At 45.9% G+C, this 288,358-nt stretch overlaps 2 protein-coding genes across 5 annotated transcripts; one reads left to right on the forward strand and one right to left on the reverse strand.

The window, feature by feature from the left end:
- Positions 221-50,499, reverse strand: LOC108636785 (rho GTPase-activating protein 20-like). The gene is made up of 4 exons (XM_018053536.1): positions 50,255-50,499; positions 36,662-36,744; positions 27,825-27,983; positions 221-422 (listed from the first exon to the last, which is right to left on the reverse strand). The coding sequence occupies exons 1-4, from the start codon at positions 50,324-50,326 to the stop codon at positions 248-250; spliced, it is 489 nt and encodes a 162-aa protein (XP_017909025.1). The 5' UTR covers positions 50,327-50,499; the 3' UTR covers positions 221-247.
- Positions 78,180-193,227, forward strand: FNDC1 (fibronectin type III domain containing 1). Of its 4 annotated transcripts, none has more exons than XM_018053424.1 (23): positions 78,180-78,451; positions 106,624-106,818; positions 109,027-109,113; positions 109,544-109,612; positions 127,734-127,940; positions 137,103-137,201; positions 138,675-138,792; positions 142,523-142,710; positions 143,425-143,532; positions 146,760-146,957; positions 148,480-151,083; positions 152,889-152,989; positions 155,115-155,226; positions 156,112-156,510; positions 164,965-165,033; positions 166,759-166,929; positions 169,096-169,326; positions 175,445-175,553; positions 182,270-182,349; positions 185,335-185,364; positions 186,342-186,503; positions 190,267-190,389; positions 192,434-193,227. In XM_018053424.1, exons 1-23 carry the CDS (start codon positions 78,340-78,342, stop codon positions 192,547-192,549), a joined length of 5,688 nt encoding a protein of 1,895 aa, XP_017908913.1. In that variant the 5' UTR covers positions 78,180-78,339; the 3' UTR covers positions 192,550-193,227. The 4 variants fall into 4 exon arrangements, with proteins under 4 accessions (XP_017908913.1, XP_017908914.1, XP_017908915.1 ...); XM_018053425.1 differs by having other exon boundaries at positions 146,760-146,948; XM_018053426.1 differs by having other exon boundaries at positions 146,760-146,948; positions 148,615-151,083.

Consider the following 288,358-nt stretch of genomic DNA (forward strand, 5'->3'; position numbering starts at 1 on the left):
CTTTCTCATCTTTGCTCACAACCTGCTGATTTCTTTAAAAGCAACTGATTTGGATGAAATGCAGGAAAGAGCCAAAACAGACTCTGAGGCAGCCCTCCGCTAATAATAATACAGATCCCCCCTGGTTGCTCCTGGAGGGGACAAATTTTCGCGTTCTGATTTGCTGTAACAGCTGTGAGTTTATTAAAGGACCAGGGCCTTCCTGTGGATCTTAGGGTTGAAAACCTGCCGCTGAATTTGGTGGCACTTACGGAAACTCGGTGACACAAGGCTTCGAGGCCATTGTAAAGAAGATGGTGTTTCCTCCCCTGGGGGTGAGGCGGCCAGCCTCATCTTTGTCCAGCTCTTCCTCGCTGTCACAGGAGACCACCCCCAATTCAGAGAGCGGCAGCTTCTGTTCGAATTTGTAGCTCGTGGAAGACCTGGAAAAAAGCAAGTGAGAATCTGGTTTGTCTTCTCTGTTTGAGTCGGGAGTGCTACTGTGGACGTACTCCAGGTTAAGTCAGCGGCCTTGTAAGACCCGAGCAGCCCCAGTTCAGAGGCGGGGTCCTCTTGCCTTCTTTGCTATTCATCTCTGTCATTTGGTTAGCTGTCCATCCAGTGTCCAGACAGTACTCAGAAAGAAAGATTGAGCACTAGCAAAACTTTCCGTGGATCATTTCTGAGGAAGCAGCTATCAGTGGGTCTGATTCGACAAGGCACCCACTGGCACAAATGCCTTGAGATTCCCCCAGGTCCCCAGTTCCAAGTGGAGACTAGGTCTGCATTGGAGGTTTGGCACAGAACCAGAGATACAGCGTCTTTAGTAGAGTTGAGTGGGTGCCATCCCTTTGTCAGCCCCCAACTCATACAAGGACATTCTCAGTGGCCGAGGGTTTTGATAATAAAAGCCATGATAACAGATGGGGATTTCTGTCTTCATAGCTTTCTGTGGCAAGCGCCAGAAGTCAGCAGGACGTGTCAAAGGACATTTCTTCCTGCCTCATTTTAAGAGATTCCCAGCTTTGTTGTTAGTAAAAATAAAAAGCACCATACGGTAGATCAAAAGAAAAGCTTAAGGCCAGGCAGATAGTAGGCACTTAATAATGAAAAGAAAAAAATTACAAAAAGAATTGGAATTTAGCAGGCACTTTGAAGGATGAGTCAAGTGCGGCATAGTGTTGAGACATTCCCTCTTGACAAGAACAAGCTTGAAAGTCTCCCTTTCAATCTCAGTGGGCACTCCGTGTACCACAATATAATTATTGTAAGGCGTGGGGGAAAACACATTCTGGACATGCAGGACACATTCACCCTAAAAGCAAGATATGTCTGGCCTTCTGGACCCTTATCAAGCTCTGTTTTTCTATGAAGCTCCTAGCTGCAATTCACCAGGAGAACTGGGGGCAGAAAAGAACCATGGCTTTGGCAGGGAGGGGTGAAGTTGAGAGCCAAGGGTAGGCAGTGGTCCTCACCATCCCTGATTTAGGAGAGGAGGACCACTTTATCTGGATGTAGCTCTCAACTGAATAATAAGAATAATAGCCAGTGCAAAACACAGGCCCATAAATATCACTTAACCTCAGCATATTTTCAAAACATTTCAAGCATCTCAGAGGCACATGGCATTGCTAACACAGAACAGCAAACTTTGATGATAGCAGGTGCAGGGAGGGCTTCTGGTTGGCGGGGAGGGAGAGGTGGAGGGCAGGAGAGAGGGCAGGGACAAGGTCACAGTAGCAGTTCTCTCATTTGCCCAGCGATTAACATAAGGCCTTGTGCTGGCCACCCGGACAAAGTCCAGTTACTCTGTAGGGCAGGCTGACCTGTCAGTCCTAAATATATATATTTGCAACAACAATTTTCTGCTTGAAATAATAAACAAGAACTATGGTTGCATTCAGGTCCCATCTCTCACATTGCCACCAGGGTACCTCTGGTTATCTGCATGCAGAGATTCAGGGCAGGAGGCTGGCAGCACCCTCAGGTCCCAAGGAAGATGATGCCCTGCATTTTTCTGTGATTTTTTTTTTTATCATCGTGTAAATTCATCCTCCATAAAGATGTCACCCTCACTGGGAGATCACAGACTGATCTTGGAGAGAAAACAGACATTGGCGTCTTCCTCCTAAACCTATTTTTGTGAGAGCCGAAGCACACGAAGGACCAGACTTTGATATAACGGCGGTCTTCAGCATCTTCTCCCCCAGCACGTTTTTGTTGCCAAGGAAGACTGTCTTGGCATGCTCTTTGCAAGAAGCACAGGACTTCCCAGGTGGCACCAGTGGTAAAGAACCTGCCTACCAGTGCAGGAGGTGTAAAAAGATGCAGGTTCAGTCTCCGGGTCGGGAAGATCCCCTGGAGGAGGGCATGGCAACCCACTGCAGTACTCTTGCCTGGAGAATCTCGTGGACAGAGGAGCCTGGTGGGCTACAGTCCACGGGGTCGCAGAGAGTCAGACACAACTGAAGTGACTTAGCACGCACTGCAAGAAGCGCATCTCTGGCCTGTCAACAAGACATACTGAGACGGCACTCATACCCCAGAGACAGCCTGATTCCTCTACGACTTGAAACTTTAAAAGATATGCTCCTGACACCTGCTCTCCCAGCTCCTGCTTCCCCCCTGCCAACACCAGCCCGCGTTTCCCCATCTCCTCACGATGGAGGCAGCCTGGCTTACTCTGTGTTTGTCTGCCTCGTCTTGGCTTCCCTGTAGGTGATTATGCAAACTACAAGCCAAATACACGACTTCTCCCTTTCCTATGAACTCAGCTGACGGCGGGGCACAAGGACACTTCAACCCAGTGAGCTGTTACATTCTCTGCTCACACGAAGGAAAATGTGAATCAAGAAATGGTCAATGTTTTTTTCTCCTGGGAGACAGAGTAGGGTGTTTAATGCCCACCAAATCAGCCCTTGGATTTTTGGGGGGCTTTGTTTCTATTTTTGCCAAGACAGGAGTTGAAAACATAAACTGTGAAATATGATTACAAAGTAGTGACATGGGTGTCAGAAGTGACCTAGGAGACTACCATCTTGTTTGCGGCTACACTTGCTATGTGGTTGTTAAAGCAACGGAGTCCAATCGGAGGAGCACAAGGGCAGGGCCTTTCCGGGAGGCGCCTGTGCGTGCCGGGTGGTGCGGCCAAGCTCTCTGAAGTGCCCGAGGTCTTGTCTCACTCCGAGGGTGATGAGGCCGGGTAGAGTGGACTCAATATGTTGCGCTGTGTCTTCAACTGATGGGCAGCTCAGAGCCCTGGAAGAGCTGCTTCCCCCAATTCCTGGAAGGACAGCCCTGGTACTCTGAGGACAAGCTTCTGTATCCTCAGAGTAGGGGACTGTGCCATGAGAGGTCCTCTCTCTGCCAAGACGAGCTGGTAGCCTGGATGGCTACACTGTCTGGTGAGAGGCTGAGAAATTCAGAGAGGTCAAAGCTCCCAGTCCCCCAGGCTAGGGAGATATTATTAAAAATGTGGATCATTAGGTGAGGCTGGTGAAACAACGTGGGGAATGCCTCTGTAGCTGGGGAGAAAAGCAGACCCAAGGGAACTGGATTCACTTTCTCAGTTAATGGACGTGACTGTGCCAGTCCACTGGTTTCTTCAAGCCACGCCGTTTCTGCCTTAGCCAGTACCCATGGGCCAGGAATCTCAAGACTACATCAGATTACACGTCTAGACTCTCTTGCTTCTTCCTCTTGCCCCAAAACTTAAGGTCTTCTAGAAGATTGTGTTATAAGGGAGGAATGTGTCCCGAGGGGACCGGCTGAATTGGCACTTGAGATGGCCGTCTGACCAGAGAGGGTGCCAGGTGCCACAGAGCCGAAAGGAAAAGACTCGTTGAAAATCCGTCTCTAGGTCTCTGCTCCCAGTTCCTGGCACAGCTCCTGACATCTTTGTAATTTCTTAAGTGCTAAGAGCATTTAGGAGACTATTTTAACTTTCGGTCTTTGATCCTGGCTCCCGACACAGTTCCTTGGAATTTCTTGGGTGATAAGAGTGTCTTTTGTTCTCAAGAAGTCACTCTGGGTGGACTCCAGGATAGCTTCTGGGGCTACTGGGCACCAGAAAGACTAAGCCATAATCAGAAACATGGAGATTTCAGGCTCACGCTTTCATCCTCTGAGAAGGGGAGGAAGATGGAGCTTGAGTTAGTGACTGATCATGCCTATGTGATGAAGCCTCCACAGAACCCTCAAAAATATGGTGTCTGGAAAGTTTACAGGTTGGTGAGCACACCTACAAGCTGGGAGGATGGTGCATCCCAACCCCACAGAGATACAAGCTTCTGTGCTCAGGACTCGTCTGGATCTCCTCCCGTGCCCCTCCTCATCTGTGCATGTGAGTGCGTAGTCATGTCTGACTCTTTGCAACCCAGGCTCCTCTGTCCATGGGATTCTCCAGGCAAGAATACTGGAGTGGGTCATTTCCTTCTCCAGGGGATCTTCCTGACCCAGGGATCAAACCTGGGTCTTCTGCATTGCAAGCAGAGATTCTTTACTGATTGAGCTTCAGTCTGCCCTAATTCCAGTTATTGTCAGGACTGATGTGAACTGTAGGTGCCCAGCTGGTGGAAAAACTCCACACAGCTGATGTCACAAGTATCATGTGGTAGCCCCATTACCCCTGCCAGGCTGGGCTGGGTCAATCACTGAGAGGCAATTCGTTTGCTCAGCACCACAGGGGTGGAGGGGAGCTCTATTTGGAACCCAGAGCATTTGGAGTTGTTCTTTAGTACTTCCATGTCCAGTGGAAAACTATAGCAACTTAAAAAAAAAAAAAAGAGAGAGAGAGGGCAGTGAGAATCCAGACCCCTCTGGAATGAGGGGCTGAGTCACTGTACCAGACAGAGAACTTCAACCAGCTGAAGCCTGAAGGAAGCCTGGCTGAGGCTGAAGGAAGCACAGAATGAGCTGTGGGGGAAGGAAGTTATATGTCTCAACCAGTTAGAGGGAGAGGGGGCTGTTGGAACCATGTCAATTTTTAATGTGCTCCTTCTGTGTGCATGTGTGTGCATATGCTAACATATTTCTTCTCTGTCCTTCTCTTTGAGACTTTGAACAGTGTTATTGGAAACCAACTTTACAATTCAGTCTTTCAGTTCAGTTCAGCTCAGTCGCTCAGTCGTGTCCGACTCTTTGCGACCCCATGAATCGCAGCACGCCAGGCCTCCCTGTCCATCACCATCTGCCGGAGCTCACTCAGACTCACGTCCGTTAGGTTACATGATATTTGGGCAGGACTGAGACTGAATTTGAGGAATAACTACAGCTCCTGTCTGCATCTTATCGCTCTGCTTCTTTTGCTCCCCCCTTCTTGTCTGATACTGAATGGATCAGATTTTCTTTACTTCCTTACTTCCCTGTATAATTGCTTGGAAAGCGTACATTAAAAAATTATTTTAGCCGTCATCCACTACCTCTTAAAATTTAAACTTGACCTTATGTTTTTCTAACGAAATCTAGAGATGATTGGTATGTCTATTCTTTTCTTGAACAAGTAAAAAGTGACTTAACATCTGAGCTCCTCTTCCATCTTTTATGATATTATCATCTATTATACGGACTCCATCTTGACTTTAGTTTCACACCCTCAGTTAGCCATTATAATTATCTGTACAGCCAGTAACTATTTAGACTCGACAGTGCATTTGATGGATTTCTTTGGCCACTATTGTGTTTTGGGAGCTCCATCTTTCCTCTTGGATTCAATATCCCTCTTGCTGAAGTATACCTTTCAGTAATTTGTCAGCAAGACTCTGTGGGGGCTCAACTGTTAGACTTTATACATCTGAAATTATCTGTATTTAACTTCTAACTTTGAATGGTAGTTTAGCTAGAAATAAGATTCCTGTGACTATAACTGTTTTTCCCTGAGTATTTATTATAAAATGTATCATTTATGGTCCTGGCATCTATTATTGCTTCTTAGAAATCCACTGTCGGTTTAATTATTCCTTTGTAACTTGTCTGTTTTCTTTTAAAATAACTTTCTGATTTTTCTCTTTACCTTTGATATTCTGCAGTTTTCCTACCATATACTATCCTAGATTCAGCTGACTCATACAACTTGAAGACTCATATTTTTTCTCTCTTCTGGAAAAATTTCAGACACTTATCGGCTGACTACAGTCTCTAATTTTTTCTTTTATCTTCTTGTTCTAGAACTCTAATTAGGCACGTTAGCCCTTCTCATTCTACCCTTGTACCTTTTATACTTCACATTTTCTTTCTGAACCACATTCTAAGTGATTTCCTTAGTTTTATATTCTAATTCATTAATCTTTCTTTCAACTGTATGTAACTTTCTATTAAGCCTACCTTTTGAGGCTTCATATCCATTATTTTTGTTTTCACTTGTATAAACTTAGATAATTGTATAAACTGAATTTTTAATGTATGTTTTCCCTTTGCACCCTTTCCTTGTATTTTAAATATGTTTAGATTGTTTAATGCCCTCCAGTTTTTGATGTGAAAATATTGTTTATATTTATTAACTGCCCCTTTTGGTAACTTGTTTTCTATTGTGGTTTGGATTCTGAATATAGTTTTAGAAAAGGTTGTTTGCCATGGATGATACTGCTTATGGGAATATCCCTATGGAGCCATTTGGTGTTTTCTAGAAGCTCCTGGTAAAGCATCTAGAGGTGTCTTTAACCAGATGCCTCATCTCATAAAGCAAAATGGAGTCACATGCCTGTATGTCTATCCTAGGGCCAGTCACTCACAAAAAAGAGAGAAAGGCTTCAGACTGGTCAAGTCCACCCCCGTTAAACTGAGGGTGGTTCAGCTTCCTCTTAAGACATGTGGGCTTGGAACTCCCCTGGCAGTCCAGTGGTTAAGACTGTGCTTCCAATACAAGGGGCATGAGTTTGATCCCTGGTCGGCGAACCAAGATCCTGCATGTGGTGTGGTGCAGCTGACAATAAACAAACAGCTCAGGTTTTTTTTTTTTTTTTTTTAAAGAAACATGGGCTTAGTGGGTGGAGCAGATTCCTGAACAAAATCAAAGTTCTAGTAGGAAGCAGGAAATGAGATATGTACACCTAAAACTGTAATACTACCGAAGATTTCAAATTTGCAAAGACTCAGGAGTTAAGAATCCAGTACAGAAATTCCTCAAGGGTTGTGGAAGGGAAGAGAGAGAAAGGATAATTAAAAACAAAACCAAACATGGTAAAGGGTGAATTTTGGTGAGACATATTTTGATGGAGCATCATTTATTATCTTCTCCAGAACTGTCTCACATTTTCACAAAAGGCAAATTCTGTTTTTGTTGCCAGGTATGAGGCAGCTCTAACATTCCACAAAGTGCTTTTCTGTTGCTTTTTCTTTCTTTTCACAAGAGGAGAAAAAAAAAAAAAGGAATAAAAGCAATTCAACTAAGAAAATGTAAATAAAATGATGTCTAAATTTAGATGATAAAAATTTAGTGCTAACAGTAATTTTAATTAATCTGTGAGTACATCGTGATCCTTTGAAGGGATCAAAGTCATCTGAAGAAAGGAAAAGCTACATCCACATTATTGATGCAGGGCTGTGCTTGGCCCCTGGTCACACACGTGGTAGTTAAGTGGCATGAGAGGACCAGGGTGGCTGTCACCAGCCGCTCAACTTTGGCATCGACTCTGCTGCGATTTCCTCGTGAAGCTAGGAAAGGAATAGCAGAAGCATCCGACTGGGGCCAAAGTGCCACAGTGTTTTGCGAAAACAAGGAGATCCAACCAGTCCATCCTAAAGGAGATCAGTTCTGAGCGTTCATTAGAAGGACTGATGTTGAAACTGAAACTCCAATACTTTGGCCACCTGATATGAAGAGCTGACTTACTGGAAAAGACCCTGATTCTGGGAAAGACTGAAGGCAGGAGGAGAAGGGGACGACAGAGGATGAGATGGTTGGATGGCATTATCGACTCAATGGACATGAGTTTGGGTAAATTCCAGGAGCTGGTGATGGGCAGGGAGGCCTGGTGTGCTGTGGTCCATGGGGTTGCAAAGAGTCGGACATGACTGAGTGACTGAACTGAACTGAACTGAACTTCCTCTGTTCAGTCAATTTTTTATAAGTGCCAGCCACATGTCAGGAATGATACCAAGTGTTGATGTGTCAGGGAATAAACAAAACCTCTACCTTCACTGGAGCTCACTGGAGATGAAAACACTGCATCGGACTTTTTTTTTCTTCAATCTATGGGTATTTGAATTCTTCATTATTTATGAAGATATTTGACACTTTGTTAAAAAGTAACAGCAATGCCGATCACAGTCGTAGGTGCTAAACTACCTGAAATTCAGCATCCTAGACCCCAGGATCTCCATCTGCTTACGCAACTTTTTCCTGCCATTTACTCACTCATTTAGTCAAGTGACGTCGGGTAAAGTGGTAGAGGAAACATCTGTGCAAAAGAGACAATTCAGAGAACTGAAGACTTTAGCGGGGGAATGAGGGTATTGATACGTGAGGGGAGTGACTGGCTGAGGTTAGAAGAATGTCCCAGAGAAAGGGAGAAGCTAATGCAAAGAAACTGAGATGGCAAAGATCTTATTGGGTTGAGGAACCACGGTTCCCTTCCTGCATGAAGCCATCGGGTACCCCAGCCTCCACATCCCTCACTTCTAGCTCCCCATCCTCTGCTCGGAGAGGCTGGATTTCTCCCTGGCCTCTCTCCCGCCTACTGCCCTTCCCTCGCATCTTTTCGTAGGCTTCCCAGGTGGTGCTAGTGGCAAAGGACCCGCTTGCCAATGCAGGAGACATAAGGGATGATCCATGGGCTGGGGAGATTCCCTGGAGGAGGGCATGGGAACCCACTCCAGTATTCTTGCCTGGAGAATCCCAAAGACAGAGGACCCCAGTGGGCTACAGTCCATGGGGTCACAAAGAGTCAGATGCAACCACGTATGCATCCTTTCTCTTGTCCCTCTGTCTCACATCCTTCCTTTTCTTTTTTAAATCATTTCCACATTTTTCCTATCTTCTTATAATTTCCTCCTTGAATTTTGACTGCCCAGAATTTGGTTGTTTGGGTTGGAATGTTATTGTTCAACCTCGAAATCTACCGAGTCTGTGAACATGCTTGGAAGCACTGCCAGCTTTCCTATAAAACAACTTTTAAACATGGCTCTGTAAAGTTTTAATGACCTCATGTGTAAACCCTATGAAAGGATCAGCCTGTGTTGAAGCTGGGTTTGCAAGGCACACTTTGCACACATTGTCTCATTTAACTCCAGCTCTGATTCACCGAGGAGGTGCTCTCATGAGGAAACCAAGGGTGCAAGGACTTTGCTAAAACCTGACGGCTAATACACAGGAGAGCCGAAACGGAAACCCAGGTCTTCTGATGCCAAATTGATCTTTTGCCTTCTGCACAGACAATACCATCTCCCTGAATAAACACCACAGTTTCAATTTCAACAACTACAGGACACCTTTCAAAGCTTACACTGAATAGGATTCTGAGTCCAGCTGATTTTTGAGACCTGAACTCTTGTTATTTATTTAGATCAATTGCCCTTCCAGATGGAATGGACAGAGAGCACCCAGGGACCAGCATAGTGTCTGGCACAGGGTTAAGTTTAACAAAAGCTTGTTGATAATAAAAAACATTAATCCATTCCCAGTGCCTCCAAGCCCATCCATGAGAATGAGTCATTAATTTATTTGCGATAGCAACTTCTTGCTTCGGGAATCAAAGTAACCACTTTATGCCTCCAGCTCAAGTCAAATAAGGTCCTGTCTGGTTCGTGGAACTACCACTGATCTCCATGGGAGCTTCCTTTTGGGCCAGCACTCGAGAGGCAGAGAGGGGTGTGAAGAGCTGATTCCAGAAGAGCCGAGGAAGGGAAACGGATAGGATTCGCCAGTCTATGTCTGATGCAGGATACAGCATGCTTGGAGCTGGTGCATGGGGATGACCCAGAGAGATGTTATGGGGAGGGAGGTGGGAGGGGGGTTCATGTTTGGGAACGCATGTAAGAATTAAAGATTTTAAAATTTAAAAAAAAAAAAAAAAAAGAAAACAAACAAACAAAAAAGGATTCTAACGCTGAAACCTTCAGGGATCACTGCGCACAGAGATGCAGTTTATGGTCTGTGCTTAAAGGAGGCATTTCCCAGGTCTACGGCTCTTAGGGCACCTTGGGTGTTTTTCAAAGTAGGACCATAGTTCCTTTGAAGATGTGGTTATTACAGGGAAATGAGGCTGCTGTGGGGGCTTTTTTTTTTTTTTTTCTCAAAAGCAATTGGAGGCAAGATTCTTGGACTCAGAAGAGAAGGGAGCGGTGTTGGCGGACACAGAAAATGTCCTGGCCTCTGCTGGGGCCTCACGGCCCCCGTCAGAGGTGCTGGGCTTGCAGGTTCTGCTGCCTGCGAGCGCCGAGGGAAGTGGTCCCTGAGCAACAGCAGCTCAGCCCACTCTGCAGCGAGTGGGAGGACAGGAAAAGCCAAACCGCAGAGTGGGCTTCTCGCCGCGGGCGCCCGGGGCCTCTGTCCTTTCACTCGAGGGGGCCCCGGGGGAGGAATGGAGGGCGGGTGTTAATCTAAAGCCCTGTCATGGTTTCCGTGGTGAACCATGGGTTTTCCAGGCCTTCAGAATCCAGAGCCTACCGCCCCGTGGCTGCCCACCCCCCAACCCTCCAGACCGGACGCCAGTCTCTCTGTCATTAAGCCTGTTCCCCTAGCGAAGTGGACATCTGGCTCCTTCCCAGGGAAGAGGGGAGGCACTTCTCAAGCTGGATTTTGATTTGAGAGAGATTAAGGGGAAATAAAGAAATAAAATGAGAGCCACATGGATCCAGGCATTTTCCCCACTCTTCTGGCACTGCTGTCTCTTCTAACCTTCCTGCCACTCTGTGCTGTGGTTCTGTTACTCCCCACACTTTGCCAAGGAGCTCCCTGGGCAGAGTTGGGGCCGAACTCGGGTCCAGCTTCTGCCCTTGACCATGATGCTGCCCTTGATCATGGCACTGCCCTGTACTGCTATTCTAAAATGTTCTGGCTGAAAAGAGACTCTGTGGGATAGGGACTTCCCTGTAGCTCAGAAGGTAAAGAATCTGTCTGCCATGCAGAAGACCTGGGTTTGATTCGTGGGTGGGAAAGATCCTCTGGAGAAGGGAATCGCAACCCACTCCAGTATTCTTGCCTGGGAAATCCCATGGACAGAGGAGCTTGGCGGGCTACAGTCCATGGGGCCGCAAAGTGTTGGACACGACTGAGAGACCGACACTCCCAAATCCTCCTCCTGGGTGGGCACTTCTCCATTTATCTGGGGGGGAGCTTCTGCCGAGCTCCTGCTCTGTGGGGCTCCAGGATGACTAAGGCTCACTCCACCCAGCAGGTGCCTGTGGTCCAGCAACAATTATAGGAAGACGAGGAGACTTGTGGTGGAGCAGTCAGCAAGGATAAAGGCCCAGGAATGGGAGTCGCGGGGTGTTTTGGAAACTGTAAGTATCCCAGCACCGTGGGCAGACAGGCAAAGGCCGTCAGACCGGAGAGCAGAGTGCCCTCAAGGCCACACGGAGGTGCTGGGCTTTCGGCAGGAGTGGTGTGATGTGATTGGTGGTTTAATTAGCTCAGATGTCTAACACTGAGGTTTGGAAATGATGGGAGAGAGGTGAGTGGGGAGCTGTGTTGGGATCAGTCTTCAAGGTCTGGAGGATGAGATGGGGCTGGGCAGGCAAGGGAGACCAGGCAGGGGTTGGTTTCACGGTTTGGAGCATTGAATGGATTTTGGGGGGAGGAAGTGAAGAAGGGGGCATTCCAGGAGGTTCAGGGGTAAAGAATCTGCCTGCGATGCAGGAGACGTGGGTTCGATCCCTGGGTGGGGAAAATCCCTTGAAGGAGGAAATGGCAACCCACTCTAGTATTCTTGCCTGGAGAATCCCATGGACAGAGGAGCCTGGCGGGCTACAGTTCGTGGGGTTGCAAGAGTCAGACACAACTGAGTGACTGAGCACACACACGCACACACACATACTCACAGAGGAAAGCAGGACATTTTGCTCTTGTCTGAGCCCACCGTTCAGCCCCTCCCTGAAGAGGAGCCTCTGTCTTGACTTTGTGTGTATTGCTGCTTAGTCAGTAGGTCGTGGGGGACTCTTCTGCGACCCTGTGGGCTGTAGCCAGCCAGGCTCCTCTAGTCACGGGATTCTCTAGGCACGAATACTGGAGTGGGTGGCCATTTCCTTCTCCAGGGGATCTTTCCAACTCAGGGATCGGACTCGAGTCTCCGGCATCGGCAGGTGGATTCTTTACCGCTGAGTCAGTGCACATGCCCTAAATGAGTGTCCTGGAGAGGCACGATCTAAGTGGAGGATGAAGAGTTTCAAGTTCCTCTATTATTTCATTTGCTCACGTCTATTATTTGTCAGCCTGGTATAAATTTGCAAGTCAAACTCGCTCCAGTGAGTACTCGTGGAGGAAGCTGAAGTTCTTGCAGAGACAACAGGATTTAACCGGCAAAGATGGCATGGCCCTCGCTTTGCCTTTCCCCTCTTCCTGGCCTTGCTCTGGGTCTTCCCCAGGGTTACAGAGTACAGCATTCTGAGGCTCGTAGTCTGGCAGAAAATAAAAATACTTGGCACTTAGTAAAAATAAACAGAGACCTTCAATGAGTAAATTTTAACCTGGGTAAATTTTAATTAAAAGATGGATTCTCTTCCAAGACCTTTGAATTGCCAAGAATTCAATGATGCTACTAGAGAACATGTGGGCTCTAGAATGAGAAGGAGGGGAAGGCAAGTTTAGATGACCTCTGTAGCCAGATTCCCTTGGTAAAACTGGGTTATAGCCTCCTGTGACCAAGTGTTCATAGTTTTCCCGTAAATTTTGTTTTGCAATTTTTTTCGCTAGTATATCAAGAAAGCCTAAACTAACTAGTGACAACACACCTGGGCCCAGACCTATGCAGCCCCCAGGGAGCCGTTCAAAGCACAGGCTTGGTTGTGGGCAAACCCCGCTTCAAATCTGCACTTCACTGCTTCCCCGAGCTGTCGTTCCAGGCAAGGAAGTCAGCCACCCGAGCATCAGCTACCCCACCTTCAAAGTGAGAATAAATGTACCAGCGGTGGGCTGCTACGTGGATCAAATTATGTAAATAATATAAAAAATGTTGGCCCAGTGCCCAGCAGAGAATCAAAACAGTAGAATGTTAGCTCTTCTTGCATCCTTCAATCCACAGTGAGCGAACTCAGGGACAGTGGCATCTGGACACTGGAAGGCACGTGGAAGGTTTTGTGGCCCAGCAGAGATTTCTCTCTGTGGAAGGAGTTTGTGCGTTTTAGTTTTTTTCCGGAGGTGGAGGTGGGCAGCGAGTGTCCCTTGGGTCAAGAGAACGGGCTGGACCAGGGTCAATGCAGCACAGGGCTGGACACCTGGCAGAGGCTGTTCAGGTCACGCTTTACCGGTACGCACGGGACACACCAAGCCCGCAAGACACTTTAAATAGCCTGTCTCCCTTCCCACCCTGCCCCCACTCCATCTCAACCCGGGGCCCGTCCCACCCTGTGCATCACAGGAGGTGGTCCCTCTGTGACGCTGGGCTACGTAACTGCCCACATCCGCCAGTGGCAAGGTGGCCTGCCCAGGGGACTGGTCACGGGGGAGTCCCCTCTCACCAAGTGCTTCGGTGCACACACAAAGGAAGAGACCTTCTGACCTTCTCATCTGGCTCAAATGGTTAGCTTAATGGTCTACATCGAAAAGGAAGAAACACTCTTAAGGGTCTTGTTTTTTTTTCCTTTCCTTTTAAAAAACATAACACTCAGGTCTGATTCCTGTTGCCAATAGTATCACAGAGACTCGAGAAAGAGGGAAGGGGAGTGGGGGGCCCTCAGCACTGACCCCCCGGAGCTGCTCTCCCAGTCCCCACTCTGTGATGGGGGTGTCCACCCTTCAGCTTTCCCTTATCCTTACATTCAGAAGTGAAGGGAAGTAAAAGTCGCTCAGTCTTGTTTGACTCTTTGCAACCCCATGGACTATACAGTCCATGGAATTCTCCAGGGCAGAATACTGGAGTGGGTAGCCTTTCCCTTCCTCAAGGAATCTTTCCAACCCAGGGATCAAACCCAGGTCTCCTGGGTTGGCAGACTCTTTATCCAGCTGAGCCGCCAGGGAAGCCCAAGAATACTGGAGTGGGTAGCCTATCCCTTCTCCAGGGGATCTTCCTGGCCCAGGGATCAAACTGGGGTCTCCTGCGTTGCAGGTGGATTCTTTACCAACTGAACTATGAGGGAAGCCCATATTACATTCGCAAATTCCTGTGAAAAATAGACCTGGGACAAGGGACTCCATGACTTAAGAAAAAACAAGCAAACCAAACTTACAAGCTTTCAGAAGCACTCATACTTAAATCCTCTGCACACTATTCTACAGATTCATTCCGTTTTTTATAATTTTATTTATCTAAGTTTGGCTGTACTGGGCTTTTCGTACGTGGGTTTCTCATGCTGGTGGCCTCTCCTGTTTGGAGCCTGGGCTCTAGGGCACGAGGGCTCATAGCTGTGGCTCCTGGGCCTCAGAGCACAGCCTCAATCGCTGTGGCTCAACGGCTTAGTTGCTCCGCAATACGTGGGATCTTCCCCGACCAGGGATCGAACCCATGTCCCCTGCACTGGCAGTCAGATTCTTTACCACTGAGCCACCAGGGAAGTCCCATTTTTCCAGCAATAGTTAAGGAAGAAAACTAGTATCTGTTGAGCACCAAGGAGGTGACATAGTGGCATCACATTTTTAGTAAGAGTCTACCAGGGAGCTTGATTATGTCATCTTGCAGGTGAGGGAACCCGGGATGAGAGAGCCCAGAAATAACCCGAGAGGGACTGAAACTGTCTCCAGAGCCAACACTCGCTTCAGAACTCCACGCCGCCCACCACCAAACCCAGCAGCCTCACCCAAAGGAGGCAAGCCCGCCCTGCTGGCTCAGCACTCATCTCCCAAGAAAAGAGGACAAAGCGAATTATGTTGGATAATGACCTCCAAGCACCGGACTGGAACATGATGAGGCTCCTGCAAAGGATGTCACTGCACAGCGGCAGGAAAAGAAATAGCCTGTTTTATTTTATTTTATTATTATTATTATTTTTACCGTAGTAGCTATACACTTTACAGAAAGAGGTTTGACATTCCACGTAACATTAGAAAACAAAAATTTTTAAGGATGGATTTTTAGTAACGTGGATTTCAACTGGACTCATTGTTAACTAGCACAGTTGAGGAAAATTTTATTTCTGTGAAAATGAGAAAGCTGGAAACTACTGATAGTAAATTTATACACACATATCAGCATCGGGCACGATGGTCTGTGACAATGCAAAGCATTGCTAGGTAACTTGCAGAGACGGAAGCTTAGTGCCCAGATGGAGAAGGCACACTCAGCTTGCTGAATCATATCACCACGTGGTCCCCATCAGAGTTGCTCCAGGGCCCACATTTCTAAGCATGTGTCCCATCATCCGAAGTGTCCCCAGCTCTGCTCCCACCTCCGCTTTGCTCCTGCAGTAACGGGTGTACTGCAGTAACTTTCTCTTGAGCATTTTTCTTAGATTTACTTCTATATTGAAATGCTTTTGTTTTCTATTGCAAACCAGATATTTTCTTACCTTTATTTTGACATTTAAAAATTTCTATTTATTTCCAACTCAACTTTCTAATCCTTGTACTTATTTAGATGTTTTTAAAATTTGCTTTTCTACATTTTGATTGATGTATTGTGAGCATTATTTTCTAATAATCACATTTAAGACGTAAAGGGGCTTCCCTGGTGGCTCAGACAGTAAAGAATCTGCCTGCAATGCAGGAGACTGGGGTTCGATCCCTGGGTTGGGAAGATCCCCTGGAGAAGGGAATGGCAACCCGATCCAATATTCTTGCCTGGAGAATTCCACGGGCAGAGGAGCCTGGTGGACTATAGTCCATGGGGTCACAAACAGTCGGACAAGACTGAAGCGACTAAAACACACACACAAGATATAAAATATTATATAACATGAACTAGTTAAAATTTTTTCTATCTAATAATGAAACAAGAAACCCCATTTTTAAATAGCAAATTTATCTTAATAATATGGTTGGAAATTTTACTACAGTTGTATTTAAAGATTTTGAAAACAAAGACAAAATGAGTACATGCAATGATCTGCAGCTGGACCAGAATCGAAAGAGACACGTGTGCCCCAATGTTCATCGCAGCACTGTTTATAATAGCCAGGACATGGAAACAACCTAGATGTCCATCAGCAGATGAATGGATAAGAAAGCTGTGGTACATATACACAATGGAGTATTACTCAGCCGTTAAAAAGAATTCATTTCAATCAGTTCTGATGAGATGGATGAAACCGGAGCCGATTATACAGAGTGAAGTAAGCCAGAAAGAAAAACACCAATACAGTATACTAACACATATATATGGGATTTAGGAAGATGGCAATGACGACCCTGTATGCAAGACAGGAAAAAAGACACAGCTGTGTATAACGGACTTTTGGACTCAGAGGGAGAGGGAGAGGGTGGGATGATTTGGGAGAATGGCATTGAAACATGTATACTATCATGTAAGAATTGAATCGCCAGTCCATGTCTGATGCAGGATACAGCATGCTTGGGGCTGGTGCATGGGGATGACCCACAGAGATGTTATGGGGAGGCAGGTGGGAGGGGGGTTCATGTTTGGGAACACATGTAAGAATTAAAGATTTTAAAATTAAAAAACTAAAAAACTAAAAAAAAAAGAAAACAAAAAAAATAAAATAAATAAATTTTTTTTTAAAAAGAAAAAAAAAAAAGAAACTAAGGCAGACGCTTCACAGTGAACGAGAGGCATGTGCACCAACCGTGCAACGGCACCAGCCAGGAGAATCCCTGTCTCCATGAAAGCAGTGGTGCTGCATCAGCTCTATGTGAAGGAATTACAACTTGGTCTATTTTGGGGTTAAAACAGGATTGTCATTTCTCCTTTGATGGTACTTTCTTCGAATCACTGTTTCATAATCTAATAGCCTCTTATGATTTGGTCAGAAATAAGAAGGCAATTGATAAAAGAACACAACTGACTGTATTTCACTGAAACTCTAAGAAATATTGCCCCAAATTGAAACCACTTTGCGATAACAGAAAACCAAAATGTTAAAAAGTTTAGATGGAAAAAAACTCCTCTCACCAATCTTTATACTTACCTTGTTCTTGTTATAAGCAGGTAGTAAACATTAAAAAATAAGCTACCTTGAATTTATTACTTTCTAACCCAACTTGTTGTTGTCGAGTCACTAAGTCATGTCTCTGACTCTTTGCAACCCCCTTGGACTGTAGCCCCCCAGGCTCCTCTGTCCATGAGATTTCCCAGGCAAGAATACTGGAGTGGGCTGCCATTTCCTACTCCAGGGGAGCTTCCCGACCCAGAGATTGAACCACATCTTCTGTATGAATCTCCTGCATTGCAGGTGGATTCTTCACTACTGAGCCACCAGGGATAAACAGAGTTATTAAACATTAAAAAATAAGCTATATTGAATTTATCATTTTCTGACCCAATACATACAATAGTTGGTTACAACAGTAGAAAATAGCTTTTAAAATAACTGCAATTTATGCCTATCTTAGACATGGCTATAAGATAGATTTTTAGCTTCTGATCAAAATTCTTGAAGTTTAAATTCGCTTTTTGGAAAAGGAAAAAATTTTGGAATTTGATGAACATTTTAAATGAGAGAAAAATTTAAGGAGATACAGCTACTGGAATTATGAAATGATCTGGGGAGTATCTTCCTTATTTGGGGATAAAGTGTGCCAATTTGTGATTCCACCCCCTGGCCTAGAGACACCTCTACAAACAAGCCTGTGGGAAGCGATCTGTACAGGTGGATACAAGACGGGCGCAGGCAGGAGTCCTCTTAGGCTGATCCTAGCCTGCTCCTTCCCCTGGACTTTCCCACTCTGTGTCTGACCTTTAATGTGTCCTTCCTGGCCCACAGGAGTGTCTGCTTGGTCCCCTTTGAGCTGTCCTGAATAACTGTGGGCTCTGGGGTTTGTCTGCTTGGATTTAAATGTCAGCGTCTCCACTTAACATTAGCGGGCCACTGGGCAAGCCTTCCGCCCTCTCCTGGCATATCCTCATCCCTAAGATGACTGTAACAATAGCACTCATGCTGGATTTGGTTACTGGTCCCAGTCTTCATGCTCCCACAGAAGTGCTACACATCCACACTCCTGACGTGGCCTCCTGGGGGGCAGAGTGTCTTGTCCCTGACCCTTGACTTTGGCCTTGGCCGTTGGACTTGTTGGGACAGGTGGTTAGTGTACAAGAGGCAAGCAAAGGCCTTGAAGCATGCCTGTGAGGTTGGGTGTGCCCTCTTGCCTCTCCGCACTACCATTAGAAGCACAAGCCCTGAGTGTCCCGGAAGCAGAAACACTGCAGAACGCGTGAACTTAACCTGTGGTGGGCACCCACTCCCAGCTGAGCCTGGCTGCACCCGTCAGATGCAAGGTGACTTACAGCTGTATGAGCAAGAAGCAAACACTTTTTTCTGTAAGCTACTGCAGATGATCTGTTCTGTGTCATTTCTGTGACATTAGCTGACTAATATAGCTCCAGATGTACAGGGTGACTGTAAAGATAAAATTAGGCGCTCCATGTAAAGGCGGTAGAATTCATCTCACAGTAACTTCTCAGCCAGGTTTGGGTTTTTGGTCTACTTCCAACCCTCTGGGTCATGCCCTGCCTCCCTATCTGCCTCTTCCCGGTGGGCTGAGTGTTTTTCAGCTTGGGACTGACCCTCTTGTGAAAAGAAACCCAGACACCCTGTACTGGTCATGAACCCCGGTCAGTTCCTCAGACAGAGCCCCCCCAGTCAGAGATGGAGACTATCTGGTAGGACCCTTTATGGAAAAAATCATGTCAGAGTTTCTGATAGTTAAAATGAGAATGCTACTCATATCAGAAACACTTAGAAAGTTTTTATAAACAATTTTCCTTTCTAACATTTTTTTTCCCCCTCACGAGGGGTCACTTAAGCCATGAGGATCATTTCCTCTTCTTATGGATGGAAATCTCTTTTTCAGTGAAGCCGAAGACCCCAAGAAAAAAATGATCTGAGACCAAATAAGTAAAATGAAACTTGATGGCAGCTTTCCTTTTCGGAAACGTGCCAGAAATAAGCCAGTGTTTATTTTTCAACAAGGTTAATAAGAGTCATCTTTCACTTGACAAACAGTCCCTGTGAGGTAGTATTTGAGCCCTGTGACCCGAGCAGGTCTGAACGTGCAGGCATGGACCACACACACACACACACACACACACAGCTGTGGTAGGTGACTAATCACACCAAGAAGTGCAAAGTGATGGGCAGGTAAATGCCAGAGGTTGATTAAATTTGACACAGGCTGAGTGGAGATGGGTGCAATAGGGGGACGAGGGTCATCTCTTCCGAAGTAGCCAGCAGGGAAGCTGAGAGCTGGGGCAACCAGGAGAGTCAGGGAACAAGCCTTGCTTAGTCGCTTCAGGCGTGTCTCACTCTTGTGACCCCGAGGACTGTAGCCTGCCAGGCTCCTTTGTCCTGGAGTGGGTTGCCATTTCCCTCTTCCAGGGGATCTTCCTGACCCAGGGATTGAACGTGAGTTTCTTTTGTCTCCTGCATTGGCAAGTGGATTCTTTACTGCTGAGCCGTAACTATAGCCTTTACGCACTCATGCATGCTCAGTCACTCAGTTGTGTCCAACTCTTTGCAACCCCACAGAGGACAATCCTCTGTCCATGGGATTCTCCAGGCAAGAATACTGGAGTGGGTTGCCATTCCCTTCTCCAGGGGATCTTCCAAACCCAGGGATCAAACCCGAATCTCCTGCTTAGCAGGCAGGTTCTTTACCACTGTGCCACCTGGGAAGCCCCATAGCCTTTATGTGTGTGCTCAGTCACTCTTTGCAACCCCACGGACTATGGCCCTCCAGGCTCCTCTGTGCATGGAATTCTCCAGGCAAGAATACTAGAGTGGGTTGCCATGCCCTCCTCCAGGGATCTTCCCAATCCAGGGGTCAAACCCAGGTCTCCCACACTGCAGGCAGATTCTTTACCTTCTGAACCACCAGGGAAGTCCAAGAATACTGGGGTGGGTAGCCTATCCCTTCTCCAGGGGATCTTCCCAACCCAGGAATTAAACTGGGGTCTCCTGAATTGCAAGGAGATTCTATATGAGCTGAGCTACCAGGGAAGCCCCCATAGCCTTTACGCATTTTATCAAATGAAAAGCATTTCATGAATAAACACAAATCCTGGGGTGTCTGTTTCTACTTTATCTACTTGTATTGCATTGAAGAGGCTCTTTTTTGCCAGTTGGTCAAATTCTTTCCTTTCAACAACAAGAAGAACCTATTAATTCTGTAGCATTGTTAATAGTCACAATTTTTCAAAAGCTGACTCAAACTTCAATGTAACTGTTGATTACAACAAATAATGGCTGAGAAGAGTTAAAATTTAGTGAACTAACTGCATTTGTGGTTTTTCAAATCTTATAACATGAAATAATGTACCAAATTTATGTTAATCCTGTTAATAGTTAATATTTTGCTTAGCTCTTTAATAACTCAAATAGTATTTATTTTTATTTATTTATTTGGCTGTGCTGAGTCTTACTTGTGGCATGTCAGATCTCTGATCTTCATTGTGGCCTGTGGGATCTGTTAATAGTCCCCTGACCAAGGATTGAGGGCTCCCTGAATTGGGAGTGTGGAGTCTTAGCCACTGGACCCCGAGGAAAGTCCCATTAATAACTTCTAATAGAAAAGTACTTTGAATGAAAAGGATGCTGATATACGTGTCACAGTAAACCACTAATCAGATCGTCTCCCTTAGTTACCAGTGATCTCTGCACTTTCGGATCCAATTCACAAATCTCACAGTTCATGTAACTTGACTTCTGTTTGGGATGTGCACATAATTCATCGCTAAACTGGGCTGCTTTTAAGAGTGAATGGTGGTCGGGGGAGGGGGAGGTTATTATTAGTAATGAGGTCAGGATAAAAGCAGGCGTGAGCTGGGCCTGTCCTGGGCTGGGAGGGTGACCCTGCCGATGGCCACATTTGACAGAGCTGACCAGTCTCCTCCTTGACGCACTTTCTTCATTTAGCTCCAAAGCACCACACTCTCTTGGTTTTCTTCCCATTTCACAAATTTCTCATTCCGGACCTCTTCAGGTAGTCTTCATCTTCCCCTCAACCTTTTAATGTTGCTACATCCTGGGGTTCAGCCCTTGGTCTCCCTTTCTTTTTCTGGTGATCTTATCCAATCTCATGCTGTTAAATATAACCCGCGTGTCGATGTGATGGTTTTAAAAACATGACCCCGCAGCTTTCTGTACACCTTTCTTCAGGAGGTGAAGCTTAATTTCACTCCCTCTGAGTGTGATCTGAACTTCCTGACTGGCTTCTACTGAACAGATTATGGCAGAAGAACTCGAATGCCGTTTCTGAGATTAGGTTACAAACAGGCTGCGGCTTCCATACGGGGCAATCCCTCACTCCCCTGGATCACGCATCCCCAGGTGAGTGATGTTAGGTTGTGAGGCAACCCTTCTCTCTGCCCTGGCTTCTGCCCTGACGCCAGGCCATTTCCCACAAAGCAGCCAGTGCAATCCTGCTCCATCCCTTCCGGTGCTCCCGTCTCACCCCACAAAGAAAAAAAGTCAGAGTCCTGCCTCCTGCGAGCCCACTGGGGTGTTTGATCAGGCACTCATTGCCTGCTGCCACGTCTCCCATCCTCCTGCCCTTGTTCCTTCTGCTCCGCCCACCCTGGCCACCGTGTTGCCCTTCATCATGCCAGGCATACGCCAGCCTTTGGTCTTTGCTCTTGATGTTTTCTGGGCCAGGAATACTGATATCCACTCTGCTAACTTTGATTTCTTTCATGTTTGCTCAAAACTCCCCTTTGCAATGAGGACCTTTCCTTTGCTATGAATTGCTGATTCTTTTACCCAATTCTAATTTTTTTCCCATAACACACAGCATTTTCCAACATACTGAAAGTGAAGGTGCCCAGTTATGTCCGACTCTTTGTGACCCCATGGACTGTAGCCCACCAGGCTCCTCCAGCCATGGGCTTTTCCAGGCAAGAATACTGGAGTGGGTTGCCATTTCCTTCTCTAGGGGATCTTCTCAACCCAGGGATTGAACCTGGGTCTCTCGCATTGCACGCAGACTCTTTACTGTCTGAGCCACCGGGGAATCTCTAGATCGTTTATTATGTTTCCTGCCTACTCTCTGTCTCCTCTTGCTAGAATATAAGCCCCACAAGAGCAGGGCTTTTTGTCTATTTTACCCTAAGTGCCTGGAACGGTATCTGATATAGAGAGATGCTCAGCAAAGAAACGTGTCAACCAATGAGTGGTTCCATGATGGGCATCATCATCTGGTGCCAGGCACATCAAGGCCAAGAACCCAAGAAGAAATGATAATTTTCATGGATATCATAACACCAGGCCAAATGGCAAATATCAGCTTACAGATCTCCATTCGTCTGTTCATTTACTGAACTTGGGCCTTTGTAGTTTTCCTTCAGGGCAGCTGAGCAGTGGAGAGTGCAGGCTCTGAAACCCGAGTGCCTGGGGCCTGGGTCCAGCTCCACTACCCATGGACTTGGTGACCTTGGGAAATGCCTGGCTTCCTAGCTAGAGAGCAGAAAAGGAACCTTTGCATGTTGTAGCATTTCAGGGCTCAGTCCTGAGTCCCCTTCTCTTTTTTTCTGGACACTCACTATTATGGTGATTTTAACCAATCTCATGGTTTTAAACACAATCTATCTATCAATCTATCTATATATATTTGTTTTAAATATTTATTTACTTGGCTGTGTCGAGTCTTAGTTGTGGCATGTGGGATCTTCGATGTGGCACGTGGGCTCAGTTGCCCAGAAGCCTGTGCGATCTTAGTTACCTAGATAGGGATCGAATTCGCATCCCCTGTTTTGCAAGGTGGTCCTTAACCACTGGCCAGCAAGGAAGTCCTCGCAGCCTGCATGTTGATATGACGCCCATGAACACGTTTGTGAGTCCTTTAGCATATCCTCCTCCAAAAGGTGAAGTTTAATTTTTCTCCTTTCATGTGCAGGCTGGACTTGTCGATTCCCTTCTAGGAACAGACAATGATGAGTGACAAGATGTCATTTCCTATCTGATAGGAATTTTTTGAGAATGAAGTGAGTCACTAGAAGTGAAGGATTTAGTACAATGACTGGCAGGAAGTGAAAGTTGCTCAGTCGTGTCTGACTCTTTGCAACCCCATGGACTATATAGTCCCTGGAATTCTCCAGGCCAGAATACTGGAGTGGGTAGCCTTTCATTTCTCCAGGGGATCTTCCCAACCCAGGAATCAAACCCATTGCAGGCAGATTCTTTACCAGCTGAGCCACAAGGGAAGCCCAAAAGCAAGCACATGCTATGTTTGCAGTACTCAGCACACTGGGTCCTTGTGTGCTAAGTCGCTTCAGTCGTGTCTGACTCTTTGTGACCCCATGGACTGTAGCCCACCAGGCTGCTCTATCCATGGGATTCTCCAGGCAAGGAGACTGGAGTGGGCTGCCATAACCTTCTCCAGAGGATCTTCCCAACCCAGGGATCGAACCCTGGTCTCCTGCATTGCAGGCAGATTCTTTACCGTTTGAGCTACAGGGAAATCCTGTTAAGTATTGGTAAACGCTTGTAAATATGTCAAGTAAAGGCCTTGAGCTTGGAAGCTCCTTAAGTGTGTTAATACATTAATGTCAATATTAAAATACGTCAACTCCATAAGGGGGACAGCCAGAGCCAGCCCCACGACAAACATGTGGCCTGTGCGGTGACCCTGTGCTCAGAAGACCTCTGTGCTGGGTTGCATTTTCTGCTCTTTGAACCGAGCACCCCACATTTTCCTTTCACCCCAGGCTCTGCAGCCAGTCCTGGGGGTGGTTATTACCAATCGTGAACTGCTATTGCTCTGGGTTAAGGATATTTCAAAACAACTGGGCATGTTATGAAATACACTTAACTTCTTTGTGTCTCACACTATTTATAGTAAAATGCAACTGAAAACATTTCCCTTTGGCTGTGGAGGCAAAGGGCGTGTTCTTGCCAATATGCTGCTGAGACTGTCATAGATTTTCACTCACTGATGCTAATCACACCGATCAGCTCAGTAACCATGCGGCTCATGGTTCTAATAATCAGATATCAAACCCTGTAAAAATATAGCAAAATTTCTTTAAAACAGCTCATTATGCATAGTTGAACAGTAGAACATTCTACTCTAAACTAAATTAGATAAATTGACTACACTTTCCAAACATAGAGGAGTTGCACTCTTTGAATTAAAACCAACAACCCAAACGAAAGCAGACTCAGGAATCAGTCATCATTCCTTCCCTTCTGTCCACCCTACCTCTCCTATCAGATTATAAAGAGCCTGAGAGCTTGGACTCTATCATCACCAGACACAGCAGAATGACTCAGGCAGAGCACACCCTCTACAATGCCAGTAGTGACTAGTTAGTTAATTATTAATTATTAACAATTAACTTCCAGGCTAGTGAGGGCTATGAGCTTTCTTCTCTGCTCTCTCTGGGCCAAGGGTGGGGCCTCAGAGTCCTTCCTGGGAAGCACCTGAGAAAGTGACTGTTCTTCATAGCAAATGCTTTACACAGGGGTCCCCATCCCCTAGGTCATGGACCACTACCGGTCCGTGACCACAGGGCAGGAGGTGAGTGGCGGGCGACTAAAGCTGTATCTGTATTTACAGCTGTTCCCCATTGCTCGCATGAGCGCCTGAGCCCCGCCTCCTGTCAAATCAGCCGGGGCATTAGATTCTCAAAGGAGTGCAAACCCTACCTTGAACCGGGCTTATGAGCGATCCAGGTTGTGTCCGCTCCTTATGAGAATCATCCTGAAACCATTCCCCATTCTCTAGCCCATGGGAAAACTGTCTTCCACAAAATCAGCCCCTGGTGCCAAAAAGATTGGGGACTCCTGGCTTAACATGAGTGCCAGGCCCATTCTAGGCTCTGTACAGGTAGCCACCCTTTTCATCCCCACCCCAAGCCGCTCTATGAGGGAGGTGCTATTTTTATACCCACTTTACAGATGAGAAAACTGAGGCATATAGAACAGTGCAGTTCCAGAGCGTGTGCTTTGATTGTGCACTGAGCTGTGTCCCTAAGCCTGGGTTAGAGCTGGCCACGGGAAGAGGGGTGCAGCCGCCCAGGTGGCAGGAACAGCCAGGACAGAAGCACAAGGTCCATTAGAGGAGACACAGTGCGTTCGAGGGCTGGGCCGTGGGAGTGTGTGGACATCTGACCCACCTACTCAGCAAGTGCTGTCAGCATGACTCCTTTGGGAGGAGGAAGAGGGTTCCTGTGTTATCCTTTCTAAGTGGTGTGTGAAGGCTCAGGTCTGGGCATGGCTGCAACCCTGCATCCGGGGAGGCCACGTGGTCAGGTTTGGCAAGGTCGCTGGGATGCTGTGACCAGGTACCTGCAGCCGATCCACAGCGCCCCTCTTGGTGCAGAGGCCGTGTGGCGGACTGTGCTTGTGAAGAGATGCCCACATCCTGGGCGCATCTTCAGGGTTTCTCCCCTGGCTGCGGGCAGGAGCGAGCCTTTTGAGGAAGGACTCGGGGTGTTTGTTTGAATGAAAGCGAGGAATGATTCAGCAGCCTGCACAGCGCTCTGTGTGGACCAGGCAGGAAGGGGCCGCTTCACTTTCTCGGGATGTGCTGGGCAGGACTTCCCCAGCTGCTGTTTGTGCCTCAGGGGATTTCTCGGGGCTCTGAAAACAACACTTCCCTGGCTGGGAGGAATATGAGGGGAGGATGCCAGATACGTTTTGAATTCTTTGAAATCTCTAAGCATCTAAGAAAATTAATCATGGTGGGTAGGTGTGAGAAGCTCTTTAAGACGGGCACGTTTTCCCCCAAAGCTTAAAATAGAACTTTTCAAGGGAAATTAAATGAAAGTATAAAAAACTTGCAAATGCTTTCCTTCCTATAAGACAGAAGTAGAACGCCTCTACCCTCCACCCCCAGTCATCATCCACGCAAAGGAGGGTCTTTCCCCCCACTGCTGCACAGACGACCCTGGGTCTCTCAAATCTTTTCCACGGCTCTGGCCTGCACTTTGCATGAAGACCGTGAGCTGACTGCGGACATCAGAACTTCCCCCAGAGGCCCACGCTTTCCCTGAAGGATTGATCCCACAAGCCCCTAAGGTCTATGTTCAGCACCTCCACCCCAGCTTTCCTTTGCCAGTGTGGAATTTGTGGAAGGCTGTCACACATCCCCCGCACCCTTTTCTTTCTGAAAAATCCGTGGAATCCTATTTGATGTGCATGTGGCCCTGGGAAGTGCAGCTCAAGTCAGAGAGCTTCCCTCCAGGATCCGGGTGCTGCCCTTTGAGAAACGGGGTGCAAGTGTTAGGCCTGCTTCCGCTACTTTCGACAAGCACTCAGCCTCTCTGAGCTTTACCTTCCTCATCTGTGAAATGGGTTGGGAGGATTAAGCCAGCTGACACGCGTGATGTGCTTGGCAGGTGCTCAGTTCCGAAAGTGAGGTGGGTATTCCCCGGGCGCTCAGGCCCAGTGACACACTTGAGTCTCGCGCTCTCTGAATCCTGCTGTGGCAATAAAGGACGCAAAGCCGGCAGGCACAGCTCATTTCCAGAAGGCAGACCCGACCAGGCTCCAAGGTGACTTTCCTCCAGGTAGTCACTGCCCTGGGATTGAACTGGAGCTCAGGTGCGTTCATGGTGAAGGGGTCACACCCCGGGTGCCCTGGGTCCCGTCCTCAGGGCCGCTGTGTCCCTCATTCAGAATCAGACATCCTCTTGCAGCCAAAGCCAACTGGTGGCCTGGCCAGGCGGCTCCTGCCACCACTCCTTGTTTGGGCTGCCACCTTGGAAACTGCTCAAGGCCAGGGCCCCCCTTCTTCCTACCCAGGAAAAGTTGTTTTTTATTCCCTTTAAGCTGTGTGGGCCATCTGGAAGGAGGAGAGGAACCCCCTCAAAACAAAGGACAGGAGGGTAGGGCAAGGGAGGTGGCAAGGTGGGTCAGGGTGCTGCCCACTGGGTGGTTTATCCCCGCTGGTCCAGGTCATCTTCAGGGGTATTCTTCACCCACTGCCAGCCTCTTGGGCACCCTCCTCCCCCTTCCCAGAGGAGATGAAGAGTTACTTAGTTGCTGGATGACCATTGGTCCCATTTCTCAATTGGGTGCAGCTAATCTATCAGACACTGGCGGGGGGAAGAGAGAAGGGACAGGCTCCATGTGAGGAGTGGGGTAGAGAGACTTGGTCTTTCTCCTTCCCTCTCTGCCCAGAGCAGATTGAGGCAAAGGAGCATACAGGTACATGTTCCTTCTGGGGAATGGGAAAGAAATTAAGAGACACTGCTGATACACAGTCAGCCTACAAGTCAGAAAATTAATACTGCACTTCTTTTGATGTAGCCTCTCCTGATCTAACACAAATGTTGAAGACATATAATTGCATATTTTCCCCCAAAGAGAAAAATTATTATCATGGTAATTAACATTAACTTAATTACTGAGTTTCTAAATTTCTGATTTCAAATTTGTTGCTGTGAACACTTTAAGCGCTTCTTGGCAACCCAACAGATCAAGTTCACTAAGAGTTCTTTTTAAATGATGGCTCTCCTATACCCTAACCGCCCTACTAGCTTTCTACCTGATACACCTGTGATGTTGTCTGAGGCAAGCAGCCCCTCCAGCCTCATGGTCTTATTTGTCAAATGAAGGGGGAGCTCTCTTTGAGATGCCTCAGGCAGTGGGGACTCGGAAAGAAAGTGCCTTTTCACAGACAGGAAGACAGTGCCTGTCGTGTGACTTACCTCTGCTTGGCGACAACCAGCCAGTCCCTGAAGAGGAAGAGGTGCCTCTCCTTGGTCTTGGGGCCCTGAGTCAGCACCACGGGGCACTGGAGGATAGACTCTCTCTGCTGGGTGGGCAGGTCCAGCTGCTGGAGGGACACTGCAGACGCCAGACCTTTCCTGGGTGGAAGAGAGTGGGAATGAGTCTCTAAGGGATAGTGGTCGGTAGGATGTGAGGAGACACAGCTTAGAGCAGCAAGTCACCAGGAGTCTGGCTTAACTGGGGTGGAAATTAGGAGGGAAAACAGTGAAGAGGCTAACTGCAAGTTGTTGTTGTTGTTTGTGTTTTTCTTCAAAACAGGTTTTACAATAAAGCATCATCAGTTGAGAAACGTTGGTCCTGCGTCAGTGAATAGCGAATATATGCTTATAATCTAAGTGTTGAGAATTTCTGCGAGAATTTTAACCCAAGGCAATGCTTCCCAAACCTTTTCATGTCACCAGGAGGTGAACTGAGGCTGCAAACAGGCTGGCTGGGCCCCCAGGTGCGGGGGAGCCGAGTGGAGCAGTGAGGTGGCATCGCTGTCACTCATTTGCAGCACATGGGTGGGAAGCTCGGACTGCCTTCCTTAGGAAAAGTTTTCCCTAAGGGTTGTAGTGGTCAGGTTTAGCCTGCAGTGAAATCTAAACTTATGATTCCAAATCGGTGGTTTTCCTGCACAGCATGATTCTGCAGCGTGGGGAGTAAACACCAGCTGCAAGGCGCAGGCCGTGGAAACTCATGACTTGATTCCAGCATCTTCTCCTTGTGATTCTTAGAAGTTGGGACCACTCAGTTCCTGTTGGTTGTTCACTTCCGGGTCATTCAGTCAGTTTCCGGCAGGCATGGATGACCTCAGTGTGTGTGCGTGCGTGCGTGCGTGCATACGTGCCTACGTGCGTGCTTGGAAGGAGAGAAGGCGAGGTGCGCAACTCTTCTGTGTGACTCTGAAATTAGCCTACCAAGATGGCTGCCTGCTTGGCCTGTTCTCCAGTCGCTTTAACTTTTTGCTCACGTTCCTTCCATCCTAAAGGCGGCACTACTGACTCTTGGAGGCAGAACTTTTATACAGAGAACCTTCTGTTTAATTCAGATGTGTTGTCTGAATCAAGCCGTGCTGGGGCTTAAGGACACATTTCTGTTATTTAAAGCAAATGTGAACATTTTCGATACTCTGTATTCTCCAGAAATCAATGATATGTGGCACACCAGTCTTAGAGCGCCCTGATGAAGAGTTCCCGCTGGTTAGCACCACCCTGCCTCCTGACCTTTCCACCCACCCCACACCTCCCACTGCCTTCACTTAGTTACTCTCAGCACAAGCTCCGGTCCAGAAATGATGGGGGCCCGGGTGAAGCCTGGGGGGTGTGTGCGGTAGAGCCTTTCCAGCTCTTGGTTGATGGCTACTTAACTATTCAGGGAGGGAACCAGGGTAGAGAAGTGTTAGTCACTTAGTCTGTCTGTGTCGGACTCTTTGGCACCTATAGATTATAGCCCGGCAGGCTTCTCTGTCCATGGAATTCTCCAGGCAAGAATACTGGAGTGGGTAGCCATTCCCTTCTTCAGGGGATCTTTCCCAGCCAGGGACATCGAACTGATGTCTCTTGCATTGTAGGTGGATTCTCTACCATCTGAGCCACTGGCGAAGCCCCTATATAGAGAGCCCCTGGAAGCTCAAGGGTAGAGAAATTGGGACTCAAACCACAGGACCCGGGAACTAGAACTCCCGTCTGTGTTTATTAACTGACACATACCACTTTATATATGGAGAAGGAAATGGCAACCCACTCCAGTACTCTTGCCTGGAAAATCCCATGAAAGGAGGAGCCTAGTAAGCTACAGTCCATGGGGCTGCAAAGAGTTGGACACGATTGAGCGACTTCACTTTCTTTCACTTTCACCCCTTTATATAAAACAAATAACAAGGATTTACTGTATAACATAGGGTACTATATTCAGTATCTTGTAATAACCTATAATGGAAAAGAATCTGAAACTGTATATCTGAAACTAGCACAACACTGTAAATCAACTATGGTTAAATAAATTTTAAAAAACCCACATCGTTTAAAAATAGATAAATAAACATCTTTTGGTTGCTTCTGAGTTTGTTTGGAAATGCCTCATTATTTTCACATGTTGGAGGGACAAAAGCTCACTAGTACAGAGGACAACTTTGGCTACACCCAGCAGAGCTTGCCTCACTGCCTGACCCAGAGGCTGCACCCTCAAATGCCTGAGGGGCCAGGTGGGAAAAGTGAATGGTCGTGGTGTGTAATAGGGAGTAGTGGGGTCTGTGGAAAAATGGCAAAAGTCTTGCTGTGTCCAAAGGGGTGGTCCACCAGCACCATACAGGAATGTGGGCCCAGTGTCCCTGCCAGCTATTTAAAAAGCCAGAAAGCCAACATCTTATTAAATGTCAAGTGATTCTAAGCATTTATTTAAACACAGGAGGGCAATGCTCTGACTGCTGGCCTCATTTCAGCCTTAGTCACCTGCAGCTTTAGAGCACATAAAAGCATGAATACATAGCCTCTGATGATTTGAGAAAAATATTTGAATATTTAAAATCTGATGTTACAAGCTATATTGAGAGTAACAGATCTAAACCTGTCAGATAATTATTCATTTCAGCTTTAAAAACTATGGACACATAGATAAGCCATGACCAGCAAGAGGAAGTAGGTAAGGTTTCTTTTTTTAGAATGCTGCCCCCGCCAAGCGCTTTTCCACATTTTGATCTTGGTCTAAACACTGTTTTTTTCTTTCCCCTCACATTTCACTGCTCTTCCCCTTAACCATCCCTGCCCTCTTCTCTGCATTTCTTTGACATCCCAGAGGACTGTACAGCCACAGAGGCGTTAGTTTTCCTATATACAGAGACCTACTCTGAGTGACATCATGAAAAAAAAAAGCACCTTGTGTTAACCATATTTCACAACAAAGGCGCCTCAGCACTCTCCCCTGAGGGGAAATTTTTTAAACGTGCTGAAATAGGAAACCAGTGATGTAGCAAATACATGGTGGATGGAAATAACGAGGCCCTTTGCCTCTCCACGTAATGATGAATTTCCAGCCAAGTGGGGCCGGATGGCGGCTTCTCACAGTGAAAGTGCTGGCTGCCTGCGTTTTTGAGACCTGAGCCGCTGCCCTAGACCCTGACCTGGGGACTTATATAGTATATTGAGGGCCCCCGCTGGACTCAGAGTCAGCTCCCGGCCTGAGCAAGCTTGTGAGCATGCTTCAAGTCAGTCCAGTTGTATCTGACTCTTTGTGACCCCATGGACTGCAGCATGCCAGGCCTCCCTGTCCATCACCAACTCCCAGAGCTTGCCCAAACTCATGTCCATCGAGTCAGTGATGCCATCCAACCATCTCATCCTCTGTCGTCGCCTTCTCCTCCCGCCTTTAATCCTTCCCAGCATCAGGGTCTTTTCCAACGAGTCAGTTCTTTGCATCAGGTGGCCAAAGTATTGGAGTTTCAGCGTCAGCATCAGTCCTTCCAATGAATATTCAGGACTGATTTCCTTTAGGACTGACTGCTTTGATCTCCTTGCAGTCTAAGGGACACTCAAAAGTCTGCTCCAGCATCACTTTGCTTCAAGTAAGGGAAGAAAGAAGTTTCTCGTGGACGCAGAGTGAGTGTGCTCAAAGGGACACTCACTGGAAGGGCCAGGTACCAGTACCAGTACTCTAGTCCAACTCTCTGACCTGAACTCCATCTCTCTCTAGATCTGACATAAGGAGTGGAGAACGATGAAGCATTTAGGGGTTCTCCGAGTAACTGGTGGTTTTTCAACAGGAACAAAGTGCTTTTAAACCGATTTCAGCAGTAGAAAGCCTGAGCTTGAGGTCATGCGTGGCAGGGGGCTGGGGTTTAGAGGCAGCCGAGATGTGGGCCTTCTACTCCCCAGGGCCCTGGGGTGGCCTGCTTTAGGAGCCGCCCTGAGTAAAGACACAGACACACCTCTCTCTCTCTAGGCACTCTGTTTCAGGGTGTTTTCCCCTGAAGTCTGGGCGTAAGGCTTGTCCTGCATAACTCAATAGTTTCTCCGGGTTTCCTTGTCTCAGACCTGAATTCCCCTGACTCTCTGAACCCCTCCATCCTCCACATAACTCTCTGGGGATTTTTTTTAAGTGTATGAGCTTGATCTAGTCCCAGACTTAAAATCTCACAGAGCTGCCACTGCCTTTGAGAGTCTCAGGGCTTTGTGGTCTGAGCCTCTTTTCCTCCTGTGATGTTATCATTGTGTGAAAGTGTGAAAGTCGCTCAGTCATGTCCGACTCTTTGCAACCCCTTTGGAACTCTCCAGGCCATAATAATGGAGAGGGTAGCCTTTCCCTTCTCCAGGGGATCTTCCCAACCCAGGGATCAAACCAAGGTCTCCCACATTGCAGGCAGATTCTTTACCAGCTGAGCGGCCAGGGAAGCCCTTGTGTTATCATTAAATATCACTGTGTTATCATTAGTTCTCTAATATTTTCTCTAAAATTCATACATGGCTTTCAGAAGATTTAGAATTTAGACTACTCTTTACCTACATGGCCTTGCTTTAATTCTCATCTACCTTGTGAGTCAAGCAAGAATCCGTGAGCCCTATTTACAGATGGGCAACCCAAGGCTCAGAGCTGTGAGGAACAGAAGGTAAATGTTGACAGAGGAGGAGATAAAGCCAGGCCTCCAGACTCTAAATACCCTACAGGAGGATTTTCTAAACAGGAGTCCAAGGGTGGCTTCGTGGGGGCTGGGGACATCAATTAAAAAAATCAGACTCTCAAAGGAGTTTATGTCTCCTAACTAGGATTCACCATTCCATAGGAATTTCATGAGTGTATAAATGACACGCTACTACTGGCCCTTTAGGACGTGTCACTGTGTACCTGCAGCGGCCCCTTCCGGCCTGGCCAATTCCCTCTTGTCTATCAGAATCCATTCCCCATCCAACTGAAGCCAGCTCTGACTCTTCGGCACACGGGAGTGCCTCCTTGGAGTCTGCCAGCACCCAGCACCTTGCTCTGTCTCTAACACCTGTCTTGCTCTCCTGTGGTTACTTGTTCACCTGTCACTATGTCGGGAACATTTCGAGAGCAGGGCCTTTGTTTTATCCATCGCGGCCTCCCTAGTGTCCAGCTCTGTGTCAGGTACATAGACGGTGCTCAGTAAATCTGTTGTTTGATTGACAGCCTGGAAGCTAGGCTATTAAGATTAGACACCAAAACCAGTTCTGAGCTAAATCAGGTCAGAAGATGTGGTTAGCCTGATTCACACAGGACTTGGTAAATGTCATATGAACATTGTCACTTGCATTTGAATGGTGCGGTCACCCTGATAAATAGGGCGGATATTTCAGCCACTTATGGATCTCCCACTGTATGCAAAGCGCTCTACTGTGTTCCCTGCTGAGAGGATGGGTAAATTCTGTTTGATTTGGCCACACTCTTATCAAGTTTGGAGAAGGCAATGGCAACCCACTCCAGTACTCTTGCCTGGAAAATCCCATGGACGGAGGAGCCTGGTAGGCTGCAGTCCATGGGGTCGCTAGGAGTCGTATACACGACTGAGCGACTTCACTTTCACTTTTCACTTTCATGCATCGGAGAAGGAAATGGCAACCCACTCCAGTACTCTTGCCTGGAGAATCCCAGGGACGGGGGAGCCTGGCGGGCTGCCGTCTATGGGTTGCACAGAGTCGGACACGACTGAAGCAACTTAGCAGCATATCAAGTTTGAGGTCTGAAGGTGGTTCCACAGCCAGACCATCCAGCGTGCTCGTGCTTAGATACTCTTAGAGGTACTTGCACCTCCTCAACCTAAACATCTGGTCCCAGGGGTCAACTGGCAAGATAGCCTGGAAGCCATAATAGTTAAAATTAATTGCTATTGTTATCTGTGATGAGGTTTGAGCAAACAGTATAGCTATAGGAGCGGCCTTCCCTGGTGGCTCAGATGGTAAAGAATCTGCCTGCAGTGCAGGAAACCAGGTTTGATCCCTGGGTCAGGAAGATCCCCTGGAGAAGGGAATGGCTGCCCATTCCAGTATTCTTGCCTGGAGAATCCCAGGGACAAGGGAACCTGGCAGGCTACAGTTCACGGGGTCGCAAAGAATCAGACGTGACTGGGCAACTAACACTTTCAGGTGCTGCCCTCTGTGATCACTAAACAACCCGACTCATTAGTCAAATCACACTGCTTCCAGTGACTTACCAAAGAAACGTGGTTATCTTGCCCTGTGACCAGATGTTTAGCTTTAAGAGACACAGGTACCTCTAAGCGTATCTAAGCAGGAGCACGCTGGGTGGTCTGGCTATGGGACCACCTCTGTACCTCAAGCTTGATATGAGCTTGGCTGAGTCAAACAGAATTTATCCATCCTCTCAGCAGGAAACACAGTAGAGTGCCTTGCGTGTCATAGATGATCCGTAAGTGGAGGAAAGAAACTGCTCTCTTTCCTGAAAGCAGCACCTGAAAGCGCTGGGTGAAACAGGTGCTGATGTGGCGGGAAAGGTATGTAACTTGTCTGCATTAGTGAAGTCAGACACGCTTTACTTTCACTTATCTTCTGGAATACGCTTAACCATGCGAGGATTTTACTCAGCACCCACCATCATTGTCTCTTCTCTTAACCAGATTTTCAGTCCTGATTTTTCTCATCCTTCCCTGTGTGGATATTACCTTATGAGAGACCATTACAGTCCCTATATTCTTTGAAATCTTCATGCTAAGTTTTAACCACTAAAGATGATGATTAAAATCATAGTATATGGATTCAAATATTTTGTACCCAGCTAGCAGATTTTAACCATCTCCAGCCACAGTCTCAAAGGGCCTCTGTTGACCTCCCTTCAGCCTGTGAGGTTCGGGCATCTTCTCCCAAGTGGAGGGCTGAGGAGTGGCCTTTCCAGGCAACACCTGCTGTGTGGGATGCTGTGGTCTGCCTCCCCCCGCTCCCAGGCACCCTTGCCCTCCTGTAGGCCAAGTGCATCACCTAGATTTCAGTCCACTCTCCCCCATGTTTGGAGAGCCTGGGAAAGTCGTCTTCATCTGCCTGATGGAGACAATGAGTTCCCATAACTTTACCAGGGAATCTGCCATCACCTGTTGTGTCTTTGTAGAAAAGACTCTGATGATGGGAAACACTGAAGGCAGAAGGAGAAGAGGGTGACAGAGGACGAGGTGGTTGGACGGCATCACCGATTCAATGGACATGAACTTGGGCAAACTCTGGGAGACGGTGAGGGACAGAGAAGCCTGGCATGCTGCAGTCCGTGGGGTCAGGAAGAGCTGGACACGACTTGGCGACTGAACAATGACAACGTGGTATCTCATCCGTGAACCCACGTTTGTGACTCAGGGTTGCTGAACCAGCTCGGCGACCCTCAGGCAAGCCCCCTAAGTGTTCTGCTCTGCTCCCAGCCCCTTCTGGGCAGCCTCCCCTCCCCTCCTGGGATCCTGATCATGCTGTATGCACCCGGGTCTGTTGCCAGGGCAACCTTCTGAGATCAGCACTTCCTCCAGGTGATGCTGAGTGGATAGAGGCGGGGCTGTGTCTGCCGTGTCCCCTCAGGCCTCTCCTGCCCTCTGATCCCTGCCCCCCAGCCATCCTTTCACAAAAGTCATGATATCAAACCTAATGACTCAAAGGCTCCCATTAGGATGGCAGCTGTATGACCTTCATTCTTAAAGGTGATAGTGAAGGATTTTAGAAACAGATGGAAAATTTTATCTTCCATCAAGTGCTATGGGTTCTGCCCAAAAGCTTCCGGGAGATGTGTGAAAGCAGTAATTACCGTCTGCAAGAACTAAGCTTTCACATTCAGGGAGGCTTTGAGGAAGGGAGGGAGCACTCTACAGGGGTCCCGGGGGCTCTCAAGTGCAGCCTGTTCCCCAGCACGAGTTGGGAACCTTCTCCATGTGTTTCTGTAGGCGTGGGTTGTGTCCATGGCATCCTGGAATGGGGGCTCTGTGCCCAAGCGTGGGGTCTGGGGATAAAGGCGGGGCCTCTGTGGAATCACAGGGTGGCCTCCTTTCTCCGAGAGTGCTCTGGCCTTGCCACGTGCCGTCCACTGCCTGGGGCGGGCTCTGTTTGGTTATCTTCCCAGGGTCCTGCCATGCTGCTTTAGGTCCCTGTAAAGTGACTCTGTGCAGAGAGTTTTAGAGAAGCCCTGAGACTCTGGCGTCACTCAGATCTGAACCGGGCTCCCAGCCCTTGTCATCCTGTGACGAGTTACTCAACCTCCTCCACTTTTGTTGGGATAAAAATTGGATCCATTCCCAAGGCAAACTGGAGGGTAAATGGTGCAACGTGGTGACGGGGAGCAGCATCGTATGGGAGACGCCTAAGAACAGGAGTTCTTCCTTGCTGCTGTTCTGCCCTGGTTACCTCCTGGGGTGAGTGAGATCCCAGGAGGGACACGGACACTCATCCAACTTGGGCCAGTTCAGCAAAGCAAAGATTGAATTTAAACATCAGTCTCAGCTCCACATTTCACTTGGTGAACTGTTTCTTTCCTGCACTTTGGTCTTTCTTGGAGGGTACCCACATAATGCCAAGACCCCAGGGGTGAGCCAGTGAGCAGCCCAACAACACTCTGCCCCTGTGGTGCCTGGTGCCTGGGGGTAAACTGAGGCCTTTGCTTGGTCCACCTTCACGTGGACTAGCATGACCCGTTCTGTTGTGGGAGGGATGGTGCCCTGGAGACACAGACCCCCTAGTGACGGGCCACGAAATGAGAAGAGAACCAGGCGGCACCTCCGCTCAGAGAGGCTCCCCACCTGACTGCTCCACTTCCCGCAGGGTGTGGGGAGGTCTTCACTTACCTGGCGGGTAGCCATGTCTTGCTGAACATCTTGCCCAGTCCGGTTGCTGGCACTGAGGGGCAGCGCTGGGTCAGGCTTCCAAGCTGCAGAAACAAAGCAGAGTGGGGTTGTCTTTTAATTTTTTTCAATTATATTTTTCACTTGTATTCATTTTAATTTCCACATGCTGTCGCATGGTGGAGATTACACGAACATAATGCCTAACCCTAACCCTTGGAAGGAAAGCTATAACAAACCTAGACAGCGTATTAAAACGCAGAGACTTCACTTTGCTGACAAAGCTCCATATAGTCAAATGGTTTTTTCAGTAGTCATGGGATGTGAGAGTTGGACCATAAAGAAGGCTGAGTGCTGAAGAATTGATACTTTCAAATTGCAGTGATGGAGAAGATCCTTGAGAGTCCCTTGGACAGCAAGGAGATCAAACCAGTCAATCCTAAAGGAAATCAACCCTGAATATTCCTTAGAAGGACTGATGCTGAAGTTCCAATACTTTGGCCACCTGATGCAAAGAGCTGACTCACTTGAAAAGACCCTGATGCTGGGAAAGACTGAGGGCAGGAGGAGAAGGGGACGACAGAGGATGGGATGGTTGGATGGCATCACCGACTCAGTGGACATGAATTTGAGCAAACTCTGGGAGGACAGAGGACCCTGGTGTGCTACAGTCCATGGGGTTGCAGAGTTGGATGCAACTTAGCAACAACAACAACAACAACAACAACAACAACAACAACTCTTTCTTCACTCTTAACAGCTCTACATCAGTAGCCACATGTTCCTCTAACTTCTCAGCCACCGTGTTGCTAGACGAGTCCTTGAGATCAGTTTTGCCAAACAGCGTGTGACTGGAAGTCCTGCATTGCTCATCTGAATGACCAAATCTACATGTCACAAATCACAATATCATAATCAGAACTTCCACCTGTACAAATATACTCGAGAGAAGGGAAAACAGGCATCCACAAAGTCTTCTTGCAAAAGGTGTCCACAGAAATATCTTTCATTAAAGCCAAACTGTGCAAAGAACCTAAAGAGAGGGGGCTGCCCTGGTCTGCCCCTTCGTAAGGAAAGCACCACCCTCAGGAGACACCAAGCCCTCTGGGAGCAGGGAGGTGGGGAGGCCGCACCTCCACACCCGGACCGTCAGGGGGAGCTGGCCTGAGCACCCTCTCCTGAGGCACAGCAGGTGCAGGGGGCTTCTCACCAGTCCCCCGAGCCCCGCCCCACCACCCCCTCTGTGCAGTCAGGCGCGGTCTCTGAGTCCCTGCCTAGGCTCTGCCCACAACGCCCCCTCCAGAGGTCTTCTGCCCATTTGGTACAGTCAAGAGATTTGATTCCTGGGCCTAATTTAGCTACTCTGATGCTGAAGTTGTATACGCAGCCCCTTTGAGATGTGGCAATTCAACAACCCGTAAGCAGCACTTTGGTTTTATTTCTGCAAAATATTGATCCCCAGTGTTTTCTCAATGATACCCAGCTACCTGTGTGTGAAGGAGTCTTGTTTTGCACTTTATTGGGAAAGGCTACAGATTTCCGCCACACTGTCATCGTTGTTCAGTCCCTAAGTTGTGTCCGACTCTTTTCGACCCATGATCTGCGGCACACCAGGCTTCTCTGTTCTTCACCATCTCCATCTTAAGCTCAACCTGCTCCATTCTTCTTGTGTGGAGAACCCCCTGGACAGAGGAGCCCGGCAGGGGACAGTCCAGAAGGGTTGCAAAGAGCTGGACACGCACGCATGTCCACTGAGTTGGTGATGCCATTCAACCATCTCCTGTTGACTCCTGTGAATTTTCCAGTTTGTTGTGAGTCACACAGTTAAAGACTTTAGCCACATTTCAGCTTTAATGAGGGGGGGCTTCTATTCCGATCTATTGTGCTTTATAGACATCTCACACCCTCTGTTGGGGGCTTCCCAGACAGCGCTAGTGGGAAAGAACCCACCTGCCAATGCAGGAGATGTGGGTTTGATCCCTGGGTCAGGAAGGTCCCCTGGAGGAGGAAATGGCAACCCACTCGAGTGTTCTTCCCTGGAGAATCCCATGGACAGAGGAGCCTGGCGGGCTATAGCCCATGGGGTCGCAAAGAGTCGGACACGACTGAAGTGACAATAGGCACACACACACACACACACACTTTGTCTCCTCCCACTCTGTAGGCGCTGAGGGATCTCTGGCAGGGAAGGGGGACCTGCCCATTCCCAGACTGCAGGCGGCTAGTGCAGGAGCAGAGGGGACTGCGTGTCTTCCTGGTGCCCAGTGACCAGGCCTTCCCGGTCTAGGCTCAGCATTTAGTGATGTGGTTCTTTCTAGGCATGTCATGAGATCTCACTGCAGGTAGAAATCCTAATATTGGACCCACTCTGATAATCACGTGCAAAACTCATTCCAAGGTCAGACAGAAAGTTCATGGTCATCCACCATGCTGAGCCTGCAGGGTAGAGAGATGGGGGTAGGGGATGGCTTTCTAGCTTTGGGTGAACTTACAGGGACGATGAGGAGTTTGGATGTGTATGAACGAAGGGAGGCAGATGGCAAAATTGAGGCGAATGGTCCCCAGGAAGATATGCTGGTGGGCTGGGCCATCTCTCCCTAGAGTACCACGCGGCAGGTATGTGAAGAACCTTCTGACTGAACTGGAACAAGGACAAAGGAAGTGGCTTCTAACCCACCTGGTGTTGGGAGTGAAGAGGGGGCTCTCTTCTCTGAAGCACCTGTTCTGTGTCCCAAATATGCCTAAAAGCCACCCCTGTAGAGTCATTCCCGTCCAAAAAGTTTTCTGCCCCCCTGGTAAAAGACAACATTACAAGACACTTGTACTCATTTAAACCTCCAGGCTGTGATTTATTCTTTTCCTAAAAGCAGGTTTTCCTAAGAGGGGAAGTAGGGTGAATCTGAAGATGCTGGAAACCTGCTCTGCAAACCAAGAAGGTCCGACCTCACATCTTTGTCTGCTCTATCCAGCTCTGGGGGTCACGCAAGGGCTGTTTGGAAGATTCCTCAAAATCTTGTCATTGTTTTCATGGTGCCCTTTCCAGAAAGGCAAAGTAATTGCAGAGGGAAACCCAGCTTCATTAGGGAAGCTGTGAGCATGAGAAACACTCACGCCTGGCCTGGTGGGACCTACAGAGGCCGGTGGGAAGCTCTTGGACCATCCCGGGCACTCCCTGGGCCGGGTACTGTCTGGGCCAGGCACACTCCACACCGGCCTCTCTCCATGCCACTGCGGGGCCAGCCACTGCCCTCGGTGGGTGGGTCGCCGTCTGAGTCCTCAGCCAGAGGGAGGTCACGTTCTTCGTTTCCCTTGCACCGCTGTCCTGAAGCGTGGGCTCAGCTCCCTGGCTCTAGACATGGTGGTTCTGTGGCTTCCAGCAGGTTCTGCAGGAGTAGGGGTTGGCGTTGCACATGGGCCCGGGGGCTGGCTGGGCCCTGGGAGCCTGCGTGGAGGTGGCCTCACACCAGTTTTCCATCTCAGCTTCTCTCCACCTGGCTTCATGACAGTTGATCCTGCTGGGATCCCCTGAGGCAGCAGAGGGCCCCAAATACTCTGTAACTCGGGCCCTGAGTTGGCATGCAGAAGGAAGTGAAGACCAGGAGAGAGGGATGTCTGAACTCAGGAGGTCTGGGCTGGAGTGCTGCCACCTGCCCTGTGAGCCGAGCCAAGTTGCTGAGCCTTCTGTATGGAGCCTCAGTCTCCTGATCTGTAAAATGGGCACGCCCTGGGTTCTTTCCTGCTTTTCCTTACCCCTCCATCAGGAATAGGATATTCGTTTGTCAGTTTTCTAAGCCTGACTTCTTGTGAAATGAAATACTTTATTTTCTTATGAAAGGAAATGAGAATATGAGAGAGCAGGTAGGAGATTTGGGAGGTGGAGGTAGGCGTAAAGGGTTACTAATTCCCTCAACACATTCCTACAGCTTTGCTGTTTATTTTTAAAAATTTTATTTACTGACTTGTTTTTTGCTGTGCCACCACACAGCTTGTGGGACCTTGGTTCCCCAAACAGGGACTGAACCTGGGCCATGGTAGTGAAAGCCTGGAATCCTAAGCACTAGGCCACCAGGGAACGGTCCCTACCCCATGCTTCTGAGTGTTCTTGTGTCAGAACAGTATCAAATAAAGTCTGTTATCTGAGCCCTTCATCAGATCCTCTGAGAAGCTGATGACCTGAGTGCCTGGAATCTGGTTTAACTGTGTCCCCATCAGATAGCGTGTCCCCAAGACGGAGACGGTGTCCTCTTATTCCAATTCCTTTCCCCAGAGTCTCGCAGCCCAGGGCCAGGTGTGTATAAGTGCAAGATGACGTTGTTGTGTGACCCTGGTGGGCTGGGCACATCTGCTCCCCTCCCCGTCTTCCTAGCACAAGGCTGACAGCAGTGTGGAGGCCAGCAATCTAACATCTAGTGAGTTTACTCACCAAACGCTAAATGCATAAAGCCAACCACAAGTGAACAAAGCATCAATACATACTGACAGTGCGGGAGAGGGAGAAGGCGATGGCACCCCACTCCAGAACCCTTGCCTGGAAAACACCATGGACGGAGGGGCCTGTAGCTGCAGTCCATGGGGTCGCAAAGAGTCGGACATGACTGAGCGACTTCACTTCCACTTTCATGCATTGGAGAAGGAAATGGCTACCCACTCCAACCCACTCCAGTGTTCTTGCCTGGAGAATCCCAGGGACGGGGGATCCTGGTGGGCTGCCATCTATGGGGTCGCACAGAGTTGGACATGACTGAAGCGACTTAGCAGCAGCAGCAGCAGTGTGGAAGTGAGCAGGTAATGTACCATACCTACATAAGACATAACTGCAGTGGCTTTCGTGTGTCATATTTTGACTACGGAGTTGGAGGAAATGGGTTTTTTTTCTCTGTTTATGGTGCAGATTAAGGAGCCATCCTTTTGCTCTCACACCTGCAAGACACCTGGCCCTTCTCCAGTTGTTCCAGCTGTTGCGCTCCATGCAAGATCCTGCACTGACTACTGGCAGGGCACATACGAGGCGTGTCCTGTCCTCAGGTAGCTCTGTGGACAGGGACGCTTCTGACAGGCAGCACTGGGGATAGTATCTGACTGCGTGGAAATGCCAAAGGCAGATGCTCAGCAGAGGAGGAGTTTGTAGAATTACAGCTGTCAGAGCAGGCCTCCTGGAGGAGGTGGCTTATGAGCTGGACCTAGAAACACCAGCAGGATTGGGGCAGGTCAGGCAGAAGAATTGATGCTTTCCAACTGTGGTGCTGGAGAAGACTCTTGAGAGTCCCCTGGACTGCAAGGAGATCAAACCAGTCCATCCTAATGGAAATCAACCTGAATATTCATTGGAAAGACTGATGCTGAAGCTCCAATACTCTGGCCATGTGGTGCAGAGAGTCAACTCATTGGAAAAGACCCTGATATTGGGAAAGACTGAAGGTCAAAGGAGAAGGGGGTTAGCAAAGGATGAGATGGTTGGATGGCACCGCCGACTCAAAGGACATGAACCTGGGCAAACTCCGGCAGGAGAAACTGAAGGACAGGGAAGCTTGGCGTGCTGCAGTCCATGGGGTCGCAAAGAGTCGGACAGGACTTAGCTGCTGAACGATAAAAATGGGCATGTGGGACTTGGGAGTGGGCAGGGATGCTCAGGCCCAGGGAACAGAGGAACAGTCTGTCTGGAGGAGGAAACGGGGGAACTAGAGGACAGGAAAGAGATTTCACATGGCCCGTTGTATCCCACGTTCAGGAGGTGACCACACGAACGAGGCTGGATGGATACACTTTAGCTAATCCTGGAAGAAATCATGATCTGAAAACCAGTATATGTGTCCCCAGCTTCAGACCAAGCTTCTTCCTCGCGCGTCCCTGGGCTCACACCTCAGCACCACTGCCCTTTCTAAACAGGTGGTGGGTGGAGATGGAGGCGCAGTGGGACTTGCCAAACGCCCTTGTGGTGACCTTTAAAATCCGAGGTTTTCTTGATGTTTCTAAACACACCTCTGCCCGCCACCCCCAGACGGAATTCTCTATTGCGGGGCTCCAGCTGGACGCTAAATGATTACAGTTCTGGAGGCTGGGCGCCTCCTTCTGGTCAGAGTTGGTAACTGCGGCACCTAAAGGGCCATTTTCCAGACTTCTCTAGGCAGTCCGGTGGAAATCACCCTTGGGGTGAGTAACAGTTAATAGTTACTGAAGACTTCTTGCAAGTCAGGCACCTTCCCGGGGGATTGTGTAGACAGTCCCATTTGTTTTCCTCCTAGCAACTCTCAGAGGTTGGTAGTTATTATTCCCATCTTTACCAAAAGGACATCGAAACACTGAGAATTCAGAATGTGCCCAAGTTTACATAACCAGCAATCAACCAAGGTATGCCTGCTGACATGAGCTGACTTTCAACAACAGAATGCAGGACTTACAGTTCTTATTTTTACAGATTTGTAGCATGGTGATACTTGTTATTTAAGGACATACTATGAAAACCCCATTGTTTTGAAGGGTACAAATTGTTCAACTTAAAAAACTTTAAATATCTACTATTTGCAAAGCCCCAGCAATGCTACATCATGAAGGACAGTGTTACAATAACAAACTCACAGTGTGGTAACAAAGACATGTATTCAAAATAATCGTAACACAGAGAGAATGTTCTAGAAGAATGCTGGGACTGCTATGGGAACACAAGGAGGAAACATGATTTCTGGCATGGAGCTGGGGCTGGTGGGAGCAGATCTGATAGAACCTGCTGGAAGGGTGACCTTTGATCTGGCCTGGTGTTGGGGTCGATGATGCAGATGGTGGCAGGCGTGGGTGGGGAGAGGCATGCGTTGGTAGGGGGAGAAGTTCTAGCAAAGGCAGTGGGGCAGGAAATCGGAGGGTGTCCAGGAGTCAGTGGGTGAGTGAGAATGTAGGTAAGAATGGAAAGTAAGGATGGCCAGATCGCTAAGGGGTCAACGATTCAAATTATATTATACACATGGAAAGTTCTGGATCAGGAGACTGATGGAAGCAAGAAATATGTTAGTGCAACAAAGTCGTGAGCAAGACCAGTTTTAGGGAAAGGCAGAAGGTACCTCAACTGCACTAATACTTGCAAAGACCCTCAAAGAGCGCTATAAACAAACCATCCCCTGCTGTGCTGGCCCTCACACCCTTAGCCCTCTTCAGTTCTTGCGGCTGGACTAACGGTAAAATTGATACAGGACAGTTTAACAGGAGAAAATAAAAACCCATTTAAATTCACAGGCATGGAGGTCCCACAGAAATGAGAGCAGGTTTAGTTTTTACACTTTTTAGACCAAGAGGCAATGCATTTGTGAGGAGTTGGCAGGACAAAGAAACACAGGGTTGGCTCTCTGCCTTGCATTGTCCATTTCTTAAGTAACTTTAATTCAAAATAACCAATATGTCATTGAGGCATATTCTGGGGCTGCCTCCCCTGATTCCCAGCACCAGCATGCAGGTTGGTTCATGTGAATGGCCACCCTGCCTGACATGGACTGTGGGGATAATAGCTCAGGAACCTCGAAATGCACTATTTATAAACACTTTTATGTATATATCCTGGTTTGTCTACACAACTGAGAGGCAAATGTGTTTTCAAAGACATTTAACTTACAAAACAACAGTAACAGTAAAGACAGAACAAAACAACTGCCTGAAATTCGGAGGGGTCACGTGCTCCGCCTGAGGTCCTGCGGCTACAAGCGGTGGGATGGCTGTGGGCAGTCACCGACATACTATGAGTTAATAGGTTCTTCTAAATTTCCCATTTTAAATATTACATTCTGTCATCCTATGATCCAGCAATTCTGCTCCTAGGTATCTACCCAAGGGAAACGAAAATCTATGTCCACACAAAAACTTGTACGTGAATGTACATAGCAGCTTTATTCCCAATCACCAAAAAAAAAAAAAGGGAACAACCTAATGTCCATCAGCTGATGAGTGGATAAACAAAATGTGGTCTGTTCCTACAGTGAAATAATCTTCAGCCATAAAAGGGAACAAAGTACTGATGGTAGCTACAACATGCATGGGAAACACTATGCTAAGAGAAAGAAGCCAGTCACAAAAGACCACGTATTATATGATCCCATTTATAGAAAGTGTCTGTGAAGTGAAGTCGCTCAGTCGTGTCTGACTCTTTGCGATCCCATGGACTGTAGCCTACCAGGCTCCTCCATCCATGAGATTCTCCAGGCAAGAGTACTGGAGTGGGTTGCCATTGCCTTCTCCGATAGGAAGTGTCTAGAATAGACAAATCTTTGGAGGCAGGAAGTAGATTAATGCTTGCCAGGAGGTGGGAAGAATGGGATGGGGGGTTTCCTGCTAATGTCTGGGGATTCTGATTTGGGTGATGGAAATGTTCTGGAGTTAGTGGCAATGGCTGAACAACTGAGTATGTGAATGATAACTCAATTAAAATACTTGTTTTAAAACGATGTCCCAAATTGAATTCTTTATTCTCTTTGCCACTTAGCCTATATTTCTACTCATCAGAGAAGCTCCTCTTTAAAAAGGCAAATGCTTTACCAAAGCCTTCGGTCAGTTGTGCCTTAGAGAGATTCTTCTAACCTCCCACAAGGGTCAACACTGAGAGCACGGCTGTTTGGAAAAGGAGTCAGGACCCAGAAAAGGAACTCTGCTGTGGGAGGTGTGGATTTGGCTGATGGGGGAACCTCGAGGCGGGCTGGGGCCTGGGAGGCTGGGGTCGGGTTTGTGAGGTGGGATGGAGGACCCTTACTGCAGGACCCGTGGGGGTCACTCCAGAGGACACTGGTTGAGACGTTTTGAGCTGCCTCCATTTATCCTCTGCTAAGTCACAAAGTAATTAATAATAGAGGACTTCTTCTGTTATTTACCATTAAAAGAGGACGAGGATTGTAGAGCAGAGCCTGTGCTTTAATGGGTTCATATCCAGCTCTCCACGGACTAGCCATGACCTTGTTACTTCACCTCCACGCCTCTCTCTCTCATTTGTAAAATGGCAATAGTGACAATTATTATTGAATTATGAAGTGATTCACATGTAAAGATAAAATGAGATAATAACTATCCCCGCAGCATTATTATGGGTATTGCATTAGTGTTTTTTTCCCCTCTGCACCTGAGTCATATCTTGGGCTTCCCAGGCAGCAGTAGTGATAAAGAACCTGCCAATGCAGGAGACAGGAGACAGGAGACGCGGGTTCCATCCCTGGCTCAGGAAGATCCCCTGGAGGAGGGCACGGCAACCCACTCCAGTATTCTTGCCTGGAGAATGCCACAGAGAGAGGAGCCCAGCAGGCTATAGTCCATGGGGTCAGAAAGAGTCGGACATGACTGGAGGGACTTGGCACGCATGCATGAGGCATCTCTTAGTTCCCTGACCAGGGAGTGAACGCATGCCCCCCGCACTGGGAGTGCAGAGTCTTAACCACAGGACCACCAGGGATCCTGGATGAACTCTTTTTAGCCAGAGTGCTTAGAACAGTGCCGGGCACTTACTGAGGGCTCTGCTGTATATGTGCTTGAGATTTCATAAAGGCTCTGGACAGCAGGCGCACCTTTTTGAAAAGCTTACTGAGGCAAAGAAGGACATTCTGTTTTCTTTCAGGTTGCTTATCCCACATGTCCCCCATGTTTGTCTGTTAGGAAGAGCCTGGAGCATGTTTGTTACAAGTTAACAAAAGGACGGTTACACTTTGAATATTATCTTAATTCTATGCCCCACTGGAAATAAAGTTTCCAAATGGGCAAAAATTTTGTAATTTTAAATACATCTGAAGGAAATGGGTTGCATGGGTGGAGGGTACAGAGATGTGATTTTGCTGAGCAAGGCTGCCTTTCTCACAGAGCCTGTTTCTATGAAGTTACAGTTTGGGCGTGAGAACCAGGCCGATCCTTAGATAATTCAGAATACATGAATATGGGCCAGCTCCCTACAGAGGAGGCGGAAGTGTGGGTGGTTTGGGCAGTTCAGCAGGACTTCAGGCCCGGATGCATCACTACCTTTGTAGGACTGTAACTGTGTAAGGGCATGTCTTGCGCTTCCCAGGGGGCTCAGTGGTAAAGAATCCGCCTGCCAATGCAGGAGACCCGGGTTTGATCCCTGGGTTGGGAAGATCCCCTGGAGAAGGAAATGGCAATCCACTCCAGTATTCTTACCTGGGAATTCCCATGGACAGAGGAGCCTGGTGGGCTCCAGTCTGTGGGCTTGCAAAGAACCAGGCGCGTCTGAGGGACTGAACAACAAAGGGCATGTCCCACACCCATGAGGGCCTGCCGATTGAAGTCCACGCTACCAGGACTCCCAGGGCTCTCTGTGTTCGGAGGATTGGCAAGGAGAAGGGAGCAGAGATGTTCCTGCAGGTCACTCAGCAACACCTCTTTGAAGGCACGTGGCTTTGCTATGAAATCAGTTTTAGGATCACAAGTTAAAAGTCTTTGACAAAATACGGCTTCTTTTCTAAGACAAAGCCTGAGGGCTCTTCCCTTTCCGGATTTGCAGAGTGATCCATCTGAAGCACCATAGCCTGACTCTGAGTTCCCACCAGCCACACCTGGATGTCAGACAAACCGCCCAGCAACAGTGCTCATTGGGATCTCAGGCCTTCACTCATACGGAAGTGATGTTTCAGAGGCTGTGATGTGTGCTAACAGGAAGTTAGGTCCTGGCAGGACCACCACCATGCCTCTGTAGGTGATCGTCACCGACAATATGGAATCTGGGGTCACGGGGTGAACAGCGAGCCACCAAATGTCGGAGGAGGTGAGGGAGGTGCTGGATCTGGGTGTTCCCAAGGAACTACAAACTCAGGCTCACAGGAGCCAGTTCCCAGAGTCAAGTCAATGGGGCGGCTTCGAGAAGCAGAGACAGATGGCTGATATCAGGCCCTCCTTGGTGGAATGTTGGCTGATGAAGCTGGAAATGGGATCAAGGACCAGGTGCAACCCCAGACCCAGCGTTGGGATGGTGGCCTTCACTTGTGGTGAAGCCTAACGGGTGTATCACAGCCTGATCCAAAGTGGTTGGCTACAACCAGTGGGGGCACCAGGTGGCACTGGGAGAGCAGCTCACTCTCCCTGGGAGGGCCCCAGCCCGGGGTGATGACAGAGAATCAGACCTTTTACTTGGTGGCTTCCCTGTGGCCATCGTGGCCTTTGTTTTTAATAAAGGCTACACACAATGGAAAGAAACTAGGCAATAAAGAGAAAAGCCAGAGTTTATCATTACAAAGAAACAGCAGAAGGGGTAAGGCTCTTCCCTCCACCCCACGCCAGCCCCCAGGCAGTGGTGAACGGAGGGTGGAGGGTGAGGGCTGGGCTGGGTACACGAGCCGCTGCTGCAGGTTGGTGACCTGAATGAGCTCTTTCAAATCAAATAGGCTTCCACGTGTCCCCGGTGTCCCTCTATCTTTCCTTCCAGAATCTGATACTGTTGCAATTTTGAGGTCATTATCCTCAGCAAGGAACACCACCATTTAGAGACGAAGAAGGAAAAAAAAATTAGCTCGCTTTTGCTTCCACTCAAATGCTGGGACCACAGCGTCCAGAAGGTTCTTAAAAGAAGCCTGTCTGAACTAATGCTCCTGAAATTATAGGCCCTAGACTACTTTTGCTCTATGATTTAAAAAGTTGAACTCTAACTAGTCTTTCTTTTCTTGCAAATGAGAAGTTTTGTTATTAACTAATAGTCAGTTTTTCAACCTTTCCCCCTCAAAAGCTTTGTGCATGTACGCTGGCGCATTTCCCACATCCACTCCTCCTCATCTGACAGTGAGCCCTGTTGACTTCTTCCTCCAGAATGTCCCACAAAGCGCCTCATCCTCTGGGCTCCCACCCAGGCCCTCGTATTTCTTGCTCCTCTTTTTGCAGGAACATCAAGACCAGGAGGTGTCCTGCCATTGCTCTCCATCCCCTACAACTCACACTCTCTATTATTGCCAGATTGTCACTTAAATTTTTTTTTAAAATGTGGACCATTTTTAAGGTCTGTATTGAATTTTTTTTATAATATCTTTTCTGTTTCCTGTTTTGGTTTTTTGGCTGAGAGAGGCAGGTAGGATCCTAGATCCCGGACCAAGGATTGAACTCACACCCCTTGCATTGGAAGTGAGGTCCTGACCACTGGACTGGAGGGAAATCCCCCAGGTTGTCACTTAAACCGCAGATCTGAACACGTCACTTTCCTGCAGGAGAGCTGTGAGTCCCACCTGGAGCACAGGCCCTGCATCCCAACAGCACATCCTGGACACACCTTCCATCCAGGTCTGTGGCCAGATGTTCCCCTGCCTGCAAGTCCCTTCTCTGCCTGGCAAACTCCTATGCTTCCTGCAAGACCTGGCCCAGGGCATCTCTTCTAGAAGCCCCCTGTTTCCCCAGGGGAAGCCCTCCACTCTGTACTCCCCGGACACCTGTGACCTCACTGCACCGTCCAGAGTCTGTGCTGGGCTTCTCCCAGCCATGGGCTCCTCTGTTTGGTTGGCCCAAGGTCCTCCACGTGCCTGCATTTGATCCATGCTTGCCACCTGCACAAGTGTCTACGTGGAGGGCAGTTGCTAAGTGCAGTTACAAAGAAGAAACAATCCCTAAAGCTTCGTTTCCAAGAACACCGGCCAGCTGAGATGGAAGATTCCTGGTGGGTCTACTTCAGACAGAGTCACGCTCTTGCTGTCCCAAGAGGTGACACAAATCCTTAGCCTTGTCTCTTCTGGGGTGGTTGAGTTTTTTCCTAATGACTTCTGGCCTGAATCTGGGCCAAGGTCAAGTGCTCCTGTGGCCCCTTTAAATTTGGCTGAGGTGGTCTAAATTTAAACCTCTTATCCCTTCTCCTTCCCTTTGCTCCAAGATATATCATTTCATGTGAACACGACAGAATCATCTTTAAGAAAGAAATCCACTCCTTAAATAAACAGAAGTTTCATTTCACTTAACAAGTGTTAAATTGATCTAGCATCAACAAGCAACTGTTGATTTCAATTTAACATCATTTGTAAATGAATTAACAAATCACAATCATTTAACATCATGCCTACTGCCGGGCCGGTGCTCTGTATGCAGAATTATGACTGTTCTTGACTGTAAGCTCAATTCAGAGATTTATGTTCCTGAAAATGTGAAGACTTGCTTTTTCTCTTCTATGCTAAATGTTTCTTTTAAAGTGAATTTAAAAAATCACTTTGAGAGCTCTTTATCACAGTATCTAGTGCGACCTACCCCCAGTACTTAGAGGAAGAGCTAAAAAGAATAAACAGGAAAGGGCAGAAGACACCAACAACGTAAAGAGGAAAGGTGTAGATTCGGGGGTTAGGATATACAATGCTCACAGTAGAAAAACAGAAAATATGGCTAATACATAAACAGTGAAAATGCACAATGGACAAAAATTCTTACATGCTAACTAACCATGGTTAACATTCCAGTAGAGATTATTGCAGATCTTCATATTAATATATTCTTCTAGATAGCTACATAAATCAATTTTGGGTCAACCAATATATACTGTTCTGAATAATGACCTTTAAATTGGAGTCTATTTTTAGTCCCCTTTGGCGGGGGGAAGACTTGCTATATTCGACTCCCCTTAGTATCTGAGTGCCCAGTGGACCTTCAGGCTTAAGTCTCCCTACTCACCATGCTTTTTGCAGCGGGGACCCCATCACGGCTTTTCCCTGGGGGTGCTTTCGGAGCCTGGGGACCAGGCATGCTGGGGCAGCTCCAGAAGAGCCAGGAGCTGAGCTCAGAGTCTCACGACCACACTGGACCTGAGCAGCCCGGACCCACGCTGGTCTTTCCGGGCGGTGGTGCAGTCAGAAGTGCTGTTCCCAGCCGAGGGCTCAGGCGCTTCCACGCATGCGCCTGCCCTCTGTCTCAGGGACTCGCTCTATCTGCCAACTGGCTAGAAAGTTGCGAGTTCTCGCTCCTTCATTCTCTCTCTCTGTCTCTTTCACCCTGCTCTTGGTCTGACCTGCCGAATTCTAAAGAACTTCATGCCACAAGGGTCTGTTTTCAGCAAATGTGACTTGCCCAAAACGGGTCGCCCAGCATCTCTCATTGCAGAAGATTCCATCAACTGTTGGCCACTCTTACCCAAAAGAACGGTGCAGACCAGTGAATGGAAAGCAGTCCCCTGAGTGTCCAGTAGGAAGTGGCTCCAGAGCGATTGCTTTTTATAGCGCGCACAGGTGGCCGGTACAAGCCCCTCGCGTGAAGGCGGAGGGCTGGGCTCCCCGCCTCTGCAGAGAGAAACGTTTTCAAAGAGAACAGAAGCGCGAAGGAATGACTTGCTTACTTCTGGGAAGTTGAGAGAGTTAATTAAAAATTTTTTTTTTCTTGGTGAAGATCCCCTTTTTGGCTGAATCCATTCATATTGGTGATCAACAGAGCGCACGGATTTCTTAAGAAATACTTTTCTATCAGTAACTGTGACAGTCATTCAGAAGATCCTTCAGAATTTAAGGTTTAGTGGCATCCTGAAAGATACCTGGTCCCAACTCCCAATTTTCTAAATAAAGAAACTAAGGTTCAAAATCAATAATTTCTTCAAGTTCTCCGAGCAGCCTGATTTGGTTTTGGATGCTACCATTTACCCGGATGTTCTATCATACTCTCTGCTGTTGCGAGCATCAGTGGGATTTGGTACAAACGGGGCATCTCATGCCAGTGTAGTTTGTGTGCCGCACACAAGGATGGGCATGAAGTAAGGGCAGACACCACTGTGCTTATCTTTGCAGAGATTTACACCCATTATCGGAGAAAGCAATGGCACCCCACTCCAGTCCTCTTGCCTGGAAAATCCCATGGATGGAGGAGCCTGGTGGGCTGCAGTCCATGGGATCGCGAAGAGTCAGACATGACTGAGCGACTTCACTTTCACTTTTCACTTTCATGCACTGGAGAAGGAAATGGCAACCCACTCCAGTGTTCTTGCCTGGAGAATCCCAGGGACAGGGGAGCCTGGTGGGCTGCTGTCTGTGGGGTTGCACAGAGTCGGACACGACTGAAGCGACTTAGCAGCAGCAGCAGCACACTCATTATGGTAGTTTCAGAATACAGAGGATCTATTAAATATTTAAAATGAAGCCCCTGTGTTAAGGTTGCATATTGAAAGCATCATGCCTCATCCATCTGAAAGTGAAAGTCGCTCAGTCGTGTCTGACTCTTTGCGACCCCATGAACTATACAGTCCCTGGAATTCTCCAGGCCAGAATACTGGAGTGGGTAGCCTTTCCCTTCTCCAGGGGATCTCCCCAACCCAAGGATGGAACCCAGGTCTCTCGCATTGCAGGCCGATCCTTTACCAGCTGAGTCACAAGGGAAGCCCAAGAATAATGGAGTGGGTAGCCTATCCTTTCTAACTTTATTGAAATAATATGGGAGGAACAGAGCAATGTCAGTGCGGGAAAAGAGAAACTGAAGTGAACTAGGATAGGTTCTCAGTTCTGAGAGTTAAACAGCTTCTCTTCCAGCCTTTTCCGCACAGCAGTATTAATGAGATTATCAATTGAAAGGTGAGATCATCTGAAATAAATGTAGCCTCTGGCCAATTAGTCTGTGTTGGCATCTATTCTGGGATAGCATTTCCACCCCGTTCTTTGGGGCTCGTCCCCCAGGTTGGGGGAGAGCAGCTGTTCTCTGACCTGGCTGCTGCTGTGGCTGGTTGGGTCTGGCTGGGCCAAGAGTTTTTCCACACGGCTCCTGGCCACAGTCAATTCTCACTCCAGGAATAACCACCAGACCCAAAATAGGACCGAGTTGTTTCCCAGGAAATTTGCAAATGGTCTGAGGAGAAGAAAGCACCTCGTGGGCATAGGGACTGTGAGAGGGAAAATTGGGGGTGTTTCAAGGGACCACCGACCCCCATGTATTCTGGGGAAGAGGAGGGAGCCAGTCTGCAAAGGGGAAAGCAGAGTGAGGCGGACAGAGAGGGCGGGCAGGAGGTGGGGGACCCTCACGGCAGCGGCTGGTCACGGGGCCACGTGTTTTCTGATTTGGGGTTTTGAGAGTCTCTCCAGAATCCTCCCAGCAAACTGACATCTCTAACTCCCATAAATCATCATAGAAGTAGAGGGGTTAGGGCTGATTTATACAAAATTATCTAGTTTGTACAAAGAATTCTCTGCTAAAGGAGATGTGGAAGACAAATCAAAAACTTTTCTTTGTGAGTTTAATCAACAACCAAAAAAAAAAAAAAAGCATAACCTACAGATGGCATTTACTCAGACAGCGGTCAATTACTTTTTACAGCCTTTTTCTAAGGGAGAAAGCGGCCACCTACACCCCAAGGAGAGAGGTTGTTGTGAGAAAGCAAGAAGACACCTTGATCTTGGACTTCAAGCTTCTGGAGTCAAGAGAAAACAAACGTCTGTTGTCTGGGGTAGTCTGTTGCGGTAGCCAAGTGGATTAACCCACCATCCAATCTGCTCTGGCTCCTGGGCCATCTTTCTGCAGGCGAGCCAGGCTGTCAGCTTTGCGGGTTCTTGAACACGCTTTGCTTATCCCTGGGTCCGATTTATGAGCCGGGTCTTTGTTATTTACACCACCCGTTCCTTGGCATGTTTTGTCATTTGGTTAGGCATGACCTTCCCCCTTCTCCTGACTGCTAAACAGAGATGCAGCAGGTTTGACAAGCAGCCCCTGGTCCCTTCCTCTTGGTCCCTGCTGGGTTTCCTCGGGCACCACAGCTGTTAGTCACAGCTCACGTGTGTGGGGTCCTTCGGTCTATTGTCTGTCCTTAAATGTTTCTTATCCTCAGGGTGCTGTCTCCATTTTTTAGCGGCCCCTGCATGCATACTTAGTGGCCCAGTCTTGTCTGACTCTTTTGTGACCCCAAGGATAGGAGCCTGGCGGGCTACAGCCCATGGGGTTGCAAAGAGTCGGACATGACTGAGCGACTAACACACCTCACTGCCTCCACGACCCGCTGCATTTTCCAGGACAGGGACCACGCTGTATTTCTCTCTGTAGGTCCAGGCTCAGCAAGGTGCTTGGCAATTTGTAAATACACAATTTTTTGTTTCTTTTCGAAAGAATGGGTGGATGTATAGTCATAAGAGAATTGAAATTTCAAGTTTATGGAAGTAAAACCATCATTTCTGACAATTTAAACATTACCAAATTTTCCTACCCAAAGGGTAGGATTTCTCTCCTGATGCAAAACTTTGTGCGTAAACTAGATCTGCCATCATTCTTGGAGCAGGCGAGCTCTACACACTGATTCCGATTCCTCACCCTGCTCTCTCTGCCTGGCTCCTTTCACAGGGCACACACTCCTGTCAAGGTCAGAGTCATTTACAGAATATGGGATCAGCCATCTTCCCAAGGGTCACACAAAAGAACAAGCTAGTGCGTGACTCCTCGTGTGCTAAAAAGGAGATGAGGTTTTCTTCTGTGGCTGGAGAGAGGCGAGAGGGTCTGAGTGGAGAGAGAAGGCAGGCAGCAGGATTTCTGTGGGGATTCTTCTAGAGACAGAGGCTGCAGGGTGATGCTGGTGGGTCAGTGGTGCCGCTTCCTGTGACCTGCAGCCTGGGTGATGCGCCTTTTGGGGGCACAGAAGCTCAATCCCACAAAGAACTAGGGGACCATCCCCTTCTCCACCTACCCCATGCTCAGCTCAGCAGCAGGAAGCCCAAGGCATAGGATGTGGGAGGTGGAGAGGCCATCACATACTTGTGGGCAGAACAGACTGGGGTGAGAGGCAGGGAGGTGGTCCTGAAGCCTGGGTCCCAGTGCCTTTGAGCCTCACTCTTCAGCCAAGCGAGGCCCTGGGACACTTCCTTTCCACAGAGGATATAATTTTTTTGTTTTTCAGGAAGGTCAAATAGTTTTAGAGCTACATCTGATAAGGCCACATCATTTCACACCATCTTGAGCTGCCTGCATTTCAGGTATGACTGCCCAGTTTCTCCTTTCCTCCCACACCTCCTCCAAGGGTCCCGTCTCTCATAATTAACAATAGTGTCTTTCTCTTCCTTCCAACTCTTTTTTCATTTATTTTCCCACCCCTCAATTTAGTCCTTGTTTCTCTCTCGTCTTGCATATTAGTTTTGTTTACTCCTCCAGGTTATGAGGGAGTCTTGAGGATGGGGACCCAGTTTCACTTTCTTTTTCAATACCAAAAACATCTAGCACCTTCTGAGTGCATGCGGGCTCAGCTGCTCGGTCATGTCCGATTCTTGGCGACCCCATGGACTGCGGGCTGCCAGCACACAGCTTGATGTTCCAAACTGTCTGCTCCCTGAGTGAATGGCTGGAAACAGTGATTTTCTACAGAGATGGGCCCTGTGGGCAGGAAGCAGGGCGTTTCCTTCTGAGTACAGCCACCTGTGGTACTCTTTGCTGTTCAGGTGCTAAGTCCCGTCTGATTCTTTGCGACCCACGGACTGCAGCGTGCCTGGCTTCCCTGTTCTTCACCATCTCCTGGAGTTTGCTCAAACTCAGGTCATTGAATCGATGATGCCAGTGGTGGTACTTTGTTATTTTCAAACAAGGCATCGTTTTCTCCTTCTCCTGTTCACTCTGTATGTTAGGGTCTTCACTTGAAGACCGTAACTAATGAATTTTGCAGAGAGAATCTCTGAGGGCTATCAACTTGGCTTATGCTGGAAGTGTATTTAGAGTTCTGTGAATAACTTTTCTTCTCACATACCTTTTTCTTGCACATAGTAGGCATCTGACGGAAGTTTGTCCAATAGATGCCAATAAATAGAAACTAATAAAAAGAGAAGACTCTATTTGAGTAAAAGAACGAACTCGTATTATTTGAGCCCCTATCATGCTCAGTTGGGTTGAACTACCCTATCTTTGGGACCCATGGGAAGAGAAGGAGGAGCAGTTGCCAACGAGCTCTTTGCTCCCACAAGCGGAGGAGGAGGCGGCTTGCCGGCTGCCTCGTCTTTACCGGGACGGCTCTGTACTTCCCTCTGGTGGCAAGTCTGTGCACTGCAACGGATGTTTCTGAGGCCCAGGGAGGTTAGATTTGAATGGAAGGGACTTTAAAATCTTGAAGGATTTTTAGAGGTTTTTGATTCCAATATTTCTCCAGCTAGCGTTTACGACAGATTTTGGAAAATCTCTGAATTCTCTATCAGATTAAAACTTCGTTTTGACTTCAGTGGCAATCGAAAAAGGAGCATGGTCTATATCACGTGGCTGGCCCCCTTCTAAGCACTCCCTGACTGTAGGGTTTTCTCATTTGTGTTTGCGCTTCTGGTCAGGCTGGTGCCAGGTATTACTGCGAGGCCAAAGGAGACCCAGTGAGACTCAGGCTCCCTGCACCCATACAGGTTTTGCACGCAGCTACTGGTGGCTCAGCGGTAAAGAATCCACCCACCAGTGTAAGAGACCCGGCTTCGATCCCTGGTTGGGGGAACATTCCCTCGAGAAGGAGTGGAAACCTACTCCAATATTCTTGCCTGGGAAATCCCATGCCCAGTCCGAGCCTGGCAGGCTACAGTTCACTAGGTTGCAAAAAAAGTAGGCCACGACCCAGCGACTAACAACAGCAGCAGCAAGCGGATATAAAAGCCTTGCACTGTCAACACTGCCCTTGGTGAGAGGCAGTGTTGTTCAGAAATACAACATTTCCTCTCACGTCAGTTTTCTCATTTGAGTTCTACTGACTTGTGGTGTTGCTACAGTTTATTTTTTAAATGTTTTAAGTGTGTGTTTGCAAGCCTGGTGTGCTGCAGCCCATGGGGTCCCAAGGACAAAGACACAGCTTAGCGACTGAACAACAACATGTGCTTCGTGTGAGTCAGTCACTCGGTCGTGTCTGACTCTTTGCGACCCCAGGGAGTGTAACCACCAGGCCCCTCTGTCCATGGGATTTCCCGGACAAGGATACTGGAGTAGGTTGCCATTCCCTTCTCCAGGGGATCTTCCTGACCTAGGGATTGAACCCAGGTCTCCTGCATTGCAGATAGATTCTTTACCATCTGAGCCATCAGGAAAGTCTTAAATGATTTACACTGTGTCTTACCATTGTGTATATTTATGTGTTATTCCAGAAAATGAAGCAATCCACTGTGGGTGGTGGTGGGGAGCAAATTCTCCTTTTAAAAGTGGCCCCAGTATTGTGCACGTTGAGATGACCCAGCTGGGGCCTGGGTGACGGAGTCATTCTCCCAGCATCCAGCAGTTAGTCGGGGGCAAAGCCAGAAACACCCAGAAGGTATTTGACTTTCAGACTCAGCTCTGTGTGCTCCCCACAGCAGACTTGAATCCTCTGGATTTTAAAAACCTACTTTGCTATAGAGAAACTTTGCTTTCTGCTTCACCTTGTCAGTGGAGACCTGATCTCTAATCATTTTAAAATAATAGATATTGGGGTATGTTCCTCCTTTTCATGTTAATTCAAGTCAAAATGTATTTTACATTGCTCATAGCACTTTCCTTAGTGCTTTAAAAAGTGTAACATGTGATTCTTGCCCAAGAACAGTTTAAAACTAAACTGTAGGGAAAGACATACGTGGGATTTTAAAATAATTAATGCAGTGCAGCAAAGCAAGACAGTCAAGGAGCAGACACTGTCCCCTTGGTCCCACCTGCGAGGTGGCCCTCAACACTGCTTTCCTTCCCTGCATCCCAACAGTGACCTTTCTGCTAAGACTCCTGGGAACCTGAGAATGAAACCTCCGCCTGCCTTGGTACCTCAGGTGCATCAGTCCAGGGCTCTGGAGCCTCACTCTTGTCATCTGGAAGTGGCCCGGTAGTGGTCCTCAGGTCCACTGGCCTCCAGGGGGAGCTCAGTGTCTGGTAAATCCACTGCTCACCCGGTCTGATGGCATGCCAGGCTCCTCTGGAAGAACCCAGGCCCCTGGATTTGATAGGATGAGTCTCCTATCAGCAGCGCCTCTTCCATCACATGGCCCAGTCCGCCCGGCTAAGAAATCTGCGGCTCCCCCAGACTGGCCCATGGCCCTCGTCATCAGTGTGTACAGGTGCAGAAAGGTACCCACAGGCAGGCTTGTGGGAGGTGGTAGCCAGCTGACGGGAGGCGTGGCAGGCTTGTGAGGGTGTGGCCAGTGCTTGGGAGGCGTGGCCGGCTCTTGAGAGGCCTGGCCTGCTTGTGAGGGTGTGGCCGGCTCGCGGGAGGCGTGGCCTGCGCCTGGCCACCTTGGGGGGTAGAGCCCACACCTGGTTAGAGGTTGGGTTTTTCAGGCCCTGAGAAAGACTCCATCAGGGACCCTGAGTTCTGAATGGGGTATTCCTAATTCCAGAAGTGTTGTGACTCCAACCCGAATACCCAAACACAGGTGTGTGGTGTTTCCTAATTCCAAATTAATTAGCTGTAAAGTCAGTAAGTGACTTTTAAAAGTGTGGTGCCATCTCACCAGGGCCTACAGACATAGATCCTGTATCTATAACATATGGAAGGGTGTAAGTGGAGATTTAAAATTGGGAAAGGAGTGTGACAAGGCTGTATATTGTCACCCTGTTTATTTGACTTATGTGCAGTGTACATCATGTGAAATGCCAGGCTGGATGAATCACAAGCTGGAATCAAGAGTGCCAGGAGAAATATCAACAATGTCAGATATGCAGATGATACCACTCTATTGGCAGAAAGTGAAGAACTAAAGAGCCTCTGAATGAGGGTGCGAGAGAAGAGTGAAAAAGCTGGTTTAAAACTCAACATTCAAAAATCTAAGATCATGGTATCTGATCCCATCACTTTATGGCAAATAAAGAGAGAAAAATAAAGAGAGAAAAAGTGGAAGTGTGACGGATTTTTCTTTTCCTGGGCTCTAAAATCACTGCGGATGGTGACTGAAGCCGTGAAATTAAAAGACGCTTCCTTCTTGGAAGGAAAGCTATGACAAACCTAGACAGTATTAAAAAGTAGAGACATCACTTTGCCAACAAAGGTCCATCTAGTCAAAGCTATGGTTTTTCCAGTAGTCATGTACAGATGTGAGAGTTGGACCATAAAGAAGGCTGAACACCAAAGAATTGATTTTTTTGAACTCTAGTGCTGGAGAAAACTCTTGAGAGTCCTTTGGACTGCAAGGAGATCAAACCAGTCCATCCTAAAGAAAACCAAACCTGAGCCTTCACTGGAAGGACTGATGTTGAAGCTGAAGCTCCAGTACTTTGTCCACCTGATGTGAAGAGCTGAATTATTGGAAAAGACTCTGATCCTGGGAAAGATGGAAGGCAGGAGGAGAAGGGGGCAACAGGATGAGGTGGTTTTGGATGGCATCACTGACTCAATGGACATGAGTTTGAGCAAATTCTGGGAGATTGTGAAAGACAGAGAAGTCTGGGGAGCTGCAGTCCTTGGGATCACAAAGAGACACAACTGAGTGACTGGACAACAGCAAGCAGAGGTTACAAAGTGTGTGACAACTAGGACAGTCCCTGTTCCTTTCATGTGTAAATTAGCCACTGGTGTCCACATGTGGACATTTTATGATCACTCACCTCCTCCCGCTGGTCTAGGGTAGATTCCCTCCTGAGCCACCCATTAGATGCTATCATATGTTGTCCTCTGCCAGACCAGTCTGGGCTCCTTCTGCTGATGTCCGATTGGCCCAGACGCATCACGTGGCCAAGCCTAGCGTCAAGAGCGTGGCCAGTAGACTCCACCTGGCCGGGCAGGAAGCAACTGCAAAGTCACAGCGCGAAGGGGTGTGAGTCCAGGGCTTGAGGACTCTGGGGGAAAATCTCCCCCACATCTGAAAAGCAAGGACAGAGACACTGGCCCCATCTTCACAGGACTCAGGGTCTGAGTGGGAGGACAGGTAGGAGTCAGCATCATTCAGTGTCAGAGTTGAATAAACCCAGCAGTGACCCACCTTGAGCCCCCTGCGGTGGGCGGAGGCGCCAGCAGGCAGCCCCGGAAAGGTGATCTGCGAGGCGGAGACAGTGGCAGCTGAGCAGGTTGGGGGTCTCTAGGACCAGCAGCTGCACAGTGAGGCGTCTGGGGTTGGTGGGGGGGGGGCTGCCCAGGGGGAGCCTGGTGGGTATCAAGAAGGAGAGGTGGCAGGTGAAGCCACCAGCTACAGCTGATTGACGTCACTGCAGACAGGGTGGGAGCACAGTAATATTATTTTTAGTCACTTTCACATTCTTGCTCAGGTAACTCTTGACATTTTACTTATAACAGCCCCAGCAAGTTTACTGGGAAGCTGTGCAGTTGGCAGTTTAGTGGTACAAATAACACAACAGAATGGAAAATATGTGGATGAATTTGTATCACTGGCCTATGGATAATTCATTTAATTTTTTTTTTTCAATTTCAGAGGCATGTTTATATTCCCATGGGTGTTACCTTTCTTATCCCAATTATGTGGTCAAAGGGAAAACACATTTACGGCTGAGGAGATTGCAACTTCAGCTTTTCAGATTAAGTTCAGCTCCAGGACACTGCCAATATCAGGAGCTGAAATTACTGGAGATGCATTTATGATGGCCTGCAGCCACGGTAGCAGAAATGGAATTTTGTTTGAGGTTGTAAAGAAAAAATGCTGGAGGATTTATGGAAGCACACATTGCCCGGGTATCTGTGTGAAATGTGTATAGTGGATGCTCCAGGGATGAGGGCGCCAGGTGGCAACTTTACTTTGCTCTGCACCTGAGGACCCAAGCCTGTGAAGGTTCCCACCTCTTTTTCCACCCCCTTTTACGCTCTGCTCCTCTCCTCTCTTCAGTTTCCCTCTGTTCCTTTTCCTCTCCCTGGCTTTACCCTAAAAGGGGACGTAGCTCTTTCTGCCCCCATGTGAGTCCTGTCCGTAAACTCTGAACAGAAATGGACAGGATCAGTTGTGGTTCCGTTCAGGAAAAATTATGGGCTGCTTTTCCAGAGAGGCAGGCAAGATTTTTCCACAGGAGGTAAAAAAGAAAATACAAGGGGATGGATCAAAAGCTAGAGTTCTTAATATAATCTTTGGAACAAGTGCTTTTAATACAATCTTTTTTTATTTTTGTGTTCCCCTCCTGCCCATGTTCCTGGCATGTATTCTGGGGTTTGGCATAGAGTGAGTAAGACAGGGAGAAAGCCGAGGAGGCAAGACAGTTTCCTCATTTTTAAAGCTTCTGTTTGAGAGAGGCGGAAAGAGAGGGAGAAAGGAGATTGCGAAATATCTACTCAACTAATTGCAGAAAAAATCTAGCATAAGGATGCTTCCTGACACACTGTTCGAAACTGGGGAATGGGGACTTCCCTCGTGGTCCAGTGGCTGAGACTCCGAACTTCTAATGCTGGGGGCCTGGGTTCTGATCCCTGGTCAGGGAACTAGATCCCACATGCTGCAACTCAGAGCCTGCAGACTGCAACTAAAGACCCCTCAGGCCACAATGAAGATGCAGCCAAATAAATATTTTTTTAAAATAGTGAAATGTTGGAAGCAGCTTATGTATCCAATACTAAGTATGCGTGTGCGTGCTCTGTCACTCTTTGTGACCCCATGGATTGTAACCTGCCGGGCTCCTCTGTCCACGGAATTTTCCAGGCAAGAATACTGGGGTGGGTTGCCATTTCCTCCTTGAGAAGATCTTCCCAACCCAGGGATCGAACCTGCGTTTCTTGGGTCTCCTGCATTGGCAGGCAGATTCTTTACCACTGTGCCAGCTGGGAAGCCCAATAATAAGGCAGTGGGGTAAACTTATGGTGGGGGTGACAGCTCCCCCTACAGGCCTTCCCAGCCCTCAGCATTTATGACTGTAGGTCGGGGCTTCCCTGGTGGCTCAGAGGGTAAAGAATCTGCCTGCAATGCAGGAGACCTGGGTTCAATCCCTGAGTTGGGAAGATCCCCTGGAGAAGGGAAAGGCTACTCATGCCTGCATTCTGGCCTGGAGAATCCCAAGGACTGACTGAGAGACTTTCACTTTTCAGGTCTGGGGTGGGGCCTGAGAACCTTCATTTCTAACAGGCTTTTGGGTGACCTGTTGCTGCTGACCTGGAAGCACCCTGATATCACTTTGAGAACCATTGTTCTAAATTAGGAAAAAGGTGTTTGAAAGTTAGGAGTAATAGTCTTCTCTCCAACTTTTCCAAGTTATCTAGAATAAGTGCTCCTTTAAAATATTAGAGATAAAATATTGTAAAAGAACTTTGGAATTTTTTATGAGACCAGTTTTTTTTTTTCTTAAACTTTGTAGCATATCTGCTTGAATAAATATTATTTACATACTATCAATATTTCCAAATACCTGTAAATTGAATTTCAGATACACTTCATTCTCTATTTTGTGTCCTAGCACTTGCCAGCTGACATTTGTGTGTGTTGACAACCATGATTTGCATTATGTGACATTTTGCAGTTTTAGTTGATAAACTCTTGACTCGAATCCATGGCTCAAAAAGTCACAATACTGCTGATGTGATACGTGAAAAGATCTCAGTGAACCAGAGGGGTGCACACCCTTGTCTGAAGTGTTTTAAGCAGTTTCTTCTCTTCCCTCTGTTTGTCTTACATTAACAGTCACTGAATCGTGGAGCGTTCAGTGTCGGTACTTGCCTTCAGAAGTTTTCGCTCCCCGTGTCAGGCCAGTGGGGGGGTGCTACGCTGGTCAGTGCCCAGGCTCTGCTTACATCCTCTTGGGTCCTTTCCCTCCATGCCTGTGGGCTTCCCAACACTTTTTAAAGGATTGCCCTTGGCTATGGGAGCAGGTTAGCCCTGATTCTCACAGACCCAGCTCCCTGGCTCCTGTGGGACCACCCTGAGGTGTAATTTATCCTCCGAGGCTCCTCTGAGGGATCAGGCTGCAGCGACCCTCTGTGTGTGATGTCTTGAGACTGAGCCTTTGCTGGCCCACCCCTCCCCCACCCCATCTTGCCTTCCACACTTCCCAGTTGGCCCTGTGAGCACTACTTTCACAATCAGCACATTTCTTGCACACGAGTCTTCACTATGGGGTTCACATCTGGAGTATTCTGCTGGTCACAGGTCCCTGCATGGTGAAAGCATCAGTCATACCTAAGTATATGTAATCTACACAGGATTATGGTCAAAGTTAAAAATGTATTGGTTGGTACTCTGCTGACCAGTAAGGACATGTAGAGTTATAAGGCACAGCTGATGGCCTGGAGGGAATCAAAATCTTGTTTGGGACTTGTAAAGCACGGGCTTCCCAAGTGGCACAGTGGGTAAAGGATCCGTCTGCAAATGCAGGAGATGTAAGAGATATGGGTTCGCTCCCTGGGTCAGTAAGATCCCCTGGAGCAGGAAATGGCAACCCACTGCAGTATTCCTGCCTGGAAAAAAACTCTATGGGCCACAGAGAGTCAGATACAACTGAGCATGCGTACACACACACACACACACACACAGCATACAGAATAAAATTCCATAAGACTTGGGGGCAGGATATAATTTAGGATGCATTTGCCCATCTTTTGCTTTCATCTCCAGTCATTGTTTGCCATCTGCCCCTACTGAAAGCATGCAATCCAGATTGGGAGTTGAACTACCGGCTTTTAATTGAGCTCTCTCACACCTGGTGTCTGGACTTAAGCTCAGGTTCTTGATGTCACAGAAGGAATTCAATGAGAGGCAAAGTGATAGGTAAGAAGCAGATTTAGTTAGCAAGAAACACACTTCACCGACAGAGCGTGGGCCATCTCAGGTGAGAGAGCCCAAAGCATGGCGTGGTTAGTTTTTGTGGGCTGGGTAATTTAATAGGCTACTGAGAGGGAAAATGATTCCAGCTCTCTTGGGAAAGGAGCTGGGATTTCCAGTAAGGGACCACGGCCCACTTTTTGGTTACTATGTGTGTGTGAGCTGCTCAGTCATGTCCGACTCTGCGACCCCATGGACTGTAGCCCACCAGGCTCCTCTGTCCAAGGGGTTCTCCAGGCAAGAGTACTGAAGTGGGGTGCCATTTCCTTCTCCATTGGCCTAGCACAGTCAGCCTCAGAACTGTCGTGGCACTGGGGGTGGGGGGAGAGTATCATTTAGCTAATGTATTACAATGAGGCTCAAGGTCTACTAGAAGTCAAATCTTCTGCCATCTTGGACCTAGTTGGTTCTAACCAGTTTTTGTCATGTCCTACAGCTATGTCATTCTTTTTTAAGGCTGTGGCCTGCCCACTTCCCTCCTGTTTCACTCCCACCTGTGGAGTGCTGGAGGAGCCAAGTGGTCCCTGTGTCCAAAGCGTGGCGCAGAACTCACAGGAAGACCCACTAGTATGAAGGACGTGTGGGTCAGGGACATGAGACATCTCAGTGGGCCCTCGTGTGGTTAGATGAAACAGCCAGGTGGCTTCTTCCCATAGATGGTGCAGCCTCTGAGCTTCCTAAGCTTCGGGAAATGAGGGGAGTTAGCTGAGATTATGACCCTTCATCTTGATAGGAGGAGGCATCAAAACAGAAATCCAGGTGACCTACAGAAAAGAACTGAAATCTGTATGCATCACCAACATGGGGGCAACCGCCCGATTGATGATGCTGAGGGCAGCGGCTACGCTGAGCATGTGACACTTCTTTCGTTGCAAGGAGGCTCTGCAATGTGTGTGTGTTCTAGAAAGTCTATCTTTCTATCTATAGATACCTCTATAAAGATATCTGACGTCTATCTTTAACGTCAGGGACATTAAAGAGTTGGTTAAACCAACAAGTAGAAAAAAATCCTGCGCAAAAATCACACCCTCGAGGTATGCTTTGCTTGGACTTGCTCCACTTTTCAGCTTGTCCAAGACCAGGTAATCCCCAATTCAAGCCTGGTTAGAACTAATCACAAGAGTTTTGTCTAACAAAGCAGAGGGAGGTCAGCCCTTTCACAGCAAAATATTCAAAGGATTTAGTTCTTAGGCACATAAAGGCATCCTACTTACTGAGTTCCTGATCTGGCCCAGAGCTGTGATGGTCCTGTGACCTCTTCAAGGTAAAAAAGGGTGAGGGACCCGTTTGCCCAGATAGTTATTCCTCCTTGTCTTTCCTTCATGGATGAAAGGTGGGTGTGTCAGACACTGGTTCCTTAAGGGACTTCTGTTATGAAGTTCTTTTCCTACTGGTAGTATAAGGTGGATGTTATTTGCCTTGCTAATTATTAAGAATAGGAAATAGATGAATCTTTTTAAGGACTTTGGCTAACACAGAGCACAACCTGAGAAAACCAAGGCTTTTATGATGGATAATGTCAACAGTGATATTGACAACGACCTGTTGACAAGCCCTTTGTGTCAGTTAGGGTTTAAGCAGAGAAGCAGAACCGCTAGGGGAGATAACTATATCTCCCTGTCTGTCTGTCTAGCATCTGTCTGTATACTTACGGGCGCCTATCTATAGATATAGAAGTACACATACGTACAGATAGGTAGAGTAATAGATGCATAGATACATACATTGTAAGGGCTCAGTTATAGAGATTGGACCTCTGACCACAGGCAGTCCTGGGAACTACTGCAATGACCTTTCTGGGACCTGTTGCCTATGTGTGATGCTAGAGCTTGAAGTCTGAAAAGCAGGCAGCAGGGAACTTAAGATGGGTGTAAAACCTTGGAAACCAAGAGCAAGTTGGAAGCCAAGGACTCAACACTGGAAGCTGTATCCATTTTCAGGGCTTCAGACCTTGAGGGTATGGGGCCCTGCAGGGTCTGGGCCTTTTGTCACTCAGCTAGCCACTCTGGCCCAGGGGTCAGAGAAGCTGGAAGGGGGTCTGAGGATCAGGGTTTTGGCAGAGATCCACTCCTTCTGGAAGCTCAGTGGAATAGTCTTTCTCAGTCTCTAGAGGCTGTGCTCATTTCCTGCCTTGCGGTTGCATCACTCTGATCTCTGCTTCCCCTGTCATGCATCATTCTCTGACTCTCTGCCTCCTTTGCCCATTTTTAAGGACCTCTTAATCATATTGGGCCCAAGTAACTAATCCAGAATAATTCCCGCATTGCAAGATTCTTAATCACACTGGCAGGATCTGTTTTCTCTCGGCAAGGTGTCACTTTCACAGGTTCAGGAGATGAGGACATCTTTGGGGGTCATTGTTCTGCTACAGCAGGGGGTGGGTTTCAGCTGTCTCTGCCACACTCCCGTGTAGAGCTCTGAATGGCCTATGCTTAGCTCTACATGTCACTGAGATTTACTTAGCTCTACATGCTGGTGAGCGCTTACTGAGTGATGTAGGGCAGCCATCCCCAACCTTTTCAGCACCAGGGACCAGCTTCATGGAAGACAGTTTTTCCATGGACTGGGTGAGGGAGGGATGGGATCAGGATGATTCAAGCACATTCCATTTATTGTGCACTTGACTTCTATTATTATTATGTCAGCTCTACCTCAGGCACTAGACCCTGGAGGTGGGGACCACTGCTTTACTCTCCAGCCTTTGATTGGAGGCACCAGGAGGAGCCTGGAGGGTGGGAGGTGCTGATGGCACAGTTTTTACTCCTCCCCGTCTCCTCCCTGCTGGGTCACTGTGGGTTGGTTGGAGCTCCACCAAATGCCAGAAGTTGACTTCCCCAAAAGCCACCTTCTCCAGGTTCCTGGGGCTCCATGATTCCCTGCTCTTGTTGGTCCTGCGTTAAACCCCATTCTTTCCCCAAATTCTTCCCTCCCTTTTATAAGTAGTCTGTTCAGACAAGTTCTCTTCTAATGCCAGGCCCCTGGTGGATACAGACTGTGTCCTTCCACATTGTCTTAAACAACTTTATATATAGACATGGGCTTTTCAGGTGGCTCAGTGGTAAAGAATCTGCTGGCCAGTGCAGAAGCTGCGGGAGAGGTGGGTTTGATCCCTGGGTCAGGAAGATCCCTGGAGGGGTATTCTGGTTGGGAAATCCCATGGACAGAGGAGCCTGGCAGGCTACAGTTCATGGGGTCACAAAGAGTCGGACACGACTGAGAGACGCGTGCAGGTGGTATACATGTGCACGCAGGTATACATGTACATACATGAACTTTGATTAGGGTGTGTGTATATGTGTGTGGACTTCCCTGGTGGCTCAGATGGTAACGCGTCTGCCTACAATGTGGGAGACCTGGGTTTGATCCCTGGGTCGGAAGATCCCCTGGAGAAGGAAATGTCAACCCACTCTAGTACTCTTGCCTGGAAAATCTCATGGACGGAGGAGCCTGGTGGGCTACAGTCCATGGGGTCATGAAGAGTTGGACACGACTGAGACACTTCACTCACTCGTGTGTGTGTGTGTGTGTGACAGAGAGAGAGAGAGAAAGAAATACGCACAGAGAGACGGACAGACAGGCACACACTCAGAGGCAGGGACTGAGAGTTCACGGAAGTCATGACCCTGCCTGAGCTTTCCCTGAGACGGAAGAAGACCTGATCTCACTGCAGACATTTTAAAGAAACGGTGGAAGACAAGAATAAAGTCATCTTCTTATCAAATCTTGTGAGGCTTCCCTGTTCCATATACATCTTAACTTTTTTTTTTTTACATCACCATTATTATACTTTCCACACTCTTCTGAAATATCCTCTATCACTTACCAGCATGTGTGAGACATCACCCTGTGTCAGTCTTGCTTCAATCCATTGATTTTCTTTGCTGCCTGGAATTCTGGGGTCTGGATTTACAATCTTGAACGAGTCTTTTATTCCTATTATTTGTATTAATTACTATTAAGAATAGTATTTCAAAAATATTGTTTACCACCTCCGTGACACCTACGAATAGATTCTCTGGACGGATGATTGACATGGAGCTGCTGTCACAGAACACGGGTTGATCTCGTGTGTTTAGATCTTCTGACCCTTCATTCACTGAAGGTGAGAGGAGAAGGGGACGACAGAGGATGAGATGGTTGGATGGCATCACCAATGCAATGGACATGGGTTTGAGTAAGCTCCAGGAGTTGGTGATGGACAGGGAGGCCTGGCACGCTGCAGTCCATGGGGTTGCAAAGAGTTGGACATGACTGAGCGACTGAACTGAACTGAAGCCTTCATTTTCTTTCTTTCTGATAATAGCACCCCTAAGTTTTCCTTTGGGGAAATGGAGACGTATTAAGAAAACACCTCAAATGTTTGTCTTCTGCTGTTATTTAAAAGCAAATACAGTGGGGGCCGTGCCTGCCCTGTCTGGGGAAGAAGCTTGGCATCCTGTCCTCTTGTGGGGAGGTGGAGTCATGTGACCCAACCAAGCCAATAAGGTGCTGCCTCCTGGGAAACGCAAAAAATGGAAAACGGTTGGGGATGATCTGTGCCCAAAGGGGTACCTTAAAGAATCTAGCTAAATGTTTCTGCCCTAAGGCTCTACTGTCCCATTTTTGTTGTTTTCCAGTCCCTCAGTCATGTCCAACTCTTTGTGACCCCATAGACTGGGGCACGCCAGGCTTCCCTGTCCACCACCAACTCCCAGAGCTTGCTCAAACTCGTATCCACTGAGTTGGTGATACCATCCAACCATCGCATCCTCTGCCATCCCCTTCTCCTCCTGCCCTCAGTCCTGCCCAGCATCAGGGTCTTTTCCAATGAGTCATCTCTTCACATCAGGTGACCAAAGTATTGGAGTTTCAGCTTCAGCATCAGTCTTTCTAATGACTCTTCAGGGTTGATTTCCTTTAGGATTGATTGGGTGGATCTCCTTGCAGTCCAAGGGACTCTCAAGAGTCTTTTCCAGCACCACCGTTCAAAAGTGAGAACTTGTTATTAATCCTATTCTCCTAATGCTATATTTTATTGTTTTTCCTTCAAATCTAGCCTGAGCGTGTCTTTCTTGTTTGTCAATAATAGAAAGAATATGTGTATTTAATATTTTGACAAATGCCTCTGGTTGCTCTCTAAGCTGAAGGAACAGTTTAAACTTCCACCAACAGTTGGAGGCTTTGGGGCTTTATTTTGATTTTCTTTGAACAGTTGTGTGGTGTTACTCAGTTTTTCTGACACAATGCCACTTTGATTTCCTGATAGAGTGATTTTATTTCCAAATGAGTAAGTGACATGTCACTTTCTCCAGTGGGTTGGCCAATAAATAACTTATTAATTATTTCTAGAACGCGACAGGCTTGTATTATCTTGCCAGAAGAATAGCTGATGAAATGGCCCAGGGTCAAATTAATTTTATTTATAAGTGGAGTGATTCACAAAGGATATGAACCACAAACTTGGACTTGAAGTATTCCAAAACTGAATATTCTCGAATGGTCACCTTAGCAACTATAAACAATGACATAATCATCAAGTGTCAGCAAAAAGAACAGGCAAGTATTGTACAAAAAGTTCCTCTAATTCACATCATGTTTGCCAATTACTTTATTCTTATTTTAAATGTATATTAAGAAAACTGTCTGTAGAAGCAGAAGGCATATGAATTTGAAGGCTTTGAGAAAAAATCAGATCCTCCATGTGGGCAAATACCATCACTAAAAGCAATACACATGGGGTTCATTGCCCCAGGTGATTTATGGATAATGGGAACCATAAATAAAATTGAACAATATTGAGAACTTAACTACCAGGAATTGGATGTACCAGGGAGAGTATGGAGAAACTGAAGTTACGCCCACCGTCAACTTCTTGAAACATTCTGCAGCGTGAATAGGGGAAAAGCACATTTGACTTTATCTCCTCTCCTCTCCTCTCTCCACCTACTTTTGTTGAAATTTAGAGAATAATGGAAAATGTCCAGAGGAGAGAGAATTATAATGCTGGCACAGGGGCTTTGCAAGGTCTTGCATAGGAGCTAGAGTACTATTCAAAATATTTGACAGCCAATATGGTAACTGTATGTGAGTATACAAATCAAAATTAAGTTGATGACCACTGTGTGTTATATAGGATCTTAGAAAGGAGGACCACTTGGGCGATGAAGTTGTGTTGTCTTGTTACTAAGATACGGGGAGAAGACTGCCTTTCACATGACAAGCAGTGCAACGGACAGTGGAGGAATTGCCAAGTGCCTGAAATAGATAAAGGTTAGTTGCCAAGTCCGCCCGTATAGAGAGCTTATGAGATGGAAACCCCATGCTTCTCATATTTCATAATCAAGGAAGGTGTTTGCTGTGTGGAGTTTTTCAGTTTTTTTTTTAAACAAGAGGAAATCAGGCAAAATTTTAATTGCATGTGTTTGTGGGAGAGACCCAGGAAAACTGAGTAAATCCGAGAGGATCTTTATAGATACTGTTCATCAGTTTATGGACTCTGCCTTGTGTTTTGAGTTTCTTAAGACTTTTTAATGAATGAAGGGGTATTAAGTTTTATCTAATACTTTTTTCTGAGTCAGATAAGAAGAGCATATGTTCTTTCTCCTCTAATTTAGTAATGCGATAGATTGTATTTATCTGGAAGATAGTGAAGGATGGAGGAGCCTGGTGGGCTGCATGGGGATGGAAAGAGTCGGACACGACATAGCAACTGAACAACAATAACATTTATCCTAATGTTAAACCTCCCCCTGAATCCCTGGGATGGAGCATATTTGGACATGATATCTTTTTGTTTTTATGCTTGACCGGATTTAGTATTTAATATTTTTTAGGATTTTTGTATCAATGTTTATCAATTATAATGTCTTTAATTTTCTCTTATCATGTCATTTTGTCTAGTTTTGGCATTAAGGTTATATTAACCTCATGGAATTCTCCTGGAGGAGCAGCTCCTCATTTTATATCTAGAAGATAGGAACAATTTTTCCTTGAAAGTTATGTAGAATTTGCTCATAAAATTGGCTGACCTTGCTATTTTCTTTACAGGAAGATTTTAAACAACTGGTTGAAATTCCTCTAATAATTGTTTCAGTAGGACCATTTGGACCTTCTCTTTCTTCTTGAGTCAAGTTTAGTAAGATGGTTTTCCAGGAATCTATTTCATGTACGTTTTCAAATGTATTACCATTATATTTATGAGCAGATCAAGTAATTATGATGAACAGATATAATTCATAATATTTTCTTTTGCTTTTAATATTTGCTGTTTATGCCATGGTGTCTTCTTTTTCTAACTATTTACTATTTATTTGTGCCTTCTTTCCTTTTTATTTGTCTGAAAATGCCTTTATTTGATTTGATTCTTGAAAGATAATTTTGCTAGGCACACAGTTCTAGACTGGAGGTAATTTTCTCTCAAAGTCTAGAGATATTATTCCCCCATCTTTGGGCTCCTGTTGTTAAGATTGCTCCTCAGCTTAGTCCTTTGTAGCATGCTCTTTCTTAGCATGCTCCCTCTCTCTGTATCAATGCGCTGCAATCTTGGTAACTTCTCCTGACCAATCTTCTAGTTCTCTAATTGTCTCTTCTCCTATTTCTAATCTGCTCTTTCACGATCCACTCAGCTTTTATTATCCATGGTAGTATCTTTCACTTATGAGTTGTTTTGGCTATTGATTGCATCATAATTTATTTTTTATTTTATTCTTACTTCTTTAAATATATCATGTATAATCACTTAGCATTTTGGATCTAATAATCTAATATCTAAAGTACTAGGGAGCCTAAATCTTGTTTCTGCTGACTCTTCTCAGGGTGTCTGGGGTGCACTTTTGTGTGGAGACGTTTTGTGTTTGTTCTGTAGAGATGGAAGATATCTCTAACTATAGGCTGCTGTAGTGGTTGGGGGCACTTGGATTTAATCTCTGCCTTTAGGTAAGCCCAAAGATTAATCTTGAGGCCCCGTAAAAGCTTCTTATCCATCACCCCTATACCACACACTGTTAATTCTCACAGTATCCTCTTATGCATTTACCTCTTTCCTGAAACCCTCATCCAGGCCCTTATGCTTTCTCTCCTGGATTATGTCAGTAGCCTCCCTCCTGCCACTCTGCCTTGAGTCCCTCCCCATCCAATCCATTTGCCCGATTCATCTTTCTAGTGTGCAATTCTGATTTAATAGTGTGAAACCCTCAGGATTGTATTGCTTGCCACGGTTTTGACCGTGCCACCCCTGGGTTATCTCTCTTGTGCCGCACAGTGACTGTGTGAGGATCAGCTGGTGCACTTTCTGTCTAGCGCCTTCCTCTGGCCTTCAGAGCAAATCCGAATGTGCTGGTGCTGCCTTTACACCCTTCTGTTACCACCCGTGTCCTGCTTTTGAAACTGTATCACTTAATCCCTTACACACGTCACAGTCTAAACAACTTGACATTTTCAGTGTTGAATGGATAATTCAGGCTTGAATGGATGAATGAGCCCTGGTCTGGTAGCAGCATCCACATCTAGCGGGTATCAGAGCCAAGACAGGGGGTAGATCATGAGGGCTGTGGCTCCTCAGTCCACCTGCCAGAGGATGTGTTCGCCCCACCAAGCTGCTTCCAGATTCCTGACCCATGATATAGGTCTGTTGGCTTGTCTATCATGCCAATAGAAACATTCTCAATTAGAATATTTAACAGTTTCTATGCTAGGCCAGATATCTGATGTCTTAATCCTTAATGTTTCACGAAGTTCCAGGATATCTGTACAAAGGAGAACTTGCATAGACACTGCCTGGCAGGGGGAACAAGTCAGAAATTCTGTGCAGAGGAAGTGAGCTTCAGGCATTGATGGATTCACAATGGTGTGTTTAAGGAGCACCTTCCAAACCCCGGAAGATGGATGATGTAGTAGTCAGGTCAGTCAGACACTATGAAGAACACTCTGTGAGTGTTGCTTTACGCCACTAGCATTTGGAATAAATGGAATGCAATCTTTCTGAAAAATAGACCAAAAAAAAAAAAGCAGAAATACAAAATACCAAGCCTGGAATATCTTTGGGTAACCGTTCAGACATGGATATGAGGTGGGGTCAGGCAAAGGCAAGTGGAAGGTGGCCAGATATGTGTTTTCTTAGCACATGGCCTGGGCCAACTTCTGAAACTGCCAACTGCAACTTGAAGACCATACTTTTTGAGCCCTTGTTTCACCCCAATTTATTAACACCTCCCCACAACCGGGCTCCTTCACACAGAATTAGAGTGGATGCACCCGATGTCTGCCTATGGAATGCACACACAGGGTTTAAGGCATTGGGGAGAAAAGAGAATAAGGTAAGGGTACAGAGAGGCAGGGCTCTCCTGGTGGCTCAGACAGTAAAGAATCCGCCTGCAATGTGGGAGACCTGGGTTCAATCCCTGGATCGGGAAGATCCCCTGGAGGAGGGCGTAGCAACCCACTCCAGTATTCTTGCCTGGAGAATCCCATGGACAGAGGAGCCTGGCAGGGCACAGTCCATGGGGTCACAAAGGGTCGAACATGACTGAGCGAATAAGCACAGCACAGAGACAGGCAACACTGAGAACAACTCCTGTGAGCTTCGTGGTCTAAGATCACGGGCCTCTGGATTGTAACTTGTCTCTGGCCTGGAGCATAAGCTTTTTGAGGCAAGGGCTGTCTGAGTCTCAGCCACATTTGTATCCCCAGACCCTAACACATCACTCAACACAAAAATATCTGTTCAATAAAAGTCCTATAAAGGAATACACATCAAAGAACTGATGCTTATGAACTGTGGTGCTAGAGAAGACTCTTGAGAGTCCCTTGGACTGCAAGGAGATCCAACTAGTCAACCCTAAAGGAAATCAACCCTGAATAGTCATTGGAAGGACTGAGGCTGCAGCTGAAGCTCCAATACTTCGGCCACTTGACAGTAAGAGCCGACTAACTGGAAAAGACCGTGATGCTGGTGAAGACTGATGGCACAAGGAGAAGGGGGTAGCAGAGGATGAGATGGTTGGATGGCATCACCAACTCAATGGACATGAATCTGAGCAAACTCTGGGAGACAGTGAAGGACAGGGGAGCCTGGTGTGCTGCAGTCCATGGGGTCCCAAAGAGTTGGACACGTCTTAGTGACTGAACAACAACGACAACAAAAGGACACATTAATGAACGATTTCCCTCCGTATAGCCCAAGCCCTAAGCCCATTGACAAGAGATAGAGGACAGAATGGGAATATCTAGTTGCTTCCATTGTAGTAGGTGTGACTTGCAACCCCATGATATAGGTCTGTTGGCTTGTCTATCATGCCAATAGAAACATTCTCAATTAGAATATTTAACAGTTTCTATGCTAGGCCAGATATCTGATGTCTTAATCCTTAATGTTTCATGAAGTTCCAGGATATCTGTACGAAGGAGAACTTGCATAGACACTGCCTTGCAGGGGGAACAAGTCAGAAATTCTGTGCAGAGGAAGTGAGCTTCAGGCATTGATGGATTCACAACGGTGTGTTTAAGGAGCACCTTCCAAACCCCGGAAGATGGATGACGTAGTATTCAGGTCTTGGTACACGCTGGCTCAGAAGGATCGCTCACCTTTTGCACGACAAGGAGGTGTGTCTGATAAATGTAGTGGACACGGGGCAGGCAAACGTATTTTTATTTGCACTCTCTGCCTGATGAGAATCTGGTCCTGACTGGTCCTGATGAGAATCTGATGGATGTCATGGAGATGCCACAGTGATGCCTTGGTGCCACGGCAAAGACATTCACTTGGGGTCAGATGCGTGGGCTGGACTCTCACCATCATGGGTCACTAGTCGGGTGGACAAGACACATGCCCTCTCAGGGCCTCGATTTTCTCTCTGTAAAATCAGAGTGGTACCTCTGAGGTTATTGTGGGATGTGGAACAAAATGGTCACTGCTCCAGAAAACTGGGGAAAGCATTATTTTACTTTGCTTTTCTCTTTCCCCTTTTCCCCTTTGTTTGTGGAAACCAAGAGGCTGATATTTTCCTCCAGGTCTGTTGTGCTTGAATGAATGCTGTCCCCGCATCACCCCAGGTAGGCGCGAGTATGCCTTTGCCTTCATTCTATTTCTGTATCGAGTCTTTTAAACATCGTGTGCACATCGCCATTGTGTAATGGGCGATGTACAATGTCACAGTGAAGATACACACTCAAATGTATGGCTTAAAAAGGAACAAAAGAGCCACGAGCCAACCGAAGCCAGAACAAGATTTGATGTCGGACGACAGTCTGAGACACATGCTGTCAACACCTCCCTGGAGTTGGCCCTGGATGGCATTTGAACTTGGTTTCTATTTCTCCACACGAAACAGAAGAGCATTTTAATCTACTTGGCTGCAGAAGAATGCCATGACAATGTGTATGGAGAGAGCTGAACTCTTTGAATGCATGGTTATTTAAAAAACTAACTAGAACCAGAGATGGTGTGTGTGGACACAGACTGATTTGCATAACTAGGCATGAACCATAGAAATAACTTGGAGGCAGGCTAGTAAGGGATCATAATTAAATAGCTGATGATCTGCTTAGCCCAGGAGTGACATCGCTTTGTTTTGCTTTGGTAAACAAAATAGAGCAACAACTAGGAGCTTAAGAAATTATGTGAAAAAACAATAAAGTCCTTCAGGACAATTGCAACAATAAAATGAACAAAGAAATGAACAGACGGAAGGACACTTCAGACAGCTTATAGTTTTGAGATGATCACATTCAGGATAGATGACCATGGTTCTTAGGTCAGGTGTTTTGAGGTCTTTTAAAAGGTTTTAAGGAGATCAAACCAGTCAACCTAAAGGAAATCAACCCTGAAGATTCATTGGAAGGACCGATGCTGAAGCTTCGAAACTTTGGCCACCTTATGTGAAGAGCCGACTCATTGGAAAAGACCCTGATGCTGAGAAAGATTGAGGGCAGGAAGAGAAGGGGGCAACAGAGGATAAGGTGGTTGGATGGCATCACCAACTCCATGGATGTGAATGTGAGCAAACTCCGAGAGACAGTGAAGGACAAGAAAGCCTGGTGTGCTGCAGTTCATGGGGTTGCAAAGAGTCAGACACAACTTAGCGAAAGAACAACAACAAAAGGCTTGAGAAAGCTTTGAAGTTTCTTTTATGATTAAACACACTCTCAAGTTTGTAATCGAATCAGGATTCAGACTCATAAAAGTTAATTATTTCATTTACTATTGAATAGTCCATGGCCAGTTGTTCTGATCTAAAATGGAAAGTTGTCATCAAAATGGAAAGTTGGAGGTGATTTTGCATCAGACTTTACTCTGAAATGTCCACAGAAGAAAGTGACTCAAATAAACTGGGGAGACAGGTGAATGCATGTGTATTTCATGAGGAAGGAAGGAGGAAGGAAGAGAGGAAGAAAACTACCCTTTGGTGAGCCTTCCCTGTGAGCTTCTGCTTCTCCTGGTTTTAATCATTTTATTAAAACCAAATCCAAAAGTGAAATCCTGAAATAACAAAACATCCTAGTGGAGAATTAATGACTAGGGTAAGACCAGTATGACTTTGGGTATTGCCAGTTCTCTTTTTTTCCTCTATTCCCTCTCATCCAGTTAGTCAGAAAATCATCCGACCTGTATCTTCAAGCTGTTCCCAGAGTCTCACTGGTTCTCATCCCCGTCATGGTTGTCCTTTCGATCCAAGCACCATCTTTCCTCACCTGGATCATCAGAGCCTCCTTACTGGTCTTTCTGCTTCTATGTAAATCTTGTAGTCACTCTTATGATGAGAATCCTCCAGTGCACCACTTCCCAGAATAAAAGCCCAAGCCCTTACTGTAGCCTGCCACATCCTTACTATGATGCTCCTTATCTCCTGCTAACTTGTAATCGCTGCTGTTTTTAGTGTTTTAGAACTGCAGTGCCTGGAGCAGTGTCAGGCATGAAGAAGATACACAATAAATATTGATTGAATGGACAAAATGAATGGCAACTGATCAATCAGCATTTCCTGGAAGTTAGTCTAGTCAAAGCTATGGTTTTTCCAGTAGTCATGTATGGATGTGAGAGTTGGACTATAAAGAAAGCTGAGTGCCAAAGAATTAATGCTTTTGAATTGTGGTGTTGGAGAAGACTCTTGAGAGTCCCTTGGACAGCAAGGAGATCCAACCAGCCAATCCTAAAGGAAAAAAGTCCTGAATATTCATTGGAAGGACTGAGGCTGAAGCTGAAAGTCCAATACTTCGGCCACCTGATGAGAAGAACTGACTCACTGGAAAAGACCCTGATTCGGGGAAAGATTGAAGGCAGGAGGAAAAGGGGATGACAGAGGATGATGTGGTTGGATGGCATCACCGACTCAATGGACATGAGTTTGAGTAAACTCCCGGAGTCAGTGAGGACAGGGAAGCCTGGTGTGCTGCGGTTCATGAGTCGGACATGACTGAGGGACTGAACTGAACTGAACTCTGTGCTTGGTACTGTGATGACCTTTTTGGGTGGCAGACAGGATATAAATGTAAATCTTTATTCTCATACTCCTACAAATGGGGGCAGGTACTGGCCAGGACTCATAGGTTATGTGGGATAGACACCCCACTCCAACTTAGCCAAAGGAAAATTTGTCTCCCAGATGCAATCTTCAGGAAGTGCAGGGCAGAGGTTGGAGCCCAGGACTTGCCTACCTGCGCAATTCTTTCTCCCTATTTGGTTGTCCTCCACGTCTTCATGTTTGAGGAAGGGCATATTTCAGCCTACCTCAGACTGTTTCACCAAGTCCAATGAGGAAAGTCCTGATTTGACTGACCTGGCTTGAGCCACCGGCGATCCTTGGATCAAGTGGGGTGGGAAAGAAGGTGGTTAAGAGGGGAGCTCCACCGGAGCCCCTTGGAGTAGAGGAAGGGGTTACTGTTCCTGAAATAAAAGCAGAGAGGAGGGAGGGCTGCGGAAAACCAAGGCTCCATGAATCGGTGGGGAAAGATTTCAAAACTGGGGAGTAATTAAACATCAAAATGATTGCAAATTACAAGAGCTCTGGGAGCTCACAGACCTTGCGGGATAAAGGAAGAACGAATCCTCACGGGGACCCAGGAAAAAGTTTTCCAGAAAGGCAAACCGTAGGATTCTGCCTTTGCTGGGTGCTCACGGGGGCAAGAGGTACCCGCCAGGGCTTAATGGCTTGGATGCGTTTCCTTTCCGAAAAGAGACGCTTCGTTTCACTTTTTCATCAGTCTAGAATTCGTCTGACAACCTTTCCCTCTCTGCAGAAGGACACAGGTCTAGGGGCTGTCACAGTGGAGGGCTACCTCGACCTCAGCTTGTGAGCTGCAGCCCCATCAGGATGGCCTCAGGAGGCTGCTGGCGACCCGGCGCCTGGGCGCAGAGCGCGGACCGTCCGGCTGCAGGCGTCCGGGTCGCCTCCAGGGGCGCTCCCAGTCCGCTTCCAGGCGGGGAGCTGACCACAGAGAGACAGGTGGAAATCTGGATGGGGAACCCTAAACTGTGTTATCATCGTAGAGATCGGAGTCTTCGAGAATAGGCAAGCGCTCCGCCTTTCTTTGCGCGTTTACAGAACACTTCCTTTGAACCCAGTTCACCGGCTCCGCACAAGACAGCCGGGAGCAGCAGTGTCCAAGGACACGAAACGCCCTCTCTAACGCGGGGTGAGCCGCAGGGGCGACCGCCGCGTGCTGATCGAGGTGAAGGAGCCTGGCCAGGGTCCCCACCGCGGACGCCAGAGGTCTTTATTTAAGGTGACAGAGGGCACACCTAGGCTTGGCGACGACTGGACGTGATGGGCCTTTTCCTGAGCCAGCAAGCCAGAGGAGGTTAGACACCCGGGGCGCCCCCCAATCCTTGCGTTTTCAAACCCGCCCAGCGGTTTTCCGCCTCTCTCAGGCACCGGGAGCCCCGGCCCCGCGCCCCGCCTGCCTCGGGCCGCCACCCCCGCCGCCCTCGCGCCGGCAGGGGGAGCCCGCGCGCGGCTAAAAGGCGCGGCCGGCGGCCGGCGGCCTCAGTGCGGAGCGCGGCGGCCGGGGCGCGGGGCCGGGAGCTCTCGGCGCAGGGCCAGGGGCGCGCGGGCGCGGCGCAGAGCGCTCAGACGCACACCGACGGCGGGGACCCGACGGCAGCCCCTCCGCACTCCCGGACTCTCGCCCAGCGCCCGCCCGCCCGCCGCCCGGCCCAGTCGGCCGCGCACCCCGGGGCTCGCGATGGTCCCCAAGGTCGGGGCGTCCCATCGCGCGCGGCGCCCGCTGCCCTGGGCGGCGCTGCTGCTCCTAGCTGCGCTGCTGCCCGTCGTCTCCCCGGCGGGGGCTGCTCCAGGTACGCGCAGTCCCGCGCTCGGCCGCGGGCTCTTCGCGCCCCTCTGTCCACTTTCCATGCGCCCCTCGACCGCCTGTCGCTCCGGGCACCGCCGCCCTCCCTGCTCGGTACTGGCTGCATGTCGGGTCCCTAACCTGTGCGTCCTCATCGCTCGCGAGTCCCGGCGTGGAGGGGCGACTGGGGACAAGGGGGTCCCGGTATTCGGTGCCTCGCGCGCGGGAGGCGAGCGCAGGGACACGGTTAGCCGCAGGGAACCTCAGCTTCCTCGGTTTCAATTTTGCCGTCGAATGCCCGGAATCGGACATCCCAGGAACATTCAGGCAAAGAAAAGCCTGAAAAATAAAAAAAAAAGTGGGGGGCGCGGGAGGAAAAGAAAAGTGACCTTTCGGCGCTGCGGTAGGACTGAGGGCGATGCTTTCCTTCGCCCAGAATTTTCCCCCCGGGGTATCCTCCTTTTCCTCCTGTTCACCTGCCTCGAGGCACGGATGCCTGGTGTGTGGTGGACGGTTCCCAGGCAGGCAGGACACGTCCACGAGCGCGAGGGGAGAGCCCTGAGCCGCCGCGGGGCGGTCGGGTACCTCGGTGCCCAAGGAGAAGCCCGGCTCTTAGGGTGCATCTCGGTGGGAATTTGGAGCTTGGGAGAGGACTTCTGTCTCGGGAGGAGAGAGGGGAAGCCAGGAGTCGGTTCGGGAGGACCTCACCCTTCCTCTAAGGCCGAGGCTGGGCATGGGGTGGATGCTTTCCTCGGGGGCTGAAACGTGAGCAACTGCTTTTCCGAAAATGCCAGCGCGCTGTGCTCACATTTCTCATAGGTTTCCCGCAGAGAGAGAGACAAGGGTTTTCATCTTCAAGCCGTTGGTGGCCTTTGTTTCCACCTCCTGTACAGGCATTTTCACACGACACTGTGTGGATTTTATTTATGTCATCGGTTTGTAGGAATCCAAGAAATGGACATTTTTGTTGATACTATTCACTCCCAGCTGGGTTATAAAAAATTCAGACGCGATTCCAAGAAGGGCTACTTGCTTGGTGAGACTATTTCGTGTCTCGATTGCTCTCTTACTACAAGTGAAAGGGGGAAAGGGCCACACTGCTTGGTGACTCTTTTTGGTGGGTGCCTCATGTGTGACGCTTGCTTCAGGATTATGCCAAGTGCTGAGATGCCACTTGTTCATAAAAGGCAGTTCCAGCTGTGGGGTTTTTCCTCTCTGTTAGCTACTTCTAGGAAAGCATTGTCTGAATATTTTTTAACAGTATTTTTATCAATAATAAGACTATTTTAAAACCTTTCAACCCCACCCCCTAACCTACAACCCATGGCTTCCCCCCCCCCAAATTAAAATTCTCTGAATGTTGAAAGAGTTTTAGTATCAGAAAGCAGACTGAAACTGGAGCCGGTGCCATGCGGGCATTTTACAGCCTTGAACCTGCTAGACTGCTCTGCCACCTGCTTGATGGGTTACGTTTGAGTGGGTCTGAGGTCCCGGTGGCTTCTGATTGCTCCGGGGACCCAGCTGTGTTCTCTCGCCTCCTGCTCTGTAAATCACTGAGCTGTGGAATGTTGGAGCTGGAACGCTTGCTGGCACTTCTCTCTACTGTGTTGACGTGGGATTTGCAAGAAAATGATGACCAGACTAGAAGCAGACAAAGGAGGACAAGCGTATTTTGAAATGCACATCCACTGCCTTTAAATGATAGAAGGAAAGGAACAGACGTAACCTGCCGAGAGCTCCCCTGTGCTGGGGAAGACATCGGGGTCACAGAATGTATTTCATCTGCTTCTCCGGAAGGCTTCCTGTCTGTCTTGCTGTAATAGCTACAGTCACTGCCCCAGACTTGTACTCTGGGTTATAGCAGGGCTGTGGACACACTGCTTCCTCTCTGGCTCATCTGGTTTAGCAAGCTTCTTGAGTCAGAGCCTCTCCTAGTCCCCAGACCTTTGGGACCAGAATCTCTGTAATGAAATCCCCCAGAGACAGATTCCTAGTGGTGGACCCACCACAGCTCAGAGGAATTTTCTTTAAAGCAGAGATGATTTGCAGGGCATGCTGAAGACCTAAATAAACCCTTCATCTTGATGGTCAATTAAAATGTAAAATGAAATAAGCAAGTGATGCCTTTCACCCCCTCCACCTTCCCTACAATAAAATATAACACAACCATTAAGATTATGATATATATATAAGACAGTTTCCTAGAAACCATATAAGAACACACACACACACACTGTCATATATTTGTAATGGTTATCTTAGTGTGGTTTGGGGTGATTTATTTTTCTTTAAAGCTTGAAGACTCTTTTAGGGAATCCTCAAGGTCAAAGCGATTTTCAAAGTAATACTAAGATACTATTTGCCTTTTTCCACAGTGTTGGTAACTGTGGAGATGGTACAAAAGTTTAGTGGGAAAACTGGTGGTGCTTTAGGGTGAATCTTGGCATTGGTGCTCTCATGAACTCAGGGTCACTGCATCTTTCAGACATGCTAGTTTCAATGAAGAATGTCCTTGGTGCAAGAGTAAAAGTGAGAGATTTTACCAAATCTCTACCCTTGTATGCATGTCTTTTTAATATGCTGTGTGGAGAAATGGGAAAGGCATGATTAATACTTCTTCTGACAGCCCATGTTCATCAGTGAAGTGGAAGTGTTAGTTGCTCAGTCGTGTCTGACTCTTTTTGAGCCCTCCAGGCTCCTCTGCCCAATGGGTTTTCCAGGCAAGAATACTGGAGTGGGTTGCCATTCCCTTCTCCAGGGGATCTTCCTGACCAGGGATTGCACCCATATCTCCTGCACTACAGGCGGATTCTTTACTGTCTGAGCCACCAGGGAAGTTCTTTGGTAATTGTGCAGGAAAGCAGTTGTGATAGTGTGAGGTGTGAACTGAACTAGCTGCTCTTTTTTTATGGAACATCACCTTAAATAATGGGCTGTGAACAAACCCATTATTTTGACTTGGGTCTTTGGCAGACATCTCAAAAAATGAACAAAGGTGGGCTGCTGCTTCTGGTAAAATAACTGCTCATATGTCTTGCCAGTGAGAAAATTTGAGCTGTCAAGTGAAAATTAGAATTTTGCCAAGTCACCGCTAACATCCTAAGCTTGAATGTGTCCCACTATTTTGACAATTTTCTAACAAGATAGCTGGTGATATAAATGATTTTGAAATACTGTGTTATAAAGTGTATCAATGTTTAGATGCTCTGCACAGACAAGGTAAATCCAGGTGACTGATGCACAGTGTTACAAAAACTTGCCTGGGTAAAAGATCCATTGAAGTTCAAAATAGTCCAGTGGATTTTCAGTGTAACAAAATGTGAGAAATTCTTTATATGGTTTCAGATTGTACACTGCAGCTAACCTTTAAGGAACTACTACTTGATGAGTTTTGGTGTAGTATCAAAAACTTTCCAAAATTATCCGTAAGGCTATTGAAATACTTTTCCAATATCTGTATGAGGCCTGATGTGTTTGGGGGACTCCAGCGAAAACAATATACTGCAATAGGTTGCAATTGGATAGGAGATCCCACTGTCCTCCAGTAAAGAGATTTGCCAAAATGCCCCAAATGCCATTCTTCTCATTATTTCTTTTTTATTTTGGAAAACAGTTTATTATAAAATCCAGTTGTTATGATGGCTTGTAATGGTTTACTATTGCTATTTCAACATGAATTAATAGGTATGTAGATTAGCCTCTTCCAGGATTTAATTTCTAGTAAGTAGACATAAATATAACCTCTGTGAGATCCTCATTAATTTAAGCATAGAAAGGAATCTGAGAACAGGAAGTTTGATGGCAACTGGTGTATAGAAAGGAAGTAGGCTCAAATCAAGGTGCGTGGGTGTGTCTCCATGCTGTCGCCCTTCACCTGCCTTGTGACCTCAGGCCAGTTAGTCAGTCCCCATTCAGTTCAGTTCAGTTCAGTCGCTCAGTCGTGTCCGACTCTTTGCAACTCCATGAATCACAGCAGGCCAGGCCTCCCTGTCCATCACCAACTCCCGGGGTTCACGCAGACCCAGTCCCCATTAGACTGAGTAAATGGAAAGATTCCTTCTGCCCCTAGAAGCCCTCATAGGCTCTCCTGTGGCCCAGGCTCCATGCAGCTCTTAGAGTTTCCCTCCTCCTTCTGTCCTCTGAAAGGAGGGGTGAGCTCCCCCTCTCTTTTTATCTTGTGCATTGCACTCCCTCCCCTCAGATGAAAAACTTTGTTTTTTTTTTGTCAACTGAGCACAGAATTCATTAGTAGTGTTTAGAGGTTGTGGTAGAATTGCCGAGCGGTAACTTGTGTCCCTGGAAAGTTATCACCCGTCAGTTCCAGGGTACCATCTTACCAAGACCGTCCCTAGCTCTGTTTAGACCTAAGGGCTCCTTCCCCCAAAACTGGCCTGGTTGGAGATGAGGAGTGGAGGGGTGTATTAGTTTCCGTTCGCTGTTGTAACAAGTTACCACAAACGTAGCAGCTTTAAATAACACACATTTGTTATAGTTCTGGAGGTTAGAAATCTGAAATGGGCCTCACTGGGATAGTCAGGGGTCGTGTTGCTTCTCTGGACTTGAGGGAGAATCCAGTTCTCCTCACCCTCTCCAGCTTCTAGAGGTGCTGAGATCCTCAGCGGGTGGCCTCTCCAGCAATGACCTCACTCTGTTTGCATCCACGCATCACCTTCTCTGACCTTCATGCTCCCTCTTTTGCTCATAGAGACCCTTGGGATTCCATTGGATGGTCCTTAACTTACTCACATGTGCAAAGCTGATTTTGCTGTGCGAGGTCATGCATTCACAAGTTCTGGGGATTTGGGTATGCACGTTTTGGGGGGGCATTATTCTGCTACTGCATGGAGTGAGAGTGGGAGGAGGTGATTAGATGCAGAGATTTCAGGAAAGTCTCCATGACTTTGCTGATAAGAAGCAGATCCTTTTTATTGGTCCCTTTAGAATTTAGGAGTTTCTTGAGTTACAATAAAACTTCTTATCAGAAGGTTTCATTTCAGTTAGAAAATATGGGGGTCAGTATTTAAATATATGAAGGAAGAGAAAAGACTATATATGTATATGTAATCAGATGTTTAGCTATAGAATATATATGTTAGGATACACCTGAAATTGAAAACTTGGCTGCCTTTGGGGAGGACTGGGTAACTGGGGGATGGGGATGGATATTTCATTATTTTAGTAGACAAGTTAGAGCATTTGGAATCAGGGAGATACTGGTTAAACATATGGCAAACATCCTTTTTTCCTTCTAAGATGTTATACTTGTCTTTTCCTTTTTTAAAATCTTTTATTTTTAATATATATTTTAAATTTTTTCTCTCTCTCTCCCTCTCTCTCTCTCTCTCTCTCTCTCTATATATATATATATATATATATATATATATATGTCCTTGTCTTAGTTACAAAGAAGATGGATTTAATTTAATTTGGGGGAATTGTGTTACTATTATCATCTTATTAAGGAAAGTTCTCCAGTATGGATCAGATGGTTAAAACTTAGAAATTTTGAATAAGGAATTTTTGTGGCCCTGAGTATTAGGTGACGTCATGTGGAAGACATTTTTTTTTCTCCCAGTTTCTTCCCTTTTCGGCTCCCGGCCTGGCGCACGGCAGTGTTTGCGGCCCACGGCCCTTAGAGGGCGCTCCGGGCCTTCCCGCCGCGCGGCGCTGCCCGCGGGCCCCTCGCTTTGCGGCCCCAGTGGTTGGGGGGCTTTATAGAACACACGTTCAGTTACCTGCTTTGGTTTTCCCTTAGTGTTTTGCTTTTTTTTTTTTTTTCATTTCTGCTACTCACTGGAGCTTCCTTCAGATATTAACCTAGGAAGGACACATCACTCCTTGTGATGCCTGCAAGTTAGCAATTTTCACCTGACTGCTGGTGAGAAAGAACCAGGGGCCGTGGTTCCAGCAGCTGGAGGATGGGTGAGAACCCTGGACCCCGTAGGGTGGTGCCTGCCTTCTGGGTGCTGGAAGTCATTTTTGAGTGAGCTTTAGTGAAACTGTCTCTCTCAATATCCATCCCCCTCCATGCTCTGTGGATTCTTTTTGTATTCAGGGACACTGATGCAAATCCTAAGATGGGTTTAATAAGTGCACCGAAATAGTTCAGTTCAGTTCAGTCGCTCAGTCGTGTCCGACTCTTTGCCATCCCATGGACCACAGCACGCCCGCCAAGCCTGCCTGTCCATCATCAACTCCCGGAGTTCACTCAGACTCATGTCCATTGAGTCAGTGATGCCATCCAGCCATCTCATCCTCTGTTGTCCCCTTCTCCTCCTGCCTTCAATCTTTCACAGCATCGGGTCTTTTCCAATGAGTCGATTCTTTGCATCAGGTGGCCAAAGTATTGGAATTTCAGCTTCAGCATCAGTCCTTCCAATGAATATTCAGGACTGATTTCCTTTAGGATTGGCTGGTTGGATCTCCTTGCATTCCGAGGGACTCTCAAGAGTCTTCTCCAACACCATAGTTCAAAAGCATCAATTCTTTGGCACTCAGCTTTCTTTATAGTCCAACTCTCACATCCATACATGACTACTGGAAACACCATAGCTTTCACTAAACGGACCTTTGTTGGCAAAGTAATGTCTCTGCTTTTAAAGATGCATTTCAGGGTTAGAAGGTCATTTTACGTGGCCAGATGGTTGGTCCAAGCCAGCAAACGTGGGTTGCGGCTGCACCTGTGTGGCTTGTGGGAAAAGGGTGGACAGTGGGTCCCTGCGCCCCCCATGCTGTGGCTGGAACCAGTTAGCATCATGATAAGCAATCTGAGCAGCTGTGCAACCACAGCTCCTAATTTGAGATGACTCTACGTTTGTTTGCCTGTGCACCCACCAACACTCACCACAGCTGGACTTCCCAGGGGTGGGCAGGGCCAAAGAGGCCGGAGAGCTGAGGGGGCACGTGTGGTCTCCTGGGAGCTCAGAGGAAAACCCCAGCCCAGGCCAGGTCAGGCGAGGGCGGCCGGGGCACATGGGCCCCGTGAGCTGCTGTCTGAACCCGGCCAGGGTGCCTGTTAACACCGATGGGTTCTTTGGGGCAACAGAGGGGAAAGCGGCCAGCACCATCTCCTGAGGGCAGTACCACCTCATCCTCGTAGAGTTTTATAAAAATAAAATCCTCTGCTGAGAAGGCTCAGCCTGTCTGCTCTGGCGATGGCCTGGCTGTGTGGTTGTCGCCTGCGGCTCCCTCCTAGCACGTGGAGCGCGGAGGTGAGGCTGTCCCACTGAAGCTGGGATGGGGGTGGGTGGGTGCAGGGTGGGGGTGTGGGAGTGAAGGGGGTGGAGGGGCTTATTGTGCTCGCTGTGGGTCAGTTTAAAGAAAGCTTTAAGGGATTGTTGCCCTAGACAAAAATGTCAGGGCTGAATGGGACTGTACCCGGTGTCACCAATGGGTGGGCAATTTAGGGGGTGACTGTCAGTTCAGAGTTTGCATGTTCTTACCCAATGACTTTCCATCCTCATCTGTCTGTAAGTGCTTCTCTTATCTTGTTCGTATGTTCATCTGCATCATGTTTTAAAGGGAAATAACCTATTATTCTTAATGAATCTTATGAAGTCACATTTTTCTCACAATCTACTTCCTGTTCACTCATAGTGTATGATTAAAACAAGCTGTGAGTTTCACCTATATTTCATAAACTCATATCTTACAGGCATCTATGCTTAATGCTTCATACTGTTTGTTTTTATTGTGCTTTATGGCAGATTACAATAAGGCTTTGGACGACATTATAGGTGTAAAAGATTCTTTTTTTTAAATGGTTTTTTGAAGTTTTTATTTTCAGGGAGTTGTAGATTTCCTTTGCAACTGTAAAAAGTGATGCAGAGAGCCAGTGACCGTCCCCCGGTTTCTCCCCCAGGTAACATCTTGCAAGGCCACAGCGCACTGCCCTAGGTGGGCAGCTGATGTTGGTGCCATGTGTCAACTTTATCCAGCGTGCACCAGTGTCATGTGCTTTTGTGTGTGTGTGTGTGTGTGTGTGTGTGTGTGTGTGTGTGTAATTTCACCAGACATGTAGCCTGTGAGATCACCACAGTCGAGATACAGAACCGTTCCATCAGAAAGACCCCCTCCCACTCCTCTTTGGCAGCCATGCCCACCTCCCTTCTTCCCCCCTTCTTGGCAACCACCAATCCATTCTCCATCTTTGTAATTTTGCCATTTCAAGAATGTCATATCAGGGACTTTCCTGACAGTCAAGTGATGAAGGCTCCATGTTTCCACTGCAGGGAGTTCTGGAGGGGGGTCTAATCCCTTGTTGGGGAACTAAGATCCCTAGCTGTGTGCATACTGTGTGGCATGACCAAAAAAGAAAAGTCACATCATATCAATGGACTTGTATATATAACCTTTTGAGATTGGCAAAAGCCTGTTTTTAAAAAGTATATGTGTTAGCCCTTTCTGCTTGAGATCACAGCAGTTAGTTTGCCCATACTTCTGTGTGTACTTGGATACTCGGTAAGGAATCTGGCGTGGCGGGGGGTGGGGGGGGCCATGCCCACCCTGGTCCACGCCATCGTACCCAGATTACTGCAGTAACCTTCTCACTGGTTCCCCTGCTCCTGCCCTCTCCCCTTACACTCCGTTTTCAACCCCCACCCCCCAGCACAGTGTTTCTCATGATGCATGAAGTCACATAACCTTCTCTCTCTCTCAGATAGAAAACCAATTCCGAGCAAGTGTTCGAGGCTACACATAATCGTCTTCCACACCAGGCCCTCCCTCACCTTCAGCATCCATCCCCGAGCCTCCTTGCTGGCTCCTTGTGTGCTAGGTACCCCCCCAGCCCCAGGGCCTTTGCACTTGCTGTTCCATTGGCCTGAACAACTGTCCATAAACACATATGGGATATCCCTCATTGTCTTTAGGTTCTTTGTGGGATATCATCTTCTCACGAGGTCTCACCTGACCACACCCCACCATTTAACAGTGTAATCTTACCCCTACCCTGCACCGCTTCTTATCCCAGCTTTATTTTTCTCCATAACCTCTGTCTCTACCTGAGAGTGTGTGTATTTCACGTGTGTGGTGGTAATTCCCTGTCTTCCTCCTCTGGAACCAAAGCTCCGTGATCATATGATGTTAGGTCAGTTTTGTTCACTGAAGTCTCCCCATTGCCTGGAATGCTGTCTGGAAATAGGGGGTGCTTAGTGAATATTCACTGAATGATCGGATGTGCTTTCTTTGGTAGTAATTACCTATGACATTTGTTGTTTGTTGTTCAGCCGCTCAGTCATGTCCGACTCTGCGACCCCATGGACTGCAGCACATCTGGCTTCCCTGTCCTTCACCATCTCCCGTACTTTGCTCAAACTCATGAGCTGGTGATGCCATCCAACCATCTCATCCTCTGTCGCCCCCTTCTCCTGCCTTCAATCTTTCCCAGGGTCTTTTACATGGTCAGTATACTCATTTACTAGTCCAAATGGCAACCCACTCCAGTACTCTTGCCTGGAAAATCCCATGGACTGAGGAGCCTGGTAGGCTACAGTCCATGGGGTCGCAAAGAGTCAGACACGATTAAGTGACTTCACTTCACTTCACTTCACTTCACTTCCAGGGAATATTCAGGATTGATTTCCTTTAGGATAGACTGGTTTGATCTCCTTGCCATCTAAGGGACTCTGAGGAGTCTTCTCTAGCACCACAGTCTGAAAGCACCCGTTCTTCGGTGCTCAGCCTTCTTTATGGTCCAGCTCTCACATCCACACGGCATTACTGGGAAAACCACGGCTTTGACTCTATGGACCTTTGTCAGCAAAGTGATGTCTCTGCTTTTTAATATGCTGTCCAGGTTGGTCATACTTTTCTTCCAAGGAGCAAGTGTCTTTGAATTCCGTGGCTGCAGTCACCATCTGCAGTGATTTTGGAGTCCAAGAAAATGAAGTCTGTCACTGCTTCTGCCTTTTGTGAGTGTTGACCTGACGCCAGCTCAGTGTGTAGGCTGGGGGGTGTGGGGCGGGTGCGTGCGTCCCTCTCACCTGAACCAGTGGGCTTTGAGGAGTGCTCGCTTGTGTTGGAAGCCCCACCTGTGGTGAGAGTGAAGAACTTTATTTACATGGTGGTTGTTGTTTAGTCACTAAGCGGTGCCCAATTCTTTGCGACCTCATGGACTGCAGCACACCAGGCCTCCTTGTCTTTCACCATCTCCTGGAGCTTGCTCAAACGCATGTCTGTTGATTTGGTGATGGCATCCAACCATCTCATCCTCTCCGTCCCCTTCTCCTCCTGCCTTCAATCTTTCCCCGCATCAGGGTCTTTTACATGGTAGATACACTCATTTCCTAGGGCTGCCAGGACAAGGGGCCACAATCTGCATGGCCCTTTAAACAACAGAAGTTTATTCTTCCATAGGTCTGGAGACTAGAAGTCTGAAATCTGCAGGGCAAGGTGGTACTCTTTCTGAAGGCTCTAGGGAAGAATCCTTCCTTTCCTTAGCTTCAGGAGATTTCCAGAATCCTTGGTGTTTCCTGGCTTGTGGATGCATCACTCCATCGGTCTCTCTCGTCATGTGGTGTTCTCCCTGTGTGTCGTCTTATGAGGATATTGGTCATATGGAATCAAGGCCAACCCTAGTCAAGCATGATTCCATCTTAATGTGATTACATCTGCAAAAAACTGTTTCTAAATCCCATCCACAGGTCCTGGGTGTTAGGACCCAACACATCTTTCTGGAGAACACAGTTCAACCCACGACATGTGGAATGCCTACATACCAACACGATTCCTTTTCAGTAGGTGAAAGAATTCACAGGGCCTCCGACACTGGCCTGGAGCTGAGACGTGGGCAGACACGAGTCACTGTGTTGCATTGTGTGCCGAGCTGTGAACCCAGAGCTTCAAACACCCACACACATTCAGTGAGCCGCATCCATAGATCCAGCCTGGCTACAGCCTTCATTCATAAAGTCAGTGATTAAACAGTTAACTCAGGGAAGTCCCCTGAGATGGAAATGGCAACCACTCCAGTGTTCTTTCCCGGAGAATTCCATGGACAGAGGAGCCTGGTGGGCTACAGTCCATGGGGTCACAAAGAATTGGACACGACTGAGTGACTTTCACTCCCTCACTCAGGTCTCCTATGGACAAGTAACTCTGCTCGGCTCTAAGGTGCAGGCTATAAAGACTTATTAAAGGAGCTGGAATTGCTGTAACAATAAATAACGGCATCCAGTGTGATCAGTAGCAATATAAGATCATCTAGTACTTTCTAACGACTTCCACCTGCCAGAGAGTGTTAAGTTCTGAGTGTTTTTACACTGATGTGCCTAGAATTGTAAGAGTGACAAGTGAGTGAAGTCGCTCAGTTGTGTCGGACTCTTTGCGACCCCATGGATTGTAGCCTACCAGGCTCCTCTGTCCATAGGATTTTCCAGCCAAGGGTACTGGAGTGGGTTACCATTTCCTTCTCCAGGGGATCTTCCCAACCCAGGTATCAAACCCTGGTCTCCCACATTGCCGGCAGATGCTTTACCATCTGAGCCACCAGGGAAGGTTGACAAGGGGAACCACCAAATTTGTCCGAGGACTTGGCCTGGTGGCTCCACTTTGAAGTTGATGCAGTCCACGTTATTTTCCTGTGTAGTAAAAGTTGGGATGTGTGACTGTCTTTTATCTGGGTTGTGTTCCCTAGTGGAGATGTTTAGGTGGCAGCCTGGCTTTCCCAGCGTGTCTGACTCCCTGACACTCTTTGTGTCACGGAAAGCCACCAGGTTATCTTTCTAACCATCCCTCGGCCCTGCTGCTTTTAATACCATTTTCTATGTGCTTCCCTGGTGGCTCAGCTGGTAAAGACTTGGCCTGCAATGTGGGAGACCTGGGTTCGATCCCTGGGTTGGGAAGATCCCCTGGAGAAGGGAAAGGCTACGCATTCCAGTATTCTGGCCTGGAGAATTCCACGGACTGTATAGTCCATGGGGTTGCAAAGAGTTGGACACAACTGAGCGACTTTGACTTCACTTCACTACCCTACCCAACAATTTCTTTTGATTATTTTCTAATAGACTGGGAGGGTTGAAGCATCTTCTTATGTTGAATAACTCTCAGAATCCACAAATGTACCTACGGATATCAACGCAAACCACAGTGAAGGGGAAGAGAAAAGAGGGACAGAGACTATGATGCCCCCTGCCTGAGACCTGGGCCGATCCTGTCTTACAGTTGTCATGACGACGCTTGGACTCTAACACCCAGGAAGGAAGACCTCTGGGAGACGAGACATGGCTAATGTCTGAGCGTGTTGTGTGTCTCTCTTTTGTCTCAGAGATCCCATGAGAGGTCTCTGGGGTGAGTTCCACAGGGTCCACTGATGCTCTGAAGTAGTAATGAGTTTTCGTTTCACGGAACAATTCAGGAACATTCTGAGGGATAAAGGGCAGACTGGATGAGAGTTTTAAGAGATTCGGTTCAGTTCAGTCACTCAGTCGTGTCCGACTCTTTGTGACCTCGTGGACTGCAGCATGCCAGGCCTCCCTGTCCATTGCCAACTCCCAGAGTTAACTCAAACGCAATGTCCATTGAGTCAGTGATGCCATCCAACCATCTCATCCTCTGTAGTCCCCTTTTCCTCCTGCCCTCAATCTTTCCCAGCATCGGGGTATTTTCAAATGAGTCAGTTCTTCACATCAGGTGGGCAAACATTTAAGAGATTAAATGTCCTCTTAGAATTCAAGCTGTGGAGAGCAGTGGCCAGTGCTCCACTCATGGGAACCCTGAGGCCACACTTTGTTCTCCGGTCCTCCCAGCCCGGGGAGGATTTTCTGACCCTTGATAATGTATATTGTTAGTTGCACTCAGCTGGTGTTCCACGTCGGACGTCCTTGTTCCTCTTCTCAGATGCCCGCAGGGTGCTGCCCTCAGGAGGCTGAACGCCTCTGCCTTTCGTGCATCTCTGTGATTGCCCCTCTTGTATCCCAGGGCAGCGCCTTGCTTAGTAATCCCATGTCACCCAGTCGACACAGTCATAGCTGTTTACCTTTGAAGGTGGGCTTCCCCGTTGGCTCAGTGGTAAACAAATCTGCCTGTCAGTGCCGGAGACGTGGGTTTGACCACTGGGTCAGGAAGTTCCCCTGGAGGAGGAAATGGCAACCTGCTCCAGTGTTCTTGCCTGGAGAATCCCACGGTCCATAGGGCCACAAAGAGTCAGACATGACCTGAGCGACTGAGCATGCAAGCACCTTTAAGGCGGGGGAACCTGTTGGGGTTTGACTGGGGAGAACCATCTAGTCATGGGAAGGACTGAAGACTATTTTAGACACATCAGTGATAGGCAGACTGAATAGGGGAGATGGGATTAGATGACCCAACTCTCCAGATTTAAAAATTCTAGTAAGTACATTCTGTGAATTAATTCCCAAGAATGAGGAAGGTGAAAACCCAAGGCCCAGTGATGCTCTCTGAGGAGGGAGCATTGGCCCAGAGCCCAGGTACTGGGAATCCTGCTGGGTCATTTTCTTTTGGGTTGAAATTGGTGACATCAATCCTGTGGCTCTTCTTCCTTCATCTCATATTGTTGAGTGCATTGTGATTTTCTTTCACATTTTATTCTCACATCAATCCTTTGAGGGTAGCCGTAACAAAGGAAGAAATTAAGTGTAATATTTTCAGAGTGAAACCTCAGTGGCATATTTGCTTGGTTTGGGGCTTTAAATAGGGAATATATATAGTTGTGTTCAGTCATGTCTGACTCTTTGCAGCCGCATGGACTGTAGCCTGCTAGGCTCCTCTGCCTATGGAATTTTCCAGGCAAGAATACTGGAGCGGGTTGCCATTTCCTACTCCAGGGGATCTTCCCCACCCAGGGATTGAACCTGCATCTCTTGCATCTCCTGTGTTGGCAGGTGGATTCTTTACCACTAGCACCACCTGGAAAGCGCTTGAATAGGGTGGGCATGTCCTATTTACAAGTGGAGAAAAATGGGCTCTTCTCTGCCTTTACTTGACACTGATGGATATTCACTTCTTCTTGAAAATCTCTCTACCCATGTTTGCCATGATACAACCTGAATCCTGGTTCTCTATTTTATCACTAATATTTCAGATTTGAAACAACTTTGAGTCATCTTTTAGACATCAGTGTTCTTTGGGTTCCATCAGAGATGCTAAGTAGACGGTTGAATAACCCTGATGCTCAGAGGAGAAGCCATTTGGGAACCATCAGCACATGAATGGGGTTTTCAATCCTGGGACTGGATGTGCTAACTTAGAGAAGGCCCTAGAAGTGCATGCAGAGAAGAGAGTGGTCCAGAGCGGGACTTGGAAGCACTTGAACGTTTGAGTCCTGGCAAAGAGGGAGGAGTTGAGAAAGGAGACCAGCGATGGGGAAGAGAAACCAGGGAGCAGGGTGCCCTAGAAGGCGGGAGACTGTGGGGCTGGAGGACAGGAGAGGTGCTTTCAGGAGGAGCATCATTCATGTGGTTGGAAGTAGGGTAAGTCCGGGACCAGGAACGAGGATTCAGCAGCGTGAGGTCCTCCTGACGCTGACAAGAGCTCGCTCAGTGCAACGAGCTCTCATGTCTCCGTGAATTCAGCGTCCACTGATGACTTTCAGTCTCATACCTTCGGCTCTGACTTCTCTCCTGGGCTCCATTTATTCCTTGCAGCCACAGCCAGGGCTGAGAGGCAACCAGACGCAGTAGGCAGAGCGTGGTCTGTGGTTTCAGATACGCCTGGCTGTGACCACCATCACTTTGTAGCTGTGTGCCCTCGGCAAGTCACTCAACTCTCTAAGACTCAGGTCTTTCGTTTTTGTTTTTGGTGGTGCTGGGTCTTTGCTGCGGCGTGGTGGGCTTTCTCCAGTTGCATCATGCGGCTCCCCAGGTGGCTCAGTGGGGAAGAATCCATCTGCCAAGCAGGAGACACGGGCTCGATCCCTGAGTCGGGATCGAGGGGGCGGAAATGACAACCCACTCCAGTGTTCTTGCCTGGGAGATGCCAAGGACAGAGGAGCCTGGTGGGTTACAGTCCACTGGGTCGCAAAGACTCTGACACGACTTGAGCAACTTAGCCTGCATGTATGAACTCTTTTTAGCCACCTGTGGATCCCCAGTGCAGAGCTCAGAATCTGACTCCTAGTAGGTACTCAGTAAATATCTGTTGCAGAAGTAAATGCAATGGCTGGCCTTAGCGGGCAGGTAACCTGCGTTCCTTACCTTTCTCCTCCTTTACTGCTGACTCTAATTTTCCCTTTTCACCAATGGTCCTGCTGCAGTGCTTGAACTGTTTGCTTATTGGCTGTGTTGTGAATGTTTTCATCTCCACTGCTAGTTTATTTCCCTCTAAATCCATTCATAACCAGTAAGCTATTATCTGAAATATTAAAAGATTTTAAATGCGAAAATATATTTTAAAAAGTGATTATCCTCAGCCATCTGGGTTGTCACTGGATCTGTGCAGCTGGCTTCTGGTCCTGTCAGCTTCAGTCACCCTGTTTTATACCTTCCTCTCCATAGCGTTTTCTTGGCCTCTCTTCTAAGGCTATTTTTTAGGGAGCTCTGAGTAAGATGAGTGGTGATTTTAGCGACAGTAATGCCCAAGTATTTAACATAGTTAGACAATGACTTTCACATTTTGGGACAAGGAATGAATTTTCAAGGAGTTTTTTTTGGCTGGTGTGTCAAGCAGTTTGTAGTAGGCTGAATTTAAGCTGGACCAGCAAACAATGATTATTCTTTAAGAAACTATTTCTCAGCCGCGAACTGAATTTGAAGAATGTGCAAAAGATCCCACAAAAACCTGAGAAGGACTGGTTTCTGGGTTTCTGCTGCTGGTCAAGAGCAGGCAGGAGTCCTGTATTCCCTTCTCTTGCCTAGGCATTTTCTTTTCAGGGTGCTTTGTTTTCTTACGGTTGTCATAAATAAGTGTATCTATGAAATTCCTCCCATTTCTTTTCCCTAAACCATTCTGGGGGCTTCTCTGGTGGCTCAGCGGTAAAGAATCCACCACCAGTGCAGAGGACACTGGTTTCAGAGATCAGTTCAATCCCTGGGTCAGCAAGATCCCCTAGAGAAGGAAATGGCAACCCACTCCAGTATTCTTGCCTGGGAAATCCCATGGTCAGAGGAGCCTGGCGGGCTACAGTCCACAGGGTCGCAGAGTCGGATACGACTGAGCGACTAAACTTTTACTTTCATTGCACACATGGCGTTGTCCCTGTAAGAGGACATGACTGAGCAACCAAACTACCACCATCAAACCATTCTGGAAAGTTGGTGGTTTCGATGGGAAAATTCTTGTTTTTGTCTTGAAACAGTAGCTTTTGCTTACATTGCTTCCTGAATAAAATGGCCAAGGGCTGTAAAACCTTAACTACTAATGATCAAGTTCTGCCAGCTCTGCTGGTTCAGTTCACTCTAATTTCTGGCTGCCTCAGTGTCCTTACTCAAGTCCGTGGCATACTGACAAATAAAGCATTGACATTGTCAAAATCAAATTCCTGGAGTGGATCCCTGAAAAACAACAAACAGGAAGAAATTAAAGTTAAAACAAAGAAGCTTTCATTTAGAAATTAAGAGAAAAAAGTGATTTGTTTTTATGGACCCAGATAGGATGTTATCAAGGAGCAATGAATCAGGCTGCTAATGACATGATATCTGGTGAGCAGTGGCTAAACAGGTTAAGGAATCGTTTATCTTACTCACCAATAAACTCAGGAGCAGAGAGGCTCACAGGGACCCAGTATTTTCACTTGGCCACTGCAGGCCAGGTCGTCATTCTCAGACTTGTCACTTGGTTGATGCCACAAGATGGCTGCGGCATCTCCAGGTATCGTATCGACATCCCAAGGCGGGATTAATGGAGGAAGATACAGAAGGAAAAAGCACATGACAGCAGGTCTTGACCTTTTTTTTTGTTTTTAATTGCTTTCCTGGAAGTGGCAGCAGTAACTTCCTCTTAAGTGTCATTGGCTTGAATTGACCACATGGCCACCCCTAGCTACAAGGGAAGCTGAAGGGTCATGAATATTTTGTATCCTCGCCTCTGCTGTAGAAGATGGTGAGAGAGGAAGAAGAAGCTGGGCATGGCTCCTTGGTACCCAACCCACAATGTCTGCGCAGCAGCTTCTGAATTCAGTGAAGACTGCTAAGCTGTTCTTAATTAGCTGGGAAACTTGGCTCGCCTGGGACTAGTAAAAAATTCAACTTAAAACATCTCAGAAAACATCTTGAGGGCAAAGGCAGATTCATTTTAAGAGCGCCCTTTGGGCTTGAGTATTTGACTTTAGCTTTGCCACTTGCTGTTTGTCTTGAAGCAGAATTCTTTGCTGCTTCACTTTTTGTGTGCTTTTCTGCTCTGTTGGTATTCCCCAAGGTGGCAGTGGGGCGAGGGGAGGGGAAGAAAGAAAGAAGATGATGGAGAGGAATAAAATGAGGTTAAACTAGATTAGCAAAATATTCTCACTTTCTCTCGTCACCCGTTTTCCTCCAAAGACAAACAACCAAGAATCTACAACATTCTAAGCAAACTTTGTTCACTGGGAGCTGTTAACCGTTGAGGTGATGAGAGAGTGCTTGAATGACACGCCTTGTTTACCAGCATCAGAGGACTGTGGCTGTGTCAAGGGTGCAAGTGGCCTTGGGTGGGAGGTTGGGGACCAAGGAGAAAGCCCTGCCAATGTGACATCAGGCTCTTCCCCTGAGAAGTCCTCAAGTGCCCACAGGAGTGCCTGGCAGCCTCGAGCACAACCAGCTTGCATTCAGCCCCCAAGGGGAATAGTTTCCCAAAGCCGAGTGTGAGGACCTGCTCTGTCCATGACACAAGGCCTCCTGAAGCTGGTCCAGTGTGGAGGACGTTTGCACAGGGATGGATGCCCTTGGCACTGACAGTCCAAAGGGAATGGGAAAGGACATAGACAAACTCTTACTTAAGGATCAGCCAGTGACTTGAATTTTGAGATTTGGAGGCTTCACTATTTGGCTTCTTTGAGCTGAGGGAGAAAAAATGTGATTCACAATTGTCTGCAGTGACCATCTCGTGCCCTTATAAGCACAGTGGCATGTATGCAAGTGAGTTTAGCTTTTTCGTCTGAATAAAATGATGCATTGTTGTTATCAAAATACTAGAAGATGCCCAAAGGGGCTGGGGTCTCAAGTTTAGCAGAGGCCATGGGTGAGATGAGTAGCAGGACGCGGCTGGCCCCTCTGGTCATTAGGAAACCCGGCCAGGGGCTTCAGACACACATAAGAGTTGTCTGGGCCATTTGGAATCTCCTAGCTTCTCCGTTTACACCCTCACCAGGTAACTATGATGGGACATATTTGCCATATTTGAGGGCATGGGGTGGAATCCAGTAAGTCACCGTGACCTGGAGAAGTCGCCTGGGTTTTGAAGACCATGAACCGAGGTTAAAGTCTGGAGATCCTCGGTCGCCCTTGATTTCCTGAGGAACTTGGGACATCTGCTTGCCTTGGTGTTTCTCTCTGCAGGAGGCCGGCATTGTGTGGTTCCCAAGGGGCCATCAAAGGTTCTGTTGGCAGAGCTCTTTCAGCTCCCTGGAGTGTTTTTAAGTTTAAAGACTCCAATGACCTAGAGTTTGGTTTCACTTTTTATTGCAGCTCTCCCTCGAGAACCATGCCAACTGTGGGGACACTTTAATGGAACCCCATGCCTAGCGTGAAATGTCAGAAGAGGAGCCAGGCCATTATTTTAATACCCAGCCTCTGTCTACCCAGCCCCAGCTTTCCAGGTGGAAAGCTCAATCAACCATCTGTCAATTTTACTAGCATTGGTCTTACTTCCCACAGTTGCAAAACACCATGTACACCCCGCTCCTCTTTTTTTTTTTTTTTGGAGGGAAGGTTCCTAACTATTTGACAAATAGAATTCCAATATTCATTTGAAAAATTATTTAAAACTCAGTCATTTTGGTGTTTGCCCACACATTGCCAACCATCTGGATATTTCTGCATTTCTGGGTGGATATTCCTGTGCTGTTTGGGATCTTATGGATAATTTTTGGATTTTTCCAATCTTCCTCGGAATCATAGTCAGATTTGTAGATCATGTTGCTTCTTCCCCCAAGCTACACTGCACTTCAGTACATCATAACCTTTCTTGGCATATCGATGGGATTTTTGGTCAAACATTCGTGGTTACACTGAGATTTGTGTTTTCTTCATTTCAGAGTCTGGGAACTATTTGGCGGTTTCCAGTGGAAAGTCAGAATTGAATTTCAAACAAAGAAGCAGTAGGGAGACTTACATAAACATGAAGGTTTTAGTGCATTAAAGAGCAATCCTTGGTATATTTAAGAAATAATTTTACCATTTTGGGGTTTTTAGGGACCGGTTTATTTCACAAGCTCTTAACATTCTTTTGGGGGTTTTCTCCATAACCAGGGTTGTCCCCTCCTACTCCTCCGCCTCCCCTGCCGGACTGGGTGGGCTGCAGGGAGCTCTTAGCTGAGAATGGCAGCCATTCCTGGCTGGTATTTGCCTTCATGTCTTTGGGCGTGTCTCCACTGGCAGCCTTTTGTGACTAAATGTACTGGCTGCCGGGGTAGCTTCAGAAAGTTATTTTTGACTTCCATAGAAGATTTTGATTAATAGGCTCTTAATCCATTAGGTTCTGACTGCAAGTGGCGAAAGCCCAACTTGAACTAATTTAAATCCCAGAATCCATTGGCTTGTGAAACTGCACATTGGGAAGGGCAGTGGCTGAGCTGGTCTGAGGGAGCCCTAGACTCTTTCTGTCTATCTCTGGTCTCTTCTCCATGGGACAGTAAGAGCTGGTCACCCACAGTTCCAGCCAGAGGCTAAGGCAGTGGCCAGGGTCCGGCTCCAATGAGAACATTTCCTGTGAAGACTTCGGGGCTGGCTGGGATAACAGGGACAGAGGTCTGTTACCAGAAGAACTGGGGGAAGCTTCACTGGGCAGAAAAAATAATGTGTCCTTCACACAGTGCATTTTGAGTTCCCTGCTGTGCAGGTTTTTTTTTTGTTTGTTTGTTTTTTTTAGGGTCTTGGAACTCTACAGAAATGTAGTCGCTCTAGAGAGATTTTGGATTCAATTATTTTTACTCCAGGGAATCGTGAAGTGCTGCACATGTGTGTTCAGTCACTGCGTCATGTCCAACTCTTTGAGACAGTGTGGACTGTGGCCCACCAGGCTCCTCTGTCCATGGGATTTCCCAGGCAAGAATAATGGAGTGGGTATCCATTTCCTTCTCCAGGGGATCATCCCAACCGAAGGATCGAACCCACATCTTCTGTGTCTCCTGCACTGCAGATGGATTCTTTACCCACTGAACTACCTAATCGCCACCAATTCCAGTGAAAGATGGCAGAGATGGCAGTTGAGAGAACCTTGACTCCCTCTGGGCATTTGAATGAATCTCTTTGGGCTGAGGCTAAACAGGATGAGAAGAAAGGGAGGAGAGCAGTGTGGACTTCAACTCTTTCCATCTCATTTAAGCCATGAGGCTGAGAAGCCTTCACTCTTGGACTTTACACTTTCCCCAGGCCTTTTGTGATAGAAGGCACTTACATTGAAACTTGGTTTTATATCTTCAGAGTATCTCCATGCTGTCGTTTCATCTCATTGTTTAAATCCTGTGGGCTATTTTGGATCCTATGAGCTTGGACAAAATCTGAGATTGAAACAGAAAAGGCCAGAAGTGGATTTTCAGGCCAGAGGTCAACTTGGCTTTGGGGTTGGTTGAAAAATGAGGCTTCCTCTTTTCAGAGCTTTCTGGTGGGGGGTGCACTTGGGGGGGGCTCCCCACCTATGACCTCAGGAGGGTACATGGTGGGAGAGTGGTTAGTACTGGGGGAGGCTCTGAATGAGGGGGAAGTGGCCTGGACCCTCACTCTGAAAAGGCAGCCACACTTGACCTCAGATTGATGGTCATGTCCAGTGGGATGAGGGAACAAGCCCCTGGGGACGCTTGGGAACTTCCACTGTCCCCTCCCCGTGCTCCTCGTCCTGTGCTTGCTCCCCTGCTGGACAGAAGCTGATTGGAGGGGTGAGTGGTGACAGCCCAGCCTCCACGGTTCTACTTTCTCCACACGGAGGCATTTATGGATTAGCAGAGACAGTCACATTGGTTCCCTCTTGGAGTTCATCTTGCAGGAAGGCTGCTTCCACTTTCACTCCTGCCTGCCCGTGGTGGTGGAGGGGGTGTGCTGGGTGGAGCCCAGGGTTATTGCCCTCGCCCTGCTGTGAGGCAGTGATCCTGAGCTGATCTACTCTGCAGACTCAGTGGTGTCCACCTGAGGGTTTAGAACTGGAGAGGGGGGGATACAGAAAGCTCCACGGTAGTCACACTCCAGATCCACCTTCTCCAGGGCAACCTCAGCAGTAATAAACCCGAGAGTTTGATTTTCTGACTCCTGGCTTCCCTGGTGGCTCAGTGGTAAAGAATCCACCTGCCAATGCGGGAGACATGGATTTGATCCCAGGGGTTGGAAAGATCCCCTGAAGAAGGAAATGGCAACCCACTCCAGTATTCTTGGCTGGGAAATCTCATGGACATAGGAGCCTGGTGGGCTATGGTCTATGGGGTCACAAAGAGTCAGATACTACTTAATAACTAAACAACAACATCTACTTTCTTAAATTGATTGAACTCAGATGTTCATAAGGACCACTTTTGTCCCTCATGCTTCAAATCCAGGGAAAGCTCCTGCATACAGTTAATCAGATGTGATAAAAATTATGTGTGATTTGTAACTTATCAGCTGAAGAGAAGCATATAGGTCCTTTTTCATCACTGTCCAATCATTGATATTTTCATCATTGTCCCCTGTGGCTATTTAACATCGATTTATAAATTGTGTAGTATGTATCGTGAGTTTTGAGAACCAAATAGATTTTTCAGATTTGATTTTCAAGTCAAGTCAAACTGCTATTGTCTGAGTCATTTCTCTCAGTAAGTATTACTGCCTCAGAACATACTGGGTTCTACCTATTTAACGTTTTACCAGTTGGATTTTCCACCTCGGTTGTGGGGTATAGCCTCATTGTTGATGATGATTCTGTGAGTGGCAGCTCCATCCAGTGCTGTCACAGAAATGAAAGAATTTGAGCATGCTTGTCAGCTACTGTTTTGTTTATAGATGGCAGGTTGGCTGTAAATCTAGCTTAGAGTTTTCATTTATTCCTCTGATGTTTGTTGAACTCTGTGCGCCAACACTTTGGTGTAGCAGATTTGGCTAAAGTCTATCAAGTTGGGAAGCTGTGTCAGTGGGGGGCTTCACAACTTCTTCTTTGCTTCTGCCATCTGTCTACCTTCCTTTCTCTTTTTGCTTGTCTGGAGAATATAACCAAGTAATTGTATGGTATTTTTTTAAGGGAAAACAAACAAACAAACAAACAAAAACAACACTTTAGATGCAGAAAGATTCACTTACTATTCTGAATCATAGTCTTAAGCATTTCTCCATGAATTGTGCCATTTTTGGGTTAGACTTACCCTTTATTCATTGTAGTGATGGATTCTGAGCTTTCCTGCTCTTATTCTGAGAAATTGCCCTTGGTAGAGCCCTCTTTCTAGAAACATATTTATTTTCAGCCCTGTGGATAGGCCTGTACCCTGAAGGGTGGGTGGTGTGTCTGAACTAAGAATCTTGAGTGTGTTCAGTTTGGAATTCACATGCACCTCTCAGATAGGCAGTGGGGACTAGGTCTGGGATGGTTAGTTGGGAGCTGAGCACGTGGAAGACATTGGTTGTACGAGTAACTGAAGCCTAGGGAACACCTTACCCTCCCCTCCCCAGATCCAGATGGATATTCTCTACTTCCCTGGAGCACAGGCCAGTTTTTTCACAGCCACTGGGTCTCTTGGGGGAGAAAGGAAATTTTGGAGGTGGGAGATGAGTCCTTGAGCAGATTGGTACCTTACGCCTTCAGGGTCTGGGTTAGTCCTGGTTCTTCTCCAGACTTTAGCCTTCATCTTGACCTAGAGCTCTTTTGGATGGACCCAGACTCCCACGGGAGTCTCATAATTGAAACAGGACATTGGGAAGTTGTCAGGATCAGCAAATAAATGGTTGCTCCCGGAGTTAAGGTAGACGTCATCAACTAGCAGCCAATGGACTGAGTCTGGCCAGCTGGGGTGTGTGTGTGTGTGTGTGTGTGTGTGTGTGTGTGTGTGTGTGTGTGTGTGTGTGTGGTTGTGTGGGTGTGTATGTGCTTCTTCACATAGTGTTTTTTTTTTTTTTTACACTTAACTGAGCTAGTATAAAATGGAGAAATTTCACATAAAATCCAGGATTTCTCGCTTCTTAGAAAAACCCCCAGAATATTGGACAATCTGGGTCCTGAATTCCCTTTTGTCAACGGGTGCCAGAAGCTAAATTGTGCCTTTGTGTAGCGTGTACATTTCTTCATATGTCTCCACTTACTTGCTTCATCTCCCTGGCCCTCAGGGGGACTCTTGGCTGACCTCAGTAGTCTAACCTTAGCGTCTTTTTGTCAATCCATCAGTCATTTACGTGAGTACTGAGTATGTGGTCAGTATCTGATGCCCAGATACATGCCAGAGTGGGGAGGTGGGGATGGCGCCCTGTCCACTGTGATAAATGAGCCCTGCACGTGGTAGGACCAAGTTGGCCCCGGGTACCTAGCTCTGAACTCAGCCTTCTTGAGGGCTTTTGTCAGCCCTGGAGAATCCTTTGAAGCCACTCTGTGGACTCTCCAAAGATTGAGATGGAGGAGCCGTTGGAATCTTAGAACCATCCTTGAACAGATGCGGATCCATACTTTGGCCCTTCAACCGAGTTGGCCTCCAGGGCCTCTTGAATGAGAGCCTAGACCAAAAGAGAGAACTCTGGGCGCCAACGGTCCCTTATTTTTCATTCTCAAACAGACCAACAGGGGCCTCGGGGAGCTATAGCACTGAAATGTCTAGCTTGGCAATGACCAGGTACCTGAAATGTCATCAGAATACCATTTTGCCACCTAGTACCTGGTAAAATATTCTTGACTCTGGATGGGGTTTGCTGGTATGAGCTGTGGAATGAGTCCACTGCGGTATGCGATTGCTTGAGTCATAGCAGACACTGCTGGCTGCTGCTTCTGTCTTGAGCACCTTACCATCTGTCTCCCTTCAAAGACAGCCTTGACTGGGGGGAGATGGGGAAGGACACGGACAGGAAATTCTTTGTACTTAATCTAAAATCCTAGCGGCTGCAGCTTGAACTCACTTCCACATTTTGCTTTCTACAGAGATGAGAAAACAGCTTGTCACGGCCCTCGTGTGTCATGCACGTCTTGTGAGGTCACCTCCCAACGTCGCCTCTATTGAGCCATGTAATTCCTATCGTGTTGACTTTGGGCTTGTCCTTTTTTTCTTTGGAGGAGCAGTTCATGGGATACATGGCTTTAAAGAGTATACCCCTCCTTCTCTCAGATGAGAATCCTGAAAACTGTTCCAAGAGGGTTCTGTGCTTCATTTATCTAGAAGTGAGGATGGTCTATGAACACTTACAAATAAGTAAGAAATCACTCTGTCATGTCTCTACCTTATGCTTCCAGAATGGTATTCCTGAAACACAGAACCCAGAATGCAGTCTGCAGACCCTGAAACCTGCTTCACACTTCCTACATTTCATTTAAGGAATGAAGTCATGAGACCTACCAAGTGATGATCAGGAATAGCTTCTGTCGAGTAGCCCAGGTTCATGCATATTGACCTGCACCTGCCTAGAGCCGTCCTTCCTTAATTAGAGGCTGCTTTGATGGATTCCTGCAGAGCTAAGGCGCGTAGTGAGGAGTGGACCTGGAGTGACCTCAGATTCCCTTTCACCCGTCCTTCCTGTTCTTCTTTTCGTCCAAACTTTTCTGAGTGAGGCATGGGTGCTGTTGACCAGGCAGCATCAGCAATGACATCAATTTCAAAGGTCAAAGTTGATGAGAATCCAGGGAATGATAATGTCCCTTAATTAAGTCACCGTAGTATTGTGTGTAATTGGCCTGATTCGCATGTGTTGGGGGTGGTGTGGGGGAGGGGTTTTGGCCTTAGGTGTCTGGAGAACCTTAAATTCAAGACTGATTTTATAAGGCAGTTGACGCTAAGGGATGATTTCAGGATCCTCTAAAGGCTTTTGTGTTTTAGAAACAACCTTCATTAGGTAACTCTCTAAGTCCTAAAATGTCACTATTAGAAAGTTGTTACTTTGGCCCAAGGGCTTCCCTGGTGGTTCAGGTGGTTAAGAGTCTGCCTATAATGCAGGAGACCAGGGTTCAACCCCTCAGTCAGGAAGATCCCTTAGAGAAGGAAATGGCAACCCATCCCAGTATTCTTGCCTGGAGAATTCCAGGGACAGAGGAGCCTGGTGGGCTACAGTCCATGGGGTCACAAAGAGACACGACTGAGTGACTAACACTTCCACTTCACTACTTTGGCCCAAGATTTTGTTATACAAATGTGAATAGCATTCACTTACTCCATTCCTTCCATAGAGAGGAGCCTACTAGGGCAGACAGCAGGAGGTGAAGTGACTGTGGGTGAAGGCAGAGTGCCCCTCCGAGGGGAGAAATGGCACGGGAAGGTGGGGTAGGTGGTGGAAGAAAGGGTAAACCCAGCTGGAGCACTCACGATTGGTTTTAGGATACTAGTGTCTTCCTAAGTCAGTTTTTCATGGGTGTGGTCATTGATCATCTATGAGCAGGGACAGAGTCCCAGATCTGTGAGCTGTGGGAAGAGTCGGGCATTGCAGTTGGACACAGCAGGATTTGCATTTGGTTCTACCCCTGTACAGCTGTGTGGCTCTGGACAGTTCTCCTAACCTCTCTGTTCCAGGCCTTGCTTGCTGTCTTCTTCTGCCAGATGGAGGTGGTAAACGGCACCTCCTGCATTGTGTGTGTCAAGAGCATCTCACACAGTGTGAGTTTCAGGCAGAGGGTGGTGGGTGGTAGGCACTCAATAAGCCCCCTTTTCGTGTCCATTTCCCTCTCCCATTTTTATACTTTAGAGTTGGTTTACACCAGACGGTTTTTTTTTTTTCCTGGTGTACAAATGCTGGCAGTTATTGTGTTGAGACACACTGATGGTACTTGATCACTGGCAGGAGGAGAACAAACTCTTGCACGGACACACTTGGAAACTGAGGGGGTAAGCGGAATGCAGCGATGTGCATTTGGTTTTGACGACCCAGGGGGATTTGCCTCTTGTTCTTCTTTACTTTCCTCATCTTATTGGAGCTCCTTGAGGTTCTCAATGCCCCCCTTACCCTGGGCGGATGCACCATTTGACCGCGATTCTCATGTGACTTAGAAATGATTCCATGCTGTGTTCAAGGACAGAGGTGAGGCAGAGCAGGAAAGAACAGCGAGCGTATTTATGGATTGTTCCTCCTCTCGGATGTCAGTAATGAACGGAAATCATCTTCAGACTGAGGTCATTGTGTGTGGATTGAATCACTCGTGCACAGCAGAAAGCGTGATGGTGTTAGGGCTTTACAGATCTCACATTAGAGACTGTCTGTCCAGGAGCGACCTTTCCTGAAGGGAGGGTTGGAACTGAACTGTAAAGACAAGCGTTGTTCACACACTCATTCGTTTGTTTTCTTCCTTAGGAGAGTCACCCCACCATTTCGAGGTGTTGGGGTCCTCGCTTTGTTTCCATGATATTTTGGTCAGGGTGAAGAACAGGATTCTCGGGAGTGATTTCTGCTATGGCAGGAAATGGGGACTGCAGCCACAGAAGGCCAAACCCATGGCAGAAAAGAGGGGTAGGTTTTCAAAGTGAAGCCTTGGAAGAAATTAAGGAAACGGAGGAAAGGGAGCCCCTGTCCTCCAGCCAAGAAAATCCTGCAAAGTTCCTTGTAGGCGCGGAAGGGTTCATGAGAATTAAGGCAGAGTCGCCACGACTGCTAATTTTAAATATCCAGATGCTCTCTAGTGGGCTGTCTTTACTGTCTCCTCAACTCAGAATTTCCCTGATGGCATTAGGCTTTTTGTCCGTGATTTCTCCCTTCTCACGTTTACAGGACCCTCACTTCTGATGTTGGGGGAGAAATGCTTTCTGGAGGTTGCTCTGTGCCTGTCCTCTGACATTGTGTTTTTGTCTCCAAAGTGGACACTCTTTCTCAGTGCCTCAAAAATTATGATATTCATACTATATTTTTTCATTGATTGAATTTCTTTAGTGGGATCCCAGAAGTTCTCTCCTTTTCTTATCATTTTCCTCCTAAGGCAGTGGGGTAATTTTGGGAAGAATAAGTGATGTATGTTAGCATCAGCTATACTTACTTTGTTCAGAATCTTCATTAGTGTTAAAAATCACATGCTAACCAATCTATGTGTTGTCATGAAACATTCCCCTTTCCCTCGTTTTTATGAGAGTCTAAATTCATTTTTCTAAGTGTTCTGAAGTTTAAATGTTTCTGGGTTTTTTAGGTTACCTTTTTTGCCAGCTGAGAATGCCTTGCATTGGTGAATAATCAGTTTCAGATCCAGGTTTGCCCCTACGTTGACTGTTGTGTAAAATTTATCACATTGCGTTGTGATATCAGTTATATTATGAGCTGAGAGATTGTGTTTGACAAAACATTATGTTTCATTTTGGTTAGTTTGGAAAACCAAGAACACTGGTTTGGAACTTCATCAATGAAGATAAAAATGTTGTGCTTCTTGATAATTTTTCTGTCTTCTTCTGGGACGAAATATGGAAACATTTAAATTAGCGACCTGCAGCTAAATCCAGAGGTTTGCCTGTCTTTTAAGATGTTGATCTTGATTTGTTTTCTTTGTGGAAATGACTGATTCTCTTATCCCCCTTTAGATACAGTGGATATTATTCCTGATCATGAGAGTTTTATGTTGTTCTTCTCAGGGTGGCTTTAAAGATTGTCCAGCTGTACCGTGCCAAATCCTGAGAATTTATTTAATATATGAATGCTTCTGGAGAATATGTCAGATTACTATTTTGTTAATCTTGTCGTAGCAAGGCAACACAATCAAGCTGGAGAATGCCTAGCGTTTATTTTGATTTGTTTCACTTTGGATTTAAATTCGCCACTCACAGTTCCCTGAAATACACAAAAGGTTGAGGGCTTGGTATGTTTGCTTTGCAGTCACACTATAATGATGTCCAAACATGACAGTATTGAAAGTCTTTAGGATCAGACAGATGGAAAGTTGTTTGCTCTTTCACTAACCATGTCAGAGAACATTGGAAAAAAATTCGTTTTCCCAGTCTGCCCTTCTCGTAAGTTGATAGTTGTGCTGTTTGCATAGCTGACCACCCACTGAAGCCAAGGCACGTGAAACTGCTGTCCACTAAAATGGGCCTGAAAGTCACGTGGGACCCACCCAAAGATGCTACCAGTAGATCCGTGGAGCATTACAACATTGCCTATGGGAAGTCACTGAAAAGTCTTAAATACATCAAGGTGAATGCGGAGACGCACTCCTTCCTTATTGAGGATGTGGGTAAGTGACCCTCTGTCTTGTTCCCGGTCAGAACTAACTGTCCACTTCCATTCTCCTTCCATTCTCAGGCTGACTATTTGGGAGACAAAAATGGTACCCAGTGGTTCTTTGGTTCTTGGGTAGCCAAGGTTAAGAGCCTGTTAAACAACAGCCTTCATCTTGCTCATGGGCTTCCCCTCCTGCATTTGAATTTCTGGATCTTTCTCCAAATTGATGTAGGAAACAATTCTTAGTTTCTGGATGTGCTTTTGGAATATACGTTGATTCTTTTTTAGCTCATAGAAACTTGACTACTGGACAAGTTTGTAGTCTGACCTTGAGATTTCTAATTTATAAACCAGTTTATGATTAGGGTTGGTTAAACAATGTGTCCCTGTAGGGGTGTATGGTGTGTCTTGCTTTGCCACATCTGATTCAGAGATATAACATTTCTCCCCGTTAAATTTGCTTCTGGAAGTTTGGAGTATTTAACATTTTGGCTAAATATATTGTTGTGTCAGTGCAGGTGTACGTGGTTTTGAACTTAAACTTTGAGCTACCTCCAGAGGATCCTCTGTATTCCCCCTTCTCAGTCCCTCTGGCCTGAGACCCCATTTATTCTGCAGTCATCCCGTGGTCCAACCTTAAGATGGATCCTACAGAAGTCATAGAAGTCAGCACCTGTGATAACCAGGTCCCCCTGGCCACGTTAGCATTCTGCTGCTTTCCCTCAGTGGATCAAAACCAACTCATGGCTCTTTCCCATCTTCATGGCTCCAGCTAAACGTACATTTCTCTGAATCTCCTCCATATCACTAGGGCCCCAGAATCCAACTGTGATGTTAAATGGAGATTCTATCTCACAAAGGCACGAGCAGGGTCCCAGTTTCTTACTCAACCCTTGGGTTGTGAGGTTGACTGCAGAGAAGAAAAGCATGCAAAAATAAAGCCCTAGAACTCACTGAAAACCAAGACTATCCCTACCCCTCCCCTGCACCCTGCCCCCGGCAACTTCCTGATGAAAATCAGAAGTTTTCTGAAGCGAAACAGAGGCATTTGGATGAAATTTCTTTGAAATAGGGATAAGCTCAGAATGAAGAGAGAAAGTGCTGGCGAGGCCTGGTTTTGCTTTTTGTCCAAACCTACAGCATTTCCCAGTTGGTCCAGCAGGTCGTGCCAAACCTTAAACGCCACCAGGTCCCAGCACGGTCAGATAGCAGGCAGACCAGTCTTGAGCCCAGTAGCGGTCCCAGATGTGTCACTGGTCCTGCACCCCTGGCTTGAGAACTGAAGTTTTGTGGAAGGAATGTTCCTCACTGGGAGAAATGCAACGATCATTCCTGCCTTTGACAGAGCTCCTACCTCTCCAGCCCTTTATCCCCTCAAATGCCCACACACTTTCATCTCCTAAAGGGATTGGCACCTTTGCTTATCTTTCACATGATAATAATTCATTTTGAGGAAAACCAGCATTAACAGAGTTTTGCTTTTCAAAACTGTAGGTTCAAGGTACCCTTGCTTTGTAACATGGTGTCTGGGTTTTCTTTTGCATCCCAGCAATTTCAGGATATCAGCTAGAGACCTTCATTATGTAACCTTGATCCCTAGGTGCAAAAAGTGTAGTCCAATTATTTCAGGCGTAGCATTTCCAAGGTCTCAGGAAATGGTTTTTCTAGATCTTTTGACTATTTTTGTTGAAATAGTCAAAGAAAACCTGCACACATAGTAAGGGAAATATTTTATTGTGAAAGAAAGTTTCATGAGGTTCTACTTAATACAGTGTAGATTTCCCATGTGCTAAATTTCTTGATTACATGGAAATGTTCTCACAATTTTTTTGGAGGTTGCCATTGGGAAGTTTTCTTTGTCGTTACTAACACTGTAGGTTAAAACATTTAGTGGACAGTGTGTGTCTGTTTCCTACATTGATTTCATGTTAAAAAGAAACTCAAAAGCTTATTTTTGTTGACTGCTCATGAATCCAGGTTTATTACACATGTCATGTGCTTTGTACTAAAACAGTTTTGTGTTCTTTTGGTCAGATGTGCTTCAATTGCCTGAGACCAATGTTAGTGATTTTGATTAAAGAAAAGAGAGAAGGCTATAGTTAGACTGGTCTCTTAATTTGGATTTTTATATTTGGTTATAATTGGTATGAGGAAGACAGTGACTTAAACTGTCGTTCTTGGAGATTTGAAATGGTGGCTTGACATGAACCGTATGTTTCAGAACCGGGGGTAGTGTACTTTGTGCTGGTTACTGCAGAAAACAGCAATGGAGTGAGCCGTCCTGTTTACAGAGCGGAGAGCCTGCCTGGTAAGTCTTTACCTTAGAATTGGAGGCTATGATTTTTTGTGACTTAGACTGGGAAATTCTTTGCTTCTTCTGGTCAATGCAAATTTAGAAATCATTAAGGAGTTCCCAAACAAGAAATTTTTAGACTTGTATAGCAAGCTGAAAGATTGAAAACTAGGAGACATTTATCCCTTCTTCTAAAGTACTTTTGATATAGGTTACTAGAGCTTTGTCTTAAGTTTGGGGGTGCTCACTACAGTTAACCACGTATAAAAGACCAAAAATATGTGTTGTTCATACAGTTTAAGGGTCAGGTCACTTGCATGGCCCGAGCGGATCCTTCGGAAGATTGTTGAGAAGACCATTGAAATGTACATTGAGGGATGCAGTGAAGTGTGGAAAATCCTGTAGTCCTCCTTTCTAACGATCAAGTTGCGTTTTCCTAATTTAGGAGGTGAATGGATCAAGATTGATGGTTTTCCCATTAAGGGTCCAGGACCATTTAATGAAACCGTCACAGGTACTACTTGCTCACCCGGTTCATGTCTTCACTGAAGCACCATCTCGAAAGAGGGCTGTGCTTCTGTCACACACATGTGCTCACAAACCTTCATTTAGTTCCCATCGCTAAACTAACACACACGCCGCACCGTTTTGGTCGATCTGCACTGCACTGGATGGACCAGACTGCAGCCAGTATTGCTCATTCCTCACCGCTGTTTCATGTTCTGGTGTGGGGGTACGTCCTTGTCTACATCCGGGGATGCTGTTGCTCTGTTAACAGGCAAATATGGTGGTTGAGATGGCAGTCCTGGCCCGATGAGGATATTTACAGCTCTTCTGTGTGTGGATGCAGAAATGAGTGGAGCCCACCAAACTGCGGCTTTACTGGGCAGTATGCTGCATCCAGGCTTTCTCTCCTTTCTGATGCACGGGATGCTTTGCGATCCGTTCGATAACCTGCCTCCCATCTCTGCTCCATATTTGTATTCATGTGTGTTTTCTCATTTGGATGTGGATGTTGTCTGACCGTATCGTTTTACTTGTTGAGAGAAGTGTTGACATTTCTTGTTGTGTCTCTTGAATAGGTTTAATTAATGGTTAAACAGTAATGCAAAATGAAAGTAGTTATTTCAGAGTGTGGTTGAGTAAATATCCTAAAGGCAGTGTGGCAAGGCATGGTGTTTTCAAATACACCAATCTGGTATTATTGTTGAGAGGAAGGTGAGTATGTTGAAACCAGTGACCATAATCTGCCTCTCAAGTCAGATCTGATGGGTGTAGGCAGTTTCCAAAGACCATTTTATAAAAATAGGGAATGGAAGAACAAAACAGCCTGAAAAGGAAACTGAATTTTGGGAAAGGTGATGGGTTCTTGTTCAGATATGCTGGACTCAATGTAATGGACCTGTCTTATAGGTGATTGGTGATGAGGGCAAGAGGGAGGCCTGGGTTAGGAGCCATGCGGAAGAGTGAGAGTTGGAGTAGGAAGGGTGAGGAGAGGCTGAGAATTAGGAGAGACAAGAGTAAAGCCAAGGATCAAACTCTGGAAGACACGAACAGTGAAAGAGTCCAGAAGGTAGTACACCTAGAAAATGTGCTCAATAGGAAGGGTGTTTATTTCAGAGGTTGTCCGCTCCTACAGACACACATGTAAACATTCACACCTTTGACTGACAGATATACTGTGCCTTTGAGCCTTATACTTTGTCTTTTAAATAACCATTTTATTTTCAATCATCTTCCTGATAAAGTTTTTGAATGGCAGTTTTAGAATGCATATTATTTTTTCTTAAGTAGTTCATTTCTTATGCCATCTTTAATAAAAACAGGCTTGTGTGTGTGTGTGTCCTTTCTGAGTAAGCATGTGGTATAGAAACCCTGGGAATTGAGAATCACAGCCCAGTTCTCTACTGGATTTATGACTGTGAGATCCTTTAACCTCTCTCTGCAGGAGCCTCTGTGGGTTCTTGATGTCAAGGAATGCTCTGCCATAATATATAACACTGTGTTTGTCATACATGGTGCTAAGAAAGATCCTGGAAGAAATTTTGCAGTGTATGATGTAAAGCAGAACTTTGATAAAATGCATATCCAGAATAAATAGATTTAGCTCCAGAAAAAAAAGACATTTCATTGTTAATGAAAATAATAAAAATAATTTATGAGAAATTATCAACAAGTGACCAACTTTGTATCTGTACCTTTTGAAATAAGGCCTGGTAAATATGCTATGCTGTTGAGGAATGGTTAATATGATAATCCCATTAAACAAAAGAACTATTTTTGATTTGCACATCAAACATGGTAGAATGAATAGTGTCTTGCACTTATATACAATGCTTTTTCCCTCAAATGCATGTACAGTCTATTTTGATTTAATAAAATATAGTCTTTAAATGCAAAAATAAAAAAACAAACACCCAAGAAACCCAACAACAACAAAGGAAGGGATTTGTCCTAGAAATGCAGATATTATCATCTGCATCTGGTGTGAGGCCCCAAGGGTTGGCTCTCATGCTTTGATCTGTAATACCTCACGTTCTTCCAGTGTTTATTTGAAACTAGAGGAAAATCCATTCTTTTATTCTGCTGGAAACCGTGGCTTCCGTTCAGATTTCAGAAGGCCTCTTTGCTGGCTGGAAATCTATCTTGACCTCATTGTCTTTACTTAAAAATGGGACTTTAGTTATGTAATTAATTCATTCAGTGCCTATGGTTTTCCAGGCACAATTCTGGGTGCTAAAGATATAATAGTGAATACGATTGACAAGGGTTTGCCTTAAGACTATATTCTAGTGGGAAAGAAAGACAGTAATTGTTGTTGTTAGGTTGCTAAGTCATGTCTGACTCTTTGCCACCCTCTGGACTGCAGCACTCTAGGCTCCTCTGGCCTTTACTATATCCCAGAGTTTGCTCAGATGGACATGAATAGAATGGTTAGTGATGTTATTTAACCATCTCATCCTCTGCTGCCCCTTTCTCTTTTTACCTTCAACTTTTCCCAACTTCAGAGTCTTTTCCAATTCATTGGCTCTTTGCATCAGGTGGCCAGGGTATTGGAGCTTCAGCTTTAGCTTCGGTCCTTCTGATGAATATTCAGGGTTAATTTCCTTTAGCATTGACTGATTTGATCCCCTCGCTGTCCAGGGGACTCTCAAAAGTCTGCTCCAACACCACAACTCAAAAGCATCAGTTCTTCAGTGCTCAAGCCTTCTTTATGGCCCAACTCTCACATCTGTACATGACTACTGGAAAAACCATAGCTTTGACTATACGAATCTTTGTCGACAAAGCGATGTCAACGGCTTAGCTTTTTAACATGCTGTCTAGGTTTGTTATAGCTTTCCTTCCAAGGAGCAAGCGTCTTTTAATTAATGAATGGCTGCATTCATTGTCCACAGTGATTTTGGAGCCCAAGAAAAGAAAATCTGTCACTGCTTCCATTTTTCCCCCCATCTATTTTCCATGAAGTGATGGGACCGGATGCCATGGTCTTAGTTTTTTGAATGTAGAATTTCAAGCCAGCTTTTTGACTCTCTTCTTTCACCCTCATCAAGAGGTTCTTTTGTTTCTTTTCACTATCTGCCATTAGAGTGGGAAAGAAAGACAATAAGCAATGTAAGCAGAGAGTCAGGCATATAATCCATATGAGTTTGGTAGGGATGCCATAACAAAATATCAGAGACTGGTTATCTTAAACAGTAGATATTTATTTCCTCACAGTTCTAGCAGCTCGAAGTCCAGGATGAAGGTGTAAGCAGGTTTGATTTCTCCCCAGGTCTTTTTCTTTGCCTTATCTTTCCTGTGTGGCCATGAACCCTTGGCTTCTCTGTGTCCAGATTTCTCTTTCTTTTAAGGACACCAGTCAGATGGGATTAGGGCCACCTTTGTAGCTTCATTTTAACTTAGTCACCTCCTAAGGCCCACGCTCCAAACGCAGTCCCATTCTGAGGTAATTTGGTTTAGATCTTAAACATAAAAATTTGAAAGAGGAGGGAGACAAAGTTTAGCCTGTAACATGATCATAAATTCCTTGAAACATGAGCAGCGCTGTGATACAGAACAAGGTGGCAGCACCAGGCTGAGACCCTCTGGGACTGTCTGGCGGGATGGAGGGTGTGTGGTGAGTCCTGGAGGCGTTCAGGACCTGAGTGATTTTCAGATGGTCACTCATACAAATGTGGACGCTCTTATGGGGCTAAACAAAAATGCAACTCTAGAGCAGAAGTTTTGGCTTCCTCTGGTCACTCATCACATATCTTTTTGTTAGAAAGTGGTCTTGGTATTTAAATGTAAACTCTCTCCAGTTGAGATGTAAACCCATATCCCTTTGTTTTGTCCTTGGGGAAGAGATGTCACAAGTCCCTTCGCATATTGGAATCCTGTTATTCAGCTTTCCTGCAGACTTTTCTGAAGTTGTTTTAGCTTTTCTTCTGTGACTGGATCTGGGTAATCTGCTCTGTGCAGAGCCGGGCACTGGGGGTCAGGATGAGAACCGCGGTCCATCTCTGCTTCCAGCCAGACCATGGGCTCGGAGGGCAGTTCATGGGCTTTCACCAAGTTGTTCATCTGGGAAATTTTAGCTCTCAATAGGCTCATAAGTATTTTTAGTAATGTTGTGGTTTTCTAAAAATCGAATCCTTTGTGCTTTCCTTAAGCGATGGAGCCCACACTAGACCCAGAACTGAGATAAAAGTTTGATTTATACTTCATATTTTCTTTCCATTCTATTTTAGTTCATGAAACTTACTAATTTTTTTCTTTTGACAGTTAAATTACAGCTCAGACTCAAGTTTAGCGTAGAGTTCACAATTCTCTTAGGCCATTAACAATTATTTATTTCTGGCCGTACTGGGTCTTCTGTTGTGCGGGCTATTCTCTAGTCGTTGTGCTCGGGCTTCTCATTGTGGTGGCTTGTCTTGCTGCGGAGCGTGGGCTCTAGGCCGCTCAGGTTTCGGTAACTGTGGGATGTGGGCTCAGGCATTGAGCTCCTGAGCTCTAGAGCCGCGGCTCCATAGTTGGGGCACACGGGCTTAGCTGCTCCTTGGCACATGGGATCTTGGGTTAGAACCTGTGTCTGCTGCATCGGCAGGTGATTCTTTACCACTGAGCCACCAGGGATGCTCCCTCTTAGGCCATTTTCACCGGCATGATTCCCGTGGTCCAGCCATCCCCTTCCTTATCTTGGTCACCGCGACCTCCAGGCTGCTCCCCGAATCCAAACAGCTTGAAGGCACGTGGTTCATTATGTGCATCTCCACACTTGCGTCCCGGACTGCACAACTTCGGTGCTGACAATCCATTAGACAGTCTCCACTTCTGTCCCCTAGGATGGAGCTGCTCCCCTCCAAAACCTGGAATCATGAAATTCCCCATCATCTCGCTTCTTCAGCGCCGTCATGTCATTAGATTGTCCAGGCTTTGGGTCTGTAGACACTTGCCGTTGCCAGACTCCAGAAACTGTCTCCTGGCTCATTTCTGGCTTGTTTTATCTTGGTGCTGGCATTTCACCACACTCACGTCAGCATGGCCATGCCAGCTGCCCCCTCTCCCTGGCTGTCTGGTTTTCCCTCCTGAATGCTAATTGCTGAGCCCGCGGGAGAAATGAGAACTAAGCTCATCCACTGTGTGACAGCTTCCTGTAGCTGGTTTTCTAAGTTCGTCTGGACCCTGGGTTTTGCTTGGAGATTATTTTGTTTGTCCTTTCTTGGTTTCCTTTCTTTCTCTCCAAAACTTGGCCGTTTTCTTCAAGTTCCTTCCTCCACCTGCCTTCCCCTCCTGACCTGCCCTCCCACCTGACCTTGCTTCCTTCTCCCTGGGAAATAAAGTTCATCAGGGTGACATCTCTTGTCTCCCCTGCCTTGACTTCTAAGCCCTCATGGCTTCCTTCCCTTCTCCTGGCTCTGAGGAAAGGTTGCTATTACCGCTTCTCTCTCAGGCTCACTTCATATACAGAGAGCTTCTTTGCATGCATGGTTAGGACCCAAGGGCTGTTTTGGATTCATCTTTGGAGCCCTCCGCTCCCCTGTAGGACCTGGCTCAAAAGCTAATTTGGGCAGGTGTCAAATTATTTGACAGTGAAACTGTGAGACCTGAAAACTGAAGCTTGGCATCTTTCACTTCTTCCTGGGCACTCCTTTCATAGGACATATCTGTGGATGTGCCAGGAAAGACGTCCAAGCATGTGTTTTGGTCTTTTCTATCAGTAGTTCATCAAAACGAGCACCCATCTTCAGGTGCGTTTTTTGCTAGTTTGTTTATGTAGATGTGAAGTGAAGTGAAGTCACTCAGTCGTGCCCGATTCTTGGCAGCCTCATGGACAGCAGCCCACCAGGCTCCTCTGTCCATGGGATTTTCCAGGCAAGAGGACTGGAGTGGGGTGCCATTTCTTCTCCAGAGGATTTTCCTGACCCAGGGATCGAACCTGGGTCTCCTGCCTTGTAGGCAGACACTTTACCGTCTGAGCCACCAGGGAAGTCCCTATGTAGATGTGACTGATGTGGAATTTGAAAACTCTAACCCCACTGTTTTGAGATTGCCTCCTTCCCTAATCTGTTGGTTTAACAGCATAATGAATCCATCCAACCATAACCATCTCCACTGCTGACTCTTACACCCCAGATTCACACTCAGTCAACAGTGAGACCCTTCAGACATCTCAGCCATGCAATGATGGGGCTCCCCCAAAAGGCTCCAGGGTCCTTTCTAAGAACCCTCTCAGATTCTAAACTTCCTTCTAAAGGGTTCCTTTCAGCTCTAGCATTTCATGAATTAACAACACTAAGGCACTCTGAATGAGTGATCCTAAGCTTGGCAAGCCGTTGGGAACCATTGTGGAGAAATGACTGTTTGCCTTGGTCTCCACCCTACTTGGAATGTTTTAGGCCAGCAAATCCCGAACTCATCTCGGCCAAGGAAGAAACACTGAATTATAGATTCTGGGTGTTGAGGTTGTGAGTGAATACACAGAGGTGCCCAGGATAAAGTATCACCTCCAGTGATACACTGGAAGTGCTGCCTTCCTTCTCTGGGTGCAAATGGTAGGCTTTCTGCCAAATGAGCCAAGGAGACGCCATGTTAACTCACTTAAACTGACCCATGTCAGTTTGACTGGGTAAGAGGAGCCGCTGCAGTGCAGTGATAAGCAAACCACATCCTCCCTTGCTTCTGCCCTGGGGGCACTACCGTGTAATCTGGAGCCAGGTCCTGGCTGCCGTGGGCCGGACTTGAGCGTTAAGTATTCCCCGCTCCACAGTTTTAAAATTAATTATGAATCAAAGACCGTCCTCTTTTCATATACTAGTTTCAATTTAAAAAGTCTCTGGCCCACAGGGAATTAATAATGTCTATGACATTAGTTTTCTCTGTAGCTCTCTCACTGAATTATTAGATTTTTTAAAGTATGCAGTTTGGAGGGCAGACCTGGTTTCTGACTCCTGACCTGGGTGGGTGAGCTCCTTGAGGGCAGGGCAACAATGATTTACTCATCTTTGTATCTCCAGAGCCTGGGCAGAGCACAAAACAGGTGCTCAAGGAACGTTTACTGGGTGAAATGCTTTTAGAGGCTGCTTCTGCTCCACACCCGTGCCCAGGAAGTTGAACTGTGTGTCAGTAGCTCGGGCACCTCCATCTCGTTTAGCCACCGACTGTGGGGGTGGCCCCGGCAGGCCACTTGGTCACCCTAGAATAGTGCTGTCACCAGTCAGCGGTCCTGGTTCTTGCCCACTGTTTCTGTGGAGGGGCCTGGGTGAAGGATGGTGTTGAATGCATTTGGAGGCTGGAGTTCCTCAGGGCTGGTTGCTTTGTGGAGTCAGGTCCACCTGCTGTGAGCTCACCTCCCTCCGTATTCAGATCTTTATCCTTCCATGGCTCAGATCTCTTTATCTGGGTGCTGGTTTCCAAGCCACCTCTCACATTAGAATGCGGTTCAGTTCAGTTCAGTTCAGTTGTTCAGTCGTGTCTGACTCTTTGCGACCCCATGGACTGAAGCATGCCAGGCCTTCCTGTCCATCACCAACTCCTGGAGTCCACCCAAACTCATGTCCATTGAGTCGGTGATGCCATCCAACCATCTCATCCTCTGTTGTCCCTTTCTCCTCCCACCTTCAATCTTTCCCAGCATCAGGGCCTTTACAAATGACTCACCTCTGCATCAGGTGGTCAAAGGATTGGAGTTTCAGCTTCAGCATCAGTCCTTCCAATGAATATTTAGGACTGATTTCCTTTAGGATGGACTGGTTGGATCTCCTTGCAGTCTAAGGGACTCTCATGAGTCTTCTCCAACACCACAGTTCAAAAGCATCAATTTTTCGTGTGGTTAGAATGTGGTTAGACTTCATCAGCCTCAGAGTCCGTTCTTTCACACTAAAAAGTAGGAAAGAGAGGCTTGCATACAGATGTTCTTGGGCGAGACTCCTGAGTTCCATCCCAGACAAGGATGCTGTGGGAAGGACTCAGTACAGGCCACCTGCCTGGAGGAGGCAGAAGTGGTGAGAAGCCTTCTCGGACACCAGGACTGAAACCCATATTTTGCAGTGTTTCATCTCCCTGTCTACACTGATGAATGAGAATATCTGTGCATAGCTTTTCCTTTCAGTGAATCCTTAAGACACAGATGACGGGGAGCGAGGCCCTTCCCTCCAACGGACAGGCGCTTGTTTCAGAGGCTGAGGAGTGGCTGCTTTGATGGGGTGGGCAGGGGCTGTGGGCGGCTGGGAAGATGAACTGTCCCCACGGTCCTCATGTGTGGGCCTTGAGTGCAACATTGGCCGACCTTGCCCTTGCCTCCTGGAGGAACCTGCAGTAGTTAACAAACCCAGCATCCCGGTGGAGCCAGCATCTTGGGGGCTGGGTGCCATTTTCTGAGCATCTGTCACTGGCTTTTCTTTTGGTGTCTGAGGGCAGAGGAGGGCAGGGTGGAGCAGTGGGTGATGCCCCTGAAGAGGGATGCAGCTTCTTATAAAGAATCTCTGGGCGGGTAGACGTCTTTCCCGAAAGAAACCACTTTCTTTGCTCAGTTGTCAACCTATTCAGGTATTGTAACTGGACCTTTCATTTGCAGGTGATACGTTGGATAGCACTGAAAACTGAGCTAACCAATAGCCGTTTAGCAGAAAAGGGGCTCTCATTTCTAGAAGACAACTGCGTCGCCGTTGGCTCCCAAATGAAACAAATGCAGAAGAGCTTTAGACAAGACAAACCAAGCCACAAAAACCTGGGAAAATTTTTCCTTAGGACCTCTAACACCCTTTTCTCTTAGCTTACTTCGACCAGGAGGCTGTCTCTGTGTCCACAGTGAGGTGAGGAAATGCCAGAGGTCGGCATTTCAGCCATTGAGGAGCTCAGAAAAGGAGGCTCGCTTCCTTTGCTTTCTGGGTTCCTCCAGGGTGCTCAGGAAGCACAGCTGAAAACTGAAGCATCAGCAGATGGGTCCAGATCAGAGGCTCCAATGATGCCCTTTTTCATCATGTAAAGTTTCACAGAGGAACCTTTACAGCTGGTCCCCCTCTTGCCTTCCACGCTAAGTCAGTGGGGGCTGGGCCAGGGATGGGGAGCAAGGGAGCTGAGCCCAGGCCAGGGCTCACCCCTGGTGCAGGTGGCTGAGGACCTTGGCAACTGATATTGCTGTTCCAGGCTTATTGCTGAGCCACTGCCCTGAGTAAGATGCGGGGACCTTAGCCAGTTCTGCCTGTGCAGCAGCGGGGAGACTGCTGACCTAACGAACAGAGAGTCCCCTCAAAGGTCTTATCATCTGTGAGACTGAGGGGCGTGTCCATGCAGATGGTTGTAGGACCATTGAATTCCTGTGTAGAGTTTGCCCGCATTGTTAATGTCTTGCTGGCCACCATCTGGGGGTGACGCAGCCTCTGCCGCCTTGGTCCTGTGCAGTGACATTGATGGTGTAGTCTTCACTGATATTCATATCACCGCTGAGATTATAGGACCTTTGGGCTTCCCTGGTGGCTCAGACGGTAAAGAATCCACCTGCAACACAGGAGACCCAGGTTCAATCCCTGGGTTGGGAAGATCTCCTGGAGGAGGGCATGGAAACCCACTCCAGTATCCTTGCCTAGAGAATCCCTATGGACAAAGGAGCCTGGCTGACTACAGTCCATTGGGTCGCAAAGAATCAGACAGGACTGAGCGACTTTCACTCACTGGGATCAAGGTCAGTAACTGTTGACCTTTTTGGATGACATCCTGGAGCTGCTGATATCCCGGTCATTCTTTGAAGCTTCTCAAACTGGGTCCTCAGAACTTGCGAGAACATCACACTGCCAGGAGGGCATGACGGGAACTATTTTCTTGGCAGAGACAACGGGAAGTGTTTTCTTGGTGCCCGGTCATTTAAAATGTTATTTTTGACTTTGAAGACAAACCAAAATATTATAGGGTAGTCTATAAAATTCAAATGCAATTTTGAGATAAAACCGAGCTTGTGGATCAGTTACCAATGCTCCAGGCTTGTGGGGGCCGAGTTTGTTTTCTTCGTTGTTACATGAACCTCGGTGAAGAGCGTGAGGGGCTCTGTTCAGCGGTAAAGTGATCCAGCACTTTTGTGAAACAAACAGCCAAGTCAAATAAGATGGCTGGAGTGGAGTGGTCCCAGGGCGGCTGGAGCATCTGCTTTGTTTCTGAGATGGTCCTGCTGGAGTTTTGAGGACCACGTTTGTGGCTCAGATGCTGGCAGCCTTATGCCAGCCTGTGGGGTTGGCCTCTGACTACACTGTCCCTGGGTTCCCTGTGGCTTCCTCGTTTGGTGACAGCCAGGATGTCCCCACATGACCCTAGGAAGCAGGGAAGAGGAATCCGTGAAGAACTGGGCAGGGGGTGGCAGAACCTTAAACTGATGGCTGTGAGGTTTGGTGGCAGAACCTTAAATTGTTGGCTGTGAGGTTTGTTTGCTTTGAAAGTTAGCTTTACATGCTTCATAAAGGGCTTCCACAGCCCTAACATTACCAACATCATTAGTAATTGGCATTGATTCGCTTGGGGGCGATCAAGGTTCTTTGTTTTTCTCCCCATCCCTGAAAAAAGCAGCAAGAATGGACCGACTCTGGTTGATGGCTTGGGGCGCTGTGCTAGCGTCTCTGAAGGATGCTGAGATACGTGCCTGTCACTCTGATTCTCCCCTTGGTGTCCACTCTGCTTCCCTGGCAGGCAGCCAGGCCCCTGGAGACCGAAACATGGGTAAATGTAAGGGGAATGGTGTGATGGATGGCTTCTGGTGGGACGAATGGACTCACATTCCCTGGAGGGCAGCCAGGCCCTTGGGAACTTAGCCAGCATGGCAGTCCTAGGTAGACGGTGATGCCTGGCTCTGCAGACCAGTCCTTTCCCAGGGGGGCACCCAGGGGGTGCTCTCCCAGATGGGCACTGTGTGTATGCCACAGTGTGACTGCAGGTGACCCCAGCTCTGCAACCACTGTGAGCTTCTAAATAGGGGTGGAGAGAACCAGGGATGCAGCCCCAAAAGCCCTGGGTTCCAATGCCAGCTGAGTGCCTGATGCTGTCTGGCTTGGAGATTCTCCCTTACTCTCTTGGAGCCTCACTTCCATTGTCTGTAAATGGGGTGTTTATTGGGTTCTCATGGGGATGCTTGTCCAGTGCCTTACCTGGCAGGGATCCAGTCAATGATGAAGGTCGGTGATGCTCTGATAGACACTGTTTTGAAGTGAAGGCGTGAGATTTCCTTTCCCCCTCTTGGGCTTCCCTGGTGGCTCAGATGATAAAGAATCTGCCTGCAATGCGAGAGACACAAATTCAATCCTTGGGTCAGGAAGATCCCCTGGAGAAGGGAATGGCAACTCAGTCCAGCATTCTGGAGAATCTGGTGGGCAGAGGAGCCTGGTGGGCTACAGTCCACGGGGTCGCAAAGAGTCTGACATGACTGAGTATCTAACACTCTCTTATTAAATAGCTGGGCTTGTCCAAATAAACCGCAGTTCGGTGCATCGTTAAATGTACGGAGGGCTTTGATTGGAGAGGAGAGTGGGGCATTAAAGGGAGACTTTAGAGTAAGTGTTGCACATCTGGTTGTGGGGGAGAAGTGCTCTGGGAGCCTTTCAGAGCTGTTGCAGGGGCACTAGGTGTGGGAATTCACCCAGGAAGAAGGAGCCCATGGCAGACCAAGGCTGTCAGGTGTTGCCAACCTGCCCGTACTCTGGCCTCGGCCAGCATTGGTGGGGAGGGCGCCCAGACTCAGCGTGCGGGCAGCAGGCGTGTGTCTGGTTCCTCTGGTTGAGACAGCTGGTGTCATCCCGACCCCGCCTCCCCGCACCCCAGTGCAACTTCCCTCCATCCCCGTCACCTCTTCCTAATCAGGCTGTTTCATCTCAAGTGCACAGAAGCTCCCAAATCTCACCTGTCCTGGATACAGGTGGAAGGGGGTGCCCCCGCCCCCTGCCAAGGTGTTCTGATGCACAGTGCAGTGTGAGGACCGTGGTCCAGCCTCGTGGGCTGGATTCTCGCCCGCCCTCAAACCAGCGTCCCTGGTGGCCTTGAGGTCTGATGCCTGGGAAGGGTGGGGAGGCCGCCTGGGGCTGAGGCTGGGTGAGGGGAAGGGCGGCTCTTACTGCCTTGTCTGTGTGAAGCTTGGAGGCCAGCGCAGTGGATGTCAGGTGGGTCAGTGGGACAAACCACTTGCTCTCTGAAGCTCTAGACTGAGGGATCCCTCACATTCTCCTGGAAACAAGAATGTCCTGCTAGTTGAGACCAAGCCAGGGAAAGTGGTCACCAGACAGCCGGGGCCATGGACTTTCATGCCAGTGAAAAGGAGGGGCTGGCTCAGAGTGGTGTGTGACTGTGAGATGCTGACAAGGACGAGGAATGGTGCTTTCCACTTATGGTGCAAACAAAGCCAGCTGGGTGTCGGCAGCCTCCTGTATGAGAAGGCTTTCAGAGTAGAGTCTTTGGCAAGAAGTCCACTTCTTTTGCTCCTGTCTGGTTCTTTGAAAGTGAAAGTCACTCAGTCGTGTCCGACTCTTTGCAACCCCGTGGACTATACAGTCCATGGAATTCTCCAGGCCAGCATACTGGAATGGGTAGCCTTTCTCTTCTCTAGGGGATCTTCCCAACCCAGGAATTGAACCCAGGTCTCCCTCATTGCAGGTGGATTCATTACCAGGTTCTTTGAAACGCCCTTTTTTTTTTTTTTTAGTGTCCACAGAAAACTCTGTGATGCAACCACAGCTCACCTTCTGAAAGGAGCCTCCTGCCCACCATGAATCTGATAAAAGAGGGTTTTTATCATGACCGATCACAAACACAATGAGCACTTAATGTGTTCTTGATAGATGTCAGGACAGTGTGAATTACAAGACCCAGAAAGAGAGACACTGCTTGACCAAGGAGGAAGCTGAAGTTCGAAAGGCAGTGAGACGTAGACTCAGATTCAGACCCTGGCTTTCGAGCCCATGGAAGCCCAATTCAGAAGCTACACGTTTAATGGCACTGAATTGTAAATGGGCAAAGAAAGCATCATGTTGAATTTTGGATTTTTTTTTGTGTGTGAAAAGAACAGATTTTTTTGACTCCCTGTGATTTCAGAATACTTGCCAATTTGCATAGCTGGCGATACACATCAGGAGAGATGTTCTAATTCTGCCTGGCTTTCAGATGTTTGTTGTAGTTTACATGGGAATTGTTTCACTTCACTGACGTGCTTAGTGGACAGTGTGTGATTAATCGCTGTAGGTCTTCTGAGATCAATTCATTCTGAGCAACATCTACCTGGTTGAATGGTCTCCAGAGCAAAGAAGGTAGTGTGTCCTGCCAGGTTCAAAATATACTTAGCACTGGTGGATGTGAACATCATTCCTCTTGGCAATGGTGATTTCCTATTTTCAAGAGAAAAGGCTTACAGGGATTTATTAGAAAATTTTCAGAAGGCTTCTGTGAGGCTATCACACACAGCTTAGAGAAAACACTTAGGAAATCTCATTGCAAGTGAACTTGAACCATATGAACAGATTTTCTTCATGTGTACATCAGCTTAAAAGAAGGCTCCCAGACGATCTATAAAAGATCTATAAAAGCTAATTGACAGTGTGTTTCATCCAGATCATTAAAGAAAGGAACTTTTCAAAATACTTGAAAAAATTGAGGTTGGCTTTAGGGCTGTGTACAGCGGAATGACATCGTTACCTCACTCTGGTTTCTAGAGTCGATGGCCTTCTCTGGTTGCTAAGGGCAACCTGCTGAGTAGCTTCTCTGGTTCCTTAGTTATACTGTCTGATCCACTGAAAAAAATGTATACATGCTGGCTGGATCCCTTCTATGTTCACCTGAAACTATCCCAACATTGTTCACCGGCTATACCCCAGCACAAAACTGTTCTTGTTGTTCAGCTGCTAAGTTGTGTCCAACTCTTTATGGCCCCATGGACTGTAGCACACTAGGCTCCCCTGCCCTTCACCATCTCCCAGAACTTGCTCAGAATCATGTCCATTGAGTCCGTGATGCCATCCAACCATCTCATCCTCTGTCGTCCCCTTCTCCTCCTGCCTTCAGTCTTTCCCAGCATCAGGGTCTTTTCCAGTGAGTCAGCTCTTTGCACCAGGAGGCCAGAGTATTAGAGCTTCAGCCTCAGCATCAGTCCCTCCAGTTCAGGGTTATTTCCTTTAGGATGGACTGGTTGGATCTCCTTGCTATCCAAGGAGTTAAAAAAAAACAAAACAAAACACATACCTGCAAATGTGAGGCCTACTATGCAAGGCGTTATGCTCACACTTGGAAGGGGGCCTGTCCAGCTTAGAACCCATGTTTCACGTTTATTAGCAGAAGAGGTTGGGTGGCTGGTGGGATGGCATGAGTGGACGGGGTCTCGGTGGGTGAGTGGGGAGACTGGCATCAGGGTGGCTGCATTCAGCTTGCTGGTTGGCACTTAGTCATGTGGCCCTGGGTCAGGTACTTCACCTCTTGATCCTCAGTTTTCTTGTGGGGATTATGACGTCTGACTTCCTCGCCTGGGAGATGTTGGAAGGACAGTTAAAATGAACCATGTGAGCGCTTGTAACCAAGTGTGAGGTTCTCTGTAGAAGAGGCAGCGTGGTTGGTCGTAGGGCTGGCCTCAGCCCTGTTGCCAAAGCTTGCTCAGCAGGCCTGGCTTTGTTCCGGAACCCTGGTGTGGAGGGTTGGACGGCAGCCCAGAGCCTGGGGTGGGGGAGCCCATACAGTCTGAGGGGGTAGCTGCTGTCCCTGCCACTGGGCAGTGTGGCTGAGATTTAGTGGGCCTGGCCTGGGTCAGGATCTCAGGCCAAAATCTGTTTCGTCTGGGACGGAGTCCCTTGTTCTTGGAACCTCCCCGCATCCTTCTTCCTCAGGGACCCTGGTACTTCAGGACATGCCAGTGGTCTTTTTCCTTCTTTCTGTTTGTTCAAAATTTTGCTCTTGAGTGTCAAGGGTTATTTGTTCTGGAGCATAGGCCCACCCCTCGCCCCAAATGAAGAAGACGTGTTAGTTGCTCAGTCATGTCCTACTTTGCAACCCTCTGTCCATGGAATTCCCCAGGTAATACTGGAGTGGGTAGCCATCTCCTTCTCCAGGGGATCTTTCCGACCCAGGGATTGAATCCGGGTCTTCTTCACTGTCGGTGGATACTTCACTGTCTGAGCCACCAGGGTAGCCCCAAGGCCCCGAGGCGAGGCCTGCTCTCCGCCGATGCTGGTTCCACTGTAAAGTAGATGAGCTGGCTGGGTCTCAGGGCGAGGGCCGGGCCACAGAGCCGGGATGCCATCTCTGTTCAGTGATTTACTTCTTAGCTGAATCTTGTTAGACCCATGCATGTGTTTTCGGTCAAGTTGCCCATTTTGCTGGAGATCATCCCAGAAGTCCCAGATGGATGGGCGGCTCTCTGCAGTGGTGGGGAGAGTGGTTGTGTCACTCGGGGCTTTGGGACAAGAGTGAGTGGAGAGGGCAACCCTGAGGCTGGGCACATCGGTGACAGCACCGTGGATACCCACCACATTTACCGCTGCCCTGAGGAGATAGCCTGTGGCCGCCATGGGGGCAGAGGGGAGCCTGCCAGTCCTGCTGGGAAGAGCAGTGCAAATGGCCTGTGGCAGCTCGAGCAGGCGTCATTTCTCACATCCGCATCCCCAAGGGTCCCTCGAGGAGGTATGAGCTTTTCTTAAGAGTAAAATGAATACCATGTATTATTGGCAGACAGAATTTTTAAATAATTTATTTTTAATTGAAGGATAGCTGCTTTTCAATATTGGTTTGATTTGTGCCATACATGAATTAGCCTTAGGTGTATATATGTCCCCTCCCTCCTGAACCTCTCTCCCACCTGCCACCCATTCCCACCCCTCTAGTTGTTACAAAGCCCCGGTTTGAGTTCCCTGAGTCATATAGCAAATTTCCATTGACTGTCTATTTTATATATGGTAGTATATGCATCCGGGCTACTCTCCCCATTCATCTTACCGTCTCCTTCCTTCCCACTGCCCTGTTCATAAGTCACTTCTCTAGGGAGACATCATTTTCACATTATAGACTTCTTAAAAAAAAAAGCCCTGATGCCTGCCCAAAGCTGGACACTCTGGAACCAAATGCCAGCCTCAGGGGGTTTACCTGGGAGAGGCTGTGGCCTCACTCATCAGAGGGGCTTCTGTTAAAACAGAGTGTTGTAGGTGGTGATAGTTTGTGCTGGAGGCTCACAGCGTACAACTTGACTCGGAAGATGTAAAGAGAATGAAGCCAAGTTTTCTGCTTCCTTTAAAATTTCCTCTCTTGACCTCTGTTCCCCTGCCTATGGCTCACGTCAAGTTTCTTTCATGACTTTGTATAAAGCTGAAAATAATGCAAACACTATTCCTGAAAAGGTAAACTTGGTGGTGTATTTTGTTCTGATGCATGTCATCCAAAAATGTGCTGACTTCAAAAGCCAAACCCAAGTTTCATCAAGACTAGGCATGCCACCCCTTGTCCAGATTTTGAGTCTCGTGAGGTGTTTTTACCAGATATTTTCACTACTGGCTTTTAAAAAACGATTTCTACCCTAGCCCCGCATGGACAAGGTCTGTTCAGCAGTGACACATGCTGATGAGGAAAATCCACAGTCACCCACAGATAATGCAAGCGCTTAATGAGATTCGACAGTCTGGATCTTTCTAGAAACATTGAGCATCCCCATTGGGACTCATAAGAAAAATCAACTCATAGGATTAATGCAGGAATTCATTCAATGAGTCAGTACTGTGCTGTTAGTGAATTGGACTATTTGTACTAAACACTTGAGACAAATTTTCTTTTCAATTATAGAGATGCGCATATTTGTCATTTCCATATTCCTTGGTGGTCCCTAATTTTTATAGAGGCTAGAGTATTGAAACGGAGAGCCCCATCTATGAACTTGGAATAAAGCTGAGTTCAGTTCACATCACCAAGGTGCAAGACAAAATTTTATATAGTTAGTTCATTGACGTTGCTATTGGATTAAAACCAAAAAAATCTCAATAATCACTACTTTGTGTATTGGGGAAAATACCATGATATGATATTCTCTTAGCAGCCTTTAGGAATGAGGGTGCCCAGTGACTAATTAGGTAGCTCCAGCTAATATACAAAAGGATATTTCTTTTGGTTTGAAGACAGTCAGGTGACTGACTTCTTAGCATAACCATCTCTAATGGGTATTATTGTGCTGTTGAAACTCACACTAACTCATGATATTTTTTGTTTGTTTGTTTTGTTTTAGTTAGTGTTAAAATATTCACTTAGGTGGGAATTTTCCAGTCTAATAAAGTTAGAATTTGTGATGGGGGTGATGTACATAGTGGAGGAACGATGCTTGGGAAATATACCTGGCTTACATAGTCAGAGAGACACTCACTGGGTCACTGGATCCCCCAAAAGGGCTAGAACGTGGCCCGCCGTCAGAAACAGGCAGTGTAGTCATCACGTAGTCTGTCACCCTTGCTCCCAAACGTATCATCAGCTCTTAATCGATGTAAAAACAAAACTTCAAACACTAAGTATTGGCCTTGCTTTGAGAATGTTAACTATGAGAGCGACTCCTGAGACTCATCAGCTTAGTAAGAGTGCTGGAAATGGATTCATTTAGTAGGAAGGCAACAGCAGACGTGGGGTACAGCAGCAGGGTTTGTCTGAAGGGGCACGACTTGGACACGCCAGAGAAATTAAGATCAAAACCAGAAAGCAGGATTGAGCTCTTAGTGAGTCACCATAAAGACAAGGAAAGCCCAGTTTTTCTTCAAACTTATAGTGGAAAAGCTTCCAGGAAGACAGTTAAAAATAGCATGAAATTGTGTTTGCTATATTTTATGCTGACCCTTTGCTTTCACCAGAGGATATATAGTTTTTGGCTTTAAGGGGGCAAGAGGAAATAGATGAAAAGGAACACTGTAAAGCATCCAGGATTTCTGGCTGGCAGTCTCATACATGGTATGTTTTCACTTTAAATCCTTGAGACCTCTAGGCCTCCTGTGTGGGGTGGACACCAACTGTCGATACCCTTGGGGGAAGAATGTTCTTACTAGAACTGGTTACCCAAAGTGGATGTTTTAAGCCCAGCTGCTGATTGTTGTGGCTCCATCTTTGGGCACGCTTTTCCCTCCTCTGTCGGGAGCTCTGGGGTTTGCTGTTTAACGGTCTTGTGTCGTGTCCTCTTTAAGAAAAGGACGTGCCCAACAAGCCCTTGCGGGTCCGAGTCCGCTCCTCCGACGACCGGCTGTCCGTGGCGTGGAAGGCACCGCGCCTGTCTGGAGCCAAGAGTCCACGCCGATCCCGGGGCTTCCTTCTGGGCTATGGAGAAAGTGGCCGGAAGATGAATTACGTCCCACTGACGAGAGATGAGCGAACGCATGAAATCAAAAAGCTAGGTGAGTTTCATGTTCATTGCCGTTCGCTGTCTTAATGATCTTGGCGATCATTTTTAGATCTTGACACTCCTTTGAACAGAACGTTGTCTTTCGGCTGTGATGTTCATTTTCCAGGTGTTTCAGTTATTCGGAAATTCACTGTTCTGCCCTCCCTCCACGCCTCCGTCCTTTTCACCTTCCATTAGCGGTGGGACAAGGCCGCCCAAGAAGTGTCCATCAGTGGCTTCCTGACCAGGGTCACGCTGATGCCATGATGTGGGTCGGTTTTCTGGATGTGCTGGGGTTGAGGGGCGGTTGGTGGTGGTGAGCCTAAATGCTTTTCCCGTCTTGGCTCCACTTTCATCGTGTTTAGCTTTTTTAAAAATATAATTTCATTTGTTTATTTTGGGCTGTGCTGGGTCATCATTGCTGTTGCGGGCTTTTCTCTAGTTGTGGCGAGCGGGGGCTCCTCTAGCTGCGGTGCACGGGCTTCTCGTTGCAGTGTCTCCTCTCGTTGCGGAACACAGGCTCTAGAGTGTGTGGGCTTCCGTAGTTGCGGCTGTGGACTCTAGAGCTCAACCTTAATAGTTATGGCCTACAGGCTTATTGCTCTGAGGCCTGTGGGATCTTCCCAGAGATTAGGGATCGAACCCATGTCTCCTCCATTGGCAAGCAGATTCTTTCCCACTGAGTCACCAGGGAAGCCCCATCGTTTAGCTTTTTAAGCTTCATCTTAGATCCTGGGCACTGGACCTTGGGTCCCATCGAGATGAAGTGTGGTGGCAGCTGATGGAGCCTGTGGCCCAAGCCTGCCCTCCTTCCTCTTTGCAAACTCTCACTGGATGAAGGGGGCATCGAATCATCGGCCATGGAGGCTGAAGGAACATTTACTGGGAGAGGTTATGAGCTTGGTTGCCTGGTTCGAGGCCTGGAGAGTGGACACGGGCCACGCTCCCAGGTGGGGCAGTGATGATCCCTTGCTCCTGGCATTCCTCGGGGGTGCCCTGCAGCACTCCTAGAACACTGTTGCTTTTCTTCCTTCCTTTACGCTCCCTTACCTACATGATGAGTTTGGCAGGAGGCGCCGGACAGGCATGGCTGGGCCCCTTCCTTCCGCATCCTGTAGGGGAAGCTGGGCTGCAGAGCACACAGTCTGTTCTGCTCCTCTGTGGCCGAGTCGTGGAGGGCCCAGGTTTGCTGGGGCCATGAGGTCTGTCTGCCTCTGGGGTTTGGTCTGACCTGCTGCAAGTCCTCCGGCTTGGTGAGCACCAGCAAGGGGTCCTGTGCCCTCCTCTGCTGCTTAGTCTTGTTCCCCTCCTAACTGAATCAGTGCTCAGGCGAGGAAGAGGGCGTGATTCTGCTGGGTCCTGCTGAGACTCCACGGGGATGTGGGGGTCTCATCACGATGCAGTCGTGGCCCAGCTCCCAGTACACACGATGCGGGGCTGGAGACTGACCAGGGCAGGTTTGAGCTGCTGGAGGCACTGAGCAGGAGGCTGGGCTGGATTTCCTCCCTGAAAGATCCTCAGAAGTTACCTCACTTCTCTGCTCAGATACCCGCTGTTGGAAAAGTCTGTCGGGCATTCCTAGGGCAGGATCGGCCTGGCATCCTGTGGGCTTTATGAGGTTGCCACGTGGTTGCACAGGCAGCCATGAGCTGGGCATGGCATCAGAGCCTCAAAATAGATGCCAGGCTTTTTCCAGCCAGAAGAGACTACCTATCTGTCTACTCCAAAGCCACGTACAGCCACTACGGATGCGGGAGAGACTGGAGAAATCTGAGTGGTCCATGTTTTGTGAAGGCTGGCTTCAGTATTAGCAGCAAGACCCAGAGCTAGAGGCTTGACACCTCATTCGTTCCTCCATCCATTCCGGGGCCTACCCGTAGCCCTGAGTGGTTGCGCTGTGCAGGTTATGTGGCGGTTTCGGGGAGTCGGGCCAAATTCTACCCAGAGCATCAGCAGGAGAGCCAAGTCCCCGCCTTTGCGTCTCTGACACGGCAGGTGAGCACTGTGCAAGTGGAGAGTTCTCACTGCCCGGAGCTCTTTCCTAGACACCACACATTGAAGTGTCCTTTGGTGTTGACGAGTTTTTCATCTGACTGGTTCTGTTAACTTTTTGTTTCCTTAGTAGTGAAGCCCTGGCTCACTTGAGCATAGAGAAGGATTTTTTTTTTTTTTTTTTGGCTTCCTGAACTTGAGCAAATGTTGGCACTGAGGTCAGGGGTAGGCCCCAGTCCTAGCCTGAATGGACAGCTCAGGACTCCACCCACTAGTTTTGGAATGTTCACCAAATAAAAAGTGCTGGATTCGCCATCGTGAAGATCCACGTGATCACTTAGGAGGTCTCACTGGACACTAGCTCATCCTGGCCGGGGGGATGGGGTGACGTGACTTCCCGGGGATGTTGGAGTGGCCTGTTGTGTTTGAGGACGCTGGTCTCCTTACTTTATCCTGCGTAGGATTTTAATTCCACTGGTAATGGAGATGCTACGGAAAGCGTGGTACTGCAGGGAATGGCCAAACCTTAAGGAAACCTGGAGAAAAATGGGCCTGTGGTTCTGTCAGCAGAAACCCTGCCCTCAGAGTCATTCATCAAACACATCCCCTTGGGCATCTTCTAAGTCAGGCACCATCCTGGTATGGCCCCCTGCAGTCCCGTACAGGAGCAGACGGTCCCCAGAGTGCATAGCGCTCACTGTTGTGAAAGTGGCTGCAGGGGACAGAGAAGCATCAGGGGCAGGCGGCTCTCTGGCCTCCAGGAGGGGCCACCAGTGTTGAATCTTGTAGTCAGGGGAGTGCCCCAGGGGGTGGTTGTATACGGAGGGGGAGGAGGTGGCCAGCCCAGCAGAGGTGGGACAGTAAAGAGGAACGAGACTTTGGAGTCCTTCGGGACATTTCTGTGGATCTTTGGGAGTCAGTTTCTGCCACATCACACTGAGGTCAGGAAGTGAGCGGAATCGGTGGCTCTGATGAGCAGGGGTGGGACCTGGGGTCCCAGGGGTCCATTGGATGGTGATGCTGTTTTCATTTTGGAAATTTTGTTTCTACTCTATTCAATGATAAAGGAGCGCAGGAAGAAGTGTGCTTTTATACCACTGGGTCTCTATGATATTTCTATGAAAAAGTGGTGAACTGTGGCATGCCCAGCTCTCAGGCGCTTTCTCATCCCAGGGTCAGTACCCCTTGGGCTCTGGGCTCTCTGCCCCTTCTCACCTATGTTAGTAAGAGCCCAGGGCTTGTCTGAGACCAGCCTAGCATTTGGGCCATGTCCTTGGGGTCATCTCACCCCACTGAGCTGGCTCCTCATCCATGAAATGGAGATGATGAGACTGGCTTCCTCGTGGGGCTTTGTTGGGACTAAGTGAGGAACTGAGATAAAATGCTTAACCCGACACAGAGACTAGACCCGGCACACTCGAGCCGGTGTTGTAGTTTACTGCAGTGCAGCCTGTTCCCTGGAGATCGTCTCAGGCCACACTGACCTGGAGAGCACAGCAAGTCAAGAATCTGGGCATTCAGTAAATCAAGAACTTTAAGGATTATATTGCAGACATGCAGGAGAGGCCGTCGTGGGAAACTGGTCTTTTCTTGGTGGTTCCTGATAAACGATGAGCCACTGCTTTTCACAGTTATTTCTTTATACACATTCCTGGATTGTGAAATTGAACAGTGAAAATTTTCTTTGCGGACATTTGATGTGCTTGTCAGTAGTGCCAAGAGATTAACAGATCTGAAGGGACTGAAATGTTGAGACATTTAATGTTCTGAGAATTCAAGTGTTACAAGCTTGATTCTTCCTTTTTGTAAAACGTAACATTTCACAATTTTCTGAGAGAATAAGGTGTGAGAGCCTCAGCCTAATAATGTACTCTGGTCACAGTGTGAGTTTCATCTGCCTTATGTATGTATGTATGACTCAATGACATGAGTTTGAGTAAACTCTGGGAGTTGGTGATGGACAGGGAGGCCGGGTGTGCTGCAGTCCATGGGGTCGCAAAGAGTCAGATGTGACTGAGTGGCTGAACTGAACTGAACCGATGTATGTATAGATACATAGAGACCATGCAGCTTGTCACTTGTTACTCCTTCTGAAACCATACTCACAGAAAACTAGTCAATCTAATCACACTAGGACCACAGCCTCGTCTAACTCAATGAAACTAAGCCATGCGGGGCAACCCAAGACGGGCGGGTCATGGTGGAGAGGTCTGACAGAATGTGGTCCTCTGGAGAAGGGAATGGCAAACCACTTCAGTATTCTTGCCTTGAGAACCCCATGAACAGTATGAAAAGGCAAAATGATAGGATACTGAAAGAGGAACTCCTCAGGTCAGTAGGTGTCCAATAGGTTGCTGGAGATCAGTGGAGAAATAACTCCAGAAAGAATGAAGGGATGGAGCCAAAGCAAAAACAATACCGAGCTGTGGATGTGACTGGTGATAGAAGCAAGGTCCGATGCTATAAAGAGCAATATTGCATAGGAACCTGCAATGTCAGGTCCATGAATCAAGGCAAATTGGAAGTGGTCAAACACGAGATGGCAAGGGTGAACATCGACATTCTAGGAATCAGCGAACTAAAATGGACTGGAATGGGTGAATTTAACTCAGATGACCATTATATCTACTACTGTGGGCAGGAATCCCTCAGAAGAAATGGAGTAGCCATCATGGTCAACAAAAGAGTCTGAAATGCAGTACTTGGATGAAGTCTCAAAAACAACAGAATGATCTCTGTTCATCTCCAAGGCAAACCATTCAACATTACAGTTATCCAAGTCTGTGCCCCAACCAGTCACGCTGAAGAAGCTGAAGTTGAATGGTTTTATGAAGACCTACAAGACCTTTTAGAACTAACACCCATAAAAGATGTCTTTTTCATTATAGGGGACTGGAATGCAAAAGTAAGAAGCCAAGAAACACCTGGAGTAACAGGCAAATTTGGCCTTGGAATGCGGAATGAAGCAGGGCAAAGACTAATAGAGTTTTGCCAAGAGAATGCACTGGTCATAGCTAACACCCTCTTCCAACAACACAAGAGAAGACTCTATACATGGACATCCCCAGATGGTCAACACCGAAAGCAGATTGATTACATTCTTTGCAGCCAAAGATGGAGAAGCTCTATACAGTCAACAAAAACAAGACCAGGAGCTGACTGTGGCTCAGATCATGAACTCCTTATTACCAAATTCAGACTCTGATTGAAGAACGTAGGGAAAACCACTAGACCATTCAGGTATGACCTAAATCAAATCCCTTATGATTAGACAGTGGAAGTGAGAAATAGATTTAAGGGCCTAGATCTGGTAGATAGAGTGCCTGATGAACTATGGAATGAGGTTCATGACATTGTACAGGAGACAGGGATCAAGACCATCCCCATGGGAAAGAAATGCAAAAACGCAAAATGGCTGTCTGGGGAGGCCTTACAAATAGCTGTGAAAAGAAGAGAGGCAAAAAGCAAAGGAGAAAAGGAAAGATATAAGCATCTGAATGCAGAGTTCCAGAGTATAACAAGAAAAGATAAGAAAGCCTTCTTCAGCAATCAATGAAAAGAAATAGAGGAAAAGAACAGAATGGGAAAGACTAGAGATCTCTTCAAGAAAATTAGAGATACCAAGGGAACATTTCATGCAAAGATGGGCTCGATAAAGGAGAGAAATGGTATGGACCTAACAGAAGCAGAAGATATTAAGAAGAGGTGGCAAGAATACATAGAAGAACTGTACAAAAAAGATCTTCACAACCCAGATAATCATGATGATGTGATCACTCATCTAGAGCCAGACATCCTGGAATGTGAAGTCAAGTGGGCCTTGGAAATCATCACTACGAACAAAGCTAGTGGAGGTGATGGAATTCCAATTGAGCTATTTCAAATCCTGAAAGATGATGCTGTGATGGCACTCAATATGCCAGCAAATTTGGAAAACTCAGCAGTGGCCACAGGACTGGAAAAGCTCAGTTTTCATTCCAGTCCCAAAGAAAAGCAATGCCAAAGAATGCTCAAACTACCGCACAATTGCATGCATCTCACATGCTAGTAAAGTAATGCTCAAAATTCTCCAAGCCAGGCTTCAGCAATACATGAACCGTGAACTTCCTGATGTTCAGGGGGTTTTAGAAAAGGCAGAGGAACCAGAGATCAAATTGCCAACATCCACTGGATCATCGAAAAGGCAAGAGAGTTCCAGAAAAACATCTATTTTTGCTTTATTTACTATGCCAAAGCCTTTGATTGTGTGGATCACAGTAAACTGTGGAAAATTCTGAAAGATGGGAATACCAGACCACCTGACCTGCCTCTTGAGAAATCTGTATGCAGGTCAGGAAGCAACAGTTAGAACTGGACATGGAACAACAGACTGGTTCCAAATAGGAAAAGGAGTACGTCAAGGCTGTATATTGTCACCCTGCTTATTTAACTTGTATGTAGAGTACATCATGAGAAATGCTGGACTGGAAGAAACACAAGCTGGAATCAAGATTGCTGGGAGAAATATCAATCACCTCAGATATGCAGATGACACCACCCTTATGGCAGAAAGTGAAGAGGAACTAAAAAGCCTCTTGATGAAAGTGAAAGTGGAGAGTGAAAAAGTTGGCCTAAAGCTCAACATTCAGAAAATTAAGATCATGGCATCCAGTCCCATCACTTCATGGGAAATAGATGGGGAAACAGTGGAAACAGTGTCAGACTTTATTTTGGGGGGCTCCAAAATCACTGCAGATGGTGATTGCAGCCATGAAATTAAAAGATGCTTACTGCTTGGAAGAAAAGTTATGACCAACCTAGATAGTATATTCAAAAGCAGAGACATTACTTTGCCGACTAAGGTCTGTCTAGTCAAGGCTATGGTTTTTCCTGTGGTCATGTATGGATGTGAGAGTTGGACTGTGAAGAAGGCTGAGCGCCGAAGAATTGATGCATTTGAACTGTGGTGCTGGAGAAGACTCTTGAGAGTCCCTTGGACTGCAAGGAGATCCAACCAGTCCATTCTGAAGGAGATCAGCCCTGGGATTTCTTTGGAAGGAATGATGCTAAAGCTGAGACCCAGTACTTTGGCCACCTCATGTGAAGTGTTGACTCACTGGAAAAGACTCTGATGCTGGGAGGGATTTTGGGGCAGGAGGAGAAGGGGATGACAGAGGATGAGATGGCTGGATGGCATCACTGACTTGATAGACGTGAGTCTGAGTGAACTCCGGGAGTTGTGATGGACAGGGAGGCCTGGCGTGCTGCGATTCATGGGGTCGCAGAGTCAGACACGACTGAGCGACTGAACTGAACTGAACAGAAATGTGATTAGTCTATAGAAGTTTACATGAACAGGGCTCTCTGTGTGAGTTTTTTTGAACATGGGTCTCCTTTTATGTATATGTTTGTAAAAACATAAAGTTTATTCTGCCATTGCCACATGGACGTTTGCCATTCTGCAGGCAGGCCATCAGGATTATACATTTTCTTTAGGATCTTAGTGACACATTATTGGGCTTCCCAGGTGGCTCAGATGGTAAAAAATCAGCCTTCAATGAAGGAGACCCCAGTTCAATCCCTGGGTCAGGAAGATCCCCTGGAGAAGGGCATGGCAACCCACTCCAGTATTCTTGCCTGGAGAATCCCATGGACAGAGGAGCCTGGTGCACTGCAATCCATGGGGTCACAAAGAGTTGGACATGACTGACTGAACACATGCATGCCGTCTTATTAATGTGCTGATGTATTACCTGATGATATAATTATCCGTATTAGTAGTATGTCAAGTGGCCTCATTTTTCTTCTTGAACTGATCAAGGCTGCTATAGGAAACAAGGATGATAGAACGTGGAGTTGGGTATTAGCCACTTTGGATTTAGGGAAGATTATGAGTCCTTCTTGGAAGGAAAGTTATGACCAACCTAGATAGCATATTCAAAAGCAGAGACATTACTTTGCTGACAAAAGTCTGTCTAGTCAAGGCTATGGTTTTTCCAGTGGTCATGTATGGATGTGAGAGTTGGACTGTGAAGCTGAGCGCCGAAGAATTGATGCTTTTGAACTGTGGTGTTGGAGAAGACCCTTGAGAGTCCCTTGGACCCCAACCAGTCCATTCTAAAGGAGATCAGTCCTGGGTGTCCTGTGGAAGGACTGATGCTAAAGCTGAAAACTGCAATACTTTGGCCACCTCATGTGAAGAGTTCACTCATTGGAAAAGACTCTGATGCTGGGAAGGATTGGGGGCAGGAGGAGAAGGAGACGACAGGATGAGATGGCTGGATGGCATCACGGACTCGATGGACATGAGTTTGGGTGAACTCCGTGAGTTGTTGATGAACAGGGAGGCCTGGCGTGCTGCGATTCATGAGGTCACAAAGAGTCAGACACGACTGAGCGACTGAACTGAACTGATGAGTCCTTCTTAGTGGTGTAGATTTGGGCAAGTTAACCCATTTTTGTGGTTTTATGTCCTCATTTGTAAAATAAGAAAGTTCAGATTGGAAGATAGCCAGATTGTTACCTGGGTCTCAGACTCAGTGATTCCATAGTATTTGAGAACTCTAGGTTTTAGTTTTTGTAGTTTATTTCCAAATAATGTTTTCAAGTTTAGATTAAATTGGATATTAGTGGGCCCAGTGCACAAGTTGGGGGGTGGGAGTGGGGGTGAATGGAAAGAACAGTCTAGAAATAAAGGCTGAGTTTAGACTCCTCTGTTTGCTCTTAGCTCATCCTCAGAGACGCCGTTCTGAAGATTTTAGTTCAAAGGGCACAGTGTCCCCCTTGGGGTGAGAGCCTGGTGTACTTGCTACTCTCTGTCTCTCTCCTCTCTCTTTGATGACAAATAGAAACAGAGACATTCCCTCCTATCTGGAGGTAGAAAAATATTTAGGGAATTATGTGGAAAAATACACTATTCTTTTCTTTTTAAACATTGTTCATCTTTCTTTGACGCTGATGCAGTAGAAACCCACTTGTTCAGGAGTTTCATGTGAAAACCGCTTCCACGTTTCCCGACATAAATTGTGTTCTTTTTGAGTTTAGTTCCTACAGTTCTCAATCTCATCTGTAGTTGTCCTGAATGAGTTAGAATGCCAATAAGATGGGAAGGGAAGGAGGTAAGGGGAGGGAGACATCGGCAAGCAGGGGTGTGCTTTCCAGAGACCCAGTGGCGGAACCTCATCCCTCGCTTGTTGGTCTGCAGCCTCCGAGTCGGTGTACGTGGTCTCTCTGCAGTCCATGAACTCCCGGGGGCAGAGTCAGCCGGTCTACAGGGCTGCCCTAACGAAGCGGAAGATTTCAGGTATGTCTCCAGGGACGCATCTGGTCAAGCCAAGGTCTAGGGTTTGGCTGTTTTCCAATGATGCTGGCCAGGTAACGACGTACATGGATTTTATTGGGTATAGGGGGAAACAGGGGGCAGACTTGGTCACATGTGGGAGGCACGAGTGTTTCTTTTCTACTCAGAGGCTAGAGTGTTCCTGTGATGCAATCTATCCCTGTGTGTATTTGAATGGCTTCAGATTTGTCTTGAAAGCCCCAAGCATTTATTCCATTTACAGGCACGGTCTGACCCACGCATAAATTGCCCTTGGTGATAGACTGGGAACAAAGAGAGAGAGGAGGGTAGGTGTGCATGGGGCAGCACACAAGATATGCCCTCACGCTTTATTTCAGCTAAAATGGCCTAAAAATGGCATTGAGAAGAGTGAGGGGAAATGTAAAGCTGGCTTGTTGGTAGCCTGACCATTCATCACTTACTTAGGGGATGGTTTTTTCCACATCTGTGCACAGGTGTTTTTCATGTCAGTCATGTAGTAGCAAATTACATATACCTTTTCTGGATCACGTGCCTTAATTTAAAGAGGCAACCTATGACATAATGATATTTGTGAATTCACAATTTATTTGAATAATATATTTATATGGTATACTCTTATATTGATAGTTACTGTAATTGTACATTGTATAACAAAAGTCACACATGTATGATGTTTCACTTTTAAAAAATTCTTTAATTGCTCCTCTAGAAGAAGTCCCTGTATCACTTTTCTAAAGGCTACATAGCTTCCCCTACTTGTAGTAAAGCCACAACCTTTTGAAACATGATCTGTGAAAGTTGAAAAGACAAAAAAAAATGAAAAAACCGCAAAAGTCCAAGAGACAAAGAAAAGCAAAACTGAAGACATCTTGTGAGTCGCAGTGTTACAGACTGCACATAAACTTTGTGACTTTACTGTAGTCCATCGGAAACTGGCAAACTGAATTCTCTTTTCTATCCGAATATAACATTTAATCTGCTTTGGAATCATATATTCTAAATCGCGAGGACACTGAACTCAATGTGATTTGTGCAGATGTTGAGCTAGAATTTTTATTTCATGCCATAATCACCCAGGGAATGCTCTGAATTGAACTTTTCTTCCCCAAACTTTTGCTTCCTGTAAAAACAGTACTATTTCCCAGAAACTCAGAGTGTATACTGAGAAAGCTCTGAGTGATCTGGACTATCTCTGACCAAGGCAAAGCATCTCCTTTTGCACGACTGTCCTTATGTTGATTGGGTTAGGCAGCTTAGAATGTGTTTAAGAAGAGAAAGAATGGAGATTTTTGGTTTTCTGCGTTGATCAATCAAATAATTGTTTGACTTCCTATTCATTTGATTTTATCTAAATCAAGCATAAACAATTTAATAACTAGGCTCTGGGGGCCAGTGGGACTCAGGGCAGAGCATATTGTAGGGACAGCCTCTCCACACACCCCATTGTCGTTGCAGAAGAGGATGAACTGGACGTACCTGAAGACATCAACGTCCGGGTTATGTCGTCCCAGTCTGTGCTGGTAGCTTGGGTGGATCCTGTTTTGGAAAAACAGAAGAAAGTTGTTGCATCAAGGTACTTTTCCTTCTTTCTTTGTCTTTATTTTCTATATGAGAGACATGGTTTTTCTGGCCCTGAAGAGACATGTATTTATTTGAACGGTTGTATTTTCAGACATACGTGAACGCTGACCTCTTTTTTAGCTGACGGGTAGACTGTTCTAGGACAATCTAGCTGATTCTGTGGGTGGTACACATTCCCACAGATTATATGTGGGTAAGACACACAGCAGGCCCTCACATCTCACCTGTTCATAGTCTGATCTTGTGTCTGGGATTTTCCTAGATTCTGTTTCATTCTTTGCCCCAAGTTTTGCTTTGTCTCTTGAATGTTCTGTTCAGGCACAGAGGACATGGGTCCATCTTAGGAAGAAGAGCCTTACCGTCTTCCTGGTATTTCGAGATAGTGGCCACAGGAAGGGTCTTGTGTAGAGTGGTGGCCATGTGTCTAATGTCTTGTGCAAAGTGACTCCTCTTGAAATAGTCTTGAAACGCTGCATGGCTTCCTGTCCAGCTCATCTATACATATGTAACAAATGTGCTTTATTTTGTCTTAACCCATGATGTTATGCTCTTCTGGTTTATATGGTCATTTGCAATAGTAATGGAGGAAAAACCAGTCATGAGGTTAAAATAATTTTTGTGTTAAAAAGGCCACTGTTATTGTTTGGTCCTTAAGTCATGTCCAACTCTTTGTGACCACATGGACTGCAGCACACCAGGCTTCCCTGTGTCACCATCTCCTGGAGCTTTGCTCACGCTCATGTCCATTGAGTCAGTGATGCCATCCAATCATCTCATCCTCTGTCGACCCCTTCTCCTCCTGCCTTCAGTCTTTCCCAGCATCAGGGTCTTTTCTAATGAGTCGACTCTTCTCATCAGGTGGCCAAAGTATTGGAGCTTCAGCTTCAGCATCAGTCCTTTCAGTGAATATTCAGGGTTGATTTCCATTAGGGTTGACTGTTTTGATCTCCTTGCTGTCCAAGGGACTCTCAGACGTCTTCTCCAGCACCATTATTCAAAAGCATCAATTCTTCAGCACTCAGCCTTCTTTATGGCCCAACTCTTACATCCCTACAGGACTACCAGAAAAACCATAGCTTTGACTATACAGACCTTTGTCAGCAAAGTGGCCACTGGTGAATGCCATTTCTAGTTAGTGGTAGACCAGTAGTCATAAAAATGTGCATTAAATGACTAACACACAGCTAAGAGAAAGCACATAGCTAAGAGAAAGCCAAAGACTTGGTGGTCTAGTCATTATATATTATTTTTTTAACCTATTTGCAACCAGGAAAAGTGAATATACTTTAGAAAATGAATGGAATATAATGCTGAATGTATATATATACATATATATATGGTATATAGATGTTATTCTACATTATATATATATATATATATATATATATATATATATATATAATTTGTTCGAGCTAGAGCTTCTGTCACTGTCTGCTAGTAAAAAAAGACATCTGCTTCTTGTCAGAGACCTCAGAAGATGCGTAAGTGGTTCTCTCCCAAGCCATAGGGCCTCCCCCAGCAGGAAGTGTTCCTGATCAACATGGACTTTGATTTCCAACATCCTGATGAAAACAAAAGAAGACTTGAGTTTTCTTAGTAGAACTCTAACTGCTAATTGGTGAGCTGTGTCTGCAACTGAGGGCTTCCCTGGTAGCTGAACTGGTAAAGAATCTGCCTGCAATGCGGGAGACCTGGGTTCAATCCCTGGGTTGGGAAGATCCCCCGGAGGGAAAGGCTTACCCACTCCAGTATTCTGGCCTGGAGAGTTCCATGGACTGTTTAGTCCATGGGGTTGCAAAGAGTTGGACACGATAGTCTTATCATAACTAATGAAATACTATAATGAATAGCACACTGTTAAGGCATCAAATGCCATCTACTGTAATGTGGCCACAAAGAAAACTTATGAGAAAAGCGAGTCAATGGACATGAATTTGAGCAAGCTCCAGGAGACACTGAAGGACAGGGAAGCCTGGTGCTCTGTAGTCCACGGGGTTGCAAAGTGTTGGACATGACTGAGCGACTGAACAACAATAAACGGTGTTTGTAGCTTGTAACGTCACATGTTGAAGCTGTCTTCTGCTTGGGACTGTCAGATATGACTGTGTCGGGTCACATGGCGCTCCTCTGCCTGACGATCACACAGCGAGCTCCTCTTGTAACCCTCTGTCTCCTGCTCCATTTGTTGTACATTTTGTTCCGTCTCACAGAGATAAGTCTACTCAGAACTACAGGCAGCCTTTCCTCACAGAACTCATAGAAAACACACCAGCTTTGGTACTTAGTGAGTCTTCTTGTCTTTCCTTTCTGGAGAGCCAAGGTGCTTTGGGCTGGATCTCGTTCTTAATATTGCCCATTCCACACCAGGTACACACACACCCAGCACATACACACCCCTGCCACATACACACACACACACACACACACACACACACCCCACATACAAATGCACAGGCAACACATACACACACACCACATACATACACACCATGTACACACACACATACACACCACATATACACACAGATACCATGTATACACACACACACCATGTACACACACCACGTACACACACACCATACAGAGACACACACAGTGTACACACACCCCACACACACACACCCCACATATACACACACACACCATGTACACACACACACACCATGTACACACACCACGTACACACACATACCACACAGAGACACACACCGTGTACACACACACACACCCCACATATACACACACACACCATGTATACACACACACACCATGTATACACACACACCATGTACACATACCACATACACACACACCACACAGAGACACACACCGTGTACACACACACCACATACACCCCACATATACACACAGACACCATGTATACACACACACACCATGTACACACACCACGTACACACACACCATACAGAGATACACACAGTGTACACACACACCACACACACACAGACACCATGTATACACACACACACCATGTACACATACCACATACACACACATACCACACAGAGACACACACCGTGTACACACTCACACACACACTCCACATACACATGCACAGGCAACACATACACACACACCACATACACACACACCATGTACACACACACACACCACATATACACACAGACATCATGTATACACACACACCATGTACACACTACCACATATACACACCCACCACACAGAGACACACACCGTGTACACACACACCACATACACACACATACCACGTACACACACACACCACGTACACACACACGTACTCGTACACACCCCCACACTCCACTCCCACACCCCACACACACGTACACACACATATACACACCAACACACACATACACCACATACACACACACACCCATCCCCCCACACCCCTAATAAGGCACTTGCCTCATAAAAAGTGTCACCCCCTTATCCCTCCCTTTTAATTTCTGCTTGATATCTTGAGCAATAAAATGTTTTGGTCTTGAAAAGACACTAAGCTCTGTCTTTCCTGGGCTACTTTAGACACACCTCCCTGGAACTTAAGTAGATTCTTTGAACTAATAACAAAATCACAAGTCTAGAACTTTCTCTTCTTGATTTCACCACTTACCTCCAGAAGTCATCACTTACGGGGAAGGGAAAACACCAAGGACGCCAGTGCCCACCTGCAGAGAACCGGTCAGCTGGGTGTGTTGCTGCTTTGCGTTTTCTTACAGACAGTACACCGTGCGCTACCGAGAAAAGGGGGAGTCGGCGAGATGGGATTACAAGCAGGCCTCCAACAGACGCGTGCTGGTCGAGAACCTGAGTCCAGACACCATGTATGAATTTGCAGTCCGCATTTCCCAGGGTGAACGAGACGGCAGGTGGAGTACATCTGTCTTCCAGAGAACACCGGAGTCTGGTCTGTATTCAGAATGGCCTTTGGACTTGCAACTTGGGAATTACCCCTGAAAGGAGATTTAAAGACACTTCAGGGAGCCACAGTGATAATGGCCAGGAGAGGCATTTTTCAAAGTAGCATTACCCCTAAATCTCGTGAGAAGCTTCCTTGGGTCCATGCTATATCCTTTACTGGCTATTTTCCTGAGCATGTTTTTCTGACATGTGGAGTGCATTAAAACCACATGGAGCCTTCATAAATCCCTGCTGTCTGTGTGAACGCCCCTGAGTAACAAACACATGGCTCCAGAATATTGGAGAGACTCTCCTTTCTTAAGACTCAAGTTGTGCTTGATTCTGGGGGAGAAATTTGTTCTATATTCAAGGCTACAATTATTTTGTTTTAAATTATGTCTATAAAAAAACCCAAAATTTTATCCAGAGGAAGCTGGAACTGGATTGTATTCTTCTTTGTATATTTCAGTATTCACCAATGAGAGAAATTCTGAATTCCTAAAAACATTTCCCCATGTGTGTCTAACCTCCTTGCTCTATGAGTTGGTAAAGCTGACATAAACCACTAAATACACAAAGAGCAAGTGGACAATTTTCTCTCATGTATAATAAAAATTAACACAGTAGCTCTGCAATGAAACATATGCATGTAGGGACCATATGTCACTTTTAGAACAGCCATAAGGGCCTTTTTAAACCTTGGATTCTTGTCCTTTTGTAGCTCCTACCTCAGCTCCTGAAAATTTAAACGTCTGGCCAGTCAATGGCAAGCCTACAGCTGTCACTGTAGCTTGGGATGCTCTGCCTGAGACCGACGGGAAAGTGAAAGGTAGGAACTTCATGACTGAGAGTGTAAGGCACACGTGGGAGTGAAATAGCCATAGAGAACTGTGTGCTTTGACTCTGATAAACACGGGTTCTAATCACAGGCTTGGCAACTGCAAAAGCAACAGGGAAGCTAACATACGGATTTGGAATGCCAACCCAGTGGACAAGGGTATTTCAGCAGGGTTTTCATTGTCAGTCAGATCGGGGTCATCATGCAGATGACTTTCCATCACCCCCTGTATGCAGGCATTTTGATGCTACTATCAAGAGGGCTTTTGTTAATTGTATGGATGTGACATCATAACCTTTAACCAAACAAAGTGACACCTTGTTTTTCATTCTATGGATCTTTTCATTGTGGCAGTTAAGATCATGGCAGGTCAGGCTAAGCAGGAACCCCATGGGATCATAAATGTCTTGAATGGGCTACAGATATTTGTTGTTATTGTTCAGTCGCTCAGTCATGTCTGACTCTTTGCAGCCCCATGGACTGCAGCATGCCAGGCTTCCCCATCCTTCACCATCTCCTGAGTTTACACAAATTCATATCCATTGAGTCTGTGATAACACCTAAACATCTCCTCCTCAGTTGCCCCTTTCTCCTTGAAAATTAAAATGTTATATAGATTTTTTCCCCCCTATTTGTCAACATTTTGAACAATTGAATTTTGGGGCGGGGGTGGGATTTGAAGACAAAAATCACCTTAAAACAGGAAAAAAAATACTGTAGATTTTAAAAAATGAAAATAGAATAGTCACAACTAGATACATTTTAAAATAGTCTGTTGAGAACATTAAATAAAAGCACAAATAATTTCTTTTTAATGTAAAAACATTCAGAAACCTTTTGGAAATCTACTTGGAGACATTTAAAAGAATGGTATTAAGGGTTGGGCTTCCCAGGTGGCTCAGCAGTAAAGAACCTGCCTGACAATGCAGCAGACATGGGTTCAGTCCCTGGGTCAGGAAGATCCTCCGAAGAAGGAAATGGCACTCCACTCTAGTATTCTTGCCTGGGAAATCCCATGGACAGGGGAGCCTGGCAGGTTACAGTCCATGGGGTCGCAAGGAGTCAGACACGACTTAGCAATTAAATGACAGTTGAGGGTTAGGGTTCAACTATACTACTCTAAGGGTACTTTTTATTGTTACTTGATTTTGGAAGAAAACTTTAATATGCAAAGTTTGTGTAAGCTGAAGGAAATTCAGCAAATTATCACTGATCTCCTTTGAGAATTTCTTAATTACAGAAAATGGATGGTTCTCTTTTGTATTCAACCTTAAGTTATCTTTGCTAATCTATAAGGATATCTTTTCATGAGACAGTAAAAATTACAGAAGATAGAAGAAAGTATTTTCTAAAATCAATGCCTTCTTTCTAGATTTTTAAAGAACATATTGTGCTATTCTTGTTCATTTTTTTTTTTTTGGAATAAATCAGAAACAAATGAAGAAATAGTTGGCCCCTTTTAATAATTCTTTTTATGACAATTTGAACATTGGTTTCTGTATTATTATCATGATGCTGAAAAGACTTCTGAAACCTGAATAAAAACATATTTTAGCTGACTACCATTTTTAGTTATTAAAAAAGTCTATTATTGTTACTTGGTGACCTTATTACCATGCTACTTACTTTTCCCCCCATTCCCACATCTTACTTTACATTTATAGCTCTTTGGCAAAAGAAACTCCCTGATAGTCAATTAAATATTGCCAGAAGTAATAATAGCTACTGAGTTTTTATGTCCAAAAGAACTCATGTACCTCACTAACCTAAAGGTGTAGTGGTAGAATTGTAAATTCACAATTATCCTGGGGCATTTTTTACATCTAAGAAAAAGAAAATATAATAAAAGAATATACTTTGACATGGTCAAATTTTTTCCAGATGAATTGAATCCGTAAAAACAATCTAAGTTACAAAATTTTATAGACAGTGGGTTTTTAAAATTCTTGCTTTTGACCACCACAAATGACTAGTTTGTTCATTTTCAAGAAGAAAAGAATGCTGGTTTATTTTATTTATTTATTTTTTTCAGACAAATGCTGAAAAGGATTTTTGGATGAAAGTTCTTTTAACTAATGTACTTTTTAAAGATTAGAGCTTAGGGAAAAAGGAAAGCCCATCCATGCTTCCCTAAGAAGTATGATGGCTGCATGGTTATTGTGTAATTCATTCCGCCCTGCCCCCTCCCCACCCACCCACCCCGCCACCCCTTGGTTAGTTCCTACTCATATTAACTCAGTAAGTTATAAACCTTGAGTTACTGGCAGGAAAATATTCATGACAGTTTTTAGTTGACGATGAAAATTATATTTCAAAACCTTGTTGTTATTCAGTCACTAAGTCGTGTCCGACTCTTTGTGACCCCATGGACTGCAGCAGGCCAGGCTTCCCGGTCCTTCACTGTCTCCCTGAGTTTGCTCAAACTGATGTCCTTTGAGTCAGTGATGCCATTCAACCATGGGACTGAAGCCTTGGAATGGATGGTTTCAAAACATGACTTCCTTATGTTGCAGTATTTCTGTATAAGCGCGGAGATATATTAGTTCCTTGGACTGAATTTGCTATGATTTTCAAAGCCCAAGGCATAATATGTTTGCAGATATAGGTAAACATTCAACATCACATAAATCTATGTATGACTCAGCAACTTGTCCTTACAGTTTTAAAAACTGAAAAATCCTTTTCCAAATATAGTAAGAACTTCCCTAATTATTACAAAAGTAAAATTATATTTCAAATTTGGAATTTATCTGGCTTAATGTACAAATACAAACAGCCTCGATTCATAAAATGGAACTCTTAGAGGTGTCAGCAGCTATTCAGAATCAGTTCCTAGAAGCTGTCTTTCTTTTTCCCTGCCCTGATTTCTTCTATTCTGCCTATGTTCTGTCATGGTAAATTAGTAAATAAACACACGAGGAAAAAACCCAAACACGGTGTAAATATTTTTGGTACGTTGTGTGAAGACTGGCCTCCTAGGGTCCATATGCTGAGTTTGCAGTAAATGGAAAATTGCCAGCTGATTGACTGGTGGCCTGATTGAGTCGCCCGTTCACCTCCTACTGTGTCTTTATGCTCCAGCTGCTGACTTGGCATGCATAGCTAGAGTATTAATTTTAGTAATGCGCATTCTAATTCATCCTGCCCGTACAGTCTGTCTGCTGGACACAGGACTGTTTTCAGTTTCCTCCTTCCAACCGTCTGCCAAATCATTTCAGAGTACATTCTTTCATACGCCCCGGCTCTCAAACCATTTGGAGTGAAGTCCCTCACCTACCCTGGAGAGACGACGTCTGCCCGGGTAGAAGGTCTGCAGCCTGGGGAACGCTATCTTTTCAAAATCCGGGCCGCCAACAGGAGAGGACTGGGACCTCATTCCAAAGCCTTCATTGTTGCTCTGCCACCAAGTAAGCATGGTGTGTTTGTGGCTCTCTTTCTCTCTTTCTTCATTACTCCTAATTGTGGTGTGTTATTTTGAATCATGCTCATGGGTTTAGAACTGCTCTGTTGAGGAATTGCAGGGTTAAAGTGCTATTCTGATGTCTAAAATATTTTGGTGGTCCTTTCTTAAATTGGTCTCCCCAAACCCTAAAATGATATTGATTGGTAATGACATTAATTGTTATAATATTAATTACATATTATGTGATTAATGGATACATCCGTGATTAATCTTATATCATTGTGTAATTTGGGGTTTATGATGACAGGGAAAGAACATTTTACAGGCATAATGGGACATTTTTAGTCGGTCCCATTTCAGTGAATAAATAGCACATAAAATTTTTATAGTTTGTATTCCATGGTTTTGGAGTGCAGCAGTATCCAGAAGAATTTCAGTTACCTTGTTTGTCTGCTCAGTATCAAAACCCAGCAGGTCAATAAAGCCCAAAACTGGAGTGGGCTGTATTTTTCTTCCTGCTTCTCTGAGTTTGCAACAGATGTTGGTAGCTCTCTCCTTCATTAGATGCTGTGAGGATCCACAGTCTACTGCAACTCTATCTTCAAAAAGCTGAAATAAATGAAGTTTGCTCTCTCTGGATTCCCCAGTGCTATATAAATCCTTCTCCCCTGACAGCATCCTTTTCCTGCATTCAACCCTGCTCTCCAAAAAGAGTAAATTGTAGGGTTCACATAATATAATGTTTTGCCTATCCCAGGGGTCTTTTTATTTTAAGCTTTATTGTGGGATTACAAATGTATCCATCATTAAAGGGATTTTTAAGTCATAAAAAAGCAAGTAAGGACATGTTATGAGGAATAGGGAAGTCTTTGTAATGCCTCAAAAATGACAAATGTGTAACTCACCCCAGTCATTTGCAAATTACACACAACACATCTGCATATAACTTTAAGTACAGATCATTGAACATTCTGTGCCAGGCTTATGTGTATTTCTTGCCTACATTGTAAGGAACAGCTATAATGCATTTGTAATATCTTGACAGTTATACTAAGAAAATCCTATATAAGATTTTGTACTTATGAACTCAATGGATTATTTCAAAGCACTCAATTCCGAATTCCTTCAAATAAGTTGTGGCACAGCCCGATTGAATTTATAGAAACTCAGCACACATATTCTCTAGGGCTATATTGCTTAAAGCAAAATAGAACTTTAAAAATCATCGAGGCCTCCCTCGTGGCTCAGACTGTAAAGAATCATCCTGCAATGTGGGAGACCTGGGTTTGATCCCTAGGTTGGGAAGGTCCCCTGGAAAAGGGCATGGCAATATAAAGACTATATTGCTTAAAGCAAACTAGAACTTTAAAGGAGATTGCTATAGTTGAGAAAATAAGTGTCCAGTGTCTAAAGGAGGAGAAGTTACCAGTTTTATTGCTAGTGTTCGGCATCTCCATACTGCCATCTTAATCATTTTTCATCACACATCTTTCAGATTGCTTCTTTGACAGCAAATTCTTTAAAATCTGTTACAGCCCCTACCAGTGAGTCTGACGTTCAACAGAAAACAGACAGGGAAGATCAGCACAAACCTGAAAAGCCTGAGCCTTCCTCATCTGCTAAAGCGCCAGCTCCCTCAAAACATACTCACTTGCCTGTTTCTCCCCAAGGGAGAAATGTCAAGAGCCCGCTTCTCGACTTGAAGAACAAAATATTGGCTAACGGTGGACTGCTCAGAAAAGCCCAGCTTCCCCCCAGGAAGAATGGAGGTTCGGGTCTTCAGTCCACAGAAATCACCGATGAAGAGGAGCCGGATTCCCGCGGGGACCCACCAACCTCGCTCCCGGAGACCCAAGGCCAGAAGTCCCAGCAGAGGCCACCAAGCAGACCTGTCCACCCGTTCCTCGCTGCTGGGAGGACTCCAGTGAGAGCCCGCACGCCCGTGCTGCCGCGAAAGGAAGGCGTGGACCAGCGCGGCTCCTCGCCCACCACCCACCCTCGTCCGGGGGCGCCCGCCTCCGCATCTGGTTCTTCTTCTGCCTCCCGTCCACCCCCCGAGAGCAGCACTCACCGCCTTTCTGGGGGACCCTCCACCAGCCGGCCTTCTAGCTCTACTGACAATGACTCAGTGGGTCTAGAGGAGGAGGAAACCACCGCGCGCTCCCTGCCCCCCAAGGACGCCCTGTCGGAACACCTGCCTGGCAAGAGCGCGGCGCACGCTCGGCCGGCCCTGTCTTCCGGCCGCCACCCGGCCTGGAGCGCCCTGCGCGACAGAAGCGCGGCGCACCATGGCACCAGACCAGCCCTGCCCGCCCGGAGGGCGCCCCACTCTGAGGATAGGGGGGAAGCTTCCAGGGCCTCAGCCCCACCTTCGAGACTTTCTCCATCTCCTGGGGGGTCATCTCGGCTCCTGATCACCGAACCACAGCCTGGGTCTCTGCTCTCCCGGGGCTGGAAGGATGGTCAGGACATGCCGGCCGCCAGGTCCAATGCACCATCAGGGTCCACCCGGCCATCCTCGAGGACACAGGCCTCTGAGGGAGCAGGTGACTCTGATGGCGATGGTGACAGTGATGCGGAAGAGGGAGGGAGGCCGGCTGCAGCCACAGCCCCAACATTTAGGTCCCGGCTGCCCGCAGGCCCGCCGGTCTCTGGACACTTCAGTTCGCTCAGAAATAGACCCTTCGCTGCCCACGGCAGATATCCACACAGGTTTGGCAATGGCCGGGGAGCCCGGTTGCACCCCTCCAGCTCCCCTCCGTCCACCGCATCCTCCCGGGTTCACCCGAGGGTGGATTCTCACCCAGCTTCTGACCATCGGCGTGGCCCCGGAGGCCAAGAAGACAGCGAAGAGGAGGCCGAAGACGAAAAGCCACTTCCTGCCACCGTGGTGAACCATCACGTGTCTTCCTCCTCTAGGCAGCCTGCCTCCCGGGGCGCGGACCATCTGAGAAGAGGCCCCCAGAGAGGGGCGAGCCTACAGCGGAAGGAGCCCCTCCCAGAGAACCCCAAATCCACCGGCACTTGGGCTGGGGTGCCCCCTCAGGCCAAACCTCCGTCCTCTAAGGCTCAGGATACGCAGCAGAGCACAGACGCAGGTGCGGAGGGCGGGTCGCACCACCCGGGGCCCACGGGGCCCCAAAGGATGGGTGCCGGGTCCGCTGCTCTGGAAAAGTCGCCCTCCTCAGCCGTCCCAGCGTCCCAGCCACAGCCCCACGGCCCACGGATCAAGGAAGTGGGGCGTCCGCTTTCCAGACCCCAGCCTGCGTTCCCCTCCGAGGCCGGCCGTCCGCACCCCACCTCGCAGGAAAGCTCCTCCTTCTCAGACTCTTACTCGTCCAGAGGCGGACAGTCCTCCCGCGCGGTGTCTCCCCAGAATCTGGACAACGACAGCGCAGAAGCGAGGACCGGGGGCGTCCGGGCCCCCGCATACTCGGCCGGTGCCAAGGACGCCACCCCGTCTCTTCCCAAGCACCGCCAGGTGGACGCTCAGGCAGGAAGCGCGGGCGATGGTCACCTGCGCAGGCCCGCGGGCAGGCCCGGCAGCCTGCACCCCTACGCCCGCACCAGGGTCCCGGGCAGAGCAGGCCCCCAGTGGGTGGGGAGGAAGGACGGGGCGTCCCAGGCCTTGCCAGCCAAAAGGGAGCCCCTGCCGTCCAAATCGCAGCAGTCGGTGTCAGCTGAGGAGGAGGATGAAGACGTGATGTTCTTTAAGGGAGGAAAGGACAAGGACCCGCAGTCTTCCTCTGCTCCGAAGTGGCCCTCCTCCTTCAGCCCCAGGGGCGGCAAACAAGTGGATGGAACGCTCGCTAAGGGGGAAACGGAGCCCGCTATTGTGCTGGCGCCCCCCAGGGTGGGCTCCCCGCACGAGGAGAACGCCACCCCGGTGAAGCGGCCTCTTTCTCCACCTGCGGGCAGCCCCCCGAGAGCCTCGCACCTCCCGCCCAGACAGCCCACTCGCAGCCCCGCCGCCACCCCGAGCCCCACGGTGGGCACCCCCGCGCCGTCGCGGTTCACCACGCGCGCGCCCGCCCCGTCTGCCCCTACCACCCCGATGCTCTCCTTGCGCCAGCGGATGATGAACGCCAGGTTCCGGAACCCGTTCTCACGCGCGCCGGTGAGACCCCCTTCAAGAGCAGGTGAGTTGTTTTTACCTGAACTTTGTCTTGACAGTTCTCAGCAGGGTTCGTAGCAATTCCTAAAACTTTTATCTTACTGAGCATCTGCTCTGTCTAGGCATTGGGTTAGGAGCTTTGAGCTGTAAACGCGATCTTATCCTGGTAACCATCTCCTGGATTTGCATCGCTTCCCGGGTCTTCAGATGAGGAAGCCAGGGTTTAGGGGTCTGAGTGGCTTGCTGGAGGTCAGACAGCTAGGAGGTGGCTGAGCGGCCGTTCCAATCCCAACACAGACTCCACAACCCTCTGGTAGGTGTGTGTGTGCCTGCTCAGTCGTGGCTGACTCTTTCCCGCCTGGTGGCCGGTAGCCCGCCAAGCTCCTTTGTCCATGGGATTCTCCAGGCAAGAATCCTGGCATGGGTTGCCATTGCTGTCGATCGCGCGTCTTTAAGTTCCTTAAGCTCTAAATCTGTGAACGTGTGTCACAGCCATGATGCCAAACTCAGGTTCCTATGTTCTAGGTTGTTCTTGTGCCAGGGGGTATTAGGGAATCCACAGGAAGGTTTAGTTCTTGCGGAGGCTGGAACTTGTTCTGGTTATTCTGCATATAAACCTCTCAGCTAAAAATGTCTGGGGACAAACTGGAATGTCTTGGGTGAGGATTGCTAAGATGTTGCAATCGGTGAACGTTATTTAAAACCTCAAGAAAAGACTGTAAAAGACAATGGTCACACAGAGGAGTAACATGCTGATGTGTGACTTAGGTTTTGGACAGAATATAGACAGCTGTGAGCTGGAGTCTATGTGGACCCCAGGGCAGGAGTGAAGGTATTTACCTGAAATCGGCATTCGGTTAAGTGGTGCCTTGCAGTCCCCTTGCATGGATTCGGGGCATAATAGAGCATTCTTGATTAAATGTATCAGTAGTTGTTAATCCATGCAATATACTGTTAATTTAGCTCAATGTAAAGCCCTAGAACAGTGCCCCCATGAGGAGGTCCGTTTTCCATTAAAATGGACTGTTTTATGCAAACCTAAAACCCCAATAATAGATGTAAAAGTCACATTCCCTTGTACATAGTAAAAAAGTCAAGAAATTCTTAATTTTCATTACTTGTTTGAACGCGAGAAATGTCTCTGACCTGCAAATAGCTGTCGGGAAGCCCAGGCACTTTATCCGGTGGGCCAAGCTAGAGCAGATGTTTCCAGCAGAGACCTCAACCAAGCTGCAGGTGATCAGAAAGGGCAGGAGGTGAAGAGAGAGGGAAGGTGCAAGGAACAGCCAGATTTAAACTAAAGGGCCTGCTACCTCCTCTCTGAGCAAATCCTTCTGTGGCCCCACTGAAGTCAGCAAGCTTTGAGTTGGGACTGTGTGTTTATTCTCGGCGACGAGTCAGCTAGAGACGGTGGTTGTGTTTAGTATAATCTGTGGAGGAGAGCAGTGCGGTATCTCATAGATGTCAGAGAGAATTTTCCCTGTCCTTCCAACTCTCCCTCCCTCCACCTTCCAGCTGGCTAAAATAAAGCTACAACTACTACGGTCTTAAACTTTACCTGGAAATTTTACTTAGGCCAAATCCTCTTATTTCCCCAATTGTAGAAAACTGTGACTGTACCATGCTCTTCATGGACATTCTTATTTGTCATGTAGAAGTCACAGTTTCGGTCTATCTTTAGCTGATGTACTTGAGCTATTGGTTCAAAATTCTGTTTAGTGTTTCTATTTGAAATGATATGTTACTACTTACAGGGTGGTATGAAACCAACTTTCCAGGAGTATTGAATTTACCAGGTTCTGTATTTTTCGTTTGTTTGGGAACTTGTAGGTTATAATGGAAGACCAAATGGAGAAGGGAGAGTACTTGCTGGTAGTAATGGAAAACCAAGTGGACAAAGAATTATCAATGGCCCTCAAGGAACAAAGTGGGTAGGGTAAACTTCTTTACACATACCAGTTGTTTTCATGCTGTTGGGAAGAGAAAAATGGTGGGCGTTGTGTAATAGAAAATGAAGCAGTCTTTTTTTCTCTAGTTTTAACCTCTTGTATGTCAGTATACTTATACTGTATTGTTTCTTCCAGTGCTCAGAAAAGGCTTTGATTCTCCTGAGAGCTACTTTGCTTTCTTCTCATAGCTAATTAGGTCAGGCATGGGCATTTGTCTGACTCATTTGACTCATTGGAAAAGACCCTGATGCTGGGAAAGATTGAAGGCGGGAGGAGAAGGGGACAACAGGGGATGAGATGGTTGGATGGCATCACCGACTCAATGGACATGAGTTTGAGTAAACTCTGGGAGTTGGTGATGGACAGGGAGGCCTGGCATGCTGCAGTCCATGGGGTAGCAAAGAGTCAGACACGACTGAGTGACTGAACTGATACTGATGGGCATTTGTTCCCATTTTTCTTGACTGGTTAAGAAGGTCACACAAATGTTTAGGCCACGAGTCAGACAGAACCTGAGGCACAGCCTCCCCAATACATTTCTGTTTTCCCAATCCTGTTAGCTTTATTTTATCTTTTCTTTATGATTTGATTAAACAGAATACATATTTTCTGTAAATTATCTCAAATCTTTTGTAAAAGAAAGCAGGTTAAAACAACTGAAGCAAAACAAAAATCTCCAAATCAAATAGGCAGCTTTTATCAGATCACCTTTTAAATCTTCCAATAATTCTTGTTTGACTGAAATAAAAAATAAGTATTAGTACTTTATGTATGTTTAAGCTAAATGACTTTAACTTCCTGGGGTTAAGGTAAATGTTTAAGAGTTTTTGGTGGGTTGAGGGTGATGGACAGAACACTTAGAATGTTCAGAGACTTAAAATATTTTTTCAAACAATCAAAAAAATTATTCATAATAGAATTCCCAGTCAAAATTTCTCATTTATAGCAGTAAGATTTAGGAAGACATATTGATGAACTTCAAAGAATTTTCAGTCACAGGTGGCCTCAAGGTACATTTTACCATTTCTCAAAGGAACAGAAATTTATAGAAGGAAGGATACATATGAAAGCAAAGTGTCCTTGTAAACAATTTTGAATTGAAACCATATGGAGTAGATTGAAAGTAGGGTTTATTTATGTAAGTTTTATTTTAATTACTGAGATAGTACCCGATGAGTGGCCTGCTCCCAGGGTTTCCTTCAGTGACTCAGTTGTTCAAAGTCATGGTTTTCAAACACTGATGGGCATCAGAATCCCTGAGGGCTTGTCAATATGGTTTGGTTCAGACCAGGTAATTCTCATATCTGACAAGTTTCCAGGCGAGGTTGGGGAAGCTGGCCCAGGACCATATTCTGAGAATCATCAGTGTGGCACATGAGTTGTTTCTTAACAGAGATGATAATACCTTTTGTCCAAGTTGTATAATTTCTTAGAACATGAAAGTTTTTTCATGTGTGCTATATTAGGCTAATTACAAATAAAACTGGTTTTGATATAACAATGTTGATTTTTAACACACAGCAAAATGGAAACCTGTTGTGTTCATGGCAAGAAATTAAAACAATTCAGAAATATATAAAAAGATAATAAGCATCCCAAATCACTTCTCAGAAATAATCACTATTAATAGTTTGGGATATATCTGTCCAGAATTTTCTCTCTACACTTTTAAGCTTGTATATACAAGTGAATATACTTCATTTTGCAAAATAATCAGTCCTTTAATCTAAGTCTGCATCAGGATATCTCATGATAAATTCAGAATTTCCAAATCCTTTTCGCTGGCTTCACAGTATTTCACTGTATGGATGGGCCATGATTTATTTAATCTCTTTCCTCCATTGATGAACAGTCGTTTCCTGCTTTTGACATACAACATACTCAGTGGTAAATGTATTTTGAACATCTTTTGAATATTTGAGAAAACTTGAAACAGTTGTTATATGGATAAACAATCATGAAATATGACTGTTTGTACTTCATTCATGTTATACCTTATGAATGATGCCGACAAAAATGTTTCCTATTTGCCTATATGCATGTAGTTGGATTAATGTGAATATTTTGAAATGTTCAATACATCCTTTAATCTGTGTCATGGATTTAGGTCGTGGACCTTGATCGTGGGTTAGTATTGAATGCAGAAGGAAGGTACCTACAAGATTCACAAGGAAATCCTCTCCGGATTAAACTAGGCGGAGATGGTCGAACCATTGTGGGTAAGTGAGAATGGTCCTCATGGAACAAAAGTGCCTTGAGTCATCTGAAGCGTAACAACTTCTCTCTTCCTCCTTTTCCTCATTTTTAATGGAGGCCCTTGGTCCAGTTACATTAACCTCTCGCAGATGAGGTGCCTCGGAAGGGGTGGAGCTTAGCTTCTTCCCTGATCCAGCTGTCTTCCTACAGACTCCACCCTCTAGAGGAGGTGGGTCTTGACTTCATTCTTGGGATTGGGCAGTCCAGAGCAGACTTCAGCAACACCATTTCTAAAGCCAGACCCTGCCTGCTGCTTGTTTTTGTATAGCCTGTGAGCTCAGAATAGCTTTTATGTTTTTAAATGATTGCAAAAAAAAAAAAAAATCACAGAATAATATTTGTGACATGTGAAGGTTACATTACATTCCTAGTTCACTCTCCATACACGAAGTTTTTTTGGAACACAGAAACGTGCATTTCTTTTTGTTCTGCAGTGGCAGAGCTGAATAGTGGCAACACAAAGCTTAAGATATTTACTCTCTGGCTTCTTGCAGAATAACTTTGCTACCACTGGTCCAAAGTAACACTTAAGTCCGTAGTGGTAAGAGTAAGGACGGGGAAAGAATCACTTTCCTTTCTAGAGACTTAGAGTTATTGCAGGTAATAAGGCATAACAATGAGGTATTTATATACTTTTATAAGCTAGTGCAGAGTAATGGACAATATAAAAGGCCCAGAAGTTTCTGGATAGTAGCAGGTACTGTGACCTCAGCTGGTATCCTTTTCATTATTTCTTTGCCTTTTGTTGATTATAGAATATAAGACATTGAGAAGATACTTTCCACTTGCTTTTTACTTCCCCAGATTGTTTCACCTGGCTCCATAGCTTTTATTTGCTTTTGTTTCAGATCTGGGAGGGACTCCCGTGGTGAGCCCTGACGGCTTCCCGCTCTTCGGACAGGGGCGCCATGCCAAACCCTTGGCCAGTGCCCAGGATAAGCCCATTTTGAGTCTTGGAGGCAAGCCCCTGGTGGGCTTGGAGGTCATCAAAACAACCACCCGTGCCCCCATCACAACCACGAGACCCACCACCACCACCACCCGCCGGCCCACCACGACCCCTCGGCCCACCACCACCACCACTCGCCCAACGACCACCCGAACCACGACCCAGAGAACCACCACCACCACCCCGGAACCCACAACCCCTGTCCCCACCTGTCCCCCCGGGACCCTGGAACGGCATGACGAAGATGGCAACCTCATAATGGGCTCACGTGGGGTCCCGGAGTGCTACCCTGAGGAAGGTAACCGTCTTCGTTCTGTTGATAACTCACGTGGTAGAGTGACATATCAGAGGGGGTGTTGCAGAGCCTGCCGAGTGCCGTGAACAAGGCGCACTTCAGATCTAAGCGGGCTTCCTCTGTTTTATCTGGCAACCCTTGTCCCCACCCGAGTCAAAAATTTGTCTGAAACATGAGACATCGTTAGTTTGGACCAGCGTTTCCCGAAGTGTATCCCACTGGATATTAGCAGATCATGTGTGGGTGCCAGTTGCTTCAGGCGTGTCCGACTCTTTGCGACCCTGTGGTCTGTAGCCCGCCAGGCTCCTCTGTCCATGGGATTCCCCAGGCAAGAATACTGGGGTGGGTTGCCATTTCCATTAGTAGATTAGTACTCGTTATAATAATAATTTAGAAAAAAGGTTCTGTGATTAGCTATGTGATTCAGACAGAGTTAAAGGAACTTGTGACTGTTGGACTCTTAGCACTGAATTGTCTCATTGTGAATTTCCAAGAATAGTAGTATTTCCCAAGCATGTTTGAACAGCAGTCCCTCAGACGGTAAAGAATCTGCCTGCAGTGCAGGAGACCCGGGTTTGATCCCTGGAGAAGAAAATGGCAACCTACTCCAGTATTCTTGCCTGGAGAATTCCATGGACAGAGGAGCCTGGTGGGCTACAGTCCATGAGATTGCAAAGAGTCAGACATGACTGAACGACTAACACTTTCACTTCTTTCCCTTTGAAAAATGCTTATGCTTACATGACTTGGCTCTCATGGGAGCGGGGCTGTCCACCGGCTAAGACTGAGCCCTTTCCTGATCTGGGACACCCATTCCCAGCTGTCCTGTGCTCCTGCTGTCTTCTTACTGAGAACCCCCTCCCCCCATTGCTTGCCTAAAGAACAGAACATGGGGGCACTTTGGGCCAAGTCACGATGGAGCCGAGATGCTCTCGTCTTTTCTGCTTGTCCCTGTTGGCGCTGCTTGGGGGGAGGTCATCTGTATTTGCCTCAGGCTCCAGAAGGCAAATTCGTCTCCTTTCCCTCAGGTTGAAATGAATTGCTGTGCAGGCTGTAAAGCTTCTGTCTTTTTAAGCTAGTGCAGAGTGAAGACCCTTCATTTCAGGAATCACACGTGTGCCCTGAGTTCATAGCACACCATCATTCAATCTGAACGTGAATGCTGTCTCCAAATTGAGAATTCTGTTTGAAATTAGTCTTTCCACGGAAAAGTTCCAAATGAACAGGAACATCTGATGTATCTGAAAAATTCACACCAAAGAACAGGAACACATGAAGAAGAGGACATTTGGGAAGGAAATTCTCACACCACCAATTAAAAGTGAGTACAGATTTCAATTTGCCTTTGGGTTTTCTGGTATGAAAGTATCTTGTACTTTCCTTGACTTCTTCAGCATACACTGGTGTGGCTATTATTTAATTGAAGTATGATTAGAACAGATATTTCTTCATTAACAGGTTATAAACAGAAGAGTGACTGTTTGGATTTTGTTCTAATTACTACTACTATTATTATTAATATTTTACATTTTCTTTCAGCTTTTATGCAGGTCTTTTCATTTCTTTTCATTTACTTTGTAATTTTGGATTTTTAGTTGCCATGAAAGTCAGATTCTTGATATTTTTGTTTCTTCTTTTCTTTGCACATCTTGATAGAGATGTATATTTTTTACTTTACTCCTGTGCATTGGTCTGATAGCCTAGCCTAAGCCAAATTAGTGTCTAAGGGTTAGTAATAGTTACCTCTAGACAGCATTTTGAAAATAAGGACAAAGTCTTGGAAAAAGTTAAATTTGTGGAGAGCAATATATCTTAATTGTATGTCTATAATTTATTATTTATAAAGGGCTTACATTCCTTTTACATTTCTGTTGCTCCTCTAATAATTTCATTAAATATTTTCTTCCTAATATTATTTCTAATCATAGTTGTTTCTATTTATGAAAAATATCTTTAACAATAGCTTTCCTGACATAAAAATCACATGCCATAAAGTTCACTCTTTTAAAGTTTTAAAGAGTTTAGCATATTCATAGAGTCTGGCGACTCTCACCATTATCAAGTCCCAGGATATTTTCATCAGCCCCTGAACAAACCTTGCTTGCATTAGTAGTTGCTCCCCGTCCCTGCCCCTCCCAGCTCCAGGAGCTGCTTGTCTCCTTTCTATCTCTTGCTCTGTCTATTCTGGACATTTTGTGTAAATGGAATCCCATGTGAAATGTGTCGTTTCGTGTCTGCCTTCTTTCACTTAGCATAATTTGTTTTCAAGTTATCTGTACTTCTTTCCTTTTATTGCTGACTAATACTCCATTGTGTGGAAAGACCACATTTCATCCGTTTATCAGCTGATGGACTTTAGGGTTGTTTCTGCCTTTTGTCTATTATGAATAAGCTGCTGTGAACATTTATGTGCATGTTATTTCTTTTGAATATCTGTTTTTAATTCTCTTGTGTTGAGTTGTTTTGTTGGTTGGTAACTCTTTGTTTAACTTTTTCCCCTACTACTTTTTAAAAAATTTTAATGGGAGGTTAATTGCTTTACAATGTTGTATTGGTTTCTGCCATGCAACAGTGTAAATATGTCCTCTCCCTTTTGAACCTTTCCCCCCACCTCCCATCCCATCCTGCCTCGCTGGGTTATCGCAGAATACCAAGCTGAGCTCCCCGTATAATGCAGTAGCTTCCCACTAGCTATCTGTTTTACATAAGATAATGTATATGTTTCAATGCTACTCTCTCAATTCATCCCCCCTCTCCTTCCCCTGTGTCTGTAAGTCTGTCCTCTATGTCTGTGTCTCTGTTCCTGTCCTGCACGTAGGTTCATCAGTGCCATTTTTCTAGATTTCATATACATGTGTTAATATACGATATTTGCTCTATGTTTAACTTTTTGAGGAAGCACCAAGCTGTTGTCCGTAGCAGCTGTGCTATTTTCATTCCCCACTGGAAACGTATGTGGCGTCCAGTTCCTCTCCATCTTTACCAGCACTCGTTATTATCTGTTTTTTTAATTCTAGCCATCATAGCTTGGATTCCTTGTACTACACTATTTTATAGGAGGGACTTGAGCATCCATGGACTTTGGTATTTGCAGGGGCTTCTGGGTCAGTTCGCAGGGGCTTCTGGGCCAATTCCCCATGTACCCTGAGGGACAACTGTACTTCAGTCTACAGTGTACACTCATAGGTGCTGGGGTTCCATGTGTACACACATGTGCTTTTTACCAAGTGCATTTTGGCCATGGCACTTTGCAGCCTAGTCACCTGAAATTGTTGTAAGGATGCTGACTTAGACCCTCTGTGATCACTGTGAGAATACCTACCCTTCTGAGACTCCCCTCCTCAGCCCCCAGCTAGCCAACCATTTGTCATTACCTTCCGTTGGCAAAATCCTAACATTCTGTTTTTAGCCCTCCAATTTTTTTTTGAACTTCTATTTTATATTGGAGTATAGCCAGTTAATGATGTTGTGGTAATTTCAGGCAATCAGCGAAGGGACTCAACCATACATGTGCATGTATCCATACTCCCTCAAAACCCCCTCCCCTGAAGGCTGGCACGTAACACTGAGCAGAGTTCCATGTGTTGTACAATAAGTCCTTGCTGGTTATCCGTTGTATTAACTATAGCAGTGTGTACATGACCATCCCAAATTCCCGGACTATCCCTTCCCTTCCCACCCTGCCACCCTTGGCAACCATGGGTTCATTTTCCTTTGAATCATTTGTAAGTTCATCTGTATCATTTCTTTTTTAGATCCCACATATAAGGGATGTCATACAGTGTTTCTCCTTCTCTATCTGACTTACTTCACTGGGTATGACACGCTCCAGGTCTATTGATGTTGCTGCAAACTGCAGGATTTCATTCTTTTTAATGCCTGAGTAATATTCTTATATATCTATACCACATCTTTTTTATCTATTCCTCTGTCGATGAGCTTTTAGATTTCTAGCCCTCCAATTTTAAAAATCATCTTTTCAAATATCTTAGTCTTTGCTCTCCTGGTTATGTCAGTACCCTCTTTTCCTTGAAAACACTACTTTAATAGTGTTCTGGGAATAACCTTGTGTCATTAAATTATTCATTAATTTATGCATCTTTTTCTAGATATCATAGTTATACATATTCCTGTATGCATAGATGCATATTATATGTTTGTTTCTAGTGTATTGACACCCTTTCTCTCTTTACACACACACACACACACACACACACACACACACACAGGCACAGTTTTTTGCTTGCTATGACTTCTCTATTAAGTCATAAACTCTTTGCAGTAGAGACAGCATCCTCTGCTTCATCTCAGATTCCTTGTGGTACCCAATTAATTATGCATCTTTGGGTATCTAAACCATACTGTAAGCCATAGGCATGCTCCGTTTTCTAACGGAGTAGTTAGAAAGTCTTTTGAGAAGTCTTTTTACCAGTGATCCTTGTTTTTCAGGTTCCATTTTGACAGTGGATCTGATGGTATCGTGTGTGTTTGGAAATGTTATGAGCCAGCTGAACATCTTCAACAATTTGTAACATGACCTTGGGGCATGCTTTAGAAGACCATCAGTCATTATACAAGACACAAAATACAAAGAGAATAATTGAAAGTTCACTGGAGCTGGACCAACCAAATAATTTGCAAATATCATTGGGTTTCAAATGACTGTAATTTATCTTCTCTCCAAACTTTTAATGAGAATCTACTTTAACAGTTAAAAAAAAAAAAAAAAGTATCCCTGGAACTAAGACCCAAACATTTTGCACTCTCTTTTTTAAATTTCACGACCGTTTGGATAAAACCACTCAAAAAATATACATATATAAACTGTACCACATGGCTGACGGCTGGCTGCTACTTTTATGTGAAGGGGTGGAAGCTTTTGACATCGATTTTGGGTTGGCTTAAAAACATTCAGTTATATGTAGCTCCAGATACTCCAAATTGGCGTTCAGGTGGGGCAAATTCTGAGGGTCAGCTTTTCAAAAAAACAAAACAAAAATAAGTAAATCTGTTTCGTTACAGCTGGAAGTTTCTTTGACTTGGAATCAAGATGGTGCTATTTTATAAAAATTATCTCTGACTTTATTTGGTTTTAAAACAAACAAACAAAAAAGGAGCACTAAATCACTCAGTAGGGTGTTTACTTTTGCCAGAAGACTCAACTGTCACTTGCCTCAAGAAGTGATCCAAGTTCACAGGTGAAGGGCGTGGTTTCTGCGGTCTGGATCTGGACCAGAGTGCTTCAGCTCCTTAAGGAATTGTACTTAGTATCAGGAATCCATGGAGGACACCCTAGACTCGCCCTCTTTCTCATTCACTCTGGGCTTCAGCAGTTGTACCGTTTATTCGTTTTGATCTGACCAAAAATAATAACGAAATGAAATGACTCTGAGCTGATAATAAGCCACAAGAGGACTACATTCTTGAAAGTTAATACACAAGGGAAAGAAAATGGCGTCATGGAAAACAACAGCAAGATAACCCCAAATGTTAGGTGGTGTGAACTTGAAAACTCTGATTTAAGCCAGCCCAGAAGTAATTCCTCTTGGATGCAGGCATATTGACATTGGAATGAACTGGAAAAAAAAAAAAATCTTGTCTAATCATTTTTTTTTCAAAATGCACATCCTGAAAGGTGGACCTCTTACAACCTCTCTTTGATGACATTTGCTGGCTACGTCAGAACACGCCCAGCATCACCGCCTCCATGGTGAGGCAGGTGGGATGCATCTCACGGGCCTCCGGTGTCTGCAGGGCTTTTCACTACCATCCCAGAGGGGCCAGATAGGCGAGATGAGGTCGCCACTGTCCGCTGGTGGAGTTGTTCTGGCAGCGTCACATTCATGAAGTTATTCGAAGTAGGCTCAAAAAAGTCTAATAGAAGGATTCTATTGGAATATTTCAGGGGAATGATCTGTTATTTCCTAACCATAAACAACATTCAAAATTGGTGCTTGTAATTTTTTAGTGAAGGAGGTTTATATACTTTCCTAGTTCAATTCCTCCTTCATTTTGCTGCAGAATGACGATTCTAGTAAAGCGCCTGAAGGTTTACAAGCAGAAAGACTGGTTCATCCAACTTTTAAACAGTGGAGGCAGTTTGATGAAGTATAAAGTATAAAGTCTTTGGAGCCAAGGCCTTGCAGTTCAGTTCTGTTTTAGCTCTTTGTCCTTTACCAGCTGTGTGACTCCAGGCCTGTTATAAATCCTTGGTGTCCTTGGCTGAGAAGTGGGTATAATCAACCCCACGTATCTGGAGATTTATGTGAGGATTACCTCAAACAATATATACCTGACTGTGCCCGATGCCCTGAAGGCATGTGATACATCCCACTTCCTGCTTCCTGTCTCCTCACTCACCCTCTCTGCCTCTTAAGGGTGCCTTGGATTGAGAGTTCTGTATAATTTGCTGTGGCTTCAGGTCAAAGGAAGTGAAGGAATTCTTCTGAACTTTTTTTTTTTGAATTAGGATATCTTTCGCCTCAATATTTCACCAACTGCAGAGAAAGGATCTTCTTTTTCAGCTGCATCTGTCTCCCCCAAACAGAGAAGTCATGTGTGGATTTCCTCCCACCTTCCCAAAGCAGCTTCTGCTTAATGCAGTACCCAGCTCGTGGAGGCAAAAAACTGTTTTTGCTTCAATCATTCACTTTTTTGAACCCAGTTTTCATCCATGCTCTTATCAGTGTTGTTGTTTTTAGTCGCTAACTCTTTTGCGACCCCTATGGGCTGTAAGATCTTTCCTAGTAGCTCAGCTGGTAAAGAATCCCCCTGCAATGCAGGGGATCCAGGTTCGATTCCTGGGTCGGGAAGATCTGCTGGAGAAGGGATAGGCTACTGCTGCTAAGTCGCTTCAGTCGTGTCCGACTCTGCGACCCCATAGACGGCAGCCCACCAGGCTCCCTCGTCCCTGGGATTCTCCAGGCAAGAACACTGGAGTGGCTTGCCATTTCCTTCTCCAATGCATGAAAGTGAAAAGTGAAAGTGAAGTCGCTCAGTCGTGTCTGACTCTTAGCGACCCCATGGACTGCAGCCCACCAGGCTCCTCCATCCATGGGATTTGCCAGGCAAGAGTACTGGAGTGGGGTGCCATTGCCTTCTCCGAGGGATAGGCTAACCCGTATTCTTGGGCTTCCTTGATGTTTCAGCTGGTAAAGACTCCGCCTGCAATGTGGGAGACCTGGATTCGATCCCTGGGTCGGGAAGATCCCCTGGAGAAGGGAATGGCTACCCACTCCAATATTCTGGCCTGGAGAATTCCATGGACTGTATAGTCCATGGGGTGGCAAAGAGTTGGACATGACTGAGTGAGTTTAGTTCACTTCATGGACTGTAACCCTCCAGGCCCCTCTTTCTGTGCGGTTTCTTAGGCGAGAATGCTGGAGTGAGATGCCATTTCTTCCTTCCGGAGATCTTCCTGACTCAGGGATCAAATCCACGTCTCCTGCGTCCTCTGAACTGCAGGTGGATTCTTTACTGCTGAGCCACCTGGGAAGCCATTAATAATAGTCATTTGAGCAATGGTTCTTATAATTAGGGCTTCCCGGTGGATTAAAAAAATCACATATAAAAGTCTACAGATTGCATGTATAGGATAATTCTGTAGTCATAGCAGATCTAGTGGCTTTATAAGTAAAACACAACTTGTGTGTAAAGAGATGTTTGTAATCATTGGGATATTATTTCCAAACTTCATAGGCAAGTTAAGAAATTCTAATCATTACGGATTTGTCTCCCGAGTCACTGAGAGGGGATGGAAGCTTAGAGGGAGCAGAGAAGCCAGAATAGAACAGAGGAAAGGCAGGAGGGCACCTGGATCATGTGAGCGGAAAGACTGGGGGATGGAGAGAATGAGTGAAAAACCAAAGTGTGAGTCGCTCAGTTGTGTCCGACTCTTTGTGACCCCATGGACTTGCAGCTCTTCAGGCTCCTCTGTCCATGGAGTTCTCCAGGCGAGAATACTGGAGTGGGTAGCCATTCCCTTCTCCAGTGGTTCTTTCTGACCCTGGGATCGAACCTGGGTCTCCCGCCTTGCCGGCAGATTCTCTACCGGCTGAGCCACCAAAGGCTGTAAACAAAGGAGTTCCCTGCCCTTGGAGAATGTCTGTTCTCAGCCCTGCCCCCTCGCCCCCTCCCCTCTCCCTGCCCTCTCCCCACTCCGCCTCCGCCTTCCTCCCCCAACAAGTCGGGAAGAGCGCCCCCTGCTGGAGGGTCGGGAGCGCTGGGGAGGTGTCTTTTCCAGTGCACCCCCCTGAGCACAAAGGAGAGAAACTCTCCATTCCCATTGAGCCCTCCGCGTTCTGAGGCTCTTCCTCCTGAGGAAGCCGAGGCGGCCGTGGCAGGGGAGGCTTATACGCCTGGGAGCCAGCAGCACCGGGCTGGATCTCCGTGCCCCTGGCGCCATGCTGAGAAGAGAGCCCAGCGCATTTGCTGACTGCCCTTGCCTTCTCCTTCTAGATGAGTTCTCGGGGCTGGAGACTGACACGGCAGTGCCCACGGAAGAGGCGTACGTCATCTATGATGAAGGTATGATTGATTCCAAGCACGTGATTGGGGGTATTTTCTAATTAGAGAATGTGATGTTCGTTAGTAAGTGCATGCACAGTCGCTCAGTCGTGTCTGGCTCTTTGCGACCACATGGACTGTTGGCCTACCAGGCTCTTCTGTCTATGGAATTCTCCAGGCAAGAATACTGGAGTGGGTAGCCATTCCTTTCTCCCGGGGATCTTCTCCACCCAGGGATTGAACCCACGTCTCCTGTGACTTCTGGCTTGGCAGGCAAATTCATTACTACTGAGCCACCCGGAAACGCTGAGGTGGGCTAAGTGGATGGTCTCAATTTCTGTTTCCCTCAGAGCTTGGGGCTGGAGGGCAACGCTTAGAGAAGGGTGGTGGTACTCCCCTTCCAAGTTACCTCCCCTCGCCCCATAAAAATTTGATCCAGAGGAAAACTGTGTGCTTCATACACAGATGCAGCCTCCAGACAAGACCCCTAAGCCTCCTTCCCTCCATCTCAAACCTTCTCCTCCTTCTTTTGGAAATTCTGGAGTTACTTCAGTCTGAACACCCCCGCACCGCCTTAATAAAAACGACTTAGTTTAACTGAGTTCCAGCTTCCCCTCTTGGCTCTTCTCACTCTCATTCTTTCCTTTCCTTTTCTAATTACGTTCAAAAAGCAATGCGGTAGATGTGCTGATTTTTTTAAAAATCAGAATGTTTTCAAGTGAAGGTGAAGTTTCTAAGCTGAAGAAGAGGCTTGCTCTGCATGGCGTCTGGTCACTCTATTCATAGTAATTACTGCTGTGATTATACTTACCTCCCTGTGGTTGTTCTTGTGTTTTGTAAATTGCCCCCGAAATTGAAGGAAATTCATGTAGAAAGCTTGTCCCCTTCCCAGCGCTGGCCTTTGACACGTGGGGTGTCAGTCCTCACTAATGTGCTCAGTTTGCCACCGCTGGTTGTAGATTCGAGGCTCTTCAGTCACAAGTGTGGGAATAACGTCACCTCTGATGCAGTCATGATCTTCAATGTAGTGGTTTAATCCCCAGTTTTCAAAAAAGGAAGTTTTCTTAGCACCTTTGGAAATAAAACCCTGTGATTTGGAGCTGTTGAAAAGGGAGCAGAATTTTCTTTTTCTTGTTAATGGATTAGTTCTCTCAATAGGATTAGTCCCACCTCCCCCTCAGAAAACCTGTACGCAGGTGACAGATTTTTTAAAAAATCAGGTTTCTTTTCTTGTGTGATACTTTTCTGGCTTTAAAAGGGAAAATTACTTAGGCAGAGAATGGTCAGGGACCAGTAACAGGGGCATCTAACCTGGGTAAGTTCTAAGGTTCTGTCCAGCTTGGATTCAAAAAATCTCATTTTTCTTGTCATGTGTGTTTCCTTTTAATTTTTTTCCTTCCTTTCTTCTACCTGCAGCTGCTTTTCCCTAAGGACTGAAAAATGGTGGGTGGGGGGCGGATATTGTTTTGTTAGCAGCAAATTCTGTTCAGGCATAGCGTTTATTCTAGAGTCCGCTGCTGCTGCTAAGTCGCTTCAGTCGTGTCCGACTCCTTGCGACCCCATGGACAGCAGCCCACCAGGCTCCTCTGTCCACGGAATTCTCCAGGCAAGAACACTGGAGTGGGCTGCCATTTCCTTCTCCAATTCTAGAGTCTGTTTGTGTGCCGATACACTTAGTGTTGCGTTCAATCTTAAGGTGCCTCTTTCCTGGATGTGCCCGGTAACAAAACCATCATATCATTTCAGATTACGAAGTTGAGACCTCGGGGCCACCGCCCACCACCCAGCCCTCCACCACCACCACCACCACCACCACCACCACCACCACCACCACGCCCGCCGTCATCCCGCCTGAAGGCTCCATCAGTTCCTACCCCGAAGAAGAATTCGATCTGGCTGGGAAGAAACGTTTTGTTGGTGAGTAGAAGTTCCTTAATCAGAGAAACATGAGTTTTTAGCTCTCATCCTTTGAAGAAGAGCAAAACGAATCTCTTGGCTTGGCCGTGGCAGCTCGTTTGGAGCAGAGGTTTTTCCCAGGGTGAAATTTCCACTTGGGCGAGTCAGTGCGTCAGTCCTGTTCAGATGCTTTCTAAACATGAACTTGCTCTCTGCCGAAGTCAGGGGAGCAGGCACGCAGGAGAACATTTGGTATCCGATGGAGCAGAGTTTAGAGAGGCTGTCTTGTGCAGATGAGGAGTAAGAACTACTTAATAATCAAGTCCAGGGACTATAAGTATTTTTGTTATAGCCAATTTTTCTGAGATGAGACTTTTATTAGGCCTTGCCTGCACATTGGTGTTTTGTTTGTTTGTCTGACTTATTTATTTAGACTGCTCTGGGTCTTAGTTGTGGCATGTGGGGTCTAGTACCCTGACCAGGTATCAAACCCAGGTCCCCTGCTTTGGGAGTGCAGCGTCTTAGCCACTGGACCGCCAGGGAATCCCCTGCATGTTGTTTGTTAACTCCTCCCTAAAAGATGAACAGTTTGATGAATTGAGCTACCAGTATATCTTACAGTTTGAAAGAGCTGAAGCTGTTTTCCTTGAGGTTATTTCCTATAGTTTTCATTAGCCTCAAAGATCTGCGATCTAGAAATTGACCGTATTCCTCTTTCTCAGTTATTAAAACAGTTTTAGGAAGAAATTCTATGTCATTAAACTGTGTTTCATTCCCTTTGGGAGCCTTCTTTTCCCATGCCCTTAATGAACTTTGCTAATAAGACAGATTAACATATCACTAAGTGGAAAAAAATAATTTGTTACTGAGTGGAGACAGGCAACAGCTTAAACTAATATCACACTTTTCTGTTTCCAAAACAAATGTTCTGCCATCAGCGAAGAACAGCTCTTGTCAGCCAAGATGTAGTATTGAGTGTCTGAACTACTCGTACTTGAAGAACAAGAATCTTAATTGGAAGGAGGATTCCTGAGGCCAGTGGTAATGCTGGCCCATGGCATGCTGCAGCCTGGCTGAATTCACTGAATGTTCTGACTTTTCTCTCTGTGGTTCCACGACAGAAATTGAAATGCTTTCAGCGCTATTATTAGCTGTTCCGAAGACCTCTTCAAAGGCTGAAAGGCTTACTATTGTCTGGCTGTTTTCATATGCCTATAACTTTATAAAGCACAGTAGACAGCTCCCCCAAACTTCCTGATCAGACCCGTGCACAAGCTCAAAACGCCTAATTCTGTATGGATTATTGGAAAACAGAGGAGCTTAAAAATTGCTTTCAGTTCTAACAGCCACTGGGAATGAGAGAGATACAATGGGATGTTTAGAAAGTTCTAGGAACTGTTACTTGGGAGCACTTGGGGGTCTTGAATGTATAAAGTCCAAACCCAATTCCTTTGCTTTTCTAAGTTCTCACGCATATGTAATAAGAAGTCTTGTGGGCTCCTTCTCAGCACTGGTAGGTTCAACTGGACTGTGGGTTATCAGTTCTTATCCTGCCTTAATTCTGGGGCCCTTGTGTCTGCTGAGATCACGCTTGTAGGAAAAGCCTGAAGCTATCCATAAATGGGAGTTATTTTCATCCTGAGTGGTAATGTTGTAGAAGGCTGTTCAGGCCTAGCCTGTGCAGACATGGGTGCAAGGGGTTATGTGAGTCCCTGATGTCCCAGGGGAGGCCAGCCTGGACTGAGGCTAAGGTTGTACATCTTGGCTGGTGTAATTTTTTTTTTCTCCTGGTCCCAAGACAGTCTAGGGAATGAAATGTGTTGAGAGAACTCCAAGTTGGATTCAGTTGCACCTTTCCAGTTTAAGGGCACAAGAATGGCAGAATGCCGCAGACTTCTGTTAGACATTAAATTGTAGTTTGGAGAGGTTTCAAAACCACTATGAGGGCACCGATGTTGATGGGGCAATGGGATCTTTTGAAACCACCAGATTGAAAGATATAATAAATACGTGGATCCATTCAGGAGAGCTAGGGATGTACGCTTGTGTTTGGCCTCAGGGCTGATGATCCTGGATGTTTAGCAGAAAGAGACTGAATGTTGGGTCTACTCTATGGAGCAGACATCATGTTTCTGCCCTCAGAGAAAGCCTTCAGCAACCCGATTGGGTATCTTTGTTTTTTTCCAGCTCCTTACGTGACGTACCTAAATAAAGACCCGTCCGCCCCATGCTCTCTGACTGATGCTCTAGATCACTTCCAAGTGGAGAGCTTGGATGAAATCATTCCAAATGACCTGAAGAAGAGTGACACGCCTCCTCAGCATGTCCCCCGCAACATCACTGTGGTCGCGGTGGAAGGCTGCCACTCATTTGTCATTGTGGACTGGGACAAAGCCGCCCCAGGGGATGTGATAACAGGTGAGTCCAAGGCAGGTGCTCAGAGTTCCTGTCAATCTGCAGGTGGGAAATACAGTCAATAAGGGATGAATGGATGATGGATGAGTGGATGGATGGAAGATGGATGGATGGATGGGTAGATGGATGAAAAATGGATGGAAGGATAAATCAATAGATTGGATAAATGAATGATGGATCGATGCAAGGATGGATTGATGGATGGATGCAAGGATGGATCGATAGATGGATGGGTAGATGGATGAAAAATGGATGGATGGATGGATAAATGAATGGACTAAGTAAATGAATGATGGATGGATGCAACGATGGATGGATGGATGGACTGGAGAAATGGATGATGGCTGGATGCAAGGATGGATGGATGGATGGATAAATAACTGAATGGATTGGAGAAATGAATGATGGAAGGGTGCCAGGGTGGGTGGATCAGTCAGATAGCTAGATGGAGAGATGCATGGATGAATTGGATGGATGAATGCAGATATTTTCTTTTAAAGGATGAAACAGAGGCAGTAAGGGAAGCCTTGTAGGGCAGTATGAGGAGCACTGGATGGAAGTCAGAAATCCTGAATCTTAGTCCCAGATGGGTTTGTATGACCTGGAGCTACTACTTCATTTTCCCTGGACCTTGGTCTCCTCCTATACAACACATCATTAGGTCTCTTACCCTGTAATACTGCAAGTAGCCAGGGAGTCCACGGAGCTCCTTGTCAGATGAGCTCCTGCAGCATGGATGATGAGTGCTCCTACTGTGTGCTTCCCGGGGTCATGATCAACCCTGGGGTCACGACTCAGGCTCTTTCTGGGTCTGCTCAGTGCTTCCAAATCAGTCTTGGCGCTCCTGAATTCCTTAGGTGGGAACTGGATGTGATGGAGAAAATGCCCAGGGATCTTGAGCCTCCAAGATCTTGGTCTGTGAGATATTCATTCGACTCTCCCAAAGACATATTTGAGGATAAATTTGTTGAGATGAGTTCTTACGGAAAAGAGTTAATGTTTTCTTTGGATAGACACCCTTCTTTTGCAAATGATTCCTTTTGGGTCAGTGAGTTATATAAGAGGAAGGAGTGTGTGTGTGTGTGTCTCAGGGCTGGGGATGGTGGGATAAGTCAGAGTTTGACATATTATGTCACTACCATGCTAGTGTCGGTCATCGAATTAGAAATTTTTAATGTTCTTGCTTTAGGGTCCCAGTATAATCTCTTGAAATGAGAAAAAAAAAAAAAAAACCCCAAGCACAAACAGAGAGCTAATTTTTTTTTTTTTTTTAATGAAGTTTGCACTGCAGCCCAAAAGTCAGGATAAAGGACACAGGACAGAATGCCTGGGTATTGTGCCAGGCAAGGTGGAAGGGCCGTGGAGAGCCAGGGTGCAGATCAACGGGTCTGAGTCTTGCTGTAGCTGTACTTGCTGGTCCCCCAGTCTACAAGTTGCTTGGGCCGCTGGGCCCAGCTTCTGTGGAGTCCAGCATGTTCCTAAAAGCAAGCACATAAATGAATGGAAGGAGGAGAGCTTGTAGTCAAAACAGCCAGAAAATCCTTTTATGAACTGAATATGATTTTATGAATGGCAGTTTTGAAAAGCAAGCAAGCAAACGGAAAATATAATCATGGAAAACTTTATCTTAAGCTACTTAGCTTTTGATCTCTTGCATAACAGATGTTACTTAACATAAATATACCCCTGTGCCCTGAGCCACGGGGCTTCTGAGAAACAGAAGGATGGATACAGGATGAAAGGACCAGCCACCTTAGACGTGCCCCCTTGGCTGGAGCGTGAGGAGCCTTCGGAGAACTCCGGTAAATGTCGCTGGACTTAACTCCGACGCAGTTCCTGTATCATCCCATAGAGGGCATGCTTCCGAAACACATGCTCCTGTTAGCTTTGCGTCAAAAGCCTTACGAAGCTCCCCAGAGACTGGGGTCATCTCATCGCCACATACCCCTACCATCTAATCCAAAACCAAGCCCCTGGGCCCTAATCATGAGCACTCATGCCACGAGCATAAATAATACGGCTGAGGTGTTATTGGGATTCAGGTCCAAATAGGAAGTTATGCCAACTCCTGCCAAGCTGCTTATCGTGGAATATTTCAGTGTACAACAGCCGTGTGATATGCAGAAGAAGCATGTCAGACCCTAGAGGCTAAAGGAGAAAAGCATGGGAGTGCTTCATCAGTTAATGAATCAAGCACCAGCTCCTTTAGCTGCAGAAGAGTGAGCTGAAGTGGATACCCACATGCCTCCTAGACCCAAAGGGAAGATCACACTTGCGGGCCCAGTGCAGGGCGCTTGGGTCCTGGTAGCTGCATGAGATGTAGAGTGCTTTGCCGATTTCCACTGGTGGTTCTTTTCTTTCACACGTGTTTCAAATGACACGAAACTCCTGCAAAGTAAGTAGGTCCACGACCCGCTGCCCACCCTGATCAGTCCTGATGAATGGAGCTGTCTCTTCATCAGCAGTGACTCCATGGAAAATCACCTTCATGGTAGTCTCTGAATCTTTTCAGGACTGGTTTTGATAAGAACAGAGAATACAGGAGTTACATGTGCTCAGCAAGCACGTTATAAAAATCCAGACACAAGGATGAGCAGGGAAACCTGAGTAGTATATGGATCAAGTGCAGCGTTCTAATGGATATGAGGTCAAAGAGGATGAGCCAGGCTGACCCATCGAAGCCAGGGCTCCTTGGGCATGTCCGCCCCTGGACATGTCGGACCCTTATTGGGTACAGCGTCACCATCAGCTCATGTGGCTTGATGTCACCATCTTCAGAGGAGGAGGGTACCCTATGGAGAGAGCAGCAACACTTCCCAGGTCCCATGAAATAGTTGTTGAAAAAAGAGAGGAAGGAATTTCTCTGAAAAGGCTTCAGAGCCCAGTGCCCCTGTTTTTGCTCCCTGTGTGCTGGGGAGGAGCTATGTAACTCTAATCCACTCTTCCCATCACCAGAATAGCCCTTGAGGAGGCGATCGGTGGGAACAGGTTGCTGAATAAAGCTATTTGCCTCTTCAATGCCTTTTCTTCATCTTCTCCTCCTTGACCTGTGATCTGATTTTCTCAGCCCAAGTTTTCCTCACAGGCTCATCCTCTTTGACCCGGCATTAGAGATCAGAATTGCTTAAGGCATGGTCCTAAGTCACTTTCCTTCAGTTCAGTTCAGTTCAGTGGCTCAGTCGTGTCTGACTCTTTGTGACCCCATGGACTGTTAGCATGCCAGCCTCCCTGTCTATCACCAACTCCTGGAGCTTACTCAAACTCATGTCCATCGCACTGGTGCTGCCATCCAACCATCTCATCCTCTGTCATCCCCTTCTCCCGCCTTCAATCTTTCCTAGCATCAGGCTCTTTTCCAATGAATCAGTTCTTTGCATCAGGTGGCCAAAGTATTGGAGCTTCAACTTCAGCATCAGTCCTTCGGTCCAGTCCAGCTAGACAGTAGCCTGCTGCTCACCACAACTAAAGAAAGCCTGAGTACAGCAATGAAGAGCTAGCGCAGCCAAAAATAAATAAATAAATTTAAATGCTTATAAATAAATATATACACATTTAAAAAAGACATGTGCGTGGGTAAAATCCTGGAGAGAGAAAACACAGAGTAAGAAGAAAAGCTTCAGCTTCAGCTGAAGGATTTTACCCATGCTGCTGCTGCTGCTGCTGCTAAGTCGCTTCAGTCGTGTCCAACTCTGTGTGACCCCATAGACGGCAGCCCGCCAGGCTCCCCTGTCCCTGGGATTCTCCAGGCAAGAACACTGGAGCAGGTTGCCATTTCCTTCTCCAATGCATGAAAGTGAAAAGTGAAAGTGAAGTCGCTCAGTCGTGTCCAACTCTTAGCGACCCCATGAACTGCAGCCTACCAGCCTCCTCTGTCCATGGGATTTTCCAGGCAAGAGTACTGGAGTGGGGTGCCATTGCCTTCTCCGTTTTACCCATGCACAGAGGTCTTTTTAAAATGTATTTGTATATTTCCAAGCATTTAAAAATTTTTATTTATTTTTGGCTGCACCGGGTCTTCATCGCTGCACTCAGGCTTTCTCTAGCTGTGGTGAGCAGGTGGCTCCTGTATAGCTGCCGTGTGTGGGCTTCCCATTGCAGTGGCTGGTTGCAGAGCAGAGGCTGTGGGGCCCACGGGCTTCAGCAGCTGTGGCCCGAGGGCTCTAGAGTACAGGCTCGGTAGTTGCGGTGCGTGGGCTTCATTGCCACTCCGAACGTGGGGTCTTCCTGGACCAGGCATCGAATCTGTGTCCCCTGACCACTGGACCACCCGATGCATGTGGTCTCAGCGCCTCTTGGGGATGAGTCATTGGTTTGTAGGTCAGGACCCAGCCTGCTCTCCTCTGAGCCTCATCATGTCCACTTGACAGTATCACCCATCATGTCTCCAAAGCTTCTCAGACTCAGCATATCCAGAATCAGACTCATGATCCAGACACACACCTGCTCATCTGGCTTTTCTGTCTCACTCTCCGTCCATTCTTGCAAGCCTGAAGCTTTGGCGTCATCTTCCCATCTCCTTCTCTATTTCCCCTCTGTATTCAGTTCCTCACTCAGTCCCGTCGCCTTTACCTTTCAGATTGTTCCCCATTAACCACCCCAGAACCTGAGCTGCTGTGACCGCTCACCTGGATATTGTCACAGCTGTCCTGCGAGACCACCCCCTCCATATACCATGCCTGTCTGGTCCTCCACTCAGCACCAGAGAGACGCACAGAAGACAGTCTTGTTGTGTCGCCCTGTGAATGCTTTCCTTTTCTTCTGGAAAGAAAAGCAAAAGCCTTTGTGAACAAAGAGCCTTGTTTTTTTTTTTTTTTTTTTTTTTGTTCAATGCTTCTTTAGCTTTGTTTCATGTCACGCTTTCCCTCACCCTGCCACTCTGAGGTCCTCCTGCCTCCTGGTTCCTCCCTCGCCTGCGTCTTTGCTGAGGTATTCCCTCTACCTGGAGTTCTCCCCACTTCCCACCATGCAGCTTGACTGCTTCCCATCCTTTAGTTATCAGCCCGATTTCATGGTCCTGGGAAAGCTCTCTGTGTCCAGCTCTCCCCACCTGCCAATGCCCCCAGCACTTAGTTCTCATCAGGCTGTATAAACAATCCATGTAATCCTACTTGTCTGTCTGCCTTGCTGCTCCTGGAGTTTTCAGTAAAATGAATGATCATTTAATCTCTAGCACTTAGTATACAGTAGCCCTGACTTGCAGGAGTCACACAATAAATATTGGTTGAATGAATATACAGTAAGCACACAATAAATATTTGTTGAATTAACAAATAGGAACTTGGACCAGATATTTGACCTCTAAGACTCAGTTTCCTCCTGCGTCAGAACGGAGACAGACAGAGAAACCTAAGGTCAGGAGAATTCATCCAAGTAAAACCCAATCCAAAGTATTTGGCACAACGTTCGGCGCAGAGGAAGTACTCGACAAATATTTCCTTCCCATGTAAGAGAGCAGCATAAAGGATGTGTGATGCTGCAACAGGAAGGTCACTCGGCTCCCTGGGGTGGCCTGGCAAGCTGGGCAGGTATCAGGGCAGAGTCCACCCGCTGAGCTCCATTAACAGCGGATAAGGCAGAGCTGCCTGGCTGTTGTCACTGGACGTGAGGGTCGAGGGCAGGCAGAGATATTCAACAACTGGAAACCACAGGAGAATCTATAACAAGAGGTGGAGAGACCTATTGATCTTTCAGCCACAAGACACGGCACCCACCATCACAGATGCTTCATTTCACGTGAAGGATAATTGTATATACCTCTACCAGGAACTTCTTAGATACTTGTGTGGAGGTCATTGCTCTTTCCTTGTGCTCTGCGTCCATGGTTAGAGGTGATGAGTTCCGAGGAGATGAGGAAGCGCGGGACTGTGGGCGATCAGGAGAAGGAAGAAAAGTAGGGAACCAGCTAGTCGTCAGGAAGTGTCTCTGCCGTTCCCTGCATCTGGTATCGCCAGTGGGCACCAGTGTTTGCCCCGTCCCGACCCGGCACACGGCTTGCTCGCCTTCTAGACTTCTCCCACAGAGCTGCCCCCACCCCACGGCTCCTCCCACTCCCATGAGTTACGCCTCTTGGGTGATGTACTTCCTTGATGCTCACTGGGTTCCGCCTCCTTTCCTCCTGTAGGTTACTTGGTTTACAGTGCATCCTATGAAGACTTCATCAGGAACAAGTGGTCCACCCAGGCTTCATCAGTAACTCACCTGCCCATTGAGAACCTGAAGCCCAACACAAGGTATGACATGACATCGTTTATAAACAGAAAATGAGACCTGTGTGCGTGGTCATGGATATCCTTGGGTTGAAAAGGAAAGGCCTAACTGAAAGTGTCCTTATGGTTTCTTTTGAATTCTCTAGTTGTTTCTCATAGACTGTAGGTGAATGCTCACCGTGTGTCATGTACTTTTCTTCGGAGAAAGGACTGTGTGCTTTGTGATTGTTAGGTTGTTGTGTTTATATCTTGCTCCCTATTTTCCAGAGACTGAAACTGCCTACCGCTGGGAAAGGAAAGATTGTTCTGTGTGTTGAAAGGGAATCCATCTGTTTGCAGTCACCCACATGGTGACTTCATGCAGCATGAGCTTCATATATGACATTAGTGGAGCATCAGTTGAGAAGCGTTTTTTATTGAAGTATAGTTGGTTTACAGTGTGTGTTCATTTCTGCTGTACCCAAAAGTGTTTCAGTTATATATGTGTGTGTGTGTACACACATATATACATACACACACAGATTCTTTTTTATATTCTTTCCGATTGTGGTTTATCACAGGATATTTAATAGAGTTCTTCTGTTCTCCAGCAGGACTTTCTTGCTTATTCACTCTGTATAAGGATTTGCGCCTCTAACTCCAGCCTCCCGCCCCATGCCGCCCCGACCCTTGCTAACCGCACGTCTGTCTCTGTGTCTGCAAGTCTGTCTTTATTTCGTCAGTCGGTCAGTGAGTTCAGTCACTCAGTTCAGTCGTGTCCGACTCTCTGTGACCCCATGAATCACAGCACGCCAGGCCTCCCTGTCCATCACCAACTCCCGGAGTTTACTCAGACTCACGTCCATCGAGTCTGTAATGCCATCCAGCCGTCTCATCCTCCGTCGCCCCCTTCTCCTCCTGCCCCCAGTCCCTCCCAGCATCGGGTCTTTTCCAATGAGTCAACTCTGCGCATGAGGAGTTTTATTTCGTAGGCAGGTTCATTTGCGTCATAGTTTAATTTCCGCATATAAGTGGTGTCAGATGGTGTTTATCTTTCTCTTTCTGACTTACTTCACTTCGTGTGATAATTTTCAGTGCCATCGTGTTGCTCCAGATGGCATTGTTTCATTCTTTTTATAGCCGGGTACTATTCCCAGTGTTCCACCGTATATGTGCACCGTATCTTCCTTACCTGTTCCTCTGTTGATGGATGTTTAGGCTGTTTCCATGTCTTTGCTATTGTCAATAAGGCTCCTATGAACATAAAGCTACAATATAGGCCCAGACATGGGATTGCTAGATCTCATTGTAATTCTATTTTTAGTTTTTGGAGAAACCTCTGTGTTGTTTTCTGTAGTGGCTGCACCAACTTATTTATTTCTTCCAGCGGTGTAGGAGCGTTCCCTTTTTTCCACCCCCTTTCCAGCATTTGTTATTTGTAGACTTTTTGGTGGTGGCCATTCTGACTGGTATGAGGGATACCTCGTTGTAGTTTTGATTTGCAGTTCTCTAATAGCTAGTGATGGGACCAGATGCCATGATCTTAGTTTTCTGAATGTTGAGCTTTAAGCCAACTTTTTCACTCTCCTCTTTCACTTTCATTGAGAGGTTTTTTAGTTCCTCTTCATGTTCTGCCATAAGGGTGGTGTCATCTGCATATCTGAGGTTATTGATATTTCTCCTGGCAACCTTGATTCCAGCTTGTGCTTCTTCCATCCCAGCGTTTCTCATGATGTACTCTGCATAGAAGTTAAATAAGCAGGGTGACAATATACAGCCTTGATGGACTCCTTTTCCTGTTTGGAACTAGTCTGTTGTTCCATGTCCAGTTCTAACTGTTGCTTCCTGACATGCATATAGGTTTCTCAAGAGGCAGGTCAGGTGGTCTGGTATTCCCATCTCTTTCAGAATAGACTGCAGGAGTTGATGATGGACAGGGAGGCCTGGCGTGCTGCGATTCATGGGGTCGCAAAGAGTCGGACATGACTGAGCGACTGAACTGAACTGAACTGAGTAGCTAGTGCTGTTGACCATCTTTTCGTGTACCTGTTGGCCTTGTGTATTTCTTCTGTGGATAAATGTCTAATTACGTTCTTTGCCCATTTTTCAATTGGGTTGTTTGTTTTGTTGTTGTTGTTGAGTTGTATGAACTGGCTAAACATTTTAATAGCTGGTACTCAACCTCTATGGTGTAGAAGTTCAGATCATTCAAGAAAGATATATTTTACGTGTTAATATGAGTTATAAGATGCATGGCTTCCTACACGGAGAAGTGGGTCGCCAGCCAGAGGGCCATCTGGGAGTGAGTTTTTAGCCCTCAGTGTGATATGTGCAGAACTTGTCTCGCGGGTACAAACAGTGTGTGTGTGTGCATTTCCTCTTTTATATTCTCTGGTCTTGCTGGTAACAGCCATCAGGAAAGCTTCCATCCTTGGTGGGTGAACGTGGGCAGAACACCAAGGACACGATGATTGCGCTGTGGTGTGTTTGTAAACTGGCTGTCTGGGGAAAAAAAAAGTAACAACTGCTTTATGGTATTTGCCAATTTCAAGCTAGTCTGGGCCTGCAGAACTGCTGATATTTAATGATCGGCTCTCTGATCCATGTCACGTCCAGCCGCCGTATTTCCACAGCAAAGTGTTCTGAATGATGGCTTGGGCCAGAGGTCTCCCTTTTTTTTTTTTTTTTTTTTTTTTTATAAATACAGTCAGAGGAACACAGAGGAGATTGGAACAAAATGCTCTCCTTAAACAGAACTGTTGAAAGGGACAGAAATTGGACAATAGCCTTGGGCACCGAGAGGCTTCTGAACTAGCAGAGAACTTTGCTCAGGGCCTGTTAATGCCCTGGGCTCACTTGAACTGAGCTTTCATAAACTATTACAAATTTCAGGATTCAGCAAATAAAAATATCAGGAAATTGAGAAAGCCCTTTTCTTAGCTCTTCCCTGATAGTAATGAAAAGTTGATTCATTAAACCAAGAACAAAACTAAAGAAAATAAAGCCAACATCCCTCTTTTTTTAATTGTGTTCAGAGTGCATGTTTTTACAGCACAGCCTCAGGAGCAGCTGAAGGAGGCCTTAGAGATGTTTGGCCTCCTGGCTGCTTGTAAATCCTGGACTCCTGCTGCCCCTGCCCCCACAGCCTAGTTTTCTTGTGACAACTTTTGGTACCAAACTGATGTTGAGTTTTGAATACTGTCAGGGGATGGTTATGTGGGATGGTTTATTCATTCTTCCTATAGGTATGAATGAGTGTCCACAGCTCACTCAGTGAGAGCTTACTGAGTGCTCAGGGTCAGGCCCCGGGCTCCAAAGAGAGAAGAGTGGAGGGGTGGGGGAGGGGCCTACAATACATCATGGCCCCTCGTGGCGCTCATCTGACAGAGACCGGTGGTTTATAAACATGTAGGTATGGACTTTCCCTGACCAGCATCCTGAGAGAGAAGCACCCTGTTCTGTGAGTGTGTAATGAGGGGCTTTTTTCCTGAGCTTGAGGGTAAGGGGCGGTCAGGTGAGGCAGATACATGGCATTTGACCTGGAGGAGGTAAGTGAGCTGTCAAGCTGCTCGAGGCAGGAGGGGTGTTGGGAAGCTGGTGTGTTTGAGGAAGAGCAGGAGGCTGATGCGGTCGTGGGGACGGAGGAGAGAGGGGGCTGGCGGCTGGACCGGTCGGTTGCAGGTGGGCCCCAGTGTCCCCCGAGGTTTGCGTCCTATGTCCACCCACGCTGGGGTCCCTGGGAGACGGACTGGGAGCAGCAGCGGCCACTGGGGCTTCTCCCCAAGTGTGACCTTCCCGTCTGCCGTTCTTTGGAGGGGGAGTGCTCGCTGGCTTCCTCCTACGAGGATTTCCTTCAGACCCCTCCGTGCCTGCGTGCATGCTAAGTCGCTTCAGTCATGTCTAACTCTTTGTGACCCCGGGAACTGTAGCCCTCCAGGCAGTTCTGTCCACGGGATTCTCCAGGAAAGATTACTGGAGTGGGTTACCATGCCCTCCTCCGGGGGATCTTCCCAACCCAGGGATCAAACCCACGTCTCTTGTGTCTTCTGCATTGGCAGGCGGTTTCTTTACCCCTAGCGCCACCTGGGAAGCCTGAAGTATACAGGTCTGTAATGGCGGCCCACTCCAGTCCTCTTGCCTGGAAAATCCCATGGACGGAGGAGCCTGGTGGGCTGCAGTCCATGGGGTCGCGAAGAGTCGGACACGACTGAGCGACTTCACTTTCACTTTTCACTTTCATGCATTGGAGAAGGAAATGGCAACCCACTCCAGTGTTCTTGCCTGGAGAATCCCAGGGATGGGGGAGCCTGGTGGGCTGCCGTCTATGGGGTCGCAGAGAGTCGGACACGACTGAAGCGACTTAGCAGCAGCAGCAGTGCCACCTGGGAAGCCTGAAGTATACAGATCTGTTACCATGGAACCTGTTCAAAAGAAGGTGCCAGAAGCTTGTATAAGAAGGCAAGGTGTGGGATGCTTTTGTTACTTAGGTGAAATAGAGATACTTCAGGGTATGAAATATATATTTTAGTCTATGGAAAAAATTTAATGTGCTTTTCGAAAATTTTGCTTTTTTTTTTTATAATACCATATTGTTTTTCAGCTTGGCATATGTAAACTTACTTTGACAGAGTAGGTGGAGTTCAAATGGGAATACATCTTTAGAATTTGGGCCACGTGGGCTTTGTGGAGGAATGGAATCATTGCGTGGCAGGAGGGTCGATTTGGAAAATACTTAGGTTTCAGTGTAAAATAGAATGGATACAACTAAGAAACTGGAGTAGGCTCTCCCAGCGAAAAGGTCACCCCTCTGCCATCGCCTCTACTGCACAGGGTGCTTCCCTCTGCCAGGCTGGGGAAGTGGTACCAGGTTGCCTCCAGGCATGGCCTGAGAAAGATACAGCAGAAATAAATGTCCCCGGTAGCCTCTGAATATCAGTATCACACCCTAGGTTTCGATTTCCTATTTTTTTTTTAAGGAAAAGGCGTCTGTAAAGTTTGACTGTTATCGTTGACTTGTGCCAAACCCACTGTTTGAACTGCCAGCAGAGTTTGCCTTAAATAACTCCACGACCGCTGAGTTAGAAGTATGCACAATTGAGAACGCACAAAGTGCTGAGTGAATTGAGATTTGGGAACTCATATGTTCTTAATTGTGCATATCTTTTTTTTTTTTAATGAAATTTTAAAAAGGATTCGGTCCTAAATGAGATGTGAATATACTTTCTTGAAAAGCTTAAGAGAAGACTTGGTTTTACCAAATGGACTTTTTCTTTGCTCTCTGTTCAGTCAAACCCAAAGTCAAGTACCTCTGCGTAACTGTGAGGCCAGAGGCTCCCCTGGGGACGTCAGCTCAGATGTTCAGTAGGCTCGGCACCAGGGCAGAGGTGCAACAGACAGGCGCCTTTGCTCTCTGGGTCTAAATAGTTCTCCTTTTAAAACTTTAGTGCATCTTAATTAGTGCGTGTGATCTGTCTGTCTGACTTAAACATAGGATTTTGTAACATTGAAGTGTAGCTCCTGTTGCCCAGAAGCCAAGGCCCCTTCTGGACTCTCTGAGGTGGTGGACACACTCCCCTGCCCAATTTTTTTTTTAACCCTCTTTCTTTACCTGGAAGCAGTTAGAGACTATATGTATTAGTTGCTCAGTCATGTCTGACTCTTTGTGACCCCATGGACGGTAGCCTGCCAGGCTCCTCTGTCCATGGAATTCTCCAGGCAAGAACACTAGAGTGGGTTGTCATTTCCTTCTCCAGGGGAGCTTCCTGACTCAGGGATCAAACCCAGGTCTCCCGCATTGCAGGCAGATTCTTCATCATCTGAGCCACCAGGGAAGCCCCAGTTAAGGACTAAGAGGGCACAGATAATACCTAGGATTCCAGGGGGCTGGACAGCATAGAGATTAACCGTAGGTAAAGTAGGTCTCAACTGTGTTGGCTTCCAGTATTTTCTCATAATTGCTTTTGGTCCTGTAGCTCATGAGAGTCCAAAGTAAGACGCTCTTGGACTCCCGACCGAATTGGCTTATCTCCTTCTAGATGAGCAGGCTGATTCAGGCCATGTGCTTTCTAGCACATTCTCTGTTCCAAGACAAAGATTAATCCCCAGCAGAGCCTCTGCAGGCCTTTTCCACTTCCCCTTCCTGGACTTGCTTCTCTTTCCTTGAGGCACAGAAGCTGGAGACCCAGTGATTTTAGGGCTCCAGGCCCAAGCGTAGCACTTGTCCTGCTCCCAGAACATTGCTGCTACGTTAGTTCCCCCAAGGAGGCCAGCCTCTGGACTGGCTCAGCCTCCCCCTGCCAACAGCAGGTTGCATCATCATCAGTCTGTCAGGCATTTATACACGACATCCAGGGATGAGACTTAGGCTACAATTGGAATTCTGCTCGGTAACCGTTTCTCCCTGCTCCAGCTTCTCCGTCTTGCTGGTGGAACTCAAGATGAGACAGGAGGGGGCCTGCATGGGGCGGGCAAACCCTTGATGCCCTGAATAACACACACAGTCCAAGTGGCCTGTGTGCCTAGTATGCCCCTCCGTTCCCAGTGGGAACATGTCTATGCTGTTCATTATATTGTGCTGAAAAGTTATTCAAAAATGAGAAAGTTTAGAAATAACATGAAGAAATAGCGATGGTGTATGCATTTGTGAAAAGATAAGACTCAAACCCTGCCGCAGAGCAAGTGCTCAGTAGTTTGGTTGTTTGTCTCATTACACAAAAATTAAACAGGGTTCTCTTTCAAACTATGTTTTCTTCGAATTTCAGGTATTATTTTAAAGTTCAAGCCAAAAATCCTCATGGCTATGGACCTGTCAGCTCTTCAGTCTCATTTGTTACAGAATCAGGTATGGATGACTTCATGTTCTTTTCTTCTCATTTCCTTAAAAACAAGTAATCTGAAATCAGGCCTACAATAGAATAAAAACTGAACAAGTACAACTTCTGTTTAGTCAGTTCATATTGGATATCACACTATAAGATAAACATGATTTTCTTTCTGCTAGGTTAAATCTTGCATAATAAAAGTAGTCTTCATTGGAACTGCTTGAAAAGTGAAAAGAGCAAATTCCAATGAAAAGGGAAGAAAATCTAGTTCTTAGCCATGTGGGAAAGATAACTTTGAATCCATCTAGCTGCAGAGGTAATTTCTTTATTGTTATTGCAAGCAGCCGAAGGGCACACATGTCATGTGATCTGAGGGGCAGTTGCTTCTTTCAATCAGTCAGATCTCTAGGGTGCTTCCTTTCCTAGGAGACAGAGATATCTCTACTTAATATGGAGGGTTTAATTAAAATGCTGTCCATCCTGCAAGCAGTGTCACTCAGAAGATGTCCCTAGTTTGGGTTGCTGGTGTGCAGAGCTCTCAGACCCTTTGGTGAAGTGTTCCGTGGTCGCAATCTGAGGCGGTACACACAGTGTCCCGTGGTCATGGTCTGAGGCAGTGCACGTGGCGTCCCGTGGTCATGGTCTGAGCCAGTACACACGGTGTCCCGTGGTGGGTGGTCATGGTCTGAGGCAGTACACACGGTGTCGGGTGGTCACGGTCTGAGGCAGTACACACGGTGTCCCGTGGTCATGGTCTGAGGCAGTACACACCGTGTCCCGTGGTCATGGTCTGAGCCAGTACACACGGTGTCCCGTGGTGGGTGGTCACGGTCTGAGGCAGTACACATGGTGTCGGGTGGTCATGGTCTGAGGCAGTATACACGGTGTCGGGTGGTCATGGTCTGAGCCAGTACACATGGTGTCCTGTGGTGGGTGGTCATCGTCTGAGGCAGTACACACGGTGTCCCGTGGTGGGTGGTCATGGTCTGAGGCAGTACACACGGTGTCAGGTGGTCATGGTCTGAGGCAGTATACACGGTGTCCTGTGGTCATGGTCTGAGCCAGTACACATGGTGTCCTGTGGTGGGTGGTCACAGTCTGAGGCAGTACACATGGTGTCCCGTGGTGGGTGGTCATGGTCTGAGGCAGTATACACGATGTCAGGTGGTCATGGTCTGAGGCAGTACACACAGTGTCGGGTGGTCATGGTCTGAGGCAGTACACACAGTATCAGGTGGTCATGGTCTGAGGCAGTACACACGGTGTCGGGTGGTCATGTTCTGAGCCAGTACACACGGTGTCGGGTGGTCATGGTCTGAGCCAGTACACACGGTGTTGGGTGGTCATGGTCTGAGGCAATACACACGGTGTCAGGTGGTCATGGTCTGAGGCAGTACACACGGTATCCCATGGTCATGGTCTGAGGCAGTACACATGGTGTCCCATGGTGGGTGGTCATGGCCTGAGGCAGTACACACGGTATCCCGTTGTCATGGTCTGAGGCCGTACACACAGTGTCAGGTGGTCATGGTCTGAGGCAGTACACATGGTGTCCCGTGGTCATGTTCTGAGGCAGTACACATGGTGTTGGGTGGTCATGGTTTGAGGCAGTACACACAGTGTCGGGTGGTCATGGTCTGAGGCAGTACACATGGTGTCCCGTGGTGGGTGGTCACAGTCTGAGGCAGTACACACAGTGTCAGGTGGTCATGGTCTGAGGCAGTACACACGGTGTCGGGTGGTCATGTTCTGAGCCAGTACACACGGTGTCAGGTGGTCATGGTCTGAGCCAGTACACACGGTGTTGGGTGGTCATGGTCTGAGGCAGTACACACGGTGTCAGGTGGTCATGGTCTGAGGCAGTACACACGGTATCCCATGGTCATGGTCTGAGGCAGTACACATGGTGTCCCATGGTGGGTGGTCATGGCCTGAGGCAGTACACACGGTATCCCGTGGTCATGGTCTGAGGCAGTACACACAGTGTCGGGTGGTCATGGTCTGAGGCAGTACACATGGTGTCCCGTGGTCATGTTCTGAGGCAGTACACACGGTGTTGGGTGGTCATGGTCTGAGGCAGTACACATGATGTTGGGTGGTCATGGTCTGAGGCAGTACACATGATGTTGGGTGGTCATGGTCTGAGGCATACACACGGTGTTGGGTGGTCATGGTCTGAGGCAGTACACACAGTGTCGGGTGGTCATGGTCTGAGGCAGTACACATGGTGTCCCATGGTGGGTGGTCATGGTCTGAGGCAGTACACACAACTGGTTCATGGTGGCAGTTCCTGGGTTGGGAGCCTCTCTGTACAGGAAGCCAGGTGGGAGAGTTGGTGATCATGGTCCCAAGACAAACACCTACAGGAGCCCAGCAGGGTCAGCTCCACACTAACGTGGCTCTCGCTTCCATTTGGTTAGATCATTCCCTACATGTAGCTTGATCCCAGAACATTTGCCGTTGGAGGATATTTTTAAATGCAGTGATTTAATCTACTGAATCAAAATATATGGAAAAAGTCTTTTTTGAGAATATGCTTTATACTGGAATTGTTGGCAAAGGACTTCAAAATTGGTGTTTTCACGTGTTTCATCTCAGAAGTGTGTTTCTCATTAGTAATTAAGAAAGAGTATAGGAAAACCTTTATCAGTGGCTAATTTGCTACAATAATGTGTCTATGTTTATGGCTGCATTTCCTAAAAATAACATGGTCTTTTGGCAACTATCAGAATTAACATGATAAATGTCTATAGAAAAAAACTCAAATAATTCAAATCTAAATAGTTATCAAGAAACTGAGGGCTGAAATTGGAGAGTAGAAAGATATAAATGTAACTTCTGAGACTGTGATATAATACTTTTAAAGTTTTGACATATGCCAAATGAATATTGCACTTTCTTTATCTACTGTAGCTTGTTTAGCCCTTTCAGTTACAAAAAAATTCCATAGTTATGTGGCTCCATGACATAATAGTGAAGTCAGCTGTTTCTTTTTTGTTCTACAGATAATCCTCTTCTTGTCGTGAGGCCACCAGGTAAGATTCTCTTCTGGATAATCTTGACATTCTAATAATGTTTGTTAGATATTGAACATAAGATTGTTATGGTTACTCACAAGTAGACATGCCAAGCCATTTTTGTATTGTCATAATTTTCCAACAACTTCTGTGGTTTCTTTGCACCTGCTCTCCTAATCTAGGGAAAAGAATGGTCTGGAAATTGTTAGATAGGGCCCTAGTAGACAATAGCTGGGCTTCCCTGGTAGCTCAGCTGGTAAAGAATCCACCTGCAATGCAGGAGACCCCTGTTTGATTCCTGGGTTGGAAGGTCCCCTGGAGGAGGGCAGAGCCACCCACTCCAGTATTCTTGCCTGGAGAATCCCCATGGACAGAGGAGCCTGGCAGGCTATAGTCCATGAAGTTGCAAAGAGTCAAACATGACTGAGTGAGTAAGTACACCACAGCCCAGACAATAGCTATAAAAACCATTGTGGGCGGCCAATAACCTATGAAGCAGTAACTATTTTCCTAACCCCCTTGAATATTTTAAATTGCTGAAAAGATAGCAAAATGGATTAAGAGTACAAAAAAAGTTTACTTTGTTTTTCAAATAAACAGAGAAAGACCTATTGCCTAAGTTCAGGACAGGTCTTAGGAGTGATAGGAACAATAGATCTGTGCTGAGGGGCTTTGAGGGTGGGGAGGTAGGACAGTATGACCCCCAAGGCCCAACTTGTATAGCTTATGTTCCTTGAGGCCCAAAGGCTTTTTCTTACTCTGAGAACCCTTTATGGAAATGCAAATAGTTCAAATATCTTCAGGTGTGAGGAACTCCCGAGCTGTACTTCAGTACAAAGAAGAGAGAGCGCACCCATCGGGAGATGGGAAAACTGCTCAGAAAAGCCCTGCAAGGAGGGCAAGGCCCAGTGAATAAGCCGACATGCCTGGTACTTTGTACAAGAGTAAACACTGTGAAGCGCTGTGACTTGGAAGATGTGCTTTGTGTTGTCCAGGTGGCGAGCCCATCTGGATCCCGTTTGCTTTCAAACATGACCCTGGCTACACGGACTGCCACGGCCGACAGTATGTGAAGCGGACTTGGTACAGGAAGTTTGTGGGAGTCGTTCTTTGCAACTCACTGCGGTATAAGATCTACCTCAGTGACAACCTGAAAGGTAGGTCTTTGGGGATGGTGTGCTGAGGAAAGGTATGAAAAGTTTCTAGTTGATCAGATACTAGCTTGACATAGCAGGTGCACCAGAACGCAACTGAGGTGTGGACCAGTCATGTCTCAGTCTGGCTCAAATGCAAACCAGTTTTGCAGGCTCTATGCCAGAGTGACTTGTTTTCACATTGGTACTCAAGAGTATATATATATATATATATATTTTAAATCGACTGCTTTTTAGGAATGAAGTCCAGAATTCTATTAGAAAATCAAAGGCCATTTTTCTTTGTTGTTGATTCTATAACAGTAGGCACACGTGTAAGCTGGAATTATTGAGGACAAGTCCATACTACGGTCTTTGCCACTGGCACAACTTTACAGAAAAAAAATGTAGGTGGTGAAACATAGATGAGCTGCACTATTTATTCTGTGTCCAAACAAAAATCACATTGTTTTCCTCATGATAGGGGATTCAAACAGAGAATAACATACGTACTTTGGACTACTAACATTTCAAAATGCCATTTCTACCCAGCTGGCTTTGACTCACCCACCTACACATAATTGTTTTATATTTCAAAATTCATACAATGTTTACTCTTTTAGCATAACATTACAAAAACTTTCCTGCAGCTGGTTTATATTTTATCATAGGTCGGTTATTTTGTTCTTTTATTTGTTGCTAGTGATCATCATTTCTCGATAATGTCAAAATCTCCCCAACCATCCCCCACTCCAGCAATTTCTCAGTGCTTATGCCTTCCCGACAAGCAGTATCTGTTTCTCTCTGCTTTTTTCCCCCTCTCCCACACTGCCCTTTCCCTCCTCTGCTTCAGAATTCCTGGGAGAGGTTACACAGCCATGTCTGGTATCGCAGGGTTGAGAGAAAGAACTCGGCCCTACTGTGCAGCTCTGGTTCAGGACCAAGGACAGCACCTCCTGCTACAGACACACCCTACTTCTAGTTTCCTATGAAAATAGGTCCCACTATTTTTACACATATTCATGCTTTTCATAATGGTTTCATAAAATATTCTCTGACTACCAGAGCTTCCACATTTTTGAAACCATAGAGTAGAAAGGTCTCTCATTTATTGGCTGAAAATGCCTATAATATTTATAGTTTCCATTTAAGGAACACTTGCTAAGTATATAGCATACATGATCTCAATAAATCCTTACAATGCTTTGAAATCAGTGCCATTATCACCATCTTTCAAACATGGAAAGTATGACACACAGTGTAAGTAATGTGCCCTCTTCAGTTCAGTTTATTTGCTCAGTCGTGTCTGACTCTTAACAACCCCATGGACTGCAGCATGCCAGGCTTCCCTGTCCATCACCAACTCCCAGAGCTTGCTCAAACTCATGTCCATCGAGTCCCTGATGTCATTCAACCATCTCATCTGCTGTCATCCCCTTCTCCTGCCTTCAGTCTTTCCAAGCATCAGGGTCTTTTCCAGTGAGTCACTTCTTCCCATCAGGTGGCCAAAGTATTGGAGCTTCAGCTTCAGCATCAGTCCTTCCATTGAATATTCAGGACTGGTTTCCTTTAGGATTGACTGGTTGGATCTCCTTGCAGTCCAGGGGACTCTCAAGAGTCTTTTGCAACACCACAGCTCAAAAGCATCAATTCTTTGGCACTCAGCTTTCTTTATGACCAACTCTCACATCTGTACATGACAACTGGGAAAACCATAGCTTTGACTAGATGGACCTTCGTTGACAAAGTAATGTGTCTGCTTTTTAACATGCTGTCTAGGTTGGTCATAACTTTTCTTCCAAGGAGCAAGTGCCTTTTAATTTCATGGCTGCAGTCACCATCTGCAGTGATTTTGGAGCCCAAGAAAATACTGTTTCCATGGTTTCCCCATCTATTTGCCATGAAGTGATGGGACTGGATACCATGATCTTAATTTTCTGAATGTTGAGCTTTAAGCCAGCTTTTTCATGCTCCTTTTTCACTTTCATCAAGAGGCTCTTTAGTTCCTCTTCACTTTCTGTCAAAAGGATGGTATCATTTGCATATCTGAGGTTATCGATATTTCTCCTGGCAATCTTGATTCCAGCTTGTGCTTCATCCAGCCCAGCATTTCACATGATGTACTCTGCAGATAAGTTAAATAAACAGGGTGACAATATACAGCCTTGATGTAGTCCTTTCCCAATTTGGAACCAGTCCATTGTTCCATGTCCAGTTCTAACTGTTGCTTCTTGACCTGCATACAGATTTCTCAGGAGGCAGGTGTGGTGGTGTGGTATTCCCATCTCTTGAAGAATTTTCCAGTTTGCTGCGATCCACACAGTCCAAGGCTTTGGCATAGTCATTGAAGCAGAAGTAGATGTTTTTCTGGAATTCTCCTGCTTTTTCTATGATCCAGCAGATGTTGGCAATTTGATCTCTGGTTCCTCTGCCTTTTTAAAATCCAGCTTGAACATCTGGAATTTCTTGGTTTGCATACTGTTGAAGCCTCACTTGGAGAATTTTGAGCATTATTTTGCTAACGTGTGAGATGAGTGCAATTGTGTGGTAGTTTGAGCATTCTTTGGCATTGCCTTTCTTTGGGATTGGAATGAAAACTGACCTTTTCCAGTCCTGTGGCCACTGCTGAGCTTTCCAAATTTGCTGGCATATTGAGTGCAGCAATTTCACAGCATCATCTTTTAGGATTTGAAATAGCTAACTGGAATTCCATCACCTCCACTAGCTTTGTTCATAGTGATGCTTCCTAAGGCCCACTTGACTTCGCACTCCAGGATGTCTGGTTCTAGGTGAGTGATCGCACCATCATGGTTATCTGGGTAATTAAGATCTTTTTGGTATAGCTCTTACATGTATTCTTGCCACCTTTTCTTAATATCTCTGCCTCTGTTAGGTCCATGCCATTTCTGTCCTTTTTAGTCCCCATCTTTGCATGAAATATTCCCTTGGTGTCTCTAATTTTCTTGAAGAGAACTCTAGTCTTTCCCATTCTGTTGTTTTCCTCAGTTTGTTTGCATTGATTGCTGAGGAAGGCTTTCTTATCTCTCCTTGCTATTCTTTGGAACTCTGCATTCAGATGGTTATATGTTTCCTTTTCTCCCTTGCCTTTAGCTTCTCTTATTTTCTGAGCTATTTGTAAGGCCTCCTCAGACAACCATTTTGCCTTTTTGCATTTTGGTTTCTTGGGGATGGTTGTTTTTCCCTGTCTCTCATACAATGTCATGAACCTCTGTCCACAGTTCTTCAGGCCCTATGTCTATCAGATCTAATCCCTTGAATCTATTTGTCACTTCCACTGTATAATACTAAGGGATTTGATTTCAGTCATACCTGAATGGTCTAGTGGTTTTCCTTACTTTCTTCAATTTAAGTCTGAATTTGGCAATAAGGAGTTCATGATCTGAGCCACAGTAGCTCCCAGTCTTATTTTTGCTGACTGTATAGAGCTTCTCCACTTTTGACTGCAAAGAATATAATCAATCTGATTTCAGTATTGACCATCTGGTGATGTTCATGTGTAGAGTCTTCTCTTGTGTTGTTGGAAGAGGATGTTTGCTATGACCAGTGTGTTCTCTTGGCAAAACTCTGTTAGTCTTTGCCCTGTTTCATTTTGTACTCCAAGGGCAAATACGCCTGTTATCTCTTGACTTCCTACTTTTGCATTCCAGCCTTGTATGATAAAAATGACATCTTTTTTTTGGTGTTGGTTCTTCAAGTTTGTCCAAATTCCTAAATCACCTGTAGCATTTTTGGGTCAGTCACTGACTCATCAAATTCCTTTTTGCAGATACATTCTACAGCATTGGGGACAGTTGGGGAAGAGGTGAAGACCACTGTCAATTTGTGGATTCACACCTTGATGGAAGAACAGGGCCTCAGTCCTACATTGAAGCCCTCCCTAACATTCAAGGTAATGTGAACAAAGGCCCAATCAATTACACTGGGGGGTGGGGAGGAGGGCCAACATAAGGAGAAAATTCACGTTATCTCTGCCTTTGGTTTACCATTTGAAGATGGATGTAAGCAGCATTTTTGATCATAAAAATAAGGAATCAACAAAGTGCTCCTACCCTATGCCGTATTTGGAGTGAGCCTTGGAGAGGTGGCTCAGACAGTAAAGCATCTGCCTGTAATATAGGAGACCTAGGTTTGATCCCTGGATCGGAAAGATCCCCTGAAGAAGGGAATGGCTATCCTCTCCAGTATTCTTGCCTGGATAATTCCGTGGACAAAGGAGCCTGGAGGACTGTGGTCCATGAGGTCGCAAAGAGTTGGACCCAATTGAGTGACTAACACTTTCCCTTTTACTTTGGAGAGGTAGGGATACAGAGGAATATAAGACCTTATCGCTACTGCCAGGAAACATAGTCAGAATTGGAAAGAGAGGATAAATGTATGAAAGGTAACGAGAGCAGACAACTTCAAGTGCAGACAATGGCAAGTTATGTCACATTGTTGTCCCGTTACCAGGTAATCGTGCAGATTATACTCAGTCCCTGAGTTCAAGAGAAGCAGGCCACTTGAGGCTGCCAGGGGAAGTTTTCAGAAGAGGCAGAGTCTGAGTCATAAAAATTCATGCAAAGATTAGAGAGTCTTCTAGGTGGAGGCTGGCATGAATAAGAATACAGAGAAAGAAAAAATAAATAAATGCAAACCAACCAGGATATGTTTCAGGAGATTGTGTATCAATTGTTTCATGATGGCATTGTAAGAGGAAATGCATATATTCATTTCAAAGTTAACAATTTGTAATACATTATTAACTCCAGTAAAACAAGTATACTAGGCGAGGTCCTCCGTAGAATCAGAACCAAGAGCAAAAATATAGAGACAGAGAGACAGAGAGGAGAGAGAAATAGAGAATGAGATTTATTTTAAGGAATTGGCTCATATGATTGTGGAAACTGGCAAGTCCAAAATCTACAGGGTAGCCCAACAAGGCTGCTGGAGACCTAGGGAAGAGCTGATGTTGCAGTTCAAGTCTGAAGGCAGAATACCCCTGTCCTCAGGGAAAGTCGGTCTTTTTCTACTAGAGCCTTCAACTGATTGGATGAGGCCCACCTGCATTATGGAGGCTTCACCGCTTGCGTGCTTAGTCACTCAGTCATGTCTGACTCTGCGACCCCATGGACTGTAGCTCACCAGGCTTCTCAGTTCATGGAATTCCCACTCAAGAATACTGGAGTGGGTTGCCATTCCCTCCTCCAGAGGATTTTCCTTTCCAGGGCCTGAACTCACATCGCCTGTTCTCCTGCATTACAGGTGGATTCTTTACCAATGGCCCACCAGGGAAGCCCATCGAGGCTTCGTTACATAGGTACAATTGATGAAAGCTTTGACCATGAGTGACTGAGCTCAGCCTCTAGCTCCTCTCTCCTCCCTGAGGTTGGAGGTGGGACGGAAACCCCCACCCCATATTCCCATGGTTGGTCCTCTGGTGACCAGCCCTTACCCTCAGGTGCTTTCCAGAAGCCACTTCATTAACATAAGCCCACATGTAGTTGAAGAGGTTTATTATGAAATAATCATTTCCCAGACAGCTTTATCGCTCTTCAGTTCAGTCGCTCAGTCGTGTCCAACTCTGCAACCCCATGAACCGCAGCATGTCAGGCCTCCCCGTCCATCACCAACTCCTGGAGTCTACCCAAACTCATGTCCATTGAGTCGGTGATGCATTTAACCATCTCATCCTCCGTTGTCCCCTTCCTCTCCTGCCTTCAATGTTTCCCACCATCAGGGTCTTTTCAAATGCGTCAGCTCTCCACATCACGTGGCCAAAATATTGGAGTTTCAGCTTCAACATCAGAGTTATTGCTCTCACCACTCAGGAAATTCCAAAGGTTTGGGGAGCCTTGTGCCAGGACTGGGGATGAAAACCAAATATCCACTTTCTATTATAAATCGCAGTGTCACAGATGCATTTTCTTTCTCCCTCTCTTTTTTTAACCTTCCAGGCTACTATCGCCAGTACCGCCAGGAGCCAGTCAGCTTCGGCAACATAGGTTTTGGAACTCCCTACTACTATGTGGGCTGGTACGAATGTGGGGTCTCCATCCCAGGGAAGTGGTAACTGCAGGAAGATCGTGCCGGAAGCTTGCCCTGCCGACCCCCTTGTTCACTTGAGTGAGGGCCTGCGAGCAGGGAAAGAGGCAGTGTCCCAAGCCCCCTGCTGTCCCCAGTGTCGGCAAGGCCACACAGTGGACACTGGACACTTCAGGCGTCTTCAGTCTGGAGCTCAGTCCTACATCTCGGCCTGGACCACACACTGGCTTCAGTGTCGCTGTTAACTTTGCTTCTCTACAGGTTTTACTTATAACAGCACGTCCCAGAGATGGCACAGGCACTCAGCTATGGGGATGCACGGTGCAGTTTTCATCCTTTTTAGGCCCAAAGTTCAGATGCTTCAGTATCTCCAGGGATTAGTATCAACATGCTCAGCTCGCTTCATGGAACACCACCTGCTTTCTTTTTTCTCACTGGACTCCTCCCAAAGTAGCTAAATTTAAGCTTTGGATCCCTCTCTATGCAGTAGAACTGAATTATTAAAAATGCCACTGAAGGAAATGTAGCCTACTTAAGATTTATTCTGTGGACTTACCCACTGCTAGACCAAATGTATCAAATCTTACTTGTAAATTCTCAATTTTGAGATATATATATATATATATATGTATATATGCATATACATATCTACACTCGTCTGCAAGGACATTGATTAAAATTGCTAAATTTGTACTTGTTCACTCGATACATGTGTGGGGGGCTTCTTGAAGCAGAGGTGCTGTTTGCGAACATCTTAGAAGGCTTCAGAGAATATGTACTCTGTATAACATGGCAGGAATGGAAAGGTATGGGTTCTTTCCATGAATGCTGCCAAGCCTGGGAAATGACTGGGAAGTAGGGATGCTATGAGCCAGTAGCAAACTGAGTGATTTCCACCTTCCACACCCATGTGAAATATGAACCGGAGGGCTGTGTGATGACAGATCTAGTGTGTTTCCACATTAAGATTTTAGGTCCCAAATGATTTTAAAATCCAGTTTAAAAAGACTCCTTTCCCCTTTCCTGCTGAGCCCAGTGTCTCCTCCTCAAAATATAAGCATCTTGCCCTCCTCAACTGCAGAACAAGAGGGTTTATGTAGAGACACTTTATTCTAATTCTTCTTAAAATATGGTGTTTTTACATGTGCATGGTACCTGTGTGTCCACGGGCAGCTCTGGGGAATGAAGGGTTTGTCTTCTCCTAAGTTTCAAGGTGAAAGACAGTAGTGGCGGGGGTGTGGGAGGGACTTCCCTGCTGGCTCAGTGGTTGAGAACCTGCCTTCCAAGGCAGAGGTGTGGGTTCAGTCCCTGGTCTGGGAACAAAGATCCCCATACTGATGTGCAGCTAAGCCCATGTGCTCAAACTAGAGAAAGCCTGCCTGTTGTTATGAAGACCCAGTGCAGCCAAAACAATTTTTAAAAAGAAACAAGAATCAGTAGTGGGAACAAGCCAGGGGCAGACACAGTTCTGGAAGCCAGGAGCTGTACCACTGTGTAAACGGTGTAATGGTGTAAAGTGGCTCGCTACTGGAGTTGGTTATTTTTAGTGCCAGCGCCAGGTGGAAGTGAAGCCTGATGTGTCTGGTAGGTGTGAAGGTTAAAAAGCACAAGGAAACAAGTCACTGCGGGTCTTTGTGATGGGTTAGCAGGAGCGGACGTTTTCAGCAACACCCACAATCCCCTCCTGCAGTAAACAACAGTAGAGAAAATGCAGGCATTCTGATGGCTAAGAAAACACCAGGATAGAAATCATCTGGGTCTCTGAGGCTTTTGTACATAAAAGTGGGATTATGAAAAAGGGAATGTCTTTTAAAACACCTGTTTTTTCACCGTAACCTTCAAACATGCTTCACAATGCCAAACCAAAGATAAGACCTTTAAAGATAAGTGAATTTTCCTTATACACCTATCTTTGTTATGGGGCCTCCTGAAGAAGAGATGGGGGGTCAAGGGCCCAACATAGAGATGCAGGCATCTCTCCCCTGTGGCTCACTATTTCATACACTAAACCGCGTTTCTGGTCAGCCTTACCCCAGAGGGCTTTATACTTGTTTCATACACGAAAGAACACATTTCCCACAGAAGGATTTACACTTACTTCACAGAAATCCAAAGATTTCAGTGGCATTCACTCATGCAATGTTTTTTGAGCTCCTCCTGGAATCTTTGACTGTATTTGAATCTAGAAATCTGAACTTTTATTACAAAGAGATGTTTCAATTCTTTACGGGAATTACTGCAGAGGCCAGATGATAGCTCAGCCAAAACAAAAACACTGAATCTATGTGAAGGGGATAGTGTTTCCAATATTCCCTCCAAATTAGGTTATGCAATAGTTCAAACACATCCACAGAGGTTACGTGAAGTTTCTAGAGCTGTGAGGTCCCAGAGGACATGTTTTAGGAGCTCCATTGGCAGCAAGATGCCAAGAAGGGCATTCAAGATAGTAGAGGGTCTGGAAACCATTCTGTGTCAAATTAGGATAAAATGAATGGGACTGTTCTAAAGACTTCATCTACTTCCAAGTCTTTAAGGAAGAAAAGGGTTTGCCAGCTCTGTAGGTCAGAGTAGACACAAGTGGGAATTAAAGGAAAAGAAAAGTTGGCTCAAGGATTTTTAGAATTCTAGAGGAATTTAAGAAGAGTTTAATTACCAAATGAGCCTTGTTGGAAAATACTGAGATGTTCATCACTGAAAGAGCTGAAATATAGCTGGAAATGTCTACACTTTGATTTGAAGCCCTCAGCCTGTTCTTAATTTGGCGTCTGAGCTCACAGTGTTTTTTCTGTGCATTTAAAGGGTTGCAAACAAACAGACCAAACAAAAACACTGTATATGCAACAGCGACCATCTGTGGTTCTAAAGTGAAAAGGCAAAGTGTGAGTCTCTCAATTGTGTCTGACTTTGCAACCCCATGGACTGTAGCCCGCCAGGCTCCTCTGTCCATGGGATTTCCCAGGCAAGAATACTGGAGTGGGTTGCCATTCCCTTCTCCAGGGGATCTTTCCAACACAGGAATCAAACCCGGGTCTCCCTCATTGCAGGCAGATTCTTTACCATCTGAACCACCGGAATTATTTAAGGTGATTCTTGAGCCTTAAATATTTACCCTATAAGACAAGTCTGTACAACTGTGGATTAGAGTTTTCTTGAAGTTTAAAGACAATTTAGGCAAAGTACAAATTTAAAAACTTACTACTTGATAGATGTTTGCTGGCTCTTCTCTAACTTGAATAATATTTATTATCTATCAAATCTGAACTCTGCATTGAGCAGTTGAACTGGGTCCCCAGGATCCCATTGGTCAAGCCCTCTGTGTTGTGGTCTCAGGAAGTACTATGGGCTCGAGAGGACGTCATGCATGTTTAATATAACCATCTGGCTGAAACATAATTTCCAGATTTTACCAAATGAGTTTTGATTTATTTTTTTCCTTTTTGACTTTTTCAGGTCACATTATCTTGGTCAGTCCAGGAGGATGGGGTGTTTGAGATTGTGATGATTAATGGTGTTAAACGCATTTGCTTCTCTGCACAGAACACAGGTCTTAGTCACTACGTATAATTAAAATGATTCCACCCATAGAATTAGCCCACATTTCTGCAACATCTTCAGGCCTTAAAATCATCTCCTTAGGATGTAACTATTTTGTAGTTGGAGATAAGAAGTGAGTTTAAAAAGTACAACATGAAAATACAATGACACGTGTCATAAATGGTGATCTGGTTTAAAATCTTAGTTGTAAGATTGAAACTGAAAGTCATGTAAGTTGCTCAGTCATGTCTGACTCTTTGTAACACCATACAGTGTAGCCTGTCACACTCCTCTGTCGACGGAATTCTCCAGAAAAGAATACTGGAGTGGATTGCCATTTCCTTCTCCAGGGGGGTCTTCCTGACCCAGGGATCAAACCTGGGTCTCCTGCATTGTAGGCAGATTTTTAAAACCACCAGGGACCAATGTACAAATTTTAAAAATCACAATGAGAGCTAAACCCATAAGGATTTACAATAAAGTTGAAATAAAATTAACATGGAAATGGAGGCTGATAAAATTAACACATTAAAAAATTCTTGGTTCCAATTAGGAAAGCAATTCTCTCTCATGCAGAACTTGCTTGTTGGCCAAGAATAGAAATGCCCTGATAATTAAGAAAAGGGTTTACCTGAGGTTGGACTGTGCATTCCCAGGACAGGAAATAACAGTCCACCTCCACCACTTGCAGGAGGTGCTTCTGTGTCATGGTGTTGTAGCCACGTTTTTCAGGAAACAAACTCACTCAGAAGAACAATGCAGATAGCGGAGTGCAGTTTATTACACTGGCAGGCCCAAGGCAGAGTCTCCTCTTAGCCAAGGACCCTGACCAGTTTTTGTGAAAACCTTATATATCCTAAGTGTACGTGCTCAAACCCACATCCCAAAATTCTCTGAAACTAGTCTGAACAAAGGGAAAGAAAGATGCAAAGTTAACCCATGATTCGCATGCCTTAAACCCATGATTCGTATGCCTTAAGCCTAGGTAGTTAACAGTAGACAATTATCAATAGGCCTGTGGTCAAACCCCATTAAGCATAACAATTTATGATTCTATTTGGTTACACTGATAATTAGGGTATTCTTTTAGGCGACAGAGAGTCTAGATACAAGCCCTGGGGCTCTTCCATGGGAAGGGTTGGGGGGAGGTCTGGTTTTCCAGTTGGTCTGTCATTTCCATAGATACTGGGCATATAGCTCAAAGTCCACAGTCCAGCCCAAGATAGAGTCCTGCTTTCAAGATGGAGCTTGTTCTGTCTGTTTCCTCCTTCCGCGGAGGTGAGCGTGCCGTCGCTCTTGCCTCCCTTTCTAGGAGCAGAATGGCTCCCTCCAGGCTACCAGCTGTTGGTTCCCCCTCTCAGCTCCCTGTGGTTTTCCACACGGTTTATCAGACTATCCCCACGGTCGCCCTGCAACACTCCCTGTCACCAATCAGCTCCATCCACTTCCCCTCCTACTTCAGGAGACCCCGCCTCATCTCGCCAAGCAGAGGGGTCGCCGGAGGGCAGATCTCCACCCGCGCATGCGTCCTTGCCCACTCCGCCATCTTCACATGGAGCCGCCCCCTCAGGTCCAGGTCCAGGGCCAGCACTCTGAGCTCCTATAACTGCAGTGTCTCCCTTTTGGAAGGCCACGCCCCAACGTTCAGATGTGCTCTAGCCTTCCTCATCTTAATTGTTTAAAATTTAAATTAAAAAAATTTCCCATCACCCATGTCACACAGACACACACACACACACAGATGTGCTCTAGCCTTCCTCATCTTAACTTTTAAAAATTTTAAAAAATTTCCTGTCACCCATCTCACACACACACACACACACACACACACACACACACACACACACACAAACACACACACACACACACACACGTTCCCCTTCAGCTCCTCCCTCCACACTGGCTTTGTGCTGAGTGCCCGAGTGAATCACGCCATCCCCTCCCGCTTCACTCGCCAGCATTTCTCACACAGCCACACTCTGGCTTCTTGGGCTCAACTCTCTCGGGCCCGGGTCTCTCCCGGTGGCCAGGTCCGGTGGATGCTGGTCAGGCTATTCCTGTTGTCGCCTTGTGGCAGCACTTGACAGTGAGCCCTGCTTGCGTCTCCTGCCTGCATCTTCCCTCCCAGCTTCAAATGGCGGCTGGGCCTCCCTGTTCCTCATTTAAGGACAGACCTGAAGGCAACTTTCTCGCCTGGCTTTGCCTGGGAGGGAGGGGGAAGAGGAGAGGTGAGTGGTCTGGGGTCTTGGTGGAGCAGACAGAAGTGAGGTAAGAGCAGAGAAGGAGGTGTTCCCCCACCATGGCGGGGAGGAAGCTAGTTGGGGGTTCCATGAACAGCAGGGCCGCAGACCACTCCCTGCCTCCCCAGGGCTATGGTGGAGTGAGGCTGACTATGGGGAGCTGATGAAGTTGGACCACAGAGAGGTGAGGTTTCCAGTCCGTCCTATCTGAGCCCATCCCACCCCACAGGGTGGGGAGCAAGAGGGTGTTTGCCTGCCGGGGCCACAGAGGCCTGGGCAGTGGCCACTGTGATACTCACACCTCTCATTTCACTCAGCGGAGGTTAAATGAATCCAAAAATGCCCTGGACGCCCTTCTAGACTCTCTTCTGGGCTGCAGGGTGATGCGAATACACACCATCCCTTCCCTGGTGGAGACAGTGTCCTAGCGGAGCAGATGGGACACATGGGCCAGCAACCAGCTGCAAGCTGGTGGAAATGAATGGACTAAGTAGAGCAGATGGCTGTGTAATGGGCAAGTAGGGACCTAAAGCAGCGAAGGAGCTCCTCAATGGCCGGAGAGAAGTGGGGTGGGCCTGGGAGTAGCACCAAGAACGCTTGAGACCGAAGGGTTTCTACCTTGACACGTGGGCTCTCAGATTTGACTCTTAAAGGCAATAATAAAATAACACTCATTTTCTGATCTATGAACTCAGTAGAACTAACCTAAGTTGGCTCCTTATGTTGTTAAAATTTTGACACCATGAAGGAGGGGGTCTTGATCCTGTCCCATCCAAGGGACCACTGATCCCAATCCAAGTTTACCCATCTGACTGATCACCCATCTTCAAGCTCCAGATGTCAATAGGGGGGACAACAGCCACTGTTCTGTCACCCAGAATCACCCAGCCAGGCCTCATCTCTCCTCCCAAGAGTGGCTGGCTACTAACTTTATGTTTAGGTGGCAAAAGAGTCCTTTTGCAATTTTCCCAGAACATAACGTAATTACCTCATGATTAGCTGAAATCTCCCCTCCAACAGAGAAATTAATTGGTGGCTATCTGTTCTAGAACTTCGCCATAGCAATTTCCACTACTCCCTGAATTATAAATTTCATGAAGGCAGAGGCTAAGCCGGACCCTATGGGAATTTCCCAGGACAGACACCCCCTCACCCCCACCCACATGTCCTCTGGCTGCCTTTTGTCTGTAGAAGAATTTTAGTCAAAGAATAAATTTAATCAGGGAAGTGATAAAATGAAGAAAGGGAAACAGACAAAAAAATAATAGTTTAGCCATTAAACAAAGTCAAGGACCTTTTAGTTCCTTCTCAAGGGTTATAGATAATATTCTGAGCGATATCCTATGAGTTATTTTCCAATACTGAAACTCCTACCAGGTAGGAGAAGTTAACCAGATGCTGCCCACAAGCATGTTCATAACCCCAGACTGACTGGAATCAGAGGGTTGATGACGTTGACTCCCAATTACGTTATCACCAACCAATCAGAAACACACCCACAAGCTGATCACACACCCCACAACCCCGCCCCGCTCTCACCTTGTCTTTAAAAACCTTCCCCTGAAAGTCTTCAGGGAGTTTGGGTCTTTTGAGCATGAGTGAAGTGAAGTCGCTCAGTCATGCCTGACTCTTTGCGACCCCATGGACAGTGGCCTGCACCAAGCTCCTCCGTCCATGGGATTTTCCAGGCAAGAGTACTGGAGTGGATTGCCATTTCCTTCTCCAGGGAATCTTCCTGACCCAGGGATCGAACCCAGGTCTCCCGCATTGTAGATAGACACTTTACTGTCTGAGCCACCAGGGAAGTCTCTCTTTTGAGCATGAGCTGCCTGGATTCCTTGTTTGGCGCCTATAATAAATACTTCACTTTCTTTCAGCACAACTCAGTGTCAGTGGGTTGGCTTTGCTGTGCATGACCAAGTAGACTCAAGTTTGGTTTGTAACAAGGCCACATCTGTTATTTCACCGACTGTTACTTCCTGCCGTCTGACCCAGAGCCTGGCCCGTAGCAGGTGTCCAATAAATGACTCGAATGCAAGATGAATGAGGAAATGAACAACTGAGCGCACGCTCTGCCGCTCTCCTCTGAGTGCGCTTCGTTCAGTCTGCTGGCCCTGTTCTCTTTATTCCAGAGACTTTGAGGCCAGGGTCATTTTCTCAAGGAAGTCCCATTGGCATGGAGAGGTTCATCCAGTTCTGACAATGTCTTCTGTTAGCTTATTTCCAGTTCTATGACAATGTTTTTGGCTTTTGCGGGTTTTTTTTTTTTTTTTTCCATTCAGAAATTGGAGATGAGATTGCCGGTCATTATAACTTAGAGCCTGGAAGGTACAAGTTTGGTAACTCAAGGTTACTGTCTTAATTTTCTTTCTGTCTGATAGCAAGAGAACATGTAGTTGGGGCAAAAAAAACCCAAAAAACAAAAAACAATAAAAACCTGAGCATGAGAGGAAAAACTCATGCAAAGAGCATCCCCAAGAAGTCTACTCTTTCCCTGGTCTTCCAGAAGGCTAGCTGACACCAGGTAGCCTGGGAGCAGTGTCTCAGGCCAGGAAAGGAGTGGTGAGAAAGATTTTTAAGTTGGTCTCTGTGTTGATGTCTTGCCTTCCTGTTCCTGCCTGGCTGTCTTTGATGTCTTTGTAGTCTCCTTGTACTGAGGCCAGGACCCATCAGAGAACCTACAATTTACACTTCCGTGCACTCTCCCTTTCTGAGAATAGCAGCTTTGTGAAGAAGCAAAGTTGGCTACCCTGTTCAAGTCTTATTGGACAAGAATGGTGCTGGAACCAGAGGGAGATGAAAGGGACAGTTGAAATGCATCCCTCAGATTATCCCTAGGGAGTTAGTTGATAGGTAGCTAGGTAGGTAAAAGGATAGCTAGCTAGCTAAATAGATAAGGGAGAATAAAACCGTAAAGATTTTTAACAGTGATACTAAGAGAGAGGCTTAGAGATCAAGAGAGATCCCAGAAGAGCCATGCTGGTCTACAGGACTCACATCCTTCTGTTTGGTCCAGATAGTCACTCTCAGTCAGAAACCCTGGTTTCTGCTCCACAATTCTTCTCTGTCCTTACTATCTGCAACCTTTGTCCCATTTCTTCAAAGATGATAGTTCTTCAAAGGCTATAAGGTCTTAGCAGATATAGACCTTATACACAATTCATTAATTAAGCAACATTTTTTATTTATTAACTTGTAAAAGACTCTGAGATGACGGATCTACATCCTACCAGTAAACAGATGTCACCTTCAAATTAGGATAATTAAAGGAGGTTTAGGGCTTCCCTGGTGGCTCAGATGGTAAGAAACCCGCCTGCCAATGCAGGAGACATAAGAGATACAGGTTCGATCCCTGGGTCAGGAAGGTCCCCTGGAGAAGGGAATGGCAACCTACTCCAATATTCTTGCCTGGAAAATCCCATGGTCCAAGGAGCCTGGCAGGCTTACAGTCTATGAGGTCGCAAACAGTCAGATATGACTGAGTGACTAATGCTTTGACTTTTTCATGGAATCTGGTCCCATCACTTCATGGGAAATTGATGGGGAAACAGTGGCAACAGTGTCAGACTTTATTTTGGGGGCTCCAAAATCACTGCAAATGGTGATTGCAGCCATGAAATTAAAAGACGCTTACTCCTTGGAAGGAAAGTTATGACCAACCTAGATAGCATATTCAAAAGCAGAGACATTGCTTTGCCAACAAAGGTCTGTCCAGTCAAGGCTATGGTTTTTCCAGTGTTCATGTATGGATGTGAGAGTTGGACTGTGAAGAAAGCTGAGCACCAAAGAATTGATGCTTTTGAACTGTGGTGTTGGAGAAGACTCTTGAGAGTCCTTTGGACTGCAAGAAGATCCAACCAGTCTATCCTAAAGGAGATCAGTTCTGGGTGTTCACTGGAAGGACTGATGCTGAAGCTGAAACTCCAGTACTTTGGCCACCTCATGAGAAGAGTTCACTCATTGGAAAAGGCTCTGATGCTGGGAGGGATTGGGGGCAGGAGGAGAAGGGGATGACAGAGGATGAGATGGCTGGATGGCATCACTGACTCGATGGACCTGAGTTTGGGTAAACTCCAGGAGTTGATGATGGACAGGGAGGCCTAGTGTGCTGCGATTCATGGGGTCACAAAGAGTCGGACACGACTGAGTGACCGAACTGAACTGAACTTCAGAAAGGAACTGTTTATGTAGCTGCAGGTGGGGACCACAGGGAACACCGCATTAGTGGGCTGTTACCATCCTGAACTTGGAAGACCGAAGGGAGGAATGGTTAGCAGAATCCAGAAGAGTCTGGCATACAAGTCCAGCTTTCGAGAAGTGATGACCTTCTTCAAGGGACAAAGCAACCCTGCAGGGAGGGAGCCTGGGTTTCCTCCTGCTCACTCTTCTCCCTCCCTTAATCTTCACCCTTCCTCTCACTTTCCCTTCTGTTTCCTATCAGGGTCCTCATTACCCAAACCCACCTGGAAGCCAGGTGGCAAAGAAGCTGCTTGATGAAGGTGAAACAAGTCAGCCCCAGCTGCAGAGAGCAGGCTCAAGAAAGGAAGAAGGCAGATCTGCGGAGACAAGTTAGAAGCATCCATCCACTCTGGGAAGTGATAATGCTCTTTCACAATTGTTTGTTACTTTTAGTACATTATGACATCACCAGCAAAGATTAGTTAAGGATGATTTTTAGAGCGTTCATTAAATCAAAAGGACCTTCATACTCCCTTCTCTTCCTGGAGCTGGTAGAGACTTTCAAGGACATCTCGTTTGAACTATTACATAGTCAGGAATGGCAGGGGTGAGCACGTGGTCCCAGTCCTATTTCCCTGATCATGACAGACATTGCTGGTCGATCAAGGCAGAAGGAGCTTCATCTCTGTCAACACTGACCTCTCAACAGTGTTCTCAGTTGAGTAGAACCAGTAGTCAAGTTCAAACCTGCTTGCCGTCTCCACACTATATGGTCTCATTCCCGTAAATGTCTCTCGTGTTGGCTCAGTGGTAGAGAATCCACCTCAATGCAGGGGATCTGGGTTTGATCCCTGGGTGGGGAAGATCCCCTAGAGAAGGAAACGCTACCACTCCAGTATTCTTGCCAGGAGAATTCCGTGAACAGAGAAGCCTGTCGGGCTATAGTCCATGGGGTCGCAAAGGGTCAGACACAACTGAGTAACACCGTCACTTTTCATTTTTGCTGTGCTACACAGCTTGTGGGATCTTAGTTCCCCAACAAGGGATCGAACCCATGCCCCCTGCCGTGGAAGCATGGAGTCCTAACCACTGGACCACCAGGGAGTTCCCTATGTCTCTTAGTTCTGACTGCTCACAAAAGAACCGAACTTCTCTCAGGGCCTCGTACTGCGCGGTAAGAATAGAGGAGAAATGATACTTCGAATTACGTCAGTGTTTTCCACCCCAGTTTTTGCTTTAGTTGAATTTGGCCTCATTCAGCACCAGGTTCTCATTTAGTTCAATTTATCAGGGATTAGTGTGAAGCCTTTGTTAGCCACTTAGCACTGTGCTGGCTGCTGTTGAGGCCCGAGTGGGAGTAGCTGGGTTTGTTATCCTCAAAGGTTTAGTCAAGTTCAGGGAAAGCACATTCTTGCTTCTCCCTCGTGTGAAGGTGACGCTGCGGGTACCCGTCCCAGCTGCCTCTTGTAACTCCCAGACTTATGAGCGCCCTGCATTCTCACCCTCTTCCTGCGGACACGCTCACCCTTCACAACCTCCGCTTGGTCCTACGCAGGTAAGGCTTCCAGGACACTCATCACCCTTCCAGGACTTCAATGAGCCCCACTTCCTATCATCTCCTTGGAAAGTTTGGAAATTCATGGATTTGCCTCAGGATGGAAAAGGGGGTGTATTTCAGAGATGGTTCCAAAAGCTCTGTACAGGAGCTGGTCCTGGCCGAGTAGACTGATTCCTCCAGCAATGGACCTGTGTGGCCAACTGCTCCCAACCCCTGCATGCTCACCCTGACCCACGACCTCAGGGACACCCAGCTGCAGGCGCAGGGCCAGGTCAGGAGACTGGATGCACCTACCTGTGGCCTCAGCACACGGGGATGGTTAGAAACAACGTCAGGCTTTCTTTACTGTTCGTATTTATCCATGCTTTCTTTAATTCAACAAACTTTCCATGACAACATGTGCCAGGGAGTGTGAATGAATAACACGTAGAGTTCATGCCCATCTCAGAGTTCACACTTCACCCTAAAACAGAACTGGAAGAGCTGGACATTTTAAAAATCTTGGGGAAGTTACATGTAAGTCATGGACGTTTTATGCTTGTTTCTCTGGGTGCTGTCATCTGTGCTGTGCTATGTCCGTGTGAAACCCAGCTGCTTCGGGACACGCTAAATTCCGCTTCCAGCATTTCTGGGCTGCCTCGTTGTATAGGAAATATTTCTTTGGTGACCACTGCTCTGTTCTGTTTTTGATGCTGAATCAGAAAATGTAGTCTCTCCTTTGGGAATGTTCTGGTTAATGAAAAACAAATGGTGGCCTGAGAGGTACAAAGCTTGTTGACCGGTCCAAAGAGTTTCTTGGTAGAAAGTCAGGGCTTTGTCTGTAGTCAGGGTATCTCTGAGTTAATTTGTAATGATTGAGTTGGAAAATAGCTTGTAATCTGCTTCATGGGTCAAATACAAGGTGAATAGCATTAGTACATCCATCCATACATCTGTAATAGCCAATTGTAATAAATCCTAAGTAAGTTCCAGAGACCTTTCCAAGTACAGATTCAGACTTTGTTTTCATTTTTAAACCATTTTATTGAGCTATGATTAACATGCAAAACCTGTATATGGTTAATATATAAAACTTGAGGTGTTTGGAGATGAATCTACCCTCGTGAAATCATCACCATGATCTATGGCATAAACTTATATATCATCTTGAAAGGTTTTCTCCCACACTCTTCATTATTATTTTTGTGTGTAATAAGAGCACAGTGCAAGATCGACCCTCTTTGCAAACTTCTAAGTCTATGATGCAGTGTTGCTCTAGCCACTATGCTGTGTAGTGGGTCTCTATGACTTATTCAGTTATTGCATAACTGAAACTTTGTACCCTTTGATTGGTTTCCCTGGGGGCTCAGATGGTAAAAAGTCTGGATGCAATGCAAGAGACCTGGGTTTGATCCCTGGGTCAGGAAGATCCCCTGGAGAAGGGAATGGCTACCCATTCCAGCATTCTTGCCTGGAGAATTCCATGGACAGAGGGGCCTGGAGAGCTACAGTCCATGGGGTCACAGAGAGTCTGAAGTGATTTAGCATGCATGAACTCATCGTTCGGTCATTACCACTTCATTTTCTCCTCTCCCAGTCCCTGGCAGTCACCATTCTACCCTCTGCTTCCATGAGGTTCACTATTTTATATTCCTCACATAAGTGTAATTATTAGAATTTGTCTTTTGAGACTGGTTTATTTCACATAGCATAATGCCCTCTGGGTTCAACCATGTCATCACAAATGGCAGGATTTCCTTCCTTGAGGCTGAATAATATTCCTGTGTGAGTGTGTATGTGCATATATATAATGTGTTTTTATTCACTTGAAATTTTTTCTGTACAGTAGAATTCACTCTTTTTAGCGTACATCTCTATGAATCTTCATGAATTCATAGTCATGTAATCACTGATACAATTAAATTCCATCACCCCCCAAATTCCTTTTCCCCACCCCAGGTTCTCTCACCAACTGGCCTGTTTTCTGTCTCTGTAATTCTGCCTTATCCAGTAGGCCATGTGACAGTGACTGCATGGGTTTCTGAGTCTGCCTTCACTCCGAACGAGCATACAGCCTTTGAGACCCATGGGTGGTATTGCACACATCACGAGCTCATTCCTTTTGCTTCTGAGTACTGTTTCTGCCTGTAAAGGTGAGGAAGTGTGATTATACATTTACCAAAGGGAGGAACATTGAAGTATTTTCTGATATGTGGTGATTATGAATAAAGCTACTATGTTCATGGACAGGACATTGTGTGAATGTAAGCTTTTATTTCTCCAGGAGTGGACTTTCTTAGATATGCTAAGTGTATCAGTATCAGTTCAGTCACTCAGTCATGTCTGACTCTTTGTGACCCTGTGGACTGCAGCACCCCAGGCCTCCCTGTCCTTCACCAACTCCCAGAGCTTGCTCAAACTCATGTCCATCAATTATGTGATGCCATCCAACCATCTCATCCTCTGTCATCCCCTTCTCCTCCTGCCTTCAATCTTTCCCAGCATCAGGGGCTTTTCCAATGACTCAGTTCTTCAAATCAGGTGGCCAAAGTATTGAAGCTTCAGCTTCAGCATCAGTCCTTCCAATGAATAGTCAGGACTCAGTTCCTTTAGGATTGACTGGTTTGATCTTGCAGGCCAAGGGACTCTCGAGAGTTTTCTCCAACACCACAGTTCACAAACATCCAATTCTCCAGCACTCAGTTTTCTTTATGGTTCAACTCTCACATCCATACATAAATCCTGGAAAAACCATAGCTTTGACTAGATGGACCTTTGTTGGCAATATGATGTCTCTGCTTTTTAATATGCTGTCTAGGTCGGTCATAGCTTTTCTTCCAAGGAGCAAGTGTCTTTTAATTTCATGGCTGCAGTCACCATCTTGCAGTGATTTTGGAATCCAAAAAAGTAAAGTCTGACACTGTTTCCATTGTTTCCCCATCTATTTGCCATGAAGTGATGGCACTGGATGCCATGATCTTAGTTTCTTGCATGTTGGTTTTTAAGCCAGATTCTTCATTCTCCTGCTAAGTGTACATGTGTTTAACTATGTGAGAAACTGTCAAACTGTTTTCCAAAGTGGAGTACCAGTTGCATTCGTATCAACATGTGTGAGAGTTTCAGTTGTTCTACATCTTTGTCAGCATCTGGATGTGTTCACTAAAAAATTTAGCCATTATAACAAGTATGGAGTCATGTCTCATTGTGGTTTTAATTTTCATTTCTCTAATGGCTTCCCTGATAGCTCAGATGGTAAAGAGTCTGCCTGCTATGCAGGAGATGCAGGTTCAATCCCTGGGTTGGGAAGGAAATGGCAACCCACTTCAGTACTCTTGCCTGGAGAACTCCATGGACAGAGGAGCCTGGCTTGTTGCAGTTCAGGGAGTCGCGAAGAGTTGGACACAACTGAACAGCTTTCACTTTTCAATGACTAATGATGTTGACCATCTTTTTTATGTTCTTGTTTGCCATCCAGATATAGTAGAAGTGAAGTGTCTTTTAAGTATATTTTGTCCATTTCTTTTAATTGAGTTGTTTACTTATTTTTGAGTTATAAAATGTTTTATATAGTCTGGAAATGAGTGTTTTGTCAGATACATGATTAATATGTGTTTTATTTCAGCGTGTGGCTTGACTTCCTTTTTTCCTTTTTGTTTTTTTAAATTAATTTATTTATTCTAACTCGAGGCTAATTACTTTACAATATTGTATTGGTTTTTGCCATATATTGACATGAATCAGCCATAGGTGTACATATGTCCCCCATCCGGAACCCTCCTTCCCACCTCCTCCCCATCTCATCCCTCAGGGTCACCCAGTGCACCAGCCCTGAGCACCCTGTCTCATGCATCGAACCTGGACTGGTGATCTTTTTCACATATGATAATATACTTGTCTCAATGCTATTCTCTCAAATCCTCCCACCCCTGCCTTCTCCCACAGAGTCCAAAAGTCTGTTTATCTCTGTGTTTGCTGTCTTGCATATAGGGTCATCGTTACCATCTTTCTAAATTCCATATATATGCATTAATATACTATATTGGTGTTTTTCCTTCTGACTTACTTCATTCTGTATAGTAGGCTCCAGTTTCATCTACCTCACTAGAACTGATTCAAATGCATTCTTTTAAATAGCTGAGTAATATTCCATTGTGTATATGTACCACAGCTTTCTTATCCATTTGTCTGCCAATGGACATCTAGGTTGCTTCCATGTCCTGGCTATTGTAAACAGTGCTGCAATGAACACTGGGGTACACGAGTCTCTTTCAATTCTGGTTTCCTCAGTGTGCATGCCCAGCAGTGGGATAGCTGGGCCGTATGGCAGTTCCATTCCCATTTTTTAAAGGAATCTCCACACTGTTCTCCATAGTGGCTGTACTAGTTTGCACTCCCATCCACAGTGTAAGAGGGTTCCCTTTTCTCTGCACCCTCTCCAGCATTTATTGCTTGTAGACTTTTGGATAGCAGCCATTCTGACCAGTGTGAGATGGTACCTCATTGTGGTTTTGATTTGCATTTCTCTGATAATGAGTGAGGTTGAGCATCTTGTCATGTGTTTGTTAGCCATCTGTATTTCTTCTTTGGAGAAATGTCTGTTTAGCTCTTTGGCCTATTTTTTGATTGGGTCATTTATTTTTCTGGTATTGAGTTGCTTGAACTGCTTGTATATTTTTGAGATTAATTCTTTGTCAGTTGCTTCATTTGCTATTGTTTTCTCCCATTCTGAAGGCTGTCTTTTCACCTCACTTATAGTTTCCTTCATTGTGCAAAAGCTTTTAAGCTTAATTATGTCCCATTTGTTTATTTTTGCTTTTATTTCCATTACTCTGGGAGTTGGGTCATAGAGGATCCTGCTGTGATTTATATCAGAGTGTTTTGCCTATGTTTTCCTCTAGGAGTGTTATAGTTTCTGGTCTTACATTTAGACCTTTAATCCATTTTGAGTTTATTTTTGTGTATGGTGTTAGAAAGTATTCTAGTTTCCTATTTTCTTAACAGTGTTTTCTTTATAGCAGACGTTGCAAATTTTGCTGAAGTTCAACTTATCAAGTCTTTTCTTTTATGAACTGTGATTTTAGTGAAATAGTTAAGAAATTATGAAGATTTCCTCCTATGATTTCTTCTAGAAGTTTTAGCTCTTACTCATAGGTCTATAATCCATTGTGAGTTAATTATTGCATAAAGTATGAGAAATAAGTTGAAACTCTTTTTCTCTGCATATGCAGATATGTTCCAATGCTTTTTATTGAAAAGGCTAACCTTTCTCCATTCGGTTGCCTTTGTTGAAAATCAATTGATCATGTGCATGTGTGTTATTTATGGACTCTATGTTCTGTTTCACTGGTTTATTTTTACATCAATACCATTGTCTTTTTTTGTAGCTTTGTAATAAATCTTGAAATTAGACAATGTGAGTTATCCAACTTTGCTCTTCTTTTGAAAAATTATTTTAGCTATTCAAATGCCTTCACCTTTCCATAGAAAATTTAGAATCAGCTTGTCAATTTCTACAAAAAATTCTATTGTGTGATTTTGGTTGGCATTATACTGAATCTATGATGTGAAAAGAATTCATATCTTAACAATGTTAAGGCCCCCAACCCATGAATCTTTATTTGTTTATATAGATCTCACTTGATTTCTATCATCAGTACTTTTAGTTTCCAGTATACAAACCTTGTATACTGGGCAGGGTCTCTGGCTGCAGCAGACCTGGGACACAGGGCATGTGGCGTAAGCCCTCTTGGAGGAGGTCGCCATTAGCCCCACTATACAGCCAATGAGAAGACAACCCATAAACTGCAGAGCAATTATACCAAAGAAATTCTTGCATTGTTAAGAAAGTTCTAGGACCCACAATGGATTTCTCAACCTGGGGATCTGGCAAAGGGACTGAGAACCCCAGGGAATTTGACTTTGGAGGCCAGTGGGATTTGATTACACAGTTCCACAGGACTGGAGAAACAGACTCTTGGAGGGCACAAACAAAACTTTGTGTGCACCAGGACCCAGGAGAAAGGAGCAGTGTCCCCACAAGAGACTGAGCTAGACTTGCCTGTGAGTGTCCAGGAGTCTCTGGTGGAAGCGTACGTATACAGTGGCCTGCTGTGGGGTCAGGGGCACTGAATACACACTGCATGCATTAGTCCTTTTGAAAGAGGTCGCTATTACCATGTTACCCTGTATAGTTTGGCCTCAGGCCAAACAACAGGGAAGGAACACAGCCCTGCCCATCAACAGAAAATTTGATTAAAGATTTCCTGAGCATGGACCCGCCCATCAGAACAAGACCCAGATTCCCCCACAGTCAGTCTCTTCCATCAGAAGCTTCCACAAGATTCTTATCTTTATCCATCAAAGGGCAGACAGAATGAAAACAGCCATCAGAGAAAACCAACCAAACTGATCATATGGACCACAGCCTTGTCTAATTCAATGAAACTATGAGCCATGCCATATAGGGCCACCCATGTTGGATGGGTCATGGAGAGTTCTGACAAAACATGGTTCACTGGAGGAGGGGATGGCAAACCACTTCAGTGTTCTTGCCTCGCGAACCCCATGAATACTATGAAAAGGCAAAAAGATATGACACTGAAAGATGAACTCACCAGGTCAGTAGGTGCCCAATATGCTACTGGAGAAGAGTGGAGAAATAACTCCAGAAAGAATGAAGAGACAGAACCAAAGTGAAAACAACGCCCAGTTGTGGATGTGACTGGTGATGGAAGTAAAGTCTGATGCTGTAAAGAATAATAACGCATAAGAAACTGGAGTGTTAGATCCATGAATCAAGGTAAATTGGAAGTGGTCAAACGAGATGGCAAGGGAAAACATGGCCATTTTAGGAATCAGTGAACTAAAGTGAACTGGAATGGGGGAATTTAGTTCAGATGACCATTATATCTACTACTATGGGCAAGAATCCATAAGAAGAAATGCAGTAGCCCTCATAATCAACAAAAGAGCCCAAATGCAGTACTTGGTTGCAGTCTCAAAAATGATAGAATGATCTCTGTTTGTTTCCAAGGCAAACCATTCAATATTACAGTAATCCAAATCTATGCCCCAACCACTAATGCTGAAGAGGCTGAAGATGAATTGTTCAATGATGACCTATAAGACCCTGTAGAACTAACACCAAAAAAAAAAAAAAAAAAAAAAAAATGTCCTTTTCATCATTGGGGACTGCAACACAAAAGTAGAAAGTCAAAGATACCTGGAGTAACAGGCAAGTTTGGCCTTGGAGTACAAAATAAAGCAGGGCAAAGGCTAATAGAGTTTTGTCAAGAGAACGCACTGGTCATAGCAAACACCCTCTTCCAACAACACAAGAGATGACTTCATACATGGACATCACCAGGTGGTTAATACTAAAATCAGATTGATTATAATCTTTGCAGTCTAAGGTGGATAAGCTCTATACAGTCAGCAGAAACAAGACCAGGAGCTGACTGTGGCTCAGATCATGAACTCCTTATTGCCAAAATTCAGGCTTAAATTGAAGAAGGTAGGGAAAACCACTAGACCATTCAGGTATGACTTAAATGAAGTCCATTAGATTATACAGTGGAAGTGACAAATAGATTCAAGGGATTAGATCTGATAGACAGAGTGCCTGAAGAACTATGGGTGGAGGTTTGTAACATTGTACAGGAGGCAGTGATCAATACTATCTTCAAGAAACAGAAATGCAAAAAGCAAAACGGCTGTCTGAGGAGGCCTTACAAATAGCTGTGAAAAGAAGAGAAATGAAAGGAAAAGGAGAAAAGGGATGATACACCCATCTGAATGCAGAGTTCCAAAGAATAGCAAGGAGAGATAAGAAAGCCTTCCTCAGTGATCAGTGCAAAGAAATAGAGGAAAACAATAGAATGGGAAAGTCTAGAGATCTCTTCAAGAAAATTAGAGATACCAAGGGAACATTTCATGCAAAGATGAGCACAATAAAGGACAGAAATGGTATGGACCTAACAGAAGCTGAAGATATTAAGAAGAGGTGGCAAGAAAACACAGAACTATACAAAAAAGATCTTCACAACCCAGATAACCATGATGGTGTGATCACTCACCAAAGCCAGACATCCTGGAATGCAAAGTCAAGGGGGGGCTTAGGAAGTGAAAGTCGCTCAGTCATGTCTGACTCTTTGTGACCCCATGGACTATACAGTCCATGGAATTCTCCAGGCCAGAATACTGGAGTGGGTCACCTTTCCCTTCTCCAGGCAATCTTCCAAACTCAGGGATTGTACCCAGGTATCCTGTATTGCAGGCGGATTCTTCACCCGCTGAGCCACAGGTGAAGCCCTGACCTTAGGAAGCATCACTACGAACAAAGCTAGTGGAGGTGATGGAATTCCAGCTGAGTTATTTCAAATACTAAAAGATGATGGTATTAAAGTGCTGCACTCAATATGCCAGCAAATTTAGAAAGCTCAGCAGTGTCCACAGGACTGGAAAAGAAGTTTTCATTGCAATCCCAAAGAAAGGCAATGCCAAAGAATGTTCAAACTGCTGTACAATTGCACTCATCTCACACACTAGCAAAGTAATGCTCAAAATTCTCCAAATGAGGCTCCAGCCATATGTGAACAAAGAACTTTCAGATGTTTAAGCTGGATTTAGAAAAAGCAGAGGAACTGGAGATCAAATTGCCAACATCCTTTGGATCATAGAAAAAGCAAGAGAGTTCCAGAAAAAATCTACTTCTGTTTTATTGACTACCACAAAGCCTTTGACTGTGTGGACCACAACAGACTATGGAAAATTCTTAAAGAGATGGGAATACCAGACCACCTTACCTGCCTCCTGAGAAATCTGTATGCAGGTCAAGAAGCACCAATTAGAATCAGACACGGAACAATGGACTGGTTCCAAATTGGGAAAGGAGTACATCAAGGCTATGTATTGTCACCCTGCTTATTTAACTTCTGTGCAGAGTACATCATGTGAAATGCTGGGCTGGATGAATCTCAAGCTGGAGTCAAGATTGCCAGGAGAAATATCAACAACCTCAGACATGCAGATGACACCACCATAAAGACAGAAAGCAAAGAGGAACTAAAGAGCCTCTTGATGAAAGTGAAAGAGGAAAGTGAAAAAGCTGGCTTAAAATCCAACATTCAAGAAACTAAGATCATGGCGTCTGGTCCCATCACTCCATGGCAAATAGATGGGGAAACAATGGAAACAGTGACAAACTTTATTTTGGGGGGCTCCAAAATCACTGCAGATAGTGACTGCAGCCATGAAATTAAAAGACACTTGCTCCTTGGAAGAAAAGCTATGACCAACCTAGACAGCATATTAAAAAGCAGAGACATTATTTTGCTGACAAAGGTCCAGCTAGTCAAAGTTACGGTTTTTCCAGTGGTCATGTATGGATGTGAGAATTGGACCATGAAGAAAGCTGAGTGCTGAAAATTTGATGCTTTTGAACTGTGGTGTGAACTGCGGTGTTGAAGAAGACTCTTGAGAGCCCCTTGGACTCAAGGAGATCAAACCAGCCCATCCTAAAGGAACTCAGTCCTGAATATTCATTGGAAGGACTGATGCTGAAGCTGAAGCTTCAATACTTTGGCCACCTGATTTGAAGAACTGAGTCATTGGAAAAAACTCTGAAGCTGGGAAAGATTGAAGGCACGAGGAGAAGGGGATGACAGAGGATGAGATGTTTGGATGGCATCACGGATTCAATGGACGTGAATTTGAGCAAGCTCTGGGAGTTGGTGAAGGGCATGGGCTCATAAATTGTCACACAAGACTGAGTGACTGAACTGAACTGAGCTGCCATAATTACCACATGTAACGGTGTATAGGCTGTACACTGTGCAAGAATGTGGGAGACCTATTTAAAAATATATTTAAGAACTCAGTGTCTGCTTTCTATTAGTGTCCTCATATTTTGAATAATCAAAACCTGCTGTCAGATTTGAAATCTAATTGAACTTTTAACTTTCATTTGCAGAAGAAGAAGGAAAGTACTTTGTGCCCCAAACTGAGGGAGAGAAGTAACAGCCAAGCTTCTGGATCTGTAAGAGGCCAGTTGGCAGGAGCTACAAGGACTGATAATGCAGACCCAGTGGGCAGAGGGAGCTCTCAGCACACACCTGCTTGAGCTAATAGCACTGAGCTAACACGCCCCCTGTCTCCTCCCACCCGCCCAAAGGCTTGATACAAAGTACACCCCACAGAACCCAGCACAACCTCAGAGAGGGGAGGGGCATCCTGTGACTGGAGATTAATTTCCTGCCATCCAATGGAGTCAGGGCAGTGAGGCTCAGAAACAAAGGTGCAGTTGTGGCTGCATAGTGGACTGAGATTTGTAACTTCTAGGCATGAATAAGATTTCTTTCTGGAGATGGTCTGTACTTGAAATCCATATAGAAGCCCAGCCAAGCAGACTTCCATGTTTGCAAGTAAATGTAAGTCATCAAGGCTCAGCCTGTCCCTGATCGTGCAAAAGACTGCCCAGGGAGGTGCTTTAGCATGTCAGCTCCACTACAGGAAGGAGGGGACCCGGGCTTCCCTGTTGGCACTCTGACACCTTGCCCTCCAGGGTGTTCCCTTGCCCTCCGTGGTCTCACTGCTTCTGCCCTTTGGTAATGGACCTCTTCAGATGAGTCCAAAAAGGCCAGACTGCCCCCAAGGTCATCCCTAGATGCACCTGTCTTCTCACACCCTGCAACAGGTTGAATGTCTGTCCCAATCCCAGAATGGTGGTGGCAGGAAGTGGGGCCTCTGGGAGGTGAATAGGTCCTGAAGGTGGAGCCCTTATAGGACGAGACAGCAGAGAGCTTAGTGGCTCTCTCCCTGCCATGTGAGGACATCGTCAGAAGACTGCCATCTTTGAGGCAGGAAGGGAACCCAAACGTGCTGGCCTGCTGATCTGGTACGCCCAAGTCCAGAAATGGGAGACATAAAGTCTGTCATTTAGGCAGCCCAATCTGTGTTATCTGTGACTCAGACACTTTCTCCTCTAATTTCAGCTTTGCACTGTGCATGGTTTGCTATTGAGAGCTGAGCGCAAAGGTCCTTGGGAAGGACAGTTAACTCAGAAGCAATGTGGTGGAAAGACAGCATCCAGCCTCATGATGTTGGCAGTTTCTGTGGACTTGGTTCCCTTCTGTGATCTAATTCGTTCCCGTTTCCAACCATTTATTTAGAAACATTCACAAATCAATTTCCCATGATCTCCATTATCTACGGCCCCATTCTTCATGGCTACTGATAACTCAGCAGCCAAAGACAGCACAATTACAGAATACATTTAGTTGTATTGAGATTTAATTTTGTTCCAAGACTCCTGGTGGCTCAGATGGTAAAGAATCTGCCTGCAATGCGGGAGAGCCAGGTTCGATCCCTGGGTTGGGACGATCCCCTAGAGAAGGGATGGCTACCCATTCCAGCATTCTTGTATGGAGAATCCCATGGACAAAGGAGCCTGCCAGGCTACAGTCTGTGGGGTCGCAAAGAGTCAGACAAGACTGAGTGAGTAATTGCATGCTTTGATACCGGACAGCTAAAATAAAATAGGAAACCCTGAGCCAGTTTAAATTAACTTGTTGGGAAAGATTCTCAAATGAAATCTAGAATATTTTAAAATATCACTGAAAATATTTTTGGCCTCTGAGTAGAGGTATGTTCCCCACTGAGTATTTATTTTGATGGTGAGATAAACGATTTAATTCAATTGGTTCAATTTGATTTTATTCAGTTCAACTCAGCTCAATTCCATCACACAGTAATATTTATTAGATCCTACCTTTGACTGCAAGGAGATCCAACCAGTCCATCTTAAGGGAGATCAGTCCTGGGTGTTCATTGGAGGAACTGATGTTGAAGCTGAAACTCCAATACTTTGGCCACCTCATGTGAAGAGTTGACTCACTGGAAAGGACCCTGATGCTGGGAAGGATTGGGGGCAAGAGGAGAAGGGGACGACGGAGGATGAGATGGCATCACCGACTCGATGGACATGGGTTTGGGTGGACTCCGGGAGTTGGTGATGGACAGGGAGGCCTGGCGTGCTGTGATTCATGGGTCACAAGGAGTTGGACACGACTGAGCGAATGAACTGAACTGAACATTTACATATAACAATTTGCTAGGCATTTCAGTCACGGTCCCTAAATTTGAAAATTCATCATCTAATTGGGAAAAGAACAACTCCAAAACAATTTGTAAGCCAAAGCATAGTAATCAGAGGAGCCAGGCATGACGAAGATAAAGCAGGGATACCACACTTTCCTCCATGTCCATGGCAGACAGTACAAATCATTGCTGCATTATCTCTGTGGCCAGTGATGACCTCAAGATATTTCTCAGTTAGGCATTATCAATTTATGCATATTGGCATGTAAACTAAGCCTCTTATCTCTCCCTGGAATAAATTATATAAGTGCTCAGTTGAGTTCCAGATTGGAGAATTTCATTTGGGTTTGTGCCTGAAAGCTTTTTGCTTATGAAAATAAAGTAGCTTGGATTTGTTGTTTGAGAATGAATTAAAACAACATGAGCTTTTACTGAATTTGTCCCAGACAGTTCACAGCATGACTTTATACAGTATTGCAAAGAAATGTTTGAGAGATTAATCAGAGAGTTTTGAAATCTGAAACCGAGACGGAAATTTCAAAATTCTGCAAACTATATTGAGACCTAGAAGAAGTTTCCACTGTACTTTCAGTTCAGTTCAGTCGCTCAGTCATGTCCGGCTCTTTGCGACCCCATGAATCGCAGCACACCAGGCCTCCCTGTCCATCACCAACTCCCGGAGTTCACTCAGATTCACGTCCATTGAGTCAGTGATGCCATCCAGCCATCTCATCCTCTGTCGTCCCCTTCTCCTCCTGCCCCCAATCCCTCCCAGCATCAGAGTCTTTTCCACTGTACTTTACCACTATTCAATTATGTGATCTTCGGGAACTCTCAACCCTTCAGTGCATTGGAGCCTCATGATTGAGTCGGGAAGTATAACTGTTTTTGGCCACATTCGGTCTTCATTGCTCTGCTGGTTTTTCTCTAGTTTTGACAAGTGGGAGCTACTCTCAAGTACTGGCTTCTCACTGCGGTGGCTTCTCTTGCTGCTGGTCACGGCTCTAGGTACGTAGGCTCCATAGCGGCGCGACTAAGCCCGTGGCACAAGGGCTTAGCTGTTCCACTGCATGCGGGATCTTCCCGGACCAGGGAAGGGACCCATGTCCCCTGCATCAGCGGGCAGATTCTTAACCACCGGACCACCACAGAAGTCCAGTATAATGTTTTTACAGCAGCTTTGCCCAGAGGATCTGAATGCAGCATCCCAGGAGGCACGGGGTAAAAAAATCCACCTGCCAATGCGGGAGATGCAATAGACGCGGGCTCAATCCCTGGGTGGGGAGGCTCCCCAGGAGAAGGTATCGCAACCCACTCCAGTGTTCTCGCCTGGAAAATGCCATGGACAGAGGCGAACCTGGCAGGCTATAGTCCATGGGGTTGCAAAAAGTCGGACTGGACTGAGCACACCACAGGCAATATAAATAATAGATACAAATGTAACATCTCTGGTTGAAGCTGAGGCATGAAGCCGGGGCCCCGACCTCTGTTATCTCCTCTTCAGCCCTCACCTCAAACTCTTGGAAGCCCCTAGAAACAGTGCAAAGAACCTTAGTGATTTGAGGAACACATTTTGAAGATTCCTAGACAAGGTAAACTCCGGGAGTTGGTGATGGACAGGGAGGCCTGGCATGCTGTGGTTCATGGGGTCGTAAAGAGTCAGACACGACTGAGCGACTGAACTGAACTAAGACAAGAGATTCTTTAGATACTCTTCCATTCTACACGTCAATGAGTGTAACTCAGCTAGATCTGATTCAGTACAGTTGGGATGGTATTGATAAAAATAACAGACTCTGGAAATCATTTATACCGAGGGAAAATCTGAGGAGATGGAGCAGATGGTCAGTCTTTTGGGCAGTTTAGGGCCACTCGTCACTCATGATGTCCTGTTTGGGAATTTCTGTGCAAGCCATCTGATTGTTTTCCTATGACTTTGTTCCCTCCTCCACAGTGGCAGCGTGAGATCACCTCTGTGTATGTAAAATGAGAGAAATGAATAAACGTTTTGTGGACTCAGAGGCCAGACTTTCAACTTCAGTCTATTTTTAGTATTTTGACATTTTCTCCTTGACATCAGTTCAACAACACATTAAAAAGCCTTTCCAAAAGCTGAATTTATCCTAAATACAGACTCATTGGATCCTGCATGTCATTGAGACATCATGGTCAGAAGTAGAGCCTCTGAAACATACCATTTGGCTACCACTTCTTTAAAGCTGTTATATGTAAGCGTGGGGCTCTCCTGGTGGCTCAGTGGTAAAGAAGCCACCTGCCAATGCAGGAGAGTTGGGTTTGATCTCTGGATAGAGAAGATCACCTGGAGAAGGAAATGGCAACCCACTCCAGTGTTCTTGCCTGGAGATTTCCATGGACAGAGGAGACCATGAGGTTGCAAAGAGTGGAACACAACTTAGAGACTAAACAACCGCAACAATATATAAGAGTTAAATGAAAGTTATAAATGAGAAGCAGGATCTTTATTTTCTACTGGTAGCAGAACAGGTATCTGGTGCTTTGTCTCCTGCATTCTGGGGTCTAGAGTTTCTTAGGTCTTGACGGCTGGGGGTGTTATGGGCAGATTTTACAGGTTAGTAACATGAGACCATTCAGGGATTCAGTGCTGCTGCTGGATTTGAAGTTGGAATCATACAAAGAAAAAGAGGCAAATTAAATCATTTAACACAATCCTGCCTTTTGATTGCTCACATGCAGATAGCTAAAGAGAACTGTGCAACATCTCCCTGGGGATAAACTCTCACAGCAAATTTTCCAAGCTCTAGGATTCTGAAGCAACGCGATCTCCCACAGGGGACCCAGGGCCTCACACAAACACAAGTGAATAGGAGAAAGGACATAAAGAGAAGTAAGCTTGGGCAACACTGAACAAGACTGGAAACTGGTATCACTCTTTGAGCTGGAGGTGAGGGGCAGCAGAATTTTTCTTAATGGGAATCGTCTAAAAGGGGAAGAGTGGAAGAGAATCAGAATGTGTTAGGAAGAGGGGTTGAGAGTTGAAGGCTGTATCGGATTGATTCTTGCCTGCGTGTCCTTCCTCTGGTTTCCTTACGCATCTGCTTACAGCTCTCTGGGCACACGTGTCATCTTCTCAATGGAACGAACCTTCGGTGGGCGTGGCCTTCCCGCCTGTCAGGGCTGCGCAGTCTCAGTTGTGCTCTTCGGAAATACACCTTCGCTTCCGGGAAAAGAAAAGAAAGTGAAAGTGAGAGTCGCTCAGTCGTGTCTGACTCTTTGTGACTCTATGGACTGTAGCCCACTAGGCTCCTCTGTCCATGGAATTTTCCAGGCAAGAATACTGGAGTGGGTTGCCATTTCCTTCTCCAGGCGATCTTCCCCTCCCAGGGATTGAACCTGGGTCTCTGGCATTGCTCGCAGACTCTTTATGGACTGAGCCAGCAGGGAAAATTAAACCTTTGGATTCGAATTTCTGAAGATGACTCCTAGAAATAAGTAGGTTTTTAAAGAAAATTTTCAGCATCACTTCCTCGGGGAAGCCTTCCCCTACTTTATTATACTATCGGCTGCAGTGCTGACTATACATTTATTTGAAGGATTATGTGTTATTTTCTGTCTTCACTCAATCCAAGCTCTACAAGAGCAGAGACTCACTCACCATTGAAAGCTGTGTCTTAGCACAGCACCAGGCACATCATGGCTACTCAATCTGTTGAAGGAACAAATAAATGATTAGGTAAATAAGTGAAAGAGCGAATGGAGAGTTTGGGGAACAAATAGATGAGCAGCTGGGTTTCTGAAATGCTATTGGGGGTCAAAGTCCTTTCACAGGTGAGATTTTCTCATCTCTGCTAACATTATACTCCTTATTACAGGATGTATGTTGTTATGATTATTAGGGGGAGGAAGAAAGAGAATTAGAAGCGGAATTTGCAAAGTGGACAGAAATATAAACTACATAAACTTTTATTAAAGTTTGCTCCTCTGAGTTGTTGTTCAGTCACTAAGTCATATCCGACTCTTTGTGACCCCATGGACTGCAGCACACCAGGCGTCCCTGCCCTTCACTAGCTCCTGGAGTTTGCTCAAATTCATGTCCATTGAGTCAATGATGCTAACTAACCATCTCATCCTGTGTCTCCCCCTTCTCCTCCAGCCTTAGATCTTTCCCAGCATCAGGGTCTTTTCCAATGAGTTGGCTTTTTGTATCAGGTGGCCAAAGTAGAAGTGGCAACCCATTCCAGTATTCTTGCCTGGAAAATCCCATGGACAGAGGGGCCTGACAGACTACAGTCCATGCCGCCTCAAAGAGTTGGACACAACTGAGCAAATGAGCACAGTAAACAGTAACTCCTCTAAGTAGGAACCATTTTGTCATGTTTGCAGCTCGATGCGGGCAACAGATGTCCTGAGGAGACTGATCTTGCCCAAGCTTTGAGCCAAACTCACCGTCTTTCTTATATTATCCTTTGTCTGAAGGAAACCTGCTTTTGATTATTTATTACATACTGAATTCCGTCATGAACAATGTTTGCACACTAAAGCAGTCAGAGACTAAAAATACCATGTGATTTTACATGGCTGAATGGAACTGGTTACTTTTCCACTGGCCTTCTCTACTGTGGTACACACAGAACCAGGATGAACGTGTAAGGTCTTGCGGCATTTATACAGTTTTCAAATAACCTAATCATCAGTTCAGTTCAGTTCAGTTGCTCAGTCATGTCTGATTCTTTGCGACCCCATGAATCTCAGCACGCCAGGCCTCCCTGTCCATCACCAACTCCCAGAGTTCACTCAGACTCACGTCCATCGAGTCAGTGATGGCATCCAGCCATCTCATTCTCTGTCGTCCCCTTCTCCTCCTGCCCCCAATCCCTCCCAGCATCAGAGTCTTTTCCAATGAGTCAACTCTTCGCTTGAGGTGGCCAAAGTACTGGAGTTTCAGCTTTAGCATCATTCCTTCCAAAGAAATCCCAGGGCCGATCTCCTTTAGAATGGACTGGTTGGATCTCCTTGCAGCCCAAGGGACTCTCAAGAGTCTTCTCCAACACCACAGTTCAAAAGCATCAGTTCTTCATAGGGGCCCCCAAATGATAAAGCCAGTCACTCCAGGACATGGGATAACTCAACATGTGTGACTGAGATGAGAAAAAACAGGTCTTGGTTCAAGTTAACAACAGGTGAGGGGCCCATCCTTTCCAGAAGTCAGGGTAGGTGAGTGGTGTGGAGGTTGAGAGCCAGGCCTTGCTTCAGAAATCAGAAGCAAGCTCGAGGAACTAACATCTTAACACCTAAAACAGGGTCCAGAAGGCAGGATCACCAGGGCCCTGGGACAAACCTAGGGGCAGAAAGCCAGAGTTTCAGCCAAAGTTTCAAAGATCATGACCCAGCTCAGAGGTCATCTGAAGTTCAGAGTCAGCAAATACTGCACAGCAGAGGTGCTGGGCACCTACACCTCACAGTGAATCCTTCCCCTTAAGTTAGGAACTGGGTATCACCATCGCTACCTGTAGCTGAGATCAGGCAGTAGTCCCAGATAATGGATGAGTAAATAATAACATGCACTGAATGTTAATACTTTGTTAACATTCTTTAATTCACTGGAGGCTCAAAATTCAAAAAATACTTACTAAATGTGCTTTTTACAAGAGGGACTATGCTAGGTGCTGGGGATCGAAAGGTAAACAAAGCATTGTCATCACCCTCTGATCTCGGAGGCCAGAACAGTGGTTCTCAGCTGGGGTGGTGTTGCCTCCTAAGGGACGTTTGTCTGAGAGTGGTCTTGGTTGTCTCTACTGGGGAGGTGGGGGTGGGGGAGATGCTGGTGGCATCATCTAGTGGCTAGAGGCCAGGGATGATGCTAAATCTCCCACACGACACAGGACAGCCCCACAGCAAAGCGTTGTCTGGCCCACACTGGCGATAACACAGAGATAGGGAATCCCTGATCGAGAAACGGACACCCACGTGGAAAGCTGTTAAGTGCGATGAAGTGCTCGGCAGTGTGCGATGGTATCAGGATTGTACAGGATGAAGTGGGGGTTCGGTGGACAGTATGATTAATTCTACTGTGATGGGGGTGGGAAGGGGTGGAACAGGCTCAGCCTGAAGACTTCTTGGAAAGAAGTAGGTCTTGAAAGATGAGCAGGTGGTACTGTGACAGACAGGTGGGAGGTGGGTACAAGTCTAGATCGAGGGCAAGGAGTGCTATGACCTCCCAAGGCCCCCAAGACTGTCCAGCCTACTCCAGGTTCCATTCAGTGACAAGAACTTTTTGAGATGACCAGAAAAACAGAAGTACACATCAGTTTTGCCCTCCGAGAGCTCCTACTGTATAAGACCAATCATACCTCTACATCAAAATAATTCCTCTTGCCAAGTTTTTGTTCTGACACAGAAATGAGGACGCATAAGTTAAGGACACTTACAACAACAGCTCTGAAATGTATTCTAGCCATTCACTATTTGATTCACTTTGAAGTGTCACGGCAAGTCCATGAACTTGATTTTCCCACTTGAGAGCTCAGAGCTTTGTCTAAGAAGTACAGAAAAGTTAAATAACTGCAGAGTAAGCTTCCTTTACTGATGAGGGCAGGATGAGATCAAGAGCCTATAAAATATTTTTGGAATTTGCTAGAATTTGGGTAGGGCTGTCACTTTGTTCATGACACTGTCTTACTTTAGTCCTATCCCATAGAACTAAAGTCTGCCTGGGTGAGCCCGCCCTCTCTGCTGGAGATTTGCTTATGGTCAGAGGCTAGACAGATGTTTTATGGAAAGGTTGTTTTGTATAGTCAGAACTCAAGTGTTCCCTCATATACTAAAAAAGAAAAAAAAAATGATAATGAGACCTTAAGATAGAAGGAAAAGGTCAGTATCTGAGAATCCATGAGGAAACATATTAATACCAAGCAAATCCCTGAGCAGGAAGTGGGTTGCATAAAATTCTGGCTGACGTGGCACAGACATTCCTGAAACCCTGGCGATGGAACTCGCCATGATGGCCTAGGATAGGGTTACAGGAACGTCATGTGTCGGGTAATTGATCAAACCATTAAAAATAGCAGCATAAAAGTTTAGAGCTTTGATGTGCTTGATTCTTTTCAAGCTGGACTTGCAAGAGTGCTGATGTGCATCTTTGCAAAGTTCTATAAAATTGTGGTGAGAAAAGGGAAATTTATATTGGAGCTCCGCCACCCATCAGCTGAATTTCCATTGCCCTGTTCCCTAGACTGTCTTGCTGGCTGCTGGCTGACTGGGACCTGGGGAAGCAAAGCCTGGAGCTCAAGTCCAAATGGACGAGGCTCACCTTGGCCACTGCTGGGAAATTCACCAGAGGAGGACATCTTCACCGGGAAAGGTGAAGACACGTGTGCGACGCGGGTACGAGGAGAGAAAGCCCCAAACCACTGATGAACTGTCCTGTGGCAGAGATGATGGATGGTTTTGCGAGCAGAGGCAAGCTCCTCCCTGTCAGAGAGCAGAGAAGAGAATGAATCTACCTAATGGCTTTCCCGTGTGTAAGAATGGCTACCCCAGGACTTCAGGGAACCTCAAAATATTTATAAAGCAGCGCTTCTAGGGTCCTCTAAAACACACTGCCCCTGTTGCCTTGCCCACAAATGTAGTGACCGAGCAGTGCTGATTCATAGAGCCTTGTCTCAACTTGCAGATCAGGGATCACTTGTGTAAAAGAGGTGGGAACCCTGTCCCATGTTTGGGAAAAACCAGGTTGTTATCTTTTAAATCATTGCCTTGGTATTCCTCTTGCTTTAATGGGTTTTTCTTTCACTGATTTGTTTGGCTTTTCTTCTCTTACCCCATGTTCCAGGGGAAAACGAAGGGGAGGGAGACTGTGTCCCTGGAGGAGTCTGCCTGTTCTTGGGCAGACTCCACTGCACAAGAGGGTGCCCTGGTGAGGGGCACCTGTGGGCTGAAGCCCTCCCCCCAACCCCAGGTCTCCCGCAAGCTCTACCAAGCCCTGGGCCCTGGCAGCCTTTTCCTCATTTATCCTCATAGATGTGTAATCGACACCTGTTAGGGGAACCTTCCACTCCTTCCCCAAGGATGCCATATGTACCGAGGGTGCCCTGTCTGTAGCCCCTCTTCTCATTGAGCCCTGGTTCAGACCAGCCTACCTCCAGGCCCTCCCCCCACCCTGTCCTGTCCCTAATGCTGGAGGCACCCCAGCTACAGGGCTTAGAACACAGAGATGGGCAGGGACAGGCCATCTGTGATGTGCTGGGTGAATCGTATCTGTTGGAATGGCCGGGTGGGTCCTGGCTCATGGATAGATCCTGTGCTGGTAGCTGTGTGCTCCTGTGTGTGTGTGAGAGAGAGAGAGTGTGTGTGTGTGTGTGTGTGTGTGTGTGTGTGTGTGCACGCTGACGGGTCCATGTGGACTCCATGTAGGGGTGTTTGCCCTTGTGTCATGAACTCAGACAGTCCAGGCTTTTGTTCCCCTGAACCATCCCAGGATTGGGAGGAACAGAAGAGGGACAGCTAGAAATGGAGCAGGTTGCTGGAAAGGCAGGCAGGGAGGTAGAACTGTGGGAATGCGATGCTGGCTCAGCCTGGGCGAGGGTACTGTGTGTTCGGGCTCCGCCTCTATGCCCTGCAGAGGGTGGGGTGGGAGGCTGTGCCCTAGAGACCTGACCTAGTTTGGAAAAACAGTGACTCAGAGAGCAGAATAGGTGGGAAAGAGTTCTGCAGTAGACACGAGGCATCTTGTCTAGACAACCCCATCTTTGCCCCTAAAGAGCTGCATGACTCCTGGAATTGCTGGAGAGCCACCTCTGCGGAGAACCTTCGGCAGTGCCATTACTGGTGCCTTGATATGCTTCAACCTCTGGGTTGAACCACTTTTGCACACACAGACATTTAGGAACAAACGCAGGACAGAGGAGACAAATGAGTCCTGACATGGAGAATCTGGAATATTTCAGAAGGTTCCCATATACAGCAACCAACATAAGCAGCTGCAAATGTCAAGGGAATGGAAAACCACCCTGCTGGAGCCAGTAGACCTTCCAGGTGCTCTGCAGATAAAGAGACTTTTCTAGGAGGTATGTAATCTAAAAATATCTACTCCAAATAGCCTTTTTAAAAATATTAGTTTTTATTGGCATGAGGTTGCCTTTTTGGAATATAGAGCTTCCCTGGTGCCTCAGACGGTGAAGAATCTGCCTGCAATGTGGGAGACCTGGGTTTGATCCCTGGGTTGGGAAGATCCCCCTGGAAGAGGGAATGGCTACCCGCTTCTTGCCTGGAGAATTCCATGGAGAGAGGAGCCTGGCGGGCTACAGACTATGGGATTGCAAACAGCGACTAACACTTTCAGTTTCATAGGTGCTTTAAAATGTTGTGTTAGTTTCTGCCGTACAGCAAAATGCATCAGCGACCCTTATACATATCCCCTCTGTTTTGGATTTCCTTCCCATTCAGGTCACAGAGCCCTGAGCAGAGCTTCCTGTGCTGTGCAGTAGCTTCTCATTAGTTAATCTATTTTATACACAGTGTCAAGATCGTATACACCTCAATCCCAACCTCCCAATCCATCCCACTCCCCTTCCCCACTGGTATCCATAGGTCCAAACAATCTTTTTTATTCCTTGTGAGTATTTTAATGTTCCCATCGCGTAACGCTTTTATTTATTTATTTATTTATTTATTTATTTTTTAGAATGTAAAGGTAAAGCCTCTTTCCAGAACCCTGCTCCATGGCTATCTAGAACTGGCCTCTACAAACATCCAGTCCAAGATGCCTCCTGCAGGGCAGGGAAGGAAGGTTGTCTTGGATATTGTTAAACAACAGGGTAACAAGAAGCGTTTTCCCACTGGAATAAGGTCCCTGCCCTCAGCTGAGGGCTTCCCTGTGGTCCCAACCACTGTTTGATCTTTTCTTTTCCATCTGGAGTTGAAATGAATGATCCAGATCAGTGGTATGAAAATCATGGTCTGCAAAAGACTGAATTGGAAGCTGGCTGGGTCCCTGTGCCTCGTTAAAGCAAACAAATGTTATGAGCAGTTGAAACACCCTTAGAGACACTGTGTTTACATGTCTAACTTCTAACAACAAAGGAAACTAGAATGGGTTAGACTGGAGGTCTGGATCTCGTTGCCAGCAACACGACCAGTGCTCTCAGAGAACTGAGAGTCATTGCTTCTCTGTGTCTCCTGTCACTGCTCTCAACACTGATCCTCTTAATTTCCAGTTTCCTGGCCCCTTCCTTCCTTGGTCTTCCTAATGGCAAATGGCTTATTCCCACTGAAAGGTTCCTGGTCTCTGTAGTGAGGTTTGCTGAGTGGCTGTAACCTGACCACTCTCTGGTTTGTTTCAGAGAGGGAACTTGCCACTGTCTGCAGTAGCAAGGCTGGTGTCTGGGGTCCTTATGAAATTAGGAAACATTTTCATTCTTCTTTAGCATGCTCTAGTTTTTACCATTCCTTCAGGGGTAAGATTTAACTTTCTGTTGTTTTTTTTTTTTCCATTTGGAGACAATCCTTGTATATAAAGAAAATTACTGACAGTTATGTCCCCTAATTTCAGAATTATATGACCCAATTTCTTCTGTTATGAGATGTGACATCAGTTCTGCACAGAGTGGGTTTGATTTACAGTTATAAGTGAGAAAGACGCATCCAGAATTGGTCCAAAGGCTCGTCAACTATCTTTGAGGTTTTGTTTATTAGTTAGTTTGCTTTTTAGAGGTTGTATAAAAAATAGTTTTCCCATGAATTTTGATCTTCATTAGAAGTTCCACAGAAAAGAGATATCACAATAAAACTGATGAAGCTATTGGGGCCTGATAAGAAAATAATGTATATATATATATATAGAGAGAGAGAGAGACAGAGAGAGAGAGAGACAGAGACAGACAGACAGACAGACAGAGAGAATGAGAGAAAGAGGTGACACAAATTACTGTATCAGGAATTAGAGAGGTGGTTTCTGGAAATATTAGAATATATTATAAATAACTTTGTGCTAATATATTTGACAACTTAGATGAAGTAAAAAAAATCCTTTAAAGATACAAACTGCCAAAGAAATAACCTGAAACACCCTATGCTTTTTAAATAAATCAAAATTTTAGTTCAAAACTTCCTCACAAGAAAAACTCCAGACCCTGGTTGCTTCACTGGTAAATCATACCAAAATTTAAGGAGGAAATAATATTAACTCTTTACAAACTCTTCCAGAAAATTTTAAGGAAAAGAATACCTTTAAACTAGTTCTATGAGGCTAACAGTATGCTGGTAATAAAACCAGATAAAGATATCACAAAAAAAGAAATTTATAAATCAATAACCTTCATGAACATAACTGTAAAAACATTTAACAAAACTTTAGCAAATCAAGTCTGGTAATATATAAACAAAACATAAAAAGGATCATGGCCCTTATGACCAAGTGTGTTTTATCCCAAGAATGCAAGATTGGTTTGACATTCAAAAATCTTTCCATTCGTTTCACCATATTACACACTTATAAAGAAAAATCATATGATACTCTGATTAAATGCAGAAAAATACATTAGAAAAAAATCACATCTATTCATGATAAAAACTATCAACAAACTAGGGGTAAAAAAGAACTTTCTCAGACTTGACAGGGTATCTAGAAAATATGTACAGATAATATCAAACTTCATGGTGAAAAACTGAACGCTTTCTCCCTAAGGATCAGGAACAAGACAATTATGTCCACTGACATCACTTCCATTCATCATTATTCTAGCCAGGGTAATAAGGCAAGAAAAACAAACAGAAGCATCCAGATTGGAAAGAATTATGTATATGGAAAAATGGAATCTATAAAAAAGCTACCAGATGTAATAAGTGAATTTAGCAAGTCTGCGAAGATACAAATGAATATATACAAGATTCAACTGTATTTCTACATAATAGAAATGAATAATTGGAAGCTGAAATTAATTTTAAAAATCATCTACAATTTCACTCAGATATAATATGCTGCTACTGTTGCTGTTTAGTTGCTAAACAACAACTGAAGTCAGTCGTGTCTTTAGTCAGTTGCTAAACAGCAACTTCAGTCAGTCGTGTCTGACTTTTCTGCGACCCTATGGACTGTGGCCTGCCAGGCTCCTCTGTCCATGGGATGTCTCGGGCAAGAATACTGGAGTGGGTTGCGATTTCCTCCTCCAGAGGCTCTTCCTGAGCCAGGGGTCAAGCTTGTATCTCCTGCTTGGCAGGCAGATTCTTTGCCACTGAGTCAGCCGGGAAGCCCCCAAATATAACATAGTTAAGGATAAATCTGACAAAAGACGTCAAAGATTGGTGCACTAAAGACTGCAAAGCATTGCTTCATTTAAAAACATTTTAAAGACAGAATGAAAGGGGAGAATAGACTGTGTTCACAGGTCAGAAGACTCAACATAGCTAAAGGCATCAGTTCTCCCCAGTTTGATCAATGCAATTTCAACGAAATCTCATCAGGATGTTTTTCATAGAAATTCACAAGCTGACTCTAGAATTCATATGGAAATTCACCTGAAATACCTAAAATTCTTTGGAGAAGAAAGAGCAGAGTTGAATAATACACCCTCTAACTTCAAGACATTATAAAGAAATGATAAGAAACAATAATCAAGACTGTGGTATTGGAAGATACGTAGAACAGAGGAATAGAGAATAGATCATCTAGAAACTGACTCTCATATATTGGGACAACTGATTTTGAAAAGTGTGCAATGGCACTTCAGTGGAGGAAAGGTAGTCTTTTCTACAGATTTTGGTGGAATCATTGGATATTCTTATTGGGGAAGAAATCTTTGGTTTACGTTTCACACACTGTATATGATGTAACTCAGACTGTAAACTTAAATGTAAAAATCTAAAAAGTCTTTTTTATAAAAGTTTTTTTGAATTTTTATAAAAAACTATAAAACTTCTAGAGGGAACACAGAAGACAAATATTTGTAACCTTGGGTTAGGCTATGATTTCTTATTCACAATACCTAAAAGCACTAATTGGTAGATTAGACTTTATCAGAACTTTTGCATTTCAACAAAAACTATTAAAAAATTTATAGATAATCTGCCATGTACATAGAGAAAGTCTTTGCAAGCATACATTTGACATTGGACTTGTTTCCAAAATATATAAAGAGCCCTTAAAAGTCAAAATAAGAACAGCCCGATAAAAATGGGCAAAAGCCTTGAAAGACGCCTCACCAAAGAAGAGATGTGAATGGCAAAGAAGCACAAGAAAAGATATTCAACATCATTAATCTTTAAGAAAATGAAAGATAAAACTATAGTGAGATACAGCTTACACATCTATTAGTGTTAGTTGCTCAATCGTGTCCAACTCTTTACAACCCCATGGACTATAGCCCACTAGGCTCCTCTGTCCATGGAATTCTCCAGGCAAGAATACTGGAGTGGGTTGCCATTTCCTCCTCCAGGGGATCTTCCTGACCCAGGGATTGAACCCAGGTCTCTTGCATTGCAGACAGATTCTTTACTGTCTGAGCCACCAGGGAAGCACACATCTATTAGACTGACAAAAATTAAAAAGACTAACCCTCCTAAGTATCGGCAAATATACGGAGGATCTGGAATGTTTATCCGCTGCAGGGAGGAGTGTAAACTGTTACAACCTTTTCAGAAGCTGTAGTTAAATGTATACCTACAACTTGACCCAGCAATTCCACTCCTAGACAATTACTCAGGAGAAATAAAAGCGTTATGTCCATACAAAACCTTGCACATAAAATGTTCATAGCAGCTTTGTTTCTAACAGCTCGATATAATAGCTCAAAACTGCAAACAAATTAAATGATCAAGAGCAGATCAGCAGTTGCCTGGGGAAGGAGAGTGGGTGGTAAGGAAGATTTCAACAGGCCATGGGGATCTTTTTAGGGTGATGGCTATTTTCATGACCTTAATTGCAGCGATGGTTTCATGAATTTATACAAACATTGAAGCATCACATTATTTTTAATATAATTAATGCAATATATTAATATAATTGCATTTTAAATAATCGACTTAATACAGTTAAGTTGATGGCCTGTCAGTTACACCACAATATAACTTAAAAAAATTGTATACTGTACTGAAGCTTAAAGACTGGTGCCAAGTATGATGCTCCAAATTTCCTAACTCTTTGCAAACATTTCAGAAAGAAAATAGCCCAAAACGTGAGTGATGATATTAGCCACTGGACTCTTCTATTATTTTATAAACATCTGTCTGAATGTTAGTCCAAGTCACTTCTGGTATTTCTATCACTCAGGAGTCTCAGAGCAGGGCAGCAAATGTGCCCTTTGTTCTATTCATGGGGGGAATGATTGGATTGAGAGGTGAGTTAAGGAAGGCTGGTGTCAGGGGTCAGAAGCCAAAGGTGAAAAGTGCTCTCTTCAAAAGTGAAGTGAAGTCGTTCAGTCGTGTCCGACTCTTTGCGACCCCATGGACTGTAGGCTACCAGGATTCTCCGCCCATGGGATTTTCCAGGCAAGGGTACTGGAGTGGGGTGCCTCCTTTTCCAGGGGATGTTCCCAACCCAGAGATTGAACCCAGGTCTCCAGCACTGCAGACAGACGCTTTACCATCTGAGCCAGCAGGGAAGCATCATCTACTCAGTGCCTCACATTCAGCTACAGAGGGGGGCATGCTATGATATAAGGATGCTGTGGACTAGAGCATTCTCAGCAGGAGACCCCCGCCCGCCCGCCTTCAACACAGAACGTTCAAAGTCACCACAAGCTGGCTGGATCTGGCCTGACTCCAGGGTTGGCCCGGGGTTCCCTCCAATGGCTCTTTCCTCTGTGTGAACCAGGCAACTCACAAACATCAAGTGCTTGTCGCAAGTAGGCTAAGTTTATGTAGGTTAATGGCTTAAATCCTGTTCTGTTGGCAAAGAGGTGGGTATGAGCACAGTCTGGAGCCCACCCAGTTTGCTCAGAACTTTTCTGGATTCATCACTGAAGGTGCCTTGTTCCCAGAAGGCCCTGGTCCCTGGCAAGCCTGCAGGTAGCTCTATCAGCACTCTCTGTTCCATCAGGACACCTCTGCTTCAGAAAAGCCCAGGAAGCATCATCATCTGTGAGGCAGGGAGTGTGCACCAGATGAGAAAGACGTGATGAGAGCTTAACTGAGGCCCCCAGTGCAGACTCTGTTCCCCTTTCAAGGAGGAATGATGTTAAATGACAAAGAAATAACGGCCAACGTGACAGTGAAAACATCTATGAAAACCTTCTCCGCTGAGGATTCAGAAGGTAACGCAACCAGCCCTCCCTGGCCCTCCATGGCCAATTATTCTCCCTTCTTTTACTCCAAAAATAGATGGACTCCTGGGGTTTCTCTCCCCAAGAGACTCCCTCTCTCGGCCACTGGTCTCACTGGTCACTGACACCTCTCTTCAGGCGGCAGCCCCCAGGAGGCCGACTAGGAATCATAGCTAATGGTCCATAACTTAGAAACCCGGCAGGGCTTATCTGTGCTCAGCATTGACTGTCATTCTCTCAGTAGTCTTTCCCGTAAGCTGGTTTTTCGAGGGGCCAAGCAGGCCTGTTTGCGGCCGGCCTCCTAGTGCAGGCGGAGGGCCTGCCTCCGGGCCCACTGCTGGCTGGACGCCTCAGGCGCTCTGAGGTCTTGGGCATGGGTTCCAGCTTCTGTGTGTCTGGGTTTCCTCTTCTAGAATGGAGATAATAGTAGTGCCTGCCTGGTGGGTGATTCAAGAACCGAGTTAGCATTTGTAAAGTGCTCAGATGAATGCTGGGCACACAGGGAGCCCACAGACATGTTTGTTGAACACAACACATAATTACTAAAGCACAGTTGATTTACAATGTTGTGCTAATCACTGCTGTTCAGCAAAGTGACTCAGTTCTGCATGTGTGAGCTCTGTCGCCTCAGCCGAGTCCAACTCTTTGTGACCCCTTGGACTGCAACCCTCCAGGCTCCTCTGTCCATGGGATTCTCCAGGCAAGAATAATGGAGTAGGGGTACCATTCCCTCCTCCAGGGGATCTTCCTGACCTGGGGATTGAACCCAAGTCTCTTATGTCTCCTGCATTGGCAGGCGGGTTCTTTACCACTAGAACCAACTGAGAAGCATTTGCTCAAATATGTGTCCATTGAGTCAGTGATGCTGACATATATAACCTCATATATGATATATGGGTGATCTAACCTGACATATATACAACCTCAGTTATGTATATATATCTATGTATATATACATATATATGTTTTTTTCTAATACTCTTTTCAATCACGGTTTATCTCAGGATACTGAATACACTTCCTTGTGCTGTACAGGAGGACCTCGTTGTTTATCCACCCTGTATGTAAGAGTTTGCATCCCCGACTCCCAAGCCTTGCCTCCCCCTTGGCAGCCGCCTGTCTGTCCTCCGTGTCTGCACAACATGTAATTTTTAGCAACTGCCTAGAAGCAAACGCAAAGCACAAGCGTCCTCTTCATCTAACGGCTCGGTACCTCTCGGCTGTTGGTTCTCGTCCAGAGACTCACTAAGCTGATGTGTCTTATGGAAACTCATGATGTCTTGTGGAAACTGCCCCCATGGCAACAAAGCCAGCAGTCTGCCAGCTTCAAGCAGGAACGGTATCTGGCTGTGTGAACAGCATCTGTTTCATTTTCAGAGAAGAGCCTCTAAACTCATCAACTGTCCAACTTAAGGCCAAGCTCAAAACTTTTAACTAAGGGCACGGTTCAGTCTGTGCCAATGTCTACAAAATTCTTAAATTTGAAGATGTGAGGAAATGGGCAAAAACACTGGAATTTAAGGGAAACGTTGCCATTCTTTTCAATGAATGTTGACCTCACCCTGTGTTTCTCCATTTCCTGCCACACCAGGGACATTTTTCCCACGAGAGCAGCTCACTTGGAGCGGTGATCAGGGGTGGAGAGGCAGCCACGTGAACCGAGGAGGGAATATTCTGAACGTTCCATAGCTAGACATCACCTTAAGAAATAGTGAAGCATTTCAGAGCACAAACTAGAAAAAAGAGAGCTTTTAGGTGCAGTAAATCATTGTTGCTATTCAGCCTCTAAGTCATGTCAGACTCTGGGACCCCACAGACTGTAGCCCACCAGGCTCCTCTGTCCATGGGATTTTCCAGCAAGAACACTGGAGTGGGTTGCCATTTCCTCCTCCAGAGGATCTTCCTGACCCAGGGATTGAACCCATGTCTCTTGTGTCTCCTGCATTGGCAGGTGGATTCTTTACCACTCGTGCCGCCTGGGAAGTGCTTGCTCAAATTCATGTCCATTGAGTTGGTGATGCTCTCTAACCATCTCATCCTCTGCTGGCCCCCCACCCCCAAGTAAAACAGGAAGATGTAAACTTTCTGGAAGTACTATGGGCCCAGCAAGTGAAAAGGACAGACCTCTGTTTTGGAGGAAGCCCCGTGGCTTCAGGGCTCCACGGACACCTGTTACCCAGCAGCTACCTCTCCTGAAATTTGCTCTGGATCCAGGCAGAAGGTCAGACCTCTTCTGCCACTGGTCCCTGAAGACAGCTGCAGCGGGAGCAGATAAACAGCTTCCTGCCAACTCCAGGACACACGACGTCTCTGTTCACACTAGGAAAGGTTGTTTCAGTAGGAGATGAACATCAAAGGAACTGGCTTAGCATCCAGCTTTCGCTGCTCAGACAGGGTCTTGGTTCACGTAACCACCCTTCTGTGGCCGCTGCTGTAAGCCAAGGAACACAAGTGTCCCAATTTCAGCTTCCAACACAAACTTCCTTAGCTTTGTCTTCTCCCAGATGAGCATTCTGTCTCTGCAGATGTAAGCCTCCAGGTCCTGGTCTTCCCCTCCAGTAGGATCGCTCAGGATGCAAAGGCCATGGGTTTGCTGGCTTGCTGGTTAAATCGGGGTTCAGCACCCCTCCCACGGGGCTGGTGCCCACACTTTTCCCCATTAAACTCAGTTCCTTTCATAGCAGCCCGTCTCTTGGCCCCTTTGTTGGGTTGGGGGCTTTCTCCCAGAGCCATTCAGATGCTCTGGACACCTTCTCACCCTGATGTGCTGGCAGTGGGAGGGCTCCCGAGACCTGGCAATTTACTGAAAAAGAAAATCAACACAGACTGAACTTTTGTTTCAAGATTATGATGTCAAATATATTGCTTCTCTTCTGTGCTGCCAAGCAGTTTAGAACTTGCCTTTAATTAGTAGTGTCCTAGCTTCCCTGGTGGCTCAATGTAAAAATCCACCTGCCAGTACGGGAGATGCAAGAGATGAGAGTTCAACCCCCGGATCAGGAAGATTCCCCTGGAGGAGAAAATGGCAAGCCTCTCCAGTATTCTTGCCTGAAAAGTCCCATGGACAGGGGAGCCTGGCAGGCTATACAGTCTATAGGGTCACAAAAGAATCAGACATGACTTAGCACTAAACAACAATAATGACAGGAAAAAACCTAAGCCAGGATAAGATTCATGCTTTTAAACCTACCCTGCTTCATCTCTTATCAAAAATATAACACTAAGAGAAGGTAAAAAAAGGCCCCACCTTCAGAAAAGAGATGAATTCTTGCTGTAACATGTCTTCATCATTTAAAATGACAATGATGTTGTACGTAATATATACAATGTATACCTTTGCCTTTTCTCACTTAATCTTGATAATTATTGTAAGAAGTTGACAGAGCAGGTAGATTTCCCTTTACTTTGTAAACAGGACTTGCCTGAAGCCACATGATGGTGTAATCTCAGCACAAAGGAAGAATTTGGTTCACCTCACTGTGGTTCAGGATTGGATCTATCTGGGGTGGGGGTGAGGGATGGGGGAACAGGCATCCCTCAGCCTCTCCCAGCCAGCAGGACAGGGCCCTTGACCTTCTTGCCCCTCACCCCTTGCCCCCAGGGAAGGCAGCCTTTCAGCAAATGGTACATCAGAGTTAAGTCCAGAGAAGTGGGCGGTGCCAGCACCAGTCAAGAAGTTTGCTTTTTTTTCTGGTTCTGTTCACAGATGGTCATTAAGATCCAAGGCAGACACTCTTAGCAGAATGGTGATCAGGACTGACATCACGCTATAGCGGAACTCAGTAGAGGATGGAGCAGAAAAGCAAGGAGGTAGCGACTATAGGGAGAAGGACAGGTTTCCAGGTCTTTGTTGGAGGAGGCATGAAACTGACCCTGGACAGTAGTGAGGCCCGTTTCCACACCCCTAGATGCTGCAGTTCAGTTCAGTCACTCAGTTGTGTCTGACTCTTTGCCGCCCTGTGAACCTCAGCACGCTAGGCCTCCCTGTCCATCACCAACTCCCAGAGTTCACTCAGACTCATGTCCATTGAGCCAGTGATGCCATCCAGCCATATCATCCTCTGTTGTCCCCTTCTCCTCCTGCCCTCAATCTTTCTAAGCATCAGGGTCTTTTCCAATGAGTCAGCTCTTTGCATCAAGTGGCCAAAGTATTGGAGTTTCAGCTTCAACATTAGTCCTTCCAATGAACACCCAGGACTGATCTCCTTTACGATGGACTGGTTGGATCTCCTTACAGTCCAAGGGACTCTCAAGAGTCTTCTCCAACACCACAGTTCAAAAGCATCGATTCTTCGGTGCTCAGCTTTCTTTATAGTCCAACTTTCACATCTATACATGACCACTGGAAAAACCATAGCCTTGACTAGATGGAACTTCGTTGGCAAAGTAATGTCTCTGCTTTTGAATATGCTGTCTAGGTTGGTCATAACTTTCCTTCCAAGGAGTAAGCATCTTTCAGTTTCATGGCTGCAGTCACCATCTGCAGTGATTTTGGAGAAAAATAAAGTCTGACACTGTTCCCACTGTTTCCCCATCTATCTGCCATGAAGTGATGGGACTGGATGCCATGATCTTAGTTTTCTGAATGTTGAGCTTTAGGGCAACTTTTTCACTCTCCTCTTTCACTTTCATCAAGAGGCTCTTTTGTTCCTCTTCACTTTCTGCCATAAGGGTGGTGTCATCAGCATATCTGAGGTTATTGATATTTCTCCCGGCAATCTTGATTCCAGCTTGTGCCTCCTCCAGCCCAGCATTTCTCATGATGTACTCCACATATAAGTTAAATAAGCAGGGTGACAATATACAGCCTTGACGTACTCCCTTTCCTGTTTGGAACCAGTATGTTGTTCCATGCCCAATTCTACTGTTGCTTCCTGACCTGCATACAGGTTTCTCAAGAGGCAGGTCAGGTGGTCTGGTATTCCCATCTCTTTCAGAATTTTCCACAGTTCTTTGTGATCCACACAGTCAAAGGCTTTGGCATAGTCAAGAAAGCAGAAATAGATGTTTTTCTGGAACTCTCTTGCTTTTTCGATGATCCAGTGGATGTTGGCTATTTGATCTCTGGTTCCTCTGCCTTTGCTAAAACCAGCTTGAACAGCTGGAAGTTCATGGTTCACGTATTGCTGAAGCCTGGCTTGGAGACTTTTAAGCATTACTTTACTAGCGTGTGAGATGAGTGCAATTGTGTGGTAGTTTGAACATTCTTTGGTAGTTTGAGCTTTCTTTGTGGCCAAGCTCTCTCATCCATACATGACTACTGGAAAGACCATAGCCTTGACTTATATGGACTTTTGTCAGCAAAGTGATGTCTTTGCTTTTTAACACACTGTCTAGGTTTGTCATAGCTAGGACCCCATAAACTTTATAAAGTCAGAGTCTGTAGTGGGTATGAAAGGTAGATAACACACATGTGGGTGGGCAGGCCTCATGCCATGGAGTCAGTATAATCCTCAGGTGTGAATTTTCTCAAATCTTAATAAGAGCTACTATTAATTGGGTCCCCAAATAACAAAAATTAACTTTAAGCATGTAATACAACTTTAAAATGACATTTTATATGAAAGTATCTTTTCCTAGAAAAATCTCAGTAATACTTCAAAATACTAAATTATGGACTACATTCTAGGCAGGGTTATTTTCTGGTTAGGTGCATTAAGGAAAAAAAAATCGCATCTCCTCTTAACCCCTGCCCTGCACAAGGGTCACAGACAAACCCAGGCTCTGACCATCTCACTGGTCCCTGCAGCTTTAGGAGAGAGCCTGACTGAGGTAGGATGGGACCACAGGGCAGAGAAGGGAGGCTGTGCCTGCCACGGGACCCAGTATCCTGAAGTCAGTGAGGTGAGGAGGGAGCAGGGAGGTGTCTCAGTGGTCGTCTGGATCCGTGGTTCACAAAGAATTCTTCATCAAGAGAATCCTCACCTCAATGGAACTCTGATAGCTAAGTGACCAAGCCTGGGATCCTTCCCAAAATCTAGCCTTAGGCAGAAAGAGACACGGCAGCTAAAAGCCTAGGCTGGTGCTGGCGAGCCTGGCACTGACTCCTTGGTACATCACTTGCTAGCTGTGTGACTTTGGGCTAGTCCCTTGACCTCTCTGAGCCTGCTTTCCCACTAGTAGCGTGGAGGTGATGTAACAGTAACCCTGCCTCAGGAGTGTGCTGCGAGGCCTGAATGAGTCGATGGGCAGATAGCGCTGAAAACGGCTCCAGGCATGGGACGAGCACCACCGTGGTACTCACTGTCACTTTATAGCAATCGATTTCCTGAGTTGGTGGCTCAGAGGGTAAAGCGTCTGCCTGCAATGCAGGAGACCCGGGTTCAATATCTGGGTCGGGAAGATCCCCTGGAGAAGGAAATGGCAACCCACTCCAGTATTCTTGCCTGGAGAATCCCATGGACAGAGGAGCCTCGTGGGCAATAGTCCATGGGTCACAAAGAGTCAGACATGACTGAGCGACTTCACTTTCACTTTCTTTCACTTTCCTGAGTTGGAAGCTTGGTAGTAGTAACTTTTGGTAAGGTGTTCTTTGTTGCCATGTACGTTTTGGCTTCTGGCGCATTCCCAGACAAAGTGGGTAGACTTTTGTGTTTTCCTTCCACATTTGTCTAGGTTACCATCAGCGTTGCTCTGTAACAGACCACCCAAAACTTAGGTCAAAATCACAGTCGTCCCACTGTCTGTGATCTTGTGCTTCAGTAATTGGGCAGGACTTAGAAGAGAGGCTCCTCTTTAATCCCCTGGGGTCAGTTGGGTGGCTCAGTTCTCATCCACGGGGTCTCTCTCCTTCCCCAGAATCTCTCACCACCCAGGGGTCCAGCCTGAGCTTCCAACATGGCCAGTGGCTTCCAAGAGGATGAAAGCTGGGTGCCTTCTTGAGGTCCAAGCTCAGAGACCACAGGTCATGATTTCTGGTTCATTTAACAAGTCTTCGGGTAGGCTGGATTCAGGAAGGGGAATTCTCAGGTAGCTCAGATGGCAAAGAATCTGCCTGTGATGAAGGAGACCCCAGTTCGACCCCTGGATTGGAAAGATCCCCTGAAGAAGGGAATGGTAACCCACTCCAGTATTCTTACCTGGGAAATCCCATGGACAGAGGAGCCTGGTGGGCTACAGTCCATGGGGTTGCAAAGAGTCAGACACAACTGAGTGACTAACACTTGGTGGGAGGGGGGTGCACACAGACTCAGGATGGGGTGCTGTTGGCACCCGTCAGCGGTGGTGCCCATCCTGCCGACAGCTTTCCACGGTACTCTTTTTTCAGTTTTGTGACACTTTTTACAATTTGTTTTCATGCCCTTCACCTCTAAGTGCATGTATGTCCCCTTCCCAGGGCCAGCACCGTGGCGTGTTTATCCACTTTGCCTCGGAGCCCAGCACACAGACTGGCATGATTAATATATTGATTGAACTAGCGGGTGAGGACATGGATAAATCTAGATTTTTACCTTAACTTGACAGTAACAACAAGAATATTCTTTAAAAAAAAATATCTCAAAGCCATTTTTGAGACTTTCAAAAAGTCGTGTTTTCTTCCCTTTGTAAACTTTAATACATGTACTTCTCTCTCAACCAGTAGGTGTTCAGTTTTTGGGCACCACAAATAAAAAATAACAGGTTAAAAGGATTCTGTGAGAAAAAAATGTATTTCACCCAAAAGCAGATAAAGAGGTTTCACTGGACTGTGTACGGGAATGACTTTGGATATTTAAGCCCTGAGAAAAGGTGAAGCGAGATGCCTATATGTGTGTCAGAGGGTGCATCTGAAATGTCGAAAATGTGGACTATTTTTAAAGCAAAGTGAAGTTGAACAATAAAAGCAAGTCCCTATAACACCTCTAGGGAATCTGCATTTTAGCCTCAAGGCACATTCTTGCATCAAATCTTAGTAAATAGATTTTTCTCTTCATCAGTTCAGTTTAGTTCAGCCGCTCAGTCATGTCTGACTTTGTGACCTCATGAATCTCAGCACCCAGACCTCTCTGTCCATCACTAACTCCAGGAGTTCACTCAGACTCACGTCCGTCGAGTCAGTGATGCCATCCAGCCATCTCATCCTCTGTCGTCCCCTTCTCCTCCTGCCCCCAATCCATCCTAGCATCAGAGTCTTTTCCAGTGAGTCAACTCTTCTCATGAGGTGGCCAAAGTACTGGAGTTTCAGCTTCAACATCATTCCCGCCAAATAAATCCCAGGACTGATCTCCTTCAGAATGGACTGGTTGGCTCTCCTTGCAGTCCAAGGGACTCCCAAGAGTCTTCCCCAACACCACAGTTCAAAAGCATCAATTCTTCGGCACTCAGCCTTCTTCACACTCCAACTCTCACATCCATACATGACCACTGGAAAAACCATAGCCTTGACTAGATGGACTTTTGTTGGCAAAGTAATGTCTCTGCTTTTGAATATGCTGTCTAGGTTGGTCATAACTTTTCTTCCAAGGAGTAAGCGTCTTTTAATTTCATGGCTGCAGTCACCATCTGCAGTGATTTTGGAGCCCCCCAAAATAAAGTCTGACACTGTTTCCACTGTTTCCCCATCTATTTCCCATGAAGTGATGGGACCAGATGCCATGATCTTAGCTTTCTGAATGTTGAGCTTTAAGCCAACTTTTTCACTCTCCACTTTCACTTTCATCAAGAGGCTTTTTAGTTCCTCTTCACTTTCTGCCATAAGGGTGGTGCCATCTGCATATCTGAGGTTATTGATATTTCTCCCGGCAATCTTGGTTCCAGCTTGTGCTTCTTCCAGCCCAGCGTTTCTCATGATGTACTCTGCATAGAAGTTAAATAAGCAGGGTGACAATATACAGCCTTGACGGACTCCTTTTCCTGTTTGGAACCAGCTTGTTGTTCCATATCCAGTTCTAACTGTTGCTTCCTGACCTGCATATAGGTTTCTCAAGAGGCAGGTCAGGTGGTCTGGTATTCCCATCTCTTTCAGAATTTTCCACAGTTCATTGTGATCCACACAGTCAAAGGCTTTGGCAAAGCAGAAATAGATGTTTTTCTGGAGCTCTCTTGCTTTTTCGATGATCCAGAGGATGTTGGCAATTTGATCTCTGGTTCCTCTGCCTTTTCTAAAACCTAACTCCAGAAAGAATGAAGGGATGGGGCCAAAGCAAAAACAATACCCAGTTGTGGATGTGACTGGTGATAGAAGCAAAGTCTGATGCTGTAAAGAGCAATATTACATAGGAACCTGGAATGTCAGGTCCATGAATCAAGGCGAATTGGAAGTGGTCAAACAAGAGATAGCAAGAGTGAACATTGACATTCTAGGAATCAGCGAACTAAAATGGACTGGAATGGGTGAATTTAACTCAGATGACCATTATATCTACTACTGAGGGCAGGAATCCCTCAGAAGAAATGAAGTAGCCATCATGGTCAACAAAAGAGTCTGAAATGCAGTACTTGGATGCAATCTCAAAAATGATAGAATGATCTCTGTTTGCTTCCAAGGCAAACCATTCAATATCACAATAATCCAAGTCTATGCCTCAACCAGTAACACTGAAGAAGCTGACATTGAATGGTTCTATGAAGATCTACAAGACCTTTTAGAATTAACACCCCCAAAAGATGTCCTTTTCATTCTAGGGGACTAGAATGCAAAAGTAGGAAGTCAAGAAACACCTGGAGTAACAGGCAAATTTGGCCTTGGAATGTGGAATGAAGCAGGGCAAAGACTAATAGAGTTTTGCCAAGAAAATGCACTGGTCATAGCAAACACCCTCTTCCAACAACACAAGAGAAGACTCTGCACATGGACATCACCAGATGGTCAACAGCAAAATCAGATTGATTATATTTCTCTTCATAGAGCCCTATAAAGCAGACCCTAGGCTGGCATAAAGAAGCTTTGTTTTCGACGTTGCATTCAAGCTAAACAACATGCCATTTTTTGTGTAAACTGAACTCTCCAGGAAAGAAAGTCTCAACTGTGTTGAGAAAGCCAGCCAAGCCATGGACTCACCAAGGTGAGTTCGCACATCCCCACTCTACTCCCACACAAGCCCTGGCCTCCCCACCTAAAGTGTCCACATATATGGAAGCCATATTTATGTATTCACATTTACTGACAGACCTTGTCTAGGGAATAGGCTTTGGATCATTCACCAAAAGCCAGACATCCTGAAATGTGAAGTCAGCTGGGCCTTAGAAAGCATCACTATGAACGAAGCTAGTGGAGGTGATGGAATTCCAGTGGAGCTATTTCAAATCCTGAAAGATCGTGCTGTGAAAGTGCTGCACTCAATATGCCAGCAAATTTGGAAAACTCAGCAGTGGTCACAGGACTGGAAAAGGTCAGTTTTCATTCTATTTCAAAGAAAGACAATGTCAAAGAATGCTCAAACTACTGCACAATTGCACTCATCTCACATGCTAGTAAAGTAATGCTCAAAATTCTCCAAGCCAAACAAACACACGAAAAGATGCTCAAAATCACTCATTATCAGAGAAATGCAAATCAAAACCACAATGAGGTACCATTTCACACCAGTCAGAATGGCAGCAATCCAAAAGTCTACAAGCAATAAATGCTGGAGAGGGTGTGGAGAAAAGGGAACCCTCCTACACTGTTGGTGGGAATGCAAACTAGTACAGCCACTATGGAGAACAGTGTGGAGATTCCTTAAAAAATTGCAAATAGAACTGCCTTATGACCCAGCAATCCCACTGCTGGGCATACACACCAAGGAAACCAGAAATGAAAGAGACGCGTGTACCCCAGTGTTCATTGCAGCACTGTTTATAACAGCCAGGACATGGAAGCAACCTAGATGTCCATCAGCAGACGAATGGATAAGAAAGCTGTGGTACATATACACAATGGAGTATTACTCAGCCATTAAAAAGAATACATTTGCATCAGTTCTAATGAGGTGGATGAAACTGGAGCCTATTATACAAAGTGAAGTAAGCCAGAAAGAAAAACACCAATACAGTACACTAACACATATATATGGAATTTAGAAAGATGGTAATGATAATCCTCTATGTGAGACAGGAAAAGAGACACAGACACATAGAACGGACTTTTAGACTCTGTGGGAAAGGGAGAGGGTGGGATGATTTGGGAGAACGGCATTGAAACATGTATACTATCAGGTAAGAAACAAATCGCCAGTCTATGTTCAGTCAGGATACAGGATACTTGGGGCTGGTGCACGGGGATGATCCAGAGAGACGATATGGAGTGGGAGGTGGAAGGCGGGTTCAGGATTGGGAACTCATGTACACCCATGGCTGATTCATGTCAATGTATGGCAAAACCAATACAGTATTATAAAGCAAAATAAAGTAAAAATAAAAATTAAAAAATGCTTAACAGACTACTTGTGAATGTAGAGACTATAAAATGATTAAAAATGCCAAAAAAAAAAAAATTCTCCAAGCCAGGCTTCGGCAATACATCAACAGTGAACTTCCAGATGTTCAAGCTGGTTTCAGAAAAGGCAGAGGAACCAGAGATCAAATTGTCAACATCCACTGGATCATCGAAAAAAGCAAGAGAGTTCCAGAAAAACATCTATTCTGCTTTATTGACTATGCCAAAGCCTTTGACTGTGTGGATCACAATGAACTGTGGAAAATTCTGAAAGAGATGGGAATACCAGACCACCTGACCTGCCTCTTGAGAAACCTATATGCAGGTCAGGAAGCAACAGTTAGAACTGGATATGGAACAACAAGCTGGTTCCAAACAGGAAAAGGAGTCCGTCAAGGCTGTATATTGTCACCCTGCTTATTTAACTTCTATGCAGAGTACATCATGAGAAACGCTGGGCTGGAAGAAGCACAAGCTGGAACCAAGATTGCCGGGAGAAATATCAATAACCTCAGATATGCAGATGGCACCACCCTTATGGCAGAAAGTGAAGAGGAACTAAAAAGCCTCTTGATGAAAGTGAAAGTGGAGAGTGAAAAAGTTGGCTTAAAGCTCAACATTCAGAAAGCTAAGATCATGGCATCTGGTCCCATCACTTCATGGGAAATAGATGGGGAAACAGTGGAAACAGTGTCAGACTTTATTTTGGGGGGCTCCAAAATCACTGCAGATGGTGACTGCAGCCATGAAATTAAAAGACGCTTACTCCTTGGAAGAAAAGTTATGACCAACCTAGACAGCATATTCAAAAGCAGAGACATTACTTTGCCAACAAAAGTCCATCTAGTCAAGGCTATGGTTTTTCCAGTGGTCATGTATGGATGTGAGAGTTGGAGTGTGAAGAAGGCTGAGTGCCGAAGAATTGATGCTTTTGAACTGTGGTGTTGGGGAAGACTCTTGGGAGTCCCTTGGACTGCAAGGAGAGCCAACCAGTCCATTCTGAAGGAGATCAGTCCTGGGATTTATTTGGCGGGAATGATGTTGAAGCTGAAACTCCAGTACTTTGGCCACCTCATGAGAAGAGTTAACTCATTGGAAAAGACTCTGATGCTAGGAGGGATTGGGGGCAGGAGGAGAAGGGGACGACAGAAGATGAGATGGCTGGATGGCATCACCAACTCAATGGATATGGGTTTGGGTGGACTCCTGGAGTTGGTGATGGACAAGGAGGCCTGGCGTGCTGCAGATCATGAGGTCACAGAGAGTTGGACACGACTGAGCGACTGAACTGAACTTTGGGTCTGACAGATAAAGCCTGAAATAATTCTTATTAACTCCAAAATCTCTGTTTTGAGGTTTTTATTAGCAAACAGGATAGTTACAGAAGCAACCTATCAAGGCCATCAATGATAATAAGCTGCAAAATTTATTAGGCTCCAATCCAATTTATGTGAGCCAGGGCTTTCAATCTTATTTAACGATAAAAGTCCTTTGTGTGCACGCGTGCTTAATTGCTTCAGTCATCTCTGGCTCTTCGCGACCCTGTGGACTGTATCCTGCCAGGCTCTTCTCTCTCCATAGGAGATCCACATCTCATTTAAAAGTGTGCAAAGGTCTCACAATGATTCATGGTGGTAAGAAGAGAAAGAGAAGCTTACACAAAGGATGGGGACACATGGTATGGATTAGAAGGATCTTTTTTTTTTTTCCCCCGAGGATTCTTACTAGGTCCATGTGAATTCGTTATAGTCTAAGAGAGCTCACAATCAATAACCCTTCACAGTTTGGGAAAGCAGAGAAATTTTTTTTTTTTAATTCTTTAAACCTAGTTGGCAAAGCCCAGACCCCAGCTAGCTACACACAGTGATCCATGGAACTCTTCCTTCTGCCTGCGGAAATACGATAAGAGCAAGAGAAACAGAGAAGGGTGTTCACGCACGTGTCTACTGTGGCTCAGAGCATAGCTCCTGATGGAGCCTGTGGCCTGGTTCATCCTGAGCATCACGACAGAACCGCTCAGATACCATGGCTCTCCAGGCCAGGCCACCCTGTTACCCTGCACGGGCCAACAGACCGTAGAACGTGGGCGTGAGGAGGGGCAGGGATCTGGAAGGGCTGAAGAACCCTGCGATGCCTGTCCTAGGACCGGGTGGGGAAAAGTGGTCCTTCCGACGTTCTCTCTCCGGGTCTCCATGTTGTTTCCTGCCTGTTTTCCCTCCACATCCCCGGCTCTCCTTCTCACACAGAGGTTGAACCCATAGGACAGATCCAAGCCTTACGAGGCAACCTCAGCCAGTCCCTCACTCTGACCTCCGATTCATAGGCTTAGCCGTTGTGGCTGTTCCTTGCCTCCTCCTGATGAAAGCATCTGCACACCACTCCTCTCTCCCACCCCCTGATTGAGCAGGGCTCTTCCCCATACAGACTGCCGCCCCCAGAGCTCAGAGACAAACCCAGAACCCAAATCTAGGTCCTCCCTCCAACCTTCCTGAGACATCCTTCAACCTCCCGCCATCAGGAGCTTGACCTGAAGCCCGGTAGGACTCTCTCCTCAGGAGCTCACTAGCAGCTGAGTGCACACCAAATCACATCAGTGCTTTTATCCCAATGGCTGGCAAAGTTTCTTATCTTCTATTATGTGGGAAAGCCATCTGACATCACCATGTAGTCCATCCCACTCTACTTACGTACATCGTGGGCCCTCAGTTCCATACATGTTTTCCCTCCTCATACTCAAAGTCAAGCTTATGAACCCTGAGGGAAAAGTCTCCCCCAAACCCTCTACCCTTGTAGTTCAAAGCCCTGGCTCTCAATGCTCCTGTCTCTGCTGCTGAAACTCGGTCAAGGATCTGATGCTTCTCTTGGCTTCCATGATGCTTCTTGGGGGTTTCGTGGTAGCTCAGATAGTAAAGCGTCTGCCTGAAATGCGGGAGACCCGGGTTCAATCCCTGGGTTAGGAAGATCCCCTGGAGAAGGAAATGGCAACCCACTCCAGTACTCTTGCCTGAAAAATTCCATGGACAGAGGAGGCTGATGGGCTACAGTTCATGGGGTAGCAAAGAGTCAGATACGACTGAGGGACTTCACTTTCTTTCTTTCTTGGCTATTGACACTGGTAAGCAGCCTCTGCTACATAGGCATTCTCTTTAAAGGGTAGGCATAAAAGCTGTTCTTTACTTTTAATTTTAAATTGATTGAATCTAGGACTTGCACAAGGCCGGGGTACAGGGTTTTGCTGTTTGGGCTTGAGGTGTAACGTGCATCTAATAAGCAACCAAAGCTAGATGTCTTTTGTTGATACAATAATGGATTGGGAACAAGGCAAGTCCTTACTTTTAAGAAATCATCCCTGAGATTTCTGTGTGAGAGACGCCATCAGCGCCATCAGAGGTGGTGCAAAGACTCTCAGGTAACACCTCAAATACGCTCATTTCCAAATTGCTTTTGCCCTTTGCAGCACGAGCCCAGACCCTGACCCCGGGCTGGATGTTCTGTGTCAGGGAAGGAGGCTGACCGAGTCGACCAAGGCTGTGGCTGCTTATCTGCCTTGTCACTTGACTCCGTGTCAGAGGCTCTAACAAAGGACCACAGGCTGGGGGCTTAAACAACACGGTCCTGGGGGCTAGAAGTCCAAGGTCAAGGTGTCAGAGGGGGTGGTTTCTTCTGAGGACTGTGAGGAAAATTTCTGTCCGCGCCTCCCTCCTAGCCTCTGGTGCTGGCTGGCAGTCCTTGGGGCTCCTCAGTTTGAAAGTGGGGTTCCCTCTGTGTCTTCACATTGTCTTTCCTAGCCTGTACACACCTCATTCTCTTCAGATGGCATTTCTTTTATAAAGACACCAGCCATTGGATTAGGAGCCCACTGCACTCCAGCGTGACCTCAGTTTACCTTCATCACATCTGCGATAACCCTATTTCCAGATAAGGTCCTTCTGAAGTACCGAGGGTTGGGACTTCACCATATGAGGTTTTCATGGTGGGGCGAGGGGGAATGAGGAGCAAGACACAACTCAGCCCTTAAGAAGCCCCTTTCTCCTCCATGTGCTGCTCTGAACAGAATCGAAAGACTTACGGAACTTCCCTGGGGGTCGAATGGTTAAGCCACTGCCCTCCCAATGCAGGGGCCATGGGTTCAACCACAGGTTGGGAACTACGATCCCACATGCTGCAAGGAGTGACTTAAAAAAATCTTTTAAAAAAGTCAAAAGGCTTCTGATCCCAGGCTGTCTTTTGCCACATCCCTCATTTCAGAGATGCATCCACCGTCTGAGGTTCTCAAGGCAGAGGAGCTATGCTTTTTACCCAGTGGACACTGGGAGCAGGAATCCTTACCTGAGCTCTCAGCCTGACTTATGATTGATGACAAGAAGGTCAAGAAGAGTGCGTGAAGCAGGTCTGAACTGGTGTTGAATTCAAATTGGATATGATTTCATTCCAGGGCCCGTGGAGACTCTTAACTCACGTTGTCTTCTTTTATAAATAATCTTCAGCTTTTGTTAGTAGCCTTGATGTCAAGCACTCAATTTAGCTCAAAATCAAATTACTCATTATATTCAGCTAAAATTCCAATGGCTCATTAAGCCAAGCCTGGGGCGTGATGAAGTCAGCGGCCTTGCATGAGTGAGCAGGTGACTAAGGAGTCTCGGAGCCAGCTAATTAGGTAACACTTTAATTTCTCCTCTTGAAATGTTAGACAAGCCATACGTGTTGAGAGGTCTTAGAGCTCAGACATGAACCAGTTCGTGCACTGGCATCTCTAAGACATCTGTATTCTCACTGTTCACTCACCTGTGACACCGAGGACCCACTGGGGCTGGAGCTGTCATCAGGGCTGTCTCCTTCTCAGACGGTAAGAACTTCCAGTGGCAGAAAAGAGGCACGGGTATCTCTCCATCCCCTGCCCCCAAAGACACCAGAAGCTCCATTCTTCCTCCAGAATCATACAAGAGGCAGGGAATCGAGTTTGACCGAGAGCATAAAACTTTAGAAGACAAAGAATTGGAGTAGTTTTTTTTTTTTCATTGAACTGTAGTTGATTTACAACCATTGTGTTAGTTTCAAGTGTACAGCAAAGTGAATCCGTTTTACATATATATAACATATATATTACACACATATATTTTATTATGTGTATTACACATACATTACAATAATATATATTGCATTTATATATTGCATATATACATTCTTTTCCAGATTCTTTTCCAGTAAACATCATACATTATTACAACATATTTAATATAGTTCCCTGTGCTACATGTAGGCCCTTGTTGTTTATCTACTTTATTTATTTCAGTCGTGTATGGAGTAGTTACTTTGAAGTACCACAGTTTTTAAGCCCCTCCCATCTCAGCCCCTGAAAATACGTCTGGTCTCAGCACTCCTGATCACTGAGGAGTCAGGACCCAAGTCCAGGGGCCCTTGCCCTTGTGCCTGTGGATCCTCCTTTCCGCCTTCCCTCCCCGTTCCCTCCTCCTTCCTGCTGAATAAGCACCCCGTTGTTTAGGGAGTTCATGTTTGCCTGAGGCTGGAATTACCTTCTCTGCCCAGACTCACTCTTTCTGCCAGCTGACAGTGTGAAGATATCACTAATATTTTATTGCCAGGTTTGAGTTAAATATTAATGTCAAAAGTATAGACAGCCTGGGAACAATTATGGACATCTCCAGATACATCATATTATCTTCAGCATCAAGTTTACTTGGTTGAAAACGAAACTCTAAATGGATACTAAGCATTCAGTTTGTTATTCATATGGCTATTCCCACACAACTCAAATGAAATATTGACCCATAACTGGGTTTATACTTGCTTAGAACAATTTCAAAGACTGAGGTTGAGTGGAGTATGGATGATCCCTCACTAGTTAGTGCACACAGCTAGTTACAGAGCATCCTAAAACCCAGAAGCAGTGGTGCAAAGTCAAAGGCAGAATTAACTATGGCAGCAGAGTCAAGGGGACAAGCCAGGGTTACTGACTGACAGGGTGGTAAAAGCCAGTAGCCAAGAAAATATGGAGATCCACTTTGGGAATCTGTGCTAAGCTAGAAACTGGAAGGAACCAGAAACCCATGCAGCCCGGCTGAACACCAGCAGAGAGCCTATCTTAAGTAAAAGACTCTTCTTGATGTTTTCAAATACTGCCATTTATACCTATGTACCTGCCAGCGTTGGGTCTGAAATGTCAGATCCGAGCCAGCTCTGTTTACATAATGTTTGCAGTTTTGTAGGGTCAATCTGTTGTTCAGTTATGTTTAAAACTGTGCAAAATATTATCTGTTATCAACAGATTGAGATTAATCCTCCTCTTCAAACTGGAATACTCTATTTTTCCATATTTATAGTATTTACCACAGAAATGAATGGATAGATAATCCTCGGGTAACCTGTTGACACCAATACTGGCTGGGAGAAGTAGTTTCTAGCCTGGGAAAGAATGTTTGGCTAACAAATGGTAAATGATGAACCTTGCTCTCCTAGTTCAAACTTCCAACTAGATTTTTAATAATTTCCCAACCCTAACCCTCTAGAAGGACCCCAGGAGTCTTTTATGCTTTATCCGAACTTGTAATCACTGCCACTTACTCTGTAAAGTCCTCCATATATACTGCAAGGCCTTGGAAATATGTATCCTGGGACTTTATTCATCTGTTGGTTTCTTTTGTTCGATGAGGTGGAGAGGCAAAGATGGCCTGAGGTCTGATGGGCCGAGAGGAGAAAAGAACGGAAGCCGTCACCTCCCTTCATGCAAAGGCTTCACGTTGTCCTGCTCGCTTGCTGGTGGATCTGAAGGCATGAGGCAGGTAACAGCACATCTCCAATAGAGTAACTTTGTAAAACCCAAACTGGGTTTTTAGGGACTTCCCTTGTGGCCCAAGGGTTAAGAATCTGCCTTGCAATGCAGGGACGCAGGTTCAATCCCTGGTCAGGAAACTAAGATCCCACATGCCATGGGGCAACCAAGCCTGAGCCAAAACTATAGAGTCTGCATGTTGCAAGAAAAATCCTGCATGTCACTATGAAAGATCCCGTGTGCTGCGACTAAGACCCAACGCAGCCAAACCAATAAAAATTAAAAAAAAATTTTTTTAACTGGGTCTTTATTGTAAGCTCAATTTAAGTGGGAGAGTTTATGGAATTCACTATATTAATTCATTCAGTAAATACTTACTGAGAGTTGATATCATGCTTGGTATATTCTAGATGCTGGAGATTCAGCAATAAAGGTAAGTCCATCCCTCAATTGGGAGTGTTAATAAATACATTCTACCATATATAAAATGGACAAGCAACATGGATTTAATGTATAGCACAAGGAAATATATTCAATATTTTGCAATAAACTGTACAAACTATAAGGGAAAAGAATCTGAAAAAAAGAATATAGACATTTACCTTTCTGTGCATAACTGAATCACTTTGCTGTATACCTGAAACAAATACACTATTGTATTAAGGCACAAAAAAAGAAATAAAGTCCATCCTTCAGGGAGACTGTATTTCATTATGTCTGTGGGAAAGAGGGTCATGGTAGATGAATAATGGACAAGTAAATAAATGTACATGCGAGCAGGTGATACCTACCGTGAGAAATACAACAGTGTGTAGGGTGAAAGAGTGATGGCTGACAATGACTTTTTTCTTTGGACGGAGTCATCAGGGCCTTCTTCTGATCAGTGGTCCTGTAAGCAAAGATTTAAGGCCTGCAGCCACCACGCTCCCCAGCCTACCCCTTGCCCTACCCCCACCACAGGAGTTCCTAACACTGTCTCATTCCCCTTCAGTCCACAGCCCACACAACTCAGCTTAAGAGACCCCACTGCACGACCCAATCAAAAAATGGGCCAAAGAACTAAATAGACATTTCTCCAAAGAAGACATACGGATGGCTAACAAACACATGAAAAGATGCTCAACATCACTCATTATCAGAGAAATGCAAATCAAGACCACAATGAGGTACCACTTCACACCAGTCAGAATGTCTGCGATCCAAAAGTCTACAAGCAATAAATGCTGGAGAGGGTGTGGAGTAAAGGGAACCCTCCTACACTGTTGGTGGGAATGCAAACTAGTACAGCCACTATGGAGAACAGTGTGGAGATTCCTTAAAAAATTGCAAATAGAGCTACCTTATGACCCAGCAATCTCACTGCTGGGCATAGTCACCGAGGAAACCAGAATTGAAAGAGACACATGTACCCCAATGTTCATCACAGCACTGTTTATAATAGCCAGGACATGGAAACAACCTAGATGTCCATCAGCAGATGAATGGATAAGAAAGCTGTGGTACGTATACACAATGGAGTATTACTCAGCCGTTAAAAAGAATACATTTGAATCAGTTCTGATGAGATGGATGAAACTGGAGCCGATTATACAGAGTGAAGTACTCCAGAAAGAAAAACACCAGTACAGTATACTAACACATACATATGGAATTTAGAAAGATGGCAATGACGACCCTGTATGCAAGACAGCAAAAAAGACACAGATGTGTATAACAGACTTTTGGACTCAGAGGGAGAGGGAGAGGGTGGGATGATTTGGGAGAATGGCATTGTAACATGTATACTATCATGTAAGAATCGAATCGCCAGTCTATGTCCGACGCAGGATACAGCATGCTTGGGGCTGGTGCACGGTGATGACCCAGAGAGATGTTATGGGGAGGGAGGTGGGAGGGGGGTTCATGTTTGGGAACGCATGTACACCTGTGGTGGATTCATGTCAATGTATGGCAAAACCAATACAGTATTGTAAAGTAAAATAAAAATAAAAATTAAAAAAAAAAAAGAGACCCCACTGCTTTGGGGCCAGAAAGCAAAGGAGATCATTATTTACCAGTAACTTTATTATTTTTTTCTATTATGATAAAATTTAATGATTAAATTTATTTTCACATTTAAACATGTAGTTACATGCAGATAACATTCCAAGAATATATCTGTCTTTCCAGACTTAATATTAATTTGAAATTGTCAGGATGGAAATTTTGTCAAGTGTTTACAACATAAGGTGACAGGAGCAATAATTCTTTTGAAAAAGACTGAATTTGATCATTGAAATGTATCTTTCTGATCTTCTGAAATTTTTCTTTTTTTTTCAACTGAGCCAGGCGTAAGACACAAAGGATTTGAAGGGTGGTGTGACCTGGTATCATTGTGTCCCCTACCCTCCCTTCTGGTTTCCAGGTTTGTTAAAATCCCTTGAGCTGGGAAGAAGGCAGAGAGTCAAGGATGAAGCAGGGCAGGAAGACGTGAGCAGGGGGTTCTGAGGCTAAGGACCACCTGGGAGGGAGCTGGGGCCACCTGATGGAATCCCTCTTTGAAACCTGAGGGATCCAAATAGGGGGCGTTGAGTAGCAGCGCTTGCTTCCAGGATGCAGTCTGGGGAGTCCAGCCCAGACACGTCGCAGCAGCTCCAGAGGGCTCTGGAGGCCAGAGGCGGATCCAGGGACTGTCTGTGCCTCTAGAGGGGTGTGGGAAGATAGCGTCTTGAAGTTTCCATGGGCCCAAATGCAGCATGGGAATTGGGGAGTGGGGGGGATTAGGGGGGCAGCAGGAGGAAGAGAGCGGGAAGCAAATGGCAAGCACACTGGTCGCTGACCTGAACAAAGGGCAGCAATTCAGGAGCACGAGGGATGCCCTCACAGCTGGGAGGCTGCCCACTTGGCTCAGGAAAGCCACACGCCTGGCATAGCCCATCCTGATGACGAGGACCACACGGGGTGAGCTTCACCTGCGCTGGGTTCCAGAAGCAGATGGAGACTGAGATGGGGACATCCCCATCCCCCACCTGCTGGGCTCACCTGGGCACAACCCAGGGAGGGGAGGCACAGGGACTGTGATGCTAAGACCAGCCCTTGAACCCACAGCTGCCAAGAAATCTCTACATTTGACGGAGTTTCCCAGACACGACTAGAAGAAAGTCATGTCTGGATGTGTTTAGTTTTTAACTGAACGGGATTCAGAGCCAGAAATGTATCTAATTGTTCTAATTATGAAAAATTAACTTTTACTCACTCCAGCTTGCCATTGTGAAAATTAGTTCCTGCTACACAAAACCAAACTGGCCGATCTGTGGGAATTAGTGAGACCGAGTTACTTGTGCATAAATAATAAGGATGCCACTGAGCTCTGCCAAGGAACTGCCCCAGAGTTCTGCTTTGAGGCAAACCCAGGCCTGGTTCAAATCCTGGATTCTCCACGAATGACCTGATACCCTGAAGGTGGCTGCTCTTTCATATTTGAAACTGCCATGATGATACTGGGTTTTCATGTTCGCTGTGAGAATTAAGGTATTTGGAAGTGTGTCAAGCACTAGAACGGAAGCTTCCTTTGAATGCCTGTGGCTGCCAGGCCACGCTTCCCTGCTGGGGAATGCCCGCCAAACAGGGCATTTGCTCCTGTTGGTCCTTGTCACACAGCAGGTGCACAAGCCAAGGATAATGAGGATCCAGGTGGAACACGAGGTGGCTTTGGATGAGCCGAGAATATCCTTCAGAGCATCTTCCTTGGTGTGATTGAGGCCAGATGCACCTACAAGATGCTTGACCTGTTTCTCAACCATCCTGAGCTGCAGTTCTGGTTTTCCGTGAAGCTTCCTTCACTCCCTGGATTGGACATCCCACATGGGCCCTTGTCCCCTTTGGGTCCTTGGAATGAACCATCATTCATGCCTGTACATCTTTTATGTAACCTCAAAGAGCATATGAACATACATCAGGCAAATAAATGAATTTACATCAAGCAAATAAATAGAAGCCAACAAATAAAATATGAGTAAACCAACAAATGTGGGTTTCCCTGGTGGCTCGGTGGTAAAGAATCTGCCTGCAATGCAGGAGACATGGGCTCGATCCCTGGGTTGGGAAGATCCCCTGGAGGAGGAAATGGTGACCCACTCCAGCATCCTTGCCTGGAAAATCCCGTGGACAGAGGAGACTGGCAGGCTACAGTCCATGGGATCATATGAGAGTCGGATATGACTCAGTGACTAAATGACAACAACCAACTGACAAATAAAACACAAACCTCTTATTGGCAGTTTGCATCAAAGCAATATGCCAATTTGGATGGGTAAGGGGGTGCTTTGTAGCTGTGTGAGTCACACTGTTTGTTAGACACTTTTGTTGTGTAGCATGCCATGGGACATCTGTTGTAGTATCCTTTGTCCACCTTGTAGACCCATCAGCAAGCCACTTCCCAGGAAGCCCCCTCTCCTTGGATGGAAGTGGACATCTGATTGCATGTCTGGAGACTCAAGTAGGCTGGGTGAGGCCTGGGAACAGCAGGGCCCCCAGCAGCTGTATTTTGTCCCAGAGCTGGAGCCCCAGGGTAGAGGGAGGCCAGTGCTGCCCTCTGCAAAGCACCTCCAGCTGCTGCAAAGAAATGGCAACATCCAACACATCCGCACATCGTTTGAAGCAGATTTGGTCACCTGCAAAGAATCGTAAACTGTCCTGAGTAAGGGTGATGGGGATGGGCAGTAGGATGTCTCAGGGACTGCTCTTCTAGATAGGACTGCACTCCAGAATCCGCTCAGAGGGGAAGCAATTTTGGGGCTGGTGGAGCAATTTTGGAGATGGACTAGAGAGAGGCCAGATCTCAGCCATGCCCTGCCCAGGAAGGATGGTTCATTTAACTGGGCGCAGTGTGTCTTTTAGAAACTCTATTTCTGTTCCTGGGCTAAAGCAGTTTCCCATAAATTTTCTTTTGTTGACTGGGTCCCATGAATTCACTTTTCATCAGAGCCAACTTTCTTATCAGCAAAGTAGTTTGCTACTCTGTGTAGAGGCAGACCAGACAGCTGTAGAGAGCTGCTGCTTTGACAGTATTTACAAAGAGCTTTAGAGAGAAGATATGATCTTTTTTATGGTCTGTTTCCTTTTTCAATGAGAATATGTTTCTTGCAATATATGTGCTCATCACTTAGTAATTCCACAAGCCTGGGATTGTTTAGCTAAATTTGTTTTTTGTGTGCCAATCATTTACAAATTTTTTCAAGTTTGATGGTACAAGAGTGAGAGAAAGGAATGGAACAAAGGATCATGGTTACTCAGATGCATATCTTTGGGGGGATTCCTCTTTAAACAGGAATGGCTAGTTCTGGAAGCTGTGAGCACGCAGGATGCAAGATTGGTTAACTCCGCAGGCAGGACATGGAGTAAAACCCACAGAGGATGCGTGATCACTCCAGGCTTGTTGCTGTCGTTTAGTTGCTAAGTTGTCTCCAACTCTTTGTGACCCCATGGACTGTAGCCCACCAGGCTCTTCTGTCCATGCGATTCTCCAGGCAAGGACACTGGAGTGGGCTGCCATTCCCGTCTCCAGCTCCAGGCATAGGGAACAGCATATGCCAAGGTCCTGGGAGAAGATAGAGCTTGGAGAATTCCAGGATCAGAAAGATGACTGGATCATCTTGTCTTGAGAGCAGGGAGCAAGAGGAAGAGAGAGACGAGCTAGAGCTGCAGAGGCCAGAAAGAACCAGACTACAGGGGCACCAGGTGCCACAGCAAGAGTTTCATGGTTTATCCCATGAGAAGGAAAATGCCCAAAATGGTTCAGTTCTGTTCAGTCTCTCAGTCATGTCCGACTCTTTGCGACCCTATGAACCACAGCACGCCAGGCCTCCCTGTCCATCACCAACTCCCGGAGTTCACCCAAACTCATGTCCACTGAGTCAGAGATGCCAACCAACCATTTCATCCTCTGTCGTCCCCTTCTCCTGCCCTCAATCTTTCCCAGTATCAGGGTCTTTTCCAATGAGTCAGCTCTTTGCATCAGGTGGCCAAAGTATTGGAGTTTCAGCTTCAATATTAGTCCTTCCAATGAACACTCAGGACTGATCTCCTTTAGGATGGACTGGTTGGATCTCCTTGCAGTCCAAGGGACTCTCAAGAGTCTTCTCCAACACCACAGTGCAAAATGGTTAAAACTATATAAAAGAGAGGGGGGAGGTTGGGAGAGTGAGGGTGGGGTGTAACTGGGCTTACATGCGAGGATCGCCTTGGCTGCAGCAGAAAGGATTGGAAGCAGGGGGTTGGGGAGGCTTGGACAGAGAACCCTGTGGTGCTGGTGCCAGAGCCTGGGTCCCCACTGGGGTGAATGGAGAGGAGAAATGGACCAGTCAAGAGACCAAGAGGGTGAACCTGAAAGGACTCAGCCCTGGGTTGTTGATGCAGAGTGCCAGAGAGGGGACAGAAACGTTAGTTTGTTCAAAACTTTGTTTACAGTTGCAGAGGCGGGTAGAGCATTTGACTGCAAACTTTTGTTTACATTTGTATCAGTTTCCTAGAGCTGACTTTACACAGTTACCAGAGACCAGGTGGCTTGAAAGAACAGAAATTTAGTCTCTCATTGTCCTGGAGACCAGAAGTCTGCCATGATGATGTCAGTGGGCCAGGCTCCCCAAAGGCTCAAGAGGAGAATGCTTCTTTGTTTCTCTTGCCTCTGGTGTTGCCAGCAATCCTCCATGTTACTTGTCGCTGCCTCACTCCAGTCTCTGCCTCTGTCTTCACGCACACTTCTTCCTTCTGCGTTGTGTGTCTCTGTATCTAAATCTCTCTCTCCTTTTCTTGAGACAGCACTCATTGGATCTAGGATCCACCTTAACCCACACTGACCTCAACCTAACATGATTTTATCTGCAAGTGAAGTCACATTCACAGGCACTGGGGATTGTGACCTCAGTATATCTTTTGTGGGGTGGATCAACAGTTCAACAGACTGTATCCTATATCTTAAGATAATACCCTGTGATGGCTGCTGATGTTGTAAATAAACATAAAAGATCAACAGTTTCCCTGAGTGTCGTAGCTGTCTTCATTATTGTATTACAACTTGTTGATTTTATATATTGTAGCATGGCCAATTTCCGCAGCCTCACAAATGAATTCAGAATTGGTGGAATCCATATTACGAAGTCATATTACAGCTTACTGGTTTCTCTATTGTTATAGACATTTCTCACTTTCCTAAAAAATGTTTTGGCTAAAGTGATTTACGGTGAATTTCATTGATGACTTTCTCCTTTTCCCAAAGGAAAACATGGCTAAAGATCATAACTATGTAAATTCAATCTCTGAAGATGATAGCCACAGAATTCTATTGAGAATATCATCTGTGTGAAGGCTCTTATTGCCCTGGAAGAGAGGCTCATGGGTCCAAGTCCTGGATTCTGGAAGAACTGACATACCCAAGCCATGCTGAATTTGTGGTAGTTCTCCTAGTGAAGAATACACACACCCAAACACATTTCAGTAAAGACATCACCCCATAGTAAATATGATGCCCTTGAGGCAGAAACACTGTAAGTTTTACAGAGTTAACTTATTATGGAAAACCTCAGATTGTTGCAAGTATTTGTATATTTATCTGTGTGCATATATGTTACCTTACCAGAAACAATGGACCTGAAAAATTACCCACTTTATTTTCGTTAAGTCCCCAGGAAAAAATGGATAAACTATTGCAATTTTTCCATTCCTATAAACATATGCATTTTGTATGTTTATATACCCAGAATATGCTTTTCAAGTTCAGACACAACATTACTTGCCTTTGTTGCTTGGCCTGCCCCATTTGTTATAGTCTACATGGCCATCAAGGTTATATCAACAAAACTTCAACTTGCCCTCAGCCAAGACGCACAGATTACAGTTCAGCCAACAGAGAGACCCAGTCATGCTCCTACTGTCTGTGGTAAGTCAACCCTCCAAGCCATGGTGAGATCCCTCCCTGCTAGCATTTTGCTCCTCAGACTTCTAAATATCCCTCTGGGTCTCATGAAGTCTCAAGGCCTTGAGTACAGTTGATCTTTGAGCAATGAAGGGGTTGGTGGAATCATTCCCCTAAACAATCAAAAACCCAAGCATAGCTTTACAGTTGGCCCTCTATATGTGAGGTTCCACATCCTCCGATTCAACCATCATATGGTACTGCTCATGCCTGCATGCTCAGCAGTGTCTGACTCCTGTGACCCCATGGACTATAGCCCACTGTGCCCCTCCATCCATGGGATTTTTCAGGCAAGAATGCTGGAGTGGGTTGCAACTTCCTTCTCCAGGCGATCTTCCTGATCAAGAGATCGAACCCATATCTCCTGCGTCTCCTGCATTGGCAGGTGGATTCTTTACTACTGAGCCACCTGGGAAGCTGTAGTACCTGGTATGCATTTATTATTTACTGAAAAAATCCACTATAAGTGGACCAGCTCAGTTCAAACCTGTGTTGTTCAAGGGTCAACTGCATTGCATCTATTTCAACTATAGCAATAAGCTTCTTAAACCCAAGTTCCTTAAATGTCCCTAAACCTGGAAACTAAACGTACAGGTCAACTCCACATCATTCTTTTTTCTCCAGCTTTATTGAGATATGATTGACATATAACATCATATGAGTTTAAGATATGCCATGTGATAACTTGATGCATATATATTATGAAATGATTACCGCAATAAGGCTAGTTAGCATATCCTTCACCTCATGTAATTATCATCTTTTAATTGTGGTGGTGGTAGTACTAACACTTGAGATTTACTCTCTTAGCGACTTTCAGGGATAAAATTCAATATTGTTAACTATAGTCGCCATGTTGTATATTAATCCCAAGAGCTTATTCATATTATAACTGAAAGTGTACCCTTTGACCATCACACTCATTTCCCTTCACCCCCAGCACCTGGCAATCACCATTCTACCATTTCTATGAGTCTGACTTTTTCATATTCTCCATGTAAGTGACATGATACAGTATTTTGCCTTTTCTGTCTGACTTACTTCACTTAGCACAATGCCTTATGTCCACCACGTTGTTGCAAATGGCAGGATTTCCTTCTTTCTTGTAGGTGAATACTATTCCATTAGGTATATATTTGTTTGTTCTATATTTTGGCTATTATGAATAATGCTGCAATGAATATGTCGGTATATATATATATCTCTTCAAGATAGTGATTTTATTTCCTTCAGAGTAATACCCCAAAGTGGAATTACTGGCTCATGCAGTCGTGCTATTAAATTAGCTTATTCATTTTTTTGAAGAATCTCCATACTAGTTTCCACAATGACTGTATCATTTGTATTCCCACCAACAGTGTACTAGGGTTCCCTTTCCTCCACATCCTCACCAATACTTGTTATTTTGCTCCTCAGCTACTTTTCTGAAAGTAGCTGTTCTAACAGGTGTGAAGTGATAGGGTGCTGTGGTTTTCATATGCATTTCCCAGATGATTAGTGGTGTTTAGCATGTTTTCATGTATTTTTGGGCCATTTTGTATATCTACTTTGGAAAGGTATCTATTTAGGCTCTTTCTCCATTTTTAAATCAGATTATTTGCTTTTTTGCTACAACTCAAAGTTGTATGAGTTCCCAATATATTTTGAATATGAACCCTTTATCAGATGTATAGTTGCAAATATTTTCTCCTATTCCATAGGTTGTCTTTTTACCTTGTTGATCATTTCTCCTGTTGTGCAGAAACTTGTTCATTTGATATAGTTCAACTTGTTGATTTTTATTTTCATTGCTTATACTTCTGGTGTCATGTTCAAAAAACTCATTGTCAATACCAATGTCAGGAAGTCTTCCACTGTGTTGTTGACTAGGGAGTTTTACCCTTTGGGGTCTTACACTTAAATTCCTAATCAGTTTAGAGTTCATTTTTGTGAGTGGTATAAGATAGAGGTTCAGTTTCATTCTTTTGCATGTGAATATTCAATTTTCCTAACATCATTTATTGAAGAGGCTGTCTTTCCCAACTGAGGATTCTTGGATCCATTCTCAAATGTTAGCAGACCTTATATGCATGAATTTATGTCTGTGCTCTTGATATTGTTCCATTGGTAAATGTGTCTGTTCTAATGGCAGTACTAATACATTTTGATTACTATAGCTTTGTAATGTAGTTGGAAAGTGTGATACCTCCAGCTTTTTTCTTTCTCAAGCTTGCTTTGGCTTTGGGGGGTCTTTTGTGGTTCCCTACACCAATTTTAGAATAACTTTTGTCATTCCTATGGAAAATACATTTGGAATTTTGATAGGGATTGCATTGAGTCTATAAATGGCTTTGGGTAGCATGGATATTTTAACAATATTAATTCTTTTGATTCATAAACATGGGATATATTTCCATTTACTGTGTCTTCTGCCATTTCTTTCATCTATGTCATAGTTTTCAATATATAGATCTTTTGCTTCCTTGATTATATCTATTGCTAAGAATTTTATTATTTTGATGCCATTTTAAATGAAATTTTTCCTTATCTTTTTGCAAATAGTTCATTGTTCCTGTATGAAAAAAATCAACTGATTTTTATGACAATTTTGTATCCTGAAGCTGTTGCATTTTAAAATCAGTTCTAACAGTTTTTTTTGGTGTGAAATCTCTAGGATTTTCTTAATATAAGATCATGTCTTCTGCAAATAAAGGCAATTTTGCAAGAGTACCACTCTTCTTTGCATTCTTCTACATATTCCTGTGGGTTTCCCAGTTAGCGCTAGTGGTAAAAGAACTTGTTTGCCAATGCAGGAGACATAAGAGGTGTAGGTTCGATCCCTGGGTTGGGAAGATCTCCTGGAGAGGGAAATGGCAACCCTCTACAGTATCCTTATGTGAATAAGCCCATGGGCAGAGGAACCTGGCAGGCTGCAGTCCATAAGGTTGCAAAGAATTGGACATGACTGAAGTGATTTAGCATGTGCGTACGCACATATTCTTGTGCAAGAGCGAAGGGGCGGAATCAGTGCGATCTAGCTGGGACTTGCTCGTGGATGGGCCGTGCCTGGGAGCACCATCTTCTGTTCTCCCCATTGTTCTCCCTAGAGTCGATGCTCCAGCCTTGATTCCACTTTCTGGACGATGTCTTGTGTGCCTGTCCCAAGATTAATGAGCCCCTTAATGCATTTAGAAGAATGAAGGGCTGAATGTCTAAAAACCTGTGCTGGGGCACAGCCACTGTCCTCTCCTCACCCCCAGAGTCTGCCGTCATGCTTTCCCCACCCCAGCCCTTGTTCCACTAACCATTGTAACTTACAGTCACATGTGGCTTCCCTCAGCCCTTTTCAGGAGACAGTGAGGGATATTGAGGACATTTAGAGAAATCTTTCAACTGAACACATAGAGGATTCCTTTGCTGAAGTTCTGGGTTTGAGTAGATTTCTGTCACAGGCTTTACCTGGACACATCAGAGTCATCAGATGGAGGGAATTCCCTAAAACACAGCCTCGTGTCGTGGAGGAGTATTTGGAACCATCATTAAATGTTTCAGTTGACTGGCAGGTAAGGAATGATTAATTATTAATGAAAATACAGAGAAAGCCTGTGAGGAGAAGGGAAAGAAGGTCAGAGAAGTCAGGAATGGAGGCAGATAAACGCTCCCAAGCAATGCAGACAAGCCCTCCCGTGTGCACTCACCTTCTCACCACAGAGAAAGGACTGGAGATCACAGGAAAATCAGAGGTGGCCAGAGTCTAGAGGCAGAGACTTTGTTCTTTACTCCCTATAAGTCACAAAGACAGAAAGCCCTTTTTCTTTCTTTTGCCGAGAGATCAACTTACAGATGGGTTTGGGGAAGGGCGTGGGTGAGCTTGGTCAATTCGGTTGGAAGGTTTAGAAGCCAATTCTTTCTTCACACTCCACTTCCTCTTGTAGTCTGTTTCTGATCATCTGTTACTGATTCATTTAATAAAAATGAAGTTTAAAGGTTATTTTAAAAATCTTATAATTAATTATGCAATCAGATCCATAATTACTCATTAACATGAGTTTTTGAAGATACATGGTAACAAAATAACCCCTTTAGGACTTAAAGGCATTAAACATGACTACATTTTTTTAAAGACCTCTTTTGGTGTAATATGAGTAGTTCTGGTACCCAGTTTATATTAGGCTAACCCGGATAAAGGGATTTAATGTGAATAAAGTTTCCATAAAAGATATATGAAGAGAATGGGAAACACACCAAGTACTTAACCAGCTAACATGAAAGAGACTATTTTATAGTTCTGGAAAATTATATTGTAAAGGAGTGTTTTTCAAACAGTGAAGAAACAAAAGCCAGTAGAGCTCTTTCTATAAATAAAATCTTGCACATACTCGAAACATGTAAAACTGACTTGACAGAGCTCCTCCCGTTGGCTCCTGGAAGGTGCTCCAGGTCCCGCTGTCCCATCCCCCTCCCTCTGAGGTCCAGACTTGGAACTCCCAGCACTCTACAAGAAAAAGTTTGGAAACATCTAGAAGCTCTTTCTCGGCTGTTCTCCACACACATTCAGGTGGTTCAAGAGTAAGTGGATTTAGGATTGACTGGTTGGATCTCCTTGCAGTCCAAGGGACTCTCAAGAGTCTTTTCTAGCACCACAGTTCAAAGGCATCTATTCTTCAGTGCTCAGCTTTCTTTATAGTCCAACTCTCACATCCATATATGACCACTGGAAAAATCATAGCCTTGACTAGACGAACCTTTGTTGGCAAAGTAATGTCTCTGCTTTTTAATATACTGTCTAGGTTGGTCATAACTTTCCTTCCAAGGAGTAAGCATCTTTTAATTTCATTGCTGCAATCACCATCTGCAGTGATTTCGGAGCCCAAAAATATGAAGTCAGCCACTGTTTCCACTATTTCCCCATCTATTTCCCATAAAGTGATGGGACCAGATGCCATGATCTTCATTTTCTGAATGTTGAGCTTTGAGCCAACTTTTTCACTCTCCTCTTTCACTTTCATCAAGAGGCTTTTTAGTTCCTCTTCACTTTCTGCCATAAGGGTGGTATCATCTGCATATCTGAGGTTATTGATATTTCTCCCAGCAATCTTGATTCCAGCTTGTACTTCTTCCAGCCCCAGTCAATCCTAAATGAGATCAGTCCTGGATATTCATTGGAAGGACTGATTTTGAATCTGAAATTCCAATACTTTAGCCACCTGATACGAAGAGCTGACTCATTGGATAAGACCCTGATGCTGGGAAAGATTGAGGGCAGGAGGAGAAGGGGATGCCAGAGGATGAGATGGTTGGATGGCATCAGTGACTCAATGGACATGAGTTTGGGTAAACTCCGGGAGTCGGTGATGGACAGGGAGGCCTGGCATGCTGAGGTCCATGGGGTTGCAGAGTCGGACACGACTGAGTGACTGAACTGAACTGAACTGAATAACAAAAACCTTAATTACACAGAGTTGGGAGACCAAAAGAGGGAGCTCTCATGAACTGTAGCAATAGCAGAGCCCAACACAAAGAAGAAAGATTCCTTTCCTGGCAAAGATTTAGCCCATGAAAAGCCACATACTCTTCATTTACTACAGCCATTCCAACCTCCTTTTCTTCTCTGTAAAAGCTTCTTCTTCTTCTTTTGCCCTGGGGAACTTAGACTTGGCTCCCCTTAGTTGCAGACCAAAAAACTGCAATTTTCTGCTGATTCCAAATAAATGTATCTTTTCTGGGAAATATCTGAAAAAAAAAAAGAGTAAGTGGATTTACAGAGAGATGATATGGGGTGGGAGGTGGGAGGGGGGTTCAGGATTGGGAACTCATGTACACCCGTGGCGGATTCATGTCAATGTATGTCAAAACCAATACAGTATTGTAAAGTAAAATAAAGTAAAAATAAAAATTAAAAAAAAAAGGAAAAAAAAGAATTTATAACAACAACAAAAAGAGTAAGTGGATTTAAAATGTGAGAGGAGGAACTTTAGATACAATACAGGGTTTTTCAAAACATCAAACTGAAGCCCCCAAATAGAATTTCAGTGATTTCTCAATGCAGTTCAGTCACTCAGTCATGCTTGACTGTGAGCCCATGGACTGCAGCACGCCAGGCCTCCCTGTCCAGCACCAACTCCAGAGTTTGCTCAAACTCATGTCCATTGAGTCGGTGATGCCATCCAACCATCTCATCCTCTGTCACCCCCTTCTCCTGCCCTCAATCTTTCCCAGCATCAGGGTCTTTCCCAATGAGTCAGCTCAATTAGAAGTACAGAAAGCACCCCCTTAAGGACACTCATGATCTGATGTCAACCTCTCTCTCCAGTCTGGCCCTCCACCACCCAGCCCCACACCGGGTACCACGCTGTAACCCTCCACTGTCCTGTCTGCCCCTACCTGTGACACTGAAACAGGGAGAGGCTGAATTGGGATGTGCTGTAAGAATAACACTGAATTACGAAGATTCAGTATGGGCTTCTCTGGTGCCTCTGATGGTAAAGAATCTGCCTGCAATGCTGGAGACCCAGGTTCGATCCCTGGATCAGAAAGATGCCCTGGAGAAGGGAATGGCAGCCCACTTCAGTATTCTTGCCTGAAAAATCCCATGGACAGAGGAGCCTGGTGGGCTACAGTCCATGGGGTCGCAAAGAGTGGGACAAGACTGAGCGACTAACACTTTTGCTTTAGTATGAATAAAGAATCTAAGTATTTCAATAATTTTTATATTGGTGGAATCGCATTTCCACATACTGGGTTAAACAAAATACATTGCTAAATTACTTTTATCTATTTCTCCTGTTTAAAAAAATGCAGGTGTTAGAAAATGTATGTTGCGTATATGGCTTGCATCTGTGGCTGATGATACACTCCCATTAGTGAAGCTCCAGTTGGTAGTCTGACTGGTAACACAGGTGGCCCTTCCGGGACGTCCATGGGCAGTTGCAAGGGAACATGGGGAACCAAATTATGTACTCCTAGCAAGGCAGAAATGTGGGCCTGGGTGTCTCTAGGTCTCCCGAGCTTATAAAAAGATGTCGAACATCTGGAGGTAAATGTGTGTGGGGAGTGCGTGTTCATGAGTGTGCATGAATTTTCCAAATTTTTTCATGTTGGCAGCTATTTCATAATTTTAAAAGCTAATCTAGCATAACACTGTTGAAGCCAAACAAAACATGCTGGGAGCCAGACCTGGCCCACAAGCTGCCAAGGGTGTGACGGTCTCCCCTCTCTCCGGCTTCCCCAGGACGGCGCATCTGGCCACTCCCCAACCAGCTGGGAGGGCCTCTCAGGCTAGCTCCCACATCTTCCCGTCCCCAGCACCTCATCTGAGACACCAAGGATGCTAAATAGACAGTTGTCAAATGGCCAAATGAACAGGTTCTAGAATATTCTTATTTGGAGGTTCTTGAACGGGAAATATATTTTTTCCAGAGTCTGACTTGTGCTCCTGCCCTGAAGGAGAACCAGCTACCTTACCTGCCAAGACCCTTCATGTCTGAACAACCACTGCGGAATATCCACTTCTCGGAGCAAAAGGAGTTCTTGAAAGTTCTTTTGTGTTAGCATTGAAAAAAAATTTAATTAATTAGTTTATTTTAATTGAAGGATAATTACAATACTGTGGCAGTTTTTGCCATACATTCACATGAATCACCCACGGGTGCACAAGTGTCCCCCCCCATCCTGGACCCCCCTCCCACCTCCCTTCCCAACCCATCCCTCTGGGTTGTCCTGGAGCACCAGCCCTGGGTGCCCTGCTTCCTGAATTGAACTTTCCCTGGTCATCTATTTTACATATGGTAATACACATGTTTCAATGCTATTCTCGCAAACCATCCCACCCTCGCCTTCTTCCACTGAGTCCAAAATTCTGTTCTTTATATCTATGCCTTTTTTGCTGCCCTGCTTGTAGGATCTTTGGTACCATCTTTCTAAATTCCATATATATGCATTTCTGATTTACTTCACTCTATAATAGATTCCAGTTTCATCCACCTCATTAGAACTGATTCAAATGTGTTCTTTTTTAATAGCTGAGTAATATTCCATTCTGTATATGTACCACTTCCTTATCCATTCATCTGCTGATGGACATTTAGGTTGCTTTCATGTCCTAGCTATCATAAATTGCGCTGCAATGAACATCGGGGTGCATGTGTCTCTTTCAAATCTGGTTTCCTTGGAGGCCCAGCAGTGGTATTGCTGGGTCATACGGCAGTTCTATTCCCAGTTTTTAAAGGAAACTCCACACTATTCTGCATAGTTGCTGTGCTAGTTTGCATTCCCACCAACAGTGTAGAGGAAGAACATCGGGAATCATGATTCTTCCAACGCCATTCTTTCTCGAGGTTGTTTTGGCTATTCGTGGTCTTTTGTGTTTCCATACAAACTTAAAAATTTTTTGTTCTAGTTCTGTGAAAACTTCCGTTGGTAATTTGATAGGAATTTCGCTGAATCTGTAGATTGCCTTGAGTAATATGGTCATTGTAACAATATTGACTCCTCCAATCCAAGAATATGGTATATCTTTCCATCTGTTTGTGTTGCCTTCAATTTCTTTCATCAGTGTCTTATAGTTTTCGGAGTACAGATATTTTGTCTCCTTAGGTATAGAATCATATAGGTAGGTATAGTATAGGTAGCCCTTCCCTAAAAGGTAATAACATTAATATGCATTCATGTTTACTAAATAACTAACCTCTATTTTGTAAATCATAAGAAACACAATTCTTAGATTGTTTATATCAGAATATCGAGAATGTTTCTGAATTTTTGTAATCTATATTTTGGGCTAGAATTGTATAGTGCATTGTGAAAAGATTTATTTAGACTACATGTGAACTTATTATATGTTAATTAATAAACGTGAATGGTTTTTCTCTTTATATATATATATATAATTGAGATATAGTTGATGTACAAAGTTTCTGGAGCACAGAAAGGTGATTCAGTTATATAATACACATTATTTTTCAGAGTATTTTCCATTATAGGTTATTGCAAGATGATAACTATAGGTCCCTGTGCTATACTGTAAACTTTTCTTGCTTGTTGTATATCTTTTTTTAATTAGAAATCTAGCATTCTATTCATATTAAGTCAAAAAGGATTTTCTACTATGCTTGATAAAGGCTTGAGAAAGAATATATTAAAAAACAGATGCAGAAATTGCAAAACATAAACTAAATGAAATGGGGACACTGAATATGACATATTAATAGAAAAAGTGAAACAAACTAGATAAAAGCAAAAGATCCTCATATAGTCCAGTTGTTTCTAAACACGGCTTCTCATTAGAAGCATATCTGGAGCTCTGGAGCAAAAAAGGAATATATAAGCATTTGTATTTTTCAAAAACTTTCAAGATATGCATCTGGATTTTAAAAAGCAATTACAGGGTTTTCTATTAAATGGTAGGTTTGGTGGTATGGGATTCTATTATTTTCTGTTGTCCAATTATGTTACAAGGATATTAAGTGAATAATAGTTAGTTACATGATGACTATAGTAAAAGATGTTTATCAATTTTCACAATCAATAGCCCGACAAAAAATAAAAGATAATTAAAATTGCAAGCCACAGTGGAAACACGATTAACCTAGCAATGTAAAATAAATACATACAATTTGCGGGCTTAGCTAGAGTGACGCGTTAGTGACAGTGCGTACACACGCATGTTTTTGTTCACCCAGCCAGTCGCTGTCTTTTAGTTGGTGCATTTAATCCATTTACATTTAAGGTAATTATCAATATGTATGATCCCATGACCATTTTCTTCATTGTTTTGGGTTTATTTTGTGTAAATCTTTTCTTTCTCTTCTGTTTCCTCCCTAGAGAAGTTCCTTTAGCATTTGTTGTACAGCTGGCTTGGTGGTGCTGAATTTTCTTAACTTTTTCTTGTCTGGAAAACTTTTGATTTCTCCATCAGATATGAGCAAGAGTCTTGCTGGATAGAGTATTCTTGGTTGTAGTTTCTTCCCTTTTATCACTTTAAATATATGATGCCATTCCCTTCTGGCTTATAGAGTTTCTGCTGAGAAGTCAGCAGATAACTTTATGGGAATTCCCTTATATGCTATTTGTCATTTTTCCCTTGTTGCTTTAATATTTTATCTTTGTCTTTAATTTGTGTCAGTTTGATTACTCTGTGTTCCTCCTTGGATTTATCCTGTCTGGGACACTCTCGGTTTCCTGGGCTTTGTTGACTATTTTCTTCCCCATGTTAGGGAAATTTTCTAATAAAGCTGAATGATTTTTAACATGGTTTAAAAAAAGTTGTCATGTATGGATGTGAGAGTTGGACTATAAAGAAATCTGAGTGCCGAAGAATTGATGCTTTTGAACTGTGGTTGTTGGAGAATACTCTTGAGAATCCCTTGGAATGCAAGGAGATCCAACCAGCCAATCCTATAGGAAATCAGCCCTGAATATTCCACGGAAGGACTGATGCTGTAGCTGAAGCTCCAGTACTTTGGCCACCTGATTCAAAGAACTGACTCACTGGAAAAGACTCTGATGCTGGGAAAGATTGAGGGCAGGAGGAGAAGGAGACGACAGAGGATGAGATGGTTTGATGGCATCACCGACTCAATGGACATGAGCTTGAGTAAACTCCGGGAGTTGGTGATGGACAGGGAGACCTGGGGTGCTGCGGTCCATGAAAAAAAGTTGAAACTGAGATATTGGAGTGTAATTTTATTTTGTCACTCTTTTAAGTGACTGTTCATTTTTCTTGTAAACAAATTGTAGGGCAAGATATTAGTATTAAATTTTTATTTCATAATAGAATAAAATATTACCTCAAATGGTTTTTCCTCTTTTAGAAGGGCTAGTAGTAAAAAATCAACTTAAAAATATTTTTTTAATGAGGACTGAAGTTTACCTGAAGACCAGAACCTTAGGGAGCGCCCATGCTTTTCATGGCCCGGTTGTGGTTGCCTCTGCACCAAGGCCTGCACAGGGCCAGGTGCCCGAGGCCGCACAGAGGGCCACACAGAGAGAGCGTCCTGCCCACCCTGCACGCTGAGTTATCACACACCAGCGAGAACAGGTGGGTCTACAAAACCATACCCTTGCCAACATCTTATTTTTTTAAAAAAACATACAGTATAACATTTTAGAAATCCGGGAGATTTAAATTCTTCAGATCTTTTTTTTCAGTCTAGTGATTTACAATGTAACAGCATAAGTCTTAACTCTGGGACTTCACCTTTTCTGAGCCCCACAGCATTGCTTTACTCTGCCCTAAATCCGCAACAGGAGAAGATGATGCCCAAGTAGAGATTCTGAATGCGAGTAGCTGGCTCCCTGCGTTTCTCGACTGTACCAACCCAATCAACTTCAGTATCTGAAAACTTTGCACTTTCCAAATAGCAACAGTTAACAGAAATCAATTACATCACCATGTGGGAAGCCAGCAAAGTGCCTGCCTGGAAAACCCAGAGAATATGAAAATGGGCAAAAAAAGAGTAGGAATTAAAGCACCTCTCTCTAGAAATGAAAAGGCAATCTAGGAACTTGTAAACAGGACTTCCGAGTATTTGGGGAAAGATTTGAGTTTCCAGTTCCCAGCACATCAGCTGGGGTGGACCCTAGTGATTTGGTCACAGGATCTCAAGTTTTTGGTGGTGTTCACACAAGTAGGATGTGTTGGCTGCTCATGGTCGAGGCCATTATCTCTCTGCCCTTCAGTGTCCCTATTGTCACCTCTCTCCCCATATCAGGTGACACTGGAGAATCAATGGTCATTTGGGGGCTCTGTCTAAAGAGAAGCTTAGTTTAGTGGGATAACTACATGTATTAGATACATATTACTATTATATTATATATAAAATACACACATATGTATCCCACTATACTCATCTGTATCCATATCCCTGTCTATGTTTATGTCTCTATCTATCTATACGTTACAGTTTCTATGCATGTTTAAGTCATTGCCAGCTGGTACAGGAGAAGCTTCCAGGAATTCTCCAAGTCTCCTCCCTCCCACCTGCTGCCTCCCCCAGGTCAGACACAGATGGGCAAAGACTCAGGAAGTCTTTGTCTTCCCATGTGACACACATGGGAGCTCCAGGGCCTGACCTTGGATTCACGTGGGCAATGGAGAAAAAACAAGGTTCAGATGAACAGCATCAAAAGCGACACCACTGCCATTTCCTCCTCCAGGGGATCTTGCCGACCCTAGGACTGAACCCCTGTCCCCCTCAGTGCAGACGGATTCTTTATGACTGAGCCACCAGAGGAAATCAAGTGAGGCCATTAGGGTGGGCCTTAATCCAATGTAACTGATGTTCTTACAGGGACAGGAAATTTGGACATCGATAGTTACAGAGTGAAGAAAATGTGAAAACAGGAGAAGAAGGCCATGCGCAAACCAAGGAGACAGGCCTCCAAAGAAACCAGCCTTGAAGACACTTTGATCTTGGTCTTCTAGCTTTCAGGACTGTGAGAAAATAGATTTCCGTTGTTTACACACACACACACACACACACACAAAGTTATCCCATAGAAGTTCCTCCACATCAAGCACAAAAATTGTAAGCAGAGGATTTAGTTCAGATGCCTATTCAACACTAAAGTTCTTTCTTACTGGGATTATATGCCAAAGTGCAGTGTGTGAAATTATAAACACGTTGTGCAACTTTGTTCTTCTTTCTTGGGAGCAATGCAGAATAGATGGTACCAGAATCCCTGTGTTTGGAAGGCACACACTTGCAGCAGTAAACCCAAAAAGTTGAGTGTGTCCATCACAGCCCCTGGGGGAAAGAAGATTGATAGAGATTTCCCCAAGTTTAATACTGATCCAAAAACTTTACACATCATCAAAATTGAGTCAAGAAGCCAAGGAAACTTTGCAAAACTATCTAATAGTAAAATAGCCAAGTTCAGGGGAAGACTGGACCACCTGATGTAAAGAGTCAACTCACTGGAAAAGACTCCCATGTTGGGAAAGACTGAGGGTAAGAGAAGAAGGGGCCGACAGAGGGTGAGAAGATTGGACAGCATCACTAACTCAATGGACATGAGTTTGAACAAATTTCTGGAGACAGTGAAGGACAGGGAAGGCTGGTGTGCTGCAGTCCATGGGGTCACAGAGTTGGATACATCAGCAATTGAACAACAACAACAAAAATAGTATGAAATTTTTACTAAATGAAAAAGTGGTCAGAATATGCAGCCAAAAATGTAGGAAGACATATTATAGCCAGGCACCTCATTAATAAAAATAGTACGATATTTTTCTAGATCTAGTGATGCTTTTTGACAACTTAAAAAAATTTGTAATGTGATTGATGTGGCTTATTTTCCCACACCAAATTCATATTTTCACTATGGCACCTAATTTCATCTTATGTGTATGCTCACCCACTCAGTTCAACCCTTTGCGACCCATGGACTGTAGCCCACCATGCTCATCTGTTCATGGAATTCCCCAGGTAAGAAAACTGGAGTGGGTTGCCATTTCCTCCTCCAGGGGACCTTGCCAACCCAGGGATCAAACCAGCATCTCTTACGTCTCCGGCATTGGCCAGGTGGACTCTCTACCACTGTGTTGCCTGGGTCATCTGGTCACTAGTTCATTTGTAGATGGCCGGACTGCTTAGTGACTCTGGATGTTAAAATTCTTATATTCTTTTTCTTAAAGAGAACCACTCCCAAACTGTGTAAGCTTCAGGCCCCACAAAACCAGATCCGCCCCTGCCCCTGGGTGAAGGAGAAGACGACATTCAAGAGAAATTGTGAAACACATTTTCCTACTGGCAAAGGAGGGAAAAAAATAAGGTATATTTTAAAAAAGCCCTGATGACAAAATAAATGAAGCAGGAAAATCTGAAAATGGCAAAAATTCAGCAAATAAAAATAAATCCTCTAGCTTATAGATCTGCATCCATCTTCATCAGCAGTTTTCCTTCCAGCAGCCAGAGCATCCCCAGGGTCCAGCCTGAATGACAAGCCCTGAACAAGCTTTCAGAAAATGTCCGCTCAATGTTCTCATTCAGAACCTGCCTTCTCCCCTTGCAAGACCTCAGCCTGGCCCCTGAAGCTCCAGACCAGATTATGAAATCCAGCCTCTGCCTTGTAGATGGCTTACTCCCACGGGCAGACACTGTTCCCTGTGAACGAGAAGGAAGCAACAGATCCAGGGTCTCATGACCTTGTGGGTTTGTGTTTCTTTTTCCCACCACTGGGATGAAATTGTCCTAAGCCACTGAGTTCTTTTCTATTGCTGGTTGTGTAAGGAGCATCCATGTTGAGCATAAAGTGTCCCTTCCAGCCCAGGCCCTATCAACACACGCGTGATCCACCCAGACGTCATGGATTGTTTGATTTGTTCACACAAGCAGACCTTGAAATGGGCATCCTGTCAAGGCCAAAGCTTTCCCTCTACCCCACCCATCTCACCTTCTACTGGTCCTTATTTGAACTTGATTGTGTCTTGTAAACCCTAGACCATGGCTCTGATGTTAGCTTCTGGCCTCCCTTCCATCTTGGCAACTCTCTCAACTCCATTCCTGGCATGGGAATCCCAGTTTTGCTGTGCTCAGCCTGCCTTTCTGCACCTTCTCCATGCAGAAACAAGATATCCCAGGGCCCTCCAGTGGTCCCAGCACTCACAGACTCTCCTGTTCTCTGCCGTCTCCACCTTCCCAGTGTGCTTGGCCATGCTCACGTTGGAGTCCCTTGGTTGCAGTCTTGTTGCTCCAGCCATTCTGCGCAGGTCCTTCCCATTCTTCCATCTCTGCCGGTTTGATTCTGAACATTGATTTTGGGTCGGCAGCCACATCCCTCCTCTGTGCTTGGCTAGCTCCCAGGACCCAGGCCAAGGCCAGATCCCGGGAGACCCACTGCCAAGGAAAGAACATTGAGCACACACAGTCCAGTTTTGCTGTTTCTCTTGGTCTGAACTTTCATGTTGCCCCAGATGATTACACCCGCAATCTAGCCCCTATTGCACAGAATTTCACAGACTCATCCATTCCGATGAAAAGAATTTGGCAACTAAGTTTATTGGGATAGTAAAGTTGGGAGTTATCTGGTCCAACACTAAGTCTGCAGCTCCTGACATCACCAGCCCCCTGTGGTACCCAGATTTGTTAACCCCTGGGTCCACCCAGCTAACTTCCCTCCTGGTCCAGAAACCAACCAGCTTTCCAAGACCAAAGATGCTACGTGCAAAAGCTTGCAGGAGACTAAGCACCCTGCAGGCTCTGTTGTCTGATTTATTTATTTATTTATTTTTAGCCTGCATTTTATTTATTTTTTTATTATTATTTTTTAAATTTTAAAATCTTTAATTCTTACATCTGTTGTCTGATTTAATCTTTGTCTAGGAACCTCTGTGTAAAGGTCAAGCCTGAGAACGTGGTCACACAGGTGGATGCTTCCATCTTTATTTCCAGGTGGTGATATATTTTTCTGGGCTTTCAAAATGAGGAGGTACAAATGACTGATACAGAAAAGAAAGTCTTCCAAAAGTTTAAAAGTTTAAAATAAACTTAATCCAAACACTTTGATATAAAGCAAATTAAGCAGAAAAAATATTTTTGATAACAAAGAAATGTGGGTAAATTCCTAAACACAGCATTTGGTTCACTGCAGAAAGGCATTTCAGTGTTTTATCAAACCCTGAAGGTATGGCAGAACTTGCAATATCAAGAAGGTCTCTTAAAAGGTAAGGCTCATCAGCTTCCATATCTGAGAAGTTAAGAGGCTCATAAAAATTTAAGACCATATCATTCCAACTTCAGACTTCGAGATATCCAACTTCTCCCCTTGAACTGGATTCCAACCAAGGGGAACAGATCAAGAAATTAGGTCTTTGTCTTCATCAGACAGAGTACACCCAAGAAGTATGAAGAGACAGGAGTTAGCAACTTCCTGGATGACAAAGTTCCCCTGAACTGGCTCCAGACTCTCACGGTGATAGGTCTCATCTGGAACTGCCACGAGTCATGAACAGACACCAACGGTCGCATCTGGTAAACACAGATCATACATTTGAAAGTTGTTGTCTGATATTCCCTTAAATCTTGCTCTTTGCTCCTGTTGCTAACTCGTTTTGGAATGATCGTACATTAATTGCTCTGAGCCTTTCTCCTTTCTTTTATATTTATTTATTATGTATTTGGCTGCATCAGGATCTTTCACCGTGGCATGCAGGCTCTTCCTTGTACTGTCTGGGCCTCTCTCTAGATGGGGCCCAGGCTCAGTAGTTGTGGCACACAGGCTTAGTTGCCTTGTGCCACGTGGGATCCTGGTTCCCTGACTAAGGATCGAACCCAAACCCCCTGCATTGGAAGGCAGATTCTCAACCACTGAACCACCAGCCCCAACCTGAAGCCTTTCTTGAACAGCTATAAGCTATGTCTAACCTTCCTTCTAAACATGTGCGGGCTCTGAGGTTCCACTTGGGATATGAGGTCCCTAGACTCAGGACTGAGCACTGGGGGACTGTGGGCATTGAGGAATAGCACTGGATCACCAGATGCAACGAAAGAGCCAGTGGACGTCAAGTCCATTTGGAGAAACTAAAATCAAAGACAGGCACATGGTCCAGCTGAGCTGTTGACTCAGCGAGGAAGGTGAGAAGGCAGGGTCCAGGTGGAAGGTAGGGGGATGAGAGTGACGGGAGAGCAGGGTTCTGAGAAAAGGGTAAGTGATGTTAGAAAGTAAATCATTCACCAGCAGCTTCTCAAATAACCTGTCTCTTCTAACCTCATAAATCTGAGACTGTCAATTTGCCTTTCTTTCATTATCAAATTTTTATTGTAAAATGTCCCCAGTGCCCTAATTGCCAGTAGTAGCATCTCCCTATTACATCTTCCCAGATATTTTTTTTAATCACATTTAAAGGTACTACTTATATTGATTATCTGTTTTTGCAGAACAAATCATCACAAACGAGCAGTTTAAAAAACCGCTCATTTAATATTTCACAGTTTCTGTGTCAAGAATCTAAGAATGGTCTAAATGGTCCCTTCCTCTACCTTAGGGTCTCCCATAGGCTGTGGTTACATTGCCAGTCAGGGCTGGGGCCTCATCTGAAGGCTCCACGGGGGGAAAGATCCACACTCAAGGTTGAGTGGTTGCTGGTGGGGTTCAGTCCCATTGCTGGCTGTTGGCCAGAAGACACCTCAGCTCCTTACCATGTGGGCCTCTCCAACATGGCTTCTTAAGGGCAAGTCAGGAGTGCAATAGGGACTTCCCTGCCAGTCCAGTGGTTAAGAATCTTCCTTGCAATGCAGAGGACACGGGTTGGATCCCTGGTCAGGGAACTAAGATCCCACACGCCGCAGAGCAACTAAGCCTGAGCCCTGCCACTGCTGAGTCCGCACTCCAGAGCCCATGTGCCACAACTAGAGAATCCATGCACTTCAACAAAAGATCCCGCATAGAGCAACGCGGCCAAATAAATTAATAAATGGAGCGCAATAGAGTCTGCTGCAAGACTCAGGTCACAACCTTAGGTAAAACGAGGAGGACAGGGTATGCTACGAATCCTGATTGGAGACGAGAAGCTGTCACCTTTGCTATATTCTCTTGGTTAGAAGCAACTCTCTCAAGGGGCTGGAGTGCGTAAGAGTGTAAACGCTAGGGTCATCGTGCGCCGTTTTAGAAGCTGCCTTCTGCACCATCTTCACGGCCAGAATGAGTCACTAAGGCCCCCTGGCTTATTCCCAGGCTCCCACTGCTGCCGCAACTGCTGCCTTGGCCCTCGGGAGAGCCCCACCCTGACGCTCCTGCTGCCCGCACAAGAGTGAGGCGGGGCTCTGTCCTCAGTGACACTGGACCCAGAGCCCTTGAGGTGAAGAAAGCTCAGCTCGCAGAGCAGCCCACAGCTGCTCCTGGAGGGCCTGCTCTCCTAGTCCAGATCCGAGCCTGTCCCCACGGGTGCACCTACCAGAGAGCCCCCCACCTGGGTCCCACCCACCAGCAGCAGCCCTCCAGCTCTGCTTCACTCACAGTCTTCTGTTCCCAGATGTCCCACCCCAGGGTTCACCTTTCCAGGGACTGAGTTGGGAACACTCATTCCCTTGCAGTGCAAAGCCCCTTCCCACGCAGAGTATGTGGTCTGGCTCTGTGGTCTAAACAGGACATTCTAGTCCATCAAACATTCCAAGGCAGGAAAGTCCAAAATCACCCGCCACCCACTCCTGCCCTGCTCCTCACTGAGTCTTAGGGACCTCCACCCAGAGGACATGAGCTTCCAGCCCAGGGTGTGAGCCATGCCATTCCTGTCCTTTTTGCATTCTTCCCTCCAGGATCAGAAAAAGGGGAGATCAGCCAGGTGTCCCCACTGCCTTTTTCTTTAGCTCCCCAACTCCTGGGAACAAGTGCTTGGACCCACACCCCCTAAGAACAATAATGCTCAGTCATAAGACAGCCCAGTTCCGGGGAGACTATATCAGTAACGTGCTTGCTCAGATGATGTTGCTGAACACAGCATCTTGGCCTGGAGCATCGCTGTTTGGGTTTGTTGTTGTTCACTCAGTCGTGTCTGACTCTTTGCAGCCCCATGAACTGCAGCACACCAGGCTTCCCTGTCCTTCTCTGTCTCTCGGAGTTTGCTCAAACCCACCCGTTGGGTCAGTGATGCCATCCAACCGTCTTGTCCTCTGTCGTCCGCTTCTTCTCCTGCCCTCAGCTTCTGTTTGGGTTTCTTTGCTGCATCCAGGATTCCCTCCAGACTGTGAATAGATGGTCCTTCTGCAACCAAATATCTCTGGTGGATATATCCTAATCTCTATCCCAAAGACAATAGTCCTTTTTGGCCCCTGAAGGATCTGTCTTTTCAGAAGTAAAATAATGCCAAATTCTAGTCCCCACCAGGCATTCTCAAACTGTCCCCAGAGTAGTGGGTGGCGAGGATGCTCTGGAGACCTGGCCGTGTTTGTTTTCTTGGGATAGCAGGTGCTGACAGTTTGTTTTCTTTAGGATAGAGCCGCCCTTTAACAAGCTCAGTGGACGCTTTCCTCTCCCAGACTCCACGCGGTACTTTCTCCTGCTGTTCTGGGATGTAGTGCAGGAGTCTAGCGGTGCTTGCACACTCAATTCAATTGGGAAACAGTGGCATATCAACTGAGCCTTCTCATTGCCACCCTGGCATCAAGGCAGAGTCCATGGAAGGACCGAGGCACACGTGTCTCCCTTTTGGGTGGCACGTCCCCTCCCCTGGAATGTCACACACCTCCAGCCCTGCTCTGTGCTGCCCAGGACTGAGGAGACTTAACTGAAGGGTACTGCTACCATCATCCATCCTCCCCTGCTTCAGATGAGTTGTGTTCTGTGGTGTGTGCCATTTGGGGTGGGGAGAGGACCATCAGGAAGATGAAAGGGGTGGCCATGGTGGGGTTAAGGGTGGTTCTTCTTTATGGTTGGCATGATGCAAGGGAACCCACACTCCCTTTTAGGGAGGACTCTTGTCCTGGTTTTATCTGGAAGGTCTAGAGGGCAGAGAATCTTGGTGGGGAAGGGTTGAGGAATATTTCCCGCTCTAGCATGGTCTGTGAGAATGAAACAGTGCCAACTGACAACACGGCCAAGCACAGATTCACACACTTCAAAGAATTTTTTATTTTTTCAATCAGAAGGGACACAAAATTCCAGACTCTCGACTCTCTATTTCAGTTCCAAATTGATGAATTGCTGAGGTTGCAGTCTTTCCGAGAGTCTGTTTGGAGAAAGCAGCAAACGTATGAGAAGGGAAAACTGTATTTTACCCAAATGAGCTCCCTGAGTTTGTGGAGTATGTTATTAAGCAAAGCCATGTTGGGACAATAATCATTTCACATTCCTAAAGGGTGACGCTCTATGATGCTTCGGTTTCAGGACCGACAAAGCTCTGGAGAAACGATGGAGAAGGAGAACTCTCAAGTTACAGAGAATCCAGAGTTTAATGTGGAAAGGAAGAAAGGCGGGCACTTCTCAAACGCCTGGCTTCCTTTGTTAGCCTCCACGAGGTTGGCATGAAGCTGACCATCTCAGATCCCCCTGGGCACCTCCTTGGCAGGCTGGGTCCTGGAGGAGCTGGCATGGGTTAGAAGCCCTTCTTACCCCACTAGTCCGGTGACCCAGTCCAGGAATCAAACAGCAGAACTCTGCGAGAGGCCCCATGCTCGTCCATCCCTAATGCCTCCCTTGATACTGATTGGACAGTTCCGGCACATGGACCACCTAAGTGTAAAATTCATTCCTGCCATGGGCATTAAATGAGCACCTGTGGTACACTCTGGTGGCTTCCTTTGACTTCCCTGGTGGCTCAGACAGTAAAGTGTCTGCCTACAATGCGGGAGACCTGGGTTCGATCCCCGGGTCAGGAAGATACCCTGGAGAAGGAGATGGCAACCCACTCCAGTGTTCTTGCCTGGAGAATCTCATGGTCAGAGGAGCCTGGTAGGCTGCAATCCATGGGGTGGCAAAGAGTCAGACACGACCAAGTGACCTCACTTCACTTCACTATGGTACACCTGACAGAGAGTCCCCAGGGAACTTTCTGGGGGAAACAGATGTGAAAACAACACTCTCTGAGGGTCCCAGCTCTCTGGGCTGTTGGGAAAACAGAGAACGCGCTCCGGGAGAAGAACAAACCCAGCACAGCAGGAGTCAGCAACAGCACAAGAAAGTCGCTTGTGTTTAGGGTGCCCCTATGTATATACGACTCTTGGTGGTTTTATTCCCCAGTGGCCTTTATCGGGGGAAAATAAGAAAGACTCCAGTGATCTATATTTGCTATGCAGGCAACTTGAAACCCAGGCAGACATTCAGTGAGTAATTTCATGGGTTATTTTCTGTGTGTTTGACACTGTGCTGGGCACAAAAAAACTCCATGAAGATGAAAAGAGAGAAAAAAACTGTGTGAGGTGTAAAGATGGACTTTCCCTGTGGCTCAGCCATAAAGAATCCACCTGCCAATGCAGGAGACACAGGTTCGATCCCTGGGTCGGGAAGATCCGCTGGAGAAGGAAATGGCAACCCACTCAAATATTCTTGCCTGGAGGATCCTATGGACAGAGGAGTCTAGTGGGCTACAGTCCGTGGTGTCCCAAAAAGTTGGACATGACTTGGGGACTCAGCAAGAACACAAGCAAGGAGTAAAGACGCTGAGCCTGCCATCAGGGTGCTTCCAGTCTAGTGAAGAAACAGCCCTGGAAGCCTGCGGGACACAGTGCCTGTTGCTTCAGAAAAAGGCTGGGCGTTTTTCTTTGCTGTGCAAAAGCTTTTAAACTTAATTAGGTCCCATTTGTTTGTTTTTGCTTTTATTTCCATTACTCTAGGAGATGGATCAAAAAAATATTTGTGTGATGTATGTCAAACAGCAGTGTGCCTATGTTTTCCTCTAGGAGCTTTATAGTATTCAGTCTTACATTTAGGTCTTTAATTCATTTTGAGGGTTTTTTGTTTTTGCATATGGTATTAGAGAATGTTCTAATTTCATTCTTTCATGAAATTAACTGCAGAATGGAAGAAATATTTGCAAATGATGCAACCAACAAGGGATTAATTTCCAAAATATACAAATAGCTCATACAGCTCAATACCATAAAAACCAAACAACCCAATTAAAAATGGGCAGAAGACCTAAATAGACATTTTTCCAAAGAAGACATACAGATGGCCAACAGACACACATAAAGATGCTCAGCATTGCTAGTTATTACAGAAATGCAGGCCAAAACTACAAGGAGGTACCAATATAATATCATGTACTATCACTGATATGCTAAATTTAAAAAATGATTAAATAAACTTATTTGCAAAACAGAAACACACCCATAGACATATAAAACAAACTTACGGTAACCAAAAGAGAAAGAAAAGTGTTAGTCACTCAGTCGTGCCAATTCATTGCGACCCCATGGACTGTAGCCCACCAGGCTCCTCTGTCCATGGAATTCTCCAAGCAAGAATACTGGAGCGGGTTGCCATTTCCTTTTCCAAGAGATCTTCCTGACTCACGCATCGAACCCCCATCTCCCACATTGTAGGCAGATACTTAACCATCTGTGCCACTAGAGAAGCCCAAAAGAGAAAGGGGGGAGGATGAATTGGAGTTTGGAATTAACAGATACATATTGCTACATATGAAATAGATACACAAGCACCTATTGTATAGCATGGGCTTCCCAGGTGGTGCTAGTGGTAAAGAGCCCGCTTGCCAATGGAGGAGACATAAGAGAGGCAGGTTCGATCTCTGGGTCAGGAAGATCCTCTGGAGGAAGAAATGGCAACCTTGTCCAGTATTCTTGCCTGGAGAATCCCCATGGACACAGGATCCTGGTGGGCTACAGCCCATGGGGTCACAAAGACTAAAGCGACTTAGCACGCACACGCTGTATAGCACAAGGAACTATACTCAATAGCTTGTAATAACATATAATGGGAAAGAACCTGGAAAAGAATATATATACATGTGTGTATATATATACACACACACATATTTTCTCTCTCTCTCCAAGTATATATATATATACATAAAATAATCATTTTCCTGTACACCTGAAACTAACACGATGTTGTAAGTCAACTATACTTCAATTTAAAAAAAAAAAAGGAAAGAGGCTGAGTAAGAGAGGACGTCCAGAGGGAGACTCAGCAGAGGTGGGCAGCAAATGCCTCCCAAGTGGGTACAGAGTGTGCCAGGTGGGGTGCAGGCCTGGCGGGGAGGCAGGGAGAGTCTTCTGAATGCTGCAGTGTTGGCAGAGATGGGGGAGGTCCCAGGCACAGCTGGTCAGGGTGTGGTGTTGGGGCAGGCAGTGGGGTGTGGGTGGAAAGAGCTTGAAGAGGGGAGGGTGGGAGGTCAGGGAAGAAGAGTGAAGGTAGGTCAGGCCAGGGAGGGTGCAGGTCCTGCAGCGGGGAGGGACCAAGTCAGAGGGTTTGGATTTTCTGCTTCAGGCAATGGAGAGACAAGGAAGGGCTGATGAAGGATTTTAAGCTGAGGAGTAACAGCATTTGCTCTTCAAAAATTGTGAATTTTTTTTTTTCAGTACAAACTACTGCCTGCTCATTGACCAAAAAACTCAACGAGCACAGAAAACACTAAGAAACTTGAATATCATTTACAAAACTGAGAAATCATAATCCCATCACCTAGAAAGAAAGATAAGCAAACTGTGAGCATCTGGTGTTTGCCTTGCTCTTCCCTATAGATCCTGGGGTTGGGGGATTTGGTGGGAGATGAAGCCGTGAGACCCAGAGAGGCTACCACATCAGTCAAGGTGGAAAGAAGGCAAAAGGAGCCGCATGCGTGGACAGTCAGCAAGGTTCCCAAGGAAGCTTCTTTCTCGGTTGGGCTGAATTCAGGTCTGTTTACTTTTTTCCAGATGAAGAGAACATTTATACACAGTGTTATCTGAAAAATTAAAAAAATATGGTGAGAATATTTTCAAAAGCCAAAAGTTATTTCTCTTTCATCAGTTTCCTTGTCATAATATTTAGAATTCTGGGCTAAGGAAGGGAGGGGAGAGAATTAAGAGGTGGGAAACCGTGATAGGGTTCCCCTCATGGCTCAGATGGGAAAGAATACACCTGCAATGCAGGAGACCCAGGTTCAATCCCTGGGTCGAGAGGATCGACTGGGGTTGGGCATGGCAATCCACTCCAGTATCTTGCCTGGAGAATCCCGTGGACAGAGGAGCCCGGCGGGCTCCAGTCCATGGGGTTGCAAAGCGTCAGACATGACTGAGCACCCACACAACCCGTGAATTACATGAAGCTTCTTGAAGACCTGCGCTGGCTGTGTCCCCACCGGCATACTGGGCCAGTGTTACCAAATGCCCGTCCCTCGCAGCTATTTTCTCACTTGCTTGTTACTTTGCTTACTCTGTTATGTTTATTTTCCATCTCCTCCAGCTAGAATGTAAAATCCTCAGACAGAGAAGTGTCTTTCTTGTTTCCCATGGAATTTCCATGAAAGACCATCAACATTGCAACTGGCTTGTCTCTGGTGAATCAGATGCGGCAACACTTACAGAAATGCCAGGCACAGTCCAAAGCAGGGCGCTGTTTTTACAGTGTCATCACTCTGTATGGCTGTTGACTGGTTGAGCCCTGTGCTCTCCAGACATCGATCCAAAATCCTAGCTGGGAGAAGAGTCCAGCAATCGGCTGTTTCCAGTTGGCCATTTGGAGAGGGCAGTGGCAACCCACTCCAGCTTTCTTGCCTGGAGAATCCTGTGGACAAAGGAGTCTGGTGGGCTGTTGTCCATGGGGTCACACAGAATTGGACACGACTGAAGCTATTTAGCAGCAGCAGCAGCAGCAGCAGCAACAGTTGGCCGTTTCTTCCAGGGCTTTCACTGAATTGGGCTTTCTGATTGCTGTTGTCTTCCACAGGAGACCTGGAGTCCCTGCAGATCTCAGAGTTCCATTAGGATTTATTCAGGAAGTGGCTTTGTTATTTAATGTTGATGACGAGTCCACCACTTTCGCTGGGAAGCCAGTGTACATGGAGGTACCCACAGCAGACTGGATTTCTCAGAGGTGGCCAAACCAACACACATCCTACCCCATGCACTCTGACTGTGTAATTGAGGCATCTGCAAAGAGAGGGGGCATCTGTATTCCTTCCCCCCGAACCAGGGCAGAACTCTGTGACCACCTCAGCCAATAGAACACAGTGGGCAGGATGCCTCAGGCCTGCCAAGGCCAGGTCATAAAGGCATACAGATCTGCCTCTCTCTGTTTAGAGGTGGTCACACTTAGACGCTGCTCACCCAGGTCACATGGAGAGTCACATGGGAGTGCCATGGCCCACGGCCCCAGGTGGGCCCCCAGCTAATAGCTAGCATCAACGACCATGTATGAGAGTTGTGAGCCTTCAAATGATTTTAACCCCCAGCCTTCAAGTCTTCCATCTGAGGCCCCAGGAGTCACACAGCAGATACGGGCCATCCCAGCTGTGCCCTAACCAAATTGCTGATGCACAGAAACTGTCAGAGATTTAAAACAAAAATAGGGAGGGGATTCCCTGGTGGTTCAGTGGTAATGAATCTGCCTCCAGTGCAGGAGACGTGGATTCGATCCCTGATCCGGGAAGATCCCACGTGCCGTGGAGCGCCAAAGCCCGTGTGCCGCAGCTATTGAGCCTCTGCTCTGGAGCCCGGGAGCTGCAATTACTGAGCCCACACGCTGCAGCTGTTGCAGCCCACGTGCCCTAGAGCCTGTGCTCCACAACAAGAGAAGCCCCTACAAGGAGAAGCCTGCACACTGAAGCTAGAGAATAGCCTCTGCTCGCCATGACTAGAGAAAAGCCTGTGCAGCAACAAAATCCATCAATCAATACAATTATTCTTAAAAAAGAAATAATAAGGGATAATCATTCAAGCCGCTACATTCTGGGATCATTTGTTATGTAACCACAGCTAACTAATACACAGCCTTCTTGAGACCACTACGCTTTCCCAGCCTATGTGAACTTCAATAAAAGAAATGACAAGGATGAGGGCTTGGCCATTTGGCTAGAAGAGGGGTGTAGGGGACTTGCATCCAGCTATGCTTGCTTCCAGAGCACCCTGTTTTCATGTGGGGTGACTGGAGGTAGGACATGATGGAGACGCTGATAGTTAGCATCACGATACCTGTACAGGTGTCTCTGCAATCAACCAGCCTGGTATGTGCAGTCAGTAGCCCTTCCATAACCTGGTAAAGGCAATCCGAGGCTCTACTCGTTGATGCATGAGAATAGCTAAACAAGCTGCTACTTTGAGAACTAGATGTATTCTTGGGTCGATAGTGTTATTGGGGCTCCCAGTGAATGGAAGTAGACCTACCCCATTCCACTTCCCACCTCCCACACCCACCAAACCGCCGATTGTGTCAATGCTGGAAATGACGCCAGCTCCATTTTTAGAAGTGCAAGCCATTTTGAGGACTATGAAGAGACAAGCAATGACCGCCAACATTTGTGTTAATGTTATACATCTGGAATAAAACAAGAGGAGTGTATGTGACATCATCCTAGCTGTCAAGAAGGCCAGAGAATAAATGGCTTCCAAGAAGTGTGTTCCTTAGACGCCAGCAAGTCTCCTGCTAATGAAGGCGCTATGGGGATTCAGGTCTTGATGAAGAGCAATTGGAGAGTTGATTCCATTTCTGTAAACAAATAGCCTCTCACGTGTTGGCCTCGCACACAGTGAGCCGTGGGCTTGGAAAGCTTGCTCCACTGGAGACTTTTCTGGGAAAATAGCAACACTTTTCTGAAGGAGGCAAATGTATGAAAAAAAAAAAAAAGGATTAGAAAGAAAACAGCTTTGGAGAAGGGATGGAAATCATGGCGCTGTGTCTTACTTGTCAACTTGCTTCCTGGAGGATGCCTCGCTTGTTCAGCATTCCCCTCTGAGGAGCAGCAAGTTATCTCTGGTTCACCCTTGAATGAACTGCAGTAAAAATGCCTGGGGTAGCAAGTGTCAGGCTGATGTAAAGGGAGGAGATAAATGAGAAATGCAGGGTTACACCCTTTCTAGGGAACGTTTGAAAATGAGCCAGTGTTCCTGAAAATCTATGACTGCCTTCAGCGTTTGAGAACAAAGAGGGGATGTTTAGAGCTCTAGGACATTTAGACCCCTCCGTTTAGGGCTGGAGGAGCCTTGTTTGTATATTTAAATGGCTGCCATGATTATGGAGAGTAGACCTTTTTCTCTAAGAGAAAGTTGTCAGGTTTGTAATAAAAAGAAAAAGGGGAAGATCACGTATCTCTATTTTTGTTAGAGGAATAATCTTTATTGTAAGAATCCTTGTGATTTACTTTAAATGGGTATCATGGACTACAAAGTAGAAAATGAATCTTGCTGATATCCTGTTGTGGTGTTTCACCTGAGTTTAATCCTGCACCTGGAGCCAAAAGCCTTTCTCTACTTGGAAAACACAACTCCACAAAACCATTGCCTGGGGAGAGAAGTGAGGCCTCTTCAGTGGACCCATGAAAGACAAAGTCAAATTGAAAAAGCAGAAGACGGATAGCTAGGGTCTTTTCGAAACTTTATAGAGAACAGTGTATCTGATTCATCAATATATAGATTTGAATCCAAAAAACATTTTGAAACCTCTTTTGTGCCAGAAACATATTTTATATGTGATTTATATATATGATATGCATATATAAATTCTAAATGAAGTCAACCCTGAATATTCATTGGAAAGACTGATGCTGAAACTGAAGCTCAAATAATTTGGCCACCTGATGCAAAGAACTGATTAATTGGAAAAGACCCTGATGCTGGGAAAGATTGAAGGCAGGAGAAGGGGACAACAGAGGATGAGATGGTTGGATGGCATCACTGACTCAAAGGACATGAGTTTGAGCAAACTCTAGGAGACCATGAAGGACAGGGAACCCTGGCATGCTGCAGTCCATGGGGTCACAGTCTGACATGACTTGGCAACTGAACAACAACAACAAAATGTGTATCTCTCTCTCTCACACACACACAGATACAACACAAACAGACAAGAAAACAGGACTGAGATGAAAGAAGCTTAGTTATTAGGTCAGTCAGTCAGTTCAGTCGCTCAGTGTGTCTGACTCTTTGCCACCCCATGAACCACAGTACACGAGGCCTCCCTGTCCAGCACCAACTCCCAGAGTTCACCTAGACCCATGTTCATCGAGTCAGTGATGCCATCCCACCATCTCATCCTCTATCATCCCCGTCTCCTCCTGCCATCAATCTTTCCCAGCATCAGGGTCTTTTCCAATGAGTCAGCTCTTTGCATCAAGTGGCCAAGGTATTGGAGTTTCAGCCTCAATATAAGTCCTTCCAATGAACACCCAGTACTGATCTCCTTTAGGATGGACTGGTTGGATCTCCTTGCAGTCCAAGGGACTCTCAGGAGTCTTCTCCAACACCACAGTTCAAAAGCATCAATTCTTCGGCACTCAGCTTTCTTCATAGTCCAACGCTCACATCCATACATGACCACTGGAAAAACCATAGCCTTGACTAGACGGACCTTTGTTGGCAAAGTAATGTCTCTGCTTTTGAATATGCTGTCTAGGTTGGTCATAACTTTCCTTCCAAGGAGTAAGTGTCTTTTAATTTCATGGTTGCAATCACCATCTCAACTGATTTTGGAGAAAAATAAAGTCAGCCACTGTTTCCACTGTTTCCCCATCTATCTGCCATGAAGTTATGGGACTGGATGCCATGATCTTCGTTTTCCGAATGTTGAGCTTTAGGCCAACTTTTTCACTCTCCTCTTTCACTTTCATCAAGAGGCTCTTTAGTTCTTCTTCACGTTCTGCCATAAGGGTGGTGTCATCTGCATATATGAGGTTATTGATATTTCTCCCGGCAATCTTGATTCCAGCTTCTGCTTCCTCCAGCCCAGCATTTCTCATGATGTACTCTGCATATAAGTTAAATAAGCAGGGTGACAATATACAGCCTTGACGTACTCCCTTTCCTATTTGGAACCAGTCTGTTGTTCCACATCCAGTTCTAACTGTTGCTTCCTGACCTGCATACAGATTCCTCAAGAGGCAGGTCAGGTGGTCTGGTATTCCCATCTCTTGAAGAATTTTCCACAGTTCATTGTGATCCACACAGTCAAAGGCTTTGTCATCATCAATAAAGCAGAAATAGATGTTTTTCTGGAACTCTCTTGCTTTTTCCATGATCCAGCAGATGTTGGCAATTTGATCTCTGATTCCTCTGCCTTTTCTAACACCAGCTTGAACATCTGGAAGTTCATGTATTGCTGAAGCCTGGCTTGGAGAATTTTGAGCATTACTTTACTAGCATGTGAGATGAGTGCAATTATGTGGTAGTTTGAGCATTCTTTGGCATTGCCTTTCTTTGGGATTGGACTGAAAACTGACCTTTTCCAGTCCTGTGGCCACTGCTGAGTTTTCCAAATTTGCTGGCATATTGAGTGCAGCACTTTCACAGCTTCATCTTTGAAGATTTGAAGCAGCTCAACTGGAGTTCTGTCACCTCCACTAGCTTTGTTCGTAGTGATGCTTTCTAAGGCCCACTTGACTTCACATTCCAGGATGTCTGGCTCTAGGTGAGTGATCATACCATTGTGATTATCTGGGTCGTGAAGATCTTTTTTGTACAGTTCTTCTGTGCGTTCTTGCCACCTCTTCTTAATATCTTCTGCTTCTGTTAGGTCCCTACCATTTCTGTCCTTTATCGAGCCCATCTTTGCAAGAAATGTTCCCTTGGCATCTCTAATTTTCTTGAAGAGATCTCTAGTCTTTCCCATTCTGTTCTTTTCCTCTATTTCTTTGCATTGATCACAGAGGAAGGCTTTCTTATCTCTCCTTGCTATTCTTTGGAACTCTGCATTCAAATGGGTATATCTTTACTTTTCTCCTTTGCTTTTCACTTCCCTTTTTTCCCCAGCTATTTGTAAGGCCTCCTCAGACAGCCATTTTGCTTTTTTGTATCTCTTTTTCTTGTGGATGGTCTTGATTCCTGTCTCCTATACAATGTCATGAACCTCCATCCATAGTTCATTAGGCAATTTTGTCTATCAGATCTGGTCCCTTAAATCTATTTTTCACTTCCACTGTACAGTCATAAGGGATTTGATTTAGATCATACCTGAATGGTCTAGTGGTTTTCCCTACTTTCTTCAATTTCAGTCTGAATTTGGCAATGAGGAGTTCATGATCCGAGCCACAGTCAGCTCCCAGTTTTGTTTCTGCTGACTGTGTAGAGCTTCTCCATCTTTGGCTGCAAAGAATATGATCAATCTTATTTCAGTGTCTACCATCTGGTGATGTCTATGTGTAGAGTCTTCTCTTGTGTTGTTGGAAGAGGGTGTTTGCTATGACCAGGTAGGATGGATTAAATCCCACAGCTAAGGGAGCCCTCAATCTCCTCTAGAGATCTGATAATTATCTTAAAAGAAGATCATTATGCCTTGAAGAATATCAGGCCCAGTTGTGGATTTCACCCAACCTTGCCCAAGTAAAGCTGTGATGTGCTTTGCTCTAGTTATTTAATGTTTTTTTTTTTTAAATTTTTACTTATTTATTTGGCTGCACTGGTTTCTTAGTTGCAGCATACAAGATCTTTGATCTTCACTGTGGCATGTGGGATCTAGTTCCCTGACCAAGGATTAAACCCAGGCCTCTTGCATTGGGAGCTCAGAGTCTTAGCCACTGGACCACGAGGGAAGTCCCTCCAGTCATTTATTGAAACCACAAATCTGCAATAAGGGTAAATGATAGGAGCATCTAAAACAAAATAATAAGAGGCAGCTCCACGGGCACTCCAGGGCAGCAAGGCTGTCCTGTCCACGGCGGACTGAGAATCCTGTGACCAGCACTTTTGCGCCGGGTCTCCTGACTGCTTCCAGCTTAGTCCGGCTTGTCTGCCTGGAGACCAGAGTTAGGAAGACTTGATTTCTCTTGCCGCCTTCATCCCTAACCTGGGCATCCTGTTTTCTTCCTGTCCTCTGCCAGCTGGAGAAATGAGGTAAAATATGTCCACAGTTAGGCAAACCACAGTGAAATTTGATGGTGGAAAGTTCTTGGCTGTGAGGTGCCATTCAAGTCCCAAAGCTTATAAAAATTGAGATTTACCACACAGAGGAGTGGTCAGGACAGAGTGCAGAGTCCCACATTCTTCAGTTACATCCTCTGATGTGCTGAGGAAGAAAAAGGGGTGAGATCTGGGGAGCACAAGGGTGGAGTGATTACATTTGAAACCGGCTACTGGCTCCAGTGCAGAATGAATCGGGACTGCCTTGTGCAGAAAATATGAAGGTGTTCAGGCTGCTGACCACAGAGCCCTGTTCTAAGCATGCGGCCCTGGTGTGCAGGGGCCTGGGTGACGACCCAGACCACATGCCATGAGGCCAGTCCTGCACAGAATCAAACCAAAAGAGGACGGAGTCTCTGATGCTTAGTGAAACTCAGTGAAGCTGAGTGAAACACAGCGGATGCGCCAGAGAATGGGCAGTGTGGGGAGAGTGAGCACCAGCCCCTTGAGGGCCGGGATATCAGGGTGCTGAGGATTAAGG

This window comes from Capra hircus, chromosome 9 (genome assembly GCF_001704415.2).
Source record: "Capra hircus breed San Clemente chromosome 9, ASM170441v1, whole genome shotgun sequence".
NCBI lineage: Eukaryota > Metazoa > Chordata > Mammalia > Artiodactyla > Bovidae > Capra > Capra hircus.

Bases quoted from the DNA above. Each gene is read 5' to 3' on its own strand.
- LOC108636785 (XM_018053536.1), bottom strand. From the start codon at position 50,326: ATGCCTGGTCCCCAGGCTCCGAAAGCACCCCCAGGGAAAAGCCGTGAT. The intron at 36,745-50,254 runs GTGAGTAGGGAG...TTGTTTCTGCAG, and splicing joins TCCCCGCTGCAAAAAGCATG to CTTGGAAGCCTGACCCAGCG. The intron at 27,984-36,661 runs GTAAGTGAAGAC...TCTTCCACCCAG, and splicing joins AAGACATGGCTACCCGCCAG to GAAAGGTCTGGCGTCTGCAG.
- FNDC1 (XM_018053424.1), top strand. From the start codon at position 78,340: ATGGTCCCCAAGGTCGGGGCGTCCCATCGCGCGCGGCGCCCGCTGCCC. The intron at 165,034-166,758 runs GTATGATTGATT...ATATCATTTCAG, and splicing joins GTACGTCATCTATGATGAAG to ATTACGAAGTTGAGACCTCG. The intron at 185,365-186,341 runs GTAAGATTCTCT...TGTGTTGTCCAG, and splicing joins TCTTGTCGTGAGGCCACCAG to GTGGCGAGCCCATCTGGATC.